A 288,358-nucleotide genomic window follows, 5' to 3' on the forward strand; every position below is an offset into this window, starting at 1 on the left:
TGGCCCGCGTAACACAGGCTGGCTGAACTTAGTGATATCAACGACCTTCCCGGAGTCCTCGCTGACTTGAAGCGATGGCACCAGCTCCGGGCCGCACCAGTCTTGCTAGCACAGCGCCGCGTGCTGTGACGTAGCGGAGGAATGTCCTTACTTCGTACTTCGACCGCGCGCATAGCTGGTGGCACCCAGCTGGCCGGCCGGCTCAGCGGCGGACAGCAGGAGGCTCCGGGTTGGAGTCCCGGTGCTGTCGGCACGAGAAGCGTTCTCGTAGTGTGGAGTGTACTCTATCCCAGCCCGTCTTCTTCCCTGTTCCTCCTGGTGGCTCGTTCGTGGTGGACGGATGGAACGGGCTGCAGTCCCCCAGCGTCGTCAGCTCAAAATGGCTCTGAGCCCTATGGGACTTAACTTCTGAGATCATCAGTCCCCTAGAACTTAGAACTACTTAAACCTAACTAACCTAAGGACATCACACACATCCATGCCCGAGGCAGGATTCGAACCTGCAACCGTAGAGGTCGCGCGGTTCCAGACTGTAGTGCCTAGAACCGATTGGCTACCCCGGCCGGCGTCGTCGGCTCACCCGGTTGTGACGGCGGATGCACAGGGCCTAGAACCCGCACGATCTCGACGATGGCTCACTGATGTCTTCAGCATTGGCGGCGAGCGAGTCTGCCGCTATGTCTGCTAATCCTGGGTTGATGATTGACAGCGGCAGCAGAGAGGACCAGAGCTGGTACTGTCCCCTCACATATGCTGCTGGATGGGTTGCCCTTACTGCAACATCTCCTTAATAAAGATTAATACGTCGATCACCGAGCTGTGCGCTACGCAGTGACCCAGTACACATCTAACTGCAAGTCTAACTGCGAGTGCCTTGTTGCTATCAAAGCTGCTGTATTTAAAGGAAGCACGAGCGATGTCCTGACGTCATGCTCATTTGAAATGAACGCATTCGTTCCACTTATACTGCTGATTCATCTGTCATACTCGCCCCTTAGGCGTTCTTGCGACAGAGTTACATGTTGTTACGACAGACTTACGCGAAGTTGTGAAATGCAGTATAGCTGACGCTATACCTCTGTCTTACACTCTACGAAAGTCTCCGTCTAACACAAACCCGCGTGCTAAGCAATTCTCTCTCGCCTGTTGTGTGTAACCAGGCCACTGCCCCTGCGTGACGACACATTCTGATATATGTGCAATCCTCTTACCTCATGGCTAACCTACTGCCTCTGGCTCTCGGCAATATTCCACGTTTCCAACTCTTTACTATTCTGCGACACTACACATCCCCCTCCTTTAAGAAAATTCGTCCCGAATTTTACAATTCTGGACGTACTGGTTGTGCACGCCATACTTCCTTATACTCTACACGTGTCTTACAACTACTCCTTCAACACTGTCAAACTTTTCTTATCCGCTAATAATCTATTTACACTTAATACTGATTCCAATCTTATCATTGGTTATCTATTTATATTACGTTCCACTATTCCCGATCCATCCCATAGGTATTTGATGTATGGTTGTGGTTTCACAACGTGACATCTTTTTCCGTATACAAAAGTAAGTTGCACAAATAAACACTAGAACTAAGATTATGCTAGTCGTTGACACACCAAATATAACTGTGTTTTGCTTACGTTTCTCCCGATATTGCTGCACATGCTGCAGTAGTTTATTAACTGAGATCTGCTCTTTTTCTGAGATAATCAGGCTATCTAAAGATTGTAACAATGTGGGATCCAAGGACTCGTTAATAAACGTTAGGTTCTGGCGAGGCTATTTGTGTGGTGGTTCCTCTGGATAATACAAGATAGGCTGTGTCATGTTAATCATTGTTGTACCTGTGAAAGTAGCTGGAGGTGAAAATGCTTCCCCACTATTTCACATCCAGTGCCATTAATCAATAACCCACTGCCCTGCAATTCAAGGTTTGATATATCTGTCAATCTACCATTTCTGTAACAAGTGGCAACTACGGTGTCTAGTTCAAACACAGAGTAAATCCAATGTTCCCCAACTTTCTGAAATTTCGGTCTCTGAAGTAACACCTTCTTTTCGCATTCTAAGGTTCCCATATTCCCCAAGAACAACTGCATCTCACACGAATGATTGTGGGTTGCCACCTCCTTTGCTGGACAAATAAAAACACTTCCCCTGAAACAGTCTGTCAAATCTTCTGTAGACATTACCACATGAGCACTCCTCCGTCTTGACACTAACAACACTTCCCGAGTTTGCACTTGCACCCACTTCCCAAGTTCACTGCATCTAATTGGATACGGGTTTACTGTATAACACTGGTACCGCAAATTGATACCCATCACTGGTATTTGCACTTCTACGTGTATACTCGCCTGACCCCTAATTACTCTCACTTTAGACATGCGATAGAATAACGGTTAATTCCGCTTTGTCAGAGGCACGACATGATGCACTCCTTCTGAGAATTCTTTCTGCGCTTTCAGCAACGCCTTCAGCATCTGATCTGGACCTAACAAAGTGGCACTCGATTGCCCATGCACTGCGTGATGCATAGCTTCATATAACACTTCCAATTCGACACGCGCATCATCCACCCTGTCTGCTAATGCCCTCAATAAAGCTGCTACTTGTATTTTCCCGTCTATTCGGCTCAATCTCGCCTGTATAGTCTCTACATCCCCATTCAACACTTTCCTGTGGTTTGCTGCATACCATTCCAGGTCTGACATCAACTCCCGCACTGTTCTAGTGACATTCAATATCCCCTGCTCCATGTTACGTATACATGTCGTGTGCCAATCCACTTTCAACTTTGTCTCCTCCGCCAACTCCTGCACCTCTCCCACCATACTATTTAAGTTCCTTATATCTTCCTCGTCCGCGGTTCCAAACACTATTTTCAGCAATTTTCCCCCTGCATCCAACCACCCTCGTTTCCTGCGAACTAGCGTTTGCGGGACCACTTCCGTTACTTTTTGCAGCTGCCTTCTCAGCTTTTCGTATGAGAGATTCAATTCCTGATACTCGCTCCGTATGTCTCGAAACAATCCCTCCTTCTCCATGGCCGCCTGTAGCGCCGTAAACCTATCCTCTAGTGTCCGTACATCATTCCTCACTCCCCATATATTATACGTGAACACAATTATCCATCTGCGGCTTGACAATGCCACATCTAATTGTCTTGCAAATAAAATTCCCTTATCTAGTCGTTGCACCTGCACCACCTCTCCTCTGCAACAGTGTAGCAGTACGAGATTGACAAAAAGTTTCCCGGGCCACATCCTGGCATGGCACCTGAAGGAAAAGGAAGTTATGGCAATCGCTCCCTTCCTTACCACGTCTAAAACACACAAATGACAAGTAAAAACTACACATACCCGATTACCTAATAACAATAAATATAAACATGTTCCTCCCCGAGGACACTTAATCTACTTATCCCCAGTCCTAAGTGCGTAAGGAAAGTTCCTCTGCTGTTCTTTTAGCTTCGGTACCCTCACACCCTTTGTTACTGCTGGAGGAATCTGCGATAACGCATCCACTGCGCCCTTAAACGGCTTAATCCTACTCACATGAACTACTGATGACTTTGTTGGTAACTGCAACTTTACGTTCACTGGAGACACTATTTCATTTACCTGATACGGTCCAGAATATTTCGTCAAAAACTTCTTCGTTTTACCCTTCGGAACATAAGGATTAGCCAACACTACCCATTGACCAATTCTGTATTGCGGCAGTTTACCTGTTCTTTGCCCAATACTCTTGTTTCTCCAGAGCTTTAGTATTAGCACGCCGTACCCTTTGCCACATCTCTCTCAATTTCTTGACGAAATTCTTCACTGACTTATCCTGTGAACCTACCTGAGGTTTGAGCACATCAAATGGTGATGGCATTTTCCGACCATAAATTACCTCATACAGAGAGAGCCCCATTCCTGTATGAACTTTCGCGTTACATGCGTTTGTCAACAGATTTAAATACACGTCCCAATCCATGTGTTCTGAATTTACGTAATGACTAATCATCTTAACCAACGTCCTATGAACCCGTTCTGTTCGTCCATTCGATTGAGGATGAAATGGGCTTGTCCGCAATTTCTTGACTTTCAATAAACGGCATAACTGCTTCATCAGCTCCGACATAAAGTTACTACCCTGATCTGTAATTATAGTACCAGGCACACCATACTTCAGCAACCAGTTATTTACTAAGGCTTGCGCAACAGTGCTTGCCTTCTGATCTGGAATAGCTACCATTACCAGGTATCGGGAAAAATGATCTAATATTGTTAATACATATCGATTACCCGCTTGAGTCTTTTTAAATGCTCCGATTACGTCTAATCCGATGAATGCGAACGGACGATCCGCTTCAGATAGTCTCTGTAACTGAATTTTCTGATGACTTAAATCTGCTCTCTGTGCACACGGTATACAATTTTGCACATACTGCTCTACATCATTGCGACGTGTCTTCCACCAAAACCTTTCTGCTACCCGTCTATCAGTCGTTCTTTTACCACTGTGACCCGACAATACATGGTCGTGTGCTTGTTTCAACACTTCTTCCCTCAGCAACTCCAGTACTACGACGCATAGTCCGCACTTCGTCTTCCTGCAAAGCAACCCATCCTGCGTTTCAAACTGTGGTTGCGTTCAGAACAATTGACACTCTCTGTCAGTGGCTTGCACCTTTATCCACTCCGTCTCACTTATGCCCATAACTTGTACAGCTGCTATTTTTCTACTAAGCGCATCTGCATTCGTATGTTTTATCCCTGGTTTGTGAATTACCTCGTAGTCAAATTCACTTAGTTTCAGTGCCCATCTTGTTAAACGACTCGAAGGATCTTTCAACCCCAATAACCACTTCAATGCTGTGTGATCTGTAATCACCTTGAACTTACGCCCATATAAATAACAGTGAAAATACGAGATACCGTAAATCACTGCTAACATTTCTTTCTCTGTAGTTGAAAAATTCTTCTCTGCCTTGTTCAGTTGCCTGGAAGCATAAGCCACTGGATGTTCCTGTCCATTAACCCTCTGAGAAAGAATACAACCTACAGCAATATTACTAGCATCACAAGATAGTATGAACTCTTGTTCGAAATCAGGAAGTATCAAAACTGGATCTGATGTTAGTATCTGTTTGAGCTTCTCGAATGCCTCCTGACACTGTGCTGTCCATTCAAACTTAATACCTTGCTTTAACATTTACAGCTGTTGTAACCACTGAAAACAAGTTTCCACTAAGTTCAACTGTACGCTGTGAAAGATTAATTTTGGCATGGTGTTTATCGAGGAAGTCCAGTCCGAGAATCACAGAATACCCTTGTCCCACAGTTGGCAACACTTCCATGTGCTCTCCGAACTCTACAGTTCCAATCTTAAAAACGAGCTGTGTTGTACCCAATGATTGCAACTCATTATTCCTTACCCCACGTAATCTATACCTAGGTGTACCTAGTCTTCTCCTACCCACGATGTCTAGACTAGCAACAGATATATGTGCCCCTAACTTACATCTGTTATTCCTTGCAACACCCATCCAGCAACAATCCGTCTCTGTGCTAGTTTTCACCGTACTTCTGCTTACCGGGAATGTCTTCTGACGGACGAATCACTCCCGTTCCCGTTTAACCCCTTTTTCCTGTTTATTCCATTTACCATTCTGCTTACTACGACACTCATTCGCCTTATGACCGTAGCGTTTACAGGCATAGCACTGCGGCTGTCTGCATTGAGCCTTCACATGACCTTTCCTCCTACAACGGTAACAATTCCTCTCCGACGCAAAGATGCGTTTATCATTGCGAACCCTTGTTGCAATGTCTATCTCCTGCAGATGCGTTGCAGTACGCAATGCTGCAGCTAAATCCCCAGGAATCTCCATCCTAACCCTACGAGAAAATTCTGCAGGAACTTCCCTGAGGAATACATCGAGGGCTCTGTTTTCTGCCTCTCGTGGTAATACACGATCTGCATCAGGATTACCCGATAATTCATAGGTCTGTGAATTAATTTTCCGTATCCTATTTGAAAAAGACTCCACTGTCTCATTGACCTTCTGTGTCAAATTAGCTAACTTCTTCCTACAAAAGCTTGCACTATTCTGCTTACGATATCTTTGTCGTAACCCATCTGCCAATTCTTCAAACGTGCTCACCTTACTAAGCATCTCATGGTACATCACGAACGTCTTGGCTTCCCCTGCAAGTCGCAAATTTGCCATACGTAACGTAGTTACGTCCGACCAATTTCTCATTGCAGGTGTTGCCAAATCATCGTTAATGAATGCTGTGACATCCTCTGTTGTTTTACCCGAGAAAGGCGTGATCAGGTTAGCTACTGAAGGATATATTGCAAGGTTGGACATTGCTACTGACTTGCACTCACTTGAACCCGCCAAACGCAAGGTCTCCATTTGCTTCATTAATTCTACATGACGTAACTTATGCTGTGCATTCTCTTCTAACAATTTTGAGACTTGCTCCGTCAGAGCAGCTATACTCAGTTCAGTACTAACGGATCTTGTTTCTGGCATGATTTGTGCAAATTACCAACAACTTTCTCTATACTGAATTTACTCCTCAGAACAATAACTACACTAGCTACTCAACTCCTTTGTCACAGTTGAGCACTACACACAAGAAGACAAACAAGACTCACAATGCACAACTAAACAAAATTAATCCTTCCGCCTTGTTATTGCCCAGTGACATTCTCTACAATTGTGCGCTGCATGACCAAACCGTCTACAAATTGAACATTCTACTGGTACAAACTTCACGCATGGCTCCCCATGCCCCATTAAATTACACACAGTACATCTGACTGGTACCAAGTACGTTTCCCAACTGTTTCCCTTAAACTCAGATAAATCTGCTGTTTCCGCAGGTCTCACAAAGTGCACTCCCAACAAAGAACGTGCATCCATAGTTATTAACAAAAATCGCCTCGTGCACTTACCACAAGGCTGCGTAGAGTCGACAGTTCTGACCGCAACTCTGTGGTGTCAGTCCTGCAGTGGCGGTGTCGATGACTCCAGATACCAGATCTGCAGGTCAGTGCTGTAGTGGGCGGTTCGAATATTTCTGATACCAAATCCGTATGCGGTGGGCGCGAGGACTTCTAACACCAAATCTGTAGGCGCCCCGGTGGTCCCGGTCGCCTATGGTAAACTGGAAGCCGAGCGGTGACCTCTCCAGTTGTCAGGTTGCTACGAGATGACTGTGGACGCGTCAGAAACGCCAAAGAAAGATTATTAATTCATGACACATTTATTCCTGTCGAGTACAACATGGCCCACGTAACACAGGCTGGCTGAGCTTCGTGATATCAATGTCCTTCCCTGAGTCCTTGCTGACTTGTAGCGATGACACCAGCTCCGGGCCACACCAGTCTTGCTAGCACAACGCCGAGTGCTGTGATGTAGCGGAGGAATGTCCTTACTTCGTACTTCAGCTGCGCGCTTGGCTGGTGGCGGCCGGCTGGCCGGTCGGCTCGGCGGTGGACAGCAGGAGGTTCCGGGTTGGAGTCCCGGCGCTGTCGGCACGAGAAGCGTTCTCGTAGTGTGGAGTGTACTCTATCCCAACCCGTCTTCTTCCCTGCTCCTCCTGGTGGCTCGTCCGCGATGGACGGGCGGAACGGGCTGCAGTCCCCCAGCGTCATTGGCTCACCCGGTTGTGATGGTGGATGCACAGGGCCTAGGCCCCACACGATCTTGACGACGGCTCACTGATGTGGTCAGCATTGGCGGCGAGCGAGTCTGTCGCAATGTCTGCTAATCCGAGGTTGATGATTGACAGCAGCAGCAGAGAGGACCATAGCTGGTACTGTCCCCTCACGTCTGCTGCTGGATGGGGCGCCCTTACTGCAACATCTCCTTAATAAAGATTAACATGTTGATCACAGAGCTGAGTGCTACGCAGCAACTCAGTACGCATCTAACTGCGAGTGCCTTGTTGCTATCAAAGCTGGCGTATTTAAAGGAAGCACGAGCGACGTCCTGACGTCATGCTCGTTTGTAATGAACGCATTCGTTCCACTTATACTGCTGATTCCGCCCCTTAGGTGTTCTTGCAACAGAGTTATGTGTTGTTACGACAGACTTACGCGAAGTTGTGAAATGCAGTACAGCTGACGCTATACTTCTGTCTTGCACTCTACGAAAGTCTCCGTCCAATACAAACCCGCGTGCTAAGCAATTCTCTCTCGTCTGTTGTGTGTAACCAGGCCACTGCCCCTACGTGACAACACATTCTGATATATGTGCAATCCTCTTACCTCATGGCTAACCTACTGCCTCTGGCTCTCGGCATAGGCAACGAAACTTTGACAATATTCCACTTTTCCAACTCTTTACTATTCTGCAACACTACAATACTAAACTTTAAACTAATAAATATATTGAAAATCTGATTACACCATCAGAATCGTCATGCAAATAATGGTAATGTACATGTTTATTTTTAAGGTATCATGATTCCTCTGGCTATTATTAATTTCTATGCAAGCTGTGTAATGTGATTTCACAAAGTCCGCCATCTTTGGCACTCCGTGGCATACAAATCTGCTTCATTGACACAAAGCCCATTCTGTGACACTGCATTAACATGGTACTGCCAGCCACGTGGTCAGCCAGGACCGCACGCTGGGGCTACCCTTCTTGCTCTGGCTAACATACGGCGCCATGCGGTCGCTGAGGAGTCCCAGCTTGCACAGCAGCCTGTGTGACCACGCCAACTCCGAACTTAGAATATTTTCAGGGCGCCACAACTCGCCCATTACCTAACAATGAGGATAAATTAAAACTAACAAACAAACTGTAGTAACAGAACCCAGTTAATGGAAATTTTATTACGTTTTAAAGCTTAAGCAGGGAAACAGCCTTGCCACAGTGGTTCCCGTGAGATCACCAAAGTCAAGCGCTGTTGGGCATGGTCGGCACTTGGATGGATGACCATCCAGGCCACCATGCGCTGTTGCCATTTTTTCGGGGTGCACTCAGCCTGATGATGCCAATTGAGGAGCTACTCGACCGAATAGTACCGGCTTCAGTCAAGAATACCATTTTAACGACCGGTAGAGTGGTGTGCTGACCCCATGCCCCTTCTATCCGCATCCTCCACTGAGGATGACACGGTGGTCGGATGGTCCCGGTAGGCCACTCGTGGCCTGAAGACTGAGTGCTTTTTTCTTTTTCTTTCTTTCTCTTTTTTTTATTTATTTAAAAGCTTAAGAAATTTACTTTCATAGTATAAGTGAAGGATGGAATGTCAGCCATAGGTATAAGCTATCATGTTGCGTATATTGTTGTAACTCAATACTTGTATGAATTTGCATTGAAAACCAAACTCCATGTGGAGAAATGAGCTTTATAGACAAGCAATTTATACAATGTTTTGGACGGCTATATGTATCTTTCACCAACTGGGCCGTCGAGTGTGGTGACATTAATATGCGTGTGCAATGAAATAATTTCTGAGTATTGTGGCTCACAATGCTTGATACATTAATAAATGAACTATAGTTGTTTGAGCCTGTACTTACCTTGTCAATGGATGCTGTTGGCCAGTGTTCTCTCCGTTGAAAATGCGAGTATGATGGGTAATAACAATAGCTGGGCTGTAAAAATGGAGATCTTCGGTCAAAGTGTCAGATTTTGAACAATAAGCACACACTCACTGCACCCAAAATGAAGACAAACGCTACGGCAATTCTTCAATATGTAAAACTCAGGTGAAAGTGTGACACTAAATGTGAAATCAACATGAAGAAAACGAGTGCACGCACATGTGATGGTAGCAGCTAACATGTTGAATGTTAGCGACTAGTTCTTACCCGTCATATCTGGCATTGCACTATCGCGAATTCCGGCAGTGAGGCTCAAGCAAAATGAATGTTATTAACAGCGTGCTAAATTCAAATATGTAATGGACTATCATATTATGTGTATAATCTTTTAATTTCTTGTAGAGACGTTGACAAATAAAGGGCATTGAGCCCTATCGGCAACTGTGAATGGGTATATGATTAAAAAAAAAAAAAAAAAAAAAAGACGGTACTTCCCCATACCATGTCTACGTACAGTGTGGGGGCAGTTGTGTAGGTACATTGTGAAAGACCCCCCAGGATTTTGTAAAGAGGGAAGGAGAGGGAAAGATGAAATGTGTGGGTTTTAAGGGAGAGGGTAAGGAGTCATTCCAATCCCGAGAGCGGAAAGACTTACCTTAGGGGGAAAAAAGGACAGGTATAAACTCACACACACACACACACACACACACACACACACACACACACAGACACATATCCATCCACACATATACAGACACAAGCAGACAGGTATACACTCGCGCGCGCGCGCACACACACACACACACACACACACACACATACCCATCCGCACATATACAGACACAAGCAGACATGATATGTCTACTTGTGTCTGTATATGTGTGAATCGATATGTGTGTGTGCGAGTGTATACCTGTCCTTTTTTCCCCCTAAGGTAAGTCTTTCCGCTCCCGGGATTGGAATGACTCCTTACCCTCTCCCTTAAAATCCACATCCTTTCGTCTTTCCCTCTCCTCCCCTCTTTCCTGACGAAGCAACCGTTGGTTGCAAAAGCTTGAAATTTTGTGTGTGTGTTTGTGTGTTTTTTTTATTGTGCCTATCTACCAGCGCTTTCCCGTTTGGTATATATTTCTATATTCGGTTCGAGTACATTCTAGAAGTATCCACAAATGTCAAGTATCATTGTACTGGAATGTTCTGTTGCTGTATATACACTGAATGAGTTCTGGCCAGAGGCAGTTCGCTCCACGCTCTTGTATGTGCAAGTGCTGAATAAATCTTCGTTAAGTGAAGTTAGTGTTCGTCATTCGTCTAATTACACCTTCTTCTACGTGACATTATTCTGGTGAAGGCGCTGGGTATTGGAACTTGTGATAGCGCACATTATCGACGACACAGTGGTTCCCATCAGGCCACGACAGAGCCGCCGTTTACATGGCGATAAACCCGAGTTCGAGCCACATTCAACAGATCGCAATCTATCGGAGACGGAAGAAGAAGAGGACGTTACGATGACAGCAACTGTGTGCCACCACATGAGACATTATTCTGGGTTCTCTGGTGACAATGGTCAAGATCCAAACAAGTGGCTGAAGGTATATGAGCGCATAGCCAAATTTAACAAATGGGATGACACCTTGTGTTTGGTTAACGTATTTTTCTACTTGGAGGGCATCCAAGCAATGGTATGAGAACAATGAAGAGAAGTTCACAAACTGGGAAGTATTCCAGGTGGAACTGCGCAAGTATTTTGGCGACTCACAACGACAGAAATGCAAGGCTGAAGATAAACTGAAGTGCACGGCACAGCGTCCAGGAGAAACTACAGCATCCTACATTCAAGACGTCTTGGAGCTGTGTAAAAAAGTGGATCCTAGAATGCAGGAGGAAGATAAGGTTGCACATCTCATGAAGGGTAGTATTGCTAAGGACATGTATCAATCCCTACCCCTGAAGGAGGTTTCGACAGCAGACAACTTCATAAAATTGTGCCAGTATATCGAGACAATGCATCAAAAAAGAGTTGCACGCAAGAAGTTTGAACGGCTTCCAAACGTCGTATCGATGTCTGTGATGGAGGAAGCAACTGATTTCACAAGTGTTCTTCGTCAGATAGTGAGAGAGGAAGTTCAGAAGGCACTTGGATTCCACGGTGAGCAAAAAATGAGAGACGCTTCAAGACGTCATAAGGGAGGAAGTGGAACAGACATTGAACCCCATCTGTCGTCCTTCATTTCCCTTTAAGATGGTGAAAAAGTTGAGACCCAGGTGGACTTACGTTCCAACAATGCCGCATGAGGAACCTGTTTGGGCACCAAGGAAGGCTGACATCTGGAGGACCCAGGATAACCAACCAGTATGTTTCCACTGTGGACGACCGGGAGAAAGGCGGCGGATATTTGATGACGCCAGCGCCAGAAGACAGCAGACTGATCTCAGCCGACGCCAACTCTGGGATGACAAAGATGAACAAGAAGATGGGGGTGCACGACGACGTAGGTCACCATCACCGCAAGCTAGCCACTGGAGAGGACGCTCCCCAACACGCCAATCAAGGTCTCCAACGCCGTTTAGAAGCTCCAGCCGATATCCTAGCCACCGCAACCTGGAAAACTAAAAGGTGTGAACTTCCGTGGAGGTGAGGCTGCCGAAGAGAAAAATCCTCCGCCATCGATCACTACATAAATGATAGGAAACCTACGTCGATATCCTCTTGGATGGCCGACCAGTCCAAGCTCTTGTGGACTCTGGAGCACCATATTCAGTCATTTCGGAGAGGTACTGTCGCCAGTTGCAGAAAACCGTATTCCTCGACACTTAACATCTCTGCTGAAGGTGGCAAATGGGAACTATATGAAGTCTACACGAAGATGTACCATTCGTGTGGATATAAGCGGCCATACACAGCCCTTAGAAATCATCGTCTTACAAGAGTCAAGTCATGACGTCATTCTCAGATGGGACTTTTTGAAAGCTTCTCAGGCAATTATAGATTGTGGTTGCTCGAAGATAATGCAAGACAAGATGAGATACTGTGGACAGGAAGATGCGCATCCGAGTGTGTGGAGACTTTGTGTGTTGGATGAAGTGATCATTCCTGCAGTCAGTGCTAGAAAGGTAACTGTCACGTGTCATGCCATGGATCTTGTAGTGGAATGTAAGAGAAGCATACCACTGAAGAATAACTTGGTCATCCCAGCCTCTGTCGTCTCGTTTAAGAATGGATTCGGTGAATTGTGGATAGTTAACTGTCGCTGAGAACTGCAGATCCTTCCAAGACACATGTGGGTAGCAAACGCTGAGCTGTTAATTGAAGAACAGTTGAGCATCACAGAAACCTCCCATGCCGAGTCTGTGGGTGAAATTAGCACTACCACTACGAGACAAGATCTTCTAGCGCGACTACCAGCAGATCTCACTAAGGAACAACAGAAGAAGCTACTTGCCATTCTTCAAGAGTTCTCTGAATGCTTCAATCCACAGGTGAAGAGCAAATTAGACAAATCGACAGTGAAGCACCGAATTAGCACTGGAGACCACAAACCAATAAGCCAGAGAGCATACCGTGTGACAGCATCAAAACGTCGAATAATTCGCAACAAGGTGGAGAAAATGATGAAGAATGACATCATTCAGCCTTCGCAGAGCCCGTGGTCGTCACCAGTGGTCCTCATCAGGAAGAAGGATGGCAGTTGGCGCTTTTGTGTTAGTTACTGGAAGCTTAATAAGATAATGGACTTTTACCCTCTTTCACGACGATACATTAGATTGGCTGAAGGGGGCTAAGTTTTTCTCAACCATGGACATGTACTCAGGATACTGGTAGATTGAAATAGATATGGCTGATCGTGACACAACTGCATTCATCACCCCTGATGGCCCATATAAGTTTAAGGTAACGTCGTTTGGTTTATGTAATGCACCTGCAACTTTTGAACGGATGATGTATAATGTTCTCAGAGACATTTGATGAACATATAAAAATACTGAGGGCCGTTCTTAAGTGTCTCCAACAAGGTGGACTGGAACTTAATACCAGAAAGTGTCCCTTAGGAGCAAAAGAAATCAAAATACTTGGACACCTTGTGTCAAACGAAGGTGTGCGGCCAGACCCAGAAAAAGTGAGATCTATAACGGAATTTCCTATTCCTAAAAGTATTAGAGCTGTGAGAAGCTTCCTCGGATTATGTCCTTATTACTGTCGTTTTATCAAAGACTTTTGTATCAAAGCCAGGCCACTCCAAGAGTTGTTAAAAGCTGATGCTAAATTTATCTGAGACGATGCTCAACAAGATTCTTTCGATGTGCTGCGAAAAGCTCTGGCGACTGACCTTGTACTTGGTCTGTATGATGAGAGAGCACCTACAGAGATACACACAGATGCCAGCGGGCTTGGGATCGGTGCTGTTCTGGTGCAAATTTCGGATGGAAAAGAGATGGTTATAGCCTATGCTTCTAGGACACTTACAAAAGCCAAAAGAAACTACCCAGCTTTAGAAAGAGAATGTCTTGCTATGATCTGGGCCATGTGCAAATTTCGACAGTATCTCTATGCAAGACCATTCACAGTTGTTACAGGCTATAATTCACTTTGTTGGTTGACAGGTCTTAAGGATCCAACAGGACGACTCACCAGGTGGGTGGGCACTACTTCTTCAAGAGTATGGCATTACCATAGTGTACAAAAGTGGAAGAAAACACCAATTTGCTGACTGTCTCTCAAGAAACCCTGTGCAAGACCATCAAGACTTTGACGAAGGTAGTGACTGTCTCGCTGCATTCCATGACTCCTCTGCTGAGCAGAAGGACGCAAATATATCTCAAATTATACTTTCCTTAAATCGGTCTGGTGTTACTTATGATGAAGATTTCAATGACAAAAGATCAGAGATACAGTCCATGTCCTTAGAATGAAGCCCTATTAGGATCCTGCAACTCAGGGTAAATTCAAGGCTCCGGCGACAGGCAACAAGCGGAAAGGTGACAAAGAGTGTAGCGGCAAAAGAAGTTCTAAGAAGATCACCGCCAGGGTGAGAATCGGTCATCAGGAGTCTGAGTATGCAGGGCCGATGACTCATTCCCGGACTGGACGACGTAACACCGAGACGCTGTTCACTTAAGGAGGGAACAATGTCGCAAAAGACACTGAGTGTCTCCATGGTGGAGTGGCTATGATACTAAACTGTTGCATGGCGGGTCGTGAGTTCAAAACTCACCTGGACTGTACATTTTAATTTCTATATTTGGTTTGAGTACATTCTAGGAGTAGCCACTAATGTCAAGTATCATTGTGCTGGAATGTTCTGTAGCTGTATACATACTGTATGAGTTCTGGTTGGAGGCAGTTCACTCCGTGCTCTTGTATGCGTAAGTACTGGATAAACCTTCGTTAAGTGAAGTTAGTGTTTGTCATTTGTCTAATTACACCTTCTTCTATATATATATATATATATATATATATATATATATATATATATATATATATATATAGTCACATTAAAGATGATGTGACTTACTATACGAAAGCGCTGGCAGGTCGATAGACACACAAAAACACACACAAAATTCAAGCTATTGCAACCAACGGTTGCTTCGTCAGGAAAGAGGGAAGGAGAGGGAAAGACGAAAGGATGTGGGTTTTAAGGGAGAGGGTAAGGAGTCATTCCAATGCCGGGAGCGGAAAGACTTACCTTAGGGAGAAAAAAGGACGGGTATACACTCGCACACACACACACATATCCATCCACATATATACAGACACAAGCAGACATATTCAAAGGCAAAGAGTTTGGGCAGAGATATCAGTCGAGGCGGAAGTGCAGAGGCAAAGATGATGTTGAATGACAGGTAAGTTATGAGTGGCGGCAACTTGAAATTAGCGGAGATTGAGGCCTGGTGGATAACGGGAAGAGAGGATATATTGAAGGGCAAGTTCCCATCTCCGGAGTTCGGATAGGTTGGTGTTAGTGGGAAGTATCCAGATAACCCGGATGGTGTAACACTGTGCCAAGATGTGCTGGCCGTGCACCAAGGCATGTTTAGCCACACAGTGATCCTCATTACCAACAAACACTGTCTGCCTGTGTCCATTCATGTGAATGGACTGTTTGTTGCTGGTCATTCCCACATAGAATGCGTCACAGTGTAGGCAGGTCAGTTGGTGAACCACGTGGGTGCTTTCACACGTGGCTCCGCCTTTGATCGTGTACACCTTCTGGGTTACAGGACTGGAGTAGGTGGTGGTGGGAGGGTGCATGGGACAGGTTTTACACAGGGGGCAGTTACAAGGGTAGGAGCCAGAGGGTAGGGAACATGGATTGGGGATTTCATAGGGATGAACTAAGAGGTTAAGAAGGTTAGGTGGATGGCAGAAAGACGCTCTTGGTGGAGTGGGGAGGATTTCATGAAGGATGGATCTCATTTCAGGGCAGGATTTGAGGAAGTCGTATCCCTGCTGGAGAGCCACATTCAGAGTCTGATCCAGTCCCGGAAAGTATCCTGTCACAAGTGGGGCACTTTTGTGGTTCTTCTGTGGGAGGTTCTGGGTTTGAGGGGATGAGGAAGTGGCTCTGGTTATTTGCTTATGTACCAGGTCAGGAGGGTAGTTGCGGGATGCGAAAGCTGTTATCAGGTTGTTGGTGTAATCCATCCCGGCCGCCCCATTGTAGCTGGTTACCAAGCCCCCACAGAACGTATCTCTGCCTACGTAGATCAACACCTTCAACCCATTACATGCAGTCTCCCATGCTTCATCAAAGACACCAACCACTTTCTCGAACGCCTGGAATCCTTACCCAATCTGCTACCTCCGGAAACCATCCTTGTAACCATTGATGCCACTTCCTTGTACACAAATATTCCACATGTCCAGGGCCTCTCTGCGATGGAGCAATTCCTTTCCCGCCGATCACCTGTCACCCCACCTAAAACCTCGTTCCTCATTACCTTAGCCAGCTTCATCCTGACCCACAACTTCTTCACTTTTGAAGGCCAGACATACCAACAATTAAAGGGAACAGCCATGGGTACCAGGATGGCCCCCTCATACGCCAACCTATTCATGGGTCGCTTAGAGGAAGCCTTCTTGGTCACCCAGGCCTGCCAACCCAAGGTTCGGTACAGATTTATTGATGACATCTTCATGATCTGGACTTACAGTGAAGAAGAACTCCAGAATTTCCTCTCCAACCTCAACTCCTTTGGTTCCATCAGATTCACCTGGTCCTACTCCAAATCCCATGCCTCTTTCTTGACGTTGACCTCCATCTGTCCAATGGCTAGCTTCACACGTCCATCCACATGAAACCCACCAACAAGCAACAGTACCTCCATTATGACAGCTGCCACCCATTCCACATCAAACGGTCCCTTCCCTACAGCCTAGGTCTTCGTGGCAAACGAATCTGCTCCAGTCCGGAATCCCTGAACCATTACACCAACAACCTGATCACAGCTTTCGCATCCCGCAACTACCCTCCCAACCTGGTACATAAGCAAATAAACCAGAGCCACTTCCTCATCCCCTCAAACCCAGAACCTCCCACAGAAGAACCACAAAAGTGCCCCACTTGTGACAGGATACTTTCCGGGACTGGATCAGACTCTGAATGTGGCTCTCCAGCAGGGATACGACTTCCTCAAATCCTGCCCTGAAATGAGATCCATCCTTCATGAAATCCTCCCCACTCCACCAAGAGTGTCTTTCCGCCATCCACCTAACCTTCTTAACCTCTTAGTTCATCCCTATGAAATCCCCAAACCATGTTCCCTACCCTCTTGCTCCTGCCCTTGTAACTGCCCCCTGTGTAAAACCTGTCCCATGCACCCTCCCACCACCACCTACTCCAGTCCTGTAACCCGGAAGGTTTACACGATCAAAGGCAGAGCCACGTGTGAAAGCACCCATGTGATCAACCAACTGACCGGCCTACACTGCGACGCATTCTATGTGGGAATGACCAGCAACAAACTGTCCATTCGCATGAATGGACACAGGCAGACAGTGTTTGTTGGTAATGAGGATCACCGTGTGGCTAAACATGCCTTGGTGCACGGCCAGCACATCTTGGCACAGTGTTACACCGTCCGGGTTATCTGGATACTTCCCACCAACACCAACCTATCCGAACTCTGGAGATGGGAACTTGCCCTTCAATATATCCTCTCTTCCTGTTATCCACCAGGCCTCAATCTCCGCTAATTTCAAGTTGCCGCCACTCATACCTCACCTGTCATTCAACATCATCTTTGCCTCTGCACTTCCACCTCGACTGACATCTCTGCCCAAACTCTTTGCCTTTGAATATGTCTGCTTGTGTCTGTATATATGTGGATGGATATGTGTGTGTGTGTGCGAGTGTATACCCGTCCTTATTTCCCCCTAAGGTAAGTCTTTCCGCTCCCGGCATTGGAATGACTCCTTACCCTCTCCCTTAAAACCCACATTCTTTCGTCTTTCCCTCTCCTTCCCTCTTTCCTGACGAAGCAACCGTTGGTTGCGAAAGCTTGAATTTTGTGTGTGTGTTTGTGTGTCTATCGACCTGCCAGTGCTTTCGTTTAGTAAGTCACATCATCTTTGTTATATATATATATATATATATATATATATATATATATATATATATATATATATATATATATCAGCAAGAAAGCAGACATGAAGATCTAAAATCTGAGTATTAAATTCTACTGCTGAGTTTACATCACGCAAGAACCTTATTGACATTTTCATTCTTATTAATTTCATTCTAAATTTTTGGTACAAGCACATCCATGTTCTGTACCTGTTCTCTACCTGGTGGTGGAACCTTTTTTATTACCTATTTCTGGTGAGGCTACTCAATGAGTTTTCAAAGTGAACATTACTATTTTGCAGTTTCAGATAGTTATATTTCCTCACATTCCCTGCAGTAATGTTACACGATGGTTGGGACAAAACTATTTGTGACTGGTAAGTTGACCACACTTGGATCACTATTCATCAGTCTGTTTATAAATAATACTGAGGTCAATGAGAAGATACAAAAAACACTGTTTGCTGGAATGTAGAAAATGATCTAGAAACACTTGAAAGAAGTACATTTATTTTAATAAATAACACAATACAGTCACTCATACAGAAAGACTTAATTATAAATCTTAAAGAAGACCATATTAATGGTGTTCACCAATGATGAAAAGGAAAATCTTTTACATATATTCATAGATGAAATAAAACTGGAAGAAGTTACCATTGTAAAGTTTTTGGGAATTATATTAGCCTATATGCTCAAACTGAAACAATATACAGATAATATCTCCTCTAAATTAAGCAATGTAATATTTATGAAGATGATGAATGCACATCATGATTATAATACGTTCCGTGTACAATGTACCCATGGCCTTGTAGAATCATGCTTACAGCATTAAAACATTGTATGTGAAAGCAACACCAGCAGTAATAAACAAAATTGTGATGCAAAGAAATACTATGAGGACCATTCTGAATAAAAGACTAAGACTCACTCTGAACTGCGATCCAAAATCTAAAAGTATTGACATATCATATGATACAATAGGAAAATCAGCTGAGAAATGTGACAGACAAAATTATTGAAAAGACATCCTCAGTTTTCATAAGTGCAGCTAGTAAAAGTTTCTATGCAAGAATTTGTGGGACAGTATGAGTGATAAGGCATGATAGAAACTTCTGAAAAAGACTATTTAGTGCAAAAGAAATTTTACAGTGTAGAGGAGTATATCTACAACTACATCTTTACTCTGTGAACCACTGTGAAGTGCATGACAAAGTGTACCACTTGGGAGGGTTTCTTCCCGCTCCATTCATTTATCGAGTGCAGGACAAGCGAATGTTTAAATGACTCTGTATGAGCTGTAATTAATCTAATAATCTTCTCACAATCCCTATGTGAGTGATACATAGGAAGTTGTTGTATATTCCTAGAGTAATAATTTTAAGCTGCTGCTTGAAACTTTGTAAATAGGCTATCCCAGGATAGCTTATGTCTATCTTCAAAAGTCTGCTAATTCAATTTCTTCAGCATCTCTGTGACACTCTTCCACAGGTCAAACAAATCTATGACCATTCGTGCTGCTCATCTCTGTATACTTTCATTATCCCCTGTTGGTCCTACCTGATATGGTAGAATATTCTAGAATGGGTTGCAGGAGTGATTTGCAAGCAATCTTCTTTGAAGACTGCTCGCAGTTTCCCCTGTATTCTATCAGTAAAACAAGGTCTACCAGCAGCTTTACCCATGACTGAGTCTATGTGAAGTGTACAATTTTATATTTCTGAAGATTTAAAGCAAGTTGCCAATCTTTGCACCTTTTTAGCAATAATCAGCTGGTTCTCAAACCACTGAAACTAATACTTATTTTACTTATCTTTTCAGTGGTACGAGGATTAAATTGTGGCTACTCTCATGGGTTTTCCTGTGTAAAAAAACATTTGAAAACAGAGTTAAGCATTTCAGCTTTTGCTTAGCTACCTTCAGTTTCATTTCCTGTTTCATTTGTGAGTGACTAGACACTTTTTTTGGTGCCACTAATAGCCTTTATTAAGACCAGAATTTCTTTGGGTTTTTAGAAAGATCATTTGACAATATTCTGCTACTGTAGTCACTGAAGGCTTCATGCATTGTTCTGTTGAAAGCCAAAACCATTTCATTAAGCATCTCTCTGCCTGTTATGCAGTAATATCTGTTTCTTTTAGAAGTTTCTTTACAGTGACTGTATACCATGGAGGGTTGCTGCTATTATGAACTTTTCTACTGGATACATATCCACCCAGTGCATGGTCAATCTACATGCTTCTGCCCTGAGCTGAAATTTTTAAAGTTCCTCATTATGACACTACTGCTTTTTTATCTGCTTTATTGAATGCATATTTTTCTACTTGATTCAGTTGTCCTTTGTGCTTTGGTAATAATTCTTGTCACAGCCATATCATGGTCACTGATACCAGTTTCAATGTGAACATCCTCAAAAAGTCAGGTCTATTTGTTGCCATTAGATCCAATATATTTCCATCATGAGTAGGGTTCCAAATTATCTGTTCTAGACAGTTTTCATAGACTGTATTTGGTAATGTTTCACAGGATGCCTTGTCATGCCCACCAATAACAAAACTACGAGTATAATTTCTCCAATTGAATGTTGGATGATTAAAGTCTTCACTGTTGATTACAGTATGCTTGGAGAACTGAATCTGAGTGGTGATAAATGGCTCCAATTACAATTTTATGCCCAGCCGTGATGCTAAGTCTTGCCCAAACAGTCTCACTTGCAGATTCAATATCTATATCTAAGGATATTGAGTTTCTCATCTGCTACAACTTCCATTTCCCATTACCCTATTCTTTTGATATACACTTAAATTTTCCCCAAAAATCTCACTGTTATCAGTTTCATACTTATATGCAAAAAATGGGGTGCCATATACAAGTAAATAATGGGAATGTTTTATTATCTGTGAGCATGAAGAGTCACCTTTGTGGAAGAGTGTCTGAATATAATACTGAGACTTATGAATCTACAGATAAATGAATAGAACATTACTATCGCATTAACAGTTTTTTTTTTTCTGTTAAACTCTAATGTGTGGTCAAACATATTATGGTACTATATCCAACTGATTTGTCTTATATTATGAGTTCACAGTCTGTAATTAATATAGTCAAGTGAGACCAAATAAGAATCTACTGATTAATGAGTGAATTAGTGACATGTTGTAAACACATGGAACAGATCAGTTTAAAGGTTAATTAACACAATTAGTATTTACTTTTTCCATGGGGTTACAGATACATTTACATAAATGAAGAAAATAGTTTAGTACAAGAGTCATTCGGAAAGTAAAGAACTTTACATTTTGACATATGACCACACCGCCATGCAAGGGCTGAAAACTGACCACTGACCTGGGTACTCATCTGCTTCATTCTGATGGCAGCTACAATCCAATACGTTTGCTTACTGCTTAGCTGTGGGACTTTCAAAAGGGGGACAAAACTGACAATCCCTCCAATATGAAGTGGACAGTGTTATCCACTTTTTAAATGCACAAAATATCCAATCCACTGAAATTTATAAACAGATAACTGAGGTTTATTGTAGTGTGATGAATGAAGTGTCAGATCAGAAGTGGTGTATCACGTTTAAAGGCAGACCAAAGAATGAAGATTGCTCACACTGGTTCTTAGTGGTGGCTGATGGACTCAAAGCAAGTATTGAAACAAAAATCTAAGCATATAGGCATTTCACAATAGGTGGACTGCACTCATTCTTTCCAGACATTTTAAAAGCTGTGTTGTACAAGATTGTTCAGGTAGGTGTGGTCTATAAAAAAGTGTGTGCCACGTGGGTTCCTCGAATTTTGTCAGGCCGAATGAATAGCAACTACACTAATATTTCTCAGTCACTATGAAAAGTGATGGTGATAAATTTTTGAATCTCATCGTCACTGGTGATGAGACTTGGATATCATATATCACACCAGAAATAAAGTGCAAGTCAATGGAATGGCATAGTTCACAATCCCCAACAAAACCGAAAAAAGCAAAAATAATTTTGGGCACCAGAAAGATTGTGGCTATGCTGGTTTGGGATCACACAGGTATCGTGCTCATCAACTACAAGCCTAGAAGTGAGACCATAAATGCAAAACCCTACTGTCACATACATCAATGACTTCGCTGTGCCATTAAAAACAAGCAGCACAGAATGTTAATCAGTGGAATCAGCCACCTTCATGATAAAGCATGTCTGCATGCACCAGGAGTGCCACAGGAATTGCTGCAGTGGTTTCAGTGGGATATGTTTCAATGTCCACCATACAGTCTGGACTTAGCCCCAAGTGAGTATCACTTATTCCCCAAATTAGAAGATTTTTTGACTGGGCAATGCTATGGAAGTGGTGATGAACTTAAAGAAGTCCTTAATCAGTGGTTCAACAACTTAGTGGCAACTAAGTATGAAGAAGGCATAGAAAATCTGGTAAAACAGTACAACTAGTGCCTAAATTTGAACGATTACTACATAGAAAAGTAGCTTGGGTATCAAATTGTGTATAAAATACAGTTTCATTTAATTATATCCAAAAGAAATTCTGTAGGAAAAGAATATTCTTTACTTTCTGAACGCCCTTTGTCACATTAGTAATTATGTAGGCCCTACTTCTTATGCACTAAGTAAGTGAGAAATACAATAAGTTTCCTGGAAGAAATTTTTTAGGACTTCTTCTAAGTTTAGCTTCTCTCTTTGTGAGCCTTTTTTATCATCAGATAAATGATCAAATATTTTGGCAGCAACATCCTTCAACTATTTTTGAGCTGGTCAGCTTTATCGAAGTGTAATGATGATATTTCTTTAGTATTTAAATGAAAGACAACATTATTCTTTTGGAACTGTAATGAACTATTGATACTTACTGAGAAACAGTATTTCAGATGCCTAAAGTATGAACATAGCTGAAGAGACAAGCTGAAAAGCGTGAAAAGCAGTAGCATTTTTCAAAGTAGCTCCTTTTCTGCTACTGTAAGATATTAACTGGCCTTGTTCCAAATCCAGTTGGCTTCATGCTTGCTAAGGACTATGCAGAGTTCAATGTGTAAATATATTTCGTATTTTGAGTGAAGCTAACAAATCTTATCATTCATGCAGATGGCTCCATGGATGGAAGATACAGCAGCCAACTACAGCAGCTTCAATGGAACTGATACAGACAGAAACTGCACTGATGATGATTCTGCCAGTGCAATACGGCTGCATGAGTTCCACATCATAAAGGCTGTAGTTCTAGTAACTGTCACTGTCATCATCTTGCTCTCTGTATGCAAAATGGTCTTCCAGCTCTTTGTCCGGTATGCTGTCAAGCAGGACAAATGCTAGCAGCTACAGGTAAGAGTCCATAAGTTCTGTTGTAGCTGACATCCTCTGATATTTCCTAAAACCTGAAAACAAACTTACATGAATATCGACTGCCAGTTACTTCGTTCCATACAGAAAATTTAGCGCACAAGTTAGGTAAAATCTTTTCAGTGGACTATATGAAGAAGAAATCAATTGAAATATCCAGATTCCTTCACAACTTACTTTATTATAGTGCCATTAATATTAAAATAATTATTTCCGCATATTTGAAGCTTCTCACTCTATTCATGCATTTTAATAAATGGTAATCGGTGAATTTCTCTGAGAAATGCCATATTTTTGTTGCTAACGTTTCTAAAAGAGCTATAATTAAAAATGATCATTTAAACAACTTTAAGAAAAATGTCGATATTTCTGTAAATTAATTCATTTTAGAAAACAGCTGTAAACTTGAAACTTTTCTATGATGTATAAAACTCGTGGAGAAGCCCCAGCTGCTGTGTAGTCCAGCAACATACAAAGAAAGAGTGACTATTACAGATCAATACATGACACTTAATTACAATTTGATTTTGTTCCATAGTGTAGCAAAAGTACGTTTCATTTATTCTGTTTTTCACAGTCATTATACATTGATTCCTTTAACAATTTATCTGCTACTTATTTGTAGCTATTCTCCTCTGTTCCTCTCGTAACAGTTTGGGCCTATTGCATAATTAATTGACAAGTCAATAAAACTAACTGGCAAATTTATACATTTAACATTAACTTTAGCCGTCTGGACCCACTGATGTATTGCGTAGGTAAAGGGCCACCAGATAAGGAGGAAGGGGGGGGTATTATTTTTAATAACCTCCCCCCCCCCCCTGCGCCCACCACATTAGTTAAATTAAAAAATGTGAACCAGTAAGGTTCAGAGCCTTTGAATATAGGTTTTGTGTGTAGACATGCCATGTCATGCAAGTAGATGATTTTCTCCCTGTCATCATCCTGGCACCGCAAGTTTCCTAATCTTAATGCAGGATGTCTCACTGCCATTTCAGACCAGAAACCATCTTCACTGACACACTGGTAAAGTGGGCTACAAGAACTACTGTCTCTTGTGTAGGCCCACTGCTGTGCTGTGTCAGAGTCCATAAAACCATAGGAAGATGCTCTCCAGGTCCCATTCCATTGCAAGCCTTAGAAGGTAACACTTTGTTACAGAGATGTGTGAAAGTTGCGCCCACAATTATTTGACATGAACTGGCTCCCATGAAATCAGAAACAATCTTGTGTAAATTAAGATTAATAAGTGGCTGTGTCACAATAGTATGCTCATGGTTACTTTGCTCACCTTCATTACACAATTATGTGGCTTGCACTATGAGCTGCCAGTATCACACATTCAAAAATGCTGATGTAAGAATTATTGTGCTGCCCCCATTTGTGTCTGTATCCGATACTTGTCACGGCAAACTACATTCTCTCTTGATATTTAAATCCAATAGTCCATCTCATTTCAATAAATACTATTTTCTATGGACTGAATGATTTCATAATCTTGTGTTGTATTATTTGTCATGTCATTAACCTTTCTTACTGAAGAACAGTGTACAGGTGAGTAATCCAAAATTTGTTCCATAGTGTAGCAACACAACCTCACATTTAATCTGTGTTTGCTGATCACTGTAGACTGATTCCTTTAACTATTTGTCTGTTACTTTTTCATAGCTATTTTCCCCTGCCCTATTTTAATATTATTTATTTGGGCAATAGAAATATCTGAAGTATGAGAAGGAGGCTGATGGTCCCACAGTCAGCGGACAGAAGATTTGCAGGTAGGAATTCTTTTACTTGCTTACAAGGAAATTGTAACAGCCAGGACAGTTGATTAATTTATTTAATTTACATCTCCTTAGAATAATCATTAACACTGCAAGGATACTGATCCACAGCACACTACATTTGAAAGGTGAAGTTTTGCTATTGTTGAAGAAAGAATTTAAATGAGGAAATAAATCTAAAAAAATAAAAAATAAAAGAATAATGGAACCAAAATTGTGGAATTGAGTGCATTCTTTTCTCAATAAGTTAGCCAGTAAAATCAACCAATTTATTTCAGTAGCTCTCTGACAATTCTCATTTGAAAATTCACAATTATTTCATTCTGCAACAGTTATTATGATTGTCAAAGACTATCAGCTGATGTAACTAGTCTTTATTCCATCTAACATACATCTACATAAACAAAATCTCAAAATCAAATAGCATACCATAGTTCAAAAATAACAACTACAATTTTACAGAAAGGAGCAGTTTAGGATGTCACAGTTTAACAACAATATTCCATTGACTTATTTAAATATGTCTGTGTTAGATCTTTTGTGTGTTAATTCTTCTTACTTGGGATTCAAAAATTTCATCAGATACGTGGTTGAACATAGTTGCACCTGCATGGTGTAATTTGCTGAGATCTATCTACTGTACAGAGTGAGAGAGTTAGTAATACAGAGAACATATATGCATATCTTTATAAATGATCATATTCATCACTAAGATACTGAGAATCAAACAAAGAAAATGTCCACAGATGAAAAATTAAGGACGGATATCACAGGTTACAACTCAGTCTTGTATGAAAATGGACTAAAAAAATAATATGCTGAATTATAATCAGATCTTCTTGTGAATATTGTAGAAACACTTGGATGTAGAATTTAATAATCCATGTTTCTTTACTCCAGTTATCCACTTCATGTACCTGGCCATTATATGAAAGAAACTACAATTCAACAATAATGCATATTAAAATATAAAAAAGTATTTATATCTACTGTATGATATTTTGTGTGTGCTTAAAGCAGTGTTTTAATTTCAGGAATTAATATATTGGTTTCTGATAACAGAAGCATGACTGCAACCAATGTGCCTTCACATTACCATCACAAAATCATTGTTAGTGGAATGGCACAAGTGAAACCCAAGACTTACACACCTTAAATGCAAAGCTAGTTGCATTGTGATATGGCTTAACAGTTTCTGCAGACTCTGGAATTCTGGAAATGACTGATCAGAATGTTTCTCAATATTTCCAATAAACTATTAAACAATTTATATACAACTGTTAGCTGTATTGTCAGGTAAAAAAGTCATTCTGCAATGCAACAGTGTAATTGTTTGTAGACTGAAGCAACACTATTGCTTTTTTGACTGTTTACATTAAAACTCAAAGAAAAAAGACATAGACTGTAAGATGTTAATAAAAGTTATTAATTTTTTGGTATCATATTTCTCATTTTCTGATTTTTAACATTGAAAATGCTTACTTTGTGTTTGCCACTGCATTTGCAATTTAAACACACTTACAGTCTTAATCACTGCAAAAATTGAAATCATGTTTAAGATTCAGCACAAATAATTATGTAAAATTTCAATGCCTACTATCTCCAGTTAAATGCCCTTGTCCTTATATTCAGTTTGAAAGATTAATTACTGGAAAAGAAAATAAGATGGATAAAATTAAATGTATAGAACATATGCCGTGCATTCATTGAACTCATAGTAAAGTTATAAGCTTTTCAAATGTGACTTTTAAAAATATTCAAATTATGTGGAGTTACAGTTAAGTGTTAAAATTTTAATTCAGGACCAATTGGTTCTGGCTTCTCCATCTGTCTTTCTGTGCACCTTCCACTCCATTCTATTTCCATCACACACACACACACACACACACACACACACACACACACACAGAGAGAGAGAGAGAGAGAGAGAGAGAGAGAGAGAGAGAGAGAGAGAAATTATTTAACTGTTACAGACCAATAAAGTTCATATCAATTCCAGACAAAAATATATGCATTTTCTGGAAAAGACATTTCTTTCCTAAAACAGTACATAAAATTTCACAATATAATGTGTATAACTAGTGACAGTCACCAAAAATGTTAGATGTCTGGTTTAAAAAATATCACAGATGGCTCATTAGTAACCACCACGAGCAGGTTTCCACATTCACAGTGCTGCCCTTCAGTGGACCACCTCAAATTATCGATTACTACACTCACAATACAAGTCCTGCAAGTCATATATTCATTCTTCTATGCTTTATCACTAGTCAAGGATGACTAGTTGGCACCTCTGTAACTGGATGAGTAATCAGGGCCAGTTTATTGGAGTTATTCTGCTGACCCAGTGGTTCAAGTTCTGGACCTGGTCGAGACAGATCATAAACAAACCTGCGCAGTCTTCGGATTGCTATTAAGATGATCAGGGGGACAGGAGTCAGTACTGCCACTGCTACAGGCACCACTGTAAAAGAAATATTCACTGACTGAAAAAAATCTGATAGTTTTATAACTTTTCATTTACTAGTGGCAGTTTGGAAAGGCATTTATGTTATAGAACCACTAGTCTAAAATATGTCACTTACATTTACACAACACTGCTCTTTAATAACACTGCCCAGACAAAGTTAAAACATATAAACTATGCCAAAACACAAGCTTTATAAGAGAGACTTTCAAGTAATGTTGTACAAGGTGGCCACAATAAAACTGGTGCAAAAATAGTCTGTAAGTCTGAAATGAAAAAAAAAACTGCTCTTATTTAATAAACTGGGAAACTATTCTTGACAGAAAATATTGGAAATAGTCTTCTTTGATAATGAAGCAGTGCTGTTTGTCAAACTTTGAGACACATGTAGCAGCTCTTTCACTGTGTGGCAGTTTGTACACATTTGACCCTTTAATATTTCCTACAATGAAAATTCAAAGGAAGATAGCTAATGTAACCTCAGAGGTTGTCCTATCTTCACCAAACACATCATGAACTTGTGTCAAGTAAAGGTTTTGCTGTTGCACCATCTTACTGAAAGCACCCAAACACTTGTTCATCTTCCTTATATTATGTTGTCACAAAATATCAGAAACATTTTTGGCTCAGTTTTATTTTGGTCACTCTGCACATAGTGATGAGTAAAAAGATATATTAATGTCGAGATCCAGTCACATGAACATACTGTACTCCCTAATTTATTTTTGTTTTGCTAGTGAATATGGTTAAACACAGCCAGTTTCAACAAAGAGAAGCACTGTTGTTCCCATACTTTTCCCCCATCTTTATACAATGGCTCAGTGGTATATGTAATAATATTTAATATTATTAAGAGTTAATATATCTATGCAGTACAGGATAAGAGTAAAAGGAATGGATTCACAATCTGTCACTTCTGAATTAATGGTTTTCTTCTGCTGCAAGTAGGATTATTGTTTTCAATTTTATGAGACACTACATGTGCAGTGTACAATGGATTCCTATCTGCTGAAGTAGGTTAATGTGAGTGCCAATTTGTATATTTATGTCTTCCTCCTGGAATATGAAGTATGGATGTCTGTAAATACAAATAGTTGTCATCTCACTGTGTGATGATATTTATGTAATGTATTTCTCTGGCAATGTTCTGAAATTAGATAGATACCTGTAGTAAGGTCTGCTTCAGGTTGACCCAACGAGAATCTGAGCATGAAGATGGCAATGCCTGTATTTTGTACTCCAGTCTCAATTGCAATTGCTATTATGTCCTCTGATGGCTGTCGGAAAACTCTGGCAGCCAGAAATCCAGAGAAAAATCCTATCCAAGGAAGACCCATACCGGCCAACAGTATCTAAAATTGAGCAAATAATCAGTAATAATACAGTCATCAGTTCTTGTGTTTTTACAGATTCACAGAAAGCATTAGATAATTCAAGCCAAATACAAGTATGCAGATAGATACATTACAGTTCTTTCTTAATTTAGATGTCATAACATTAGTGTGCAGATGTTGCACTATCTCGATTTAGAATCTTTCATATGACTGTGGAAAAGGTATAAAACAGATTACCTTAATAACTTGTAAGGCCATGGGGTTGGATTATGGCACCAATGAGCCCACCTTGATGCTGGCAATGAACATTGCAAACTGTGTCTGGCACACAATGAGATGGAGATGTGGAATGGAAGGGGGTGAGGAGGGGGGTCCTTAGTGTAGGAGATAGATTGGAGAAAAAGGGAGACTACAGATAAAACACTGTGGATGTATATTAGAGTAGTGAATGGGAAGCATGATGACAGGGATGAAGATGGGCATGTGACAATGAGTTAGTGAAGATTGAGGCCAGGAGGATTGTGGGATTAAGATATGTACAGTTACAATAATTCCCATCTTCATAATTCGGAGAAGTTGGTATTAGGGGAGGGTGGAGGATCCAGTTGGCATGAACCTTCCTCAGAAGGTAAGATGATAGTAGCCTCAATGTACAAATTTACACCCTCTATTTATCATTTGCAATTTAAAGAGTAAGATAATAATTAGTGTGCTTTTACTACAGTTATATCATAATCAGTATTTTTACTGCTTTTACATGCCTTGAACAAATTGTTCAAAATTAACTGATAAGACTGCTTTATTAAAATAAATCAAACAGTAGAAAATCCAGGACGGATTGTAACAATATTAGAGAAGGAAAGTTGCTACTCACCATACAGCAGTGATGCTGAGTCACCATAGGCACAAGAAAAAGATTCACACAATTACAGCTTTCAGCCAATAAGGCCTTTGTCAACAACAGACACACATATACACACTGCAGTGTGGTTTCAGCTGCCAGAGACTGCAGACATGTGTGCGAGTTGTGTTTGTGGGAGTGTATGTGTGCCTATTGTTGACGAAGGCCTTATTGGTCGAAAGCTATAATTGTGTGAATATTTTTGTTGTGTCTATGGCGAGTCAGCATCTCCACTATATGGTGAGCAGCAACTTTCCTTCTCTAATATTTTTATTATAAGAAATTATAAAGATAATTTATCTATACAAAAGGTATAATAAAAAACTATTTTCTCATAGCCATGTCACATTCATAACAATGTTACCCAATTTTTATGCAGACATAAAGTAACACTTACTTGCCAAGAAAATAGATGAAAAAGATAGTAGTTGGTGATGATTGCAAATATCACGATAAATATGATAAGCAATGCAGCAAAAGGTTTGAGAATCTTCACCATAAATTTTGAAACTTTTGGTAAAAATCTTTGTAGAAGTAGACCAATAAATAATGGAATTAGTAAACCAAATGCAATTGTCCCAATTCGTACATAAGGTATAGTGATCTGAGCCTGGGCAAATATTGTATGGCCAAGAGAAAAGATCCACAGAGGCATCATAGCTGAAACATAGACAACACAGTGTGAATATAACATTTTATACACAAATGCAGAAAAGTACATAAAATGTAGGATGTACTTTGCCTCCAAAGCACCCTGGAATTCTCTTAAGTCTGAATAGAATAGTCAGGGCAGTACACACAGTATTCAGTAAAATGTAACACTCTGCCAGTATGAAAGAACAGTAGCTTATAAAGATAATTTGTTTACAGCGTGTCCCAAGAAAACACCGACAAACTTTATAGACAATTTCTTTACACATAAATAAATAAAAAATGCTTTCAACATTGCAGCACAGTCAGCAATCGTGATAATCTAATATTATCTAATCGATTGCAATCAAGGCTGATATATTAAATAAAAAATGTGCAATAAACATGAGCTCTATAATGCATACTTTAATAGGTATGACCACTTGTTCATTTTTGCTAGTTTGAAACACATCTCTCCTAATGAACAAGTGCACATAGCTCCTGAGGTATGCACTATAGAGACCTTGTTCACTATAAATTTTTTTCTTGTTTCTGTGTAAAGAGCCTGTCTCTAAAGTTTGTTGGTGTTTTTTGGGGGCACCCTGTATAAATCACTCACTCCAGGAAGATACTCAGTGCAGTGGCTCATGGGAGTACCATAATCAACAAAAATTACGAGATGTTGTATGACGCTGGACCAATATTAACTTGTTGTTTGGCTGCTATGTACCTGAGCTCACATACAGTGGAATGTATAATGCTTTGCATCATGTGTTGTTAACACCAAATGTCACATTTGTTTTCATACACACTAAACTTATTTCATAATATTCCTTTAGTGTTTCATGCTCAAGTTTTTTTTTTCTTTGCTGTAGATATTATTTGACCATGAGTGGAAACTTTGGGAGCTGTCATGGGAAAGTGGTGAGATGTATTGTAGGAGCTGTAGTAAATGGTTTCACTGGCGGGAATGTAGCAGGGAGGACTCTGAGGAGGTCACTGTGGCCCTCTCATGAAACTGCAGAATATGTGGCAGTATTAGGTTAATCGAGGAACAGGAAGGCAAAATCTGTGCCATTCAGGCACAGTTGAATCACGGTAGGACAGAGCTAGCGAGAATGAGAGAAGGTAGTAGTGAGGAGTGTGGTTGGGAACTGGTGGTTGGTAGGAGTGCTAGCAGGAGAAGAATGCAGACTGACAGCTCTGTTGTGTCTACCAGCAACAGGTTCCAGGTGCCAGAGTTGAGGAGAGAGGAGCCTTAAGATGATGTAGGAATAGGATATGTGCAGCAGACTCTGCCAATGAGCAAGAATGATAGTTATGGCACATATATTATGAGAGAGTATACTGCCACCAGGCAGCAGCCATGGTAGATGTGTAAGCCCTCAATTACAGGAGAAGTTAGGGCAGGAGTATCAAGTCACCAACATTTTCAAGCCAAATGCTGGGCTGGATCAGATGAATGAGGATTTAGGACTTCTGTGCATGAATTTCACAAAAGATGATCAGGTATCAGTAGTGGGTGGGTCAGAGAGGAGCTTATGTAGGGATAGGACAAACAAGATAGGTAAGATAGCTTCCCTAATTGGTGCCACCAATGTGAGCACAATAGATCTGTTCCTCTGACGTGATCAGCCTTGTCTTAGCAGTGCTGTACAGCGAGTTAATGCAGAGCTGGAAATGGTGCTGATGACTGCTGGCTGACACATACTACACTGGTGTCAGTGGGAACTATCAGGAGATGGGGCTGTGTTATGTATAGTCTGCACCTCAACGGATTTGGGAAAGGGAGGTGGTGATCATTAGTAAGAGTATAGTGGGTGGATATGGAGCCACACATGGCCAAATACCTCTTCTTGAGAGCAGGAGAACTAGACCTTTTCTTTAGTATACACTCTTACAAGTGTCTCAAGCAGCTTATAGATTTTTGCATCATGTATGCAGAAAATAGAATATTCCACACTGGAGTGCACAAGCACAAAGGAAAGCTGCTCAGAATTATCTATTATTCATCAAAATGTGCAGTCCATTAAAAATAAAGTACATCAGCCTGAAGTTGAATTACTGTCCTTAAACAGTATGATAGTATTCATTACATGAGCACTGGTGTACAGATGATGAATTGCAGCATATATCACTATCCTCATTTGAATGTGCATGTTGCTATTACAGAATTACCATATAGGGTGGGGGATCATGTATTTATATCACGAGTGGTACACATTTTAAAGCTAGATAAAATCTGTCCACAATTAACATAGATAAATATTTTGAATTGGCAGCCACTGAACTAACAAAGTTAGACATCTATAAGGAGTTAATAATTCTGTGTGTTTACTGCACACCTAGTGGTAATGTGGACACTTTTTCAGCAAATTAACTGAGGTCCCGGAAAGATCCTGTCACCAAAACTAACAAAATAATATTGAAGATATGAATATTAACTCAGGTGTTGAGGGTGAAATTAGCAATAACTTTATTAATATTTTGAGCACTTCTGATGTGGCACAAATAGTAGACACTGCTATGACAGTATCAACAAGTTCAGCTTTAATTTTAGACCATGCACTTATGGACATTGACAGGGAAAATTGTAAAGTATTTATAAGAGATCTTGGCACTTAAAATCATTACTGTTAGATAACAATGCTAAAGACAGGTTTGATAAAACCTGCAAGAATGCAGAACTATAAAAGGATTTTTGTATGAACATAGGACACATACTTTTTCTAGGGAATTGGCAAATCAAACATGGATGAAATTCATATGGAAAACAAAGCTGATGCTCAGTTCTTTTAAATTCTGCACATTGTTTAAATTAATCTTTGGGGAGGCACTTCCAAAATTAGTCATTTCAATTGCAGCAACTGAGGAAAATAGAGGGATAACTGCAGGTATTAGAAAGTCCTCATTGACATTTAAAGTTCTCAGTTCTTTGCAAGAGCACTACACTAATTCATAATTCCTAGAGCACTGTCGCCAGTATTAAAATAAATATACAAGGGTGTACTGCTTCCTGAAAAATACATTCACTGACAAAATAACATATAATGCACAAAATAAAAGTGAAGAACTGTGATGTAGCGTAAAACAAAAAAACTGGGAAAAGCAGACAAGTATAATAACACACAAATCAAAGATGGGGGTAGGAAATAAAAAGTCCTATGGAATAAGCAGATTTTGCTAATGATTATTTCTCTGCTATTGAGAAGAAGCTACAGTAAAATCTTCCTACGACACACATAGCACCCACACTAACCTATGAAGCAAGCACAATGATGATGTTTCCCACAACAGAGCTTGAAGTCAGGGAGACAATATAACAATTAAAAAATAAAAAGTCTGCAGACATCGAAGATGTTCCCATCTCTGTTCTGAAGACTTGCGTAGATAGTATTCAAGCACCATTACAAACGTAATAAACAAGTCTTTAGTTCAGTTATTTTCCCAGAGTACCTATAGCATGCATGAGTGGTGGCCTTACTGAAGGAAGGTAATTTAGAAAGCATTAAAACTACTGGCCGGTTTTACTATCATCTTCATTCTCAAAAATTGGTTGCTGAAGTGGGAGAAGCACAATATTGACCATTACAGAGTTTACAAAAGCGGTACTTGAAGCTCTTGATAGGAATGACTGTGTTAAAGGCATTTTCTTAGACTTTTCCAAGACTTTTGACATTGTTAACCATAAAATAATACTAAGCAAGCTACAAGCACTAGCTTAAGAGGGACAGTGAATGAGTGGTTCCAGTCTCACATGGAAAACAGAGTGCAAAATGTGGAAATAGTACACTTGTCTGCTGCTGATAAATGTTTAGTAAAGCAATGTCAGACAAGAAACACATAAAAAGAGATATTCCTCAGGATAGTGTATAGAGTGCAATTCTGTTCTTAATATATATCAATGACTTTCCAGACACTGGAAAAAAGTGGAAAGTGAAGAAGCTATTCTCTTTCCTGATAACAGCAACATCATAGTCAACTGATGAAACACCAGAACTCCTGTTATATGAAGTAAATGAACCCATTAATATTGTTTACAGTTGGGCAGTATGAAATAAATTATTTCAGGTCTTTATTAATCGCTGACCACATGTTGCAGAATAGGCCTTACTTTGATATACAATAACAATCACTATATTAATTACTGTTCACATTGCATCTACAAATAATTTTTCCTTTATTAACATGTTGTATGGAACTGTAATCATACTCCTAAAACTCAATTTCTCCACCACTCATATCCAAAAATTCTCCTAAACTGTAAAATGGATTGTTTATTAACTATTTATGCAACTTACTTTCCAAATTGTTGAAAGGTGTATTGTTTGCAGAATGTGGCAATCTGTTAAAAATTTTAAACAGATCAATACACATCTTATTTCTGGTGTCAAACTCTGCTATGTTGTTTTCCATATATATGAATGATGCATAGATATGAAGATTTGTCACTGTCATTATTTTGATCTTAATGAATAAAGGGCAGCAGTGTTCCCTAGGACCAACTTTACACATTATTTGTATCACCTTTTTCTGAATCAGAAATACATCGCTGACGTAACTTGACTAAAACAGTCCAAAGTAAGCTATCCTGAGAAATTCATTTCTTATTAAATTGGGTAATTTCCATAAGAGATAGGACACCCTTGATATCTTGCTGCAGGTGTGATTAATATGGGGTTGCCAGTTTAGTTTGGAATCAATATGTATTACAAGGAGTTTTGCTGCTACATCTTTAATTAGTCCCAGCTGGAGGTGATGAGTTTTCTCAGGATTGCACAGTAGTTTATTAGATGAGGACCAGTTTAGCATCAAGGAGAGAGTATCCCATGATTTCTGGCATAACCCCAACATATCTTTATCTGTGGTGATTGGAGTTGTGTCATCCACATAGCAGATAATTGACCAAAACCCAACATAATGTGGCAAATCGTTGATCGCTGTGATGAAGAAGAACAGTCCAAGGAGAGAGCTCTGAGGAACACCAAATGCAACTTTCTTCAATGAAGAATGCCTATTTTGAACTGACACATACTGTCTCCTGTTATTTAGATAAGAATTAATTATTTTCACTGCTGTATTATTTATTCCATAATATTGTAGTTCGGCTAGTAAGTTGTCATAGGGGATACTGTCAAAAGCCTTACTCAAATTGCAGAGTTCAAGAGAGCAAGAGAGACTGCATTCTTATTTTCAAATGCAGTTAATGTCTGATTAATAATTTCAAGGACTGTAGAAGTGGTAATTTTTTTCTTGTCGAAAACTACTAAGAAAGTTACTTCTTTAAAAGTAGTTACTAAGCTGCATGTGAAAAACAGCTTCAGATACTTTGGAAAAGATTCTAACAATGGACTTGGGCCTGTAGTTCTCAGCAAGATGACTTTCCCCCTTCTTTATATAGATACAACTTTTGAAATGTTGTGCTTGTCAGGGAAAACTCCAAATTCTAGACATTATTCATAAGAAGACCAAATGGTTTGCAAATAAGGTGTATTGTCCTTTTTATTTTGTAATTAGACAGCCAGTAACAGTCCATGCTTTTTAAGTCAGAAAATTTTGAAACAGCATTAACTATATCTAGGGGTGTGACAAGGTCCCAATGGAATTCATATCTTGTAGGTAGCTGATTAGTAAATATATCAGTTGCTGATGTGTCTGATTGGTTAATTGTAGGTCTTAATTCATTTACTGTAGCTGTAAAATGTTTATTGAGCTCTTATGACTCAAGTAGAACATCTTTTGTTTGGAAAGAAATGGATTCTTGTGCTATAATATCCCAGGCAGCCTTACATTTGTTTGGAGCTCCTTCTAAGTAATTTTGAGAGGCAATTAGTCTGGCAGGTTAAATTTTAGCTTTTAATGTTTTTCTACATTTCAAGTAAGCTTTATAAGAAATGTCATAGTGCCCTGTGCCATATTTCCAAGTATCTTTATACATCTTGTACAGTGAAAGCACCTATTCCCTGACACCAGCAAGGTCATCAGAGTACCATTTAAAATCTTTACCTTTTCTGTTTCATTCAGAACTGTCTGTTTTCAGTGGTGTAGAAGAGCACCATAAATCTATATATGTCTTAAAGAAGTTATTAAAGAGAGTTTCAGCAGCTGATTTATTGACACTATACGAGGGCAGTTCAATAAGTAATGCAACACATTTTTTTTCTCGGCCAATTTTGGTTGAAAAAACCGGAAATTTCTTGTGGAATATTTTCAAACATTCCCGCTTCGTCTCGTATAGTTTCATTGACTTCCGACAAGTGGCAGCGCTATATGGAGCTGTTAAAATGGCGTCTGTAACGGATGTGTGTTGCAAACAACGGGCAGTGATAGAGTTTCTTTTGGCGGAAAACCAGGGCATCTCAGATATTCATAGGCACTTGCAGAATGTCTACGGTGATCTGGCAGTGGACAAAAGCACGGTGAGTCGTTGGGCAAAGCGTGTGTCATCATCGCCGCAAGGTCAAGCAAGACTGTCTGATCTCCCGCGTGCGGGCCGGCCGTGCACAGCTGTGACTCCTGCAATGGCGGAGCGTGCGAACACACTCGTTCAAGATGATTGACGGATCACCATCAAACAACTCAGTGCTCAACTTGACATCTCTGTTGGTAGTGCTGTCACAATTGTTCACCAGTTGGGATATTCAAAGGTTTGTTCCCGCTGGGTCCCTCGTTGTCTAACCGAACACCATAAAGAGCAAAGGAGAACCATCTGTGCGGAATTGCTTGCTCATCATGTGGCTGAGGGTGACAATTTCTTGTCAAAGATTGTTACAGGCGATGAAACATGGGTTCATCACTTCGAACCTGAAACGAAACGGCAATCAATGGAGTGGCGCCACACCCACTCTCCTACCAAGAAAAAGTTTAAAGCCATACCCTCAGCCAGTAAAGTCATGGTTACAGTCTTCTGGGACGCTGAAGGGGTTATTCTGTTCGATGTCCTTCCCCATGGTCAAATGATCAACTCCGAAGTGTATTGTGCTACTCTTCAGAAATTGAAGAAACGACTTCAGCGTGTTCATAGGCACAAAAATCTGAACGAACTTCTCCTTCTTCATGACAATGCAAGACCTCACACAAGTCTTCGCACCCGAGAGGAGCTCACAAAACTTCAGTGGACTGTTCTTCCTCATGCACCCTACAGCCCCGATCTCGCACCGTCGGATTTCCATGTGTTTGGCCCAATGAAGAACGCAATCCGTGGGAGGCACTACGCAGATGATGAAGAAGTTATTGATGCAGTACGACGTTGGCTCCGACATCGACCAATGGAATGGTACCGTGCAGGCATACAGGCCCTCATTTCAAGGTGGCGTAAGGCCGTAGCATTGAATGGAGATTACGTTGAAAAATAGTGTTGTGTAGCTAAAAGATTGGGGAATAACCTGGTGTATTTCAATGCTGAATAAAACAACCCCTGTTTCAGAAAAAAAATGTGTTGCATTACTTATTGAACTGCCCTCATATTTGTAAACCAAGTCCCAGTTTGCATTTCTAAGGTAATCTGTGAGTAACTTAACTAATCCCTCTTTCTGACCTCTCATCCATGTCATGCTTGGCTTCTTATCTACAGCCAAGTAATCATTATCTAACTGTGTGTAGTGGTACCTGAGGAATAGTGGATCATGATCTGCAAAACATCCATCTGCTGTGGTAACAGTGTATAGGTCTCTTGAGAAATTAACTATAATATTGCTCAAACAGGCATTCCCACGTGTTGGGCTATTGTTAGTACAATATAAATGTAATGATTGAGTGTGTTCAAAAATGTTTTTGTGTTGTACTCATCTGAGCTGGACAAATCATTGTTGAAATTACCACATTCTGCAACATTTGTTTCAAGTTTTAAAATTCTTCACACCATTTGTTCAAATTTCTCAAAAAATAAATTAACATCCCATTTGGAAATCTATACAAACTGACAGTTATCATATTTTGATTCATCAGTCTAACAACTAAACAGTATGCACTCCAGCACAAAGAGAGGAAATGATGCTGTCACATTTAGCAGATGATAAATCTATAGATAGTGCATGAAATACAAAGTTTGTGGAATGAACACAAAAAGATACTAACAAAAAGAGTTGGTTGTTTGGGGAAGGAGACCAGACAGTGTGGTCATCGGTCTCATCGGTTTAGGGAAGGAAGTCGGCCGTGCCCTTTCAGAGCAACCATCCCGGCTTTTGCCTGGAGTGATTTAGGAAAATCACGGAAAACCTAAATCAAGATGGCCGGACGCGGGATTGAACCGTCGTCCTCCCGAATGCGAGTCCAGTGTCTAACCACATCAAAAAGAGTCATCAGCATGTTACGCTCTTGGAGTGTTAGCACCAAGGTGTAACAGCTAGTGTCGTGGTAACATACTATGCCTTAGCTATGGGATTCTTTTCTGGGCATCGAAGGTACAAAACATGGTCACAGTTTTTAAAGTGCTGAAAAGGGGCATAATACTAATAACTGGAAGTAATAGTTGGGCCCCATGTAAAGAGCTATTTAAGAAATTGGGCATCCTCGCTGCACCAAGTGAGTATGTCATGTCATGGAAAAATTAGTAAATACTTATAAATATCTTATACATAATCCTGGAACAAGAACCAGTTGAGAATTTCATTTACCTAGGAAAAACAATCAAAAAATTCAAAAATGGCATTCTATATATAAGGTAAAATTGTACAATAAATTGCCAAAGGAAAGGAAAAAGATTACTAAAATACATCAGTTTAAGGAAGCAGCTAGCTAGAATGGTTTTCATAAGTAATGCAAATTACACAATTAAAGATTATGTGACTTACTGTAGTTGGTAGTAATGAAAGGGGATAACTACAACCCTTGTCACATTTCAATACGTGATCACAGTTTACTGCTTTCACAAGGTAATCATGTGTAAAGATGTAAAATGCATGACAGTAATCTCTTCTGACTGTTTCTCATGTTGACTGAGGAGCATTGTTGAATGTGGCAGGAATGGAGTCTGGAGATGGTGCAAGAGGCACAGCAGGAGCTTCTCAATCCCAGGAGTCATCAGCAGGTATCCTTTAGTGTGTATGGCAATGAACAATCAAACAATGTTTTATATCACAAAGGACCAGAAGCAAATTGTGTGTAAATCAAGGAATATTACACATATAGACATACTGAACAAGGCACTGCAGTTGTTAAGACACTAACCCTATATTGAGGAGGATGGATTTCTGTATAGCCATTGTGATTTGGATTTTCATAAATCACTAAGGCAAATGCCAGGGTGGTTCCTTAATCAAGGCCATGGTCAACCACATGTCTTACCCTCATGGAGTACTTGTCCCGTACTCAAAGCATTTTATGTATGCTGTGTGTTGTGTATTTTGATGCACTGATTAAGGGTGTCTACGTGGACAAGAAAAAAAAATTCCCGGATTTTTCCCAGATTTCCCAGTGAAAAACACGATTTCTCCTGGATGAAATTATGTATAAAGCAGGTGAAAATACATCCGTGTTAAGCAACAGTATACTTTTTCTGGGAGCTGTAAAACCTATCAGTCCTTTGAATGGTAAAGGTCTTATACCGGCGGAGGACGTCCCAGCACTTTAGAAAACGAAATCCAGGAAAAACAATAACGTTTGGAAAGATGTTTGATGCAAGACAATATGCACAGAGTTTATTTTCGTATTGCGAAAGTATACACACAAATTCCACAAATTACAGCACGGTAGCTTCGGAAACTCTAAAATAGAGATTGCGTTGAGTGATGCACTCTTGTCAGCCAGTCATAGCTCATGTCACGTGATCTCGCTAGCGATAGTGAATGACGGCAGTTAATCAGAGCACGAGGCCTACGAGAAAGACAGGCCGCGGCACGTATGTTACGAAGGTAGGCCGAGCTCGCTCAACTCAGGAAAGTGCATTTCTACAGCGGTTAACTCATAAGTAGATGTGTATGTACGAACGAGAATTGCATCGTCTATTGGCATCCACTGTTATTAGTCCTACAATGATAGGAAGTCCATAGGCCTACTAACATGCTCTAATTTGGCAATTAAAATCGTGCCAAAATGATTATCAGTTGCGTAGAAAAGTCGAGGTGTTCTGGCATGAAAAGACTTGTGACATTACTCAGTAACACATTATGCACATTTTTTTGAAGGTCAATTACACTTTTTGCCATCGATCGCATAATTTTTTATCTATGTAAGAACAACATTAAATATGAAAACTAACTTGAAGCTCGGTCTTTTTTTAGCGTGTGTTACACGTTAAGTCATATCAAATACAAATGTGCCGGTAAAATTTTAAATAGTCGCATAAATGACTTATCTTCTGGGCCCGACATTTTTCAAATGGCTGATCATCAAAGTGTTATGTTTTGCATGAGAGTTATAACGCCCTGTGATTTAAGAAATTCACTGCACATTCTCACACGTAACATAAATCATCTTGCGTGGAAATTTCCTTTGAAAGTAACGCATCTCAAGCCATTATTCATAATATTTACTGGTGATCTGTTAGAAATGTAAACAATTGTGATGTCACGCATATTGAATGCACGCTAGTTGTTGCGGACGTACTGCATAATCTTCGACCTAAAGCCTTTGACACTTTACGGTGTCGGCAAACTGGTCTGTGCATTGTGTAAATTACCCATTTTCTATGCAACTAAACTTTTATTTTGGTGTTATTCCCTGATTTATGTTTCATTGCTGCAGTATTATTCAGCAGTAGTGGACTAAAGTTCTTTGTCAGAGTATCAGATCTTACACGCCAAACCTACAAAACTTTAACTGAAATCTAAAACAATGAAAAATCCCCGAATTCTAAGAAATTCCCAGGTTTTTCCCGGATGTCCCGGGCCGTATACACCCTGTGATTTGCATTGTATTACCTTGACAAATCTTGTATCAATGTGAGATGATCCTTGTATGAACAAAGATAAATAAATAAACTAGTGCTGTCTGTTAATGAAGACAGGTTAGCCATTAGTAAGAGAATTTTGTCGATGTGGCCAAATACCTCTCAGATGTATTAATTCTGTTAGTGCCCATCACCCACCTCCCAAACGTCTTCAAGTAATACACAAATAGTAGCTACTTTTAAGTTCCTGTAAGCCTACTGTAATATACGAGGAAGCATAATGTCAAATATACAGTATAAAAATGCTGACGTTATGTCACACACTACAGTATCATGTATCTCCTGATATTTATAGCTGTTTATAGACATGATTTGCCTCACTAAGACAGTCATTTAACTATTTTGTGATATTACTAACGAATTTATTAATTATGGAGGGAATCTTTTACTATCTAATAATTTTAGTAAGTTATGAGTTTCATCCGAGCATTTTGAAATGTATACTTCCCACTCCATAAACCCCCAACACAAAAGGAGTGCCTTCAGAAGTGTGGAACATATCAAATTATACATCAATTGGCAGAAGCACCCACTGCTGGCTACTTTTGTAATATATACTAACAACCAATTACAGAGTTAATGTTAACCTACTCAAATACATAGGCAGTATTTGCGCATGCATGTGTGCTTACATGCACGTATGAGAGAGAGACAGGGGAGGTGGCTATTATTCATTATAAACATTTTCTCTGTTGTTTCAGTAGGCAATTTTGTTTATACAATGTGTGACTGAGCTGCTCCTTTCCAACTTCCTTGGCCTGACCTTTTCCTCTCCAGTCTTTTCTAACTTTTCCATTCCCTGCTGAGATCTTTTATTCCCATTTGCCCCACATTTCTCACCCTCTCATGTTCCATCTCTGCAGTTTTTGATTATTACTTCTTATAGTCCTCACTTTGGTACTGCCACTACAATCTCCCCCTCCCCCATACATGCACATGGACACACACATCGACCCAATAACCACTCAAGCAAATAGTGTCACTATCGTCATGTGTAACGTGTGCATGGTTGTTTTTGAGTGTGTACTTAACTGGAAAAAAGAGATAGTAAAAATATGTACTTTTAAGTACACTTAAGTGCCATTTATCAATCAGCTGTACAATATTGGTTGCAAATCTATATGATTTTCATTATTATATCTGTCCTGGAATTTTTATTACCATGCTGCAACACTAAATAATATTATACCATTGCAAATAAGGTGACAATCAAAATTGGCACTAACCTATTTCCAGTTATGAAATAATAACTTAAATATACTAAAAGTAGATTATTATAATGAACGTAAAAGAACGATGCATACCAAATGCTGCAAATGTGCTTATAGTTGTCATTGTTATGCTGAGATTTATATTTCCATCAAGGGCATAGGTCCATATATTTGATGCTCCACCTGCTGGGCTTGTTCCAGTAAAGAAAAGCCCTAGCTGCATTGCAGCAGATGATGGAAACAAAATAAGGCCCAGAACATATGATATCTGCGATAAAAAAAAGGATCAGATTATTGAAACTATAATACTGTTAATTAGCAGATATTTCAGAAGTGAGCCACAGCTCTGAAAATCACTACTTTACAAATGAATAAGCATTTGAGGTTCATTATCTTACTGCTTGATTACCGTCTGTTTTATTAAAATTGTACATTATAAGGGATCATTTGATCAATGTGTAGTGGCGTACTATAACTAACACTTTAATGGTTAACATGTTGATAAAAATACAAGCATGTAAATAAGAAAACTACTTATGGAACAAGAGAGAGAGTAGGCAAAAGTATATGCAATTAATCTTCGTGAGGATAAAGTGAAATGTAGCAAATCACTTGCAGAAATGAAAGGTTTATTCAAATCCCTTGACCTAGATCGCAGGTATACAGAAAAAATGAAAAATAACTCACTACCAAACATCAAACTGTTTGCACTTACTATTTATATAATGTGGAGGTACATTGAGACCGTAGCTGTACGGCACCAGAGACTTTATACCGTGTTATCAACATGTCCCCTGTTTACTATCCTTGCCAGCTGCACAGTGAAACTGCACAGCTATGTCACACATTCATCCATCACCTGCCGAAGTTTCCAATTTTGCATTTTCTTCAATACCTGGATGAATATCAATTTGTGACCATGTGGCCAGTTTGCATAACTCCTTCACCGTGCTTTTTTTGTCTTACAATGTACATCATTTGTGAGTGAAAGCACAGAGGATGTGGAAGGGGAGAGGGGTGGGGAGGAGGGGTGCAGGATGGGGGGGAGGAGAGAGCAAGTCAAGTATTAAGGACAATTATTATAAAAATAAAATAAAAGTGTGAGTAAAAATTATAGAATTCGATAATCTGTGGTTTGTACTGAAGACCAAAAGGTAATCTTATATACAGAAAGAATAAGTCTAAACTGAACCATTTACATTACCAAAGTATTACTGGAGGTAGTAATAGTGCTAGGGAAGTAGGTAGAGAGGAAAATAACATTTCCTTTATCGGCTGTATGACTCAAAGACTCTCTGTTATGTTGTCAAAAATAGGGGCCTAAAAATACATAAGAAATTTCTGTTTTCAAATTGTACCTGTTCATTTAAAATACAGCCATCTTCATAAGTAAGAAGTCTTTAGCTTTTAACTTCCTTATGCAAGAGCTCTTAATCGTCTAGTTTCCATGGCACATAATGGAGAAAAAGCAGGTGTTTGGCAAATGTTGAGTGGTACACATTTCCACCTCCCTTCCCTAGCAGATGTTCTTTGTATCTTATTTTAAAACATCTCCCTGTATAATAATTAGGACAGTTCCCCCCATCCCATGGGATATGGGCTGCTAGTGGTATACTGTCCCATTCTTCACCCTAGTGAAGAAATGACAAAACATATTTATGGATTCAAAAGTTTAAAAAGATTTTTAAAATAAATGCAGAAATGATTACAAATATACAGAGTGCTTTTTCTTGGTTCAAAACTTAAAAAGGAAATAAAAAGTCTGACAGGTAAGGATGAAAAGACAAAAATAATCATCAAAAACTTTAAAATGAAAATGAAATATCAATGTTCATTAAAAAGATGTACTGCACTTTCACTAAAGAGCTGAAGGATGTGCACTGACGAGGAAGCTGTGAGGGGATTAAATGTTTGAATGATAGTAGGTATAAATTTATAAGCCATTGGGTGGTATCCATGGGCAGAAGGTAGGCCATAAGGTGCATATTGGAAAGATGGAAAAGAAGGAGAGTGAAAAGTAGAGGGAGGAGAGACCAGATGAGGTGAAATAGGTGGGAAAACCTGTAGCTGTTAAGATGGATAAATATCACAGTAGATTTCATTGTCTGGGAGAGACAGTCAGTTGAAATTGTGTTGGGATAGTATATGGAGCATGTGTATGTATAGAGATCGTGGACACAGCAGCAATGAGGGTTGATCATCAGATGGGAGACAGTGGAGTTACTGGAATCTGGTTGATGGATAGTACAGGAGATGCAGAGGCATTCAAGGTGGGTGAGGAGGGATCCGAACGTCATGTGATGATAGAAGACCCATTTTGGGGAAGGTAAACAGATGTGGAAAGAGAGATGGAGTGCAAGGCATTCGATGGGGTGGAGATCCATGCAGCATTTGAATATCAGATAATGAGTTGGATCAGGATTTGGTGGGTGTGGATATATACACTGATCAGCCAGAACATTATGACCACCAACTTACTATCAATATGAACCTAACAGCATCACATGGCAAGGAACGACTGCTGGTCAGACACAAGCATAGTGCATGTAGCACCAGTGAGCATGCTGTTTTGTGTGTACAATGGGGAAGGTGTACAATCCATCTGAGTTTGACCAAGGGCAGATTGCAATGGCTTAGAGGCTCAGCATGAACATTTTAGAAACTGGGTGACTTGTTGGATGTTCAAGGAGTGCTGTGGTGAGTGTCTTCAACATGTGGCAAAACTAAAGTGAAACAATGTCCAGATATCGTAGGATTGGATGTTAGACATCATAGGCTGGGCAGACTGGTAAAACAGGATAGGCAGTGAACTGTGGTGGAATGAACATGAGACTTTGATGCTAGACACACTACAAATGTGTCTGAACACACCCCGGCACCAAATACTCCTAACAATACACCTCTGCAGCTGACAACCCATGCATGTGCCAATGTTAGCACCACAACATCGGCAATTATGACTGAAGTGGGTTTATGATATTCAGCACCATCATGCCGACAAGAGGGCTTGAATCTGTCGTCTTCCAGGTGAACAGCACCTGTACTGTGGGATGGAGGTAAACTGGCAACAGCTCCATTATGCTCTGGGGAACATTCAGGTGGGCATCCATGGCTCCAACAGAGCTCATGCAAGGCACAATGATGGCCAAGGAGTATCATGAACTGGTTGCAGACCACGTACACCCATTCATGACAATCACATTTCCTGATGTCAGTAGCATTTTTTGTCAAGATAAGGTGACATGTCACAAGGCCAGGAGTGTGATGGAGTGGTGCGAGGAATACCTTGGTGAGTTCCAATTGATGTGCAGGCTCCCCAGTCCACCAGATCTGAACCCGATTGAACACATCTGGGATATGATTGAATGCAGTGTCAGAGCACATCAATTCCTCTCCAGAATGTATGGGAATTTGGAGACTTGAGTGTGCAGATGTGGTGCCAATTCCCCCTAGCAACCTATCAAGACCTCATGGTGTGTCACCACTGTTATATGTGCTAAATGTGAACACACCAGCTATTAGATAGGTGCTCATAATGTTCTGGCTGATCTGTGTAGTAGACAGGTGTAATCCCCAAGTTCAGCATATTGGTAGTTTTAGTCTATTTTGGGCCTTCTGTTAGATGATTAGTACTTCAGGTTTCCACATTAGTTGCCAGTCAAGGGTCAGTCTGATATATTTTAGGGTATTAGTGGACTGAATTGGTTGATAGTAAATGGTAAAGTAGAAATCATGGAGACAGAAGGTGTAAATGGTTTGTTCTATAATTATTGTCTGTGTTTTGGAGGGGTTCAGTCTAAAGGAGCCATTGGTTACACCAAGAGGTAAACTAACTGAGATGGACTTTGAGGGACTTTTGGGATTTCTGGAGTGTAGAATAGAGAGTGAGCAAAGTGTCATCATCAGCATACTGAAGGAGGTAGACTGGTGAGGGTGGTTTGGGCATATCAGCAGTGTAGAGGAGATAAAGGAGAGGACAGAGCCTGAGGGCACTCCTGCACAGATGGAAGGTACAGGAATTTGTATTGTTAATAGTGACAAAGGACAGCTGATTAGACAGAAGAGGTACAATAAAGTAGACATATTAATTGGAAGTGCATATGGCTTGAGTTTGCAGAGGAGACTAGATTGCCATGCATGGTTGTAAGCTTTCTGAAGGTCATGGGGCACAAAAATTATGGATTTACAAGAGCTGAGCTGGTGGGATAGGAAATGGGTGAGATGCAGGAGCAGGTCATCAGAAGACAGGAACATGGTGGTGTTGGTTCAGGTGTTGATGGATGCTTTGGGAGAGAATGGATTTGAAGATCTTGATAAACACTGAGGTAAGGCAGATAGGATGGTAAGAGGAGGTATCAGTAGGTAGTTTGTATGGTATGCTTTCCAGTTCTTGGAAGAGTTAATGGGAACTGCAGTGTTGAGTCTGGTGTATGTCTGGTGCCAGTTCCATTTTCTTGCATTTAGGAAGAGTAGGATGTTGGAGGTTTTCCTTAATAGAGAATAGTAACCTATGGAGAGGATAGTGATGTAAAGAGTTGCAAGGACAACTAGAAAGGAGAGGGGGCATTCTTCAAGGTGTTGATAGGTAATGCTGGAATGACCAGGGAAGTGTTTATTTGTGGAGTACTTGTATTATGTCATGTACAGTGACTGGTGTATTTAATTCTGTTTGTGATATGTTGTCCAATTATTGGAAGCTGGGAGTCAGGGATGGGACAGTGGCGTTTGTGCTACTATGGATGGTAGGGAACGGTAAGATGGAGAATATGACAAAGAGACAGAATGCTGTTATTTTAAGAATGGGTGCTGTGTGGGATGGGGACTACGTCACTTGGCAGGGAGTCGATAATTTGACCTCACCACTGGAGTTCTGCTACTGATGTTGACATAAGTGGCAATAATATAGGTGGAAAAGGTGTGGTCTACGTGGGTGAGGTAGTTGTAAGGGATAGGGTGTAGATAATGGAATTGGTAATGGCTGGGGTTTGGAAAAAGGAGGGTAAGGATAAGGTGTGAGGTGGGAGTATTGATAAGGGTGGTGGCCCAACAGGGATGTTCTTGTGGTGTCCAATTGCAGCTCTGCCTCTGGCCCTTGGAAGGGGTTATCTTGTGGAAAAGGATACAGGGAGAGGTCTTGATGGTGTGATAGGGTAAAGGTATGGACATTGTGTTGGGAAAGGTTATGCATGAAGGATGTTTATTAGTGAGTGGGGAGCAGGTGTTATGGTACAGGATTTTGTAATGCTGTCACCTCATTGTATGGGATAAGAGCAGTTTGTGTGGATGAAGGCTAGAGGTGGTTTAGACAAGAGTGTCAAGGCAGATGAAGATAACCTGGTTGTAGGACTAGGTAGCTTGGGTGTTGAGACAGAAGATGGATGAGCAAGAGAGATTTGTTGGAGGTTGTGTGAACATTGGAATGAACAGATGTTTTGGAGGATGATTGTCATGGATTTGATAATGTCCTCAGCAGTAGGAGATGGCCAGAGGGAATTGTTGGGGTGGATGGGGGTATCAGTGGGAAGGATTGGGACAGTCAGTTCAGGATTGGTAGTTGCAGCTTAGCTTTGCATTTCACAGAAGAGGTGGGGTGAAAGTAATTGCAAGTAGGAGAGCAAGCAAGGTTAGGCCACTGTTTAACAAAATGGCAGGTGGGTGGGTTTTTAGAATCTGCAGTGAAGTGACCATTATGATGGAACCATTTCTGGTGACAGGAGGACTGAGGATGAGATTTGGAAGGTTCAACATTGTGGCTGTGGTGGTATATCAGGGCTCCCTCTTTACAGAGAAGGTTTATGTTGGCAGCAGATTCAGAGAAAACCTGGACAAGGCAAGTGGGGCCAAGGTCATTATTAATCTGAAATCTGGGTAATCATTCAGCTCAGATGCCACTTCCTTATCTGTGATCTCAAGGTCAACTTTGGTGATCAGTGGTCATTTGGCCAAGGATGTGCTGGTGAGAGGTGTAAAGGAGCCTTTGGGACCAAAGGTAATAGAGGTATTTTGGAGAGAAGGTGCGTGAAACTTGGGGGTTCAAGGACTTTTCTTGGTACGATTGTGGATCATTGATTGGTATGGTTGTGGAGGCTTGGTAGCTATTTGATTTTGAGGGTGAGGTGTTTGGCTGGGAGGAATTTTGAATCCAGGTTGTAGAGGACAAAGATGTGAAGGACAAGGGAAGATGTTGGAGGGGAAGGAGTTATATCCATGTGAAGAGCCATGTTAGGTTCAGTTTGCAGTATTTTAGGTGCGGGAGAGGTGGAGATGCTGGTGTCTTGGCATTTTGTTAGTTTTTTAATGGCTGTTGGAGAGAAGGATGTTTGTGGGTTTGTGGAATTGTAGGGGGGGGGGGGGGGGGGGGTATGGCATTGTTATGTGGTGGCACGTCAATTGCCAGTGGTGAAAAAAGATAAGGGGATGTGGGAAAAGGGAGAGATTCATGCGTTGCTGTTGGGGTGGGAGAGGGTATGGCAGGTAGTGGGGAATGGATGTAGATGGATGGGTCGTATGACATAATCCATGTGATGACAGTGGGAACTGGAGATGGGGAGGTATAGATGATGGACATTGTGGAATGACCCATGATGTGTCAGTAAATGGCGACCGTGTCTGACATGAGAGGCCTCCAAAGTGGTGCTGAAGATGGTGGTGGTGAGCTGTGGTGGAGTCATGGATGATGAGGTGGTGGCTAGCAATGGAATATCTCCAATGTGACAGGAAAGACAGTTCTGGTGTAAGAGCTGATGTGATGATGATAATAAACAAATGAAGCTGGCAGTGGCAATGAAGACAGTGGTGGTGAAAAGACTGCTGTGGTGGGGAGATGGAAGTTGATGGATAGTTGACATCTTTGATGTTGGCAGCAAAATGGAGGTGGTGACAGTGACAATGAGAAAACACACACACACACACACACACACACACACACACACACACACACATAAGAAGTTTCAAAACATGAATAAACTACACACATGAACAGATAAATATGCAAAGTATAGGGCAGTGCTCCTACTGTCTACACAGCAATAAGAATAGCAGCAAGTGAACTAGTACTATGTAGTATCCTATTCAGACTAGTTGGTTAGTGCTGGAAAGATGTCAGGACAGTCATTTTATATTCACCTGAATTGGTGAACCGATCTTCTTGTGCACCAGTTGTGTGGATTAAATTTTGTTTTAAACTATTTTTAACAGAGAACTTATTATCTGCATATTATCATACGGTCACTAAATCCCTTGTTTCTAGATTACAGTTTTAATGTTGATTGTTTTAAGCCATTTTAGTGCTATTATTTTCACTTATTCTTGAGCACACATATTGCGCACACATGTACTGCCCTCTCTCATTTGAAAATCTTCTCAACCTAAGTGGCATCAGTGTGTTGTCAGCTCACTAGATACATTTGTGAAGTACTGTCTAACAATGATCAGCATGATGCACATTGTTTTACTAATATGGAGGTGAATTTTATCTTGCACAGGTATGACTACAGTTTTAATGTATGAGATCTGTTCAAAAAATTCCAGAACTTTGTTCACAAAAATTTTCTATGTTTACCTTCTACTTATTGTGCATGGTCTCCTTCGAAATACTCTTCTTCATAAATGATACACCACTCCTAACATGGTTTCCACTTCCAGAAGCAGTCTTGGTACATCTCTTGCTGGATCATGTGAAGCGCTATCCATGAATTTTCTTTTATCTTGTCTATCATTGCAAGTCTTCATCCTTTCAACAGGGTTTTCAGATTTGGAAATAAAAAAATAGTCTGTAGGGGCCAGGTCTGGAGATTACAGAGTATGAGGCAACACAGTGATTTCATTCATTGTGCAATAGTCACGCACCAAGAGGGATGAATGTATGGGTGTGTTTTCGTGATGCAAACACCCTGTGAATTGCCTCGCCACATTTCAGGCCACTTCCTTCTCACATTTTCTCGCAGGCATCACAATGTGTCCCGATAGTACCATTAATTAACAGTTTGTCCTTGTGGCATGAATTCATGACAAACTAATCCTTCAATGTCAAAGAAAACTATTGGCATGGCTTTGACATTTGGCTTGGGCTGACAAGCTTTTTATGGTGTTGGAGAATCTTTCTCAACCCACTGTGAAGATTGAACCTTGGTCTCAACATCATAATTGTAACCCATGTCTCATCACCAGTTCTGATTCTCTTAAGGAACATCTTGTTCTCATTTGCGCAATCCGAAAGCTCTTCATAAATTGAGAGTTGAAGGTCTTTCTGGTCTTAATTCATGAGCCGTGGAACAAATTTGATGGCAACATGATGCATTCCAAGATGCTGTGTCAGGGTTTCATGACATGATCCAACAGGAATATTACATTCTTCTGCAGTCTCTCAGACAGCCAGTCTTCAATTAGTATGCACAATTTCCTTGACATTCCTGTCATGAGTGTCAAAAGCCATCCTGAATGGCACATTTAACTTCTGTCTGACTATTTTTAAACCGTGTGACTGAGCAAGGTGGCACAGTGCATTTGGGAGAACTATGGTTCAAACCTACATCCAGCCATCCTGATTTAGGTTTTCCATGATTCCTCTCTCATCATGCAAATGCTTGGATGTTTCCTTTGAAAGGGTATGGCTGACTTCCTTCCCTAATACGATGGGATTGATGACCTCGCTGTTTGGTCCTCTCCCCAAAACCAACCTAAGCCATGTTAACCACTCATAACACTGAGTATGGCTTAAGCATACTAATCACCGTAGGTTTCCTGCACCATTTGGTGTGTCTCTGTAAATGTCCCCCCCCCCCCCCCCACAAAATTTAATGCAGACACATTACCCCTCTAACTCTGCCATCTCAAAATTTGCAAACTGTGTGATGCAACATTCTACTCAGTACAGCAATGAACAATAACTAACAGACATTCAACAGTGAAACTTGTGGCAGTTACACATTTAACACGGCATGTGCAGGGATGCCAACTCACATTTCACTTCAACACACCATTGGCGCGAAATTACAAATGTTCTGGAATTTTTTGAACAGACCTCATGCTTCCATAATGTTATATAACCAGCAAGTGTAAACAATTCATTGTATGACAGTGAGTTATTTTTCACTTTTTCTGTATACCTACATTTCAAAATGTGTATAATATTAACTATTATAGGTGTAACAATTGATCACTCTGAAAAAGACATTTTTAAAGATGTTGAAACCTAGGTCAGGGGATTTGAATAAAACTTTCATTTCTGAAAGTTATTTGCTGTATTTTGCTTTATGCTCACAAAGATTCAATTGTAAAGCTGCTGCATCCAGCAGTGTTCAAGTTTTTTAAAAAATATATGCAATTAAGAAGAAATAATACACTACATATATACAGTGCTGAATTTCTGAAAGTATGCTTGGGAATGAATCCCCTTTAACTTTTTGAATTCTCAGAGGAGAAAAAGTTACATTTCATTCATATTCAAAAGCAGAAAAATCATACATTACTGACATTATAATCAAAAGCAAGTAATGATATTAGATATTATCTATATCTGATGCATTTGTTAACATTATGTTGATATTCTTTTCAGGTGTCATGGCAGGCAATTTAACAGACTTTTGAAACATGACAAGTTTATTGACCTGTAAATTATTATTGACATTGTTCCAAATGTGAATGTTAAGAGCCACAGAAATAAATAATAGTCTTATGCGGTCAGATTTTAGAACACATTTTGAGAAGGCACTGCTTTCATTATTATGCAATGATGTCATAATGCCAGTTGTTCACTTCTGTATTCAGTGTTGAAGAATTTAAGGTGAAGTGTGGAATTCTATTAGAGTTTGAGTTGAAATGAACTGCAAGATTGGAGAGTGTTTCTCATCCCCAAGAAAAAAGATTAAGTTTTATAAAGAAAGCAATTGAAAATAGACTTCGAAGTAATGAAGATGGTATTTCTTCATTCACTAAGCTACCAGATCTTTATTACTGGCCTGACAATACTGAAGTTGCTTTTTTGAGGAAGAAATTAAAAAAAATATGCCAGAGATTCAGATTTCCCAAAAGAAAAGCAAAAGCAGTAAGAGGTTTTCGAAAGTTCTTAGAAAAAAGAAAATGTTCAGCTCATTATTACCTCTGGTAAACACAATTAATTGCATACCAATATCCATCAGTGAACATGGGAGGGTGTTTCTCACAAATGAACATAGTTTCAACCCCATGAAGAGCATCACTGCTCCTGAAGACTCCTGCCAATTTTATGTTTTCAAACTAGTAGGACCTCCTTTGCAGCTGTTAAACCCAGGTCTTTATGTGGAGATCAGGTTCCTGAAAGGGAGATGACTGGCCACAGACAGCAAAAGTAAGGAGTGGAAGCAGGGTAAATAGATAGTGACATTCTGATGCAGATTTGGAACCTGCTTTAAACAACAAGGTTCATCTACAAGATGCTTTATATTCAGCATGTTTCCTCTGAAGTATTTTACACTTAAAGTATCTACAACAAGTCTGTGAAAGGAATTTTTCATTGTTCTTTCTGTTCACTTTTGATATTTACATTTGCCCAGATTACATTTGTAACTGATATTTATCTCAGTGGAATTGAGGCAGTAAATATGTTGTATCAAACACAGTAGAAACTATATTATCTTGCAGACATATATCCCATTAGAAACTGAAGATTTCCCTTTGTTTCATTGTTAAATGAAGCTTTAATTCTTATTACAACAAAAAATTGCTGAAGTCAATAACTGAAATCCAGTTACTCACAGAAGTAATATCTGTCCATCCAGTGAGTAAATGACTCACTTAGATGTGGTAGGAGGTTGGAGGGAGGGGGAGGTTGCAAGGAGTCTAGACAATCTTCATCCGGTTTCATAAGTCTGTATGCTACTCAACGCATTTGTAACAACAGTAAAGTTAAGCTACATGTGTTTAATTTGAGATGAGACATCAGTTTTAATATTGCATTAAGGCAGGTACACATTCTGTATGTATTGAAAGTACAATATTTGTAAATGCCTGATTAAGCAGTAGAACAGAACACTGTAACCAGTCAAATTTGAATAATACTTGCAGTACCGGTATAGGCACATAAATCAAAGTGCATATCAATTACAATGCATTAATATTGAAATAAATACACTAACAGCAGGAATAATTATAAACACTCAATGCAATGTTTTGGGATGAAACCAACATCTGGCGTTCTTAGGCTCAATAGATCCAACTGGAAACCTTGCCTTTCATGGGAAATGTCCTCAGAACAAACTAAACTGTTAACTAAGATACTTACAATTACAATAAAATATGAATCTTCCTGGCAGATTAAAACAGTGTGCCAGACTGGGACTCAAAATGATAAGATTACCTTAAGTGTTTGATATCTCTTCACCAACATGACAAAACTGTCACCTTCCAATATAACCTAGAACTGGGCTAAGCAACAGAGCACTATGTCACTGCATCTAATATTTTGTATTATTTATTTATTTATTTATTTATCAATCAGTTTCTGTGGAATCGTGTAAGCCAGAGCTACTTTGTCACAGAATGAGTCATTACATAGCTTACAGATTGATGAATAGAAAATTTATAAATGGAAGAATGAATGAAAAATGAAAAACTTGTTAGAGGGTAATACTAATCAGTAATGTATTGGAGAGAAAAGCATATATATTTCAGACTTGCTGCCTTCACTCATTTGCAACTGAACTGTCACCTTCCACGCTAATCTAGACCTTAGGCTACACAACAGATCAATCTGTCACCACACTCTACATTCAAAAAACTAATACAAATGCAAAAATTATTGTAAGTTTATCATTGTTATGTTCTCTTTCTGTTTGTGCATGTGCGATGTCATACACCACACCATCATTATGTTTTGGGATGAAACCAACATCTGGCGTTCTTAGGCTCAATAGGTCCAACTGGAAACCTTGCCTTTCATGGGAAATGTCCTTAGAACTGAGCCATCCAATCAAGATTCAGGACTTACACTCACAGTTTCACATCTTCCAGCTTCTCTCCCCTACTTTCCAAATTTCACAGGAGCTCGTCTGCAAACCTTACTGTAATAGTGCTCCTGGAAGAAAAAAACATTGCGAAGAAATGGCTTAGCTACAGCCAAGAGAATTGTGTCCACAATGGACCTTTGAATCAGCAGCAGAATTTGCAATGTTTTGGAACTTCCTACCTGCGACTAGAACTCTTCAAAATGTGTTCATAGAATCATATTTGAAAAATTTTTAATTGGAAAAATTTAAAGGTTCAACAGTTTCATTCCAATACAGAGATGAGTGTACAATGTTTCACACATTTTGATTTCAAAATTCACAAAATTAGTAAATAATCTACTAAACAATGGAAAACCCAGGAATGTAGTCTGGCTTCAGCTGTCAGAAACTGTGAGCATCTGTGTGTGAGTTGCGTTTGCGTGTGTGTTTGTGTTTGTGTTTGTGTGTGGTGTCTATTTTTGACAAAGGCTTTGTTAGCCAAAAGCTTGTTGTGTAACAGCCTATTCGTTGTGCCTATCTGCGACTCAGCATCTCCGCTATATGGTGAGCGGCAACTAGATAATTTACTAGATATATATGTTTGTTTCTTAAGTACGCTTTATACTGACTAGGTACAATAATGTTTGTTAAAACTACAACATCAGGAAATTTACATATGACTGAAATGCTCACAGTACTGAGGAATAGGTCCATGACAATACAAAGGTGATTATGTCTACACGATTGCACATGAAGAGTTATGTACTCTTAATCACTGTACTTTACATGTACCTAATAAGCATTTCACTCACATCTCTGAATAAACATTTCATACTGAATAAACATTTTACCACAAGCAGCTACATTCACTTACCAGAGGCATAAACAAAAACTGTGATACAAGGCCAATGACAGGTCCTATGGGTCTGCGGAGTGTCTTTGTAAGTACTGAAATGTCTAGTGCACAACCAAAATTGATGTAGATGATGGATGCAAGGATGGCAACACTGTAGTTGAAGGCGTGGTCAATGGCACGGTCCGGGCGCACCACAGTGACGGGCACAGGCGGAGACCGGCGCATCAGTGGACCGTCCACGCTGTTGTTGTGCATTTGCAGCCACATAGTTGTATGTCCTAAAAATACACCTGACACCTCGAATGCTGATGACCACACACCATCCTCACCCATGTGCTGAGTTCGAAGTGTGTAATGTGTACTCTCAGGTGTAACCTGTAACACCAGTAAGAATTGCAACAACTGGTAAAAACAAAGATCCATTTAGACAATAATACACATAATACACATCATATACAACTCAGTTAACACAATGTTCCCATGAGAAGATAGCGGAACATACTTACAAATTAGTAAAACCAAAGTAAAATCTGTTGTGCATAATCTGCAGATTTCCGGTCTGACTGCGGGTAGAGTGCAGCCTTTCATACGCCACAACAACATAGGAGGGAGAGGATCAAGTCCAGTGCCCCAGCCACCTTTTACGCCCAGGAAAGATCCCAAGTGCTCAATTTGATAGCAGGATAACTGGCTCTGGGCTCATCCTAAATGGAGTGGAATGACGAAAATCCCCACTCCTACCTGGGACTGAACCCAGGACCCTCAAGGCCGGAAGGTTGCACTCTGCCCACTAGACCATACCATTACCCTAGTTACAAGTTAGAGGAATGTAAATCTGTGTCTTAAACTTAAATGTTAGTCTGAAAATGATAGTGTTTTATAGGCGTAGTAATATTTAATATGATACATCCTAGCTGTCCCTTAACCTTGGGACCACCTCCTATAATCACCATTTAAGGAAAGGTCTGCAACTTAACTTGGAGTCCAAATCATATCAATATTGTATTTATCATATATGCAAAATAATGGACCACTTGAAATCAAATGTTCAATCTTGACTTTAATAATTTGACACTTATCAAACAGTGTGTTAAAGAAAAATGCCCAGAGTGTTGCAATAATGTGACCTTGTGAGTGTGTATGTCAGGCAGATACATTTCATGTAATATTCCTTGCCACTGTCAGCAGATGATCTTTGTTTTATTGTGAAGAACACATGATCTCACTTGGAGTCTATAGCGGAGCTCTAGCTTCTGTCTATTTTGAGTCAGTCTGTACAATTCATTGCCAGCAATGAGTGGCAACTGTCAAATCCAATTTCCGTAAATTTGAGCAATGGTAAAAACATGGACAAGTGGTTACCTTACTCTTTCTATATAGTGTGAAAAAAATTGAGAACACCCTGGTCATTTGGTCAGCTTCAGTGTATTCATGTCCCAAGTAGATAATGGTCCACAAATTTTATTTCAGTTTTACATTAGTATTCATAACAGGCAAGCTGAATGAACTTAATGGTTCAAAAATGGCTCCGAGCACTATGGGACTTAACATCTGTGGCCATCAGTCCCCTAGAACTTAGAACTACTTAAACCTAACCAACCTAAGGATATCACACACATCCATGCCCGAGGCAGGACGAATGAACTTAATAGACTGCTGCTATACTGGCAGTAGTAATATGAGTGAAAGTTGTGGCACTCCTCAGCATTTAGGAGGACATGCTGTACGTCACACATACAATACTGAATATTTTGATATGTCATATTGCAACCATACTGAAATATTCAGCACTGCATTTATGATTGCTTTTCACACACAGGATTGGAAGTCAGATCTTCCACATTCCAGAAGTGATTGTTTTTACCAATGAAATGGTTGTTTTTACCAATTAGGCAGCCAGAGCACTTTTTGACAGATTAAAATTCTCAGTCTCATATGTGTTGGCTCAAACTCTCTCAGAATAAATGTTCTTTGTTAAATAAATGTTATATTGCACTGAAGAAGTATTAAACCATATCCTCCTACCAACCATTCCCTCTATTGTGGTATTCATTAGTTACTGGAACACTCCTGAGTGTTCATACACATAAAGTAGAAGTACACTAACTTGGCTGTGAGAATTTGAGTTGCTCACAAAGTGTGCTCAAGTAATTTGTAAAGATGGGAACTCATTAAACACAGGAGATCCACATTTGAATCCCATGTTTGGTGCAAGTTTTTATTGGTCACATTGTAATCATTGTAATGTATTTCCTTCATTAAAGCACTGCTTTCTTCAATTTTGGCAATACAATATTTGCAGCATAGTTTCGTGTTGCATAGAGATAAATATGGTGATGATTAATTTTACCAAATCAATCAATGATGCTGCATACATTTAAGACATTTAAGAAGTTATCATTCTTCTGTAGGATTGCAATGAAGAGGATATTTTGAGCACCCTCTGGGTCCATAAATGAAACCATGTCTTCCATTCATGAAATGCATTTCCATTACTGGCAAAGCACTGCATGCTCCATGTCAGTCAAAAGGCTGCATATTGACAACACACTGTCGGTCACGCTAAATACAGACATCAAGTAATTTCTGTCAGTGATTTTTCCAAAAAAACTCTATTTTCATTTGAGGCCTGGTATAATTTGTTCAGTATGACATGTTCCTATACTTTGTCTGTGATGCTGTTTAAATTGAATTGCTGCCAGTGTTTAAAATAATGTGCTCACTTCTTTGCTAAAATCTATCTCTTTACATTTTTGATGGTCAATAACTAGATACTTTGCAGACACCTATAGTATTACTTTTACACAATGTTATTATTAATACTAAAATGATGTGAAGTGTGACATTGGCAAAAGATTATGAGATTTACTGACATACATGCATACGTCAGTAATTTGTTGCTTTGGTTCAAAAGAGCTAAACGTTGTAAATAAGAAATATTTTTTGTTTTCAAGGTTCTCAGTCTTCACCAGTATTTAACACCTCAAAGTAAGAAATGGAATTTTGTGTATCCCTGAATATCCCATCCTGGGTGACACAGAGGCACTGAAGTTCAGAACTGTCCAGATTAGTTCATTTATGTTAAAAATGACGTATTTTAACTTTGTAAACTTTTCACCACATTAGTTTTTTTTTTTTGGGGAGGGGGGGGGGGGAGGGGGGTGGCTGTATGTATTCAACAAAAGAATGGTACCCCTTTGGCTCTACAGCTTAGAGTGAACTGTCAGTGTATTGAATTGATAAATGTTGTTCTGCAACATGCTTGATACAGTCAGACCTGCTTGGCTGCCAAATGCTATGTTAACATAACAGATAATGGAAACAAGTTGATAATCCTGCTAGCAAATAACACAGCAAAACGTCATGATGTGGTGAGCAGAGGACATGTACAAGATGTCATCTCTGTTGGTTGTTTTCTAAAAACCGATGTTTTTCTCATTTCTAACTTGTCTTAAAACTTGTTTCCCTTCTGCCTGACATGATAGTGAATGGAAAATAGTTTGAGTCTCATTAAACGCTGTCTATGCACTATGCAAAGTGGAAGGTTGGATTTGCAAATAAATCATCAACAAGGGTGACAAGCAGTCTTCCATCACAACTTGCAAATGCCAGAAATTTAAGGACACCAACCTGTTTATGGTGTAATTACATCAAAGGTGTTAGTAATTCTGTCTGCAAGGGAGGCTACTCTCATCACAGCACTTAAATTAGCCAGGGCTTATCATCTATTTACCTGGATTACATTAAATTTATGCATGCTGAGTTTCAGATATCAGTCTTTACATAAAATACTAAGTATCTTCAGGTTTTCTCACACTTTACAACAATTTTCTAATGTGACCAGACAACTGCGCCACCTGCAAACAGCTTCAGAGAGCTAAAATCATTCTTGAACAGATAATTTATATCTCAGGTGAACAGTAACCAGCAAACTTCTGGGGTGCATGACCAACAGAGTAGATTACATTTCATACAAGTGGTGCTTGTGAAACTGGTGTTGATGCCTAATGAAATTTTTTACTTCTCTTTAGAAGTCATTTATATATGAGCACAGAATTTATTCCAAAATCCTGCAATAAACTAGTCTGATTGAGATAGGCCTGCAGTTTTTTGCATCTGCCCTGTTAGCCTTCTGACAGACTGGACAGACCTATGCTATTCCATGCAGGATAGCCATTCTGTTTATTTCTTTTCTTTTCCACCCGTGCATTGCCATCACATAAATATGAAAACTCATGAACTAGTTCTATGACTTCACTGTCACTGTTATTTTATACTGTATTATGTTCATTGTATGCGTTATTCATTCTTATAGCCCTATTACCACTGATTTTCAGACCTCCTTGTGAGTATGTTCTATTAAGCTGTTACCTTAGTTACTAAAAACGATCTGCACTAGAAGTAAACAGAACCGAATCATCAGCAAAGTTCCCTCTGTTTTCACAGTTCAAGTATCTGAAAAATTCCACTAGGACTGCTGATTACAGTTTTGATTGTGTGGAAATTTCTTATCAAACTCCATGCTTCTGGTGAACTGAACAGAATTTCAAAATTAAGGTTCAAGTTTTTCTAATATGACTAGTTTATAACCAGTTTTGACTTTAATAAGTAAACCATTAGAACACTTAGCTTTGTTCAGTAATCAATGGAATGATGCATATTGGAATCTGCTAAGAGGGACAGGAAGACAAGCAGGTGGATCAGGAAACAGACTGGAGTGGAAGATGTAAATAAGACTGTAATGAAAATTTTATGTGGGACATGTGCTGAGTTGAATGGATGGGAGACATGGAAGAAGCAAGGTCAGTACTAGATTCCAAGAGAAGGGTAAAATATCAAGAAGACAATCTAATGGAAGATGAGTAAATGACACTAGAAAACAAAGGAGAAGCATGGATGGGAATGGCTGAAGACTGGTGGTGGTGTTGGTAATTATTCCTTTCTAGCTTTGAAGGAGTATCTGCTGAAACCAGTGGAAAGGTATTGCAGAATTCCAGAAACCTTTCTCTTCTCTCAGTACTTCCCTAAAGCCAATATTCTCCAGTAATTGAACATTCCCCTACAACAGCATTCCTGGCAACGAACCCCATCAGTATTATACCCACCTTCTTATTAATAGATAGTCTGCTATATGAACCAACATTTCTTCAAAGCTCATGGTGTAAGAGGAAGCAACATGAGAGAAACGTAAAAATATCTGGCAAATATGACAAGCAAGTGATTCCAAATATGTGACTTCTAAAGTTTATGTCTGTGGTCTGTATTTAAATATTGCAGAAGCTATGCAACGGGCGTTTAAGTGAATGATACTGCTTAGAGAACTGAACAAAACTGGTATAAACTAAACAGATAGAATGTCAGCTTTCAATTTATATGAAAACAGAGGTAATAGTAGTAGTAGTAGTAGTAGTAGTAGACGTGGTAGTAGTACTTCATTTGCTCAAGGGTCATATTTTACCATCATTTCACTGCTGGGGACATGTATGCATGTCCTGCTATGATGTTCTTGAGGTGCTGTGGACTTGTACACGCATACTGCTTGGGTTTTCCTACAGTGCTATGGGCATCTGTATGAGTCCTCAGGTGCCAACCTCTTACTGCTGTAGATGAATTACTTACTTATCTGAACGAAAAAAAGTTTCGAGTATTTAGCATGCAACATATGTGCCTCACTGCTTGCTATCATTTGCAAAAAACCTCATTTAGATACCTTGAATCATTTATGAGATATTAACATTATTATGAGCACGATTTGCGATTCACAAGCAAGTGAATGGACATGTTGCACATGACTGTCTGCTGGATATAAAACCCAATAACTTGAGAACAAACTGAGATAGTATTCTGCTATCAGTTTTAAATAAAATTTCGATATCTTATCTGTATTTTATTCATTGCAATGTGAGAGCTGAAATCAACCACACACACAGTTTACAAATGTGTTTTTACCTCCGAAAAATCTTTAAAATTTCATGCAATGTTTTACTCAGCTTGATGCAGCACAGTAAGTCTGGTGGATAACGAAAAGAAATTCAGTTTTGAATTGAGTGTGTGAAAATAAAATTTTTTCACCTAATAGTTTTTGAAAAATTAGATGACAAGTATTTTTCATCGCCTGGAATGCCAACTCTCAGCACAGGCACCAGCACTTGGTGAGCACTACAGCCATAACAAAAGCCACCCTCAGCATGGATGCAGAGAGCACATCTGTAGCAGCGTGTTAGGCATGTCAAATTTATACAATTTTAAAACAGGGACAGATATTAATGGCATTTAGAAAACTGATATACATGTTAACAGCATAATGAAGGACACTATAATCAGACAATTTTGTTTTATTTTCCACTGAATGACCACAAATTCAGTGATTGCTGACTACTGAAAATACTTTTGAGTCACAACTGCATCTTTTTTTTATTAAAAAACTGCCATTACCAGTTTACAGTTACTATCTTCACTGACTGCCAATTCTCCATTCTCATTATCCAATAATCAGTGTAAATAAAACAGTTCCATGGAGGTGCCAACGTCAGTTGTTGGTTTGCGTATGTTCTGGGACATAAAAGGTAGAAGTTACAGCATCAAAATTTGCTCTTGTCAGCTTATCCTTCCTTTTAAGGTGCATATTTTTTCGACAATCAAGTGTCACAATAAGATTATTAATAACAAATGATACAGAAACAAACAGGCATGGGGGGGAGAGGGGGATGAGCAAGAGAGAGAACTAAAGCATTCAATACCAATTAAATATATTGTTACCTTACAAGATGGTCTTATAAATTTTTGGGTTCAGAGGTCAGAGAAAGGCAATGGTGTAGCATCGTCATGGCTCGTAAAGCACTGTGGCATTCAAACCAATCTTTTACATGATGACCGCCTAACCCAACAGTAGGCTTAACCCAACACTAGCAGACGGTTATGAACGAAACTGGAAGACTGTTATTCAAAATGTGTACTTTGTGAAAATGGACGTCAATATACCAGTGTTTCATGGAGAAAACTATGGAAACTGGAAATGGTGAATGGAAATGTACCATAGCTGAAAATGAAGAAATGCCATACCATGGCTTCAAGGACAAAAAAGAGAATAGACAATGAGGATACTGGGGAAGAGGAAAATCTGGCCATGTTGAACTACACTTATGTAACAATCTGGAACAATCACCTGGAATTCTTGAGTGATAAGAAAACTGCAGCTGTGATAATGAAAAAGTTTGACAAATTAGACGCTGAGGCATGGGTTTCCAAATTTTTCTTCTGATGGAATGCTTTGCGAATCTTGGTATTTTGGTAGAGCAGTTTGTTTGTTTGAAACTGAGAAAAACGTGTTTTATTTGGTGATTACTTCAGTCACAAGGTGTAAGTAATAACAGAGAAATAATATTAAAATTTTAAAAATATTACAGAAATGTCAAAAAACGCCATGTTATTAATGGTTTTTTTTGGAGAGCACCTATTCACTTCCCACAGAACATCAGTGTTCCACAGAACACAGTTTGTGAAGCGCTCACTAAAATTGGTTGTTCAGTTGGTTGGTTTAATGATAAAGGAACCAAACAGTGAGGTCATCAGTCCCTCCTACCTGGAACAGGCAAATCAACAAAACTACATGCCAAATAAGGGGCTGTGCGAAACCCAAAGAAAGAAAACCGCAAGGTCTACTGAAGGTCAACAAAGCCTAGAGAAAGGAAAAAGGAAGAAAATGGGCATGTAACAATATTGAGTAGAGAGGCAATGGACAAATTTACTGGTAATTAGATAGTAGAGTCACAGAGCATTTTGTTAATAACGACAGTTATTGTTCTAAGTCCATAACTTCAAAAGACCCTTGAATGCAAAAGCTGTGGACAGTTAAGTTTTGCAAGCTACAAAAATGTAAATATAATTATCATTATTTCCCATTTTATAATGATATTTTTAATTGTAATGAAAAATGTATTTATTATTTCCGTGAGATGGACAGAAATTTGATTAACTATGCTAAAATAACAGAAAGCAGAGTCAAGATGGCGCCGGTAGAACAATGGAGCGACACTTCAGTCTCAGCTAAAAAGCAGTTTCCTAACAACTCAGCATGTAAAGAATGCAAAAAACCTGTGATTAAAAGCATCCTCTGTGTGAAATGTAACATCTGGTTACACGAAAAGTGTGCTAATGTGAATCTCAGCCGGCCGGGGTGGCCGAGTGGTTCTAGGAGCTACAGTCTGGAACCGCTCGACTGCTACAGTCGCAGGTTCGAATCCTGCCTCGGGGATGGGTGTGTGCAATCTCCTTAGGTTAGTTATGTTTAAGTAGTTCTAAGTTCTAGGGGACTGAGGACCTCAGAAGTTAAGTCCCATAGTGCTCAGAGCCATGTTTTTTTGTGAATTTAAATTTCGTAAATGACGATATTAGATGGTCATGCTGTGACTGTGTTACTGATGAACGTGAAGATTTTCTCAACACGATAAATTCAACAGACGAAATTTTCAGGTTACTGACATTGAGACTCTCAGAAAATAAATTGTAATCTTGAGGCAAGAAAATGCGAAACTATTAAATAAACGTTTATGGATCCGTGGAAACAGTGAATCAGTGAAGGAAAATGACAAAAAAACAGTCACACTAAAAGTGTTAAAAACTATATGGAGACTGAAAAAAGTGATGATAATGACTAAAATCGCGTAGAAAGAACTATAAGTGGGTTGCAGTAATGAGCAAAAGCAAAGGAAGGAAGCATCAAGAACTTGGCAAACAAAGCACCGGAAATGACTTCTCAATGATTGGTGACTCAGTAATTAAAAACGTTGAAGTGCCGAATACTAAAATTGACGTCCGCCCAGGAATAGGTATACATCAAATAAATTATCACCTCAAGAACATACAGACAATGAAACAAAATGCATTCCCGGCGGTACATCACAATGAAAACTACAAAGGTATATTCAGTCACTTAGGGACGAACTCGATGCGAAACCATTCTCAGTTCAGACATAATAAATTTCCTTGGGACAGAAAAACTTATGTACACAAATCAGCACAGTTTTATAAAGCATCGCTCTTGTGAAACTGAGCTTGCCCTTTTTTCGCATGATACGCTGCAAACTATGGATGATGGATGTAGGTCTACAGGCAGGTGACATATTTATAGATTTATGAAAAGCATTTGACACGATGCCATACTGCAGGCTGTTAACGAAGATACAAGCTTATTCAACAGGTTCCCAGATATCTGTGTGGCTCAAAGATTTCTTAAGTAATAGAAACCAGTATGTTGTCCTCGATGGCAAGTGTTCATCAGGGGCAAGGTTATCGTCAGGAGTGCCCAGGGAAGTGTGATAGAACTGCTATTGTTTTCTATGCATATAAACAATCTGGTGGAGCAGACAGGACAGGCACCATTGTGCAGTTGTTTGCTGATGATGCTGTGATGTACGAGAGGGTTTTGAGATTAAGTGACTGCAGGGAGATACAACATGACTTAGACAAAATTTCTAGTTGATGTGATGAATGGCAGCTAGCTCTAAAGGTAGAAAAATGTAAGTTGAAGGAGATGAGTAGGGAAAATAAATCCATAATGTTTGGATACAGCATTAGTAGTTTCATGCTTGACACAGACACTTTGTTTAAATATCTAGCAAAGCAATATGAAATGGAATGAGAATATAAGAACTGTAGTAGGGAGGCGAATATCAATTTTGGTTTATTGGGAGGATTTTGAAAAAAGCTGTGGTTGACCTGTAAAGGAGATAGCATACAGGACATGAGTGCAACCCACTGTTGAGTACTGTTCGATTGTTTTGGATCTGTACTAGATCAGATTGAAGGAAGAAATTGAAGCAATTCGGAGCTGAGCAGCTAGATGTGTTACCAATGCGTTCAAACAACACATAAGTATTATGCAGATGCTTCAGGAATTCAAATAGGAAAACCTAAGAAGGAAGATGACATTCTTTTCAAGAAGCACTATTGAGAAAATCTAGGGAATTGGCATCTGAGACTGACTGAAGAGTGATTTTACTGCTACCAACATATATTTTATGTAAGGACCATGAGGATAAAATTACAAAGATTAGGGTTCATACAGTGGAACAGAAAAGCTGGTAGTGGAACGGGGTACCCTGTGCCATCTGCCGTATGGTGGCTTGTGGAGTATGTATGTACATGTATATGCAAAAAGAGCATCAAAGGGAGTTCAAGCAATCAGAAAAAAGAGCAAGAATGTAAGCTGAGAAGGTCAATTACAGAATGTAAATTTCTCGATGGATTTAATGATTGTGTCATGGGTAACTTAATTTATGTAAACTTCTGTATTGCTGATAGTGCAGAAAATTTTGAGGAGATGAAGAGTAGTAATGAGTCAAAAGTTTGGAAGCAAGCAATAGATAACAAAATGGAAAATCTAAATAAAAATAAAACTTGGGAATTGGTAATGAAATCAGTGAATGTAAAGTGGGTTTTTATAAGAATATCAGATAACACTTGTAAGGAGCTTTCTACAAAAGAAATTGTCGCTGATATTTATTCACCAGTTGCTATGATACAAACACTGAAACTTTTGTTGCCATATAGCTGCAAAATGGGCTCAATTGTAGAACAAACGGATTTACAGACTGCGTTTCTAAATTTTAAAATTTTCCCAGAAATTTATGTAAAGCAACTTCCAGGATATGAGAATGGAACAGGAAAAGTTTGTAAGTTATTGAAGGCATTATACAGTTTGAGAGAATGTTCTAACTCATGGTACGATTGTTAAATGATTCCTTCTAAAAACTATAGGATTTAAAAGAAGTAACTATGGTTATTGCCTTTATGAATTGATGATTGCAGTCTATATACTTGTGTTCGATGGCGATGTGCTAAGTTATAGTAAAAGTAAAGGGAAAATACTAGAACTCAAGAAACTGTTATCCAAGCAATTTCAAATGAAAGACTCAGTTGAAGTAACAAATTATCCTGGAATAAATACTGACCATAATTACACAAATAAGGTAATAATATGAAAGCTATATTGAATTAGGCTAAGAAATATCAGATTGAATATTCGAAATTGTACAGTACGCCAAAAGAAGTTAATTTCAAATTAGAACCAGCACAAGATGCAAGTCATGATGCAGGGTGACAATTACTGAACTATACAAAAAAGAGAAACCTAAATTATTTACAAACTCTTCATTCAACATTTGAACATTACTACAGATATTTGGATTTAAGTTACAACATGTTTGATATGCCTGCCATCATTGGCAATGATGTGGTGCAGACAAATGGTGAAATTCTGCATGGCCCTCTGAAGTGTCAGAACATTGATGCTGTTTATGACCCCCTGAATGGTTGTTTTCAGTTCAGCAGTGGTTTTGGGGTTACTGGTGTACACCTTGTCTGATATGTGTTCGTATCCGAAGAATTTGGTTTCCAATCAAGGCACATGCCAGTGGCCTCTGGGTAACTCAGAGTCAGAAGGGAGTCTTGTCAAAACCAGGGTCACTTAGGATAATGGGAATGAAGTCATTTTCCAAGATCTTCATGTACCATCTAGTAGTCACTGTGCCATCAAGGAATATCACACTGATTATTCTGTGACAGGACATTTCACACCACACAGTAATTTGTTGAGGATGAAGAGACTTCTTTATCACGAAATGCGGATTCTCAGTCCCCCAAATGTGCCAATTTTGCTTACTGACAAACACATCCAAAAGAAAATGGGCTTTATTGCTAAAACAAACCATACTAATTCCCATCATGCCACATGGCCAACAATGCTATTTGAACATCCTAACACAAACTGTTCAGAAGTTATGACAATTTTATTTCATATAGTTCAATAATTGTCACACTGTATTAAATATGGTAACTTGATATTCACTCTACTGTGTATTAACTAAGGAACATGAGCAGATATAAGTTACAATGTAAACTATTTGAGTAGATTTCAAAACTGTTACAATAACGCTCACCTTAAATATGTTTTGGAAATACTGAAATATATGGAAAATTTGATCTCTTATATTGTCTTGCAGATGCAGATTGGGCAGGTGATTGTGTAGCTCATAACTCTACATCAGGTTATGTAACTAGATTACTTGGAAATGTTATATTTTAGAAATCTAAGAAACAAGGAAGTGTTATAAAATATTCTACTTTTGCTGACTATGCAGCATTGTCATAAACCGTCATTGAGATTCAAGTCTGATGAGCCAGTTAAAACATATGAAGACAACTAATGGGCACTCAGTGTTGCTGGATATGCTAACTTTACACAAAATTCAAGTGCACTGAAGTACACTACTGATTTATGGATGAATGTTACATGAATGGAATTACAATTATTTGTAAAATAGACCCAGAAAACAGTATAGCAGACATTCTTACCAAATCATTGTGGAAGAAGAAATTTGTTAAATTTTGAGAAATGTTAAAAGTAATTTGACTGTGATATACATGTAAGAAGGTGTGCTGGAATGTGGTACATTTAAACTGACAGAGGGCTCTCAGTAATGAGTGTATGTGTATGTACAATGGTCAGTCAGTTCTGTGCCATGTATGTGTTCACAGTGTAAAGAGGTCTGTTCATTGTATTTGACTTTTCAGTAGTAAATATTCTTAACAATTACATTCATTGAATTAATCAATCTGTACAATTAAATATTGTAAAGATAATTTGTCATTTGAAAGCTAATTAGCTTTTGTAATGAATAACTAAACTGTATATGTAAAGGAAGAGTTTCCATTACACTTAATCAGTTGCAGTTAAAAAAATTATCATTCTCACTTGCGACTGAAATTAATTTATTTTTGTAAACATTAGCCCTAGTGCAATTAGTAATTGGTGAATTAACACTTCTAGAAGTGGCGACTATAGACTGACAGTTTCAATTGACAAATGTCCTGACAGACAAAAAAAGACTGTTCTAAGATTCTTCTAAACAGCTCTCAAGTAAATTAGAATATTATGGTGTCATCGGCAATGCTGCGAAATGGTTTGAGTCATACCGAATGAACAGAAACAAAGGGTGTCACTGTGAAATACCTGTGTAGTAAGCAGTCAGTCTTCATCTAACTGGGAATTAACTACATGTGATGTTCCTCAAGGCTCCGTCTTGTGTACATTAATGACCTCCCACTGGTTACATTGCCAGATGCAAAGTTTGTTTTGTTTACAGACAATACAAACATTGGAAAAAGATTTAGAAATAGCTGCTAATCAAATTTTCACTGACATTAATATATGGTTTAAAGGTAATTCACTGTCATTAAACTATGAAATGACCCACTATATGCAGTTCATAGCCTGTAAGAGATTTCTTTCCAGCACGTATATAACATATGAAGACATGCAGATTGAAAGGTTAACACTATTAAATTTCTGGGATTACAATTCGATAATAAATTCAGTTTGGAAGGGTATATGACAGAATTGCTGAAGTGCCTGTATTTGCAGTGGGAATGATGTCAGTTGTAGGAGATATAAATATTATGTCATACTGGATCATATTCACTGCTTCTTAATATATTTATTCCTTAATGAAATTTGTTGCAATTAATATATCTCTGTTTCCAACCAACAGCTCAACACATAGTATCAATATTAGGAATGATAACAATCTACATAAAGACGTAAAATCACTTAACTGGGTCCAAAAAGGGGTCCAATATTCATAAACACACATTTTCAATAAATTGCCAGCAACCATTAAAAACTTTGTTTCAGATAAAGCACGGTTTAAACAGAGTTTGAAAGACTTTTTGATACCCAAGTCCTTTTACTCTGTAGATGAATATCTTAACAGGGACTGTTAGACCAGCTTAAGTAAAAATGTCAGTTAGATTTCCGTTTTGCTAGCACTTTGCAACAACAGTCAAGCTTAGGTATTCTGTGTATGATAAATTTATTGAAAGTACATAACAATCTCCTGACAAATGATCAAGGTAGTAAGTATTATGTTCAAATATTTTATGTTATACCTTCTGAAATCTTCCTCAGCCAAGAGAATCATCTCATTTTTGGGTTTATGGAACAAAAACTGAATCTAATCTAATTTAAAACTTACTGTAGCTGACGTGATGGAAGCTAGGCCAGCTGGAGTAGTCTAAATACTCCAGCTTCATATGTTTTAACTGGCTTTATAGGCAATTTTACAAACAAAAATTGGAGAACAGTGCCTCAAGTGAATACAAATTCCTTTGAATCTGAATTGCATAACTTCTTGTTTGGAAATATTTATTATAAGCAGACAGAAGAAATAAAATTATGATTATATATTCAAGAAATGTATTCTCTTTACAATTTCTGTAATGGAACTTGAAGACTAGACTAAAGAGTAAGATTTAAGTACAATACATTTAGTGCACAAAAGAATCAAGTCCAAAATTTTACATTTACAGTCAGTGAGGCATGTAATACCAGTTAAATTTACCCTTCTTCAATGTGAGAATATATTATACAAAATATATTATATCATTTGTGCATTTTAAAATGATGTAAACTTGTTCTTGCAGTTAATTATTCAGCAAAAATATTATGTCTACTTTTCTCAGAACTTTGTTATTTTGCCTTGATTCCCTCGTGCTCTGAACGTCCCATATCTGTAATTACTTCATTCTGTTTGACACAGAACCCTAAATTCTGAGGTTATTACACGAATTCATTAGCCTATGAGCTGTGCAACATTTTTAACTAACATTAAAACCTACAGTTTAACGTGAGCTCCGAACCATGGTAGGACTCGGCATGTTCATATTACCTGACATTGCCAAGACGAAAGAAGAGGTAAAGGTCAGATAACATCCTAGGAACGGCAGGGGATCAAACCCGTGACCATCGCATCTGCCGGCCGCGGTGACCGAGCGGTTCTAGGCGCTTCAGTCTGGGAGTGCGCGACCGCTACAGTCGCAGGTTCGAATCCTGCCTCGGGCGCGGATGTGTGTGATGTTCTTAGGTTAGTTAGGTTTAAGTAGTTCTAAGTTCTAGGGGACTGATGACCTCAGATGTTAATACCATAGTGCTCAGAGCCATCTGAACCATTTTGAACCATCGCGTCTGTAGTCCGGCTCTTAACTATTGAGCTATCGGGATGCACGGGCGTCAGGAGAGAGAGAGACAGCAGGTAGCGGCAGCGACATACCTTGGCGATGTGTGGGTCACGGCTGGCCACGGTGACGACGCCCCAGCGGCGGTCGGCATCACTGAGGTCGCTGGTGTTGAAGTCTACTCGCGTGCTCGAGTCGGAGGGCAGCTGCCCCACGAGCTCCGGGAAGAACTGCACCTGCCAGTCCCAGTCCCAGCCTGAGTCTGAGGCGTCTGGGGACTGGCCGGCCGCCAGGCAGGCCGCCCACGCCAGCAACAGCGGCAGGCAGCTGTGGGCAAGCGTTACACACTGCAATAAGGCAGGCAGTTTTGCGAATAGCGAAATACACCGTAACAGTCTTTCATAATTAATAAGATAAAAAAATTCGTAAATTTTTGTAATATCAGTTGCTTTGTTACTTTTGCAGATTATGTTATTCAATACGATATCAACAATAATTATAAATTTCAGTGGAATGTATAATTTGCAATCAAGATTTCGAAGACTACATTGTGTACTAAATGTGAACATTCATGTTTTCACTGCTCACGAATTTTTCGATAAAAGCTAACTATACAGTTCAGATATACACTACTGGTCATTAAAATTGCTACACCACGAAGATGACGTGCTACAGACGCCAAATTTAACCGACAGGAAGAAGATGCTGTGATATGCAAATCATTAGCTTTTCAGAGCATTCACACAAGGTTGGCGCCGGTGGCGACACCTACAACGTGCTGACATGAGGAAAGTTTCCAACCGATTTCTCATACACAAACAGCAGTTGACCGGCGTTGCCTGGTGAAACGTTGTTGTGATGCCTCGTGTAAGGAAGAGAAATGTATACCATAACGTTTCCGACTTTGATAAAGGTCGGATTGTAGCCTATCGCGATTGCGGTTTATCGTATCGTGACACTGCTGCTCACATTGGTCGAGATCCAATGACTGTTACCAGAATATGGAATCGGTGGGTTCAGGAGGGTAATACGGAATGCGACGTTTGCAGCAGCATGGACAATCAGCTGGGAGACCATGGCTGCAGTTACCCTTGACGCTGCATCACAGACAGGAGCAACTGCGATGGTGTGCTCAACGACGAACCTGGGTGCACGAATAGCAAAACGTCATTTTCTCGGATGAATCCAGGTTCTGTATAAAGCATCATGATGATCGCATCCGTGTTTGGCGACATCGCGGTGAACGCACATTGGAAGCGTGTATTCGTCATCGCCATACTGGTTTATCACCCGGCGTGATGGTATGGGGTGCCATTGGTTGCACGTCTCGGTCACCTCTTGTTCGCATTGACGGCACTTTGAACAATGAACGTGGCTCTACCCTTCATTCGATCCCAGCGAAACCCTACATTTCAGCAGGATAATGCACGACCGCATATTGCAGGTCCTGTACGGGCCTTTCTGGATACAGAAAATGTTCGACTGCTGCCCTGGCCAGCACATTCTCCAGATCTCTCACCAAGTGAAGACGTCTGGTCAACGGTAGCCGAGCAATTTTACTCGTCACAATACGCCAGTCACTACTCTTGATGAACTGTGATATCGCGCTGAAGCTGCATGGGCAGCTGTACCTGTACACGCCATCCAACCTCTGTTTGACTCAATGCCCAGCTGTATCAAGGCCGTTATTACGGCCAGAGGTGGTTGTTCTGGGTATTGATTTCCCAAGATCTATGCACCCAAATTGCGTGAAAATGTAATCACATGTAAGTTCTAGTATAATATATTTGTCCATTGAATACCCGTTTATCATATGCATTTCTTCTGGGTGTAGCAATTTTAATGGCCATTAGTGTATCTTATAACAGGAGACCGTGTCATTGATAGGAATAAAATACAAAAATGAATTAATAAATTAGTAAACCTTTTGTAATACACATTGTTCAACATAAAGTAAAAATCAGACAGAAACAAAACGTATCTACAACACTGCAGACGCATTTGTGAGAAGATGATGTACATGAGATGATTCAAATCATCGATGCGTAGTTGTAAATGCATTTATTTCGTAAAAACAAGAATATACCTAATTTAGTTACTGGCTATATAAGCGTGAGCTGCGAAGGCAGCTGTATCGCTAAGTTATGTATTATATTTAGGCCTATAAACATACGACCAACTCAACTGTTACATTCCAATGTGTAAAAATTTATCAATTTTATTTGAAATTATAATGTCAAAATATGAGAAAAGTGCTTAAACTTAAGAAGCTCAAGTGGAAAAGTGTGTTTTATATCATTCAATCACAAAAATCAACTCCTGCTATTTCACACCACTAATTTACCCAGGCCAGCTATTAGCCGTTGGACATCCTTGTTTCGAGGAGGACAAACTAAAATAGATGAGAATTACGCATCCAGTTTAAAAGTGAATATCGCAATGACAATCAAAAATTTACGCCACATACACTCGCTAAAAAGTTTTCTCACTTTAAGTATAATTTACATTTCGCATTTGGCTATTGAAATCCCGAGTGTTACTGTAGGCCATTTTCACAACACTCACAACGTAATGCAAAACTCTTTATCATTCGTATCGGCCCCACAAAAATTAAACGGAACGAAATGAGGTTCTACACGGCTGTGAGCTCGAAAGACGGTCTTCAAATGTATTAGTCATGTGAAAATATACCATATGTCACTTGAGAGTTTACACTGAGATAACAAAATTCACGAGACACCTCCTAATATCGTGTCGGACGTGCTTTTGCCCCGTGTAGTGCAGCAACTCAACGTGGGACTCATCAAGTCACTAGAAGTCCCCAGCAGAAATACTGCGCCGTGACGCCACTGCAACCATCCATAATTGCAAAAGTGTTGCCGGCACAGGATTTTGTGTGCGAACATAAATGTTCGATGGGGTTCATTTCGGGTGATCTGGGCGGTCAAATCATTCTCTCGAATTGTCCAGAATTTTCTTCAAACCAATCGCAAACAACTGTGGCCCGATGAAATGGCACATTTTCATCCATAAAAATTCCATTGTCGTTTGGGAACACGAAGATTAGAATGGCTGCAAATGGTCCCCCAAATAGCCAAACATAACCATTTCCAGTGGACGATCGGTTCAGTGGACCAGAGAACCCAGCCCATGGTATGTAAACACAGCCCACACGATTATGGAGCCACCAGCTTGCACAGCGCCTTGTTGACAACTTGGGTCCTTGGTTTTATGTGATCTGCGCCACATCTGAACCCTACAATCTGCTCTTACCAGTTGAAATCGGGACTCATCTGATCAGGCTACGGTTTTCCAGTGATTTAGGGTCCAACCGATATGGTCACGAGTCCAGGAGAGGCGTTGAAGGCGATGTCAGACCATTAGCAAAAGCACTCGTGTCGGTCGTCTGCTGTCATAGCCGATGAACGCCAAATTTCGCCGCCCTGTGCTAACGGATACGTTCGTCGTACGTTCCACATTGACTGTTGCGGTTATTTCATGCAGTGCTGCTTGTTGGTTAGCACTGACAACTCTACGCAAACGCCGCTGCTCTTTGTCGTTAAGTGAAGGCCATCGGCCACTGCGTTATCCGTGGTGAGAGGTAATACCTCAATCTGATGTTCTTGGCACACTCTTAACACTGTGGATCGCAGAATATTGAATACACTAACGATTTCCGAAATGGAATGTCCTATGCGTCAAGCTCCAGCTACCAATTTGCGTTAAATATCTGTTAATTCTCATCGTGTGGCCATAATCACGTCGGAAACTTTCTCGCATGAGTCACTTGAGTAGAAATGACAGCTCCACCAATGCACTGCTGTTTTATAACTTGTTTTCGCAATATTACCGTCATCTGTATACGCGCATGCTGCTATCCCATGACCTTCGTCAACTCAGTGTGTAGTATATACTGCCTAATCTGAGTACTTTTGTTCTGAATAAATGGATTAGTGTGTCGTCTTTTACATCTACATACATAAATAATCCGCAAGCCACCGCATGTTCCCTGGCGCAGAGTATCTTTCCTTTCCTGCTCTACTGGAACACAGAGTGGCGGGAAAAACAATGATCTATACTCTTCCGAACGAGCCCTAATTTATCTTATTTCCGTGGTCCTTATGCGAAATGTAGTAGACTCGTTCTGCAGCCATTGACAAATGCTGGTTGCCTAAATTTTCTAAATAAAAGAACGTCGTCTCGTCTCCAGCAATCCCCATTTCAATTCATGAAGCATCTACGTAACACTGAACCTACCGGTAACAAATCTAGTGGCTCGCCTTCGAATTGCTTCGATGTCTTCCTGTAATCTGATGTGGCAGGATCCAGAACACTCCATCAGTACTCAAGAGTGCGTCACACTAGTGTTCTGTACACAGTGTGCCTTTTAGATGAGCTACACCTTCCTAAAATTCTCCCAATAAATCGAAGTCGACCATTCGTCGTCGTCCCTTATCGTTTATTTCCATATCGCTTCCCAACGTTATGCCCAGATATTTAATCGACGTGACTGTCAAACAGTACACTACCAATGTTCTATCTGAACATTACGGGGTATTTTTTCCTATTCACCTGCTTTAACTTACATTATTCTATATTTAGAGCGAGCTGCCTACTCATCGCACCAACTAGGAATTTTGCCTACATCATCCTGTACCCTCCCCAGTAGTCACTCAACGTCGTCATCCTCCCGCACACCACAGCATCATCAGCAAACAGCCGCAGATTGCTGCTCGCCCTGTCCGTCAGCCTGTCGCGTTACAAGACTAAAGATTTTGCTTTGTGCAGTGCATTTTAGAAGATATTTCGTATTTTTTTTAATTTTTTTTTTTTTTTTTATAAAAGCGTGTGTTACTAAGGAGTGGAGAAAATCCGCGACAATTATCACCGGTTTCGAGGGTTACTGAGAATCTTCGGATTTGTTTATACAAATAAATGACATGTTTGCACGTAGGCTTCAACAGCAAGGGCCAGTTGACGTAAAAGGTTTCTCTGTATGCTACCGCGTCATATTGCAGCCTAACGTAACTGTCACTGGATGAAACCGACTCTGGCCGTGGCTCCTGTGATCTACTTCTGGCTACTGTGCTGTGTTCTCGAGTAAAAGACAATGCTGAGTTGGATCCTACGCAACTAATTCAAAATACACATACGAAGAGAAACCACTTAACACCATACCCATCGTAGTTTCACATGAACTAGTCGGTCTCAGGTGCGTACACAGTGTCCATTAAATTCGTAATGTACAAGGAATAACATGACAGGTGGTGTAAAAGAATAGATGGTTGAACATTAGTAGTGTTGCCCTCTGCATTAACATCTACATCCACACTCTGCGAACCATTGGGAAGTGTATGACAGAGGGTACTTCCCATTGTAGCTCGTAATAAGGCCGGCCCAGATGCAACTATCTGTATGCGCAAATCACATTCGCCGGAATTCTGGCATGCAAAACGTGTTAAAGTAGCTATTTGTTCAGTCTAGTGTTTCTGCCCTTCACTTGCAAGCTGAATCCTAAATTGGCTGATAAGCACAAGTGCTTTAGAGCAGCGGTTCCAGAACTGTGTACCGCAGAACACTGCAGTTCTAATGCGAGCGAGAGAAAGTATTAATGACATTTTGACAGTACTAATTATTTTTTAATATTTTATTATGATTTCTGTGCTATTGGTTATGATTTAAAATTGAAGTAATCATTGAATAAGTTTTTTTCACTTTTTAAAATTTGATTAACCTTCAAAATGAAGTAGATGTTCCATCAGAGTACCAAGATTCTCAAAGTGTTCCGCTAGAAGAAAATTTTGGGAGCCGCTGCTCTAGAGAGTTCATTGCTGAAAAAAAAAGTGAAGCACCCAGAATGGAAGGAGGAAACGAAAACAAACTTCACGGCTTGAAAGTGTATGTGATTTTATTTCAGTGATTACAATATCGATTCAAATTTACAAAAAACTTTTCAGTATGAGCTCACTTATCAACATATGTTGCACACGCACTTATTCGGTTGAGAATGGTTTCATGAAGCTGTTGTATCCTCTCTTGAGGCAAGCTGCCTGCAAATGTTGTAATTGGTCTTTGATACTCTGGATACTGGAACTGCGATGGAACTCACGTCCCAGATGGTACCACACACGTTCTGCTGGGGACAGATCTGGGAGGTCTTGTCGGCCACGGGAGTACAGCATCATCCAGACAATTCATAGACACACATGCCGCGTATGAGTGAGCATTTGGCTATTGAAAAATGGTATCGCAATACTATCACATGACAGGTAACACATGAGGAGGCAGGATGTCAGTGACGTATCGTTGTGCTGTCACAGTTCCCTCAGTCACTACCAGACATTACCCGAAACCATATGTGATGGTTCCCCATAGCGTGACGCCAGGAGTAACACTGTTGTGCCCCTGATACAAAAAATGTTTAGGAACTGTCTGAAGAACGCCAAAACTTACCAGGAGCGCACACAAACTCAGACCACAATCTCGCAATGGAAGAAATACAAGTAAAATTGAAGAAAGTGTGGAGAGGTAAAGCAAAAGAATGATTAAACTTGGAGATGCTGAAAGGGGTAGATAAGGCTTCAGAATTGGAAGACAGGCTCATGAAAAAATGGAAGGAGGTAGAAAGGAAGAATGTGTAAATGACAAAGAATATAAATGAGGGAGGGACTTATGGACTCTGCCGAAGAAAGTACTAGGAATTAAAGTGTCCAAAACTATTAGGAAAGAACGGATAACGGAAAACATGTTGAAAAAGATGGAAGAAAGGAGAAAGTGGAAAAATGTGCAAAATGAAGAGGGCAAAAAAGACACAAGAAACTGAATAATGAATTAAGTAGAAAACTGAAGAAGCAAGAGGAAGATGGATGAAAGAGAAATGCGAGGAAATAGAGAAAATGGAGAAAGGGAACGTACGAAATGAGGTACAGATTACCTAGGGAGGAGTAAAGGAAGTCAAACATGGAAATAGAAAGAGTGGACGGTACATTAGCTGCAGAACCACGGGAGTTATCCAGCAGATGACAAAGATATATAGAAAATCTGTATAAGATGGATCAAATACTTAATGAAATTAAGATGAAGAGAAGGAACGTGTATCGGAAGATGGAAAAGGGTACAGCAGCTTGGAAGCAGAAGAAGGAAAGGCGCTGAAGGAGATGAAGAATCGGAAGCGGTGTGGTATCGATAACTTGCCAACAAAAGTCTTAAAGTGTTTGGGAAACATGGAAAAGAAGGAAATAGTCTACCTCTGCAATGACATATATGGCAAATGGGGACGACCTGATGACTTTCTTGCAGCAGTAATGACACCGACTGAGAAAAAGACGAATAGCAAAAAATGTGACGAGTATAGAACTATCAGCCTAATTTCTCATGCAGCCAAAGCATTGCTGAAAGTGCTGAATAGAAGGCTATATGGCAAGCTGGGCAGAATGATTGGGGAGGAACAGTTCGGATTTAGAAGAAAAAACAAGAGATGCTATTAGCCTGTTAAGAATATAGGGAAAGATATACTGACAAAGGTAGAGAAATGTATACTCTTTTTATTGAGTTGGAAAATGTTTTCTTCAGAGTACAAAGGAAGAAACTGGCTACTTGGCAAGTATTTTGTCTGGAGTGTGGCACTCCATGGAGGCAGAAACATGGAAACTGAGACGAGAAGATGACAAAAACTAGAAACATTTGAGATGTGGATGTGGAGGAGAATAGAGAGGATAAGTTGAATGGAAATAGTGAGCAACGAAAGAGTGTTGGAAAGTGTTGGTGAGAGGAAAAGACTGCTACAGAATATAAGAGAAAGGAAGAAGAACTAGACGGGATATTCAATGAAACGAGAGTGCCGGCTAACAGACTCTTTGGAAGGTCTAGTTCGTGAGAGGAGATTGAGAGGAAGGAAGATATGAAAGACGTCATAAAGGGAAGTGGAAATTACGCAGACCTGAAGAGGACAGCAGAGGACGAGAGCATGGAGAATTATCACGTGAAAACCTGCCTTTGGGCAGGACACTGATGATGATGATGATGATGATGATGATGATAGTACCGCAGTTTCCGTTAAGACTAAGTAACAAATAAACACACTATTATGATATTATAAAAAATGGTTCAAATGGCTCTGAGCACTATGGGACTTAACTACTGTGGTCATCAGTCCCCTAGAACTTAGAACTACTTAAACCTAACTAACCTAAGGACATCACACACATCCATGCCCGAGGCAGGATTCGAACCTGCGACCGTAGCGGTCACGCGGTTCCAGACTGTAGCGCCTATAACCGCACGGCCACTCTGGCCGGCTATGATATTATACCTAATTAGTGTACAAGAAGAGGCAAGATAACATTTTACGCTATTATTGTTTGATTATATAAACCGACTTTACTGAACTCTGACTCGCAACACATTTTTAACATTCTCGTGTATTTACATACTTTATTGCTGAAACTTTGTTTAAATTTTTGACTACGAGTGAAAATTTTGGATGCTGTCGTAGGGCAGTGGGATTTCTTACGAATCTTGTGGGAACTGGTTTCACAGAGGAGCGTGCTGTAAGGGAATTGTTGAGGGAACAAAGAGATCCTCTCTTGGAAGTATAATGTGCAGGAGGAAACTTTTGATTTGCAACATGAAAGGAAAATATGTGACATCGAGGTCAGTGCTTAGTTTCTAAGATTTCAACCATACAACCCCTGACACATGTCAGTACACCGAAAAGCATGCTTGTTAGGTTTCGGAAGGAAAAGTTACAATGATAAATAGCATTGGAATACACACATAACTACCAGCTGTTAATTAAAAAACAAAGACAGTAAAAAATGTATACATGTATACTGAAGCGACGAAAGAAAATTTGAACCAAGGCCAGGATTCGAACCCGGGTCTACGCCACCCTACGACAGTGGCTTCGCATAGCTGCACAGAGTATTCTAACACGCCTTCCTTCTCAGTCCAAATTCTCATTCAGGCCTCAGCCCGCTTGGTGTTGCCCCTAGACCCAAAGAAGTATGAGACTTGAAAAGGTCTCTGGAACCATATAGTTTCATTTATTAAGTCATTAAACAGTACAGCAGTGTGGAACACAACACTTACACTGAGCGGCCAAAACATTATGACCACCCATCTAGCAGTTTGATGGTCCGTCTTGTCAATGCAAGACAGCAGTGATTCTATGTGGTATGGAATAGACAAGTCCTTGGTATGTTTCTGGGGGTATGTGGTACCACATGTCTGTGTATACGTCACGCAATTACTGTAAACTACGGGACGGTGGATTGTGAGAGCGGAGTTGGCGCCCAATAGCGCCCCAGAAGTGATCCTTCGGCTTCAGTTTAGGTGAAATTAGTGGCCAAACCATCAACATGAACTCATGGTAATGTTCCTCGCACTGCCGTATCGCGATTCTGGCTTGTAACATGGGCAGTTATCCTGTTGAAAGATGCCATCGCCGTTAGGGAAGGGATGCATGTTGCATGTGGTTCGAAATAATGCTCACGTAGTCCACAGCTGTCATGAAGTCTCCGATTACTACTGTACTGTCTGCCATCGGGTTCCCCTACATGGCAGGCAGCACCGCACAACAGCCACTCTATGAGGGAAACAAACAACAGCCAAACAGGCGAAGACATCAGGTAACCACGCCGAAGATTCCAGTCGATTAAAAGGAACCTTTCCTTGCAGAGGTCGCCGTGACATATCCGGCCACGGATTCCTACGCCGGGTTTCCATTGGCTCCAGCTCACTATATAGGCCCGGCCGGTCGGAGGCAGACCAGTCTTCGTCCGCTGCTAATGGCAACCGTAATAGCAGAGTCTCCGAGAAGATATCACCGAAGCCGCTGTACTGCACCGCCGATCGAAGTACCCGCCGACCGAGAGGAACCACATCTCCGGCTAGATAGACGGGCGTCTACATCTATTGTACAGCCAGCTATTGTATTGTAGAAGAAGTTACGTTCAATAAACTGTTGGAGAACACAACAACTACCATAGAACCTACAGAAGCCAGATTAATGTTCCACACAGCACAACACTGCTCCACCGACCTGCGTCCGTGGCGCGGTTCATGTTCCGGCATGTCTTTCGCCTAGATTTACAAGAAACGTGGTACATCCGACCAGGCGAAACGTTTCTATTGGCCCAAAGCCCAATTTAGATTATTCCGTGCCTACAGCTATCGTAACTGACAATGTCATTGGATCAACATGGTAACATGTAGGGATCGTCTGCTGTGGACACCATGTTCAACAAAAGGCGTTCAATGATGCGCTGCAAAACACGAGTGCCTGCACCAAAATGTTGCTAGATTTGCCACAGATCAACCTCCTCATTCCATAACTTATCAGTCCACCTAGTTTTCAACATTCGTCTGTCGCACCACATCTCAAATGCTTCGATTCTCTTCCATTCCGGTTTTCCTACAGCCCATGTTTTACAACCATACACTGTTGTGCTCCAAACGTACAGTCTCAGCATTTTTTTTCTTAAAATTAAGGCCTATGTTTGATACTAATAGTCTTCTCCTGGCTAGGAATGCCCTTTTTACTTGCGTTAGTCTGCTTTTGATGACCTTCTTGCTCCGTCCGTCATTGCTTTTTTGCTGCCTGGGTAGTAGAATTCCTTAACTTCATCTGCTCCGTGATCATCAATCCTGATTTTAAGTTTCTCGCTGTTCTCATTTCCGCTACTTGTCATTACTTTCGTTTTTCTTCGATTTACTCTCAATCGATATTGTGTACTCATTAGACTGTTCATTCGATTCAGCAGATCATGTAATTCTTCTTCACTTTCACTCAGGATAGCCATATCATCAGCGAATCGTATCATTGATATCCTTCAATCTTGAATATTAATTCCACTCTTGAACCTCTCTTTTATTTCCGTCTTCGATGTACAGATTAAACAGTAGGGCCGAAAGACTACGTCCCTTTTTAATTCGAGCACTTCGCTCTTGATCGTCCACTCTTATTATTCCCTCTTGGTTCTTGCACATATTGTATCTTGCCCGTCTCTCCCTATAGCTTACCCCAATTTTTCTTAGAATTTCGAATGTCTTGCACCATTTTACATTGTCGAACGCTCTTTTTCAATTCGACAAACTCTATGTACGTGTCTTGATTTTTCTTTAGTATTGCTTCTGTTATCAACCGCAACGTCAGAATTGCTCTCTGGTGCCTTTACCTTTCCTAAAGCCTAATTGATTGTCTTCTAACACATCTAAATTTCCTTTATTTCATGTCTATGGTCACAAATTTTTTGTCATCAGACTATCGGTTTCGGACCGTAATGACCAGCAGCAAAATATGGGAAAAGCACATATACACTAGAGGATTGTCTACAGCTTAAAACAATAAAATAGACCATAATGAAAAGCATTACTCACAGACATGTGCATTTGTGCGTTTTAGAGGCATACCAGTTTTATAAAAACATGTCATAATATAATGGAGTTATAGTGGCATCGTCAAACGCTAAACACAAAATCAGCGCCAGTATCGTCAAATATATGTAAATAACAGTATATACAAGAGTCATCTTGTCAACAGCACTACTGTTCAAAACAAAATGCCGTACAGTAGACTCAAAATATTTGTGTTGCAAGTTCTGCAGATGTGGCTACTGTAGGAGTATACATATTCTTCAATTATAAATTATACGATGCAAAATAAAGGGGGATACAAGCATTAAAGTCTGTAATGGGCTTATAAGATGTAAGAGGCATTATAGTAATAAAAAGCAATGAAATAAAACATGATGAAAGTTAGATTGTTAAGAAAGAAAGAGTGAAGAGATAGTGACATACGCTCAAGAGGCGACACAAATAATAAACAGCTTTCCGTGTACACAAAGCCATATCAAAATTACAAAACAAATAGCTACAGAAGCGCAAAGAATGAAAACAGACTGCCGCATGTAATCAGTGCCCTTTGTTGGCACTAATGCGAGAACGCCGCAGAGGCGAGAAGTGGTTAGTGGAACGTGACCGCCAGAGGGTCCCTCCTAGCCTGCGGCACGCGTTCGAAGAAAAGAATCATAAAACCCCGTACCAGTGCGTGAGCAAGATCTTCTAGTTAATGAAGTTTATTATGCAAACAGAGAAGGAACTAGGAAACACTAGAGTTATGGGCACAACGCAAGAAAACGAAGTAAATATGTAAGGCACTCTATACTAGGTGAAACTGTCTTAGAGCATTGTCAAATAAAGCAAAGTAGGCAGTGCGCACGAAATTGCTCCGTCAATTAAGCACGTTTGTCGGCTCTTGTTTTTCTGCTTTATAAATTTCAAGCTTTTCTAACAAAAGCACGGCCTTTTTCTACCCTGCAGAGAATACGCATACTATTCTCAATGTTCCTTATTGAATGACCAGTTTCATATAAATGCTGTCCCAAAGTAGTTTTGTTCCGTGGTTGTAAATGTTCTTTAAACCTTGCGTTAAAAAAGCGGCTCGTTTGGCCAATATAATAGTTGTCACTGTTACTGTAATCAATCCTGTATACTCCAGAGCCATCAGATTTGTCATACGTCCCATTCAGTTTATGTTTTACTCGCTGTTTTAAGGTGTTGTTAACCTGAGAGCCACATCTAACATCAATTTCCTAAAACATTTTTATATTTGCAGGTACATTTTTCCGTTAAATTTCATAGGAAAGGTTTTCGTTCTTTCTTTAATGGTTTTATTTTCTGTGTGAGTGTGCCTGCTGTTTGTTAGACGTGTCTTTAGTCTACTTAAGGAGGCGTGACGTAATTTACAGAAAAGCCTTTAGCTACCGCCATCTGCTTTAAAACGCTGAGTTCTTCACGGATTTCGTTTTCGAACAAAGGTGGACGAAGGAGCCGGTGAATCATGGAGGTGAAGAATATCGTCACTTCAGCGTATTTCAATTACTGTCTCTTCACTTTTTCCTTTTTAACAATCTAACATTTATCATGTTTTATTCCACTGAAATGCCTCTTACACCTTATAAGCCCATTACAGACTTTACTGGTTGTATACCCCTTTGTTTTAAATCGTACAATTAATCATTGAAGAATACGTGTACTCCTACAGTAGCAACATCTGGCGAACTTGCAACACAAACACTTTGCGGCTATTGTACGGCAGTTTGTTTTGAACAGTAGTGCTGTTGACAAGATGACTCTTGTGTATACTGTTACTTATGTATACTTGACGATACTGGCGCTGATTTTGTGTTTAGCATTTGATGATGCCACTATGACTCCAGTATATTAGGACATATTTTTATAAAACAGATATATTTCTTCATATTTAAAGTGCACAAATGCGCATGTTTGTCAGTAATACTTTTCATTATGGTCTATTTGTTTTAAGCTGTAGATAATCCGCTAGTGTATTTGTGATGTTTCATTATTTTGCTGCAGATCTGAAGATGGTCATTATAGACCGAAACTGGTAGTCTGATGACAAAAAATATTTGACCATAGACGTGAACCAAAGGAAATTTATTCCATATTAGGGTCACTGTTAAATTCGCGAGCATGCAGCAGCTGGTAATTCTAACACATCCTCAATTTTCTTTTCCATTCTTCTGTATATTATTCTCGCCAGCAACTTGGATACATGAGCTATTAAGCTGACTGTGCAATAATTCTCGCAGTTGTCAGCTCCTGCAGTCTTCGGAATTATCCTAAGTCCTCCAAAGCTCTTAAATTCCGATTCTAATACTGGATCTCCTATCCCTTCTAAATCGACTCCAGTTTCTTCTTCTATCACATCAGACAAATCTTCACCCTCATAGAGGCCTTTAATGTACCCTTTCGACCCATCCAAAACGTCCTCCGCAATTAACAGTGGGATTCCCTTTGCACTCTTAATGTTGCCACACCTGCTTTTAATTTCACCAAAGATTGTTTTGATTTTGACTTTCCTATATGCTGAGTCAGTCCTTCCGACAGTCATTTCTTTTCCTATTTCTTTACACCTTTCATGCTTCCCTACACTTCCTGTTTATTTCATTCCTCAGCGACCTTTATTTCTGTAGTCCTTAATTTCCCTGAATATCTTTGTACTTTCTTCTTTCATCTATCAACTGAAGTATTTCTTCCGTTACCCTTGGTATCTTCCCAGTTACCTTCTTTGAACCTAGGTTTCTCCTTGCAACTTCTGTGTTTGCATTTTTTAGTGATGCCCATTCCTCTTCAACTGTACTGCCTACTGAAGTATCCCTTTTTGCTGTATCTATTAGATAACTTCAAGCGTATTTCGTCATTCCTTAGTACTTCCGTATCCCACTTCTTAAACTTAAGCCTACTCTTCAAAATTAATACATCGTGATCTGAGTCTATATCTGCTCCTAGGTACGCCTTTCAATCTAGTAACTGATTTCGGAATCTCTGTCTGACCATGATGTAATCTAACTGAAATCTTCCCGTATCGCACGGCATTTTCCAAGTATACCTCCCCCTCTTGCGATTCTTGAACAGCTGAAATTTACAACAGAACTCAATTAGTCTTTCACCTCTCTCATTGCTTGTCTTAGCTCATATTCTCGTGTAACCTCTTCTTCTTCTCCTTCGCCTGTAACTGCATTCCTGTCCCCCATGACTATTTGATTTTCATCTTCTTTTGCACGGTGTATTACTTTTCCAATATCCTCATATACTTTCTCTATCTTTTCATCTTCAGCTTGCTTCGTCGGCATGTACACCTGAACTGTCGTTGTCGGTGTTGGTTTGCTGTCGATTCTGATAAGAACAACCCTATCACTGAACTGTACGGTAAAAAATACGGAACATGGGATGTGCCGGCGAAGAAATGTGTGTTGCTTGAATGGGCGTGGCTTACAGTTTCAGAAAATCGACGTTAGACGCCAAGTAATGCGTCTTCTCAGTCTGCAGTCACTCAGAATTAAGACGGCGTCCGCTCAACTGAAGCCGTTTTGTGTTCTGCAGTTTGCAAAGAGAGAGTCAGTGATTTCGATCCAGTTTGTTTTTCGTCGGCGTTTTGGCATTGATCCGCCTGAACCTTAAAACATTATTCGTTGGTATCGTCAATTTGAAGAGACAGGATACTTGTGCATATTTAGGAGTCCCGGTCGAACTCGCACTTCTGATGACATGATGGAAAGAATTCGGCAAATGTTTGAGCGGAGTTTACGGAAGTCCACTCGCCGAGCAAGCAGAGAAATGGCAATGCCTCGTACAACTGCCTGGCGACTGTTAAGGTGTCGTTTGGGTTTTAAACCATACAGACTACAATTAGCGCAAGTCTTTCGGTTTGGTGATGAACGGCTTCAGCAGTGCTCTGCTAGAGGACATGGCAGATGTTACATTTTTACCACGGTTAATTTTTGGTGATGAAGCAACATGTGGTAGCGGTAAAGTGAACCGACAGAATGTACGCATATGGCGACTACAGAACCCTCATGACATTATTGAGCACGAAAAAGAATCCCCGAAAGTGAATGTTTTTTCTGACATTTCCCGTGAAAAAAGAGTACGGTCCCTCTTTTTTGAGGAAACCACAGCGACTAGAATGAACTACCTTCAAATTCTGCAGTATTGGCCTTTACCACAGCTTCAGGGTGACTCTGATGACTCCATTTTCAACAGGATGGAGCTCCACCACACTAGCACAACACCGTACTTCGGCTCCTCAATGACAGTCTGCCTCAACGCTGGATAAGGTGCACGGGACCCTGGTACGCTGCCGTGCATTCTAGGCCTCCAAGATCGCCAGAAATGACCCCATGCGATTTTTTCTTGTGGAGATATGTGAAGGAAAGTGTGTTCATCTCCCCTTTACCTCATGAAATAGAAGAAGTGAAGAACAGAACAACAGCCGCATTAACTTCTGTAAAGGCAGATACATTGCGTAAAGTTTATGACGAATTCAACTATCGTCTAGATGTTTTTCGGTGCTGGTGCTGGTGTTGGTGCACACAAAGTTAATTTGGAATGGCATAGCTGAAACTTTAAGATTTAGTATTTTGCCATCAATCCCATGTTTGTAGTATATTTTTATCAGTAAATATGGAGTGAGACCATTCTTTTTTTTTTTTTGTAACAACAGCATCTTAAGTGTCCAGGACTTGGATAACACAAAATAATAAAAATAATAATATAATTATGCCAGGCACTGCTAAATTTTCTCTTGAATGGATCATAAGGTCCAGAATTTCGCTGTCTTAACGGCCATACAACTTGCTGCATATATAAGTCTTCTGTGGAGCGAGTATCGGATAGGTTTCTGCAGAACAGGAAATGATGTGTGTCCAGCAGGTCACCACACTCACAGAACTCAACCTCAGTCATGAAACCTCACTTACTGAGTTCGGCGTTCCGGCAGAGGAAAGCACGCAGTAGGTTCCTCAGTGATGTTCTTCCCCCAACCCTTTCGGTTAGTGAATTTCGCCGTAACTCTGTCGGGGAGCTCCAGGTGCTGATGGAATTGCCGATGCTGTCCTTTCCTTAGATACGACAGTAGCACGCAAACAACCGACCAACTTCGCTGTTTCCGAGGTGCTCGTCCCCATATAAATCTGCCCTTCGTCACAGTCGTTTACGTCAGTGAATTTCCCAGTTCTGTTATTCAACAAAAGCTGGTAATAATAGTAATAATTATTATTATTTTGGTAGGAAATTACTTGTTAAAAGCGTTACGCATATTTGAATGGTTACAACTTTTAGAAATACAGTTTACGTTTATGTATGTATTACTGTACTAATAAAATCACTGATAAAGAGGGTTCTCGAGGAAATTAGTTATATGAGTAAACTTTTCTTTCCTGTTGCCGGGTTAACAACATACGTTGTTACAATAACGTGAGTGTTATACGGTTGTATATGACGATTACAGCCTTAGCTAAAATACCGTCCTTGTACTTAATTTAAGCTACAGGGCGGATCAGAGTGTCCAGGTCTTAGACCTATTATCCTTTAAAGGGCCTTAACCTACTTGCTTATTAACGCTTTACGCTACAGGACAGATGTTTGTACGTTCTGCAGGTGGTCTGTCTTACAGTGTGGTGTTGTGTGTGTGTTGACTTGAGACTCTTGTCAGTCATTAGCGTCAGTTTCTCTGTGCATCAGATGCCAGAGGATGTCTTCATTTCAGATCAGTGCTGTTAGTACTATATGTGTGTGGTTTCTGTTCTTTCAGACACGTCAGAAAGAGCAGACACTACACACATAACAGTAACACATACACCTTGACTGCATTTCAAGACATCTTTAGTGTGGATGCACCCTATGTCCGACCTCCTCGTCTATATTTATACTCTGAAAGCCACCGTGAGGTGCATGGCAGTACCAGTTATTATGGTTTCTTCCTGTTCCATTCACGTATGGACTGCGGAAAGAATGAGTGTCTAAATGCCTCTGTGTGTGTAGTACTCACTCTAACCTTATCCTCACGATCACTGTGTGAGCCATACATACGGTTTGTACAGTATTCCTAGAGTCATCATTTAAAGCTAGTTCTTTAAACTTTGTTAACAGACTTTCTCTAGATAGTTTATCTTCAAGAGTCTTCTAGTTCAGTTCCTTCAGCATCCCTGTGACACTCTGCCATGGATCAAACAAACCTGTGACCATTCTTGCTGCCCTTCTCTGCATACGTTCAATATCCCCTGTAAGCCCTCTTTGGTGCAGGTCCCACACAGTTGAGAAATATTCTAGAACTAGTCGCACGATTGGCTTGTCAGCACTTTCCATTGTAGACTGAGTGCTCTTCTCCTGTATTTACGAATAAACTGAAGTCTACCACCTGTTTTATACACGACCGAGACTATGTGATCTTTCTTTCTTTCTGTCTTTCTTTCTATTATGCCATAGTCCCGCAGCGATCGCAGGGTCGACGTGGTTACAACGGATTTGGCAGTGTTAGAGTTAGGGATGGCCAGATGCCATTCCTGCCGCCACTCCGAACCCCCCAGGACGGAATCAGTGTGCCCCAACTGTCTGCGTCTAGTGTAAATCGTGAAATAGTGCGGATGTGTTTCAAATGTCTGCGACGCGTGTAACTGAGGCGGAACGTGGGGACCAGCCCGGTATTCACCTAGCGGGATGTGGAAAACCACCTAAAAACCACATCCAGGCTGGCCAGCACACCAGCCCACGTCGTTAATCCGCCGGGTGGATTCGATCCGGGGCCGGCGCGCCTAGCCGAGTCCAGGAGCAGCGCTTTAGCGCGCTGACCGAGGCTATGTGATCGTTCCATTCCATTACAGCCAGGTATTTGCGTGAGTAGGCCGATTCCAGCAGCGACTCATTGATATTATTGCCATAGGATACTACGTTTTTTTCGTTTTGTGAAGTGCACAGTTTTACATTTCTGATCATTTAGCAAATTGCTAATCTTTGGATCACTTTGAAATGTTCTCAAGATCTCCTTGCATAAATATCCAGTTTCCTTCTGACAGTACTTCACTACAGGTAATTGCACCATCTGAAAAAATCTCAGTTTACTGTTAATATTGTCTGCAAGGTCATTTATATACAACATAGACAGCAAAGGTCCCAACACACTTCCCTGGGGCACACCTGGAGTTGCTTCTAATCTGACGATGACTCTCCATCCAAGATAACATGCTGCACCCTCTCTATCAAATAGTCCTCAATCCAGTCACAAATTTCATTTGATACTTTTCACGATAAGCGTAGGTGCGGACTGAGTCAAATGCTTTTCGGAAATCAAGACATACTGCATCAACCCGACTGCCTTGGTCAGAAGTTTTCAATATATGTGAGAAAAGTGCGAGTTGGACCTGCGGGAATCATGTGAGATGCTGCGAGCAATGAGGAAAATGGACAGGAGGCACTACAGAGATGTGCGACAAGTTGGGAATTTGAGGTGGACGGGAAGCGTGCTCGAATAGCCAAAGCTCTTAAGGCGACCGTATTCGCAGTTGCGAATGTGCCAACCATCAGCTGTATAACAGAATGACGTCAATGAAAATTCGTGCTGTACTGGAAATAGAACTCAGATTTCCCGCTTGTCGGGAGTGCTCACCTTACCGTTTGGTCATCCGAGCACGACTCACGGCCAGACCCAAACTTCGTACGTCGTCAGCCATCTGTCTACTACCTGAACTCGTACATTCATTATGTATATTCCCATACAGGGGAGACATTTTATTTGATAGTCGCTTACCCGGTGTCGGCGAATAAATATGATATTGCAATGGCTGTGTTAATCCGAAGTACAATGCAATGTTCCTTTAGACATGAATGCATGCATGTCCGAAAAAACAGGCACTGCAGTGCCGGGAGACATTGCCGGCACGGTAGCTCAGCGTGTTTTTAAAAAATGAGTTAATGGGTCACCGATGAACTTGAACAAGCACCATGGAACGTCCGCCCCGAACAAATACAGCAACACTAAAGAACAAAGTGAGATTAAAAAAATGGTAAGGTGACCGCTTGCGGTAAGTTGGAGATCCAGGTTAGAGTCTCGGTCCAACACAAATTTTTATTGTCGTCATTCTATTATATAGCTGATGGATACCCATATTCGCAACTGCGAAACAATTCATGTAGTCACTATAGTACCTGTTATTTTGGACATGCAAGCTTGTCTGAAGGAACTTTGCATTGTACTTGGGAATAACACAGGCACAGCACTATCGTATCTTGAGATTGTGTTATTTAGTAACACTTATAAAACCTTGGAATGTCTAGAAACCTATTATATTTCTTGTCCGAAGATAACTATCAAAAAGAGTCGAAACGCAATAGGTAACTCCATGCACGCTGGAGTCAAATCTGCAAATATCTGTTGTAGTAAGTAAGCATTATCGACCGAAACAATGGTGTGTGTATAAGTTTATTCAATGCTGATTAAAAATTGGGTGCAAGCTTTTAAAAGTCCCATAAACTCGTAAAACATTTTTTTTCTACTTCAACAGTGATGGTTAGTTAATTTCAGGCTTGGAGGAGCAATGATGTTGAAAGATAATGATGCATGAGTATATAGCATTAATATTGAAAATATTAGCCGTTTTAAACCGTCAGGCATAAAGAAGTCTCGAGGAAAATGAGAATATATAAAAGGTGGCAACCACTCAGAAGAATTACGATACAGGCATTAACATCCACAAGAAACTATAAAGGATAATAGCCTTTAATATGAACGTGATAGAAGTAATTCAGGCAGTGAGATCACACGTAGAGACAAAAAACTTTCAAAACGAAATGCGCCAGACTTTATAATGACTTGCCACAAATGGCGACCCCTGTCAGTATACTTGAATAAAAGAGTCTTGGTTTCGTAACAGAGGCTGTTTGATTCAAGAATAATCTATACGACTGATGTACCAGTCGGCCAGATGGAGTGGGAGATGTTTTATCGTTCAGTATTTGTCAATACGTCGGAGCGATTTATAAGAAAATTAAATAAGCTTCAGAATTTGCAAAAGCTTCTGTGGCGTGAAAGTGATTAAAGAATTGCTGCACTGCCTGAAGAACAGATAATCCAGCACAGTCGTAGTGCTTCGTAACTACTCTTTCTCATTTTCTATGCGGCAGCACAAACACTGAGAAAGACTCACGATGATTCAGCAGGCGAGTGAACATTGAATGTCAAAACGACAGCACAGAAATAAAGCGAGGTCTCGTGGTCGTGCGTGGGATGGTTTTAACTATGCAGCTACAGGCGGAGGATCGAAGTCTTGTTTCCTATGGTTACAACGACATGCTGTGAATTTTGCAGTCCCGTAACCGAACAGTACTTATCTGGTGATTGTCGATCGTTAACTGTCTGATGACGTCATGTTTCCAGGAATGACGCCCACTAGATGCACAAAGACGTCATGGGCTTTTAGTGGGCATGACACGGACAAAGAACAGACGTAAGGAGAGATGCTAGATACACTACATGGGTCTCAATATAAAATATTTGGATGCGAATTTTGGTGTTGGGATTACGTTATTATATCAGTGAATCGACGTAACAAATGGGACGAGTAACATGTGCTTTCCACACGAATAAATAACGCATCTGAAATCTCGTACATCACTGTGGATCTTCGCTTTGGCAGCGCGATTTGATCAGAGCAGATCAAAACGTACAACTTAAGTTTGACTAATTTATTTTGAGCATCGATATTTAATTTAACAAACATACAATTACAACAAACCTTAAAAACCTTAGAAGTTTAATCGCAGCAGGAAAATTTATTTAGTTTCTACTAATTTTAATGAATTAATGACTGCTCGTTAACTAACGCCTTCCTTTCGTTGACTCCGCAAAACATTCAAGCTTGAAGACAATTCCTAACACATACAATAAGACAGATTTTACACTCAGAACAATCTGATAGCTTTTATGAGCAGGAGATAATAAAGCTGACAATTACTTCTTTAACTAACATCAGCACAAGCTGGCTCAGCAAAACCTACAACTTTAAAGTCTTTCTTCAACCTGAACAATATTTTAGCACGTAGTTTAAACAGTTATTTCTTAGACAGTCAAAAAGTAACACTTCCTGGCTCAGCTAAGACAGAGTACAACTCCTATTTCAAAGCTGAATAGTTAGTTAACACACTGAAAGCAACATTAACCTACAACAGTTATGAAACAACTAGGCAACTTAACCGGCTAACCGCAACTTCTCTTTTTCTGTTGGCAAGCCTGATAGCCGGCAGCCTTCCCACATTATATATTAATTCTCCAGTTCACCTTCCTTGCCCATATATTCAAGAAAAACCATGGTCTGTCCCGGGGATTCTTGGAAGGCTGTTGTGGTAATAATCAAAAATGTTCAAATGTTTGTGAAATCTTATGGGACTTAACATCTAAGGTCATCAGTTCCTAAGCTTACACACTACTTAACCTAAATTATCCTAAGGACAAACACACACACCCATGCCGGAGGGAGGACTCGAATGTGGTAATAACCGCCCTGGATTCCACACACAACGACGCGGACTCTGATTTGTCTTACAGTAAACTACACAAACCGCTGGCAGACATCGCGCGAGGCGAGCGTTCAGTCTTTACTTTACTGGCCACTCTAGAGTTACCGCGTACCAGTAGAGTGGAACAGTTTTGTTGCGCGTTCACGGTTGGTAAGTCTGATTATTCCAAGGATCGTGTAAAGAATTTCAACAGTGTATGGTGTACAGCACATTGCTGCCACCCATCTGAATTGGTCAGTGTGTCGACTGCGATTGAAAATGGAGAGAACAGCGTATCTTGTTGTTATTACAGTTTTTTATTTACACGGTCGGACTGCCGCACAAATCAAAATAGAACTGGATGAAATTCGTGTACAATCATTGAAGACCAATTTACTTCTGTATTAATGAATTTAAACGTATTCAGACAAGCACCGAAGACGAAGAGCGCTTCAACCGTGCAACTGAGATCGTCCCAAAGGAAACTATTGACAAAATCCATCATGTGGTGATGCAAGACTGCCGAATAAGAAGTCGTGAGACTGTTGAGACTGTAGGCGTCTCAACTGAGCGAGAGCATATATCCTTCACGGAGAATTGGCTATGAAGAATCTGTGTGTGGGGTATTCACAGTCGACCAAAAGCGCAGCCGGCATAACATTTCAACACAATGTCTGGCGATGTTTAATCGCAATCCGCGCTGATTTGTGACTGTTGATGAAACCTAGATCCATCGTTACACAACAGAGTTAAAACGGCAGTCAAAACAATGGACAAAGCCTGGTGAAAGTAATGCGAAGATGGCCTGTTTTTTTTTTTCTTTTTTTTTTTAATTTCCAACGAATAATCTTCGTAGTAGATGACTCGGAAAACGGTAGAACCATAACTCGATCCTGTTTTCCCTCATTGTTCGATCATTTGAAACTTATATTAGCTGAAAAAAGACCAGGGTTGGCAGGCGAAAAGCACTCTTCTCACCAGGATAATGCACTATCCCAAACTTCAGCGATAACAATGGCGAAACTGTACGAACTGGGCTTTGTATTGATTCCTCATCCACTTTATTCACCAGATTAAGTGCCAAATGACTTCCTCCTGTTCTGTAACTTAACACTTTGGCTTGCAGGAAGAAATTTTCATCAAATGAGAGAGTGATAGTTGCAATCAACGAGCATTTTGCAGAATTTGAGAGAAACTATTTTTTCGATTGGATGAAGAAACTGGAGGATCGCTGTATATCCCTCAACGGAGAGTACGTCGAGAAGAAAGGTGTGTTGCTCCTCACGAAACAAATATTTTTAATGCTTTTTTTACCAGACTCATCAAGCCACTCTCGTATTATTCTGAAACAAATAATAATAGCTCCAGGGTTGGCAGTAATTTAAAAGAAAATGAAATGTTTTTCGCCTGTCTACAAGGCGAAAAATGCTGAACAGAATCTAAGTAAGAAACAGTAACCACTGGTTTAAACCGCACAAAGATAAAACAAAAGAGAAATGATGAATGCGTTCGCTCAGTAACGAGACACACATACCACATTTCGTTTGTGTTTATTTGTTCATGTTGTGCACAAATCTAGATGAACTGCACATATAGGAACAAGGGAGAGGTTGGTTGCTGTTCTCTGTAGTCACAAATTGTTAAATCTCTTCAGAAACAGTCCATCTTCTTTGTTCTTGGAGCTAGCAATGCCTGCGCGCAGTAAGTTCAAAAAATGGATCTGAGCACTATGGGACTTAACGTCCGAGGTCATCAGTCCCCTAGAACTTAGAACTACTTAAACCTAACTAACCTAAGGACATCACACACATCCATGCCCGAGGCAGGATTCGAACCTGCGACTGTAACGGTCGCGCGGTTCCAGACTGTAACGCCTAGAACCGCTCGACCACACCGGCCGGCCGCGCAGTAAGTGCGACGAACCATTTTAATTTCATCGCACATACAACAGCCTAAATAGGTAGCTAGGCAGAGATAGTGGGACAGAGATATATGATGACTAGGAAGGCCAATACCGTAAGGTATTTAAACACTATTCCCGTAAAGATACCGCTAAGAAATCAGGTCGTGAAATACTCCTTGCAGGCCGTCCATCTATGGTAAGATCAACAGAGGACACGCTTTTGAATATCTCTTATTTCATGTGCTCTTTGCCCAGCACATCTGTATGACCCTAGTATCATCTGTGAAAAGATGTTCTCGAAATACTAGAAGTAGTCTTGTTTTGCTTGCAACGAATTTAATCTTACAAAATTCCGTTTAATTATGTTGCTCACCCCTTCTACGGCTTCGCGCCAATCAAATTAATTTGTGATGAATCGGAACAGCTCCTCGTTGAACTTTTTCGATGCAATCCGATATACAACCCACTCAAAAGAGCAATATTCAGTAATGGTCTGCATTTTAAGTTATTTCCAACGTAGATAACGTATCTCGCCATTCTATTTTAGCAGCAGTCTGATTTTTGGATTTTCCGCCATTGTAGTGTCCAGTTTACATCGCACTCTAGCAATTTACGTGTGGTGCAATGCATGAAGGGTCACCGCGCTACACTGTCCTGTTACAGCGACATCGAGGGAAGAATTTCGAGAGGTGACGCACCACAGTCATCACTGGCATCCCGTGTACTTATTGGGTCTGAGACCAAGTCACCTCTGGTAATGGTTCAGAATACTCCTGATTCTTGATATTTTTACATAGCTCAAAGTAGCTTCCTTGTACAATAGTAGACTCGAAATCATTCGTTCAAACCTTCAACTTCTGCATATAGACTGTTTAGATAGTGTTGAAGTATTTCAGTGATGCTGGTATTTCTCAGACAGAGCATAACTTGGGCCAGTTAAAAAGTCAGCGCGATGATATCTACAAAGTTGAGGGTGAGTTGCAACATCCAGTCTGGACCCAAGTGACTCAGGATAAGACTGCTGTAACGTCCTATTTATATGGAATGTCCTACTATCATAGGACTGCTAATACACCAGTATCACTCTCTTTAGTGGCATAAGATGCGATTTTGTGTCCATCGTCTTCTTCTTCGTCATCTTCTTCGTCTTCTTCTTCTTCTTCTCCTACCACTATTTCCTCTTCCTCCTCCTCATTGCTGACACGCTTAACCGTTCTTGGTCTTTTCACCAATTCACTGCACTACCGACTCTGCAGGAACTTCTGGCCTGACATGTGAAGACTAACTTCGAAATCTTTGTAACGTAGTCACATAAGGACTTAGTACCAGTAGTTTTATTTCACATCCCTTGCCCCTCCTGCGAAAGAACTAGTTGTAGGTCCGTCGTAGGATTTTGAAGAATTTTATCTGATTCAGCAAAGACTCTACTCACAAAGTCCATGTGACGTTTGGTCTACAACACCGATGGTTTAAAGGCGAACGATAACCATATTCGAACATGAAAGGCACATAGAAATGGCAAACAATTTAGTTATATGAAAGATAAAGGTAAATGTCAAGAGTTACGGCCAGTGACACAGTTTTCTGACAATTGACTCATTGGTCACGTGAAGTTGCGCACAAACGTAAATACAAAAATATTCTTGTCGTCGTCAAAATAGTAAAAATATTTTATGCTTTTTAAGTATCGTTTGCGAAGCATTCTGTTGTAGCTTACAGAGTGAGACTGTAATCTTGCAACTTTCGCCTTACCTTCTGAATCGAAAGCAGATTCGCTTGTTATCACGTAGCACGAAAGTAAATGACAATCCATATGCTTCAGCATTATATAACCGAGGTTGGTTTCATTGGCTCTTGCTCTGAAAGCGTGGAGCTGCACGCTGCAAAACACGTCAGACAACCTACGGAGGAACTTTCACTTTTCGACTTGCACTGCTGCATAGCTACATCCAAAGCACAGTCGAAGAGTTATTTGTCTCGATATTGGTCACGTCTTGCTTGAGTATTTCAGTTTCACTAAAGTAAAGGAACAACTTATTTCTATATTCGACATTTTTAACTGGAAAGGAAAATATAGCCTAATTACTGACTAAAATAAAATAAGTCGTCCATCCAGTACGAAACTTTCACTCTGCAACAGAATGTGCGATGTTTCTAAACTTCGTGAGATAGAAATTGTGTGCCAAACCTGGAATCCTGTCTTCGCTGGTAATGTTCTTACCGGCTGAGCTATCCATTCACGTCATACGTCCGGCGCCCGAAGCTTCAATTTTGCTGGTAATCACCCCCCAAACTTCACGGGAGCTCTCGTATGACTCACTGAACTAGCACTCCTCGCAGAAAAGGTGCCACGTCTTTCTCAATGAGCTGCTTGTCGAAGATTGTGACTGGTCAGATAATAAAAAAGCAACATGAACTTTATACTCCAGTCAGCCTTTGTTTAAAATCATTACGTATTTCGATTGTCATGTCATCATCATCACCATCTGGTGGCTTCTGCTGCAAGTATTCATAGAAAACAAATGTGACATCGAAGTGGCATGCAGCGTTGAGGCAAGATGGATGTGCTTTATTGCACCAGTGTTTCATGTTATATACAGTATTCTATGTGTAGAAACCATACCAATGAACCTCACCTACGTGGATAGCCGAGCGCTTAACTCGACACTTTCGGGAAATGTCGAAGCGGACTGAGACTTAGGCTGACGAGCCAGCCAGCCTGGGTGTGGTACTCAGACGGTTTCACGTATTATCTATTAATAAGCAGTATATGCAGAAAATGAATCGAAGGGTGAACTCGTTGAACATATACTTTCGTAGAGTTGGTTTGCTGCTGTTGCAGTAAGTGGAGTAAAATTTTAGCAGCGTGAAATTACATGAGCAACCTTTTAACTATCCACGTGGGCAATAGATGGCGTCAAATTTATAACAGCTCGAAATTACGTAAAACAGTGATTGCGCCGAAGATAAAGCCACAGTAAAATAAATTAACGGTAAACAACGATCAAAATAGTAATCCATGGAGAAAAGCAGCCTTTAAGATTGATACAAATAAAAGAACCACATAAACAGTCATAAAATTACAAGAGTTTTAAAGTTAAAACAACACTTAACTCCATCTTTGGTTGTGACAACAGGGTACCAAAAAAAATGATTAGCAGAATACACTCAGCCAAAGGCGCCTGAAATGATTGCTGACCCTTCTAATACACTACTGGCCATTAAAATTGCTACACTAAGAAGAAACGCAGATGATAAACTGGTATTCATTGGACAAATATATTATACTAGAACTGACATGCGATTACATTTTCGCCGGCCGGAGTGGCCGAGCGGTTCTAGGCGCTACAGTCTGGAACCGCGCTACCGCTACGGTCGCAGGTTCGAATCCTGCCTCGGGCATGGATGTGTGTGATGTCCTTAAGTTAGTTAGGTTTAAGTAGTTCTAAGTTTCAAATAATGAAACAAGCCATCGTACAATTGAACTACACTCCTGGAAATGGAAAAAAGAACACATTGACACCGGTGTGTCAGACCCACCATACTTGCTCCGGACACTGCGAGAGGGCTGTACAAGCAATGATCACACGCACGGCACAGCGGACACACCAGGAACCGCGGTGTTGGCCGTCGAGTGGCGCTAGCTGCGCAGCATTTGTGCACCGCCGCCGTCAGTGTCAGCCAGTTTGCCGTGGCATACGGAGCTCCATCGCAGTCTTTAACACTGGTAGCATGCCGCGACAGCGTGGACGTGAACCGTATGTGCAGTTGATCGACTTTGAGCGAGGGCGTATAGTGGGCATGCGGGAGGCCGGGTGGACGTACCGCCGAATTGCTCAACACGTGGGGCGTGAGGTCTCCACAGTACATCGATGTTGTCGCCAGTGGTCGGCGGAAGGTGCACGTGCCCGTCGACCTGGGACCGGACCGCAGCGACGCACGGATGCACGCCAAGACCGTAGGATCCTACGCAGTGCCGTAGGGGACCGCACCGCCACTTCCCAGCAAATTAGGGACACTGTTGCTCCTGGGGTATCGGCGAGGACCATTCGCAACCGTCTCCATGAAGCTGGGCTACGGTCCCGCACACCGTTAGGCCGTCTTCCGCTCACGCCCCAACATCGTGCAGCCCGCCTCCAGTGGTGTCGCGACAGGCGTGAATGGAGGGACGAATGGAGACGTGTCGTCTTCAGCGATGAGAGTCGCTTCTGCCTTGGTGCCAATGATGGTCGTATGCGTGTTTGGCGCCGTGCAGGTGAGCGCCACAATCAGGACTGCATACGACCGAGGCACACAGGGCCAACACCCGGCATCATGGTGTGGGGAACGATCTCCTACACTGGCCGTACACCACTGGTGATCGTCGAGGGGACACTGAATAGTGCACGGTACATCCAAACCGTCATCGAACCCATCGTTCTACCATTCCTAGACCGGCAAGGGAACTTGCTGTTCCAACAGGACAATGCACGTCCGCATGTATCCCGTGCCACCCAACGTGCTCTAGAAGGTGTAAGTCAACTACCCTGGCCAGCAAGATCTCCGGATCTGTCCCCCATTGAGCATGTTTGGGACTGGATGAAGCGTCGTCTCACGCGGTCTGCACGTCCAGCACGAACGCTGGTCCAACTGAGGCGCCAGGTGGAAATGGCATGGCAAGCCGTTCCACAGGACTACATCCAGCATCTCTACGATCGTCTCCATGGGAGAATAGCAGCCTGCATTGCTGCGAAAGGTGGATATACACTGTACTAGTGCCGACATTGTGCATGCTCTGTTGCCTGTGTCTATGTGCCTGTGGTTCTGTCAGTGTGATCATGTGATGTATCTGACCCCAGGAATGTTTCAATAAAGTTTCCCCTTCCTGGGACAATGAATTCACGGTGTTCTTATTTCAATTTCCAGGAGTGTAAATTGGCACGGCGTATGCCTCTAAGAGTCGATTACAAATTTACAAATCAGATCGGCACGGAGGACACCTCGAGAGATTGAACAAAACTGGCATAAATTTTGAAACAATGTTGGTGACTGTTAAAACAGAAAATTAATTAAATACAATCACAATTATGAAAATAACACAGCATAAATAGTAAAATAAAATAACATTACACAGTATATGAATGTTGTTATTACACAAGAGTCTCATTCACAATGAAATTAGCCAGGTTTGTAAATATAATAATATATGTTGCATATTAGTGGATTGCATGGAAAATATCGAATATAATTTCTTCCTAGTATGTTTCCTAGCTTCAGTAAAAATGTACGTCTTTTTAGTAATCACTCTCTCTCTCTCGAAAACCAGTCTGGAAGTTCCTGAAAATAGCTTGTTTACATTATTCGCAATTATCGTAACTGTTCATTACAATAATTACATTTTACACGGACAGGATAATACTTGGAAAATTACATAGTAAGACTAGTATTTTAATTTAATTCTGTTTTTTATTTTCAAATAACATCGAATTTAAAATATATATCGTGGACAATGATCGTAATCGTATTTTAGTGATTTTAAGTAAGTACTATGGTTTCAAACATTCCTAGCAATTACAGTGTCTACTTGAAGCATAAGGAATACTTTGTGCAGGTTTATTTCATCATAACAGTTCCCAAAGTATAGTATTACTTATACTGCCCCTATCTGGCTGTGCTTAGGATAGCTGTGAATATGTTATTAGCTTCTCCATTAAGTAATGTGAGTGAGAATCTGGCGGTAGAAGACTTTAAAGAAGGGGAATAGTTCTAGCTGTAGTGTTTCAACATGATGGAAGGTAACGTTCTCTAGGCATTCGACGAATACAAACGCCTCCATCAGATATCCACAGCGCATAGTGTGATGCATCCCTTCATATCTCTAGTTCCCAGCCATCCACTGTCCAGTGGTGTCGTTCTTTGCGCCACCTCAGTCGCAACTTAGCATTGAATAAACTGTGTGGCTTCACGAGGAGCTGTTCGAACGTTGTACTCCATTCCCTACGCACAGTCCTTGTGCTAGTTGGACCGTTGGTAGCAGCCTGGCATTCACGGCGGATTCCGTGAACTGGTTTCATGCGATTTTTTTACAAGCACCCTCCGTCATGCTCGATAGTCCGCGTTCGTTAGTGCATGTGGTCTGCCTGGTCTTGGCTTACGTCTGGTAGCTTCTTGCCGTCTCCACTTCACAATGACGTCACCATCAGTCGACTTGGGCTGACGGATTTGTTACTCAGGTGACATCCGCAGATCAGCTCAAGTTCGAAGTCACTTGCACCCAGTCTCCTGTTACTGCTTCTCTACTGACAACAGAGTGCTCCTCGCTTCCTTTTACAATGGTGCGTCCGTCTCTCTTCACTTCCCGTCGTCGATTCAGAATTACCTACAGTCTTCTCCTTGTCCCGTACGTTAACTGCTATATACAGCACGATTCTTATTCAATGTCTAATATATTTCATTAGAAACATTTTTGGATTTATATATTTCCTAACGCAGTTTCTTCCATGTACCTCCAGGCATCACTCTCAGTTTTAACGCGACACGTCTGTTCCCGGCTGCGCCACAAACTAACATAACCGCGCTGGGCTGCAGTCAACATTCTTCCTACTGGCACAGCTGTTAGTAAAAATTACTTACAAAAACAGAAACAATTTTAATTCAGTGCAATAGTCAGATGTGTTTATGTCCTCGAATAGCTTAATGCCCAGTGCGCTAGCTTGCAAGACGGGGATGTCAGACAGACCGCATCAAATCAGTGCGGCAAAGAAACGACCGTTAGTGTGATACTCGGGTCAGCCTAAGTGTGGTTTTCAAGCGGTTTTCCACACTCATTTAGGCAAATGTTGAGTTGATCCTGAATCATCGCTTCAGAAAATACGAGTGATAAGAAAAAGTTTAAAATACGGTAACACAGAATACACTTTGCACGATTTATGTACAGATGGCGCACACGATTTTCTTCCCTTAGGTTGTCCGTGGCGACAGGAAGAGCATTCGGCCACAAAGTTAAAACAAAATAAAATAAACTGAAGCTCCGTACAGCAGGTGAAACCATAGGAAAGAGAGATTGAGGTTACTTTATATGGATCGTATTCTCCTGGGAATAACCTTGTACCGGAAAACAAACCAAAAAGTGATACACGTGCTCCCTGCTCCATCCCGATTGACGCACAAATGAGAGGCGAGTGAGAAAGTTGACTGGCGGGGTATCAAGTGACCGGAAGACCGCTCCGTCTGCTTGCATAACAGCTGCGACCGGCGGAGACAGGTAGCCGATGTCACGTTCACGATTGTAATTTCAGATCAGACACCGCGGAACACACGTATTAGAAATTCAAATTGCAAAATGAAAAACAGGGCACTAGCAGACAGATCTGTATACGTAAGGAGGATTACGGTTTAGCGTTTCATCGTCATCATCGGACACTGAGCACAAACTCGTGATGGAAAAAGCACCACACGGCATTTGTTGCAATCGGTTTAAGGGAAGCAAGGGAAACCTAAATCCGGACGGCTGGGGAAGGATTTGAACTGCGTTCCTGCTGAATAACCAGTGTTTCTCCTCACTCGGCCGGTATCCGACGTAACAAGCTAGAAACGAGAACGCCTAAACGTAGCCACACTCTGGTGCTGTCTGAAGCTACGAAATACTCGCTGTTATATTGCTAGAGGAGGCCGAAATGCACGCTATAAGCTCACGCAGGATGGCGTGAGGTCTGAAACAGCATACGTAATGAATGCTATAAAGAAAAGTACGTAGCTTCTGGAATACTTAACTTTAATCCATCATTTGTATACATCGTTCTTGATGAGACATGCTTCATACGATAACTATCAATTGCTATGGCGCCTTGTTAGGTCGTAGCCATTGACTTAGCTGAAGGCTATTCTAACTATCTTCTCTGCAAATAAACGAGGCCTCGTCAGTGTTGCATCGCTAGCTAAGTCGTCCGTACAACTGGGGCGAGTGCTAGTACGTCTCTCTAGACCTGCCGTGTGGTGGCGCTCGGTCTGCGATCACTGACAGTGGCGACACGCGGGTCCGACATGTACTAATGGACCGCGGCCGATTTAAAGCTACCACCTAGCAAGTGTGGTGTCTGGCGGTGACACCACACTCGCAGCTACCCACTGCACCAAAACGCAAGAAGCATAAAACTGCAAGCAGAACAGACGGAGCCGATAGCGATACAACCAAAGGGAAATATGATCTTGTCTAAATCTGACACGTTATGTCCCGACTGCATAGCATAGAATTTTGATGCCATCAACCCGAAGCTTTGCTGCGACAATAGAGTGTATTATTGGGCATAATACTGCTGTACATGATAAGCACTTTCTCATCTCCGACCTACGTTTCTTAAACAGTGCCTGGAACACATCAGTGTTTTTCAGTCTAAACCATTGATGGTACGTGAGCCGTAGCCAAATTCATCCTCACGTGCTTACCGTATTGCACACTATAAATATAGGCAAGAGCTCCAATCTCATTGAAGAGTTCCATAAAATTCACCAGACAAGACTCTTAATGAGGAAAAACATTTAAATTAACTCAACCACGTTCATAGTCGGTCTGCAATATTTTCATATTTTATTTTCTATGGAAACACTTCGTGGCACTCGTCAGCCTCCTAAAATAACCTTCCCAAAATTTGAATATTATTACAGAGTTGTAGTGGTCATCGCGAATATACATCAGGGCAAGACTGAAATGAACAGCGATTAAAAGTTTGTTGCAACATCAAGTGACTTTTTTCCTCATTCTTTCGTTTCTACACTAGTATAAACTTAACTACCTATATTTCTCAAGCACTGTGATCCCAAAATACAAAATTAATTGACTTTCATTTCCAATATTTTTCTATTCGAAACAATATAGTATGTCTAGCAGCAATTATACAAATATTAACCAAACACCCGAGCTCACGTACTTATTTGTAAAAAGGTCGATCACCTGATGATACGCCCAGCAAGATCCGAAATGCAGTGCGTATGCGTAAGTAATCGTTTTTGAATGTGATTTTATTTACAACTGAATTGGGAGCATGAGACGCTGTTCCACTTAAAGCTCGGAATTCTTCCAAACGCATCGGCTTGCTGCAGAATTCTTGTATATATTCTGAGTTCAAATATAATAAATTTCCTTGAGACAGAAAAGCTTCCGCCCACAAATGAGCACGGATTTAGAAACCATCGCTCCTGTGAAACTCGACTTACCCTCTTCTCACATGATATCCTACAACATGGATGGAGGGCAACAGGGAGAGTCCATATTCCCAGATTTCCGGAAAGTTCACTACCGTTTGTGGGAATTGCAACACCAAGAAGGAAACGCATGAATTCAGTTAATTTAATACCACAGGTTAAGTACATGACAAGTAACAAATGATTACCTTTACAAATCTGTACATGTCCTTTGAGCCCTACTATTCAGTATGTCGTGTGGCCATTATGCGCTGCAATCAGAGCTGATATACGACGTAGCATTGAATCAATAACGTTGTGAATACGTTCCTGAGGGCTTTCCCTCCACGCAGTTTGTATCAGAGCACACAATTCCGTGACACCAGTTACTGGAGGACCGTGACGCACCGGGTGCAGACCAACCACATCCCAGACATGTTCCATGGGCGACATGTCTGGCGGACGTGCAGGCCAGGGAAGCAGTGGTACCCGTCGCCCTTCGAAGAAGGCCTGTACATTCCTCGCAATATGTGGCCAGGCATTGTCCTGTTGAAATATGGCCTGTGAAGATGCCTGAAGCAGGGGGAGTACCTCAGGCTCCACACAGCCCCCGTAAAGTACCGGTCGCTGTTCAAAGTGCCCGCAATACGTGCGAGGCGAGATCGGTTGTTGTAACCAAAGGCTCCCCAAACCATCACACCTGGTGTTTGTCCGCTATGTGGCTCCACAATGCAGCCCTCCAGGTTGCGCTCACTACGGTACCGCAGGACACGTATGCGGCCATCACTTTAGAACTCGTTGAAGAGGGACTCATCCGAAAAGATTACATGCTTCCACTCAGCATCCCAGTCCGAGGAGCATGTGGTTTCTGGACAATGGAAGCCGACGTAATGGCATGCGTGCAACCAGTCCAACCTGCAGCAGACGGCGACGAACCGTCGATGTAGAAAAGTTCACAGCTGTTGCAGTGCTCCAGCGACGAGCCAACAATGTGGATGACGCTGTACGGTCCGTAATGGGCATGCGGACAAGATGACGGTCATCCTGTGCTGTGGTCATGTTCCGAGGTCCAGTTCCCGCTCGTCGCATGCCATGTGCGAGCCGAAATGTCACGGTATGACAACCCCGTTTCCATCACGAACTGCTTGCACACCCATAGCCACTTCCACCAAGTGTTGCGCTATTCGGGTAATTCCTTCTCGGCTTTGCACTTTTCACAGACGGCAGTGTTTTCGACACGGTGCAGATTGTTGACGAAGGTCCGAGCATACAGTTAAGGTTCTCAGATATGTGAGTTGTTTGAAGACTTTTTAAGTAATGGAACCAGAGTACGTGGTCCTCGACGGCGAATGTTCATCAGAGGCAAGGCTACCGTCGGAACTGCCCCTGGGAAGTTTGGAGATAATAACGCAAAGTGTGAGGTCATTCACATGATTGCTAAAAGGAATCCGTTAAACTTCGGTTACACAACAAATCAGTCTAATCTAAAGGCCGTAAATTCAGCTAAAGAATTACAGTTACGAACAACTTAAATTGGAAAGAACACGTAGAAAATGCAGGGAAGGCGAATCAAAGGTTGCGTTTTATCGGCAGATCTACTAAACGGACTGCCTACACTATGCTGGCTCGTCCTGTTTTAGAGTACTCCTGCGCATTGTACGATCCTTAATGGATAGCGTTAACAGGGTACATCGAGAAATTCCAAAGAAAGGCAGCACGTTTTGCATTATCGTGAAATAGGGGAGAGATTATCACAGATATGATACAGGATTTGGGGTGGCCATCATTAAAACAAAGGCGTTTTTGTTGATGCCGACCTCAATGGAAGAAACGATTATCATAAAAAAATAGTGGAAATCAGAGCGCGCACGGAAAAATATAGGTCTTCGTTTTTCTCCGCGCACTGTTCGAGTGTGGTATAATAGAGAATTATTGTGAAGATGGTGCGATGAACCCTCTGCCAGCCACGTAAGAGTGATTTGCAAAGTATCCATGTAGGTGCAATGTAGACAAGACCGCTTTTTTTCTCAGTATACATAAACGACCCTGTGAACAGGTCGAGCAGCACTTTACGGCTGTTTGGTAATGATGCTGTGTTGTACAGGTGTCGTCGTTGAGTGACTGTAGGAAAATACAAAATGACTTAATTAAAATTTCTAGTTGGTGCGTCAGCCTGCTTTTAATGTAGAAAAATTTAAGTTAGTGTGGATGGGTAGGAAAATCGGTCCTGTAACGTTCCAATACAGCATTACTAGGGCGCATGAACAGGTCGAGCAGCACTTTACGGCTGTTTGGTAATGATGCTGTGTTGTACAGGTGTCGTCGTTGAGTGACTGTAGGAAAATACAAAATGACTTAATTAAAATTTCTAGTTGGTGCGTCAGCCTGCTTTTAATGTAGAAAAATTTAAGTTAGTGTGGATGGGTAGGAAAATCGGTCCTGTAACGTTCCAATACAGCATTACTAGGGCGCAGCTTGACACAGTCACTTCGATTAAATATCTAAGCGTAAGATTGCAAAGCGATATGAAATGGAATGAGCAAGTCAGGTTGGTAGTAGGGAAGACGAATACTAGATTTCTTTTTATTTGGAGAATTTTGGGAAAATTTAGCTCGTTTATAAAGGAGACAGTGTCTAGAACCTAGTGCGACCCATTCTTGAGTACAATACCTGTGTTTGGCATCCCCACCAGGTTGGATTAAAGGAAGACATCCGACCAATTCTGGGGCTGGCTGCTAGATTTGTTACCGGTAGGCAGCATGCAAGTATTACGGAGGTGCTTCGTGAACTCAAACAGGAAGCAATGCACTATTGTGCAAATTTAGAGAACTAGCGTTTGATGCCAACTGCAGAACGATTCTTTTGCATCCAACGTAAATTTTGCATAGGGGCCCTGAAGATAAGATAAGAGAAATTAGGGCTACTGCAGAGTATTTTAGACTGTCGTTTTACCCTCGCTCTATTTGTTGGTGGAATAGGAGAGGAAATTTTTTTCATCGAAAAAGTCTGTAGATAGTGGAATAAAAAACATGGTAGATAATGAAGTTTTGCATAATAACCATATGGAGAAATACTCTGCTCTTTGCATGGTATCATTTGCTAAAGTCTCATTTCGTTATCTCAAACCACTTATGAAATGTGAGGAATATTGTGGATATTTCACTCTGGCTTTATCGCTGGCATGGTGTGATCGCAGTTGAGTGTGTTACATCAGACCCATTCTTTCTAGATTGGCGACAGACAGGTACCTCCACCCTCGTCTAAAGAAAAATTCAATATCAAATAAATGGTTCAAATGGCTCTGAGCACTATGGGACTTAACATCTGAGGTCATCAGTCCCCTCGAACTTGGAACTACTTAAACCTAGCTAACCTAAGGACATCACACACATCCATGCCCAAGGCAGGATTCGAACCTGCGACCGTAGCAGTCGCGCGGTTCCGGACTGAAGCGCCTAGAATCGCTCGGCCACCGCGGCCGGCAAAATTCAATATGCTAGCTAAATTTCGTACACTGTAACATATTATGTAATATGCACAAAACGCACAATCATGACGATCTCTGTTTTTCATTGCAAACATTTTCGAATTTCACGCAGTGTCTTACTTCCACGTAAATATCACGATAACTATGGTCGTTAACGAAATGATGGGCGCGTTATAATGAACCTTACATATAAAGCTATAAGAAAATCAAAAATGATTTTTCTGCCGAATAATTTCTGTAAAACCGTTTTAGAAAGTTTGCAGGGCATGCACTCGTTTCTGTCATCGCCGACCGACCGAAATGTTTCAGACACTGTCGGCCTCCCCTTCCAAACAAACAAATGAACTCACCCAGCGCTTTGGACGAAAACTGGTCACTGCGCATCGGTCACGATATCGTGCGCGGGCTATAACGGCCTGTCCGCATACAACGATATGTCTGCGCATATACCTGCGCAAATGCCAGCGCATCGTATCGAACAGTCGCTGTAAATGTAGCATGTTCACATGACACGAGTTCACATCTTCTGCTCGCCAGCCATTTGATGGTGTGGAAAACAAAATTTCAGTGGCAAGCGACAACTATCTCGTACAGAACCTCAATTTTTTTCATTTATTCAGAAATAGAGAAAATTTTGCTATGGTCTGTGCTTGCAAAGTGTGTTGCAAAAAACAAAAAGCAGAAAAAATGTAAGAAACAGAAATACAGATCACAACTGTCTACACTGTGGCTGCTTAAACATAGGAAGTTTTCTCACATAAATTTACTTCACAAGTTGCAGGGCGAACTCGATAAGTGGCGTAGTTATTTGAGAATACATTTAGAAACGTATAATTATCTTCTGACACTCAAAACTCCTAGCAAAATACGGAAAAAACTATTATGAGCAGAGAAATCTCTCCACGTGAGCGGCCGACGATGGCATAGACAATAGGAGCTACAAGGATTTAGAATTTACATCTGCAATTTCTAAACACGCATTGAGTGAAATCATACCCAAAACACGTGAGCTATTTACGCTGTCCTGGAGGATGATTTCATGAAGACAAATAAAGTACTATACCTCACTATGAAAAATTACAGATCATACTTTTACAGTTTTAGACGCGTTTGAGACACAGTATATTCTTATACGTTATATACGTGGCCAATGAGTTACTGTGATCTACCAGAACATTATGACCACCTGCCTAATAGCCGGTATGTCCATCTTCGGCAGGAGAACAGCGGCGGTGTGTCGTACCGTGGAAGCAGTGAAGCTTTAGTAGATCGCTGGAGGGAGCTGGCACCACATCTACACACACGAGTGACCTAATTCCCGTAAATTCTGGGAAGGGGGCGATAAGCTCTGACGCCATGTTCAATCGCAACCCAGATGTGTTTGATCGGGTTTAGATTTAGCGAGTTGGGGGGCCAGCATATCAACTGGAACTCCAAACTGGTTCTTCAACCACTCCATCACAGTCCTGGCCTTGTGATATGGCCCATTATCTCGTTGAAAAATGCCGCTGCCGTCGGGAAACATGATCGTCACGAGGCGGTGCACGTGGTCTCCAAGCGGCGTACGATATCCCTTGGCCGTCATGGTGCCTTACACGAGCTTCACTGGCCCATGGATGCCCACACGAATGTTCCCCAGAGCATAATGGAGACGCCGGCAGTCTGTCTCCATACCGCAGTACAGGTGTCAAGGAGCTGCTCTCCTAGAAGAGGACGGATTCGTGCCCTCCCATCGGCATGATGAAGAAGGTATCGGGATTCATCAGACCGTGCTTCACTCTGGCACTGCGCCAACGTCCAGCGCTGACAGTCACGTGCCCATTCCAGTTGTAGTTTCCGACGTCGTGGTGTTAAGATTGGCACATACATGGGTCATCGGCTGGAGGGGCCCGTCGTTAGGTGTGCTCGGTGCCCTGTATGCTCAGACACACTTGTATTCTTCCCAACATTAAAATCTGATGTTAGTTCCGCCACGGTTCGCCGCCTGTCCTGTTCTATTGGTCTGTCCAGCCTTCGACATCCGACATCTGTAATGAGGGGTGGCGTCCAATCGCACGACGTCTCGAGATTGTTTCACCTTGGATTCGCCACACGTTGAAGACACCACAGCACTCCTGGAACACCCGACAAGTCGCGCAGATTGCGAAATGCTCGTGTGGAGACTCCGGGCCATTACAATCTGCCCTCGGTCAAACTGAGATACGTCGCGCGCCTTCCCCATTCCACGCACCGACAGCAAGCTCACTGATTCTGCATGTTCCGTGCGCGTGTCTAAAACTATCAGTTATTCCTAGCCAGGTGAAGCTGCTACCACCTGGACAGGTTTATATCGATAGTAGGTCGGTGGTGATAATGTTCTGGCTGATCAGCGTGTAATTTGATTCTAATTCGAAATTTCATTTTCCTGCCTGAAGTCTAGCAGCAACTTTTGCACCTGAATGTAAAATACCATTCTGAGCTGTAGACAGGGACTCAAAGTAAATCTGGAAAATTTTAGCTGTAGTACTGCGGAAGCGAATTCTACATTTCACCTCTAGATCACTCTTGTTATGAACCACAAGTTATATTAGGAAGTAAAATAATTGTAATAATAACTATCTCCCTGATGGCTCTGTTCCAAGATCTTCCATTATTCGGTGTGCACTCTTTTTTAGAACGAATAGGGCGCCGGCCGCGGTGGCCGAGCGGTTCTAGGCGCTTCAGTCTGGAACCGCGCGACCGTTACGGTCGCAGGTTCGAATCTTGCCTTGGGCATGGATGTTTGTGATGGCCTTAGGTTAGTTAGGTTTAAGTAGTTCTACGTTCTAGGGGACTGATCACCTCAGAAGTTAAGTCCCACAGTGCTCAGAGCCATTTGAACCACGAATAGGGCCCACTTTTTTTGCTACGATGCCACAAGTAACTTTAGATTATTGCACAGAACAGTACTGAGTAAAAGAATGGTAGCAATCCCCCAGCACCAGATCAAATAGATTTCGTTACTTTGCGTGTTCTTTTTGGTAAACAAACTGCAACGATTTTTTTAGATGTGTCACTTCCCTGTTTGCCGTAGTGTCAACTATTCATAATTTCTCTGTTAAAGAATTATAAGCAGCTGCCTTCTTATCCCTGTCCCTGTATTCCCGCTTTTAATTTGCCACAAACATGTGCGATTCCTACACATTTCGATAAATTCAGTATTGAACTACTGTATCTACATTAGTGGTGTGTATCCGCCATTTTAAAAGTCACTCTGCACACACAGACAAGAAACACCTGACTGAACAAAAAACTGAGTCAAACACGTTCAAGCGCCAGATTTACCGCGATCTCGATTTGACACGCTCCAACTGTGTGCGCAGATGTGATTTGAACCCACAGAATTGAGCAATTTTCGTCCAACTTCCAGGTATGCGCACGTCTCAAAGCTGTGCAGTCTGATGTTCACACGAAGCGATCCGTCTGCGGAGTTTGATGTGCGTGGACATTTGCGCCTGTGCCAGGGACATAACAGCTACATTTAGAACGCCGTCTGACCGCTAGTCACAAAAGTTAAAGTTCCTTGGAAGCTCTAATATAATCAATTTACCAACCGTTAGTGACGCTTCAGGAAATATTCCGTAAGACGGTCCCAGAGTGACGGATGATTTCCCGGCCGCGACGGTCGGCGAGTGCCGGTCGCTCCTGTGACTGACAGTGCCAGTTTTGTCGGTGTCCGCGGGACTGCGAATATTCCGCAGGCGGAAGTTAAAGGGTTGGGTTCCACAAACCCTGCTAACGTGTGGTGGCCCGCCCCGACTGTGTGGTCTCAAAAGGAGTATATGTTTCCCTTAGAATGGCTAACGTTTCCTAGTTTGGGGAACAAACTTGTGCAAGTGTCCGCTGGCAGCAGCACTGTACTGTAGCACGATGAGCGTTAGCAGGAAGTTACCAACCACAACGCCTGCTCTCTGCTATGGAGACTGACTGGCCGAAACGTCTGCAAGTGAAAAAGAATGTCGTGAATCGGTGAGCAGCGGGAAAAATCACGAAGTCGGTGGAAAAATCACGAAGTCGGTCGGCGGCCCTGGTAGGATGTAGGATGCGAGTTTGAGCTCTCTATGGCGGAGACATGAACATCAACAAAAGCAAAACGAGGATAATGGAATGTAGTCAAATTAAATCGGGTGATGCTGAGGGAATTAGATTAGGAAATGAGACACTTAAAGTAGTAAAGGAGTTTTGCTGTTTGGGGAGCAAAATAACTGATGATGGTCGAAGTAGAGAGGATATAAAATGTAGACTGGCAATGGCGAGGAAAGCGTTTCTGAAGAAGAGAAATTTGTTAACATCGAGTGTAGATTTAAGTGTCAGGAAGTCGTTTCTCAAAGTATTTGTATGGAGTGTAGCCATGTAAGGAAGTGAAACATGGACGATAAATAGTTTGGACAACAAGAGAATAGAAACTTTCGAAATGTGGTGCTACAGAAGAATGCTGAAGATTAGATGGGTAGATGGCATAACTAATGAGGAGGTATTGAATAGAATCGGGGAGAAGAGGAGTTTGTGGCACAATTTGTCAAAAAGAAGGGACCGGTTGGTAGGACATGTTTTGAGGCATCAAGGGATCCCAAATTTAGCATTGGAGGGCAGCGTGGAGGGTAAAAATCGTAGAGGGAGAGCAAGAGATGAATACGCTAAGCAGATTCAGAAGGATGTAGGTTGCAGTAAGTACTGGGAGATGAAGAAGCTTGCACAGGATAGAGTAGCATGGAGAGCTGCATCAAACCAGTCTCAGGACTGAAGACCACAACAATGAGAACAATGGCGGAGATGGGGTGGAGGCATACTTCGAAAGTTTTTAGTCATATAGCAGTAAGGTCGCTCTCTAGATGTGGAAAGTTCAGCAGTGTTTGGAAGTGTGTTCCTTTTGCGTCCATGGGAAATGTCTTAATCCGCTGCTGGTTGTCGAGGTAGGGGTGTGACGTTAGCGAGCATTCTCGACTGTTAAGTAAGAAGTCGCCTAACAGGGTGTTGTCAAGGTAGGGATCTGATGTAAGCGAGCATTCTCGACTGTTAAGTAAGAGGCCGCCTAATAGAGTGTTGTAGATGGATGCATTGTGTAACGAACGAAGCGGACTTGGCAAGGGTTGTTACAAGAACAAAAACTTGACTTTTGCTCCAATATAAATTCGAAGTGTGAAGTTCTTTTGTATGTCCTTATCCTGTTTGACTTTGGACTATGAGATGCAAGAAACAACTGGTTGGAAACACTTCAGTGAGTGATTGCAGTATTTGCCGTCCAGTCCAGTGGTCGACCTTGAGCTTTTGTACGAGCTAGTTGGATGGCTTCAGGACAGTGACTGGTGGTAGACAGGAAATGACGTTTTAATCCTGTCTCGCGGCTCCAAGCGAGGCAGGCGACCCTTATTTGGATTTATAGGGTACGTGTAGCACGGCCTAGAAATCATCCAGGTCCGGCAACAGAAGTTTGGGAGGAGGTCTAAGGAGCTATACGTCGCGCCGCGCTGTTTGTCCCGCGCATCGCACGGCGCTGACAGTTCATACACTACGACTGGACCTCAGCAGACGCTATAGCAGCCTACTGGCGGTGGACGAGAAGGAACGTTTCAACACCACACAGTAGTTCAGAGTCAGAGCCCACAATGATAAGCTGGCCACACGCTGGAAAAAATAGGCATAGATCGGATTTCTTCTAACTTTTTCAAGGTGCGACAACAAGGCAGCTAATTCAAATAATTCGCAATGATCGATCTTACCGTACTAACCAATTTCGACAATAGCCGCATCTACTCACTGCCCACATCCGACCAGCGTCTGTCGCCTTTCTCAGGTCTATCCATTTTGTAATGCAGCATAAACTGTATCTTTTCCAATAACAATTTGATCACAATTCTGTTCGCAACAGAAGATGCGCAGTCGAACACCGAATCATTTGACATCTCACAAAATACAATTCCCATAATAATTAGCGGCGAAACATTAACTGCAATTTTTGTCCGAATGAATCTTCTTTGAGTTGCACCAGCTTCCACGTGGCGTTCTTTGTTTCAGTCCTAGCCACTTAGTTCATAAATTATTCAGTGATTACGTGGTTCATTGAGCAAAATTAGCATAATTCTAAGTGCTCTCCTTAAAATTAATGGAAGAAACGTGTCTACAAATCCAAATTGTATCCCGTGCTGCTTGATAAATACTACTTCTCTATACTGTTGGATTGTTGTTATTTATTTATTGCTCCAAATACGTTTTCGTCTTTTACTCAAATTATTATGTATTTAAAGAAAATTCGGCTCCCTTCTATGATAGCGCTGCTCCCGCACTCTCTAATGACCTCTGATTGCAATTATCATATGTTACCTTTAGAAAAAAATGGTTCAAATGGCTCTGAGCACTATGGGACTTAACCTCGATGACCATCAGTCCCCTAGAAATTAGAGCTACTTCAACCTAATTAACCTAAGGACAGCACAAAACACCCACTCATCACGAGGCAGAGAAAATCCCTGACCCCGCCGGGAATCGAACCCGGGAACCCGGGCGTGGGAAGCGAGAACGCTACCGCACGACCACGAGCTGCGGACTTGCCTTTAGAAGTCATATCTTTTGATGCATTTGATAACCAGACTATAGAGCCTTTATGATAGCTCCTTATGCGTGTTTTATCGCCTCATTCAGCTCTGTTACTTTTTTTTCATCGTGGTACGCGTGAAATTGTTCAGGACTACTGCATTTACTCCTCTTTATTGACGGACTAAACAACAGACGTAGACTGGGAAAGCCCTGTCACAGTACGCCTTTGAAGTTATCATCTATGCCTTATTTTTTGCGCTCCCCTTTCAACCATCGGGCTGTGACCCTATAAGCATATCTGCTTGTAAATATTCCTGAATTTCAATCAAGAACAATTGCCAAGGTAAGAAACATAGAAGTAGATATCTTCGGTGTCCCAAAGCAGCTTAAATCACTTAATAAAGGCAAGGCTTCTGGTCCAGATTGTATACAAGTCAGGTTCCTCTCAGAGTATGCTGATACAATAACTCCATATTTAGCAATTATATACAACCACTCGCTCACAGAAAGGTCCGTACCTAAAGGCTGGAAAATTTTTCAAGTCACACCAATACCCAAAAAGGGAAGTAGGAGTAATCCACTGAATTACAGGCCTATATCACTAACGTCGATTTGCAGTAAGGTTTTGGAACACATATTGTATTCGAACATTATGAAGTAACTCAAAGAAAACGATTTATTGACACATAGCACGAATTCAGAAAATATCATTCTTGCGAAACACAACTAGCTCTTTATGATCATGAAGTAATGAGTGCTATCGACAGGGGATATCAAATTGATTCCATATTTTTACATTTCCAGCAGGCTTTCGACACTGTTACTCACAAATGTATTCTAACGAAACTGCGTGTCTATGGAATATCGCCTCAGTTTTGCTACTGGACTCGTGGTTTCCTGTCAGAAAGGTCACAATTCGTAGAAATAGACGGAAAGTCATCGAGTAAAACAGAAGTAATATCCGGCGTTCCCCAAGGAAGTGTTACAGGCCCTCTATTGTTACTGATCTGTATTAACGATATTGGAGACAATCTTAGTAGTCGTCTTAGATTGTTTGCAGATGATGCTGTCGTTTACTGTCTTGTAAAGTCATCAGATGACGAAAACGAATTGCAGATTGATTTAGATCAGATATCTGTATGGTGCGAAAAGTGGCAATTGACCCTAAATAAAGAAAAGTGTGAAGTTATTCACATGAGTAATAAAAGAAATCCACTAAATTTCGATTACGCGATAAGTCACACAAATCTGAAGGCTGTAAATTCAACTGAATACTTCAGGACTACAGTTACAAATAACCTAAATTGGAACGATCACATAGATAATGTTGTGGGTAGAGGAAACCAAAGGCTGCGATTCATTGGCAGAACACTTAGAAGTTAAAACATGCCTACTAAAGAGACTGCTTACACCACGCTTGTCCGCCCTATTCTGGAGTATTGCTGTGCGGTGTGGGGTCCGTATCAGGTGGAACTGACGGATGACATCCAAAAAGTACAGAGAAGGGCGGTTCGTTTTGTATTATCGCGAAATAGGGGAGATAGTACCCCAGACGTGAACGTGAATTGGAGTGGCAATCATTAAAACAAAGGTTTTTTTCGTTGGGACGGGATCTTCCTATGAAATTTCAGCCACCAGTTTTGTCCTCCGATTGCGAAAACATTATGCTGGCACCCAACTACAGAGGGAGAAATGACCTTCACGAAAAAATAAGAGGAATCAGGGCTCGCGCAGAAAAATTTAAGTACTCGTTTTTCCCGCGCGCATGTAGGCATGTTTTAAGTTCTAAGTGTTCTGCCAATGAATCGCAGTCTTTGGTTTCCTCTACCCACAACATTATCTATGTGATCGTTGCAACGGTAGAGAGACAGCTTGAAGGTGGTTCATTGAACCCTCTGCCAGGCATTTTGTTGTGAATAGCAGAGTAATCATGTAGATGTAGATTTCAGCTATATGTTTTATTCTTAACACTATTTATTCGCAGATGTCAAATAAGTGTTTTTGTTCATGCAAGTGAAAAAAGTTTCGAATAATATTCGGTATTCGTCATTCGCATAAACTTCACCCAACTCTGGTAGGAAGCGAAACACATCGCTCATGCATATACTGCGGATTGGCAGCCTATAAGGAAGTGAGTGTAGGCGCGTGAAATCAGCGTGGCTGCGAACAAGCCCTCACGCGGCTGTGCCAGTCGCGTGTACATGCACTCGCGCGGCTGTCATAAGCGTCGGTAATCTTCGGCGACTGCCGCCAACCATCGGGAAGCGTATTCGCGGTCTCTCTCGCACACCGCAACCGCGTGAGAGCCACTCGGATAATCCACGTGCTTGTAGGGCTCTATAATAGAGATGGGGATTAGTGATTATGAAGTCATGTAGTCATCGATTCTATTTTCGACACGGATTCGCGCTCTTTGGTTTCCGGCTCTTCGAGTTGGCGCTCTTTGGTTTGCGGATCTAAGAGTCGGCTAGATGGCGCACGGCGGTGGCAGGAGGCTTGTGGCGAGTACAGGCGGCTAGTGGGAAAGTGGACGTGAAGTGAACAAGAGAGACACGAGAGCTTCTCCGTACGGACGGGTTGTTTAAAATGGCTCTGAGCGCTATGGGACATAACATCTGAGGTCATCAGTCCCCTAGAACTTAGAACTACTTAAACCTAACTAACCTAAGGACATCGCACACATCCATGCCCGAGGCAGGATTCGAGCCTGCGACCGTCACGGTCGCGCGGTTCCAGACTGAAGCACCTAGAACCGCTCGGCCACACCGACCGGCAGTACGGACGGGCAGCTGGATTTGGCAGTTGCGTGGCCGTAGTGCGATGGGTCCAGGGTCGTGGTAATCCTGCCGCAGCGCTGTCTTGTGCATTGTGGAAGGTGGTGAGGTTCTACAGTCGCCTTGTCAACGATTTCTAAGTTGGTGGATATTATGTGGGTAATGCTTTCCAATTACTTCTGTTTTTACTTGTGGCGCAGTTCATTGTGTGATTTGCAAAATGCTTTTTAAGCTGTTATATGATGATCGAGCCTCGATAAATTGTATGTACATCCTTAAATAATAATAATAAGCAGCTAATTTCAATGTGACTGTTATTTAAGCTGCCTGTTGAGCTGGCATAAGCTTGATCTTGGTAAGAAAGCTTTTCTATGATAGAGAGTATGCTACCATGTTCATTTTTTTCCAATATTAAAACGTAAGTACCAACGGCCTTGCCGCAGTGGTAACACCGGTTCCCGTCAGATCACCAAAGTTAAGCGCTGTCTCGCCGGGCTAGCACTTGGATAGGTGACCATCCGGTCTGCCGAGCGCTGTTGGCAAGCGGGGTGCACTCAGCCCTTGTGAGGCAATCTGAGGAACTACTTCATTGAGAAGTAGCGGCTCCGGTCTCGTAAACTGACATACGGCCGGGAGAGCGGTGTGCTCACCACATGCCCCTCCATATCCGCAACCAGTGTTGACGCCTATTGTCTGACGATGATACGGAGGCCGGTCGGTACCGTTGCGCGGAGTTTAGGTTTTAGTTTTAAAACTCGAGTGTTTTAGTTGTTTTCATCGAGCACCGGTAAGAGTCGTTGTGTTCTGGGGCACGGTCCGGTTGTTGCGTCTGACTCTTTCGCCATGTGTTTGTACCTCCTATGTCTTAGATGAAGGAAAGCAGTTGCAAGCTGTAACCAGTGTTGGTATTAAAGGTGTCTATTTAAATGCCGCTTATTTCAGTTTCGATGTTTGAAATCCTGTTAAAGCCAATGTTAGTTCGTAGCGCTAATATTATTAGAGGTGTTCGTTTTGAGTACCTACCTTTCGATTAGCAAGTCCTCACATTGTGCATAATTATCTATTATATGAAATCGCTTTCATTAGTTTACTGTGTCGCTAAGGCAAAAAATTTTTGAAGTGCAAACTGTTATGTATATTATTTGTTGATAAGGGTCAAAAATAGCTGATTCGAGGGGCAGCTTGTACTTGGGCCAAGACTACATTTTCTCTTAATTGTGCCGTAAAGACTGGAGTTAAGGAGTAAATTTGAAAGTTGCTTTATTTACATTATTTGTAGCTTGCTTTAATTGACACACTTGAAACCAGACCATTCTGTTCTCCATTTCGTATCGAATGTGGTACTGAATAATTGTGTTAACTAATAACTTTGTTTTGTCTGTACTACAGGTGCGCCTGGGAATTCATTTGTTACTTAGAGTGGCCGGTGTGGCCGAGCGGTTCTACGCGCTACAGTCTGGAACCGCGCGACCGCTACGGTCGCAGGTTCGAATCCTGCCTCGGGCATGGATGTGTGTGATGTCCTTAGGTTAGTTAGGTTTAATTAGTTCTAAGTTCTAGGGGACTGATGACCACAGCAGTTGAGTCCCATAGTGCTCAGAGCCATTTGAACCATTTGAACCACAGTCCCATAATCGCAACTCTCTCGCCAAGCGCAAATTCCCAAGCAACTGGAAAAAAAGGACAAGTGACTCCTGTATATAAGAAAGGCAACGGACCCGTCAAATTACAGACCAATATGATTAACACCAGTTTGCTGCAGGATTCTAGAACGTATTAGAGTTAAATTTCCTAGAGACCGACAAGCTTATGTCCCCGGATGACGACCGGTCTCTAATGCAGTTGATTCCCACAACAGACACCGAAGGATCGGTAAACATTTGTCTGCCACGTCTTCCTTGACCGACTTGCCCTTTTCCGTCTCGCGTGTCACCGTACCACCTGCTGTCTGCGGCCACCATGCAGCAGCGCTACTCATCTGCTGCTGGATTTCGGGTTATTCTTCTTATTTCACTGTCACTGTTAATCCATATTGATAGTCCGCAGCTCGTGGTCGTGCGGTAGCGTTCTCGCTTCCCACGCACGGGTTCCCGGGTTCGATTCCCGGCGGGGTCAGGGATTTTCTCTGCCTCGTGATGACTGGGTGTTGTGTGATGTCCTTAGGTTAGTTAGGTTTAAGTAGTTCTAAGTTCTAGGGGACTGATGACCATAGAAGTTTAGTCCGATAGTGCTCAGAACCATTTTGAATCCATATTGATAAATCGAATATCATGGTAGACGTATTTTGGAGGCCTCGGACGAATGGGCTCGTTAAATATCACTTTAAAAATAAGTTTCTTTGTAGCAGGAAACAAAACCGATGTTTTCTGATGACACTAGACGTCGCAGGAAAGTGGTGATGGGCAGCATTTGTTTGGGCTGACTCCAGCTACACGCAGAAAAATAGAAATTGCAGATATCTGCTGAAACACCAGAGAAATGTATACGAGTATCGACTTTCTTTACAGATGCAAACACTGTATTTTCTTTCCCAGAACCCTTGCAACAATCCAAGTCTTTCATTCAGCTTCCATAATACTGTTTTTACGTGATCGTTCCATTTCATACCCCTGGATGATATTATCACTAAACAGTAATACAATCCCATATGCTCAAACTGTTCGCCACTAGTCTTGTAACCAGACACTGGCGGTTCGTCCTCTTTTTTCATATGTATTAGTTTGCTTTTATTCACATTTACAGAGAGCTGTCATTCATCACAACAAGTGAAAATTTCGTACAAATCCTTTTGGATTTCTTTTCGATCGTCTAACGGCAATATTTTCCTGCAGTCATCAGCATCGTGCTACCCAATTACGTTGTTTGTAAATATACTGAAAACATTAAAGGTCTTACTACTCTTCCTTAAATGGTTCAAATGGCTCTGAGCACTATGGGACTTAACTTCTGAGGTCATCAGTCCCCTAGAACTTAGAACTACTTAAACCTAACTAACCTAAGGACATCACACACATCCATGCCCGAGGTAGGATTCGAACCTGCGACCGCAGCGGTCGCGCGGTTCCAGACTGTAGCGCCTAGAACCGCTCGGCCATCCCCCTACCGGCCTACTCTTCCTTGTACGCGCCCGATATTACTCTCGTTTATTTCAACCAATTCTCGCATTCCAGCTGCAGCCATCCCCACCCAAACAGCCTAGCTTCTCCTTCCACTTGGCGGTGTAGTAACACTGTCATTGGACAATAAAGATTGTTATCGGAAAGGAGGAAGAAGGATTTGGGTTTAACGTCTCATTGACGATGGAGTAGTTAGAGGTGGAGAACAAGTTCGGATAATGGAAGGATGGGATGGAAGTAGACTACGCCATTTCAAAGAAGACGTTCTGGTGTAAGTGGCCGAACAGAGATTTTAACCACTGTACCTCCGAATGTGATCCCTGCATCTAACCACTGCGCCACCTTAGTCTCATAAAGATAATCTGCCACCTCCATTTAAAGAAAAACTTCTTTTCGGAGACAGAACACAATGTATGGTGGAAAACACTGCTTAAAGCAGTCCGCAGACAGTTGTCACACTCAAGACAGCATAAAGTTTCCGCTAATTTCGGTAGATCATACGAATGACTTCTCGACGTTGGCGTATGGAATGGTTTGATTTATGTCCACGGTTGTTGCTTTAGGCCTTCACACGTTTTGGAGGTTACGACCACCTCCTAGTGATATCCTAGAATCTATTTATTGGTGGTGACATCTGAGATGCCCACATCGCTGAAGCAATACAAGCGATAGGGTGACGGTATTTAGATACACCGAGAATATGGCCTCTAGTTAAGACAGATAAGTAGTGCTTGTTCGAAAACAAATTTTCTGCATTTTCTCGTTTGTAAACAGCTGCTGACGCAAATTACACATAATATTTGAGGAAGTCTCCCACTACGACGCCGGAAATAATGGGCGTGCGTAAGTCGCCTTTATTAACAACTTGGAACAGGAATGGAACTATCTGTAGGTGCGATTCCAGCCAGTTGTCCCCGTCAGACATTTTTGACTGTGAATGCACTTGCATTCAATGAAAGTGTCACGTGGTCTGAATGAGGGAACTGATACGGCGCGGAAATAGAGTTCCAGTGCGACACTGTGCCAGTTCCGTGACGGTCTGCAGTTGCAGCAGCCTGTATGCCAAGGCCGCTGCCCGCCACACGCCCACTGCCGTGTGACGCACTGTCGCCAAACGCCGGGATTTCTACCGCACTGCTGTGACTGACTGCTGGGAACGGCAAGCAACTGCGTCACTAAGACGGGCACAAGAGTCGTAGTTTCCAGGGAAACGTAACTGCTTAAGATTGTGCGTCGCAAGCATAGAAAGTGATTTCTGCCTCCTTGCGAATTGTCCTGAATGTTGCGCTGCTGGAGGCTGGGTGAGGCCACGGACTAATCTTTGGACGAAGCGGAGAATCTGGACCATTATCCTGATTTTTCCTTAAATCACTGTAGGTGAATGGTGGGGTCGTTCCTTGGCCAAAGCCACCTCCAGTTTTCTCTGTCGACCCCCTTCATCGTAACTGATACTCTTGATTACGTACACTGATGTCCTCGAGATCCACACTAAACTGAAACCCAGCACACTTGAAGGGGAAAGTATTTGCAAAGTGCACTATGAGGATAACGATATTCAACGATCTGCATAAACTTCAAATTCGGCCCACACTTGTTTTTGAGGAAAAATGTACGCCTGTGTTTCCAAAATTGCATAACAAGCATAAGGCGGTCAGGTAGATGCAGTGTTTCTACATTTCCGAAAAGTATTTGAACCACAGCGGGATCTGCATCACCTGTTTCCTCCAAATTTATGATTTAAGCAGGGGTCGGCCGGTAATGAAAGTGACCGAAATGAGAACTCCAGATGGTCAACCGTTTAGAAAATCTAGAATTTTTGGCGCTTGTCTGGCGAGGCATGAGCAGTTTTTGCTAGCGTACTTTCCGGGCAGAGGTTGAAGCAGCGTAGAGTACACAGCGGTAATCCGAGAGTCGTGCCGGTCGGGGTGGCCGAGCGGTTCTAGGCGCTACAGTCTGGAACCGCGCGACCGCTACGGTCGCAGGTTCGAATCCTGCCTCGGGCATGGGTGTGTGTGATGTCCTTAGATTAATTAGGTTTAAGTAGCTCTAAGTTCTAGGGGACTGATGACCTCAGCTGTTAAGCCCCATAGTGTTCAGATCCATTTGTACCATTTGAAAAACAAAGCAAACGAAAATTTAGAATGGTAAATAAATTTAAAGGAAGGGATTGTAAGGCTTACACGAGAACTTTGTATACAACATTAGATACTTTTATTATTTTACAGCTGACATTTTACATTTGCTGAGGTGATGTTCATCATGAGAACCTGTTGCTCGCGTATAGCAGCTTTGGGCTGCTCGAAATTTAAAACGAAGCTAACGGAATCTACATCTACATCTAGATTCTGGAAACCACCTGAGGTGCATGGCAGAGGGTACGTCCCATTGTATCAGTTCCTAGGGTTTCTTCCTGGTCCATTCACGTGTGGAGAGCGCGAAGAATGACAGTTTGAATGCCTCTGTGCGTGCAGCACTTATTCGAATCTTATCCCCACGGTCGGTGTGTAAGCGACACGTAGAGGGTTTGTTATATATTCCTAGAGATTATTTAAAGCCGGTTCTTGAAACTTTGATAATAAACTTTCTCGGGATAGTTTACGTCTGTCTTCAAGAGTCTTCCAGATCAGTTCCTTCAGTTACTCTGTGACACTCTCCCGCGAATTAATAAGTCCTGTGACCATTCGTGCTGCCCTTCTCTGGATACAATCAATACCCTATTAGTCGTATGTGGTACGGGTCCCAAACACTTGAGTAATATTCTAGAACCGGTCGCACGAGTGATCGTAAGCAAGTTTGTAGATTTATTGCTCTCCCCCAGTATTCTACCAATAAACCGAAGTTTGCCACCCGCTTTACCCACGATTGTACCTATGTGATCACTCCTTCTCATATCCCTACAGTGTGTTACGTCCAGGTATTTGTATGAATTGGCCGATTCCAACAATGATTCATTGATATTATAGCCGTAGCATACTACCATTTCTCGTTTTGCGAAGAGCAAAGTTTTATACATTTCTGAACATTTAGAGCGAGTAGCCAATTTCTGTACCACGATGAAATCTTATCAAGACCTGACTGAATGTTTATATAGCTTCTTTCAGACAGTACTTCATTATCGACAACTGTATCATCTGCAAAAAGCCTGATTTTATTATTAACATCGTCTGTAAGATCATTAATATACAACATGAACAGCAAGGGACCCAACACACTTCCCTGTGGCGCACCCGAAGTTACTTCTTCATCTGAAAATGATTCTCCATCCAAGATAACATGCTGCATCCTCCCTACCAAAAAGTCCTCAATCCAGTAATTAATTTCACTTGATACCCGATATGATGGTACTTCGAAAATAAGCGTAGGTGTGGCACTGAGTCAAATGCTTTCCGGAAATCAAGGAATACTGCTTCTATACCTGACTGCCTAGATCGAAAACTTTCAGCACGTCATGTGAGAAAAGTGCACATTTGACTTCACGTGATAAATGTTTTCGAAATCCATGCTGAATGGCATTGAGAAGGTCATTTCGTTCAAGATACCTCATTACGAAAGTTTGTGCACTTTAATTACGATACCTTCTTGGGAAGTTACTTGCAGAGTTCTCTTGCACGCTGTAAGTGAAATCCTTACTTGTAAATTATTTGTAATCCTAAATTTTCTTTTGCATTTCCTTTTCAGGCTCATTATGAAGATATTGATAAATGCAACATAATGAACATTATTACGGTTTATTGCAATTCCAGGCAAATATTACCTGGAAACGTCGGTAACATAAAATGATTGATGCCCATCCGACCTGCGCCAAAAATGTTATTTTTCCTAAACGCTTGGCCGTCTGGAGAGAGATCGCACTTCCGTCACTTTCACTATGGCCACTCCCTGCATATACTGTACCACAAACTTGGACGAAATCGGTGATGAAGAGTAGGCGCTGAGTCCTTGGCAGTACCACATCTGTGTTCATTATAAGAAGTACGGTCGTATGGCGTATCAGACAAAATATATGACTAGAATGAGGATTTATTGGTAGGGACGACGCAGCATGTTTGATGGAGAGTCATCGACAGATATAGAAGTGCCTGTGAATGCGCCACAGGTTAGTGTGTCGGCACCCTTGCTGTATATTAATGACCTTGCAAACAATATTAACAGAAACCACAATTTTTTTCTTGAAAGTTGTGAATCTTAATCCAGACACGTCCCACAATCGAAAAAAATGGACACAGCGAATCCAATCAGCGGGCCCTGCCATCAGGTGGGACAACACTAAAGAAGAAGGAAAAGAAATTTGGCGATGTCACAGCAATTTTATCAGGCAGTAAAAAACTTGGAAAAGCAGTTGAACGAAATAGTGACTTGAAAAAACGTTATAAGGTGAACATCAAAGAAGATAAGAAAAATGTTAATAGAATCTAGTCAAACAAAATTAGGGAGTACTTAAGGAATTAAATTATAAAATGAGACACTGAAAGCAGATCACCTTTGCTATTTGGGGAGCAAAATCTGTGATGGCCGAAGCAGAGATGACAGAAAATGCAAACTGACAAGAGCAAGAAACTCATTTTTGAATAAAAGAAATTTGTTATCATCGAATATAAATTTAAATGTTAGGAACACTTTTCTGAAGGTATTTGTCTGGAGTGTACCCTTGTAAGAAAGTAAAATATGGGTAATAAACAGTCTAAACAAGGACAGTACAGAAATGTCTGAAGTAAGGTACCACAAATAAATACTGGAAATTAAATAGGTAGATTGAAATAGTAAGAGGAGGAACGGAAGCGAAATTGGGAAAAAAGAAATTTAAGGCATAGCCTGACTTAGAGAAGGGATTGTTTGCTAGGAGAAACCCCGAGGCGTCAAGGACTCGTCAATTTGTTAAGCGAGGGAAGTATGGAGGTAAAAATTGTTCAGGGAGCTCAGAGCTTGACTACAGTAAGTCGCTTCACCGAATTAGGTTGCAGTAGCTATGCAGCGATGAGGACTATACAGGATGGACTAGTGTAGAGACATAAATAAATCAATAATCGAACTGAAGACCATCACCACAACAACAATAAAAACGATCAGTCCCGCGCCCCACCTGTATTGACTCCCGATATGGTAATCTAGCAGCAGCGAATTGTGAGGCAGGAGGCGGTAGTCAGGAAACGCGCTGATGCCAACAGCGAACGTGAGGCGGCAGCGAGCAGCACGGCGCTGATAAGGAGTGCCGCGGCGCGCCGAGTCACCCTGATCTGCGCCCCGTCGAGGCGTACGGTCAGGTCCGCACCTTGCGTAACCACTGCCGACTTAGCATTTCCTTCTCGTTCTCAGCCCAGACAACAGCTCTGCGCAAGCCAGCGTGGCTGTCTTGTTTAGCATCAGAGGTTGCTGGTACGCCACCCATTCGATAAACGTAACGCTCCGTAAGTCAACAAAAAGACGACGTTGCACACTACTAGTATCACGTGTAAACGAACAAATTAAGAATCGGGAACAAAGCCAAAATTACTCCATTTCGACGCTAACTATGGGGGAAAATTTGTTGCTCCGTTCCATATAAAGAAACCCCGTCAACGAAGAAGTCATTAGAGACAGAGCACAAGCTGTGATTAGGGAAGACTGAGGAAAAAAAGCGGCCGTGTAGTCTTCTACGTCTACATATATAATTCTAAAGCCACCGTACTGTGCGTGGCGGAGGGTACCCTGTAACACAACTAGTCACTTCCTTTCCTGCTCCACTCATAAATAGAGCGAGGAAAAAACAATTGTCTACATACTTCCAATTGTTGTTGTTGTTGTTATCTTCAGTCCTGAGACTGGATTGATGCAGTTCTCCATGCTACTCTATCCTGTGCAAGCTTCTTCATCTCCCAGTACCTACTGCAGCCTATATCCTTGTGAATCTGCTTAGTGTATTCATCTCTTGGTCTCCCTCTACGATTTTTACCCTCCACGCTGCCCTCCAATACTAAATTGGTGATCCCTTGATGCCTCAGATCATGTCCTACCAACCGATCCCTTCTTATAGTCAAGTTGTGCCACAAATTTCTCTTCTCCCCAATCCTATTCAATACCTCCTCATTATTTACGTGATCCACCCATTTAATCTTCAGCATTCTTCTGTAGCATCAGATTTCAAAAGCTTCCATTCTCTTGTTGTCCAAACCATTTACCTTCCATGTTTCACTTCCGTACATGGCTACACTCCATACAAATACTTTCAGAAACGACTTCCTGACACTTAAATCTATACTCGATGTTAACAAATTTCTCTTCTTCAGAAACGCTTTCCTTGCCATTGCCAGTCTACATTTTATATCCTCTCTACTTCGACCATCATAAATTATTTTGCTCCCCAAACAGCAAAACTCCTTTACTACTTTAAGTGTCTCATTTTCTAATCTAATTCCCTCAGCATCACCCGACTTAATTCGACTACATTCCATTATCCTCGTTTTGCTTTTGTTGATGTTCATCTTATACCCTCCCTTCAAGACCCTGTCCATTCCGTTCAACTGCTCTTCCAAGTCCTTTGCTGTCTCTGACAGAATTACAATGTCATCGGCGAACCTCAAAGTTTTTATTTCTTCTCCATGGATTTTAATTCCTATGCCGAATTTTTCTTTTGTTTCCTTTACTGCTTGCTCAGTATACAGATTGAATAACATCGGAGATAGGCTACAACCCTGTCTCAGTCCCTTCCCAACCACTGCTTCACTTTCATGCCCCTCTACTCTTGTAACTGCCATCTAGTTTCTGTACAAATTTTTATCCCTGCCACCTTTAGAATTTTAAAGAGAGTATTCCAGTCAACATTGTCAAAAGCTTTCTCTAAGTCTACAAATGCTAGAAACGTAGGTTTGCCTTTCCTTAATCTTTGTTCTAAGATAAGTCGTAGGGTCAGTATTGCCTCACGTGTTCCAACATTTCTACGGAATCCAAACAGATCTTCCCTGAGGTCGGCTTCTACCAGATTTTCCATTCGTCTGTAAAGAATTCGCGTTAGTATTTTGCAGCTGTGACTTATTAAACTGATAGTTCGGTAATTTTCACATCTGTCAACACCTGCTTTCTTTGGGATTGGAATTATTATATTCTTCTTGAAGTCTGAGGGAATTTCGCCTGTCTCATACATCTTGCTCACCAGATGGTAGAGTTTTGTCATGACTGGCTCTCCCAAGGCAGTCAGTAGTTCTAATGGAATATTGTCTACTCCCGGGGCCTTGTTTCCACTTAGGTCTTTCAGTGCTCTGTTAAACTCTTCACGCAGTATCGTATCTCCCATTTCATCTTCATCTACCTCCTCTTCCATTTCCATAATACTGTCCTCAAGAACATCGCCCCTGTATAGGCCCTCTATATAATCCTTCCACCTTTCTGCTTCTTCGCTTAGAACTGGGTTTCCATCTGAGCTCTTGATATTCATGCAAGTGGTTCTCTTTTCTCCAAAGGTCTCTTTAATTTTCCTGTAGGCAGTATCTATCCTACCCCTAGTGAGATAGTCCTCTACATCCTTACATTTGTCCTCTAGCCATCCCTGCTCAGCCATTTTGCACTTCCTGTCGACTTCATTTTTGAGACGTTTGTATTCCTTTTTGCCTGCTTCACTTACTGCATTTTTGTATTTTCTCCTTTCATCAATTAAATTCAGTATTTCTTCTGTTACCCAAGGATTTCAACCAGCTCTCGTCTTTTTACCTACCTGACCCTCTGCTGCCTTCACTATTTCATTCCTCAAAGCTACCCATTCTTCTTCTACTGTATTTCTTTCCCCCATTCCTGTCAATTGTTCCCTTATGCTCTCCCTGAAACTCTGTACGATCTCTGGTTCTTTCAGTTTATCCAGGTCTTATCTCCTTAAATTGCCACCTTTTTGCAGTTTCTTCAGTTTTAATCTACAGGTCATAACCAATAGATTGTGGTCAGTCCACATCTGCCCCTGCAAACGTCTTACAATTTAATATCTGGTTCCTAAATCTGTCTTACAATTATATAATCTATCTGAAACCTGTCAGTATCTCCAGGGTTCTTCCATATATACAACCTTCTTTTACGATTCTTGAACCAAGTGTCAGCTATGATTAATTTGTGCTCTGTGCAAAATTCTACCAGGCGGCTTCCTCTTTCATTTCTTACCCCCAATCCATATTCACCTACTACGTTTCCTTCTCTCCCTTTCCTACTACCGAATTCGTCCCCCCTGACTATTAAATTTTCGTCTCCCTTCACTATCTGAATAATTTCTTTTATTTCATCATACATTTCTTCAATTTCTTCGTCATCTGCATACTTCTATATGATTCCTAATTTCTCGTATTTTCGTGGTCCTTACGCGAAATGTATGTAGGCGATAGTAGGATACACTACTGGCCATTAAAATTGCTACACCACGAAGATAACGTACTACAGACGCAAAATTTAACCGACAGGAAGAAGATGCTGTGATATGCAAATGATTAGCTTTTCAGAGCATTCACACACGATTGGCGCCGGTGGCGACACCTAAAACGTGCTGACATGAAGAAGGTTTCCAACCGATTTCTCATACACCAACAGCAGTTGACCGGCGTTGCCTGGTGAAACGTTGTTGTGATGCCTCGTGTAAGGAGGAGAAATGCATACTATCACGTTTCCCACTTTGATAAAGGTCGGAGTGTAGACTATCGCGATTGCGGTTTATCGTATCGCGACGTTGCTGCTCGCGTTGGTCGAGACCCAATGACTGTTAGCAGAATATGGAATCGGTGGGTTCAGGAGAGTAATACGGAACGCCGTGCTGGATCCCAACGGCCTCGTATCACTAGCAGTCGCGATGATAGGCATCTTATCCGCATGGCTGAAACGGATCGTGCATCCACGTCTCGATCCCTGAGTCGGCAGAATGGGACGTTTGCAAGACAACAACCATCGGCACCAACAGTTCGACGACGTTTGCATCAGCATGGACTATCAGCTCTGAGACCATGGCTGCGGTTACCCTTGGCGCAGCATCACAGACAGGAGCGCCTGCGATGGTGTACTCAGCGACGAACCTGGGTGCACGAGTGGCAAACCCCCATTTTTTCGGATGAATCCAGGTTCTGTTTACAGGATTATGATGGTCGCATCCGTGTTTGGCGACGTCACGGTGAACGCACATTAGAAGTGCGTATTCGTCATCGCTATACTGGCGTATCACCTGGCGTGATGGTATGGGTTGCCATTGGTTACACGTCTCGGTCACCTCTTGTTCGCATTGACGGCACTTTGAACAGTGGACGTTACATTTCAGATGTGTTACGACCCGTGGCTCTACGTCTGGTCAATGGTGGCTGAGCAACTGGCTCGTCACTACTGTTGATCAACTGTGGTATCGTGTTGAAGCTACATGGGCAGCTGTACCTGTACACGCCATCCAAGTTCTGACTCAATGCCCAAGCGTATCAAGGCCATTATAACGGTCAGAGGTGGTTGTTCTGGGTACTGATTTCTCAGTATCTATGCACACAAATTGCGTGAAAATGTAATCACATGTCAGTTCTAGTATAATATATTTGTCCAATGAATACCCGTTTATCATCTGCATTTCTTCTTGGTGTTGCAATTTTAATGGCCAGTAGTGTATTTCTGCAGTCAGCTTCAAATGCCGGTTCTCTGAATTTTCCCAGTAGTCTTCCTCACAAAGAACGCCGCCTGCCTCCCCCCCCGCCCCCCCCCCCCCCCCCCCCCCCCGCCGGGATTCCGATTTGACTTCCCGAAGAACATCCGTAACACTCGCACGTTGTTCGAAGGTACCGGTAACAAATCTAGGACTCCGCCCCTGAATTACTTCCATGTCTTCCTTTAATTCGACCTGGTGCGAACCCCAAAAACTCGAGCAATATTCAAGAATAGGTCGCTCTAGCACCCTGTATGCAGCCTCATTTGCAGATGAACCACAATTTCCTCCCAATAAACTGTAGTCGACCATTCGCCTTTTCTACCACGGTCCTCAAAAGCTGCTTCCATTCCATATCGCATTGTAACGTTACGCCCAGATACTTACGTGACGTGACTGTGTCAAGCAGGACACTATTATTGCTGAATCCGACCATTACGGTTTTGTTTTCCCTACTCGTCTGCACTGACTTACATTTTTCTACATTTAGTTAGCTGCCATTCATTACACCAACTAGAAATTTTGTCTAAGTCATCTTGTATCTCCCTACAGTCACTTAACCTCGACAGGTTCCCGTACAGCACCATATCGTCTGCATACTACCGCAGACTGCTGCCCACCCAGTACGCCAGATCATTTACGTATACAGAAAATAACAGCGGTGGTACCACACTTCCCTGGGGCACTCCTGACGGTACCTTGTCTCTGATGAACACTCGCCGTCGAGGACAACGTACTGGCTTCCATTACTTAACAACTCTTCGAGCCACTCACATATCGGGGAACCTATTCCATACACTCGTATATTAGCTAACAGTCTGTAGTACGGCACCGAGTCAAATGCTTTCCGCAAATATATAAATATGTTATCCGTCTCTTGCCCTTCATCCACTGTTCGCAGTGTATCACGTGACAAAAGGGCGAGGTGAGTTTCGCAAGAGCGGTGCTTTATTAAACCGCGCTGATTCGTGTAAATAAGCTTTTCTGTCTCAAGGAAATTTATTATGTTCGAACTGAGAATATTTTCAAGAATTCTGCAGCAAGCTGATGTTAAGGATATTGGCCTGTAATCTGGAGGGTCTATTCTTTTACCCTCCGTATACACAGAAGTAACCTGCGCTTTTTGCCAATCGTTTGGGACTTTGCACTGGGCGAGAGACTCGCGATACAAGCAAGCCAAGTAATGGGCTAATATATATATATATATATATATATATATATATATATATATATATATATAAGGCTCACCGGCCATTTGACCACCTCTCGCGGGAATCGGCAAAAAGCCGCGAGTAATAAGTATAATGGGCAGGGGCACTATGAATATAGTGCGGGACAGTAAGTTGGGAATGTGGGTTTCACGGGAGGCGTGCCAGAGATAAGTCCCTACAGTCGCACTGTCTTCTGTGTCCTCGATGGCTCAGATGGATAGAGTGTCTGCCATGTAAGCAGGAGATCCCTGGTTCGAGTCCTGGTCGGGGTACACATTTTCAACTGTCCCCGTTGACTTATATCAAAGCCTGTATGCAGCTAGGGGTATTCATCTCATTGGGACTTATTTGTTGTTAACTCTTTCAGTTGCTTCTCTACGCCAGGGTTTCTTATTACTATGTCGTCCATACGGGACAGTGTGCGATGGTCAAACGACGGTAGGTTTGTACAACTCTCCTGCGTGAACGATTTGTTAAACGTGAAATTTCGTTTTGCTGTCTTATACTGCCGCACCAGACTACCCAACGAGCGGTTTTACACAGCACCAGAATTTTCTTGGGTTCTCGGCCAGTTCTTCTGCTAAGGTACGACAATGGTAGTTGTTTGTTTCGCACAAACACTGAGTTGACAAGTCATGGGATGCCTCGTAATATCGTGTCGGACCTTCTTTTGCGCGCCTAGTACAGCATCTCGACGTGGCATGGGCTCAACAAGTCGCTGGAAGTACCCTGCAGAAATATTACTCCATGCTTTCTCAATAGCCGTCCATAATTGCGAAAGTGTTGTCGGTCCAGGATTTTGTGCACGAACTGACCTCTCGATTACGTCCGATAAATGTTCGACGGGATTCATCCGGGCGATCTGGTTGGCCAAATCATTCGTTCGAATTGTGCAGAATGTTCTTCAAATCAATCACGAACAATTGTGCCCGTTAACATGGCCCATTGTCGTCCATAAAAATTCCACCGTTGTTTGGAAACATGAAGGATATGAATGGCTGAAAATGTAGCCGAACATAACAATTTCCAGTCAATGATCAAAATGGTTCAAATGGCTCTAAGCACTTTGGGACTTAACATCTGATGTTGTCAGTCCCCTAGACAGAACTAGTTAAACCTAACTAACCTAAGGACATCACACACATCCATGCCCGAGGCAGGATTCGAACCTGCGACCGTAGCAGCAGCGCGGTTTCGGACTGAAGCACCTAGAACCGCTCGGCCACAGCGGCCTGCTCCAGTCAATAATCGGTTCAGTTGAACCAGAGGACCCAGTCCATTCCATGTAAACACAGCCCACACCATTATGTAGCAACCACCAGCTTGCACACTGTCTTGTTAACAACCTGGGTCCACGGCTTCGCGGGGTCTGCCCAACACTAGAACCCTACCATCAGTTCTTACCAACTGAGATCAGGACTCATCTGACCAGTCCATGGTTTTTCCAGTCGTCTAGGGTCCAACCAATATGACCACCAGCCCAGGAGAGGCGTTGCAGGCGATGTCGTGCTGTTAGGAAAAGCAATCGCGTCAGTCGTCTGCTGCCACAGCCCATTAACGCCAAATTTCGCCGTATTGTCTAACAGATACGTTCATCGTACGTACCACAGTGACTTCTGCCGTTATTTCACGCAGTGTTGCTTTTGTGTTAGTACTGACAACTATAAGCAAACGACGCTGCTCTCGTTCGTTAAGAGAAGGCTATCGGCATTGTGTTGTCCGTGGTGAGTGGTAATGCCTGAAATTTGGTTTTCTCGACACACTCTTGACACTGTGGTTCTCGTAATATTGAATTAACTATTTCCGAAATGGAATGTCCCATGCGTTCAGCTCCAACTACTATTCCTCGTTCAAAGTCTGTAAATTCCTGTGGTGACGCTATAGCCACATCGGGTAACCTTTTTACACGTATCAGCCGACTACAAATGACGGCACCACAAACGCACTGCCCTTTTATAGCTTGTGAACGCGATACTACCACCATCCGTACAAGTGCACATCGCTATCCCACGACTTCTCACCGCAGTGTATATCTATTCACAAACGCACGAATCTCTAGTAACCTTCTCCTGTCGCCAATTGCTCGTTCTCTCGTGAACCGTGAATTCAATAACTTTTACTTCCTCAACATTTCCGGAATTTCGGTGTTACACTGGTGTATCTTTTCCGTACTTCATTCCACTTACTATGCACATTCTTGTCCAGGGCACGATTTCCAGTCTGTTCACTCTTCAAACTATACCGGTATTTCCCTTGAGTGGTTTTGGGAAACCGAGGAAAATCAAAGTCCGGATGGCTCGACACGGATTTGAACTGCCATCCTCCCGATGCGAGTCAAATGCGAGAGTTCGCTCGGTTGAAGTACATCAGAACTGCCCCTGCCGAAGCACACAATCTGTCACGAGACGTTTGTGACAAATATGACGAACTCTTCCACCATGAACGGACAGATTTTACAGAAATTTGACCAGATAGGGCACTGCCGTAATTAGTCTCGGTTCCATTTTTACGGCACAGAACTGTTGGAGTAATTTAGGTAACCAAACAACGATATCACAACGCGTCCTGTATACTGTGGTCACGAAACAGTCATCCGTCGACATTTACTTTTATATTTCTAAAGATGATTACTGGTTCCCGTTTTAGTTCTTTGATCTTATCTTGTTACACTTTTGAATTCGCTATACTGGCATGTTACACGTTTATCGGCGTGATTCCTAATTCCTTCAGAAACATACTTCAGGATGACTTCATACGTACCCTGACAGTAACGAAGGATAGATCGCACTAGCACCTTGTACGCATTATTGATGGACTGCACTCTCAGAGAACAAGCATCCTCAGCAATTATTTATCGTGTTCGTTCTACTTCATGTCACCCCGTAGAATTACCAAAAGGCGTTTACGTGATGTAATCGGCGCCAGTAGTTTACCACTGATCTTTATAATCGGATACGACTGAGATCTCTTTTTTAGTGTACTCCAAATTTTAGGGAACTGAGCAATAAATACACTGATGACCCAAAACATTACGGCCAGCGTCCACCGCGAGGTTGATGCCTTCTGGTGGTGTTGCGGGCACGTGACGCAGTAAGGAAGGAATGTAAACGGAAGAGAGACGAATGGGCAGTCATTATAGCGAAGATACGGGCCGCAAATGCGGGAATGCCCTGATACAAGTGGTTTTGACAAAGAGCACATTGTTGTGGCGCTGCGGCTAGAAACGAGAATCTCTACCACGGCGAAGCTGGTTGCCTGTTGGCATACTACTGTCGTGAGCATCAATGGAAAATGTTTGAGGGATGGTAAAATAACGAGAAGGCGACATTGCATTGGACGATCACGTCTCTTCACAAATGAAGAGGTCAGAAATCCAGGACAGGCACCGCTCTGTGGCAGATCTTACGACAGAGTACAATGCTGGTGCAGGTACGAGAGTTTCGGAGCACACTGTTCAAAGGCCATGGTTCAACATGAAGCTTCGGTAATGTTATAGGCCCTTTACTGTTCCTTATCTATATAAACGATTTGGGAGACAATCTGAGCAGCCGTCTTCGGTTGTTTGCAGATGACGCTGTCGTTTATCGACTAATAAAGTCATGAGAAGATCAAAACAAACTGCAAAACGATTTAGAAGAAATATCGGAATGGTGTGAAATGTTGCAGTTGACCCTAAATAACGAAAAGTGTGATGTCATCCACATGAGTGCTAAAAGGAACTCGTTAAACTTCAATTACACGATAAATCAATCTAATCTAAAAGCCGTAAATTCAACTAAATACCTAGGTATTACAATTACGAACAACTAAAATTGGAAGGAACACACAGAAAATGTTGTGGGGAAGGGTAACCTAAGACTGCGTTTTATTGTCAGTACACTTAGAAAATGTAACAGACCTACTAAGGAGACTGCCTACACTACGCTTGTTCGTCCTCTTTTAGAATACTGCTGCGCGGTGTGGGATCCTTAGCAGATAGGACTGACGGAGTACATCGAAAAAGTTCAAAGAAAGGCAGCACGTTTTGTATTATCGCGAAATATGGCAGAGAGTGTCACAGAAATGATGCAGGATTTGGACTGGAAATCATTAAAAGAAAGACGTTTTTCGTTGCGAGAGAATCTTCTCACGAAATTCCAGTCACCAACTTTCTCCTCGGAACGCGAAAATATTTTGTTGACATCGACCTACATAGGGAGGAACGATCACCACGATAAAATAAGGGAAATCAGAGCTCGCACGGAAAGATATAGGTGTTCATTCTTTCCGCGCGCTAAACGAGATTGGAATAATAAAGAATTGTGAAGGTGGTTCGATGAACCCTCTGCCAAGCACTTAAACGTGATTTGCAGAGTATCCATGTAAATGTAGATACGACCCCTACGAGTCCCTGTGTTGACAAACCAACAGCACGAGTTATGACTGCAGTGGGCACAGTCACTGATTTTTACCATGAATCAATAGAAACGTGTCGTTCGTCGAATGAATCGCATTTCTTGTCATACCAGGTCGATGGTTGGGCCCTTACACGTCGTCATCCAGGCGAATGGCCGCATGAAACTCGCACCGCGTCACAGTTGCAGGCCGGTCAGGGCAGAATTATGCTACGGGGTCCATTGAAATGGGGTCCTCTAGAATCTTTGGTGGTAATCGAGACATCATGGCAGCAGTGAACTAAGTGAACACTATTGTGGACCACATACATCGCTTCAAGCTTGAAGTCTCCCCCTACGGCGATGACGACTCCCAGAAGGATAACTGTCGTTGTTGCAAGGTCAGAATCGTGCTACAGCGGTTTGGGGAGCATTGTAGTGAACTCACATTGATGTCTTGGCCAGCAAATGTTCCTGATCTGTACCCATTAGAACATTTATCGGGCGCCAGCTGCGTGACCGTTAACCACCATCCCGTAATTTGTGGAAATTGCTTGACCTTTGGGTAGACGCCTGGTGACACATGCTTCTGGAATCCTGTCAAGGACTTGAAGACTCCATGTCAAGCAGAATTTTTGTTGTATTGTGTTTGAAAAGTGGAACAACACGCTGCCAAACAGGTGGCGATAATGTTTTGGCTCATCGGTGTATACCATGCTTAAGTACTGCATGAGTGTTCTGAATTTCCTTATAGTCAATTAATGACGATACATCTCCACAGGTAAGAGAATAATGATATAGTGCTAGAGTGAACTGAGAAAGTTAATAGTCCTAATACGTCGAAGCGCCAAAGAAACTGACATATGCATGCGTATTCAAATTAGAGGTCTGCATTATTTCCGATTTTTACCGGCGAGTCCCGCTCGCCCCTCTGGCTCTCGGGAGTATGCGGCCGAGCGTCCTCTTCCGCCGGCTGTGGGTAGCCGATCGCCAGCGCTCGGCCGAGGGCGCCAAACGCTCGGCCGGTCGCCAGTAACCGGTGGACTCAGTGCCAGCGAGCGGCGCTTCGTCACACTCCTTGAGATCAGAGGCCACCGCTTCACATTAACCGCTCACTTATTTCTTTTACAAATGTCTTTCGTTGTTTACTTCCACTTCTATGACCTAAATAATACACTTGTATATGTTACATTTGATGTTTGTTAATATGTTACAGACTACTGGAGTTTCGCCTTTGAGGTTATCATGTATTCCAGCAATTGTAACGTTAAAAACTGTAATGTCTGTGTTTAGTATTTTGTTCCGTTCGCTAGACAAACGGGAACACAGTAATCATGGACGATGTGTAGCCTATCTCCAAACTCGGCCACGTATACGTTGTACTAATATTGAATGCAGGATCGGGAAGGAATGACGGAGTTAAATGTAATACTCTCGAAATTTTATTGCACAAACGTTAATTTATGAACAAACTATGACCTGTACATAACGTTACAAGTGAATCATGACTATATAATTCGTTTTTCGTCATTGGTGCTCCCTAATACACAGGCGTCATTTGTTTTCCTGGAGCTATTACTACAGCTGGCGGTTTGAACTTCTTCCTGTGAAGTCAGTGAATGTGGGATCATACATTTACAGAGTTTGAGGAATGTTTCCGTCCTTGTGATTAAGTGGTACGTTGTGAATACTTACTTAATTGTGATGGATCAATAAGTGATCCTCCACCTTGTCTGATTCCAGGCACGATCTTTTGCTGGACAGCAAGTATACCGGCCTGGCTAAAATTTCTATCGCTGACAGCACTAGTGGCAGGAATACAGAGAACTCTTCTGGCTACTACCGACAACCTTGGAAATAGCCCCACGTGCGTTTTCCACCACTGAAAAATTTGTCCTTCGGCACTGCCACAGTCGGATTTGGAAAGGGAAAGGTATCTGTCGAGTTCATTGGTAGTAACTGTGTGTCCCTCTTCGTCGTCCTCATCCGAACTCCAGTCCATCCTGGACTTTTTCATCGGAAGAGCTTGGTCACTGTTTGCTCGAATGGACTCTAAACTTGAATGAAAACATCCGTAAGATATTCCTGCCACCTTCAAATATGTATACACCGTAGTTAGAATTACTGGTTACTAAACGACTATATTTACGGTGACATTTTATATATTTCGCACAAATTACATCAAAACGCATTGTGGAATGTTTAAGCTGCGAAACTTTTACCAAATATCACATTGTAGACGTAATAAATGTTGATCTAACGAAAGATGGCAGATTAGACAAACAAACATTCGTTTACTAATTGCTTTCAGTGAATGAACCTTACAAATTACGGGCAGTTCCGAGTACAATCGTCGAACTTCAGCATACGCGGCTTGCTTTTCGTCTGCTGTGAGTTTCTTCATATGACGCCGTGATGGCCATAGAACCGTGGAAACGTAATGGATAGCCTCAATTTTGCACTTCTCTGTGATGAAGTATGCTGCTCTCCTTTCTATTTTCGCCATGAGCTGTAAAGGAAACCCAATATATATAACTGCACTCTGATAATTCAACAGTTGTATAAAGGATCGTAACCTATAGAAAGATTTATTACCTCGTTGTCACTGTATATTGGTTCACAATGATGTAACAGACTCTTGTACCACGGCAGCACACGTTCCAGCGTTGTTAACTTTTCTGTTTCAAAATCCAAACTCGCTTCTTTAAAGGGGGTTAGAAAAGCGACAACCTTGTTGGAAGGTTTCTAAGAGTGTCGATTGCCCCCGGGATTCTAGTAGATCTCGAATATCGTCGATTTGACTTATGACGGAATTGAGCATTAACAGTGTACTGTTCCACCGAGTTACAGCTTCTTGCTTCACAGAGTGCCGCAGACGCCCCTAGTGACCCGATCTCTTCAAATAGCCTACTATAGCTCTTGGTGATAGTAGACACGACAGGATTTCAGGGCCTTCGTCTTCTAAAACGTCTCTTGAAATGTGTGACGAAGCGCAGTCATCATGCAGTGATCAAAGCAAGACAATCGGTCGTAAGATTCAAGTGCCTTCTTCATATTAGCTCCTTGGTCGGTGACAAACTAACATTTCGTAAGATCATTCTTGTTAATTTCTAACTCAAGCATCCGCTCTTCGCTTTCGTGCCGTATGTTCTCTCCTGTCTTAGGTACGTCCAGAAACTCGATTGTTATCAAAGCAAGCGTTTCTAGCTGCCACTCATCATTCACACAATGCAACGACACAATCAAAAAATTTCTCTTCTTGTAGTTATCAGACCACAGATCAGCGTCTAAAGCGCACGTTTTGTTCTTTAAGGCACATATTAGCTTGGGCACCATTTCACACGTATTTTGTCTGCCTTTTCTTTAATATGCCGTGATACAGTGGTAGGGTACAGAATAACATCTTCTATACTGACTTTGCCGTAAGTGGCGCCAACATTGATGAGCTCTTGCCAATAATTCTTGAAGCCAATCTTACTACAAGTATTTAACGGTAGCAATTCTATTCACTCATATCGACCAACCTATCAACAACAGCTTTCTTTATGCTACTTGGTACTGCAAGTGGCCGGTGGACTTCTGCTCCGCATTTACTTTTGCAGTGCCCAATCATACTTGTTGTGCTTGACTGGTACGAAAGTATGGTATCACATGTGGTACATTGCACGAAACCAGCAGAAGCCTGCGTGACAGGATCCACTACAAGTGCAAACTTTTTCCAAGCTTCACTTTTCGCCTCCTCTTCCGACATGTCTTTCTTCTTCAGGACTAATGAGCCGCTCCTAATTCTCTCCATAATACTTCTCTTCGTTTCATGAATGGAACGTTTACGACCTATACTTGGATTATCCATAATGCTGTCTGCGCTGCTCAAAGCCACGTCGTCAACTGCGTTTACACACGGTTTCCAATGCGATTCGGTAATTTAGAGCGCGCGGCGGTTGTACTGTCACCGGCCGAGATTGTGAGTACGCTCGAGTGCCCGGCAGTGCTCGACAGTCCAACCGATAACCGAGAGGTGGAGGACAACCGGCCACATGATGCATTAGACGGCCACAGCCGTATCGCAGCTTGGGTCTTTCTCAGCCGTCGAGCAGCGGCACGAAATGGGAAATGCTCGAGCGGTTGTTTTCATCGAAATGCAGAGCTCTAATTCAAATACAGAGGTATGTAAACAGGTAGAATACGGCGCTGCGGTCGGCAACGCCTATGTAAGACAATAACAGTCTGACGCAGTACGGCCTACCTGTAACAGGTATGAAAATAACAATAAAGAAAAAAAAGAGGCAGTTGTCAGGTCGGTTACTGCTGCTACAATGGCAGGTTATCAAGATTTGAGCGTGGTGTTATAGTCGGCTCACGAGCGATGGGACACAAAATCTCCGAGGTAGTGATGAAGTGGGGATTTTCCTGTACGACCTGTACACCTAATTAACCACAGTGCCTTTTTTTTACAAAAGGTTCGTCAGTGTTAATATTTACATTGTTCATTTAGGGGTGCGACATTTTTATCTTGTCAAGTGCTCAAGATTGCATCGACAACAAGAGATGCAAATATCAACTGCGCCGATGTAAGACAAATCATGACAAAAAACGACCCCGCAGTTGGGAACACGGCGATCTGATACTACGTTGCAGCATTAACATTACTTTTGGCGTTGCGTATGATTCTTTTCGTACGGAAATTTTGTATGTTAATATTCCAAAACGAAATAAGTACTAACATGAAAAGTAGATTACTGACGGTAGTGTGGTTTTCATAGCGATCTTTCGTTTGAAGAACGCTTAGTTTAAACTACAAGGAATTTTAGTTCTGTACTGCCGGCCGGAGTGGCCGAGCGGTTCTACGCGCTACAGTCTGGAACCGCGCATCCGCTACGTCGCAGGTTCGAATCCTGCCTCGGGCATGGATGTTTGTGATATCCTTAGGTTAGTTAGGTTTAAGTAGTTCTAAGTTCTAAGGGACTGATGACCTCAAAAGTTAAGTCCCATAGTGCTCAGAGCCATTTAGTTCTGTACTAGCAAAATTAGCCACCTGAACGACATATTTAATGTTCAAAAGTATTCAACTATAGTCAGTTTTGAAGAATGACATATGTGCCATCAGCTGTATAAATTTGTTATTTACCTTCTGCCAGTTTCAGTTGTAGCGACCACTTTCACAGGGAGGAAAAAAGCTGTACATTAGGTGGCTGTGCAACTCAACTTTCTATTTGATAAATTGAAATATGTTTACAGAACCACGTATAACATGCCATGATTTCGGTATCAGCACAAAATTGACTTCAATGTGATTAAACAAAACGATTATTGAGGTAATAGCAAGGGATCAGTAGTGCTACCGCGTTAATGATCGTTCTGCTTAATCATACTGAACTCAATTTTGTGCTGATATCAAAATCATAGCTTATTATTCGTGGTTCTGTAAATATTTTTCGACTGATGGATTTCAGTTTACCCAACAGGAAGCTGAACTGCATATCCGTCGAATGTACAGCTTTCTTTTTTCTTCCTGTGAAGACGATCGCTACGACCGAATCCGGTAGAAAGTAAATGACAAATTTCTACAGCTGGCGACAAACATGCAAATTGTTGAGAGACGCATCGAGTCATCTCTTTAAATTCCTACAGTCATTTTTGACGAGAAAGTTAACCCATGCCCGACAAGTGTTTGTGCTACGTCAGTACGATTGTATCATAAATTTCCTGCGGTTTCCGTAAATAAGCGGGGGAGTACTATGATACGTTTAGTTTCTGGCGGTTTGATCGTGATAAAAACTGACAACGTTTCGCCTTCCGTTCTTTCATAGAACATTATAAAATAAGATCAGCAGATGAAATTACTAACTTCTAACTAGCTCAGTTCATCTTTCCCAACAAACTAGAATTCGAAAATATTTATGCTCCGATCCGCGAATATTTTAGATTTATTTTCAGCGAACACGAGACAAGGAGTAAAGGATAGAGTTGAATCTCGTGTTGTTGTTAAGCAGTAGTTTAGATTAGTGAAGTCTCAGCACTCGCCTTAATTGCCTTAGGAAAACCCCAGCAAAACTTAATCAGAAGAAGTTTTTAGCTCCGTTCCCGCGACTAAGACTCCATTGCCATAACTGATGCGTCGCCTCGCTCACTGCAACCGAAGAGGTTGTAACTTACGCCGGTTATCGCATCGTAAAACTCAAACTACCAGTGTCGGTGGAAGAACATTCCCCTGCCTTGGAAACCTGCACTGTGCGATGGTACCAGAGTTAACTAGGTCACATTCAATAGTCGCCAAGATGGAGCAGAGCGTCCTTGGCACCCAAGGTACGAACGCGACCTCCTCTGCTGTCATAAAAGCTGAGACGTTTCTCACAGGGCAGTCAGCGACGCCGCACTCGCTCCCACGCCTTTTCTCGCTTAGACCCTAATTTACAACCTGTGCCTTCTCTTTTTTAATAATCCTTAAAAGCTTCTTGCGTTAATGGAAATGCTAGATAAGGAGCGCATTGTCTCTGAAGCAGAAACGAGTGCTTCCATCGCGTGGCAGCGGAGCACACCGTAAAATCCAGGTCGCTAGAGGGTACTGGAGGCAGCAAGCAGCCAATGCCTCGAGTAGGCCATTCAGTAAGAGAGCTCGACGTGGGTGCCGCCTGCCTGGGCGGTGTCGACTGAATACGTCGATCTGAAGGGCTGCGAGGATTCACAGTAGGACGGCACCGGACTGTATGACTGTAGGTGTCAACTGCCAGTAACCGTACAGTACCCACTCACAGGCTACTCGTGACTGACTGCTTTGGATCCATTACACTTCAGAGTCTGTGTCGCCTGGCCACCAAGGGCTGTTGCAGGACGATTTGATTCACGGATCCAGTTCAAAAATGGCTCTGAGCACTATGGGACTCAACTGCTGAGGTCATTAGTCCCCTAGAACTTAGAACTAGTTAAACCTAATTAACCTAAGGACATCACAAACATCCATGCCCGAGGCAGGATTCGAACCTGCGACCGTAGCGGTCTTGCGGTTCCAGACTGCAGCGCCTTTAACCGCACGGCCACTTCGGCCGGCTACGGATCCAGTTATATGGCTCCTTCCGTGTATAGCGATTTTACGACTATGACGAGTGGGGCCTGAAGGTGGCATCAATGTAATGCCGAAACTGGTAGCACATAGAAGTTCATAAAATAAAATAAATTTCTATAATACATACGGCTGTTGGTAAATTATTGCATCAAGAAAAACACCTGAAGATATCCGAGAGATAATTGTCAGAATATGTGCTTCGATAAATTCCGAAGTGACAAGGGGATACCACTCAATCCATGATAAGAAGATTGCTGCACTGAACTGATACCAATGGTCATCATTTCGAACAACTTTCTGTAAATGGACGTTCATGCCACCTTTGTGATCTTCGTTAATCTTCAAAGACTTTACTGTTACACATCATTGGATTCGTCTCGATAGCCGTTATCAGAAAATAAGTACCAAACTATAGCATCCCATTAAAAAAAAAAATTGACCTTCATATATCTGAAGCGACCCCACGCAGCAACAAGAAAAACGAATGTCATATTATGGCCCCCACTGTCCCATGCAACTTTAGTCCCACAAACTTTTCATCTCATATCATACTTTCGGAGTTATTCTTGGTTGCAATAGTTAGTGACTCACCCTGTATATCACGTCATAAACATTGTGCTGCGTGACAAGAAAACTTATTTGGCGAGGGCACACATCTAGAAGAAGATGGTGAAATTGTTTTGCAGTACTTTCACTTCAACACGTCATAATGCCTTAGAACGTGTGCAGTATAATATGATTACCATATTTATTTGAAGAATGTTACGCGAATTAGAACTTTTGGACATTATCATGTTCACGAAAATGGTTTTTTTGGTTGATATGTGCTTCGTGATATGATTAAAAGTAATAAATACAATGGTTACAACTATTTCAGTGTGTTTAGTCCACACTTCCACCCTATATGTCGCATAGTGTACACCTTGTATAATGTATATCTTATAGCTACTTCAGTAGCACGATGCGTAGGTAAGCGCTCCTGCCTTCGCACCTCTGTACGCACTCTTCGGCAGCGAAGCTGCGCTTGCCGACGCATCGTGTGTTGGGACAGCTTGGGAAGAGGAGAGAGCGGGATGAACATTACGAGCTATGCTTAGTGAAGCGGGCACACACGTGAGGGCAGCCGATGTTATTACTTACGTACTCACCATCACTCACCGATGCCGATCGGCAAAAAACAAAAGGGATCCACTTGTAATGTCGGGAATATGCCGCAAACCATGCTCATGCGGAAAAGTTCATGTTGGAATGACTCGACGATCAATCACACCATGATCACAGAACATAAGCGATATTGCAGGTTGGGGCAGGTGGCGAAATCGGCCGTGGTAGAGCACGCGCTGTGACACGCCGATCACGTAGCGAAATTCGCCGACACGGAAGTTCTGGCTGTAGAGAAGAGCTGTCACACCCGCTTGTTCAGAGAAGCTATGGAAATACACAAACACGAGAATAGCTTCAACAAGAAAGAAGAAAGCCTCAAGGTTAACGGATCCTGGCTTTCCGTGTTGCAGCGAACGATCGTTGCATGTAGTAAGAGAACCGCACCGGGTCGGCTGGTGTGGCCGTGCGCTTCTAGGCGCTTCAGTATGGATCCGCGTGACCGCTACGATCGCAGGTTCGAATCGTGCCTGGGGCATGGATGTGTGTGATGTCTTTTAGATGACCTCAGAAGTTAAGTCCCATAGTGCTCAGAGCCATTTTTTAGAACCGCACCGGAAATGACCGCGGAGGAGCCTTTGGACGTTGGCGCACCACGAAGATGACATGCTACAGACGCGAAATTTAACCGACAGGAAGAAGATGCTGTGATATCCAAATGATTAGCTTTTCAGAGCAATCACACAACGTGCTGACATGAGGAAAGTTTCCAACCGATTTATCATACACAAACAGCAGTTGACCGGCGTTGCCTGGTGAAACGTTGTTGTGATGCCTCGTGTAAGGAGGAAAAATGCGTACTATCACGTTTCCGACTTTGTTAAAGGTCGGATTGTAGACTATCGCGATTGTGGTTTATCGTATCGTGACATTGCTACTCGCGTTGGTCGAGATCCAATGGCTGTTAGCAGAATATGGAATCGGTGGGTTCAGGAGGGTAATACGGAACGCCGTGCTGGATCCCAGCGGCCACGTATCACCAGCAGTCGAGATGACAGGCATCTTATCCGCATGGCTGTAACGGATCGTGCAGCCACGTCTCGATCCCTGAGTCAAAAGATGGGGACGTTTGCAAGACAACAACCATCTGCACGAACAGTTCGACGGCGTTTGCAGCAGCATGGGCTATCAGCTCGGAGACCGTGGCTGCAGTTACCCTTGACGCTGCATCACAGACAGGAGCGCCTGTGATGGTGTACTCAACGACGAACCTGGGTGCACGAATGGCAAAACGTCATTTTTTCGGATGAATCCAGGTTCTGTTTACAGCATCATGATGGCCGCATCCGTGTTTGGCGACATCGCGGTGAACGCGCATTGGAAGCATATATTCGTCATCGCCATATTGGCGTATCACCCGGCGTGATGGCATGGGGTGCCACTGGTTACACGTCTCGATCACCTCTTGTTCGCAATGACGGCATTTTGAACAGTGGACGTTACATTTCAGATATGTTACGACCTGTGGCTCTACCCTTCATTCGATCCCTGCGAAACCCTACATTTCAGCAGGATAATGCACGACCGCATGTTGCAGGTCCTGTACGGGCCTTTCTGGATACAGAAAATGTTCGACTGCTGCCCTGGCCAGCACATTCTCCAGATCTCTCACCAACTGAAAACGTCTGGTCAATGATGGCCGAGCAACTAGCTCGTCACAATACGCCAGTCACTACTCTTGATCAACTGTGGTATCGTGTTGAAGCTGCATGGGCAGCTGTACTTGTACACGCCATCCAAGCTCTGTTTGACTCATTGCCCAGGCGCATCAAGGCCGTTATTATGACCACAGGTGGTTGTTCTGAGTACTGATTTCTCAGGATCTATGCATCCACATTGCGTGAAGATGTAATCACATGTCAGTTCTAGTATAATATATTTGTCCAATGAATACCCGTTTACCATCTGCATTCCTTCTTGGTGCAGCAATTTTAATGGCCATTAGTGTAGTCTGCGGCCGCGAGCTCGGCTCCACTCCACGACCAACAATGGAGGGTGAAACTTTGACAATGCCAGCCACTTGTGTTGGAGAAACGTCAGAAAAATCATCAGACGAATGTCGGCTGAAGGACCCGAGACAGAAGCCAACAAGCAGTTTGTCAGTGACTTCCATTTTCTAAGAATTTTGGCAGTGGCTCCATACGAGAGCTTTGGTCCCTTTGGATGGTTTACAAAGACCGCTGCCTCGTCACGCTTCGGATGTTTTGCACTCATTTTAACTGCAACCGACAAAACAAAACATTCAACTCTCACGCTGTTTATCTATACACTGCGCAACAGCGCATTGATTACGGATTCGAGAGTACTACCAGAGATGGCGCAGCGGGCTTTACATTTAAAATTATGGCGAACACTTTCTTGTGGAACTGACTGCATGCTGTTTCTGAGCATCACCACATTGAATGTCTTGAGAACGAATCGTTATTGGTACGATTTCTTGTAAAAAAAATTACGGGAGACGTCATACTTGTGGTTAAAGAATTATCGTATTTAGTTTTCATCGCATTATAAATCGCATGTATGTGAATAAGCCGTTTTATGGCAACGGAACACTGCAAATGCATTATATGATACAATGAAATTATGTTAATAACATTTCGGCGATTAGAAACCTGTAACATAAAATACAAAGTCGCTCAACACGAAGCAACAGCCTAGCGTTGTGAGTAGATGCACCACGTTATGGAACAGACTGTAGGTTAGTAAAGTGTTAAAATCCTGCTGTATCTAATTTTTTTCACCTTTGCGTTTTCTAAAAGTTTGTCGTATTTTCTTACGAAATTAACAGAAATAATTTCTGTAATACCTGACATTATGTAAACAGAAGTAGATTCTCTAGCAGGAGTGAGTTTATTAGGTTTGACGAACTTTTACGAGCTGATGTAATTACTGACTGAACGTGTGTCTTTCCTTTTTGTCTTATATGTGTTCGCGGATATTTAAGTTCTTGTTTATGTGTACCACAGACAGAACATCGTGACTAGCATACGGATACGGGAGGAAATGTGCATTTTAATAGAGCTAATGTAGGAATTTTGTGCGCTTCCATATTCGTCAACCAAATGCCGCTGGAGAGCGCTGAGAGTGAAAAATTACGTTACCAAATCGTCCCGTGTGCCGGCGGCTTAAAGCCTGTGCGGAGTGGTGGATAGATGGAGGTGGTACATAGCGCCGCGGTTTGCTGGAGCGTGTGTGTGACCGCCATATCGTCCTCAAGGTCGTAGCGGGCCATGGTTCCCTTACAGTGCTTACCCCGCGCTGAAACACTGCAACCGGTCTGCATCGATGATTGGACGCCTTCCGCTGCCAGCTGGGCTTGCGACAAACGCCACTGCGTCGGCTGCTATTGTCCAGAAGTTGTTAACGTCTCAGACTTCAGTGGGCAAGTGAGCCAAGTCGCTCTGGTGCATTTATAACTTCTGACGGTTCAGTGGTTGTAGCAGCTTACATGTAACACGTTACCTTGACAACGGAGTCTGGCAGCCTGCATCTACATCATCACTCCGCAACTCACAATTAAGTGTTTGGTAGATGGTTCATCGAACCACCTTCATTCTATTTCTTTACCATTCCACTCTTGAACGGTGCGTAGGAATAACTAATACTTAAACCTTTCTGTGAGAAAGGTGGGCGCCAGCAAAACATTTTCACACTCTGAGGAGAAAGTTGGTGGTTGAAATTTCGTAAGAAGACCCTGCCACAAGGAAAAACGCCTTTGTTTCAATGACTGCCACCCTAATTAACGTATCATATCCGTAGCGCTGTCTCCCCTATTTCGCGGCAGCTATCCTTCTTTGAACTTTTTCGATGTCCTCCGCCGAGCCTATCTGAAGCAGATCCCACACTGCATAGCATTGCTCCAGAATAGAACGTACAAGTGTAGTATAGGCAGTCTCTTTAGTAGACCTTTTGCCTTTTCTCAATATTCTGCCAGTAAACCGTAGTCTTTGGTTTGCCTTACCCACAACATTATCTATGTGATCGTTCCAGCTTACGTTAATCTTAACTGTAATCCCTAAGTATTTGGTTGAATTTACAGCCTTTAGATTTTTGTGATTTATAGTGTAACATAAAGTAAGCGGACTCCTTTTCGTACTTATGTGGATGACTTCACACGTTTCATTATTTAGAGTCAATGATCACTTTTCCCACCATACAGACATCTTGTCTCAATCGTTTTGCAATTTGGTTTGATCATCTGATTTCTTTATACGACAAGAAATGACATCATCTGCAAACCGTCTAGGAGAAATACTCATATTGTCCCATAAATCGTTTATGCAGATCAGGAACAGGGGGGCACCTGTAACACCTTGCGGAACGCCAGATATTACTTTTTCTTTTACTCGATGACTTTCCATGAATTACTACTAACTGTGACGTTTCTGACAGAAAATCACGAATCTAGTAGCACAACTGAGACGATAATCCATAGGCACGTAATTTGGTAAAAATTCGCTTGTGACGTACAGTGTCAGAAACCTGCAGTGGTGAGATGTAGTAATGCCGAATGCTTGAAGATTACAGACGAAGAAACACGCGACTAGGGAACTGGAGTCAACAAGCCCAGCGTGTTTACTGCTGATTCTGCACCGAGAACGCAGCTGCGCACTTCTTGCCATTGTTTAGCTCAGGTCGTCCGAGCAGCGAAGCGTCCCACGCGATTGGAATGGAGCCCAACGTTTACTGTTTTCTGTGAGGGCGGTAAGGCGATTCCGTAGAACTACCGGCGCAAATCGTATTCTTCAGTTTCCAGTGAAATTCATAAATACATTTTGTTCTCTAATACCACTTTCCTCTGTCGAAAACAGTTTGGGTTTTCGGGACAAGTACAGTCTAAAGGCCATCTAGTTCTATTTATACGGGAGCTCGATTGACGCACACAGGCATAATTCCCGAAAAGCTCAATCTTCCAAGGACTTGCCTATTTTGAACTTTTAATTGTTTCAGTATTGACGTCAGCGTCAGATCTGCGTGTAACTAACGCTGTGCAAATGTCTTGTCACAATTAGTGTAAGACGACGATTGTGCTAATTACGCTGATAGCGAAGCAATGTTTGCATTACCTTAGCAACTTGCAACACAACTGACACTAACCAGTCAATTCTTAACGCACATGATCCTCCTTTATACAGTACGTTATACGAAATATGTACTAAGTTCATGATAAATTTATTATTGGAGCCACTATTCATGCAGTGTTTGGATCACGTATTACTTAATTTTACTTTTACTTAAAGTGGGTTTTTAAGATATCACTTTTTCACTAACTTTATGCTTTTTATTACACATTCCTTTCTGGTGATGTTAGTTTATTTTACAATGCTGGAAAAAATAGTACACGCTTTCACAGGTTTCCAACTCACTCAAGATTCATTGCTGGAACAGTACATATGGGGTACACGAAATGATTACATTTACAGATCAATAGCATATGCTGTTTTGAGCCACAAGATATCGATCCGTGTTGAAATACCCATATCGCGGTGCAGCCACTTGTAATGGATCCTTGATCCCACGAACATAGATATTAGTATCCAACACCCAGGTCGATAGCAGACAGGAGTCGATGGTCGAGCGCTGCAGGAGGCAGTGAGACGAGTGTCGAGTGGAAGCAGTACTGGGAAGACGGGCAAGAATGGTGGTCGAGTTGAGCACGGCGTCAGTGGCGGATATGCCGGGTGAGGAGTAAATTGTAAATTCACCGGAGTGTGACAAATGAGTCAGCGGAGTGTGACAAATGAGCGCGTCCCCCTTATCGTCGTGGGGCTGACCCTCATCAATACCGATTCGGGAGTGATATAAAACCAAAAGTGACAAGTGACGTGTTTCGTGTCAACTGCGTCGGCCAGCAACAACCATGGATTGCAGTGAGGACGTTGTGAACGTTAGCCATCATCATTACGTGCGACGAAGTACTTAAAATCAGCAACCAACAACAGATATAACCGTAATTAAACGTGTAAGGTGAAGGTAGCAACTGCCTCAAAATTTGTGTGTTAACAGAAAATACATATCAGTTTGTATATCGCAACCTTTGTGGTCTTTAATAATAGAAAGACTTTCAATCATCAACTATTCCGTCTCAGAACAGCCGCACTCTGTTGAAATACCCCCGAAACCACAGCAGAAAAACCGATGACCTTTCATCCATTAAGCATGCCATCACATAATCATAAGAATTAACTGTTTGGCGGCTTCGGTAAATCACACAATAAAGGACAAAACGGGGGTGTTTCATACTACAGGTGGCAATGCAGCCGCTGACTCTGGCATCCTTTCGATCGTACAGATGGCGAATACTGTCCTGGGACACATTATACCACGGCTGCTCGACCTTCTCACACAGTTTTGTAAGAGTTGTTGGCTAACGAGGCACTGTTCGTCCCATCATATCCCACACCTGCTCGTTTAGAGACAAGTCAGGAGATCGTGCTGCACATCTTGCAGAGCACATTTGGTTTCAGTGGCACTGTGTGGGCGAGCACTGTCCTCTTGGAATAAGAGGATAATACGTATCGCATCCCCAATTATAAGGCCTGGTGTGGGACCAGGGTTCTTGGACGAATGCACTCTACGTGATAGCGCTCACCAGGTCTACGCAGATACGCGCAAACGACCATTACTTGCGTGCAGGCAGAATCTGCTTTCATCGCTGAAGACCACGGCACGCCACTCCATCTTCCAAGTGATCCTCAAACGGCACCAGTCGAGCCATGGACGTCGATACCGTGGCGTGAGTGGAAGATGGGCTAGAGGTGTGCGTGCCGGTAGTCCCACTGTTAATAACCGGTCCGCAACAGTTCACGTTAACACGTCTGGGCTCGGGGGTCCCTCTTGTCTGTGCTGTGGTAGCTGTACGATCTGCCACTGCTGCCCTTACAATACAAAGAGGCGTCTGTGCTGCATGGTTGTACAGAACTTGGTCCACGTGTGTGAGAATGTACCAGCATTGTTGCACAACTGACACAGCACGTTCAACTTGTCAGTTCTCCGAAAGGCCCATCCTACCACTCGGAAGGCTACAGTTTGACCCCTTTCAAACTTGCTGAGTTGGCTGTAGGAAACACGGGGGCATCTTCGTGGCACGGTTGCCTGCTTACTTCACACGTTTGCACAACACTCAGCCTTCTGGCTGTGAGCGTTCTCTCTTAAAGGGTACACACAGATGGCGCTCTGCTATACATGCCACTACACTATCTTCTAGCGGACGACGTTGAAAGCACTATCAGCACTTCTACTATCTTCCAGATGACATATGCCGACATCGAATCTAAATCGACGTCGTCTCCCCAGGTGCACTACTTTTCTTTCCAGCAATGTGTATTTTTCAAATTATGAGAAATGACGACCGTGCAACAAATAACATGAATATATGAAACTTCCTGTCAGATTAAAACTATGCAGGACCGAGACTCGAACCCATGACCTTTTCCTTTCAGGAGAAAGTGCTCTACAGACTAAGGTTTGGCGCTTACTGTTTGTGGCCTGCTTCCAGTGTATTACTCTATCCGCTGTAATCCTGACGACGTTCCATTTTGACGAAAGCGGCCCTGACACGACTTCAATGGAAGAAAAACTTCCTTTCCTACGTCTCTAAATTCTCGCTACATGGAAACCTTTGATTCTCTTTTTTTTTAACAGGAATTTTTATCTGCCCACGGAAATCAGTATTGACACAACTGAATAGCGGTACTTACTTCTACGAAAAGAGAATTTGAATAGCAAATCTCGTCTTAAATCTTGTGCCAGTCCCCGGTGGCGCCTGTGCCCAAGACCGCGCTGCGGCCGGTCCTGCTGGAAGTTCTCGCTGTAGTTAGTCAGCTCGGCAGTCCAGTTGCGAAATTTTAATCTTTGCTATTATTACGCCTGTACCAACAACATCCAACACAAAGGTAATAATTTCTGAAAATTGGGATCTCCAGCTTTTTGTCAATTTCCATAATAGCACTCGCAGACACTAGAGATAAGAAGCGGAGCGAGTAAGATTGTAGCATTGAGGGTTGTATACCTCAGAAATCGACGCGTCGCTGTTAAGTCAGCACTAAATCGGGTTCTTTCGTCCCCACTGTAGTTCCAGGAGAACAACGAGTCTGAAAATGGTGGCGCTTCAGTCGCTTCCTATTCGTCGACTCGTACTCTCTTACTGAAGCGTGCAGGGGTGTATAAGACATGTCGTGACTTATTGTTAGAACGGAAGTCGAGTGCACGATGTTGCTCTTGTAAAGTAGCGATGACAGGGTGCAATGATCGATTGTCAGTATCAGATGGCCTACAACGAAGTTGTGTTTTATGAGGCTGTGGAGAGTGCAAAACGAAAATTAAGTCAGGCAGTATACACAATTGCGTATGTGGTCCATTACAGTGGTGTAGTCCACCCTTCAGACAGAAAACATACAAAGTTCGTCCAGTGCAAGCAAAATGGTTGTATTCTTGTTTGTTCCACCTCCACCAGTAGAAAACATATGTGCCCCTTCGAATGATAATAGTGAATTGCGTAGCTTATCATTCGTTCTTGTAACTTTTTGGAAGACTGGTGTAACTTTATTTTCATAGATGGCTCTGAGCACTATGCGACTTAACTTCTGAGGTCATCAGTCGCCTAGAACTTAGAACTAATTAAACCTAACTAACCTAAGGACATCCACACACATCCATGCCCGAGGCAGGATTCGAACCTGCGACCGTGGCGGTCGCTCGGTTCCAGACTGTAGCGCCTAGAACCGCACGGCCACTCCGGCCGGCTTATTTTCATAATTAATCATCTTTTACACAATGCACATCTCACCCTCATGTCTTCGTCACAGACACAGTAACGTGTTGGAAGTGTGTGTGTACTCGTATGCCAATGTAATTGTCAGACGTTCGCTGAACAGTTGTTAAATACTAAAATAAATTTATGGCAATGTTAAAAAAACTTTAAACAGGAGAAGTGGTCATTATTCAGGTATATGACATGAACGATCATTCGAAGCGAAAAGGTTCAGTAAACATTGACTCCAAAATGTGTAACTTAAGAGCTACTATGAAAGACATCTCTTCTACTGAAGAAGTTCTCACAGCTCTTAAGGTATATTTATTAGACAATTTTTTCTTGTTTCGGTCCGTACTACCTCCTCCCAAAATATCGAAAGCAAAGAGCTTGCAATAGAAGAGATTTGTTTCACAGTATCTAAGCTGGATTGCTCATAGATCTTAAGGTAAGCATTTTAGAGCGCTTGTTTACTAGACTTGAATGATCGTTGCTGTCAAATCCTTGAATCCCGACCACTTCTCCGAGGATATCCCGTACGTGTAACAAATCAAAATCATATCCTGAATCCACCAGATCAATAAGGATTTAGAAAATGCTCATAAGTCCACCAGAAGTGTGCAGGAGGAACTCATACAAACAAAAAATTATCAAATGGGACGTTCTGAATGAAAATGAAGACCAGGGCCAAACTGAACTGAAGATAGAAATATAATCCAAGGAGAAAAACTGAAAGCTGCTTGTAAAGACGCGGGCATAATAGCTTTGTGGTATCTGATAAAATCCAATCACACCTAATATATACAGGGTGAGGCAGCTAAAATAGGCCATCCCAAATGTATCCAGAATGAATAAATATACCGAGTTGATGTTTTCGCAAAGTTTTAGCGGATTATATGGCGAATTTCCTGACGCTCGCAAACAACTTTTATCGTTTATAGTCGCCAAATTACGACACCGACTATTTTTTCTAACGGCACTATATTTTTTCTATAGCATTTGTAAGAAGCTTCTAAGGAAACTTCATCGACATAGTTTGTATGGGACTTGATCAAATAGTATCAAGAAAACAGCGCCGCAAACCATTGTCCCTCCATCAGGAGAAGAGGGTTCCGCAAACGGCTGCCTTATTATACCAAATGTAAGTAAACACGTAACTCAGATACGGTTCGTATTTATTATCACGGCTGTCATACTAAGAGCTTAAAATGTTGACCTCGAACATCGCTACACGCTATAAAGTGATTCTGTAGAAGCAATACCGCACGTTGAATTTCTTCAGGGGTTAACGGCAGCACAGGTCCGTGTCGTAAGGCATATCATCCCTTCGCGAATTATCGGTGTTTCCTAATAGACCCCTTGTTTTAATTTTCACTTCAGATAAAAACATATATGTGTTAAATTTGGTAAGTGCGAACCATTTTCAGTTTACTGAACGACGTTTCCAAAGCTCTCCAAATGCTACCTTAAGAGCGTCTGGTATTATCTGTGTGGAATGGGAGGGACATCCGTCGTTTGGTACAACACTGATTGCCTTATGACCAGTGGGACGTCTTCCAATAACAGAGGCCGCAGCATACCTTAGGAACTCGAGATACTTGAGTGTATGTAGATTACCATCGACAAAACAAGGACCAATGATGTGCGTCTTGAAAAACATGCACTAAACGTTGACAGATCAAGAGCGTAGTTTTCATCCACTTCTTTGAGTCAGCGTGGATATTCAACTGACGATTAGTGCATATTGCGAAGTTTGGCTTTCCGATGGTGTGTAAACGAAGCTTCTTCGTTAAACAAAATTTTGTGTAGGTATGACACATCCCTTTGCTTTTTGCGCAGATAACATTGGGAGAGCTGTAGTGAATTTTGGCAACCATTGCCATGGAGCTGTAGACGCAGCGAACTGTGGAAGAGATGAAATACGATGGAATGTAGTGTTAGTAGAACACTTGTTTGGTTGATCTCTTTCGTACATCAGTGATGCCTCTTAGTAACATATGCGTTGTGCGTTACTGCGGCTTAAAAGTTAGTTTCATATCGTTCACCAGTGGCTTTGCTTTTTCCTTGGTTTATTTTATTCTCCACACTTCCAGTTTCTAGAAATTTTTTTTTAAAGATAGATCCTGAGTGCTTGGCACCATCTGGATACTCTTCAGCATATATATGCACCGCTGCTCTATTAGTTTGATGACATTCGCCATACACAGTATTCACTTTTTCGACTGCTGTATACATTGTGAATGTCGCAATAGCTTTACGAGCAAGTTCTCTGTTTGCTACACCAGCAGAACACAGACGGGTGGGCTTCACACCCACGGGTAAACACAAGAACCATTCCTGAGTTACGTGTTTGCTTAAACTTTGTATAACAGGGAAGGCATTTGTGGAACTTCTTCTCCTGATGACGGGACAGTGGTTAGCGGCACCATTATTCATACTATCTGATTAGGCCCCATAAATTTTACGTTGTAGAAATTCTCTTAGAATCTTCTTTCAAATGCTAAAAAAAAGTATATAATTCCATCAGAAAAAAACGAAGTCTGGCACTATAAACAATAAAAAGTACTTGCGGACGTCACGAAATTCACCTTATCGTCCGCTATAACTTGACGAAAACCGATATATTTATTCATTCTGGATATATTTGTGGTGGTCTGTTTTAACTATATGTAAGCTGAGTCGTAAATGAGGGAAAAATATTCCGAGGATCTCATGCTGCTATGCGCAACGAGTGACAGACTGTTGTTAATTTTGTCCTTCTCGGTGTATTATGTACATAGAGCAAAAGGGTTAACCATTCAATGAGAAACCGACAAACCCCATGAAGACGACAGATTATTCACTCACAGATTCATTAAATGATACATCAGTGAGCTGATGTGTATCTGCCAGTGTTTGAAGGAAACGAGAAAGAACAAATCCCAACATAGTGCCTGTGGAATTGTATCAGAACTTACGAACCACACTTTACCGGCGATGACAGATTCTGGGAAAGTTTGTCCTGTAAACGTAAAGACCAGTCACTGGTGGAAGGAAAACCGCGACGTGCAGGACGTGTTTACAACAGCACTGTGCTTTTCGCTCTAGCCGATAATCGCCGCGCCGACACCTGGTAACGGACGCGCCTCATTGCTACTACCATGGCAAGTTTCACAAGCGAGGAACACGCAGATGTCCAACTAATGTGTGAGCTTGCCGATGGAAACCTCAAGAGAGGTTTCCTAACCAGCGTCTTCAGTAAGCAAAAACTTTTTACTCTGTGGACAGGCGCTTGAGAGAGTATGGTGCTACAGGATTTAGTGACCGGGGCCGACCGTCGACGTACAATTCGGATGACGATGACAATTTGTTACAAACTGTTGTGGAGGACCGAAGGATAGGCACCACGCCTCTCGCCACTGCGGTCGGAATGTCACAATCTACTGTTATGCGAGTACTGCACAGAAACCATTACCATCCCTTTCCCACGCACAAGGTACAAGCATTGTCGCCGGGAGGCTATCAGCAGAGGCTGCGCTTCCGCAAATTCATCCTACGGCGCCAGAGGCACGACCGGCATTTTTCACGAAAAATGCTGTTCACCGACGAAGCCTATTTCACCGTGGATAGGGCGCAGTGAGTTCGCATGATTGGCACGATTGGGCAGAAGAAAACCACCAAAGCACAGTGTTACGAGGGTAGCAACAACGATGCGGTGTCAACATCTGGTGTGGATTATCGATCGGTATCTCACACGATCAAAACCTACCACAAAGGCGGACAGCAGAGCGATATCTACGTTTCCTGTGTGCTACGTTACCGAAATTTCTAAAAGACGTTAGCTGGCCTCTGGTACGAACCTGTGGTGCATGCATGATGGAACCCCCGCTCACGTCAGCAGCCCAGTGTGGCGCCACCAGGATAATTCCTTACCTTCCAAATGGATTGTCATGGAGGCCCCGTAGCATGGCCAGCTAGATCGCCAGACCTTAATCCACTCGATTTCTTTTTGTGAGGCCTTTTGAAATCTGTGATTTGTGAAGGAGTGATTACTGATGTTCACATACACTAATGGTCATTAAAATTGCTGCACCACGAAGATGACGAGCTACAGAGGCGAAATTTAACCGACAGGAAGAAGATGCTGTGATATGCAAATGATTAGCTTTTCAGAGCATTCACACAAGATTGGCGCCGGTGGCGACACCTACAACGTGCTGACATGAGGAAAGTTTGCAACCGATTTTTCATACACAAACACCAGTTGACCGGCGTTGCCTGGGTGAATCGTTGTTGTGATGCCTCGTGTAAGGAGGAGAAATGCTTACCATCACGTTTCCGACTTTGATAAAGGTCGGATTGTAGCCTATCGCGATTGCGGTTTAACGTATCGCGACATTGCTGCTCACGTTGGTCGAGATCCAATGACTGTCAGTAGAATATGGAATCGGTGGGTTCATGAAGGTAATAAGGAACGCCGTGCTGGATCCCAACGGCCTCGTATCACTAGCAGTCGCGATGACAGGCATCTTATCCGCATTGCTGTAACGGATCGTGCAGCCACGTCTCAGATGAGGACGTTTGCAAGACAACAACCATCTGCACGAACTGTTCGACGACGTTTGCAGCGGCATGGACTATCAGCTCGGAGACCATGGCTGCGGTTACCCTCGACGCTGCATCACAGACAGGAGCGCCTGCGATGGTGTACTCAACGACGAAACTGGGTGCACGAATGGCAAAAAGTCATTTTTTCGGTCGAATCCAGGTTCTGTGTACAGCATCGTGATGGTCGCATCCGTGTTTGGCGACATCGCGGTGAACGCACATTGGAAGCGTGTATTCGTCATCGCCATATTGGCGTATCACCCGGCGTGATGGTATGGGGTGCCATTGGTTACACGTCTCGGTCACCTCTTGTTCGCATTGACAGCACTTCGAACAGTGGACGTTACATTTCAGATGTGTTACGACCTGTGGCTCTACCCTTCATTCTATCCCTGCGAAACCCTACATTTCAGCAGAATAATGCACGACCGCATGTTGCAGGTCCTGTACGGGCCTTTCTGGATACAGAAAATGTTAGACTGCTGCCCTGGCCAGCACATTCTCCAGATCTCTCACCAACTGAAAACGTCTGGTCAGTGGTGGCCGAGTAACTGGCTCGTCACAATACGCCAGTCACTGCTCTTGATGAACTGTGGTATCGTGCTGAATCTGCATGGGCAGCTGTACCTGTACACGCCATCAAAGCTCTGTTTGACTCAATGCCCAAGCGTATCAAGGCCGTTATTGCGGCCAGAGGTGGTTGTTCCGAGTACTGATTTCTCAGGATCTATGCACCCAAAATGCGTGAAAATGAAATCACATGTCAGTCCTGGTATAATATATTTGTTCAATGGATACCCGTTTATCATCTGCATTTCTTCTTGGTGTAGCAATTTTAATGGCCAGTAGTGTACCTATGATATTACGTGAAGAGATACAGACATGGATGGTGTTCAGTAGTGTTTTTTCGGAAGAGGCGAACTTTGCACACACACCATGGTCGTCATTTCGAAGAGTACTAATGAAACTCCACTGCAGCTTCTGATCATGTCTTTCGATGTTACTTTAGATTTGCACAGCTGCACTCGTTTGGATTAACTAGAACACAACTGAGTAGTCGCATTTTGTATGCTGATTCTTTGTACTCGTTCCTTAGGACTAAATCCAGAACTTAGTAACCAAGTAATAAAACATGCACACACAGTAATACAATTCCTCCTCAATTTCCTTTCCCTACCGGCCGGCAAAAACGGAATGAGATAGATGGGGACGTTGTCACTGTTCACACGGTCACGCAGGCTGTCGCTTAACGCCGCATGCCTCGCCTTCTAATTGGCGGCGTCGACTACCTACAACATTTGCGCGCTGTGCGGTGTTGCTGATCTTCCTCCTTGGCCTATATCTGCGCACAGGAAGACACAAAAGCCCGCTGCACATTTCTCGATATTTTAACATTCAATTGCATTGCCATTTAATGACATAGGGACATGGGGGAAACGAATGTATGTTTGTAGCTCAATGCGTGACACTTTCTACGAAATATTTTTCCTCACTTACGACTCACCCTGTTATATGGACATTGCTATTGATGTTTGGTTTTCACAGAATGGATTGATAGTTAGGAGCTCGTATTGTTAGCAGTAAAGAGATTGTAATAATATTTAGAAAGGGTATTTTTGTACAAGCACACACTTTTTCAATGGAACAATGTCTCCTGACATCAACAAAGTAAAAGTAGGCTAAATTAAATATCGGTGGTGTTTCTTGAAGGATTCTATTGCAAGTCGTTTGCGAGATTTCGTATTTTGAAAAATTCTCACACCGACACTTGTTCAGTACCTGTGGCAGCACACTAAAGAACAACACATGTTCATATACTAGTTATGTGAATTCTGACCAGTAACGAAACAGACAATCATTGATTGTCTTCAAAATGATCCACGGCAGCAGCAATACACGCTTCCAGTCTGGTATGGAACGACTGACGCACATATGCTAGCACTTCAGCGGAGATGTCCGAGCAGGCTGCAGTAAGACGTCGTTGCATATCGTCGATTGTAATTGGTATGTAGTTGTAGACATCGTCTTTCAGCTTTCCTCACAGAAAAAAGTCTGCAGGCGCCAAACGCGGGGAACGGGCGAGCCGCGGTACAGGTCCTCTCCGTCCACTCCAACGATTTGGAACCAATTCGTGAAGACGTGTCTAGTACTTCGTGCACTGTGGGCTGGACAGCCGTCACGTTGGTACCACACGTTCCTCCTAGTCTGCAGAGGAATGTCTTCTGGCATTCGTGGAAGACGGTCTGTCAGGAGGATGCGATACTTGTGTGTGTTCAGTGTTCCGTCTACGAAAAACGGACCTATAAGCTGATGGTTCACTGTCCCACACCACACGTTTACATTCCATGAACACTGACGTTCCACTTGACAAAACGAACGGTATTGTTAAAAGACCAATAGTATATGTTTCAGCAGTTTACCTGGCCATAATTGGTAATGTAGCTTGTCTTAATTCCCATATACAGAACTTAAAGCGATTCTCGTAATGATTTCCACGCAACTCTTGATGGAGAGATATGTGATAGGGATGGAACCTATGTCGATTGAGAATGCGTAGGTCGCTTGCCTGACTCATGTCATCTCGTGCGATTGCACTGGAACTAACGCGCGTATCAACTGCAACAGTAGCAAGAACGATAGTTTCCCCCTCTTCTGTAATCGCTTGTTTCCTTCTGTTAGGTTGTCTGGGTGTTACACCACCACTTTCACGTTGAAGAGGTTAATAAACAATTGCTGAGATGGATGACTTCTGTTGTGATATCTTGCCGCAAACACAGAAAGACGACGAACTGCTTTCTTCCTACACTCTCCATACACCATGCGCATGTCAGCTTTTTCTGCAATGGTAAACCCCATCGTCCACTCACGACCTACAGCTCGCGCTGCCGTACACTAACAAGCAAGCCGCAGTGTATTCAAGGAACACACAAGCACACTGTAAGCAAACATAAAACCGCATCGTACCTAGCAACTATACTGGCTGAATGGCACAAACAAGTGGCGGTGTGCAAACTTATCAAAATACGGTATCTCGTAAGCAACTCGCACTAGAATCTTGCAACAAACAATACTGACATTCTGACTTATCCTACATTTAGTTGGTTTATGTCAATAGGCATTGTTCCATTTACAAAGTGTGTGTTTGCACAGTAAATTACTTTCAAAGCATTATTACAACTTGTTTATTGGCTAACAATACGAGCCTCTGACCACCAATCAGTTCAATGAAAACCGCGCAATAGCAATTTCCATTTCCGCAATATTTGCGGTTCAAGTTTTAGGTTATTCATCCCGTTCATATACAAGGTGATTTAAAAAAGTTTACAATCTGACGTGGCACATCGGGTGCAGAAGAATCAGTGATCACATAAGAACTTTGGGTCGCAAAGACCATCCGGGGCTGCTAAATGACGTTACAGTTATTTAATCACATGCTACAAATGGACGATCACTACAAATGTTCAGAGTTTTATGAAGGTGCATCGAGACACGTCTGACATCGACGCTGCATTGACGGCGCGCCCTCTCAAAGGTACCTTGTGTTTGAAGACATCCTGCTGCCACAATAATCCTACCCACAAGGTCCTCCGACGATGTAACTGATGGTTCACACACAAGCCCCTTCAGATGCCCCCACAGGAAGAAACTGGTTGGGGACAAGTCGACTGCTCGAGGAGGCCATCCGATTAACCCATCGTAACCAACCTAGCAGCCGGGAAAGGTTGCTGCATGTGTGCCCTCGCTTGCATGATGAAATGCGCTGGGTCCCGTCGTGCTAAAATCGAATGCGGCGACGAATATGCATGGAAACATAATCCAATTGTCCCGCAGAACTTCAGGCAGTAATAGGAGATCCCGGCCGGAGTGGCCGTGCGGTTCTAGGCGCTACAGTCTGGAGCCGAGCGACCGCTACGGTCGCAGGCTCGAATCCTGCCTCGGGAATTTGTGTGTGTGATGTCCTTAGGTTAGTTAGGTTTAATTAGTTCTAAGTTCTAGGCGACTGATGACCTCAGAAGTTAAGTCGCATAGTGCTCAGAGTCATTTGAACTATTTGAATAGGAGATACATGCGATCATCAAATCGGTCTGGAAGAATGTACGGTCCATTTAAACAATCTCAGAGGAAGCCAGCCCACACTTTAAGGGTAAATTTGCGTAGTGAAGTATTTGTATGTGTAGCATGTGCGTACACATCCACCCACGTGTGCAGGCTGTGAACGTTCGTCACACCCTCGACTGAGAACGCAGCCTCATCGGTGAGAATGACATTCGCTGTGAAGCTTCGGTCTGCAGCGCATTCTTGCAGAAACCACCGCACTTGTTGTAGTCCCTCGTTTGCATGCGTGGATGCATTGGCAATGAAATGAATGCAGTCCTTCGTCGTGTACAGTGCAGGGATGGGCGATATCAGTGGCGCGGGATACAGCTCGTGTACTTGTTGACGGCGTACGCTGCACCCTTTCGAGAACGCTTTCTTTCGTCGCAACTATCCGTGTTGTTCGTTGGCGACCAGCATCCTGCTCGTGCACATGGAATGAGCAGGTTTCGCACAGTCGGGGATGCCCGGCACGCCACCTTTCTATCTTGATATCTCGCGTGATACAATCGCACGGCTTGTCGTCTCCGAGTGTACGGAGACAGCAAGCTCGGAGATGACGTCACAAGAGTCGCTGACAAGTTTAAAGCGAGTATATGGAGCTCATTTCTCATAATATACTTATGTATCATTCAATGTTAATTACAAAATCGCGGGATTGCAATTTTTGGCATTATATATATTTCCAAATGTGAAGTATACGAAGTTTATGTCTGCCATTACACGGCCTGCGTGTTATCCTACCATTATCTGTTCCTGATTCTTATAGGATGAGCTGCAGCAGTAGCTGCATTCGAATTTTGCAGATAGTGGATGTATGTTTGGGTGTTTTTGTTAATATTATTATGTGAGTCATTTCCGTTTGCCGAGTCACGTTTTACGTGTAACCAGATGCACTTGTAAGTCCATGAAATTATTGCTCGGTTATTTGTTTGTGCGTATTTAAATATGTCAGCGAATAATATTTACGAAATTCTTCTTCTTCTTCAATGTTTTCGTAAATTACAAACCGTTTTGGTTGTTTGTGTAAGAGTGTAAGGCAAGTGTATGATGTTGTTTCGTTGAAAACTGACATTTTGACATCGTAGCTGTGTGCAAAAAATACAGGCCGATTCTTGTAAAGAAGGAAACAGCAGCCAGGCAATTTTGATAATGCTATTTATTCGTACAAACAGCGCCGTTACCGGTTTCGAACCAATAGGTTGATCATCAGACGGCTTGTTCGTGTTAATATACATTTTTGTAGTAGTTTACATTAGTTATCGCCACCCATGTGTTCATAATTCCTCGGGTTGGTTGTGCACTATAACCAAAACATGTGAGAAAATATTTAACTGTGCGCCTCAGAACCATTGCAAACGGTATAAACGTTTTAGTTAGTTGCGTCAAAAATCCCGCGCCATTGCGTTGCAATGCTGACTTCTTGTGTTCATGCAGTAGCGAAGACTATATGAAGCACTCTCCGAGAGAGAAAGTGAGAGTTATTTTCATACCGCCGTCTTTGTATACATCCTTCCATGTGGCAAAACTTCCTGCTGTGTGTGAGTGGCGCTTACATTGTGTGCATACATCTCCATCAAAAGTCAGCTAAGTCCTCGCTACTGCCTGAACACAAGCAGTCAGCATTTCAACGTAATGGCTCGGTATTTTCGACGCAAGTAACGAAAACAAATTCACTTTAATAATTTCTTATACAGTTCGCAATCGTTTTGAGGCACGCAGTTAAATAGTTTCGTGTTTTGGTTGTAGGGTACTACCACGTCAAGGAATTGTCACCACATGGGGGAACAGAAATTAAATGTACGCCTTAACTAAAAAAAAAAAAAAAAATGGTTCAAATGGCTCTGAGCGCTATGGGACTTAACATCTGAGGTGATGAGTCCACTAGAACTACTTAAACCTAACTAACCTAAGGACAACACACACACACCCATGCCCGAGACAGGATTCGAACCTGCGACCGTAGCGGTCGCGCGGTTCCAGACTGAAGCGCCTAGAAACGCTCGGCCACACCGGCCGGCGTATGCCTTAATTACTACAAAAATGTGTATAAACATGAACAAGGCGTCTGATGATGAACCTGTTGGTTCGAATCTGTAACGGCGCTGTTTATATATGAAAAAACGGCATCTTCAAAAGTGACTGGCTGCTGTTTTCTGCTCTGCAACAATGAAACTGGAAGTGAATGAACCAAGTTCTATGGATTTTTAAGCGAGACATGTGATTACATCAGTTTTAACTAACGAATTCAAGCAGGGCCTAACACCATTTTAAACAAGAGGGCCGCGCGGGGTAGCCGCGTGGTCTTAAGCGTCTTGTCACGGTTCGTGCGGCTCTCCCTGTCAGAGGTTCGAGTCCGCCCTCGGGCATGGGTGTGTGCGTTGTCCTTAGCGTAAGTTAGTTGAAGTTAGATTAAGCAGTGTGTAAGCCTAGGGACCGATGACCTCATCAGTTTGGTCCGATAAGATCTTACCATTAATTTCCAAATTTTTTCCAAACAAGAGGAGGCTGAGTCACCATTTGAACACATAATCAAGTCAGCTACTAAATTAATTAAGTCGTCTAGCGCCGTTTTGAACAGCTGGGCGTATCACTGAGCCACCCGAAGGAATGGGAGGCAAGCTGGTGGCTCGTCAGTCGTCAGAGCGCCGGTCACAATGAGACCGCAGCGCTGGCGGGCGCCATTAGCCATGCCGGGTGGAGCGCGGCGCGCCTAATGGACCGTGGTCGCGCCCAGGTGGCCAGCTGCCGGCCTCTAGCTGCTCACTTCGCGTCCGCAACGCGTTCCGCAATTACTGCCTAAAGCCGTCGGCACGCGGACCGTGCAGTCGAACGTTAACGCAGAGCGTGCCAAGTTCAGCGTGCTGCTGAACGCTCAGGAACGATGCGACTTGTGCATACGGTACGTGGGCCCCAACGTGGTATTCGCGATTAAACGCACTACAGCGGCCGTTGAGGGAAGTTTCTAGCTCGTAAATCACACTGTTTACTCAACGGGCTCGCGTAAAATTCCCACGTTAGCCCTATTAAAACGCACATTTCTTCCTTCGTCCACGAAAAGGAAAGTACCATGTCCAATCAATAAGGACACAGGCTTATAAAAGTTCCATTACAAACAGCGCGGTGCAAATTTGGAATACTTACCGGCATAAGATAATCATTATTTCATCATTCCCACATTTTAGTAAAACCCCAAGGTCAGTCTTACTTGATCACTGTTCCCACCCAGTAGTAGAATCTTTGCAACATGTGAATTACGAAGCGTAAAAGAAAAAGGAGCCAAATATCTTTATACAAGCAGAGCAAGCTGTCCTGTAGATTAAGCCAATTGAACAAAGTCACCCCTCAAAAAAGGTGAACTTATATTTACATAACATCAAATATTATAGTATATACCTATATTGAACTAATAGTAAAGTATCAAAACCTAAGAAAAACGCGAATCTTAGGAAAAAAAATTTGGAAGTGTCAAGACAGAACCACCGCCCCAACAAACAACTCCATTCAGAACAGTGACGCTACTCATTACGATAAACCAACAACCCATGCATTGCATCTAATCATATTATGTTACTCCTTGCTGGAAACCTTAATCGTAGAAATGTTACTAATCGAAATTTAATTATAACGAATTGTACTAAGAACAATGCGTTTTGGGTGGATCTTCAGTGTGTCGCTGCCTTCAAATGCCCTACTCTCATAATACGCAAGTTACAATAATTCTTTTGGCACGAATATGATGTTTCTCATTATTTTATTGGAACGAATAACACAGTTAAAAACGGGTTTTCGAGTGATTCTCAATTTGCTGGTGCTCAGAAACGGCATATATACATATAGGCTTGAAATGAATGCCAATATGGCGCCTCACAACTCTGTACTGAAGGGACACGGCGTGTGTGTGACGTAGGTGGCGTTGTGCCATCTCACTGGTCAACGCTCAGACGCACGCTCAGAATTTTTTTCTACGGACCTTGAGAACATCTGACATGCCAGATACTGCTCTGCACGTTCGGAAAGACTTCCGAAAGTGCTATTCCACGCTATGACGTCAGAAACTCGGCACGCCCAACGCTCAACGTTCGGATGCACGGTCCGTGTGCCGACAGCTTAAGGCTGGTATTACACTGTCAAATTTCTTAGTCAAAGATTTGATCAAAGATGTGATCAAATATTCGTCAAATATATTTGACAAAGATCTTTGACGTGGCGCTAAAAAGGGGTATTACACTGCCATCATATTTTTCGTCAAAGTTCAAGATGGATTACAACAACAATTTGTTATTAACTGCAGCAGTTGCATGCACCACAATTGCACTGTGTGCACATGCTGAAGAGAAGCGGGGAAAAAAAGGAAGCGTACCTGGGTCAAGCCGTGGGTTTTACAACGAGACGATAAAAGTATTCAACAAAACTTGTTACGTGAGCTAATAGTGGAGGAAGACAAGTCGTGCTTGAGAATGGATGAGCATACATTTCTGTATGTGCTCAGTGAATTGTATCCTCATATCACAAAGCACAATATTCACTTAAGAACTGCTATATCTGCAGAAGACAGGCTCATTGTAACACTCCGATTCCTTGCTACAGGAGAGAGTTAGGTTAGGTTAGGTTAGGTTAGGTTAGGTTAGGTTAGGTCAGGTCTCCAATCTTCTTAATCTATTTTTGTATTCAGGGTGCCTCATGTTGTAAAGCGCCTCATCAGCTTCATACATCTCTATTAATTTTGTAGTTGTTGGTACACACCAACTGTATTTACCGGCATCGTTTATAAAAACTCTACAGGTGACAGAACGCTGCAGCGATGCTAGCTGCTCCACGTGGTTACATGTTACATTGCAGAGAACAGAAGACAAGCGACTTCTTTGAACAAATCAACAGCGAGGCTCTCGATTGGATCAAATATTTGACGACATTTGACAAAGTTCTCTCACTATCAAATTTCTTTGACAAAGATATTGGACAAAGAAATTTGATAGTGTAATACCGGCCTAAGCGAATACTCCCTCGCCGGCCGTAGTGGCCGTGCGGTTCTAGGCGCTTCAGTTTGGAACCGCGTGACCGCTGCGGTCGCAGGTTCGAATCCTGCCTCGGGCATGGATGTGTGTGATGTCCTTAGGTTAGTTAGGTTTAAGTAGTTCAAAGTTCTAGGGGACTGATGACCACAGATGTTAAGTCCCATAGTGCTCAGAGCCATTTGAACCATTTTTTTGAATACTCCCTCAGGCCATTCAGATAAGTTTATAATTGCCACCTGCCAGTCATGGTGAAAAGCAAGGCATGTGTTCAAGACGTATAGATAACTGCTGTTGACTTCCTTGGTGGTAGGAGGAGAAGTTGCGAATATCGCTGCCAACAGTGATTATCATTTTAATGCGAACATCTTCATCGAAATGGATAACCCAGAGGACTAGTGTTCAGTTACTACAAGTAACACCGCAACATTTCGAATTTAGGTGAGAAAACTGTATAAAATGTTAACATCAATTACTGGATTGGTGCGTAAGTTCGTAGCGTTTTTGTTTTGCATGTTTCCGATTACTATGGGTTTGTTTATCGACTGTTATTTTTTATCTGTAGCTCACTGTTCCCATATGAGTTTACATATTGCCATTTAGAGATATTGATGGAGCTTTCGACGCTAGAAAATGGAGTGCCAAGTGAAAAATGGTTCAAATGGCTCTGAGCACTACGGGACTCAACTTCTGAGGTCATTAGTCCCCTAGAACTTAGAACTAATTAAACCTAACGTAAGGACATCACAAACATCCATGCCCGAGGCAGGATTCGAACCTGCGACCGTAGCGGTCTTGCGGTTCCAGACTGCAGCGCCTTTAACCGCACGGCCACTTCGGCCGGCCAGCGCCAAGTGAAGAAATTGCAACATTTCCGACACATTCTTCTGTTTGAGTTCAGTAGAGGGGCGACACAAAAAATCAAATGTGCAAATGTGTGTGAAATCTTATGGGACTTTACTGCTAAGGTCATCAGTCCCTAAGCTTACACACTACTTAAACTAAATTATCCTAAGGACAAACACACACACACCCATGCCCGAGGGAGGACTCGAACCTCCGCCGGGACCAGCCACACAGTCCATGACTGCAGCGCCTTAGGCCGCTCGGCTAATCCCGCGCGGCGGGTGACAGCAGCCAGAAACATTTGCAGATAACAAATTAGACAGAGCACGGCAGGAAAATTGTTTTCTCGTTTTGAGGAGGATCCTTTTGATATTAGCGACGCTCCACGCTCAGCAGGGCCTTCGAAGTTTGATGAAGTTCGTTTAAACGCATTACTTCACAATTATCCACGTCAGTTTACTCGAGAACTGGCAAATGTGATGAACTGTGATCACTCCACCATAGTGCGGCATTTGTATGCAATGGGAAAGGTTCAAAAATCGGCAGTATGTGTACCGTATGCTCCAAGTCAGTCACAAAAATCGGCGGGTGGCCATACGTGCAACTCTGCTTGCTCGTCATCAATAGACTTGTGAATAACACCGACCATTTCTATCCTGTATCATTACTGGTAACGAGAAATGATGTCTTTATACTAATATAAAGCCGGCCGGAGTGGCCGTGCGGTTCTAGGCGCTACAGTCTGGAACCGAGTGACCGCTACGGTCGCAGGTTCGAATCTTGCCTCGGGCATGGATGTGTGTGGTGTCCTTAGGTTAGTTAGGTTTAAGTAGTTCTAAGTTCTAGGCGACTGATGACCTCAGAAGTTAAGTCGCATAGTGCTCAGAGCCATTTGAACCATTTTTGCTAATATAAGAAAACGAGAAGAATGGCTGAGCCCAAACAAAGCCGAAAGTCCCCATACAAAGACATGTGTACATTCACAAAAGATAATATTATTCTTCTGGTGGAACAGTGACGGTACGATGTACTGCCAATTGCTTCCCCGAAGTCTAACCACCACTGCTGACATTTATTGCCAATAACTGAGACGTCTTCCAGACGCAATCCAAGAACAACGACCCGAAAGACTGCGTGAAGCGACGCTACTCAACAATAACACCCGCCCGCTTTCTGCTAGACTGACAAAAAACACTATACAGTTTATACAGGGTGTTTCAAAAATGACAGTATATTTGAAACGGCAATAAAAACTAAACGAGCAGCGATAGAAATACACCGTTTGTTGCAATATGCTTGGGACAACAGTACATTTTCAGGCAGACAAACTTTCGAAATTACAGTAGTTACAATTTTCAACAACAGATGGCGCTGCAGTCTGGGAAACTCTATAGTACGATATTTTCCACATATCCACCATGCGTAGCAATAATATGGCGTAGTCTCTGAATGAAATTACCCGAAACCTTTGACAACGTGTCTGGCGGAATGGCTTCACATGCAGATGAGATGTACTGCTTCAGCTGTTCAATTGTTTCTGGATTCTGGCGGTACATCTGGTCTTTCAAGTGTCCCCACAGAAAGAAGTCACAGGGGTTCATGTCTGGCGAATAGGGAGGCCAATCCACGCCGCCTCCTGTATGTTTCGGATAGCCCAAAGCAATCACACGATCATCGAAATATTCATTCAGGAAATTAAAGACGTCGGCCGTGCGATGTGGCCGGGCACCATCTTGCATAAACCACGAGGTGTTCGCAGTGTCGTCTAAGGCAGTTTGTACCGCCACAAATTCACGAAGAATGTCCAGATAGCGTGATGCAGTAATCGTTTCGGATCTGAAAAATGGGCCAATGATTCCTTTGGAAGAAATGGCGGCCCAGACCAGTACTTTTTGAGGATGCAGGGACGATGGGACTGCAACATGGGGCTTTTCGGTTCCCCATATGCGCCAGTTCTGTTTATTGACGAAGCCGTCCAGGTAAAAATAAGCTTCGTCAGTAAACCAAATGCTGCCCACATGCATATCGCCGTCATCAATCCTGTGTACTATATCGTTAGCGAATGTCTCTCGTGCAGCAATGGTAGCGGCGCTGAGGGGTTGCCGCGTTTGAATTTTGTATGGATAGAGGTGTAAACTCTGGCGCATGAGACGATACGTGGACGTTGGCGTCATTTGGACCGCAGCTGCAAAACGGTGAACGGAAACCCGAGGCCGCTGTTGGATCACCTGCTGCACCAGCTGCGCGTTGCCCTCTGTGGTTGCCGTACGCGGTCGCCCTACCTTTCCAGCACGTTCATCCGTCACGTTCCCAGTCCGTTGAAATTTTTCAAACAGATCTTTTATTGTATCGCTTTTCGGTCCTTTGGTTACATTAAACCTCCGTTGAAAACTTCGTCTTGTTGCAACAACACTGTGTTCTAGGCGGTGGAATTCCAACACCAGAAAATCCTCTGGTCTAAGGAATAAACCATGTTGTCTACAGCACACTTGCACGTTGTGAACAGCACACGCTTACAGCAGAAAGACGACGTACAGAATGGCGCACCCACAGACTGCGTTGTCTTCTATATCTTTCACATCACTTGCAGCGCCATCTGTTGTTGAAAATTGTAACTACTGTAATTTCGAAAGTTTGTCCGCCTGAAAATGTACTGTTGTACCAAGCATATTGCAACAAACGGTGTATTTCTATCGCTGCTCGTTTAGTTTTTATTGCCGTTTCAAATATACCGGTCATTTTTGAAACACCCTGTATGAGCTGTGAATATCCCGTACAAGTGTTCCTAAGCTTTTCTCCACAAAAAAAAACGATAGCAGGTTGATAACTGTATGTTCCAATGGTCCCAAAGTGAAATCACTCACATAAAACAATCAACTGTTTACATTTCGACAGCTTATTGTTGGTGGCACGGCAATCCGCTGGCGCCATTATGTACTTGGGCTGCCGATATCTATATAATCATATGTGCGAACTAGGGTTTTTGATCGAAGCGTGTGTTGTTGATTTGGCGGGTCCTGGTGCAGTCGATTGGCTGGAGGTCACGTGGCTGGCAAGTTGTTGCCTTTGGGGGCCTCCGCCTGTTCGGTACGGGCCTCGAGAAGCCGCTAGTGGTTAAATCGGTCGGAGGCAAGCCCTCGCCGGCTCGCTTAAGGACTGGTAGCGGCGAGATGCGGGAAGACTAGCCGACGTCGCTGCAGTCTGGTCGGCAAGTTCTGGGCCTACTCAGTAAGCTTACATTTTATACGGTATCTTTTCCAACATCTCCTGTACGGATTGGAACAATAGCTCCCTGGGCTGGAATCCTGGAAGTCACGGCTCCTTCACATCTGATTGGAGTTAAGTGGTTTTTTTATTATAATTTATTTATTCTTTTTTGGTGGCTGTGGGGGGGGATGCTGAGGGAATTACATTAGGAAATGAGACACTTAAAGTAGTAAAGGAGTTTTGCTATTTGGGGAGCAAAATAACTCATGATAGTCGAAGTAGAGAGGATATAAAATGTAGACTGGCAATGGGAAGCAAAGCGTTTCTGAAGAAGAGAAATTTGTTAACATCGAGTACAGATTTAAGTGTCAGGAAGTCGTTTCTGAAAGTATTTGTATGGAGTGTAGCCATGTATGGAAGTGAAACATGGACGATAAATAGCTTAGACAAGAAGAGAATAAAAGCTTTCGAAATATGGTGCTACAGAAGAATGCTGAAGATTAGATGGGTAGATCACACAACTAATGAGGAGGTATTGAATAGAATTGGGGAGAAGAGGAGTTGTGGCATAACTTGACAAGAAGAAGGGACCGGTTGGTAGGACATGTTCTGAGGTATCAAGGGATCACCAATTTATCATTGGAGGGCGGCGTGGAGGGTTAAAATCGTAGAGGGAGACCAAGATATGAATACACTAAGCAGATTCAGAAGGATGTAGGTTGCAGTAAGTACTGGGAGATGAAGAAGCTTGCACAGCATAGAGCAGCATGGAGAGCTGCATCAAACCAGTCTCAGGACTGTACTTGATACTGAAAAGCCACGTCTGTGTTATTGTGGAACTGGAGCTGTTATATTATCGGTCCGAGTGATTGCATGTATCACAAACGGTCAGTGTAACTGATCGAAATTTGTTGTTCCTGGTCATACTCCGTGCAAGTGTAAGAGTATTCTGTTATAAATCGAATCGATGGGATCAGATTGGTAATATATTCTGTATCGGAGACAAATCACCATTTGTAGATGAGTATGTCTTAAGCACTGCATCAGCAAGCGCTGATATTTCGTCTTCTAACTTAAAACTAATTTTAAGGAGTGTAAGCTTGTAACTTGTGTGTGTAGTAGCTTTCGCGATAAGTTCAGATTTCCTATATCTTGGACATTCTCTTTTGTAGCCTGATTTGCGCAGAGTACTGTTCCCTTCTGACGTGTGTTGGCAAGGTAGCTTTGCAGCGGATGACGCTTTCCTGTTTCCTGGGCTCGGAGCAGAGACGTGTTTGCTTTCTGCTGCGTCGGCACTTCCGTCGTACGACTGTGTTGGCAGGCAACCTGGTGCCTCTAGCAGCCCAATCTGGCACTTCTAGCAACTGCGTCGTGGTGACTCGAGTTAAGTAGAGTTGATCGTTTGATGCCTGCTACGGCGGAGTGTCGCCGATTCATCGGGAACCATTAGTCTGTCCTGTTTGGTGAATTCAGTAAACTCGTGACGTTTAATGCGTGTTCTGTAAGCCCGAAGTTCCTCCTCGCTATCCTGCTCTTTAACTACTCGTTTAGACCTTGCATCCTTATTGCTACTTATGGAGCACATTAAGTTTTAAGGCCTTTTTACTTATCAATATAAACTGTTGAACTTTTCCTTTGATACACAGTCATTAGCTAACTCCACTCATTGTGAAACTTGCCTGCTTGTCACCTGTTGGCTGTGATAGCCGTCTGCTGTAGTTCTCAGATTATCTCGTACTTTGGGAAATTGTATTTTTATTAAGGGTCATTGTCAACGTTTCTGCTGGTGTGTACTAATTGGGAATCACATCTACATTTCATGTCCTCCCAACTTGTATTTGGCAATCGTGTTTTCATTAAGAGTAATTACCACTGTTTCTGCTACTTTGTAACAGCTGGGAGTCACATTTAAATTGAACGCCTTCCCAGCTTTGCCTTTATTTCGGGGGACTGTGTATTTTACTGCTTGAGGGATATTTTTATTAAGGCTAATGCATTGTTGAGGTCTTTACTAGAGCCACACTCAGTGGCGTGACTTGTTACCCTTTCTGTATTTTGAATGGGCGTTGTCCACTTATGTGTTACCCATCCTTGGAAATTGTTTGTACATTTAGTGTCTGTCAGTGTAATTCATTTTACTGATAAAATTATTCGTTGAACCTGCTTGCAGGCACGTCTAGTTGGTGTGACTTCTTTCTTGTACTTGGGAACTGTATACCCCTGGTTTCAAGCCCTGCTCTTAATAGAATAAATTGTTAAAGTTTGTTATTAATGGATGAGCCTGTTCTATTTTTAAGGTCATTATGAGCGTTGTTATTCTTTTAACAAGGTAATTAGAATATTGTTGTTGAACAATAAAGTGTATTTGATGAAACAACAAATGACGAAATATGTGGGTCCACCTTTCATGTGTTTTTCCTTAAAGTTATCCCAACCTCAGTTGTGAGGTATCATCGTCCACATCTCGTGGTCGTGCGGTAGCCTTCTCGCTTCCCGCGCCCGGTTTCCCGGGTTCGATTCCCGGCGGGGTCAGGGATTTTCTCTGCCTCGTGATGACTGGGTGTTGTGTGATGTCCTTAGGTTAGTTAGGTTTAATTAGTTCTAAGTTCTAGGAGACTGATGACCATAGATGTTAAGTCCCATAGTGCTCAGAGCCATTTGAACCATTTTTTTTTTTGAGGTATCATCCCGGAATTGAACGTTTTTGAAAGGGTGCGAGAACTCAGTGGCATCTAATGCCAGAGTCGGGATATTTCGACATTCTGACGACACAGTTAGTAATGTGACGACTGCTCACGCGAGATACAGAGTGAAACGTTTATAAGTGTATAACCTGGCACCATTGGAGGGCAGCGTGGAGGGTAAAAATCGTAGAGGGAGACCAAGAGATGAATACACTAAGCAGATTCAGAAGGATGTAGGTTGCAGTAGGTACTGGGAGATGAAGGAGTTTGCACAGGATAGATTGGCATGGAGAGCTGCATCAAACCAGTCTCAGGACTGAAGACAACAACAACAACCTGGCACCATTAGTTTACTGCGAAACGAGATTACCTGAATCATCACAAAGCAAAGTGGTATTGCAGACATTTAACCTCGAAATGCACAGAGTCCAAGTGTAAGTTGCAGTGATATAGCATAGCAATTCAGGACAGCTCTGAGACCACTCGAGAATGCATCATATTCCATGGACAATATCCTCGCAATATTTCCGACTTAGGCTGGCTGTGGCACGAATGTTTGGACATCGCAGAATGTCTTGTTTTAAAGGAGCAGGGTAAGTGCAGTTTACGTCTTTTTCACGTTGTAATGTTCTCCACAAAAACGAGTTTTAGGATTGGTATCCGTAAATACAGACTTATCTGCTGTAGAATTGCGGAACGCTCTTTAACTTCACATATTTTGACCTTTTTGGGGACCAAAATTCCCTTCTGTAGGAATAAAATGAATTCCGCTAACAGTTGTTACGAGACTCCGTCCGACCAGAAGGCAGCAGATAAGATCGCACAGGGTGGTGCCGTGTGTCTTGACCTTTTTATGAAACTCGGTACGCTTTCTTATAGTCGTTATGTGAACAAAATACGAGCTTACGGAACTGGATTCAGACCTAATGCAGCAAGTCGTTCCTAACGTGACGAGATCGTCACGTACAAGACTAACTTTGGGCGTATCCTCAAGAGAATTTTATAGGGCCTTTATTGTCCACAGAGTAATTCGTAAGTACCTTCGTTGTTTCTGAAGATCACTCCGCGAAAAGTACATGACATACAGAAAATGGGCGCATATCAGTACATAGAGCATCTCTCGAAGATTTTCACTCACTTTCCAGGAGTTCAATGCGGGCGCTGTTTGTCATGCGGCAACCATCAACACGACAGGAAAGTTCTTGCCATACACGTCCCAACACCTCAACGCCAACCAATTATCTTTCCAAGCAACTCTTCCAAATTAAGTGGCTGTGGAGGAAGGAATACATGGCATTTGGCATAACTTGATAAGAACAAATTACATGGAGTTGAGTCAGGTGACTGTGGAGGCCATTAAAAAAGAGCAGCGTCAATGTGGGATACACCTTTAACCCATCACTGAAGCATTTCGACACCGAGGAAATGACGAACGTCTGAATGAAAGCGTGGTGGATCCCGTCATGTTGCAAAATGTTGTAATTGTGCTGTAATTGTGGCATAAGACATTGCTGCAGCATATCGATTACACGTAAAGTTTTCTACGCAAAGAAAAATTTTCCATCAAATTTTGAGGATAACATTTCACAGAACGTTAACTTTAAGTGAAACACAAATGTTTTCTCCCATATCGAGTGAATGTTCCGTGTCCTAAACACGGACGTTATGACGATTCGCCTTTCCAGGCACACATTATACTACTACTAAAACTTTGTTTTGAGGCAGAGTTAATGATAACCCTTCTCCTCTCCTCAGCATGGATCTATGGATCTGCAACTGCTGTGGCAAACACCTTCAAAGAAGCATTTCGCATTACCGAGAAGTTTACTGTAAAAATTCCGAGGTGGGTCGTTCCAAGAATGGTCAGTACTAGTTCCTCTCACATACTTCTCGCGAAACGACCGTGACAGAAATCGCAGAAATTCGACCTCGTACGGAGATTCGCCGAACTGTCGTCTTCATCGAGAACAATTCGCGAAATGAACAACAAGGCGGTTATGAGAGTGGTACATGAAATACAGTCCGGCACACAGCGAAAGGTACACAGTCTGATCAAAAGTATACGGACACACCTATGTAATGCTGGCGGTCGTATTGTGCTGTCAGTAGAGAAGCAGCGACAGCAGAATGGTTCAATGAGAAGAGCTCAGTGCTCTCGAACGGGGACTTTTTATTGGATGTCACCGGGAAACAAATCCATGACAGACATTTCAACCCTTCTAAAACTGCTGTGTAGCGCAAAGGGGAAGGAACAACTACAGTTATACCAAGATCAGGCACACCTCATGAACTGACAGACAGAAGCCGGCTAGCGCCTGTGAACGGTGGGTCTAAAAAATCACATTAAAACAGCGGAAGGAATCATTCGTGAGTTCCAAGGTGCTACCAGCAATCCAGTTAGCACAGCGTGCGTAGGGAGTTAAGAAGAACGGGGTACAGTGATCGAGTAGCTTATCATAAGCCACACACAGGTGTAGTCACTGCAAAGCGACTCCGGAGGTGGCGTAAACAGTGACGCCACTGGACACTGGACGACTGGAAACGAGTGATTTGGAACCATGAATCAATCTGCGGCAATCCGATTGGAAGGGTTTTTGTTGGGCAAATGCTTTGGGAGTGTTGTCTGTCATCATATGTAGTGCCTGTAGAGAAGTAAAGGAGATGGTGTTAAGTTATGCGGGGGCGTTTTTCGTGGTTAGGGTCGGGTCCTCTTATTGTGCTTAAGAAAACGCTAACTGCAAAACGATACAAACACGTTTTCTAGCACTGTATACACCGTAGAGAAACAGTTCGGAAACGATTATTGACTGTATCGACATGACAATATGTGAGGCAATGGTTTGTTGACCATAACATTCTTGAAATGAACTGGGCTGTCCAGACTCCCGACCTGAATCCAATGGAGCACCTTCGGGATGAGTTAAGACATCGGCTTCGCCCCATGCCCCAGCGTCCACGATCACTACGTTCTCTAGTTTCGGCGCTTCAGAAAGAATGCGCTGCCATTCCTCCACAGACCCTAATGAAATCGTCCCCAACAGATTCAATCGCATTGAGACTAACGATGGACGCACCCTTTATTGAGAGGGATAGGACGTCAGATGGGCTGACCTGGAGCAGGAGAGGCACCACAGGACATTTGTGTTTCCACTGTCTACACTTTTTACCAATAAATTCATAAAACTTGGTCAGCATGACCAGCAAGGATTCAGGATTCACACTCATAGCAGTGAAAGTTCAAAAACATATCAAAATAAATTCTTTTACACGTGAAATTTCATCATTTTTCACTTATTATTGGCTGCATTTGTTGCTATAGATACACTTTTCTTCATAAGAGAGATTCTTCCATGAATTTTGCACGGCGTACAAACCATACTTACAAGAGTATGAAACTCTAGAATTTGCTTAATGTATGAAAAAATGAATCAGCAGTTACATTTTAAACTTCATGTTTCGAAATAACTCAAATTTTACAGTTAAATATCTCAATTTTTACCACAGCTTTTAATAGATTTGGAAAATTCTAGAGTTTCATATACCTGTATGTATGGTTTGTATGCCGTGCAAAATTCATCGAAGAATCTCTTACTTACGAAGAAAAGTGTACCTATAGCAGCAAATGAAGCCAATAATACATCTGCATGGATACTCTGCACAGAGAGTTCATCGTACCACCTTCACAATTTTCTATTATTTCAATCTCGTATAGCGCGCGGAAAGAATGAACACCTATATCTTTCCGTGCGAGCTCTGATTTCCCTTATTTTATCATGGTGACCGTTTCTCCCTATGTAGGTTGTTGTCAATAAAATATTTTCGCACTCGGAGGAGAAAGTTGGTGATTGGAATTTCGCGAGAAGATTCCGTCGCAACGAAAAACGCCTTTCTTTTAATGATGCCCAGCCCAAATCCTGTATCAATTCTGTGACACTCTCTCCCATATTTCGCGATAATACAAAACGTCCTGCCCTCCTTTAAACTTTTTCGATGTACTCCGTCAGTCCTGTCTGGTAAGGATCCCACACCGCACAGCAGTATTCTAAAAGAGGACGGACAAGCGTAGTGCAGGCAGTCTCCCTAACAGATCCTTAGTAACCGAAAAAGTTATGAAAAAAATTATTTTATTATGTTTTTGAACTTTCACTGCTATGAGTGTGAATCCTGAATCCTTCCTGGTCATACTGACCAAGTTTTATGAATTTATTTGTAAAAGTATTGACAGTAGAAATTAAAATGTCCTGTGGTTCCTCTCCTGCTCAAAGTCGGGCCGTTTGACGTCCTACCCCCCTTAACGTCCGGATACTTTTGATTAGATAATGCAAGCGTCAAAAGACTGTCTAGGCTTATCTATGCGGTGCTATCAAAGCTTAAATGGACAACAGTGCGGAAGAATGTGAAGGATGGCAGCTTATTTGCCTTCGACCACCACAGCCTCTTCTGATGAGCCACTCCCAGCAGCTTCTCAGAAAGCTGAGTTGTTGGAAAGTGTCCCGCCTGTGGAAGCTGCAGCCGCTGTGGGTCTGGCTTTCACCTGTCGCGTTCTGTGGCGTGGCACGCCGGCCGGATTCCTGCTGTGCTCTCCTAGTATTACAGCAGCGCACAACATCCGCGAGCCAAAGTACCAACTGAGACCCAGCCGTACGTGAACTACTTTTTTTTGTTTCTGTCCTACCTTATTGATGATACACTTAGCTGCAAATTGCCCGAAATAATGTAGCGTCTTGTTGTTAATAAGTCTTGTCATAACTGTTGTAACTATTTTTTCACTGTATAAAGAACAGCCAACCGGTAGCATAGTATAATATAAAAACCTTGACCAGGTTTCAGTGCTACTATGAATATTACCTTTTCAAGGAAAGTCCCATACACTATGTGATCAAATACGGACATCAGGCTGAAAATGATTTACAAGTTCGTGGCGCCCTCCATCAGTAATGCTGGAGTGCAATATGGTGTTGGCCCTCCCTTAGCCTTTATGACACCTTCCATTCTCGCAGGTATACGTTCAATCAGGTGATGGAAAATTTCTTGGGGAATGGCAGCCCATTCTTCACGGAGTGCTGCACTGATGGGAGGTATCGATGTCGGTCGGTGGCACGAAGTTGGCGTTCCAAAACATCCAAAAGGTGTTCCATAGGATTCAGGCCAGGACTGTGTCCAGGCCAGTCCATTACACGGATGTAATTGTCGTGTAACCACTCCGCCACAGGACGTGCACTAACAACAGCTGTTGAAAAATGCAGTCGCCATCCGCGAACTGCTCTTCAACAATGGGAGGTAAGAAGGTGCTTAAAACATCAGTGCAGGCCTGTACTGTGATAGTGCCACGCAAAACAACAAGGGGTGCAAGCCTCCTCTATGAAAAGTACGATCACACCATAGCACCACCACCTCCGAGTTTTACGGTTGGTACTACACACGCTGGCAGATGACGTTCACCAGGCATTCGCCATACCCACACCCTGCCATCGGATTGCCACATTGTCTACCGTGATTCGCCATTCCACTGTTCAATCGTCCAATGTTTACGCTCCTTACGCAAAGCGAGGCGTCGTTTGGCGTTTACCGGCTGATGATGGCTTATGAGCAGCCACTCGACCGTGAAATCAAAGTTTTCTCGCCTCCCGCCTAACTGTCATAATACTTGCAGTGGGTCCGGATGCCGTGTGCTATTCCTGCGTGTTGGTCTGGATAGATGCCTGCCTCTTACACATTTCGAACCTCTTCAACAGTCAGTGGTCTCCGATCAGTCAACAGACGAGATCAGCCTGGACACTTTTGTTCTGTACATGTCCCTTCACGTTTCCAGTTCCCTATCACATCGGAGTGGAGCTAGGGATGTTTAGGAGTGCGAAAATCCCACGTACAGACGTATGCGAAAATCTCGCGTACAGATGTATGACAAAAGTGACACTCAATCACCTGACCATGTTTGAAGTCCGTGAGTTTCGCGGAGCGCCCCATTCTGCTCTCTCTCACGATGTCTAATGACTACTGAGGTAGCTGATATGGAGTACCTGGCAGTAGGTGGCAGCACAATGCACCTAATATCGAAACTGTATGTTTCTGTGGCTGTCCGGATACTTTTGATCACATAGTGTATAATGAAATAAACGTCTAAAATACTTTATACTTGAGAACATTGAAAAGGAGTACGTGGAATAAAAATGGTACTTAATAACCTTCATGAGACAGTTTACAAGAGCTAAATTATTAGGATCTGAATTTGACCATAGTAGATGATAAAATAACTTTTGATATCATCTGTAAGTCAATGAATACAGATTAGGTTGTGCCTTCGGATTCAACACATCCTCAGTTTCCCTCAGCTTCCCTTCATTCAGCTATTTATCGCGCTATAAAATGGCTCTGAGCACTATGGGACTTAACATCTTAGGTCATCAGTCCCCTAGAACTTAGAACTACTTAAACCTAACTAACCTAAGGACATCACACACATCCATGCCCGAGGCAGGATTCGAACCTGCGACCGTAGCAGTCCCGCTGTTCCGGACTGCAGCGCCTAGAACCGCAAGGCCACCACGGCCGGCATATCGCGCTATAGTCAGCACCATTATCACCAAACTAAAGAAAGAAATTAATTTAATTAAAACAATGGTGTTTAATATGGTTAAGAACATTCATTAGTGGAAAAAATTTTCGAAGCGAAAACTAATAAAAAAATCAGTACTCCAGGCTTTGGTTGACGTTTCCGTTCACTTCTATTTGGGAAAGGTTGTTTCTCCCTTTATGAACTCCGCATTTCCTTACTGATTGCACGCCAGACGGCAGTGCATACCACGTTCGGTTTTGCAGATTTTGTGCAAAGCCTATTAACCTCTTTGCTTATTGTAACATCTTGATAAAAATCGGGATACAGTACGTTCTTCATTCACAGCACGTATTTGTAATTAACCATGTTATTCATTTATGCTACATATTTTCGGAGTCATTCTTATAAAAATTATGCTATTCTTTTTCTACACGTTCAATCCAATGTTTGCTCTTTTAACAAACTGTACCTCTGTAACAGTTTTTATTGTTTGCATGGAGGACTTCATTCCACATTTTCTACTGTTTGTGATGAGCTCCTTAGCTCATTTCTATCATTGTGCTTTTTCCGCTATAAAGTATTTTAGACTTTATTTAATAATATGTTTAAAATGTTATAGGTAACTTTCCTTCTGAAGAAGATACCGTTAGTAGTATAGAACGTGATCATCGTTTTTACATTAAACTTATGCAACCGGTTGGCTGTATACTTTATATAGTGAAAATTATTTACGGTTGCTGCTGTCAGACATGTTTAAAATTGTGGCCTAATTATTGTACCCACTGCTGCTGGCGCTTTCCACCATGGCAGGTAGGACAAGCTGAGCACCTTGAAATGTTTGCCGCGCAGGGAACAGTTAATTTACAGCTGTTCGTTCTCTAAACCATGCTGGGTCACACTGTATCTCCCGGCTCATTATTAAAGTACTACAAATGGTCTTCAAGACAGCGGTACGTTAGGCTTGGGCGTATGTGTAAGCGTCAACCATCATATTACCGTACAGTTATGGTGGACTGACTTAGCAATTAATAAATCAGGACGTAAATGATAAGGTCAGTACCGGAATTTAAAACTAGGCTGCACTCTTTTTACGTTGAGCATTTTGTTGCTGTGTGAGCCCAACAATTTTTAAATTTCGGTAGCCGCTGAGGTTTGAGACTGGCAAAATACAAAATTTTTGTGTATCCGGTAGCTCAAAATGAAAGAATCAAATTTCCCGCAAACATTTTATGGAGAAATGAACGGTTTAAAACTCACTGCCCACTTAATCCTATCTGTTGGTATACGGCTCAGTAAAAGCAATTCTGCAAGAATCGTCGTGTCCTTTCCGGCTACATGAAGACATTCAGAGAAAAAAAAATTCAGCTCTTAAGTTGCTAAATAAGGCACTGCGCTCTTATCCTAGAGTAGCCACGTCCATACCTTCGTCCGACCATCTAAATTTACATTTCCTGTGGTTTTCCTAAACTATTTAATGAGAACTGCGTGATGATTCATTTGAAACAGCCATGCCAGATGTCCTGCCGTATACTGACGAGCATGCCATCCGAATTTTTGCTCCAATGACTTGAGTCGATGGAGAGTTTAAATACTGTGTTTACCTCTTCCAGATCTTTAACAACACATGCCAGTATATGTATCCTTTTACATTAAGGTAATAATGCAAACATCCTTGTTGTTAATCGTAAAGAAAAATGGGCCTCGAAGAGGATTGCACGGGACCCTTCGGGACATGCAGTGTGATTATTGTAAGATGAATACTTCCACAGCAAGGTCCAAAAACAACTGAAACCAAAATATTGTTAATCGAAGTTATTTTCAACATCTTTGGAGTCTAAATGCAAGATCAGATTTCCGTCCCAGTAAACATTTACTCTGTGGAAGACAGATGAGTGTAATGTATTTTTGATTAAACGTGTAGAACAGCATTCCACAAATGAACAACAGCAACGTTTCTTGCCTTTCAGAATCTGCTTTTTATTCATCTATTTTTTAAAGGAAGTCTTGACATGCGGTTCGCAGGCTAATACAAAATTAATAGAGCTATTAGAAACAGTTGTAACTACTTTATGTATATTGATACTTTGCTAGGAAATACAGAAAATGGAAAAGATAGAAAGAAATTTTGAACTATCATTGTGCAAGTGCGGTGATGCGGAAGCCGGGACATGCACGGTAATTCGTTACTGAAAACTTCCATGTCAGTAGTGAAATTAGCGGATCACGTACAGAAAGCATTCTGCATGTTATTGCACTGCAGAGAAGATTTCGTGAGCGATATAGTCAAGCGCCTCCAAATAACACCATGGCATCGACAGTTTGAAGAAACAAGATGTTTGTGCAAAGAAACAAGTATCGGCCGGTAATGTGTATCAGCACAAAACGCTGCAAGAATTCGCCATTCGTTTGAAATAAGTCCAAGGAAATCGATGTATAAAGCCGGAAGGAAGCTACGAATGCCACAAACAACGATTTAGCGTGTTCTCAAACCGAAACTAAGAACGAAATCGTAAACAATTCTAGTTTTACAGGAACTGAGACAAGAAGACTATATATATCAAATGTACGAATTATGCTACAGCAATGCTGGAAGTCATGGCGGAAGAAACATTTACTGAATGTCTAACTGTTAGAGACGAGTCAACCTTCCAGGTCGAAAAGTTAACTGCCAAACATTCGAGTACGGGGTACAGATAAGTCTTCGTGCGTAATTGGAGATTAGCGTCACTCGCCAGAAGTGTTCTGTGTGATGTCAGCTGAAAGACTGTACTGTCCATTTTTCTTCACTCATCTGCATGTGTCAAAAAACAATTACCTGGACTAGCTTGAGCAATTGCTGATGCCACAGCTTGATACGGATTCCACGGGTAGCCTCTTTCAGAAACATGAAGCACCCCCACATTGAGATCAAAATCTTCAAAACCGTTGGACCAGTCGTACTGCACGTGATGACGCTGTGTTCTGCTCTTGGGCACCTAAGTTTCCGGATCTAACATCCACGGGTTTCTTTGTACAAGGTTGGGTGTGAAAGACCTTGTGTATGCACCTTCTTGTTCCACAAAATTTCGGGCGAACTGTCGGATGTTTGCAACTTCCTGCCACAATATTTCGGCGCAGAGTCTTCTGGCCATCTTCAGGTGATACTGGCGAAAACTCTCTGAGCTCTGGTATTTAAGACCCCTCCGGCACACGCGTGGTGGATTCACTCCTCGTTGCACGTGCGCTACTTGAGCGCGTTCGATTCTGCTGCGTCGCGCGCCCTCCGTGGTGAAAACTCGCCGCATCGATATAAATTCGATTGTCTTCCTGCGGTTCCATCACAGACCTACGCCTGCTACGGAGGACACGAAGTTTTTTGACAATTGGATTCCATAGCAAATTCAATTGGTAACTGCCGTCGCGTTAAATAAGAGACTAATTGTCAGATAGCCGTATTTCTACGGATTCATTAATAATAGATCTCCAAAAATTAGACGTATGGGCCACAATTTTTGTCTCATTGTAATTCATGGCATGACCAGTGGAAATACAGTGTTCGGTGATGGCAGACTTACAAGGCTGAAGAAGGCGAGTACGCCGCTGATGTTCTACAATGCGATCCTGCACAGTACGCGTTGTTTGCCCTATATAAGATTTGCCGCATTCACACGGAATCCTGTAAACACCTGCCTTGCGCAGCTCTAGGTCGTCTTTGACAGATCCCAACAGCGACGAAATTTTTGTAGGAGGGCGAAAGATTGCTTTCACTTTATATTTTCTTAGTATTCTGCCTATTTGCGCTGAAATATTATCAATATATGGTAAATAGGCAGTCGTTTTAAAAGCCTCTTCTTTGTTCCGTCGTTTACAGGCCTGCAGCGCTCTCTCCACTTGCTGGGACGAGTATGCATTCTTCAGAAATGCAGTCTGCAGGTGCTCCAGTTCCGTTTGCAAACTATCGATGTCAGAGGATCACCTGAAGATGGCCAGAAGACTCTACGCCGAAATATTGTGGCACAAGTTGCAAACATCGGGCAGTTCGCCCGAAATTTTGTGGAACAATATATACGCCGGGACAGTTTTAAATCTCACATGCACCTTCCTTATCGAAAACACTTTTCTCATTACAGCGCAGTCACCCAGTTTTTGACAAGCTCTTTGACGGAGACGTTTTTTGGTCTAATTACGGAAAGTTCAGTGCTGAGCCGCCCCAAGCCGACAGTCACCTTTTTAACGGAATTCTGCTGTGCGTAACCCATGTCGGACGTGTGTTATTCGACTCGCAGATGTCTTTAAGTTGAAGCCACGACGTTGTTAAGGGTGCGTTGTGCAAGCTTTACGTCTGCTGTCTTTCGCTACCGAATATTTCCGGTGAGTGCCAGGGTCTTTACTATCGATTTTTTATATTTCGTCGCTAGTTTGTCTACTTATGAAAGGCAAGCGGCAATATTTCATGGTAGTGGGCTAGTACATAAGTAAGTAGTTTAAATTACTCAGTTGAATAAAAATAGGGTACAAATTATGAATGCAAAAACTTACATGAGGTTGTGGTTTAAAATTTGACATTTTTACTGGCAGTACAGGAAACAGAGGATAAAAATATTGTTTCCAAAACGAATTTTCACTCTGCAACAGCTTAAGCGCCGAACTGAAACTTTCAAACAGAATAACGTGATTTGCCAGACTGTACTCGAAAGTGGGACCTTTGCTTTCGCAAACGAGTGCTCCATCGACTGAGCTATCTAAGGAAGTTTGTAAGGTAGTAGAAGAGGTACAGGGTCAAGTGAAGCTGCGAGGACGGGTCGTCAGTCGTGCTTGGGTTGCTCAGTCGGTAGAGCACTTGCCTGCGAATGCCACAACTCCCAAGTTCGCTCCTGGTGGGACACACAGTCTTAATCTACGAAGAAGTTTAAATTCGTCAAACATTCCGGTAGAGTGAAAATTCACTCCGGATACAATATTTTTCTACTCTATATTTTCTGCAATACCAATATAAATGTTAAATTTCAATTTGGTCAAAATATTGTGAAACACATGGCTGAAGACTGAGAAGAAAAACTGCTGGTTTTATTTCAGCAGTTCTTTTACAGCTTGTAACTGACGAAAGATTTCGAGATTGATTCAACAAACGCTATGAGGATCAAAAAAGTGTCCAGAAGTAACCTGCCGCAGTTGAAATAAGAGCGAATGACATCAGTATTACAGCAGTAACTATTGAAAGAAAACAAATATAAATTTTTCATTCTTGTTCCTACCACCTTCGCGTTGGAAGACGTCCACTTTCTGGGTCAGTGCACGCCATTTCTTATTCTCTAATGCTTCCCGTGGAAGGAAGGAACGAAGGCAGACTGACTTTAACGTCCGGTCGACAGTGCAGTCATTAGAGACGAACGCTGCCCGTGGAGTTACGCTTACTGGTCTTACGGCAGAGTTGATAGTATCCAGCCACTGTAGTTTAGGTCTACCATGCTGTTTCTGGTCTTAGACAGTGCGATGACAGGCTGAGCTGATGACTTGATGGGCGGTGCCCGTACTGTGTATCCAAACGAACGTTGCCTCCATTCTTGCATCATCTTATTGATTGGAGCCACTCCAGCTATTTGTCGAATAGTTGTATTGCTGACATGATCGAACAGAGAAATGCCTAATGATCTTCTCAGTATCCGAATTTCCATAACATGCAGTAAGTGCTCAGCACTTTTAGATGGTGGCCAACTCTTGGTCACTGGGATACCTCCTAATACCGTGTCAGATCTCGTTCTGTCAGGCGTAGTAAAGCAACTCGACGTGGCACGGACTCAACAAGTCATTGGAAGCCCCCTGCAGAAATACTGAGCCATGCTGCCTCTACAGCCGTCCATAATTGCGAAGATGTTGCCGGTGCAGGATTTTTTTGGACGAACTGACCTCTCAATTGCGCCTTATAAACGTTCGATGGGATTCGTGTCGGGAGATCTGGCTGACCAAATGGTTCAAATGGCTCTAAGCACTACGGGACTTAACATCTGAGGTCATCAGTCCCCTAGACTTAGAACTACTTAAACCGAACTAACCTTAGGACATCACAAACATCCATGCCCGAGGCAGGATTCGAACCTGCGACCGTAACAGCAGTACGGCTCCGGACAGAAGCGGCTAGAACCGCTCAGCCACAGCGGCCGGCGCTGACCAAATCATTCGCTCTAATTGTGCAGAATGTTCTTCAAACCAATCACGAACAACTCTGACCCGGTCACATAGCGCACTGTTATCCATAAAAATTACATCGTTGTTAGGACATATGAAATCCATGAATGACTGCAAATGGTCTCCAAGTAGCCGAACATAACCATTTCCAGTCAATAATCGGTTCACTTGGGCCAGAGGACCCATTCTACGTAAATACTACCCACACTATTATGGAGCCACCACCGCCTTGTACTGTGCCTCGTTGACAAGTTGGGTCCACGGTTTCGTGGGATCTGCATCACACTCGAACCCTACTATCAGCTCTTTCCAACTGAAATCGGGACTCATCTGACCAGACCACGGTTTTCTAGTCATCTCGGGTCCAACCGATATGATCGCGAGCCCAGCAGACGCACTGCAGACGATGTCATGCTGTTAGCAAAACGTTCCGCAATACCTCTCAAGGCTTCTCCTCTAAATTGGGTTTGGAGAGCAGCTTGTGTCGCACGGGCACTGAACCACTGTTTGTGGACTCGGCAACAGTGGGACACAGCGCTCTTATTTGATAAAACCCGAATCAGTCTCCACCCTGACAGTACCGATATTCCGGTGTGGGGGCAACGAGTGCAGTGTTTACACCCTAACTATACTGTAGACGCCCATCCTTACGGTGGCGGTTCAGTCATGTTTTGGGGTGGAATAATGTATGGCCGCAGGATAGCGATCTACCCCTTGTGCCAATACGTGGGACGACATCCTTGTATGCACTGTGCCTCCATTTGGTGAAGATACTGGAACGGGATTCACGCTGATGGATGACAATGAACGCCCCATTCGCCACAACCTTGAGAACACTTTCCTAGCGGAGCATAAAATCAGTCGGATGGAATGGCCTCCATATTCTCCAGCTCTCAGCAGCATTGAGAATGTATGGGTCATACTAAAACGAGCGGTTTGCAATAGTATTGTCCCACTTTGCAGGGCCTTAGAGGCCGACGTGGACGAATGGGAGAATGTCTCAAGTTTATCTGGACAGTTTGGTAAGGAGTATGTCGAACCGCATTCAAAAGTGTCCCCAATAACGAAGGCCATCTGGTTCATACAAAATGTGTTATAAAAGATAACACTGAGAGGACACTGTAGTGCCTACAGTGGAATCTTTTGTAAGGTTTTATTTCTGTTTTTGTTTGTATTTATCATGTGGAAATATCTTTATCTTCTTTGTTTTCGTATGAAAAGAACAAAATCAGTTTTACTATTGTGTCCAGGGTTGCAAAGCAATAGGCAACATTTATTTTTATCACTGTTTGGCATCGTTGTTCGTGTAGAGTCACATGTTCTGACAAATATGACAGCAGTATCAGTCTGAATAAAAACTAAGTCGAGGAGCAGGTGCAAAATACGACGCTCTGTTGCTGACCGACCTCTGTGTCAGCCTTGGCTTATGCGGCGCACGCATCCGTCAATTCTCATCCACGTAGCTACTCAAATGTCTCAGACGCTGACTGCAAAAAATAGCAGTTACATATCTTAACGTCCTAAATACATTCCCAACCGCAGGCCTAATTTCGATATTGATCTAATCGGTGTTTTTAGCTTATGGAATGCACAAATGTGCAGCCTATCTGGAGCGCTATTCTTACATCTACATGATTACTCTGCATTTCACAATTATTGCCTGGCAGAGGTTTCATCGAACTACCTTCAAGCTATTGCTCCACCGTTCCGCTCAGTGCGCGGGAGCTCTGATTTCTCATATTTTGTTTGATGACCATTCCTCCCCATATAGGTTAGCGCCAAGAAAATGTTTTCGCACTCTGTGGAGAAAGATGGTGGTGGAAATTTCGTGAGAAGATCCCACCGTTCAACGAAAAACGCCTTTTCGCCTTTTTTTTCAATGATTGCCACACCAATTCACTTATCATATCCGTGGTGCTCTTTCTCCTATTTCGCGATAGTCAAAACGAGTTGCCCTTATTTGAACTTTTTCGATGTCTTCCGTCGATCCTATCTGACGAATATCCAACACCAAATAGTAGTAGTCCAGAAGAGGAAGTACACGCATAGTGGAGTAAACTTGTTGCACTTTCTCACCGTTCTGCGAATAATCGAGGTCTTTTGTTTGTTTTACCCACAACATTATCTATGTGATCGTTCCAACTTCAGTTATTCGTAATTGTAATCCCTAAGTATTTAGTTGAATATAAAGCTCTTAGATTTGTGTGATTTACCGTATAACCTAAATTCATCGGATTCCTTTTGGTACTCATGAGGATGACTTCACACTTTTCATTGTTTAGAGTCAGTTTATTCGCACCATGCAGATATCTCGTCTAAATCGTTTTGCTATTTGTTTTGATCACCTGATGACGTTACAAGACGGTAAATGACAGTATCATCTACAAGCAATCTATGAGGGCTTCTCGGATTGTCTCCTAAATTGTTTGTGTAGATCAGGAAAGGTAAAGGGCTTATATAACTTCCTTGGGGTACGCCAGATATTACTTCTGTTTTACTCGATGACTTCCCGTCAGTTATTACTAACTGTGACCTTACTGACAGGAAATCACGAATCCAGTTGCACAACAGAGATGATACTCCATAGGCTCGCAATTTGATTAAAAGTCGCTTGTGGGATGCGGTGTCATAAGCCTTCTGCAAATCTAAAAATATGGAATCAGTGTGTCATCTCCCGTCAATAGCATTCATTACTTCGTGAGCATAAAGATCTAGTTGTCTTTCACAAGAACGATATTTTCTAAATCAATGATGGCTGTTTGTCAATAAATAAATTTCTTCGAGGTAACTGATAATAATTCTCAAACACATTGTGTATTCCAGAATAGTACTGCAAATCGACGTTAGCGATATGGGTCAGTAATTCATTGTCTTACTCCTATTTCCTCCAGGCATTGGTGTGACTTGTGCAACACTCCAGTCCTCAGGTACGGATCTTTCAACAAGCGGTCGGTTGATTGTTAAATACGCAGCAAACTTTGAGAGGAATCTGGCTAGTACGTAATCACAACCGGAGGCCTTGCTTTTATCAAGTGATATAAGCTGGTTTGCTACACCGAGGATATCTACTACTAAGTTATTCATGTTGGCAGTTGTTCTTGGCTCCATTTGCGGAATATTTACTTCGTCTTAGACGAGCTGCATGTTATATCTGACAAAGCACTCATGATAGGACGTGTACAGCCATTATTTAGCAGTCCTCTTACAAGTATTGTGATGCTGGCATTATATCCCAGCATAAACGAATTTTGGATGTGCACAACTAACCGACTGATCAGCCAGGATGCTATACTGACGATACAAGGTGAACGTCACGACCTGACGGTCGGCCTTGAAAATCGGCAACACTGCCCTTTGAGCAGCACGAGACGGAAGAAATCGCTGAACTACGAGCAATCTTTCTCTGCCTCATATCACTAGCTGAAGTCGTAATGTGGCCATCTGCATGCGCCGATCTTGGCGGCTTGGCAGACGCCGTCGCGCAGCATTGAGGTCGGCGTGGAAATAGCAGTCAGCTGTGGGAGAAAGCGAGCCCACTCCTCTACCCGCAGGTTGGTTTCGGGGTCTGACAGCTCCACTGAGAGGCCGACGAGAAAGTCTTTCTCACAGACCCTTAGTGTAATGGGCACTTTCCGCTTCGTGGCGCTACTTCTTCGTGTTCCTCCAGCCCGAGTGCTGCCTCGCCCATCCAGTTGCAGGAGAACTAAGAGATCAACATTGAATCACATAAACAGCGTTATTGAGTCTTATTCTTGAATTATTACCACAGATTTCATTAATGTTGTGTGTCACATAAGGCAACACAGAACAGTCTCGAAACATGCCCTGAACGTTTATATTACTACTCTGAAACTTAACAAAGCACGCCACAGAATCACACAGACAGCATACCGCTAACGTCTATTTTCCTCCAAACTGACGCGGAGCTAACAATTTGTCTTCCATATTCACTTAAAAAATTGTATTTGAGTGTGCTATAAGGTCTGTTAAGTCAGCCGTGGTTTTCAAAAAGACCAGGCGAGTAACCGAAGAAAGTTCCGAGCTCACCAATATTGGAAATGTATTTTTCCAGTAAAAAGTACGTAAATTCTTTGACGGGATTCCATTAATTAAATCAGTGTTTCAATTCTTGCCTCAATACTGGTCATAGTTCAATCACCAAGGATTGCACAACATTATACGACACAATATAAGACTGCTTCGTACAATCTAATCGGAACGCAAGTAACGAACTTAAACTCGTTAATCGTAATGCAGCTCACAGTTTAATAATACTTCAGTATGCTGAGAAATTAACGCACTTGTACTCAGATTACGAACTTCCGATACCAGCGACGTCGCACTCACGGCCGCTTTCATCGGTAGACTCCACCAAGTACCTCGTCAGCCGCAGTGGAGTCTGTCTTTTTCTTTTGACCAATCACAGTCCAGGAAAGGTAGCACTAACATGATAACTCTATGTTACGTCAGCCAATGAGACATGGAGACAGTGTATCCATGTTAATACACGTATCAGGTTGCGACTATGATGCAATTTCCTACTCAACATTAGGGGGCTCGCCCTGGGGCAATTAGCGATAAATGTTACAATTTGACAACAGCCTCTTTACCCAAATTATCATAAGTTATATCACTCACTTTTTGTACTTTTTACTGATGTTTATGCAGATAACGGAAAGTAGTTCCGATGAGCGAATCGTAAACATTTTTATCTTTAAAATGCAAACTGCCTTTATAGCAATGAACATTACGTACTGTACATCAGGAACCCGTCAGTAACCTTTGAACTACACAGCCGCTCCATAGCACATCCGTAGGGACACAGTACTGACAGGGGAAACTCCTCCCGGCAACCCCCCCCCCGTCACATTTAGTGGTTAGATGGCCCATTGCATAAAACCGAACACAGATGAAGCGTGAAAACAGGAAGAAGGGGTACTGAACTGTGAAAAAAAGAAGCACGGCCCAAGATCAACATGTGTAACATTTTACCACTAAATCTGAAGGTGTTGCGATGGGGATTTTCCCTTGTGTTTAAAAATAAAATAAAATGAAATGACAGTGTGGCATTGTTGGCCGGGACGCCCCTCAGAGGAAGTTCGTCCGCCGGGTTACAAGTCTTATTTCAGGTGCCGGCCGCTGTGGCTTCAGTCCGGAACCGCGCTGCTGCTGCGGTCGCAGGTTCGAATCCTACCTCGAGCATGGATGTGTGTAATGTCCTTAGGTTAGTTAGGTTTAAGTAGTTCTAAGTCTAGGGGAAGGATTGAGAGGTGGCATGAGCCCCCTCTCATATTTCTATCTTACGATTCTCCTCTATAATTGCATGCGGTGGAACGTTGCTATTCCTTCACACGCGGACTTCCCACGCAGCGTCTCTCGTCACCTGGGTGGTCCGGTGACAGGCGGGCACTGCTGATTTTGAAAGGGTAAGCCGACGGGTGTGAGAGAGTCGAGTGAATGCTTTCCAGACGCCGACATTGTCAAAAGACACGCCCGGAGAGGTCTGAAGTAGCGGCTGGGCTAGAGGTTCCGTTACTTCGCAGAAACTTAGCGAAAACACTTTCTGGCGAGCTACCAGCGAGGCGTGGGAATGACTTGTGTACCCAGGCAGTTGTGGCGGGAAAATTACCGCGCTTTCTGCAAAATAGTAACTGTGATTGGCTTGCTCAGGGCATAGCTCCGTGACGTAACAAAATCAGCGAAGAAATTGGCGCCAAGAATCTCCATTGGTGGAATGGTAGTGTTCCGGCAATAGAGTGGAATTCTCCGCCGGTTTTCGAGTTGCTGATTGGAACGGTTAACCACGGCCACTGTCGTGGGGGCGGGAATGTTCTGTGTTCGGTTTTGTACGGGTGCTCTTGTGGTAGTCGTCTCTCGCCTTCCGGTGGAAGTAGGTTACAAGACTGAGCTCTCGCTGCTCGGGTCAGCCTGCCTTCCGTGGGCTGCCTAATATACTTTTATTTAATTGTAACTGTTTGACGAAATTGCTGAAGTTTCGACTTCAACGTAACTTTCCGTGTACAGTTGGCAATTGAGCGTTCTGTGTACAAGAGGCCTATGTTGTCTGTCTTGAGCAGTTTTGGCTAATGTTGACTGTATCGGAGTTACTGGGTGACTTCGCTTGTTAAAATCAATCACTGTACCGTCAGTGATTGTGTGGTGAGCTTTCTTCGTCTCCCTCAGAGGCGCATTTGTATTGCTAGGAAGTCTTTAGTCTGGAACAACCAGGCCAGGATAATTTGTTTCGGGCTATCCCGCAATGTTATCATCACCACGACGGGCCGTCGAAGCAACCAGCCATCGCCTCCGGTACGCCAAATCGTGTTCTTGCAGTTAAGAAGACAGATTGGTAATGTATGTCCGCAGCACCGGCAGACAGGGATTTTCCTAGGTGATAATCAGAGCGCGCCTGTTCATCTTTTTCTAACTTTGTTCTGTCTTGGGTAGCAGCAATTAATGTTGGGTTGGCTATGTGTTTTCTCTTAAGATTTGAGTTGCAAGGAATTGGCTCCACATACCACTTCGTCATAATCCTCACAATCTAGTTTAGGGACAACTTCACATTCACAGCGTTTGTTTGAGTATCCAATTTGAGCCAATTTGATGTATTGTAAATGTTTCATGTGTTTTTGTTTATTATTTTGTGTTTAGTCTTAATAAATCATATTGTTAATCGGTAGAGCAACCCTATCATTCCTCACTATGTTAATGAAACCTTCGTTTATTTAACTTATTTATCAAATTAAATTATTGCAGGTGCCAAACTCTCTTCTACTCCACTGCCAGGGTTGATTAGAGTCAGTTCGCGTATTTTTTTTTTTTTTTAATCCTTGTGCAACAGCAAAAGTTGGAGTTAGAATAGGGGGGGGGGTTTAGACCATCATTTACATATGTAGATTCTAGAAGAATTTAGTGTTAAATACGCTGCTAGCCCTGGCACCTCGCAGGATGACCTCAGATATTAAGTCCCATAGTGCTTAAAGCCATTTGAACCATCTGAACTTATTTCAGGTGACGCCACATTGGGCTACTTGCGTATGGATGATGATGATGAAGAGGATAACAGAACACATATTCCACGAGGGGATAAAATCTCCAAGGCGGCCGGGAATCGAACCCGTGCCCGCTGAATGGCAGGCAAACAAAAAATGGTTAAAATGGCTCTGAGCACTATGGGACTTAACATCTGCGGTCATCAGTCCCCTAGAACTTAGAACTACTTAAACCTAACTAACCTAAGGACATCATACACATCCATGCCCGAGGCAGGATTCGAACCTGCGACGGTAGCAGTTGCGCGGCTCCGGATTGAGCGCCTAGAAGCGCGAGACCACCGCGGCCGGCGCAGGCAAACACGTTACCACGCAGCTAAGCAGGCGGACTCCCTTATGAGCGTAACCGTGTTAAATGGGGACGTCACACTTTGATGTCTTGTCGCTCGACCGTAACTCAAAGCATCATATTCCGTGTGAACACGTGCAGATTTACGGTACTGTTTCGAAGTAGACTAAATCAAAAGTCTATACCTGCCGACATCGGCGCTAACTTTTTCTCCACCTCCCTGCATCAACCGTTTCTACATGCCCCTCATCTGGCAATATTTCCGAAATGCGATTATTATCTACCCGTTTTTCTGATTGGTTTCCTGAACTATACAAATACACTATAGCAATAGTTAATGGCCTTTCAGAGCATGACATGTAGTTCCTTCTGTTAAATGTTAATAGTGAACAAGATATAAAATCTGTTAAATCTCAAGAGGTTAATCAGTAAGCCAAAAATTGATTATTTTTGGAAACTCTTCAGAGACATTCACTGGAGTAATGTTTACAGTGTTTATGACATGAATGAAAAATATAACACTTTTGCTAATAAAGTGCTTATCTTATTAGAATACTGTTTCCCCCAAAACTAACCAAGGTTAGAGAAAAGTGTACAAAAAAGCCATGGATTACTCAAGGAATAGAGGTATCTTGTAAAACAAAAAGAAAACTGTATCTGTCAGTCCGAAACAGCTCTGATGTTGATGCTATAGCACATTACAAGAAATACTGCAAAGTATTAAAGACTATAACACGGACATCAAAGCAAATACATTACAGGGAAAAGATAGTCATATCAGATAACAAAATAAAGACAATATGGGATATAGTGAAGGAGACCGGTAGAACAAGACATGAAGAGGGACAAATAGCATTAAGAGTAAATGAAACATTGGTGACAGATGTGTACGAGTTTTGCAGAACTTTTTAACAAACATTTTATAACTACTACTGAAAAGATGGGGTTGTCAGGTTCTGTAGATGGTGACATGGGATACCTCAGACTAGACATTTCAAGTAACTTCGATAATATGAATTTGACTCTCACTACCCCAGCAGAAATAATATCCATCATAAAATCTTTAAAATCAAAAACGTCTAGTGGATATGATGAAATATCAACAAAGTGATTCTGAGTTAAGTAACATATTAAGCTATCTGTGTAACCAGTCGTTTATCAGTGGAAAATTTCCTGAATGGTTGAAATACGCTGAAGTTAAGTCATTGTTTAGTAAGGGAAATAAAGAAATAGCGTCAAATTTCCGTCCAGTTTCACTTTTGCCAGCATTCTAAAAAATTTTAGAAAAGGTAATTTACAATCGGCTTTATAACCATCTTATCACAAATAACATAGGTCAAAGACGCAGTTCGGATTTCTAAAGGGTTCTGACATTGAGGAGGCTATCTACACTTACAGTGAAAATGTGCTTCATTCATTAGACAAAAAAAAAAAAAAAAAAAAAAAAAAAAACCGCAGGCAACTGGTGTATTTTGTGATCAGTCAAAGGCATTTGACTGTGTAAATCACAATATCTTTTTAAGTGAATTAGAATATTATGGTGTAACAGGAAATGCTGCAAAATGGTTCAAATCTTATATCTCTGGCAGGAAACGATGCGTGTTGTTAGGAAAGAGACATGTATTAAGCTATCAGGCATCATCCAACTGGGAACTGTATTAAGCTATCAGGCATCATCGAACTGGGAACTTATTACATGTGGGGTCCCACAAGGTTCCATCTTAGGGCCCTTACGTTTTCCTGCGTATATCAATGACCTTTCACGAGTAACATTACCACATGCAAAGTTAGTATTGTTTGCCGATGATGCAAACATTGCAATAAATAGAAAATCAAGTGTAGTCTTAGGAAGATTGGCTAATAACATATTTGTGGACATTAATCGCTCGTTCCTAGCCAATTCTTTGTCACAAAACTTTGAAAAAAAAAACACACTACATGCAGTTCAGAACTTGTAAGGGGTGTTCTACGAGTATATGCCTAACATATGATAAGCAGATAGAAGAAATTGACAGTGTTAAATTCTTGGGATTACAGCTTGATAATAAATTCAACTTGGAGGAGCACACCAAAGAACTGATGAAATGTCTAAACAAACCTCTATTTGCAATGCGAAATCTGTCAGACATAGGGGATATAAAAATGAAAAAGCTGGTATACTATGCTTACTTTCACTTCATAATGTCATACAGGGTTATTTTTTCGGGTAATTCGTCAAGTCAAGCTAAAGTTTTCTGGGCACAAAAACGTGCAATAAGAATTGTATGTGGTGTGAACTCAAGAACATCCTGCAGAAGCCTGTTTAGAGAACTAGGGATACTAATCACTGCATCCCAATATATTTATTCCTTAATGAAATTTTTCATTAAAAATATATCACTTTTTCAAATCAACAGCTCAGTCATGGAATCAGTACTAGAAATAAGAATAATCTTCACAAGGATTTAAAGTCAGTTACTCTTGTATAAAAAGGTGTGCACTATTCAGGAACAAACATTTTCAATAACTTGCCAACAGCCATAAAAGCTTAACAACAAATGAAATTCAGTTTAAGAGAAGCCTAAAGGATTTATTGGTGGCCAACTCATACTCCATTGATGAATTTCTCATTAGAACCATAAGTACAATCTAACTTCTGCACCATTTCAGTGCAGTAATGTGTTCATTGAAAATAAGTATTGTAGTAGTTCTATTATAAGTTTATTACCTTATAAATAAAAACAATTTTTTTTAAATTTTAAATTCAATGGATTATGCAGTCTAAATAAATGACTTATAAAATGATCCTTTCATATATTGTTCAATAAAAAAAGTTTTAGTTGTAAATATTTGTCATTTATTATTGTTTTTCTGACATGTACTACATCCTGGAGGACCATCTCACTACAGATGAAATGGAATGAAAGTAAATCTAATCTAAACAAAGATATCTCTGGATACTTGAGATATGAATAAGGAAATTTCAAATCCAGCAGTAAACAGAAAAAGAACAATGACTGTGGCCAGAATCAATTTTCATTCTGAAGTGGAGTGTGCGCTGATTTGAAATTTCCTACCAGATTTAAACTGTACTTCAGACCGGGACTCGAACCTGGAACCTTGGTTTTCCCTGGGTAAGAGCTCTACCAGCTGAGCTATCAAAGAACGACTCAAAAAACGCCCTCGCAACTTTACTTTCACCAGTACCCCATCTCTTACCTTTCGAACTTCACAGAAGTTGTCCTTCATACCTTGCAAAGCTAGCACTCATTGATGAAAGGATATTGCAGAGACATGGCTTAGCCACAGCCTGCGGGTCTGTTCTAGAATTAATTTTCACTCTGCAACAGAGTGTGCGCTGGTATGCTTGGATAGCTCAGTCGGTAGAGCACTTTCCTCGCAAAGGCAAAGGTCCAGGTTCGAGTCCCAAGGGGGCACACGATTTTAACCTGCCAGGAAGTTTCAAGACAATGACTGTGAGTATCGGCACATTAAACATCCACCTTCATACATATATCCACAGTCACATAAAATGTGAGACCACAAGGATGCATAACTAAGGTTAAAATATGTTGAAACAGTGCATCCCTGGTACATCATGACTGTGAATATCGGTACATTAAACATCCACCTTCATACATATATCCACAGTCATTGTCTTTTTCTTAACTACCACTGGCCTTGATTTTCATTAATAGTACGTGTTACAGTTAAAGTGGCTGGAAAGGAACTGTACGTCATTTCAGCACATTTTACAAAAACTGATAATACTTTCACCCCGACAGTTACGAGTTAATGCTGTCAGACAAAACTGCATGTTAAACGTATCAGTTTAACTAAAGTTGCTCAGAAGTAGTCAATTATTTGAAGTAACGATGTAACAAATTCAACTTCTTCTATTTTCACACGTTCCTCTTCACGGGGCATCCACTACAGTTGTAAAAGTTGTTTATTTTTAAATAGGAAAGCACTATCCTGTTTAGGACATATGTCTCATCTTCAAGTGCATCTGCAACAATATTTAAAAGAATAAGATAATCAAAGCTACATAGAACCAACAGAAATTCTAAGGAAAAAATATCCTATACCTAAATAAAATGTGAGACCACAAGGATGCTTAACTAAGGTTAAAATATGTTGAAACAGTGCATCCCTGTTACATCACATGCAAGAGAATATCCTCTTCAACCCTAGGTCTGCCGTATCACAGATCGAGCATTTTTCCAATAGACAATGAATTGCCAGAGTTGAGATAGCATAAAGGAATCCTAAAACCCATGGCAAATAGGACTATAAACATCTGGATGGTATAATTCTTACCTACAGAACCACCAAGTTATCTTTTTGGAGTATTTTTAATGTGATAACTTTTATTCATCAGTGTGTTTCATACAACTTTCTACATTAACGTTAATATCGTTTGCGGTGTCTGTATCGTGCGGCAGCACCGAAAGTAGAATAGATTAGGAAGAATAAGGTAGCAAGCAAAGCACACCTCCGCATCCTGGCCCTATTGGGCCTTTCGGAACCAAGAGACCACCACCGTGCCACCCTCTGGTAATGGCGTCACCGGATGTGGTATGGAGGAGCGTGCGGTCAGCACACACCGCTCTCCCGGCCGTTGTCGGCTTTCTTGACTTTGGAGTCGCTCCTTGTCACGCAAGCACCTTCTGAGTTGGCATAAAGAACATGGGACTTCTAGTTCCCCCACAAGGAAAAATCCACGGCACTACCCGGTATCGAACACGAGCCAGACATGTTGACAACTGAGCTACGGAAGCGCCAACAGAAAGGTGCGTCACTCAGTAAAAGTAGTTGAGACGATAAAAGCGTGTATACAATTTAACCATCTACACTCATGCTCATGAATTAAGGATAATGCTGATACATGGTGAAACAACGCTCTGGTGGGCGGTTAGCGGGTTTAAATCACCTCGGGGTGCGCATTTGACCTGCGGTCGCCGCAAGGTGGCGCTGGCAGCAGTCCACATACACAGAGGTGTGTTGGTGCATGTCAGAGAATGGTGCAACAAGTAAGTGTGCAGACGTTTTCAGACTTGCTAATGGTGACTGTGTGTTGAAATGGCTCCAAGAACACATATTGATGACGTTATGAGGGGTAGAATACTAGGGCAACTGGAAGCTGGTCAAACATAGCAGGTCGTAGCACGGGCCCTCCGTGTGATACAAACTGTGATCTCAAGACTATGGCAACGATTCCAGCAGACAGGAAACGTGTCCAGGCGCTACAGTACAGGATGTCCACAGCGTACAGCACCACAAGAAGACCGATATCTCACCATCAGTGCCCACAGACGGCCACGGAGTACTATAGGTAGCCTTGCTCGGGACCTTACCGCAGCCATTGGAACAATTGTCTCCAGACACACAGTCTACAGACGACTAAACAGACATGGTTTATTCGCCCGGAGACCTGCAAGGCGCATTCCACTGACCCCTGGTCACAGGAGAGCCCGTAAAGCCTGGTGTCAAGAACACAGCACATGATCATTGCAACAATGGCCCCAGGTTATGTTTACGGACGAGTCCAGATATAGTCTGAATAGTGATTCTCGCCGGATTTTCCTCTGGCGTGAACCAGGAGCGCGGAGCGGTTCTAGGCGCTACAATCTGGAACCGCGCGACGGCTACGGTAGCAGGTTCGAATCCTGCCTCGGGCATGGATGTGTGTGATGTCCTTCGGTTATTTAGGTTTAAGTAGTTCTAAGTTCTAGCGGACTGATGACCAAAGAAGTTAAGTCCCATAGTGCTCAGAGCCATTTTTGAACCAGGAGCCAGATACCAACCCCTTAATGTCCTTGAAAGGGACCTGTATGGAGGTCGTGGTTTGATAGTGTGCGGTGGGATTATGATTGGTGCACGTACACCCCTACATGTCTTTGACAGAGGAACTGTAACAGGTCAGATGTATCGGAACGTCATTTTGCACCAGTACGTCCGTCTTTTCAGTAGTGCAGTGGGTCGCACCTTCCTCCTGATAGATCATAACTTACGGCCCCACCGAGCTACCATCTTGGAGGAGCACCTTGAAACAGAAGGTACCTTCGAATAGAATGGCCTGCCTGTTCTCCAGACCTAAACCCCATCGAGTACGTCTGGGATGCTCTCGGTCGACGTATCGCGGCACGTTTTCAAACCACTAGGACACTTCAGGAGCTCCGACAGGCACTGAAGCAAGAATGGGAGGCTATACCCCAGCAACTGCTCGACCACCTGATCCACAGTATGCCAACCCGTTGTGCGGCTTGTGTGCGTGTGCATGTTGATCATATGATAGTAAACAGTGGCGTTTTGTAGCACATGTGTTTCGGGACGGTTTTCTCAACTTATCACCAATACCGTGGACAGATCTGTGTCGTGCGTGTTCCCTATGTGCCTATGCTATTAGCGCCAGTTTGGTGTAGTGCCACGTTGTGTGGCACCACATTCTGCAATTATCCCTAATTTATGAGTACGAGTGTAGATACCTCTCCATACAATGTCGTATTCTGCTATCTTGTCACTGATTAATGTGGCGCAGACGTAACACGCAGTAGCGCTGTTACTCGCTCAACAAAAGGAAGTCGTGTGTCACGGTGAAAATACTGTTTAACGTAAACAGAATGTTCCGTTTGACAGAGTTAAACAACCAACAGAAGGCAAAGGTGAAGAGGTGAAGAGGTGAAGAGGCAGCGCTCGTAGTACGTGGCCAGCGGCGTCGCTTTGGCAGCCAACAGCAGCAGCAGCGGCGAGCGGCCTTGGCCTGCCGACGTGGGGTCACTGCCACTGGGGCAGCGGGACAGCGCAGCCGGCAGCTCGCTCTCAATGGCCGCGCTGCCCACGTCCGCGTCTCACGCAGTACCCCATATCTCCAGGCACGACCATAAAGCGAAAGCGTAGCAATTACACGACCATGGTTTAACAAGTGGGACGAATTCGCCTAAATATACATTTCTTTTCAACAAGCCACCAGTGAGACCATAAATGCGAAAGTGAACTCTCGATTATGTCCCATAAATGTTACAAGGGCGATCTGGGTGGCCAAATGATTCGCTTGAATTGTCCAGAATGTTCTTCAAATCAGTTGCGAACAGTTATGGCCTGGTGATATGCTGCATAGTCATCCATAAAAATTCCATCTTTGTTTGGCTGCAGGTGATCTCCAAATAACAGAACATAACCATTTCCAGTCAATGATCGGTTCAGTTGGACCGGACGACCCAATCCATTCAATGTAAACACAGCTTACACTATTATGGGAACACCACAGTGCCTTGGTGACAACTTGGGCCCATCCGGGTCCGATTCCCGGCGGGGTCAGGGTTTTTCACCTGCCTCGAGATGACTGCGTGTTTGTGTTGTCCTCATCATTTCATCATCATCATGAAAGTGGCGAGATTGGGCTGAGAAAAGGTTCGGAATTTGTACGGGCGCTGATAACCGCGCAGTTGAGCGCCCCACAAACCAAGCATCATCATCATCATCATCATCATCAACTTGGGCCCATGGCTTCGTGGGGTCTGCACCACATCCGGACCCTACTAAACAGCCCTTGGTAACTGAAATCGGGACTCATCTGACCAGGCTAGGGTTTCCCAGTCGTCCAGGGTCCAACATACATGGTCACGAGCCCAGGAGAGTAGCTGCTGGCGATGTCGTGCTGTTAGCAAAGGCACTTGCGTCGGTCGTGTCCTGACATAGCTCATTAACCCCAAATTTCGCAGCACTGTCCTAACGGATACGTTCGTCATATGTCCCAATCGATACCTGCGGTTATAACAGGCAGTGTTGCTTGTCTTTTAGCACTGACAACTCTCACGAACACCACTACTTTCGGTCGTTAAGTGGAGGCCGTCGACCACTGCGTTGCCTGAAATTTGGTATTCTCGGCATACACTTGACACTGTGCAGCGCGGAATACTGAATTCCCTAACGATTTCCGAAAGGGAATGTCCTATGCGTGCCGGCCGGAGTGGCCGTGCGGTTATAGGCGCTTCAGTCTGGAACCGCGGGACGGCTACGGACGCAGGTTCGAATCCTGCCTCGGGCATGGATGTGTGTGATGTCCTTAGGTTAGTTAGGTTTAAGTAGTTCTAAGTTCTAGGGGACTTATGACCTCAGCAGTTGAGTCCCTTAGTGCTCAGAGCCATTTTTTGTCCTATGCGTCTAGCTCCACCTGCCATTCTGCGTTCAGAGTCTGTTAATTTCTGTCATGCTGCCACAATTACGTCGGGAACCTTTATCACATGAATCAGCTGGGTACAAATGACAGCTCCGCCAGTGCACTGCCCTTTTATACCTTTTGTACGCGATACTACCGCCATCCTTACATGTGCACATCGCTATGCCATGACGTTTATCACCTCAGTGTACAGCAGTGACGCCCTCTGAAAATCGAGTATGACATTCACTATGCCCTAAAGACGGCGACATGCTACGCTAAGTAACAAGCCACCACGCTCCACTGTTGCTCCTCGGTGCCAGTATATACCTCTCTCGCTCGAACCAACGCTATAGTGGCTTTCTTGATATTATTTTGTAACTTTTGTTTTTAATTAATTATTGATCACAAGTGAAACCTAATATTAAATACTATAGCACTCTTTCCTCCAGATTTCGGTGTTTAATATACGTTTTCTCGTTTTTTCGTAAATTTTTAATGTAGAATTAATTTCAATTAATGAGTCAAATTGTGGCTCCTTCCATTGACATGATTACGCTACGGCCTTCCTCCTCATTTGTGTCCTCATTACAAGCTTTGACTAATCGACGTTCAGATCCATACCTTTATTTATGCCCGTAAGTAGGATCCAGTCGGAGTCTTTGATTTCCACTCGTTAGTTGAAGTGGTGGGCAGGAAAGGTGTACCAACACACATCTTATTGTGTGTGCCAGAGCGTACTTTTGGTACCATTGCCTTCCCATTTCTTCCTTCCCTTTCTCAGTCACGAATTGTGCGTGGGGAGAATAACTGTCGCTAAACACGCGTATGAGCTGTAATTATTTTGATTTTCTCATCGTGGTAATTTACAGGATCGTACGTGCCAGGCGTCATGCGTCGCTCGAATATTCTTGGAACGGACGCGTTTGGAATTACAACAGTGATCCCCTGACGAATCGCGCCGATCTTCGTTAGATATTCTCTCTCTCTCTCTCTCACTCTCTCTCTCTCTCTCTCTCTCTCTCTCTCTCTCTGTCTCCTACTAATAACCAAGAATTGGTCGAACAAGTAATGTTTTGTAAACCACTTACTATATGTCCTATAGATTTTTCAATGAATCTCATCTTACCGTCTGCTTTTTCTACAGTTTGTTTTATGTAGCCATTTCACTTTAGGTTCCTCGGGATGATTACATATAGGTATTTTAGTATAAGGAGCAGTCAAATGAAAACTAGACAGATCGAAAAAGTGAGTAACCTGTTTACTATTTCAAAGTAATCGCTGTAACTATTAATACATTTGTCTCACTGTGAGACAAGTCTGTCAGTGCCTTCATGGAAAAATGTTGGCGGTTGTCTACAAAACCATGATTGTACCCTGGCGTGCACCTCTTCGTTCGAGGCAAATAGACGACCACTTACGTCTTTCCTCAGGGCTCCAAAAACATTGATAACACATGGCGAGAGATCGGGAGTGCGTGGGCGATGTGTAAGCGATACCTCTACAGCGTAGTCGAAATAATCTGCCGACAAAATGCCCGACCACATGTCGCCAAGTTAGTTTCGACTACGCTGTAGAGGTATCGCTGGGAAGCCCTTACACACCGTCCACGCAGTCCCGATCTCTCGCCATGTGTTACCCATGTTTTTGGAGCCCTGAGGAAAGACGTAAGTGGTTGTCGATTTGCTTCGGACGAAGAGGTGCACACCAGGGTACAATCATGGTTTTGTAGACAACCGCCAACATTTTTCCATGAAGGCACTGACAGACTTGTCTCACAGAGGGATAAATCTATTAACAGTTATGCCGCTTACTTTTGAAATAAAAAGAGTTTAATTAATTTTACGCGGCTGCCTCGTTTCCATTTGACTGCCCTTTATATGCCCTGCGATTTTTTACCAGTAGTATCTTCGAACACTGGATCTCTTCGGCCAATTATGCGCAGTGCCTTACATTCATTTACGTTCAAGGTCAACTGCCTGTCAACACCAGACGACCGTAACAAAATTCCGGAAGGCCTGCGGAGAATCTTCCAGCATTTCGCTACGGTCTTCCTGTATTGCAAAGCTTTGTGTCGATGACAATAACGACCACGAACAGTCTCACGGAAGCTCCACATTATCCACTAAATCATTAATGTTCATTCAAAGCAATGACCTGTAACACTCCCTTAAGTTTCTCCCGAAATTATATCTGGCGGTTTTGTTCCGTTAAGATCAACGTTTCAAGCTCTATGTGCAAGCAAGGCCTGAATCTAGGCACAAATCTGGCCCGGCATTCAGTATACTCTACCCTTTTTTTTGGAAAAAAAAGATAGAGTGGAACTGTCTCGAATGCCTTCCGGAAGACGAGGAACATGGCGCTAAGAACAGCGGCAGAAGATGACGGACAGGAAGTCGCAATCAATAAAAGCAGCTGCAAGACCGTTGTAACCCCTCATCGCCATGAAGTCTGCTTAACACTTCTCCGTATAGGGAACAGACACTGGCTTATTTGCTTCTGACATGCCTCTCTTTTGTAACTATATTTTAACCGTCTTCATTTCACAAGAAGTTTTTGTAAGGCAGCTGATAACAATGGCACTCAGCAGCAAAAACATACAAACAAACAGAATCATAATACCGTCCTCTTTTCTTTTTATTGTTCTGGTTTTAGTTCCTGCAAACACGAATACTCTTCGGAACAAGCTTCTGCTAAACCTACCGTGGCAACGATTTGGAACCCACGCTTTACATTCACAATGCGCCAATGCAGCCTTTAGAAAGAGAATAGTTTAATGTAGTCGTTATAAGGCACAGAAATGAATGAAAACGAACAGGCGGTCCGTCCCCAGACAAAAGCGGACAAATCAGCATCTCAGCGATGAGTTAACAACACTGGTCGACATCAGACCAAGCTATCTGCCGAACAGTTCCCCATGTTGCAGAAGGAAAGAGCGTAAACAGATCAGGTATTCCCTACATTAAATCACTGCACATAATGACCGTGATCAGCGTCCGAAAGTTTGCCGCAAGAATTTGGGTACGTTATGTACAACGAAAGGAAATGCTGTATAGAAAGAACTGAAAGTAGACTACGGTTCCACGTCAAGACGGCGCCACAAAAACTGAGCACAACTTCGGAATGAGAAAGAATGTAACAAAGGTTCGGTTGTGTCCTTTCAAAAAGAATATGCCTAACACATGTCATGGTTGCAAAATATGTCTTTATAGAAGAATTGAAAAACTGGTAGAAGCCGACCTTGGGGAAAATCACTTTGGATTCCGGAGAAATGTGGGAACAAGTAAGGCAATACTGACCCTACAACTTATTTTCAAAAAATGTTCAAATGTGTGTGAAATCTTATGGGACTTAACTGTTAAGGTCATCAGTCCTTAAGCTTGCACACTACTTAGCCTAAATTATCCTAAGGACAAACACACACAACCATGCCCAAGGGAGGACTCGAACCTCCAACTTATTTTAGAACGCTGGTTACGGAAAGGCAAACAAACGTTTATAGCATTCGCAGACTTAGAGAAAGCTTTTGACAATGTTAACTGGAATCTCTCTCAAATTCTGAAGGTAGTAGGGATAAAATACAGAGAGCGAAAGGATACTTACAACTCGTTCAGTTAACCAGCCGGCAGTTACAAAGAGTCGAGGGGCATCATGGAAGAGAAGCAGTGGTTGAGAAAGGATTGAGATAGGGTTGTAGCCTTATCGCCAATGCTATTCAATCTGCACATTGAGCAAGCAGTAAAGGAAACAAAAGAAAAATTTGGAGTAGCAATTCAATTTCAGGGAGAAGAAATAAAAACTTTGAGGTTTGAGATGATGATGTATTTCTGTCAGAGACAGCAAAAGACTTGGAAGAGCAGTTGAACAGAATGTACAGTGTCTTGAAAGGAAGAAGGCTGTGAGCACTATGGGACTTAACTTCTGAGGTCATCAGTCCCCTAGAACTTAGAACTACTTAAACCTAACTAACCTAAGGACAGCACACACATCCATGCCCGAGGCAGGATTCGAACCTGCGACCGTAGCGGTCGCGCTGTTCCAGACTGTTGCGCCTAGAACCGCTTGGCCACTCCGGCAGGCGAAAGGAAGAAGAACACCAATAAAAGGAAAATAAGGATAACAGAACTTAGTCTAAGTACATCAGGTGATGCAGAGCAAATTACATTATGAAACGAGACACAAAGTAATAGATAACTTTTGTTATTTGGGTAGCAGAGTAAATGTGACGGCCGAAGTACAGAGGACACAAAATATAGGCTGGCAATGACAAGAAAAGCATTTCTGAGGAAATTTGTTCACATCGTATATAGATTTAAATCTTAGTAAGTTTTTTCTAAAACTATTTGTATGGAGTGTAGCCACATATGGAAGTGAAACATGGCTGATAAACAGTTTAGACAAAAAGAAAACAGTGGCTTTTGAAATGTGGCGTCACAGAACATGGGATTACATGTTCGTAACCATTACCGATATATTTCGTTAAGTCTAGTGCCGAAAATGACAGAAAGGGGATGCTCCCGAGCTATGTAGCATAAAATCAAGAGTAGAATTTCACGCGAATTATTTACAAAAATACTTTACCTAATAACCAAGATGTGATGGGGACCAATGCGCTTGTTCCGTTGCAAGTGCTGATCCTGTAAAAGTACTTCAGATACATTCGTACAGTCATGGGAACAATGTCCTTTAAGGTTTTCGTGGATGACAAGTGTTAAGATTTTGAAGAAACTTAAACCTATTATTATTGGGAAATTACTTTACAGCTCCCAGTCACCAGTCACGTCCTGCATTATTACACATGCTAGATTAGTATCGAAAGACAACTCAAATTTGCCGTAGGTGCCAATATGTTAGCGAACGCAAGCATGTGGCAGAAAAAAAGATTTAAATACTTTTATTATTACGGATATGTTTAATAGCGCATCCGAAACGTGGATAAAACCATTGATGAAATTAAATTTGTTGTACAACCAGATGTGGGTATTGTCAGCGTGAAACACTCACCGAGAGGATGGACAAGATAAACAGACGCCTGTTTCTGAACCTGAGAGATGCTTGCTGATATTTGATTTTCAAGATTTAACAATCTGCCTTATTATCCACGGTAGAAGATGCCAGGTGCTATCGCTACAATGCAATGCATGAACTGTTCACATTTGCGATCTAACAGCAAATATTGTAAAATCCAAAGCAGATGTTCTAAATGTGGTGGCTCCCCACCCACTTCAATTTAGTAATTATCTTTATTACAAATGTGCCAGTTCCAATGGCAACTAACATCACGAAAGAAGAGTATCGCAGGAACTGAGCTTTATTCACAAAAATCCCATTACAAGAAGGTCCAGCTGTCTTAATCCTACTCTAGGGCAGTTACAAGTGGTCGACGTTATTTAGAGAATGCTCTTGGCACCATCTCGAGGAAATGTTGTGAATCGTCTGCAGGATAAGAGGCCAACACGGTCTCAACTGACACCGCAGAAAACAAGTAACTAACGAAGCTATTCTCAAAATTATTACAACGACTGTCACAATTTCTATTGTCACCAATTGTCCAAAACCTGCATTCGACGGGAAATGATGCAACGTACTACAACTCATCCGCCGAGATAGGAGCACACAGGGACGATCCTAATGTCACCAGATCCATTTTTGCAGAAAACCGGAACTTTGGGACTGATGCTTAAAAATTGGCAAGATAATTGGGTAAAATTCGGAACACAAAAGAGGGCGTAAATTTCCAATCGTTAGATAAATATTTTCTTATACTATGAACAAAACTGGCACAACTGTACTGTTCATGAAGTTTATTAGCATTAGGACGGTAATAAATATTTTATAAAAAAAGTGGACTTATATTTTTCATTAGTCTTTCTGACATCCTTGACGCCTAGCTCGTCCACAGAAAATCCTTAACTAAAAAATTGTGCATTAGAGGGTTAAATATGAAGATACAGACTTACAAAAGTAGTGAATGCTTTGCGTTTGTTATGAATAGTAATGAAACGATAAAAGATAAGGTGGATTGATGTTTAGGACTTTTGGTGTAGTTAATGAATTTACCTAAGTCACCTGCTCTGAGCACTATGGGACGTAACATCTATGGTCATCAGTCCCCTAGAACTTAGAACTTCTTAAACCTAAGGACATCACACAACACCCAGTCATCACGAAGCAGAGGAAATCCCTAACCCCGCCGGGAATCGAACCCGGGAACCCGGGCGCGGGAAGTGAGAACGCTACCGCACGACCACGATTTGCGGACGAAAGTCACCTGCCCTCCGCTCTATGTTTCTCAGTATAAATGAAACCAGGAAAGGAACTAATGGGCCCACGTGAGGGGGGGGGGGGGGGGGTCACAGTACTATCTTGCTGTTGATCGCAACCGACTGACAGGTACTTACTGCGCAACGCGCAAACATCACCTTGTGAGATAGGCGAGCGAAACAAATCTCGCTCGAACCCGTGGGCGCTAATAACGACAGTTGGTTTGGTATTAACCCTAGCAGTGTACACCTCTGAAATTGTCACACGAACTGTACACCAGGATCACAGTGACCTTTAATTATTTTCTGGAGAAACTGCCCGAATATAGAATATTTTGTGATGAAATAGAATACTCATACACTAAACGCATTTTATTTGACCCTCTCACGTACTTTTTCAGTCAATATTAGTATTAATAATCCAAAGTTCGAGACTAAGTAAAAGTTTCCATGGAAGCTTTTCAGTGATGAAACATGAAAGTTATCCGAATCTAAAGACTCTATTTGCAGTTTACTTCCCTGATGAAGATATTTATTTAATAAAGTGCACATATTACACAAATATTTCGAGGTGTTCTCAATTATTCACAAATCGGTTCATTCATGATTTCCACACACTTAGAACATAGACTACAATGTTGTAGGCAACTGGCTGGCTCTTCTATTAGGGACAGCTGTGTTCCAACAATGACCATTCGCTGTCTGAAATTCGGCAGACGGAATAGTTTCACCACTGACCGTCACTGCTGCAGTAGCATCAGCTTCTGCGTCATTTTCGTCATGAAAGTCATTTACATTGCTTTCACGATTGTGTTCTTCTAACAATGATTCTCGTATAACATCTTCCGTTAGTAAAATACCATTCCCACATGCCATTTTCACATAGACGTACTTCACATTCGGCGATGGAGGAGCTACGCGATGTGTACTCTAGGGTCACAGTGACCCTTCAAAAAATATTTCTGTCAAATTAATTAAATAACATTGTCTCACAATTTCCAACGTCCGTCCTCTAGTTGATATCTCTCAATGTTGAATTGTCACTGGTGTTAGGGGCTGTGTATCTGCGGTGGCGCATGCACAGCTGAAAACAAACTCCAGGATCAGAGTGACCCTGGTGTACACTTCTAAGGTTAAATTCCTGCGTTCTGTGTCTGGCACGTGGGGCGGCCTGCAAGTAGTTCTTCGGCTGTGTGCAGGTTGCCCAGCCAGTCCAGGGGATAGAATGAATTTATATTAATGTTTCTACATTTTCTCCACTTAAATTTTCGTCTGCAATGCTCGAGTACAATTCATGGTGGCCTACGTGTCGAGTAGGATCTTCACTTCAGGAGAAGTTGTGTGCCACCGTGAAACGTTCTGACCAACAAGCCACTATGCACCATTTTTTGGACAGCCAATTTGGAGCGCGGGGCAGAAATCACTTCTGACTGTCGCGCGTGTTAGAGCGTCAGACCGAGACTGGCTTCGGTCGGCTACTGTGACGCGAATACTCTCCTCTTCTTATTGTTCGGACTTCGAGCCGACACCAAAACTAACACCGTTGCGTGACCTCATTGGCTTACGGTCTGACAGGCCGGGTGCGCCATCTGTATTCCGTGTCAAAAAATACACACAAACTGAAGTATAATTACTCCTTTCATTACAAAGCTCTCTTCAGATGTCCATATCCCTCCCTATCCTGACCCCGAACAGCTGCGACTCAAACTCATCAACGAAAATACAAGGCCAACTCCCCAGTTCCACCACAGAAACACGATAATTGAGTGGATTCATAGACAGGTGACACTTTGCTTTCATTCTATCTTATGGTCAAACAGCTGATATTGGGAGTGGAAAGAATGTTATAAATCGTGATGGCTGAGAACTATCAGGTGAGGACTCCCAAACTGAGAAACACGCATGAGAAGAGAGGTTTTGTTCGAGAATGCTTAAGGTCAACCGGTATTCATCCAACAGCGCGTCCTAATTCATCGATACTGAGAATATCGATGGAATTTCAGTAGTCCATTAGAATCTGCTGATTCCGTTCTCTGGAACGAGGATTTTGTTCCGGGAAATGTTGACGGTCGGACAGAGCCGGTTTATGACAGGCTGATAAGGCGGCGGAATGGTAAGCGGGTTTCCACTACGTTGGCTGAGAACGTAACAAGGTCATGAGCCGGCCGGGCTTTTCCTGACGTAATTCTCGGAACACCGTTCCGCTATATCTTTCGAAATTGCTGACACGGTAGTACACGGCTTACTCCTATCTGGCCACAGCACCGCCTCCTCCGGGAGTAACTAAAGCCTCATTGTCTCTGACGATGGTTCCGACCTCTGACAAGGACAGCACCGCATCGGCATTTCGAGCGCGCACATTCGGAGATAACATTTAGTGCAGTAAACAGTGACTACGGCGCACTCATAATGAAATCATATGAACATTTCACAAATCAATTCTGAAAACTAGTCACTAAGGCTGTACCGCTCTCAAAATATCATATTATCAACTTCGCGTTACGTGATTTTAGCTGCAGTGATTATTAACTCTCAGTTTTAAAACCAGATCTACAACCAAAACAGTAAACACACTGCCGGCCGGTGTGGCCAAGCGGTTCTAGAAGCTTCAGTCTGGAACCGCGCGACCGCTACGGTCGCAGGTTCGAATCCTGCCTCGTTCATGGATGTGTGTGATGTCCTTAGGTTAGTTAGGTTGAAGTAGTTCTAAGTTCTAGAGGACTAATGACCTGAAGTGTTAAGTCCCGTGGTGCTCAGAGCCATTTAAACCAAACACACTGCCTGATAAAAACAGTCAAGCACTAACAAGACGTAGTCGCATGTAAATGCGCAGAACTATCCGCAGGTTTGTAAATGATTCAGAGTTGCAGTTTTCTGTGACCAATAGTACTGCCACCAGAATGCATTATTGTTGTTCGTGTTTGGTGGTATTACCAGTAGGGTACTGGTAGGATATATAAGGGTCGTAAATAGAGTCAGGTGTTAAGCTATCGCTGAAGTACACGGTACGGTCAATCCTCGTTAGGCACAGCATTATCAACACCTGACAGAGTTTGAAAGTAACCTCATGTGGGACTTCATATGGCTGACTGGTCAAATCGAGCATCTCCAGATTAGTGGGATATTCAGATGTGGCAGTAGCATGCAAATGCGATGGCAGTCATCTTGCACATTAATGAACTTGCAGACAATATTAATAGTATTGTGCATTTTAACTCCTCATGGCGTAATGAGTAATCCATTAAATTTCGGGCATGCAGCCGCGCAAATATTACTTCGTCCACTGATATATCGGGCATTACTGCCCAGCCATCCTCAGGGTGGATCACAAAGATTTAAGACAAAGTTCTTTTTTCTTTATTGTAATTTCATTCCTATGACCCATATGGGCAGGGCACAGTCCACTGCTCTTTAGCCAAACGGGTGTACAAAATACGTGAAAGGGGAACACATACAAAAAAAGGGGGGGGGATAAAATTTTAGTTTTGTAATGAAAAGCGAGTTAAATATGGCACAAAATGCATTAAATTTGGCACGAACATAGATATCAAGCTAAGCTACAGATCAGTCTGTTACCACAAGTTTTATTTTGCAGTTAGATTCTTTGGCTTCAACCAGATTGCCAGCTTACAGCCTACCTAGACCTCTGTCTTAGTTGCAGAACATCCTGTCGCCATAACCAAGACGTCAGGAGGAGAAGGAGGAGGGGTTGGGGGTACAGCTGCACTCTAGGCCGAGAGAAAACCATTTCACTTATTGCGTGTGTGAACTTGCACCTAATTGAATACAAAATAAATCAAAAACACCACACTATTAGGGAAAAAAAAGAAAAACAGTCTAAAGTTTACAACGCTTCCAATGAAAAGTCCTGCCTCCGAATAACCTTCTGTGGTCACAAGGAATACGCAGTTCAGCTCCTTAATTAACTACGCAGGTGTTAAAAAAATTAGTTCGCAAGATGGAATTATATCTCTACAGTTTACACCACTGTTTCAGTTTAAGTAAAATTCTAAGAGTGCGAGCGGAATGTATTGATAACAATCACTCCGAATTAACAATGAATTATAGTTTCACCAAGCAATGCTTGTATTCTGTATCATTTCTTGAGAGAGCACACATGGAACCTAACAACAACATTACTTCTTCATAATTTATTGTCTGCCATCTATTATCTCGAATTGAACTTCGGTTTTTTATATCAATGTTATCAGCTGTAAGTGAAAGGAGCTACTTACACTGCCATCTGCAAATGTAGTTAAGGTAGAATGACCGGATTTCCAAACTCAAAATGTGGTACCCAAGCCGGCCGAAGTGGCCGCGCGGCTCTGGCGCTGCAGTCTGGAACCGCGAGACCGCTACGGTCGCAGGTTCGAATCCTGCCTCGGGCATGGATGTGTGTGATGTCCTTAGGTTAGTTAGGTTTAACTAGTTCTAAGTTCTAGGGGACTAATGACCTCAGCAGTTGAGTCCCATAGTGCTCAGAGCCATTTGAACCATTTTTTTTTTTTTTTGTGGTACCCAAATTAGCAGTTGAAATGAATCGATATTTTGCTGAAACTTCCTTTAATACTACATACACAAAATAGCTTGATATTTTCAAATAGGATCAACACATTCCAACTGAACGTATTTTATTCATCAGTCCACAAAGCATCTCTGATAGAGAACATACTTTCTGAAGCAGCATTAGAGCCAGGTAAAGCTAGTACAGAAGCAGTAATGAGGTGCAAATTTTTGCTGCACATATCTTGAGACGCAACGAAGTTAAAAATGGTAGATCATTTTTCATCAACACATTTAACATTTCTTAATTCATGGTTTTTCACTTCAGTTACATTTTTAATATCGTTCACTTCCTCAAAAAGCTCATCTCCACATTTTTTCTCACAATATTTTCATTGAACCCTGCAGAAATTTTGACTTCACTGAGCCGACTTCCAAACAGCTGCATATTTGAACTGAACACAGTTAAGGAACCTCAAAAATCGTGTCTCGTTCAGTTTGGTTTGATCGAAGATTGTTTTCTTTATTCTGCGTGTGTGCAAATTTCTTCTTCAATTAGGCGTGCTATACGTTACTTAAAACCCGCCATTTCAAAATATAAGGGCCATTTAATGAAAAACGGCCCAACATATGTCGCGAAAATACTTTTTTTTCCGGGACAACGGGTCACTTCAGGTAATTAAGGGACGATGCTGTAAAATACGGAACGTCTGGTCACCCTACGTTAAGGCCGGAATTAGCCGTGGGAGCGCGTGTAGTTGCATCGCAGCTGTGCAAGAACAACCACGTGCTGTCACCAGCGTGCGTCAGGTTTGCTCATGCGCTGAACTATATCGAAAGGCGCCAAGTAAAACAGGTGGAAGCGGATGACAGCAGGGATGACGCAATATTCGACAATACGGTACCAATGTTTACAAACAGCGGCATTCTTGGGAAAGTATAAGAAACCTTTGCGCTATCATGCGGCCGTTAACATGCTGTGTTCCAATTATTTGTGAAATGGAAACTGTGCCATTGCCCGATTATTATACAGAATAAAATTACGCTCATATGACAAGATGCGATTTTGTGGCTAGTGTAAACAATCCAGCGCACTATGAAAGATTATAATATTGCATCAGCCGGTGAGAAAAGACGCTTTCTCTTCTGCGTTGTTAACAGCGATGATAACTGAGCTTACCGAATCATGATCGGCTACTTCGGATTCCTTGCGAAGTCGATGACGACGCCAGGTAAAGTCGAAAGCATGCACGATACAATTTTCGAACACTGTGCGCGGCGACGTATCCTCGTCGAAGATAGTAGCGCAAGTAGGAGGCACTACGCAGCTTCCACGGCCGACGTAGTGGGAGGCACGTAGCAGACTGAGCGCGTGGAGTAAGTAGCCAGGGCGGGAGAGCGCTCATTCGTCCCCCACCCCGTCGCCCTCCCCCCACTGCCGCGGGAAGCGGCTCGATCCCCAGAAGGTTGTTCTTTCATGAAAGGCGGAACAGCTGAGCAGCGGGCCGGCGTAGAGCGCGGCGCGCAGATGAAAGCCGCGACCCGTTTTTTAACAGCGGAACTAACAGCGCACGCACACTGCTTTCTCCGCAGGTTGTAGCACCAATTTATTGCAGTTTCTGTTCCCGTTAAACTGTTGATTTGCTCTCGCAGTGGCATCGCCAGGTCTAAGATTCAAAGGCTTAAACCCCAGTTTGCAGCAGCGACTTTCTCAACAAAATCGAGTAACTGTAGTGAGTGAGTGTCATGCACCTGCCTACAAATCAGCCATCAACTACGTCTTGAGTTGGACAGTGAGTTCAATTATCAATGCTGATGACTGTACCCAGTGTGTGAGAAATTATTTGTTTTCTGTCATCGATAACAAATACAGGTGGCGCACAAAAAACCGGCCCCGAGTACCACAACACTCAATGTCGTCCGCCAGCTCTCATCTATCGTTTGGAATTGCCGGTAAGAATGCCGCTGCGACTTGGTTACGAATTGTAAAATAAATATCTCTGCGAGAAGTATCCCAATCACGAAAGAATAGCAGGTTACCGGCTCATTTAAGCATAGGAATAACAATACATTTTTCATAACGTGCATTACCACGGGGGAGGGGGTTACTTTATGCTCACAAAAAAAATTTAAAAAAAACTAAATTCGTTAATGGTTATTGACTTATATTAAGAGCCGGCCGGTGTGGCTGAGCGGTTCTAGGCGCTTCAGTCTGGAACCGCGCGACCGATACTGTCGCAGGTTCGAATCCTGCCCCGGGCATGGATGTGTGTGATATCCTTAGGTTACTTCTAAGTTCCAGGGGACAGATGACCTCAAATGTTAAGTCCCACAGTGCTCAGAGCCATTTGAACCAACTTGTATTAATAACACTCTTCTTGAAGATGTACTGATGTGTTAGTAGGATCCAGAACATGAAAATATCTTTTAGCACACTCTTAGCGCCATCAATATTTTTTTTCAGTAATATCAAATACGCACTACCCAGGGGATGCAGGGGGAGGGGTACTTCAAGCCTAACTGGACTTTTACTCACAACATACTCTTTAAAAGAGATATTGAAGTGTAAGTAGTGTCCTGAACTCGGAAATATTTAATATGACTTTAAAGGATATAGGCGCGTTAGTCCGGAACCACGCGGCTGCTACGGCCGCAGGTTCGAATCCTGCATTGGGCATGGATGTGTGTGATGTCCTTAGGTTAGTTAGGTTTAAGTAGTTCTAAGTCTGGGGGAATGATGACCTCAGATGTTAAGTCCCATAGTGCTTAGAACCATTTGAACCATTTTGACTTTAAATGGAAAAGTGACAACTGCTACTGCAACGCAATTTTTTGAATAATGTTTAACCGAAAAGTGTAAAACATTCACGGAATCTAGTAGGAGAAAGCATTAGAAACAATAAATGTTTTTCCAGAATCTTAAAATACAAAGTATCTTCATCGATTACGATATTTTCAAAAGGTGGGCACAAATTACTCCCACCCCCACCGCCTCCCCATTGGTATAGCTCGCGCAGGATGCGGTGGCCAATGCGCAGCAATCAGTTTTCATCTAAAGCGCTGAGCGACTTCATTCAATTGTTCGGAAGGGGGGGCCGGTAAGTGTTTTTCACCTTTCGCCCAGTCAGTGATGACAGAACGGAGGAGAGCACCCTGCGGTCTTTCTCAAACCTGCCTCGAGATGACAGGGTGTTTGCGTTGTCCTCATCATTTCATCATCATTCATGAAAGTGGCGAGATTGGGTTGAGCAAAGATCCGGAATTTGTACGGGCGCTGATAACCGCGCAGTTGAGCGCTCCACAAACCAAACATCATCGTATTATCAACATCTTTCTCAAGCGATTTTACAGAAATTAATCGGTAAAAAAATTTCGGTTTTAATTTAGTTATAGCTTTACGTATCAGATTCATGATGATGTGCCCATCATTTCGTTGATGGTCATAATTTTTGCGATGTTTACGTGACAGTAAGACACTGTGCGAATTCCGGGAAAGTATGCAATGAAAAATAGAGGCCGCTATCACTTTGCGTTTGGTCACAGCACATAATATGTTGTTGCATATGAAATTTAGCCAAAATATTGAATTTTTCTTTAGACTTGGGTAGAAGTAACTACCTGTCACCAATTTCGAGAAAACTGATCTGATGCTGATGTAGCACCTTCATTTGCGATCGCGCCGCGTCAGCGATAAAGCCAAAGTGAAATAACCACAACATTCCTCATATTTCATAAACGGTTTCAGATACTGAAAGGAGGTTTGGGCAAATCGTAGCACGCAAAGAGGAGAGTAATTTACCATGTGGTTATTATGCAAAACCTCATCATCTATCCTGTTATTCCAATAACTACAGACTTTTTCGGTGAATGAATGTAATTTTTAAGGGCTATTGATAGCTTGTGAAACAAGAAATGCCATGGGTTTTGGAACAACATAAGTGAAGACATTACAAGTTTTTTTTTTTTTTTTTTTTGTACCGAGGATGCGCTTTTTCATAACCTACTGACTTTACTTTTCCTCAGTGCCTCACTTAATAAACTTAATAAACCAGCGTATCAGAATTCACTTGCAATTGTACCTGCACAACATGTTAGTGAGGTGACACTGTTTAAACTCTGCTGCGTTTTGGTAAAAGAAGCAAATTTTGGCAGGGCAGCCAGAAAAATGTGTAGGTTTCACTCAAAATTCGCGACTCATCACGCTTCTCTGAAAGTTGCAAAAGGTTAACAAGCTAGGCGAAAATAATCGCTGCTTTTTCGGTGGAATTCTTTTTATATACTAACTAAAGCAGGTGTGAGAGTAGATCTTTTTGAATGGTCACCATAAAACTGTGGCAGTGGAGGGGCTCCACTTAACATTTACAAAAAATGTGAGTGTAGGCTTCAGTTGAGGATGGGACTTACCCTCCAGCGCTCAGCATTTCCCCTCCAGCGCTGTGAACGACACCCCAGCACTGTGGCTCTCCCTGCGCTTCCCCAGCCTACTGCACATCTAGCGGCCACGGCATTTTGCATGCACTATATTGCGAGCGTTGTGCCGATTTTCGGCACGATTGTGTTCCGGCCGCGAGTGTTGAGGTCGATATTGGCCTCGCCAGAGGTACTGGGGCGCCGAGTGACCATCTGGCGACGTGGAGTGGAGGATTAGACAGTACTGAGCGAGAAGGACAGCACAGCAGTGTGTTGGGGTCCGGATGGTCCGAATTGTGCATTTAATGATTTCGACACTCTGTGGTTGTGGACTGATGGTGAAACCGAGACGCTTGGGAATTCAACGCTGCTGTAGAACGATAAGCCGTGGGCTCTGCAATTGTATGGACGCAATTACGGCGAGCTGTGGCCGATGTCGTTTGTGGGTGTTTTGCCACGGAAGATAAACAAGACAGCGTGGGCCCAACCTGAACACGCTGTGCAGTAGCATGTTAGCCCACAATAAGGATGTCATTGTATTGAAGAAGAAAGTAGTGGAATACGGTACGTGTATTAACCTTCAGCGACTTCTGCGGTGTTAGTTTCCTTAACTGTGTGGAGATTGAGCAGTAACTGTCACTTTTCAATGGAATTGACGAGTGTGTAAAAGTGTGGCCAATGCCGGATGGGCGTTGTCATAAAGTTATTATATTTCTTGTTTGTGAACAAAATTTTGTTATCAGCATTACTCATTGGATAAATTTGAAATTCAGTTCTGCGCTGTAGTTCAGCGGGTTATAAATACTGGAATTTACCACCCCTATTAACTGTGAGTTTTGTATATGTTTTTATATCTGCGTGTTAAATGAAAGTTAATTTTGAAGTTTGAAAGGTACCTTTGTACCATTACGATTCTGTAAGTTTTTACTTCGAATTGATGTTTGCTACTGTTATTTGTTGAGTATTTATTACTCAAAGGAACAGTTGTTTAATCAGTCTTTTATGAAGTGTTTTAATACTTGATGTTTTTGGTGAACTATTGCTAATAAATTATGTAAATTAGTAATGTTGTGTAAGCAGTTATTGAAGGCACCCATCTCCAGTAGCCAATCAACCATGGCCAGTTGGGAACGGGCATGGATGTAACATTATGGAACTTCCCACGCCCGGGTTTCCGGGTTCGATTCCCGGCGGGGTCAGGGATTTTCTCTGCCTCGTGATGACTGGGTGTTGTGTGATGTCCTTAGGTTAGTTAGGTTTAAGTAGTTCTAAGTTCTAGGGGACTGATGACCATAGATGTTAAGTCCCATAGTGCTCAGGGCCATTTGAACCAAGCCATTAGGGAACTAGCGGCCATTTCTTAAGTTGTCGCAACGCTAATCCTGTTGTTTGTTGTTATTCTTGAAGTGTCTAGTCGCCCCTAAATTAAATAATAATTCAGCACAGCGTTAAAGGAATGACGGACATGTTTGCAAAGAAGTTTCCTGTCGCTTCCATATCAGCAAACAGCAGCATACAGGATTTGGTGACAAAGTAGCGTACTATAGGGTCAGTTGAAAACGCAAAAAAAGAATCGAGCCCCGTCCGTCTGTACACCTGCCGTAATCGCGGACATTCGAGCAAGAATGATCCAGAATCAATAGGTGTCGACACGTAAATTGCCGCAACACGTGAATATTTCACGTAGGTCTTGTTGACGTTTTTTACATCAAATGGGGATGAAGCCCTACAAAATGACATGTCCGAGAACTGAAGGAGGAAGATAAGGCAAAACGTGTGAATTACTGTATGTGGCTATGATAAACAATTCTGAGTGGAATGTTGGACAGGATGCTGTATTTCATAGTAATGAAGCCTGATCCATCTGATAGAACATGTGAGCTCCCAGAACACCAGATACTGGTCAACAACCAACCCATATACGATTAATGAGGAACCTTTACACGGCAAAAAAAATGGGAACGTCGTGTGCTGTGTCAGCAAGTCGGATTATTGGTCTCATATTTTCTTAAACAACAGCGAAAACTGCTACATATAAACAAATCTTTTAGGAATTTTACGAGCAATTGGCCCCCATGAACGTACGTTTGCTGTCTCTCAACCTGTGTCACTTCAATGAGGCAGTCTCACGAATTCATGAATGATTCACAGAAGATAGGACTGTCAGCAAAGGGTTGTGGCCGCTGCGATCCCCGGACCTAATCACCTGCGACTTTTATCTGTGGGGCAGACTAAAGGGAAAAGTGTATGCAAGTAACCCAATAACGTTAGAAGAAATGGAGGACAATATTCGTAAAGAAATTTTGAGAACTGGTGCAGCAGAGTTGCGCAAAGCGTATATTAAAATGTTAGGGCGGGCGTAAAAGTGCATTGAAGCACAAATAGGTCAGTTTCAGCACATAATGTAATGTAATGTAAAAGATCAATTCAGTAAATGGAAACCTTTGCATTAGCTTATTTGTTATTTCTTTATTTTCTATTGATTACATGTTTATCTATTTGTTGTTGTATCCGCTCGCAGCGGGCAACAATCTGTGCGTAATTGGCGAGAAGTCTGTACTAGGGGCCGGTTTTTCTTGCGCCTTCCTGTAATTTCGCCGCCCTCATTCCCATTGAAGTAGTGGATTTTGTGCTTTTGCTTCTTCTTAAACTTTATTTTGTTGTTTGTTTTCTTTTCATATCAAATTGCAAAGGTTGCAGTAGTGTTCTCCCACAAGATAAACCACATTTCTAAATGCAAAACGGCGTTACCTGGACAAAGGTAATACCTGGACAAAGAAAAAGCCTATGCCGTGCGTAAATAAGAACATAATTGGATAAACGTTGTTAATGAAGAATGTTTTAATAGTCAAAATGTCAGATCTGCAGAACGGGAAAAAGAACTTTTGATATTGCACTACCCGAACGAAAGAACCCAGACTCCACTGTATAGTGCAGAATGGACCACTACGTGTCACGAGAGGGGGATCTGCCAGTATCAAGGGGCGGGAAGTATTGCGTTGTCAGCGGAGAAGCAGTAGCGGCAGATTGGGCTTAGTAACTTCTGATGTGGACTAGCCACTGGATGTCACCTGAGTAACAAATCCGCCAAGGTCTTTTCAGCCTCCCAAGGCGACGGTCGGTGATATGATTGTGTAGAGGAAACGCGAAGGAACAAATAAAGGTAAATCAAGACCAGGAAGAATGGCTCTGAGCATTATGGGACTTAACATCTGAGGTCATCAGTACCCTAGAACTTAGAACTACCTAAACCTAACTAACCTAAGGACATCACACACAACCATGCCCGAGGCAGGTTTCGACCCTACGACCGTAACGGTCGCGCGGTTCCAGACTGAAGCGCCTAGAACCGAGCAGTCACAACGGCCGGCAAGACCAGAAAGACTGACAGACGGAGACCGGAGGATTGTTGTAAAGGAATCGTAGAAAATCAGTGGAAGGAATCACTTGTGAATTCCAAAGTGCTAGCAGGAGTCCAGATGGCACAATGACTATGCATAGGGAGTTACAAAGAATGGGGTGCATTGGTCGAGCTACCCCATAAGGCACACAGTTGTGTAGCCAGTGCTAAGTGACTCTTGAGGTGATGTAAAGAGTGGGCCAGTGGGCAGCGGATGACTACAAACAAGTGATTTCGAGTCATGAATTACAGTATACCTGTGGCAGTTCAATGGAAAGGTTTGGTTTTGACGAATGCTGGGAGAACGTTACCTTCCATCACGTGAAATGTCAACAGTGAAGCACGGAGGAGGTGCCGTTACAGTATGGGGGCGTTTATCGTGGTTAGGGTAAGGTTCCTTTACTGGGCTTAAGGAAATACTAAATTTGGAAAGATGTGAACATACACTACTGACCATTAAAATTGCTACACCAAGAAGAAATGCAGATGATAAACGGGTATTCATTGGACAGATATACTATACTAGAACTGAGATGTGATTTCATTTTCACGCAATTTGGGTGCATTGATCCTGAGAAATCAGTACCCAGAACAACCACCTCTGGCCGTAATAACGACCTTGATACGCCTGAGCATTGAATCAAACAGAGCTTGGATGGCGTGTACAGGTACAGCTGCCCATTCAGCTTCAACACGATACCACAGTTCATCAAGAGTAGTGACTGGCGTATTGTGACGAGCCAGCTGCTCGGCCACCCTTGACCAGACGTTTTCAATTCGTGAGAGATCTGGAGAATGTGCTGGCCAGGGCAGCAGTCGAACATTTTCTGTATCCAGATAGGACCTGCAACATGCCGTCGTGCATTATACTGCTGAAATGTAGGGTTTCGCAGGGAGCGAATGAAGGGTAGAGTCACGGGTCGTAACACATCTGAAATGTAACGTCCACTGTTCAAAGTGCCGTCAACGCGAACAATAGGTGACCGAGACGTGTAATCAATGGCACCCCATACCATCACGCCGGGTGATACGCCAGTATGGCGATGACGAATACACGCTTCCAATGTGCGTTCACCGCGATGACGCCAAACACCATCATGATGCTGTAAACAGAACCTGCATTCATCCGAAAAAATGACGTTTTGCCATTCGTGCACCCAGGTTCGTCGTTGAGTACACCATCGCAGGCACTCTTGTCTGTGATGCAGCGTCAAGGGTAACCGCAGCCATCGTCTCCGAGCTGATAGTCCATACTGGTGCAAACGTCGTGCAGATGGTTGTTGTCATACAAACGTCCCCATCTGTTGACTCAGGGATCGAGAGGTGGCTGCACGATCCGTTACAGCCATGCGGATAAGATGCCTGTCATCTCGACTGCTAGTGATACGAGGCCGTCGGGATCTAGCACGACGTTCCCTATTACCCTCCTCAACCCACCAATCCCATATTCTGCTAACAGTCATTGGATTTCGACCAACGCGAGCAGCAATGTCGCGATACGATAAACCGCAATCGCGATAGGCTACAATCCGACCTTTATCAAAGTCGGAAACGTGATGGTACGCATTTCTCCTCCTTACACGAGGCATCACAACAACGTTTCACCAGGCAACGCCGGTCAACTGCCGTTTGTGTATGAGAAATCGGTTGGAAACTTTCCTCATGTCAGGTCGTTGTAAGTGCCACTGGCGCCAACCTTGTGTGAATGCTCTGAAAAGCTAATCATTTGCATATCACAGCATCTTCTTCCTGTCGGTTAAATTTCGCGTCTGTGGCACGTCATCTTCGTGTTGTAGCCATTTCAACGGCCAGTAGTGTATTAAACAGCATCTTGTACGTCGTAGAGTAGAGGAATAGCTGGGAGACGGTAACTATATCAGCATGACAATAGGCGCTCTTACAAAGCAACATCTGTGAGTCAACGGTTTGTGGACAGTAACATTTCTGAAGTGGACTAGTCTGCCCAGAGTCCCGACCTCAACCGAATGGGACACTTTTGGGATGTCTTGGAACGTCGACTTCGCTCCAGGTTCCAACATCCAACATCCTGCCTTCTCTGGTTTCGACTCCTGAGGAAGAATGTGCTGGAATTCCTACACATACCAAACTCAATGAATGCCCCTCAGAAGAGGCCAAGCCGACATAAGGCCGAAGGGTGAACACATTCGATATTAATATCCACTATTAGGTATCCGGACACTTTTGATGAGATAGTGCTTGTTGCAAATAAGGAAACAAGATTCAAATAATAAAAAGGCCACTATATGCTACCTCCTAAATATTGTTTGATGTTTTGTGGTATGTATATACTTACTCCAGAAATAAATGTTGCTGTTTTGAATGTTTGGAACGACATTTTATCTATTCCCTCACTTCTCAGCAGTGTGGTTAGTTTACCATACACCCTTTGTCCAGAATGTTCACTAAGAACTGCGCTTTGGTCATCAACAAATTATATTTTCACTGCTAAACAAATTATATTTTCATTGCTATTTCCCTACTACATACATTACTATAGTTTGATTTTTTTTTGTGTATAGAAAAGGTGGTCCCTTATAACCTCACTTTCACCAACCAGGCATTAATCTCTGTACCAGACAGTTCGCACAACACGTGAAAGTTTGGCGGCGTCCAGTAAAGTGAAACGACTACTCATGACAGGCGAGGCTCAGCAGAGGAATAAAACGCCACAAGCACTGTACTAGACTCTCTCACCGTGAGTAATCAAGAGAGAAAGGAAAGTCACATGTGTAAAATGTGTTTAAAGTTGTACAAACTGTTTAACACCATACCCAACTGAGAATTCCTGTACTCCACTTTCAGCAGCCTGCACTGGAATATTTGGCTTAAAAGAACGTATCTGGAACGGCCTTTCTCGCACTTATGCGTAGAAAGTGAAAGACGTGTAAAAAGTAAATAAAAGTCGTTCACTGATTCACACAATCATACATACGTACAAACACACAGGGGGTGGACAAAAACTTGGAACACAAAAACCACGAAACATTACCGAGCCTAATACGGTGTAGGAAAACCGTTGGCATTCTAAATAGCTTCCAGTCGTCTCGAAGTGAATAAATAAAGTCCTGCAAAATATTCCAGGGAGGTCGTATACCATTCTTCCTGCATACTAGTGGCAAGTTCAGGTAACGATCACGGTGCTAGAGAGCGATCACGCGATATTCTCTCCAAAGTAGACCACGCAGGCCCAGTAATATGCCGGCCACTGTGGCACAGCGGTTCTAGGCGCTTCAGTCGCGGGTTCGAATCCTGCCTCAGGCATGGATGTGTGTGATATCCTTATGGTTAAGTTAGGTTCAAGTAGTTCTAAGTCTAGGGGACCGATGACCTCAGATGTTAAGTCCCATAGTGCTCAGAGCCATTTGAATCACTTGAACCCAGTAACATTGAGATCTCATGATGGTGGCCAGGGGAGGTGCGCCGACAATTCATTCTCGTGCCCGCAAAACCATTCCTGGACTATGCAAACTGTGTGAACAAAGGTCTTGCTGTCTTGGAACACAGTGTCACCACTGGAAAACAAACATTCTGCCATGGAATGCACTTGATCGATCAGAACGGTCACATAATCCTTGGCAGTAATGTGACCCTGCAGAGTAACCACGGGGCTCATGGAATTCCGCGATATACACTACTGGCCATTAAAATTGCTACACCATGAAAATGACATGCTACAGACGTGAAATTTAACCGACAGGAAGAAGATGCTGTGATATGCAAATGATTAGCTTTTCAGAGCATTCACACAAGGTTGGCGCCGGTGGCGACACCTACAACGTGCTGACATGAGGAAAGTTTCCAACCGATTTCTCATACACAAACAGTAGTTGACCGGCGTTGCTTTGTGAAACGTTGTTGTGATGCCTCGTGTAAGGAGGAGAAATGCGTACCATCACGTTTTCGACGTTCATAATGGTCGGATTGTTGCCTATCGCGATAGCAGTTTATCGTATCGCGATGTTGCTGCTCGCATTGGTCGTGATCCAATGACCGTTAGCAGAATACGGAATAGGTGGGTTCAGGAAGGTAATAAGGAACGCCGTGCTGGATCCCAACGGCCTCGTATCACTAGCAGTCGAGATGACAGGCATCTTATCCGCACGGCTGTAACAGATCGTGCAGCCACCTCTCGATCCCTGAGTCAACAGATGGGGACGTTTGCAAGACAACAACCATCTGCACGAATAGTTCGACGACGTTTGCAGCAGCATGGACTATCAGCTCGAAGACCATGGATGCGGTTACCCTTGACGCTTCATCACAGACACGAGTGCCTGCAATGGTGTACTCAACGACGAAACTGGGTGCACGAATTGCAAAACGTCATTTTTTTCGGATGAATCCAGGTTCTGCATCCGTGCTTGGCGACATCGCGGTGAAAGCACATTGGAAGCGTGTATTCGTCATCGCCATACTGGCGTATCACCCTGCGTCATGGTATGGAGTGCCATTGGTTACACGTCTCGGTCACCTCTTGTTCGCATTGACGGCACTTTGCACAGATGACGTTTTATTTCAGATGTGTTACGACCCGTGACTCTACCCTTCATTCGATCCCTGCGAAACCCTACATTTCAGCAGGATAATGCAAGACTGCATATTGCAGGTCCTGTACGGGCCTTTCTGGATACAGAAAATGTTCGACTGCTTCCCTGGCCAGCACATTCTCCAGATCTCTCACCAACTGAAAACGTCTGGTCAATGGCGGCCGAGCAACTGGCTCGTAACAATACGCCTGTCACTACTCTTGATGAACTGTGGTATCGTGTCGAAGCTGAATGGGCAGCTGTACCTGTACACGCCATCCAAGCTCTGTCTGACTCAATGCCCAGGCGTATCAAGCCCGTTGTTATGGCCAGAGGTGGCTGTTCTGGGCACTGATTTCTCAGGATCTATGCACTCAAATTGCGTGAAAATGTAATCGCCTGTCAGTTCTAGCATACTGTATTTTTCCAATGAATACCCGTTCATCATCTGCATTTCTTCTTGGTGTAGCAATTTTAATGGCCGGTAGTGTAACTGTCCAAATCATCACCAAACTCTCGCCATGTTTCACTCTTGTGACGTAATCTCACCAGAAGTTGGAAATGGTGTAATACAAAACTTATCCGACCTAACGACTTTCTTCTATTGCCCCGTAGTCTATATTTTATGGCTTCGCACCACGTTTTCGAGTTACGAGCATTTGCATTACTGACGATGGTTTTGGAATTCCAGCTCGTCGTGCAATTCCTTGCTTATGGAGTTTGTGTTGTTTTGGTGCTGACATGGTTAGGGAGTGCGACATTCAGTTGTGTAGCGACTTTTAAAGCTGTCCTCCTCAATGACCGTCCGTCACGAATACCCAATACACACCACGCTGTGACATAGGGGATGATTTTTTTCCACTTTTCCTGTATGCAGACCTTAGATACGGTGCCTCTTGAAACACCAAACACTTCGGCTCCTTTGGTTACGGAAGCAGCCACTCAATACGGGCACCAACAATGTACCAAAGTTCAAATTCACTTACCGCCGACATAATGCACTCACAACTACAGAGAATACTGCGCTGACCACGACTGACACAACGATTGAGGACATTGCACGGATGCCGTTCGTGGTCAGATACAACAGTGCAATCTGCAGGCTTGGCTAGCATCTGCACTTATGTTCGAGTACGTATTTCTCGCGGTGTTTCCATATTTTTGTGCACCCCCGTACATTCTAGTACATGCATCACACACACACACAAACACACACCCACACACACACACACACTCAGACGCTTGCGTGTATGTATATACTGGACAATGAGTAACATTGTTCCAAAAATAAATTAAGACTATTTCCAATGTAATCCGCTCTCATTCATTCCCAACACTGGGAATAACTCTGTCCTTCTTTTACGCATGTTGTTTAACTGAAAGCCGGTTTCTCTAACGGACCAGATCTCAGGCAGCTTGCTTTACCCTTCGAAGTAGAACAAAACACACACACACAATGGACAACACTACTTCAAAACTAAATTAACAATAATTCCAAGTCCCCATTTCTGAATGGTTTTGGAATTCCAACTCTCCCTGAAATTGTCTGTCTCTGGTGCTTCCATCGTATTATTTCAGTGGTGACAGGGTTCGCGAGCGCGACATTCATTTGTGTAGTGACTTTTGCAGCTGCCGTTCTCATAGTTTTCGTCACAAGAGAGTTTGAAGAAATGTGTGTATTTGAGTAGTATCTGTTCTGCTGGACATGACACCGGGCTACAGTTGTTCGCTATTGATCTGAAGAACATTCTGAACAATTAGAAGCCGGCAGCTTCGGTCTGGAACAGCGCTGCTGCTACGGTCGCAGGTTCGAATCCTGCCTCGGGCATGGATGTGTGTGATGTCCTTAGGTTAGTTAGGTTTAAGTGGTTCTAAGTCTAGGGGACTGATGACCTCAGATATTAAGTCCCGTAGTGCTCAGAGCCATTTCAACCATTTTGGACAATTACTGCGAATGATATGGCCACCCAAACTCCTTGACATCTGTTTCAGTGCGGATGCACTAATATCGTCCGAACTCCTACGGCAATCAATACGCTGAGGTGATGAACGTCATGGTACATCTCCCAATATCTTGTCGGACCTTCTTTTGCCCGGCGTAGTGCAGCAACGCGACGTAGCATGGGTTTAACAAGTCGTTGGAAATCCCCTGCGTAAATATTGAGCCATGCTGCCCTTTTAGCCGTCCACGATTGCGGAAGTGTTGCCGGTGCAAGATTTTGTGCACTTTCGATTACGTCCCATAGATCTTGGATGGGATTAATGTCGGTCGGTCGCGAACAATTATGGCCCCATGTGCATTTTCATATTTTCCCAGTGCAATGATTGTTCCATAAAATTTCGGGCGTGCAGCTGCATGAATGTTACTTCTTCTGATATTTCGACTGTATGCCTTTTAGCTATCTTCAGAGTGGGCCAGATGACTGACGCTCCAACGCTGGCTCCGCCCTTTTAGCCAGCCCCGATAGCTGAGTGGTTTGTTTATGCTGTCCAACCCTTGCGACCCCATGGTGCTACAGCAACCTGACATTAACTGGCGAACGGTTTGGGGGTGTTTGCATGCACCCTTTCTACCGTCGTCTGTGTCTGCACTCTGGTATGTTTTAGTCTATGGCAAATTCCCGACAAACAGTCGACTTTATCGCATAGGACTGGCCACTTCCCCACTCTGCACTGACTGTCAGCTCGAAGACACCGACGAGCACCGTCTTACGTGCCCCCTCAAACGCAACGTATGGCTCCTCATCCAACGAATTGTGGGCTTTTACCTCCTTGCCCCGCGAACGACGGTAACCCCAGATTTCTTGTTGTTGCCCTAGACATTTCACTTCCATCTTGCTAACCACCATACACTCATCTGGTTTCGAGAACAGGCTTTAGAATACCTCTTTCAGAGTGGTCCGCATACAGTCCTTGACTTCTGGTACAAAGTTGTGACCGCGCATAGCACCCTGACCCGAAAACCATCTTACCGACAAACTTTTGCCGCTTATCTCCGCAGCGTCCTCCCTGACCCGCCTCAAAGTTGGGGTGTGCCATGCCTGCCCGTCACGTGATGCAATACCCTTATCCACGTTCTCATGCATCGACCAGAAAAGAAGGAAGAAGACAGAATCTGTTATATTTTGTTGTATTTAATGTTTTTCTAATATTTTTTGTTTAACTAACAATCTTTTGTATATGTTTAAATGGTACCTTGAAGAACTGTTGCATTGTGTATATATATGTACCGTTAGTTTGCTCAATGAAGATTACTGAATTAAAAAAAAAGTTGTCAGCGTGACGGATTGCCGTCCTAAGGGCCCGGGTTCGATTCCCGGCTGAGTCGGAGATTTTCTCCGATCAGGGACTGTGTGTTGGGTTGTCTTCATCATCATTTCATCCCCATCCGTCGCGCGGGTCGCCCAGTGTGGCGTCGAATATAATGAGACCTGCACCAAGGCGGCCGGACCTACCCCGCAAGGGGCCTCCCGGCAAATGACGCCAAACGCTCATTTCAATTTTTCCGTCCTTTTAAACGCGCGGACCGCGCCACTGCACGTGCGGCCACAGATACATAAGGCGCTGTGGAGAATACTCGTTGGCTTCAAAAACTCATCTCAAGTATGGATGGTAATCCTCCAGACTGCTGTCGTCAGCAGTGACGTGTGCTCTGTGTACCAGAATTCTGAGAACACTCATCGCTTGCGAAAGATGGTAGCAGCTGTTTGCACGTTAGTATTATTGCTGATGGGTCGGTTTCCGACATGCTGCATGTCCCAAAGTGTCATAAGGATTTATAAACTGATCTATACGGATTTATACTTAAGCGCAAAAATTTTCAGAATAGTACACAGAGCACACGTCATTGCTGACGAGAGCAGTCTGGAGGACGAGCTTGAAGCCAACGGGTATTATCGACAGCAGATACGTAAGGCACTACAAATGAAACCAACAGTGAGCATAAGGAATGCAGAAGAAGACACGAAAAGTTTTAAATTTATGGCTTTTCTGCCTTACATGGGAAGCAAATCGTCAAAAATAGGACGGATCCTCAGCAAAACACAAAGTGACTTTTTCGCCCTCCACCAAAGACAGCAGCACTCCTGGGTTCCGTTTAAGATGATTTAGTGCTTCGGAAGCCTGGCGTTTACAAGATTCCCTGTGAGCGTAGCCGTTAATACATCGAATAGACGACACGTACAGCCCATGAGAGATGCACAGAGCACCACAGGTATACCCGGCACTTACAACCTAGTAAATCATCTGTGGCAAAGCATTTTATTGACACAGGGCACTCTATGGTGTACGATAACATCGAAATTTTAGCCCCCACTGCTGGGACTTGGCAGTGAAATAAGCAATTGAAATTCAGTTGGCGACGATTTAATTAATAGAGATCGTGGCTTCAGTTTGGACAAATCATAGAGTCCCGCACTTTCTGTAATAAACTCACAAAGACGTCGCAACGGTGCCGCTCGCAGTGATACATCGATATTACCGTTTCGATCGACCGTGCAACCATACATCTAATTTCATGCATATGTTGCACCTCTCTGCCGTCGATCAACGCCTTGTGTATCTGTGGCCGCATGCGCAGTAGCGCGGTCCGCAGTCTTAAGACGGAACAAGTGCTGGAGCGTCAGTCACTCGGCTCAGTCTGAAGATGGCTGGACAGTATACAACCGAAATATCAGAAGAAAAAGTGAAATTTATGCGATTGCACGTCCGAAATTTTGTGGAACAATTGCGGCCCGGTCCCATGGCGCATTGTCATCCTGGAAATAATCCATCATTGTTTGGGAACATGACGTCCGTGAATGGCTGCAAATAGTCTCCAAGTAGCTGAACATAACCATTTTCAGTCAATGATCTGTTCAGTTGGACAAAAAGTCCCAATCCACTCCAAGTAAACACAGCCCACACTATCATGTAGCCACCAACAGCTTGCGCAGTGCCTTGTTGACAACTTGGGTTCAAGGCTTTGTGGGTTCTACGTCAACTCGAACCCTACCATCAACTCTTATCAACTGAAATTGGGACTCGTGTGCCCAGGCCACGGTTTTACAGTCGTCTGGGCTCCAACCGATATGGTCACGAGCCCAGGAGAGGCGCTGCAGGCGGTGTCGCGCTGTTAGCAAAGGCATTTGGCGTCGGTCGTCTGCTGCCAAGTTCCATGGCACTGTCGTAACGGATACGTTCATCATAGGTCCCACATTCATTTCTGCGGTTATTTCACTCAGTGTTGCTTGTCTGTTTAGCACTGACAACTCTAGGCAAACGCCGCTGCTCTAGAGTGTTAAGTGAACGCCGCCGCCCACTGCGTTGTCCGTGGAAAGAAGTAATGCCTGAAATTTGGTACTCTCGGCACGGTCGTGACACTGTAAATCTTGGGATACTGAATTCCTCAACGATTTCCAAACTAGAATGTTCCATGCGCCTAGTTGCAACTATAAATCCGAGTTCAGTGTCTGTTAATTCTCGTCGTGCGGCCGTAACCGCGTAGGAAATCTTTTCACATGAATATCCTGGGTAAAGTGCACTGCCGTTTTTTTTCCTTGTGTTCACAGTATCACCGTCGTCTGTATATGAGCATATCGCTGCCCCGCAAGTTTTTTCACTTCAGTGTTAATGGTCGAAGGACGCTGCATTGCAGCGTGCGTTAAGTTGGAAATTTGAGTCCGTCAGGTACGTGTTCGGATGGCCGTAGTGACGTACTCGCTTCCGTGGTACGCATACTAAAATTAGACCAATATATAGCAGATTAGCATGCCCCTACACAAGAATGACGCGAAAAATAAGGCAACCGCTTATGAGAAGCGGTAAATGTGGGTTCGAGTCCCGATCCGGTACAAATTTTCAGCTATCGCCATTGATTCGCCATTGCATTACCACAGTGCCCTGTGCACCTGGTGTCACGTCCCTTTTTTTCCCCTTTCTCTGTTTCACATTAGTGAGTTTGAAGAGTTCTATGTTGTTCAACTGATGAATGCCGCAATCTGAAATTATGTCCGAATGATTCCCATTTGGAAACTCTTTTGATCCTCTATCAGTCTGCTGGAACTTATTCTAGGACTATAAAATTTTATGACAGCCCGGCCTGATCGCATGAGTAGGGAATGAAGAAAATTCTTTGTTGCTCTTTGTACGCGTTAGCTAGTAAAAAGATTGCTATGCGGTCTGTTGAGAATAGGACATTTATTGATTTAGAAGTTTGTTATTGGGATCATCTACAATGTCGACCGATATTACTTAGTCATAAGGGAGCATAACAAATACAAGAAGCAATGATAAAGTTTTATGCAGCAGTGATCTGTAGCGATCGTTATTTCTAGGGAATTCTTTTTTTCTGTCATTTCTACCAGCTGTGGACTACGTTGCTTCAACAGGTTCCTTCCTCGAAGTTTAACGTCAGACAACCGGTCGTGCATTGAGAGGCACCCACATGCCTTGCTCATACTGTGGCATCAAGCAGTCAGGCCTGCAAGATGAGTGGTCTGCCAAGCGAGTGGATTCATTCTTAATTTGTCGAGTAACACGTACTCTAGTACTCACACTTAAGTTACAAGTTATCCTCCTATATGATTAATACGCAACGGAAACACGCATCTGACTAACAGTAATTTACAGAACTCTGACTGTACACTACGCACTGGCAATACCACATTTTCCTTCCCTTTTTATTTAACGGCTTTTGTCAACACGTGGCCACCGCACTGAATATGAATGGCGCACACATTATAAATTCGGGACATTCAGACAACATACAATTCGAAGGAAGAGTCCATCAATCTTTTTCTTTTCACTATCTTATTTATTCCGATAAATTCTCTAACCTAGACACACAAATTCTACAACCTACAACAATAACACATGAGAAATTCCGCCCAGTGGGCATGGCTTTACAATGGTGAATCTCTATCTTATGGTCTCGTAATTACTTTTAACGCTACAGTGCACTTTCTGGATAGGATGGTGGATCTTTTATTATACCTCACGCTTCGACCCTCACAATCATCATCATTAAACTTTCCTCCAGACCGAGCGGTACCGAAGGAACAAGCATAACCCACTAATCTTTTGAAACTACCTCGCTACTCTCCCATGCAAACCACACATACCCAAATTACATGACATACACCACACTACAACATGAAATACTACACAGAGAATGGTCACAACATTATCACTTTCAGCTTTCCCACTTCAATTAATATTTATCCCAGTTTCACACGACACTGCCCCACTTTGTAATTCTACTTTCCTACTATGAACTCTGGAGATATTTGCACGTCTTCCTGTGCAATGCAAGCCAAGTGGCGTTGCTGGATAGACGGACGACTCACCTTGCTTCTCTCTCAGAGTTTGAATCAAGCGTCACACGGAATCATATCACGCAAAGTAATATTAAGAACATCACACACGCGAGTCCTCAACTGATACCATGGACGAGTACTTCTCTTTATCCTTTGTCTCATACACAGATTGAGACTCACACAGTACTCACCACGTGGAAGTACTCGTCTCTAATTTCAAGTCCTGCACACGCCATTTCTTAAATATTTCAACTTATGGTACACACGCTATTTCTTAAATATTTCAACTTATTGTACACACGCTAGTAATTCAGCTTAACTTAAGCACACGGAAGTATTTCAACTTATTGCTACACGTGGTTTCATTGTGACCGTTGGTCACTTCCAAAGATTACTACAATCCCTTTAATATTACCTGCCTGACATTTAATTCTCCCCACAAAAGTTCCTGAAATAGAGAAATTAATATTTCAAACTACTCTTAAATATTCCACATGCATACCATGTCTCCACTCTTTCGTCATTATGGAGCTCAACTAAAACAGGTCATAACAGCACAAGATCCAGCGGCAGAGTGCTGAAACATGGCCGTTCTCGAGGTCCTCTCCCATCTCTGTCGAGGTGGGGGGAGCACCTTGCTATCGTATTGGTCAGCCACATTTCAGGCGCTCAAAGCTCTGGTAAATTTCATCTCTTTGGTCCCACCAAAGGTGGCCCAAGGATCGACTCAAAGATGATCGTATATTCACATTCACTATCTGCGGTTAGCAGACGACCATACATTCATTCATTTCACAGATCTCACCAAACTGGATGTAGGGATTTACTTTGTGGGAGTGCACATGTGATCAATTAAATAAATAAATTGTCATTCTTTCCCACACTGGTATCCGGCTTCGCTGTATTAATTGAAATTGAGTTATTTTACAAAAAAAAATGTGTTGTTCTGACAAAAATAATGAAGTATGTTGTACCTATTTTGTACCTTTCAGCATTAGTCTTCTATCAATCTTGTTCTATTCTTCAGTCCGCATGTTACATGATTATTTCTGTGCATGGGAACTACGATAACCATCAAATTTCGACTGCTTAATTATTCACACGTTTTGTAAATTAATAATTGCGACTAATAGCATTCGAAGATTCTTTTGTTGTTGTGGATGAGTGCATGTTGGCATTTCTGCGGTATACCTTGAAAATGTTTCAGCTCCTATCATAGAGTCAGTCTTTCTTAAAGTGACTTTATTCTCATGATTTACTCGTGTTCATTGTTCTGCCCTCTTACTGGGTGTCGATGCCCTAAATCTCGGCACTTTCGCGTTGTCTTCTCACCAGCTTAACTTCTGGAACAGCTATTAAAAGCTGAGTAATTTCTCGGAATACGAGACTCATTACAAAAATAAAGTACATTGCTCATAGATTTTGCGCAGCTGATTCATAATGAAGCATTTGTTCACTGGGATTTATACCATATTTTTTATCAAGGTCATTAGAGAGATGTCAACGGCAACAATTCAGTTACGTGAAAGATGAATATTTTATATACTAGTACGCAGAAAATAAAGTGAATCCTTGGTCCATGAAGTTTGTCTTAAGCTCATGCGTGGGGAGCTTTATGTCAAGCAACAATTACTGCAACATCCAGGTCAGTACATAGCACAACGTGGAATTCGAATTATTTCGTATCCTTAACACTACAAGAGAACAATCACCTACTGGTCTTTTTTTTTCGGCAGAATGGGTGAGTACTCTAAGCAACAGATTCGACACACGTTCCAACTCGCTTTTGTAAAAATGAAAGACCAGACAAGAGAAATAGATGACCGGAAAAGGCTTCTCATCCTGCCCTACATCGGATATTGATAAAGCCTTTAAATGATAAGGATTAAATATGATTTTCACCGTTTTACATACCTGCCGCAGCAAGACGAAAAGATCTCAAAGTGATAGTGAAATACCACTTGTGTTTACACGTCGTATTGTTTCGGGTCGATGTACCTTGTTCAATGCTCTTCCAGGAAGGAGATTCCACGGGACATTGTCATCTGGAAAGTCTGCAATACAATTATGTGTGAATGTCATAACTTTTTCAGTGCTCTCAAGACGTTTTCCAGCCTCAAATTTCTTGAAGTATGAGACTAAACGGAAATCTCGAGGTGCAAAATCTGGTGCATAGTGTGGATGTTCCGCTAAGTTTTAGTTTAAATCCCTCAGTTTTGCCATTGCCAACACGTTTTCACAGGAAGTTGCATTGTCGTGATGAGAAAGGAACATGTTTTCGTAATCCATACCACATTCCTCATAATTTTTGTTACATTTAAATAGTGCAGAAAACTTGTATATTATTTACCAGTTACGTACCAGCCTTGGAAAAGTAATCATTCCAACCGTCCCAGCAGATAGAATCGACGTTGACTTCTTTGATGAAGGGCCATTTCATTTTTGGCGTGAAATGGTCGACCCACGTTTCATCCAGAGCAACAAATGATTGCGCAACATATGTTGGATTTTCTATATACGGTGCAGTCACTGATAAGAACCAGTTTTCATGTTTGCATTTGGTTGCCTCCCTGTGCTCGTATTATACTCGTTCTTTTGATATGACCACAGCCTCAATTACCTCACGCACTTTTTAATAGCCTCATGTCTAACTATTTATTTATTTGCGGATTTCTTTTAGTAACATACTAACATAAGCTTACAGATATGTTATTGCATCCCAGTATTATGTTGTCAAGCGAAGGAATGTAAAATAAGTACGAAAGCAGAGAAATATAGAAACAGAGAAAGGCAGAAGTAGTATAATTACATGTTAAGGGAAAAAAGGCAAACAAAATAAGTTTACAGGCCACTTGTAGAGTCTCTCCCATATGTGACGACGTGATGTATAATTCATTGACATATTTTATTCAACTTCATGATGTTCAGAGTGGATAACATGAATTTTATATATAATGATGATGACACTGTTTAGGGGTTAATGACTTCTAAAGATGGCAATGAATTTACAAATCCAGTAATCTGAACATTGTAGCTATTTGCCGCCCTTAACGTAATAAATCATCAGTCTGAAAAGATTGTAAGGCGTCTGCAGGGACGGTTGTGTTGAGAAATAACTGTTAAGAAAAAAAAAATCTATACGCTGCGCCATTTCCGAATTATTTAGCATCGAAGTTGGCCAATCAGGTCGGCATGCGTGCAAATTCTAGGAGCATGCCAGTGGTGGTGTTGCCAAACGTAGCTTTTGTTCACTTAGCTTAAATTTATCACTTACGAAAAAGGCAAGTTTTAAATGGTACTGGGCATTTGATCAAGTGGTAACTCACTGACTTATAGATGTCAGTGTATTTCCTCATTTTAGAGCCTACAAGGAACTGAATTCGCGAGTGCATGCCACTGCTTGGGTAACTTCAATGCTAAATAACTCAGAAACGGCGCAAGGTATCGTTTTGTTTTCTTAACAGCTATTTCTCAACACGCCCTACAAACTTTTAAGACGGTTTCTCACCACCCTGCATGAACTAAAATTATGATTAATTAAGAAATGTGTTTTTGTCACCTCTTGCTTTTTAGTCACCATACTGTAACACCAGTATCGATTGTAAGTAGTTTATACAGTGTTGTTACGTGTATGTAACTATGAAGTAGTTGTTCTTTACTGATTAAGTTCATTGAGTTGTGAAAGGAAAGTTGATATGTGTAATATATGTAATATAAAAAAACTTAATAATGTTTAAAAATAATGAAACTTTATAAAATATGTATGCGTGTAAAAGAGAATTTGTAATTTGAATTCTGGTTCATGTTGTGTTGTGCTCTTCAGTCCTGAGACTGGTTTGATGCAGCTCTCCATGCTACTCTATCCTGTGCAAGTTTCTTCAACTCCCAGTACCTACTGCAACCTACATCCTTCTGAATCTGCTTAGTGTATTCATCTCTTGGTCTCCCTCTACGATTTTTACCCTCCACGCTGCCCTCCAATGCTAAATTTGTGATCCCTTGATGCCTCAAAACATGTCCTACCAACCGATCCCTTCTTCTAGTCAAGTTGTGCCACAAACTTCTCTTCTTCCCAATCCTATTCAATACCTCCGCATTAGTTATGTGATCTACCCACCTTATCTTCAGCATTCTTCTGTAGTACCACATTTCGAAAGCTTCTATTCTCTTCTTGTCCATACTAGTTATCATCCATGTTTCACTTCCATACATGGCTACACTCCATACAAATACTTTCAGAAACGACTTCCTGACACTTAAATCTTTACTCGATGTTAACAAATTTCTCTTCTTCAGAAACGATTTCCTTGCCATTGCCAGTCTACATTTTATATTCTCTCTACTTCGACCATCATCAGTTATTTTACTCCCTAAATAGCAAAACTCCTTTACTACTTCAAGTGTCTCATTTCCTAATCTAATTCCCTCAGCATCACCCGATTTAATTTGATTACATTCCATTATCCTCGTTTTGCTTTTGTTGATGTTCATCTTATATCCTCCTTTCAAGACACTGTCCATTCCGTTCAACTGCTCTTCCAAGTCCTTTGCTGTCTCTGACAGAATTACCCGCTGCTCCATTGTGAGTACCATCGTCCCCTTTGCTATCGTCCACCCATATTGACATAGCCCTCAGTACACTTTGAGCCGGTGATAAGCGTACACGTGGTGTGGTTACATGCATACATTCAAGTCCAATCGTACCATTCATCTGGGCCACTTTTTTTGGTCCCACCCCATACAAGAATTCATCTACTACTTTCAGTGTCCCTTTTCCTAATCCATTTCCCTCGATCATGTCTGATTTGATTCGTCTATATTTCATTACATTTGTTTTATTTTTGTTCAATTCATATTATAACCTCTTTTCAAGACACTGTCCAAACCTTTCAACTGATTCGCCAATTTCTTTGCCATCTGTGGCAGGACTGTAGTGTCATACGCTAACTTCAAAATTTTTATTCCTCCACTCTATACTTCAATGCCCTTTTCAAATATCTCCTTAGTATCCTTTTCTGATAGCTCGATGTACAGACTGAATAACAGCGGGGATAGTTTACAGTTTTTCCCTTCTCAATTACGGCTCTCATTTGATGTCCTTCTACTCATTTATCAGCAGCCTAGTATCAGTATAAGTTGTAGCTAGCATGTCGTTCTCTGTACTTTCTCTCTCCCGTCTTAAGAATTTCACAGAATGTATGCCAGTCAGCATTGTCAAAAACTTCCTATAAACACACAAATACTACGAACCTGGGTTTGCCTTTTTCCAACGTATCTTTTAAGATAAATAGTTGGGTCGGTACTTCTCCGCGTGTGCTATATTTCATTGCAACCCAAACTGATCTCCCCCGAGGTGAGCTTCTATCAGTCTTTCCATTGTTCTGTAAATAGTTCGTGTTAAATAAATGTACTGTCGCAAAATATGTATGCTGTGCATGTTAGGAACATCCGAACAGCTCACAGTTCTGCAGAGTCGGAAGATGCGTTGACATCCTTGGTCACAGCACAATCACTGATGAAATATTCATACATGTCTTACTGAAAGAAACAGTCTTACGTAATATAAAGTAAATCTTTCTGAGAAGGATACATTACTCTTCCCCCCAACTCAGGCATTTCTGGGTCTCATTGCATCACTTGTAAAATTTGTGTTACAATTTCAGATAAGCCTGGTGAGGTCAGTTAGAGAGTGGAGTATGGTTTCGGAGAGCTAGTGTTCTATCTATAGGGAACTCATTGGCGATCTTCCTTGGAACTACAGAACGTATGACCCTGATTACTTCTCACTGAAATTTAATTTGGTTCAGAATAGGCCGAATGAAAGAAATATCAAAATCTTACATAATTTCTGAAAAAGTCCCCTTCTTCCCAATAGAAGATGTTTCATTGAGAAACTAATAGCTTATGCGGCGCAAAATACTAATGCATACCTATTTGTTGTTTTTTAAGCAAAGTATTGTTTACCATTATGTGGCCTCATCTGTTAATGGTCAGCTAGCAGTCATATTGAAACATTACTTACTTTCATACCCACTAAACAGTCTCCTCTCTACGTGATTACCATATCACTGTTTAACGGAATTTTTTTTATATTTTGCGTGAAGCTCGTTTTTGGTAGAAGTTTGTCAGTTTTCTGCTAGTCGAGGCTTGTCTTATTGGATGATTGATATTATTCAAGTATTTTGTTTTCCCAAATAGGCCATTCATGTCATGGACCTCTTGTCGTGCAAGGGCGTGCTGAAAAGTACTGTCTGCGAATTTGTTATGTAAAACTCTTAAAGTTCTTTAAATAAAAAATGTCATTAACATTCTGTATCTTTATTCCTAATGTCTACATATATACTTCTCAACATAGTCACACGGGCAACGAACACATTTCTTCCACGGGAGACTAGTTTGTTGATATCGCCACTGTAGAATGTTCGACTTTGTTGACGGAGCCACAACTAGAGATAGGCAAACTCGTTCACCCTTGGATACTAGTTCACCGCTCTTTTTTGGGAAACGTTCATTTTTACTCGTTCACCGTTCATTTGTGCAAGGTATATGGTTCTTATGCAAAACTGAAATTGCCTCGTCCCTGGAAAACAGAGTTTTTATTTATTACAGAATTCTCACACAATTGTAGAAGTAATTTCCATGATTCTGCAAAACCTCTCGTTTAGCCAACTATAGCGTTATGTGGCTGATCGCAGTGAAATAATACAAGGCGGCGCACGAAAAACCGGCCCCGAGCACAGACTGCTCGCCTATTACTCACGGTTTGTTGACTGCTACGAGCAGTATAGATAAGCATGTAATAATTAGGCAATAAAGAACTAACAAATAAGCTAATGCAAACAACAATTTCGAAACAATAGATGACGATTGGTGGGCGACAGTGAGCAGTCTAGTAGTCGGGGCCGATTTTTCGTGTGAACCCTGTACCACTGAAATAATATTGTAGAAGTTATCATATTCTGTTTACAAAATGTAACACCAGACACTCGATTAAGAAGCGCGGGCGTCATTCGGTTGTAGCCCCGTCTGCCTTCCATACCAATGCACATGCTGTTTTACCTAGGATCAAAAAAAGACAGAAAATGGCCACTCGTGTTTGCCGTGGCGACTTCCTTTGCATGTATAATAACAAAAAAACTTTCCTTATAAGTATGTCTTCGGCCGTTTATCGAAATACTGACGTAAGCTGATATGCCCTTTTGTTACCTGAAAAGATGTATGTATTACATACAATGTAATTTTTATTTAATTTACGTAATTATATAATACATTTTAATTACCGGTCTTGGACGCTGAATAGAATACTAAAGGAACCGAAGTCCAGAGTAAAAAAAAAAAACAAAAAAAAAAACACACGAATTCTTTACAGTCGAATGGAAAAACTGGTAGAAGCCGACCTCGTTGAAGATCAATTTGGATTCAGTAGAAATGTTGGAACACGTGAGGCAATACTGACCCTACGACTTATCTGAGAAGACAGAAGAAGGAAAGGCAAACCTATCTTTCTGGCATTTGTAGATTTAGAGAAAGCTTTTGACAATGTTGACTGGAATACTCTCTTTCAAATTCTGAAAGTGGCCGGGTTAAATACAGGAAGCGAAAGGCTACTTACAGTTTGTACAGAAACCAGATGGCAGTTATAAGAGTCAAGGGGCATGAAAGGGAAGCAGTGAGGCAGGGTTCTGGCCTATCCCCGATGTTATTCAGTCTATATATTGAGCAAACAGTAAAGAAAACGAAAGAAAACTTCGGAGTAGGTATTAAAATCCATGGAGAAGAAATAAAAACTTTGAGGTTCGCCGATGACACTGTAATTCTGTCAGACAGAGCAAAGAACCTGGAAGAGCAGCTGAACGGAACTGACAGTGTTTTGAAATAGGATATAAGATTAATAGAACAAAAGCATGAAGATATTGGAGTTTAGTCGAATTAAATCAGGTGATGCTGAGGGAATGAGACACTTAAAGCACTAGATGAGTTTTGCTCTTTGGGGAGCAAAATAACTGATGATGGTCGAAGTAGAGAGGGTATTAAATGTAGACTGGTAATGGCAAGGAAAGCGTTTTTGAAGAAGAGAATTTTGTTAACATCGAGTATAGATTTAAGTGTCAGAAAGTCTTTTCTGAAAGTATTTGTATGGAGTGTAGCTATGTATGGAAATGAAACATGGACGTTAAATGGTTTGGACAAGAAGAGGATAGAAGCTTTCGAAATGAGGTGCTACAGAAGAACGCTGCAGATTAGATGGGAAGATCACGTAACTAATGAGGAGGTACTGGACAGAACTGGGGAGAAGAGGAAATTTGTGGCACAACTTGACTAGAAGAAGGGATTGGTAGGCAGGACATGTTCTAATGCATCAAGGGATCACCAATTTAGTATTGGAGGGCTGCGTGGTGGGTAAAAATCTTAGAGGTAGACCAAGAGATGAATACACTAACCATATTCAGAAGGATGTAGGTTGCAGTAGGTACTGGAAAAAGAAGCTTTCACAGGATTGAGTGCAGGGAGGGCTGCATCAAACCAGTCTCTGGACTGAAGACCACAACAACACCAACAACAACATGAGGAGTGATTGGCGTTTTGTTGCATGTTGAATGTTAGAGAGGACACTAAATGAATGTTCACAAAGTTTCACGGAACACGTTACAAGAAAGATGTGTATCACTGAAAGATTTACTCTCAGTAATCCGAGAACGGAAGTTCCAGGCTAGTCGACGAAACATATTTATTTTCTGTCACATAACACACACGACGATAAACTCATAGATATGGTTTGTACAGAGTCGTACCTGCAGTAATTTTTCCAGCGCATTAAATAGACTGGAAGATGTGAGAGGGCAACGGAATAACAGTAATGTCAGATCTACCACTCAGCACATGGCGACAAACGAAGAGCTATGTTAGAATTTGCATTTCATCACTGTCATCCAGTTTTCCAAATCTAAATGTGGTCCTAGGAACCTTATAACACTAACGCTTCACAGTTAAGCCTCAAGTATTACTCCGGCATGCAGTTTTCCCAGTGACAACATCCTCAATTCTGTCACCAGGAGCCACGTATAACACTATAACTGACTGATAATTGCCAAATATGGCCTAAACCTGCAGTAAGTGTTACCCTCTAGGAGAATTTTTGCATTGACCGTGCATTAACCTAACGGATAGAGGGAATCGAACCTGAATTTCGTAACTATGGCTGTTGGTAGAAATTAAAAGAACTTCAATTTTTGTAAGAAATTACAGTAACAGATTTAACGTAAATGAAATAATAAACTGTCGCCAGCCTAATTAGGCATAATAATGTGAAAACATTATTTTCAATGGATTTGCATATACTCTTGCAAAAGTGACTTTCATAGATTCTTTCTCAGAAAATTCTCTTGATACTCATACAGGTGGTTCTCTTTTCCCCAAAAGTCTCTTTAGTTCTCCTGTAGGTAGTATATGTATCTTACCCCTAGTGATACATGCTTCTACATCCTTACATTTGTTCTCCAGCCATTTGTGCATAGCCATTTTGCATTTCCTGTCGATTCATTTTTGAGACGTTTGCATTTCTTTTCACCTGCCTAATTTACTAAAGTCTTATACACTCCTGGAAATGGAAAAAAGAACACATTGACACCGGTGTGTCAGACCCACCATACTTGCTCCGGACACTGCGAGAGGGCTGTACAAGTAACGCCGCTTTCACACTATACGGTTTTGACCGTACGGCAAAAAGCCGTACGAGTTTTAGCCGTGCCTGTGTTGCTTTCACATTACACGGCTTTTTGACGTGACCAGTTGTTGGTGTCTATTCAGTTTGCTTAATGTGTGTATCAAGATGAACCGTAAACGAGTTATTGCTTTGTGGTTGCTTCATCGTCGCCGCAAAAGAAAAGGTCGTCTTTTGTGGGTACACCCCATTAACCAGAGAAGAGACGAAGTGGGTTTATTTTATACACTCTTTGAAGATTTGAGGAACGACGGAAATAAATTCTTTAACTATTTCCGAATGTCTATTACCTCGTTTGACGAATTACATAGAAAACTAAAGGATGTGTTACAACGACAAAACACACAATTCCGCAATTGCATCCAACCTGTTCAAATGCTGGCTATCACGTTAAGGTAATTTAATACATAAAAACTAGTTCTGTTTATTTACTTATTTATTTGTGTTTTACATTTTTATTACGCTCAGATTATGAAGTAGAAAAGTCAATATCAATATCAGCAGTTGAAACCAAAGAGTTTGTAGCAGGACTGACTGTACTGTCACTTTGTGGCGACAGGCTCTCTGCAAAAACGTTGTAGAACTGCGTTGTTGATGGTGGGCCTTCATGGCTACTTGTGGAAGGCGAAGGGTATGGTGGTGGCACTTTATTAATTCGTTGATAAGAACTGCGACCTTGAGAAGTCTGTAATGGTTGTTCGAGAAAAGTAGTTGGGTTTGGTGCAGCTGGAGGAGGACGAATCTGATGCGTATGGTAAGAGGATATTGGAGCAGCATTTTCCATAGGTGAATAAGAATAAGCTTGAAATCTATTATTATAGGGCATGGGAGGTGTGTAATGGGTAAATGGAGGAGGTTGAGCTGTCAATATATTTCTCCTTTCATATATATTTTCTATAACTTTGAGGACTCCCATCTGAAACTGAAGATAATCCTGTTCATCAAATTTTTCCAGATGAGGCTTCAGACTAAGTAAAAATGACATTTTGCTGCAAGGTTTGTCTTCTTCCAGAGCTCGTAATATTTTCATTTCGATTGCATCAGGTTTTCTATGTTTTCTGTTTGTATGGCACTCGCTTTTGGATGTTTGTTGTGTGGGTGCTGTATCAAATGGCCCAGAAACATTCTCAGTATTTTCGACGGAGCCCTGCGTTTCTATATCTTCTTCCAGTCTGGCGGTGCGTTCCGATTGAAAACTGTCCTCCGTCTCTCGAGCATCATACAGCTTTTTTAGAAACTGCAGCTGATCAGAATATACATACTTTTTCATTTTCTTTGCTGCTGAGCCACTTTTTTTCGCAGCTTGAATTTTTATGTTTGACTTCACAAAGGAGTCTCGTAGATTGGTCCACCTCCGTATTACTTCTATACCTACATCAAAAGAAAACAAAACTGTATGAAAACATTTTAATTTTGTATAGAAAAAAGCAAAACTGTAACAAAAAATGTCCACTGCAAACTAAATGTCACTGATTTTTTTTCGTTTTGTTCAGGTATCTGGCAAGCGGTTGTTCCTTCACTGACTTACATTTCCAGTACAGAATTGGGATTTCTACAGCAAGTAAAGTGGTTAATGATGTATGCACAGCAATTTGGTCATCACTGCGGGAAGAATGTATACAAAGACCGACCAAAGAGGTATGGGAATCAATAGCGGCTGGATTTGAACGTACTGCTAATTTCCCCCACTGCTTAGGAGCGGTGGATGGAAAACATATCCGTCTTACTGCCCCATTTAATAGCGGATCAATGTACTTCAATTACAAAGAATACTTTTCTGTGGTTCTGATGGCTGTAGCGGATTCCAACTACAGGTTCATTTATGTCGACGTAGGAAGTTATGGCAAAGACTGTGACTCTTCAGTGTTCAGACGGTCCAGTTTATGGAAGTCAATAGAAAGTAATTCCCTGGAATTTCCAGACGTCCAATGTCTGCCTGGTACGGAAGGTCCAAAAGTACCCTACTTCTTCGTGGGAGACGCAGCATTTGGCCTACACACGCATTTGCTCCGGCCTTTTGGGGGAACAAACTTGACAGTTGAGAAACGTGTATTTAATTACCGTTTGTGCAGAGCAAGGAGGTATGTGGAATGTGCTTTTGGCATCCTCACCAATAAGTGGCGGTTGTTTCACCGACCTTTAAATGTTCATCCAGATTTTGCAGTAAAAATGGTTAAAGCTTGCATTGTTTTACACAATTTTGTACGTCAGAGAGATGGATTTATAATTGAAGACACCACATCCTTCACTGGTTTGGAAGACTTAGCCCAAGATGCCAACATAAGAGGAGGACTGACAGCCAACGCCATAAGGAACACTCTTTGTAAATATTTTATGACAAATGCTGGAAGCGTGTCATGGCAGATGTCAAAGATATAAATTAACAAGCCTTTTCCTTTTTGTAGATTGTTTGTGAAAGCCTGCGACTGTATAGTAAATAGTTTTCTTTATAAATAAATTACTGCTACCACTCACGTTTTTAATCGTTTTGTTTATATTTTGTACGACGCGTTTCGGGAAATAATTCCGATCTTCAAGTGCGTTTTTTTCTCTAAGTTTTCATTATGTGTAGTGTTTTTTTATTTGTGAGGTCTTGTGCGTGTTTCTCTTATAAATTACAGTAAAGAAAACAGAATGCAAGACCTGACACATAAAAAGACACCACACATGATGAAAACTTAGAGAAAAACGCACTTAAGGATGGGAATTATTTCCCGAAACGCGTCGTGCAAAATATAAACAAAACAAAAAAAACGTGACTGGTAGCAGTAATTTACTTATAAACAAACGATTTACTTTTAGAATAAAATTTATAACGTTAAATAAAAACTGTTTAAAACGTATTAAATGTAATATTAATATATTAAATAAATACTTACCAAACGCATTTTTATCTTTGTCTTCCATCTCATCAAAATCTTGCTTCAGTGCTACGCAAACTTCCCGCCAAGCATTCTTTGTAGCAATACGATCTCTATACGCATCTAGAGTTTTGTCCCACAGAACAGGTCTTACTTCCACCAAGGTTATCAAAAGTTCAGTATCAATTTCATCCATTCTTCTACACTTTTCAGTAAACAAGAATAAACACAAATGAATAAAACGACACTACAACGAACTAGTCGACGCCGTACGGCTCAAAACCGTCCAGTGTGAAAGCATGCACTTAGTCACGTAGGCCACTGTTGTCGAACTTGCCGTACGGCGACCGTCTGTTGTAGTGGCAAGACACGGCTGCAGCACGGCACGGCAGCGGCATTTTGCCGTCGCCGTATAATGTGAAAGGCGCCATACATTTCTTCACACCTACAGCCGTACGGCTTTTTGCCGTACGGTCAAAACCGTATAGTGTGAAAGCGGCGTAATGATCACACGCACGGCACAGCGGACACACCAGGAACCGCGGTGTTGGCCGTCGAATGGCGCTAGCTACGCAGCATTTGTGCACCGCCGCCGTCAGTGTCAGCCAGTTTGCCGTGGCATACGGAGCTCCATCGCAGTCTTTAACGCTGGTAGCATGCCGCGACAGCGTGAACGTGAACCGTATGTGCAGTTGACGGACTTTGAGCGAGGGCGTATAGTGGGCATGCGGGAGGCCGGGTGGACGTACCGCCGAATTGCTCAACACGTGGGGCGTGAGGTCTCCACAGTACATCGATGTTGTCGCCAGTGGTCGGCGGAAGGTGCACGTGCCCGTCGACCTGGGACCGGACCGCAGCGACGCACGGATGCACGCCAAGACCGTAGGATCCTACACAGTGCCGTAGGGGACCGCACCGCCACTTCCCAGCAAATTAGGGACACTGTTGCTCCTGGGGTATCGGCGAGGACCATTCGCAACCGTCTCCATGAAGCTGGGCTACGGTCCGGCACACCGTTAGGCCGTCTTCCGCTCACGCCCCAACATCGTGCAGCCCGCCTCCAGTGGTGTCGCGACAGGCGTGAATGGAGGGACGAATGGAGACGTGTCGTCTTCAGCGATGAGAGTCGCTTCTGCCTTGGTGCCAATGATGGTCGTATGCGTGTTTGGCGCCGTGCAGGTGAGCGCCAAAATCAGGACTGCATACGACCGAGGCACACAGGGCCAACACCCGGCATCATGGTGTGGGGAGCGATCTCCTACACTGGCCGTACACCACTGGTGATCGTCGAGGGGACACTGAATAGTGCACGGTACATCCAAACCGTCATCGTACCCATCGTTCTACCGTTCCTAGACCGGCAAGGGAACTTGCTGTTCCAACAGGACAATGCACGTCCGCATGTATCCCGTGCCACCCAACGTGCTCTAGAAGGTGTAAGTCAACCACCCTGGCCAGCAAGATCTCCGGATCTGTCCCCCATTGAGCATGTTTGGGACTGGATGAAGCGTCGTCTCACGCGGTCTGCACGTCCAGCACGAACGCTGGTCCAACTGAGGCGCCAGGTGGAAATGGCATGGCAAGCCGTTCCACAAGACTACATCCAGCATCTCTACGATCGTCTCCATGGGAGAATAGCAGCCTGCATTGCTGCGAAAGGTGGATATACACTGTACTAGTGCCGACATTGTGCATGCTCTATTGCCTGTGTCTATGTGCCTGTGGTTCTGTCAGTGTGATCATGTGATGTATCTGACCCCAGGAATGTGTCAATAAAGTTTCCCCTTCCTGGGACAATGAATTCACGGTGTTCTTATTTCAATTTCCAGGAGTGTATTTTCTCCTTTCATCAGTTAAATTCAATATCTCCTCTGTTACTCATAAATTTCTGCCGGCCGTCGTCTTTTTACCTACTTGATTCTCTGCTGTCTTCACTACTTCATCTCTCAAAGCTACCCATTCTTCTTCTACTACGTCTTTAGTAGCAGGACTACCTGTGTATCAGGGCACTCTGCATTGTTGCCAAATTTATTCAAGATGGTGGCGTGTAGACTTCACCAGATGGCGGATTTTGGCGGGAAAATTGGTCATTTGCGCTATGTCCGCTAACCTAACCGTCCAGAAAAAATTGGCTCCAAATTCAAATTCCAACACGATAATGGCTGCAGAAATGGTACTTGTCTTTATTATTATTCATTATCACTTATTATCATTCACTATCATTTATTATTATTTATTATTATTGGCCTACCTCCACTAAAAAATTGTGCCAAATTCAAATTCCAACATGATAATGGCTGATAAAACCGTACTTGTCTTTATTGTTATTCATTATTATTTATTATCATTCATTATCATTTATTATTATTATTATTATTATTATTATTATTATTGGCCCAGACTCCAACTGACTTCGTTCAAATCATTGCCAGCCGAGGAGGCTACCCCTGGCGCCACCGGTCAGCGGTAGCCCGCCACTGGTCCAGTGGCCGCTCGGACCACGCTAGCTGCTGGACCCTGTAAACATGTTTTCTCCGGACACGCTGGAACCTGCCGATTCTGACGTCACAACGGTCAGTTAGCGATCCACCACGTGGTTTCGTGGCGGACGAAGAACACGCTTGGCGCCAAAGTTGTTTGCTGGAGAGTGGAATGTGCCCTGGCGTCACACAACCGCCGGTCCATCACGTGTTGTGCTCGACATAGAACGCTCTCGCTAAGTTAACTGACTCAAGACGGTCTGCTCTCTCGCGTGCGCATTATAACGAGACACACGCCACCGCCCCGCGGGCGTTCGACCCCTTACATCACACACCCTCGATTGCTGCTTCCATACACGTACCAGACATAGACTTCTGTAAATATGCTAACACCCACATCGCGCATCTAAGCTATCAATTGCCTAAGTACTTAATTGCATTTCAATTTTAATCATATTAAATAATTCAATTTACAATGTCATATAAGTATGAAACGCGGTGCAGTTATCTAATTTCAACTACTTTCAATGTCGAGACCGCCAGTTTTTCCTAGGAACCAGCGTCGAGTATGAATTCTGGCAGTAAAGAAAGGTAACTTGCGCTTTCTCTAACAACCTAAGAAAATTGCTGGAAAGAAAGGACACTTGTACTAACCTCAGCCACCTGACTGCCGCTTCCTCCTAGGAACCAGCGCCAAGTTTGAATTCTGCCAGTAAAGAAAGGTCACTTGCCCTTTCGCCACCAACCTAAGAAAATTGTTGGAAATGAAGCTCATCACCACTAACCTAAGCTTCCAGGACGCAACCTCTTCCTACGGGTTTCTGGTAAAAGGACTCACCCTGCACTAGGCCCATGGATGGAGGAATGCGGGCCGGTGTGGCCGAGCAGTTCTAGGCGCTTCAGTCTGGAACCGCGCGAGTGCTGCAGTCGCAGGTTCGAATCCTGCCTTGGGCATGGGTGTGTGTGATGTCTTCAGGTTAGTTAGGTTTAAGTAGTTCTAAGTTCTAGAGGACTGATGACCTCAGATGTTAACTCCCATAGTGCTCAGAGCCATTTGATGGAGGAACGAATGTACTTTATTTATGGATGGAGTATATGTATCACAGAACTCACGCAGTGACATGTCCCACCCCATACAAACCTGAACCCCCCCCCGTACATAACTCATTTATAATGCTCTAGACACACGCTTGCTAATTGTAAACAGTTAAAAATAATGCATAGCACAGCCTACAGACATGCGAACCGCAGGTAAATAATGCAGAATATTTAAGCCCGAATAGCCAAACAGCTCCTAATTTTCGGAAATAATTTCAGTGCAGACCTGCAAACAGCTGCTAAATAATACAGCACAGTGATGTGTAGACACCCTAATTACTCGTAAACTATTCAAATAGCGCATATGAAGGTCTACAGATCCGATCCCAAAATAATGCAATCAACGCGCGCAAGCACAGTCAATTGAGTACACAGGAGGTAGTGATAAGTGACATATACCTCAGATGTCAAACCGCGCATAGCCCCTGCTCGGCTTCCGCAAGCATGAGGTGGTGGCACCTCCCATTCATACATAACAGCTGAAAAATTCCTATCCAATTACGTGTTCACCTACACACATGTGCTGATGTGATCGGGCGGGAGCGCAACCGCGAGCTGCAGCCGAACGCAGGCCAGAGTTGTATGAAGGCACCGTTAATGACCGGGCGTTTATTTACACACACAACGCGTACTCCAAGCAGAGCCGCGCGCGTTCGGCCTTCCTCACTCTAACTGCGGTCCATCGAAGACGCTTCAAAATTCCATTCCAGAATAGCAGAACCTGCTTTCCCCCTTAGCGACACTAACGAACCATAAGTGACGATTTACTGACGCTTCATCGCTCGCGCCACAACCCCCGCGAAGTGAGGCTGCCAGAGCCCTCACCCGCCAGCCGCCACATTCCAAGCAGCGCTCACACAAGTCTCATATTCGAGGCATCTCCAAGTGCCGCTTGTCTCTGCTGTTGAATGCAAGGCGTGTTACCGGCCAGTGTGGCTGAGCGGCTCTAGGCGCTACAGTCTGGAAATACCGCGACCGCTACGATCGCAGGTTCGAATCCTACCTCGGGCATGAATGTGTGTGATGTCCTTAGGTTAGTTATGTTTAAGTAGTTCTAAGTCTAGGGGACTGATGACCTCAGATGTTAAGTCCCGTAGTGCTCAGAGCCATTTGAACCAAGGCTTGTTGACACAAACACACACACGTTTAACCATACTTAACTACCCAGGACGGTTCTCGCCTCGCCACGAAACGTCTGCGTGACGACTCACCTTCTAAAACGTTCTCAACATTATTCTTACGTTACATCTCTTTGCAAAAAATAAGAGCCAAGTCGACCTCTTAGGGGCTGTATATTGTCCCAGAAATAGTTAACGCTTGCCTTCTTCATGCCTCAGCTTGTATGCACGGAAATTCCTCCCATAACAGAACCTGTTTACCAAAATATCGCCTAATCCAGTCTTCCTCCCGGACATAACGTGATAGCCTTTCTGCTCGCAACATATGCAAATGTTCTCACCGCTCCTATATCACATCACAATCAATCGAGCATTCTCATTAGCTCTTATCGAATTTACCAGTCGAATTACTAGCGCCGTCGCTATCGAAATACCATCCACCTTGTCTTTCTGGCGCTCTGTATCGTTGTTTTTTGCAAAGATTGCTAATTTGCACGGACAGTTCCCTCAATCTATACACCGCCAACCTGTTCTTTCTTTCTACAGAAGCTACACTCAATGATAATAAACTATTTTACACTGATCACCATTTTTCACAGACAACTAAACATCGCGAACTTGTGTACAGGTCATCAAACACAAACCATACTCGCAAGAATATTGGACCGTCAAACCGATCTCCAACCAGGGAATATATCACCGAGTACCGTCAATTTTCGCTGTACTTCTCGATATCAAGAACACCGCTCTATCCTCCCGATCGTTAACGTAGCATATTCATTGTAAATTATTTCTCCACAAACACCAAACTTTAGCGATGTGCAGCGTGCTGTAAACCATTGACTAACTACAAACAAGTAGAGTAAACTGATATTAGCAATCTCGAATACCGAAGTCGGTCATCTAACAGATCCGAGATGATCAATATTCTCTACAAACCAACTATGATCGCTCCCACGTCTAGAGAACAGGCAAACGTGTGTCCAACACACCACAATCCATATTCCCTCAACTAAATAAAGGCATCAAATATACAGAAGCAGCCGACCGAACAATTCACATGGGAGGGAATAACGCTCCACTGCAAACGCGCCATCTTCTCAAAGTTACACTTGATCACGAAAGCAGCCCAGGACATACTTAGTTCGCTATTCGTTCGTCTGGAACATGGTAAAGTTAACTATCATACATTCCTACACTCCAACAGGCCTCTGCATTCTTAAGACCGCTATCATTAACGTGGGAACGCGAATCAGTACCACCACAGACTTTGCATACACGAAGATATTCTAGAAAACGCCTCATATATTTCTTCTATGATTATACTTACAATTAAATCTTACGATCTAGGACTCAACTGAACGGTATTCGGCAATGTGCGAAGTATTGGAACGCTGTGGCTCTGGAAATACCTGTACCTTCCTTAGCACTAGACATACTCTTCCCTTCGCTATCACAGTACCCCAAGTCAAATCCACTCCCTCCCTACAACAACACATAGACGTTTCCTTTACACGAACAGATATACTTTATAAACCTGATCCTCAAATGCGAACATATCACACAGCCACCCGATGAATTTTGAAAGTCATTCAGCTAAGAAACGCAGTATGTGACCGGTATTTGCAAATCCCTCACGCCGCTAGATATTTATCCAGTATGTGTTACGTATTCTGCCTCGATACCATGTCAGATGTTCCGTTATATATCCACTGAGTTAAAGGCGATGACTCATTGACAAAGATGATAGCCACAAGTGACGTGGAAGAACTATGGGAACATTTTAAACACATTGGAAATCACGCATTGGACAAGTATGTGCCGAAAAAGTGGGTTACGGACGGAAAAGACCCACCGTGGTTGAACAGCGCAATTCGGAAAATGCTCAGGAAGCAAAGGCAGTTGCACTCGCGGTACAAGAAAGATCGGGAGAATGAGGACAGGCAAAAGTTAGTAGAGATTCGTGCTGCTGTAAACAGAGCGATGCGCGAAGCATTCAACCACTACCACCGTCATACCTTAGGAAAAGATCTTGCTGAAAACCCAAGGAAATTCTGGTCTTACGTAAAATCGGTAAGCGGGTCGAAGGCTTCCATCCAGTCACTCACTGATCAGTCTGGCCTGGCAACGGAAGACAGCAAAACGAAAGCTGAAATTTTAAATTTAGCATCTGAGAAATCTTTCACGCAGGGGATCGTACAAACATACCGCCGTTTGAGTCTCGTACAGATTCCCGTATGGAGGACATAGTGATAGACATCCCTGGGGTTGTGAAGCAGCCTAATGGGTTGAAAATAAATAAATCGCCATGTCCTAATGGGATTCCAATTCGGTTTTACAGAGAGTACTCTATTGCATTGGCTCCTTACTTAGCTTGCATTTATCGCGAATCTCTTGCCCAACGTAAAGTCCCGAGCGACTGGAAAAAAGCGCAGGTGACGTCTGTATATAAGAAGGGTAGAAGGACAGATCCTCAAAATTACAGACCAATATCCTTAACATCGGTTTGTTGCAGGATTCTCGAACATATTCTCAGTTTGAATATAATGAATTTCCTTGAGAGAGAGAAGTTGCTGTCCATGCATCAGCATGGCTTTAGAAAGCATCGCTCCTGCGAAACGCAACTCGCCCTTTTTTCACATGATATCTTGCGAGCCATAGATGGAGGGTATCAGACGGATGCCATATTCCTTGACGTCCGGGAAGCGTTTGACTCGGTGCCTCACTGCAGACTCCTAACTAAGGTACGAGCATATGGGATTGGTTCCCAAGTATGTGAGTGGTTCGAAGACTTCTTAAGTAATAGAACCCAGTACGTTGTCCTCGATGGTGAGTGTTCATCGGAGGTGAGGGTATTATCTGGAGTCCCCCAGGGAAGTGTGGTGGTCCGCTGTTGTTTTCTATCTACATAAATGATCTTTTGGATAGGGTGGATAGCAATGTGCGGCTGTTTGCTGATGTTGCTGTGGTGTACGGGAAGGTGTCGTCGTTGAGTGACTGTAGGAGGATACAAGATGACTTGGACAAGATTTGTGATTGGTGTAAAGAATGGCAGCTAACTCTAAATCCGGCCCGCCAAATATTTGAGGTGGTACCTATACTGCCAACAATTGAGTTTCGAGGCCTATCGCGACCAATACACTGCGACATTGGCTCTGCTACTCGCTACAAGACTACATAACTAAACTTAACTTTGCAGGACGCTTTCGTGAAGAATGTGCAGTGACATACTTTTTTGTCAGTGAAATTCGCCAGAATAAAATACGCCAGAATTTCGGTCAGGTACGGCCACCAATCAAAATTATGTAATTAAATAAAAATCGTAGTTCGTTTAAGTGCTAGCTATTCCCACAACCTTAGATTTTTGCGATTTCATCTTTCCTTTAGCCTTACATTACGGTGATCGTGGAGTGCTAGGGTGCTTTAATCCCACTGGGTAGATCTTGGCCCTTATGACTTCGTGGAGGAGTCAATGTGGCCCGCGGACTAAAAAGTTTGGAGACCCCTGCTCTAGAGGAAAGGAGGCGTTCTTTTCGTGAATCGCTACTGAGGAAATTTAGAGAACCATCATTTGAGGCTGACTGCAGTACAATTTTACTGCCGCCAACTTACATTTCACGGAAAGACCACAAAGATAAGATAAGGGAGATTAGGGCTCATACAGAGGCATATAGGCAATCATTTTTCCCTCGTTCGGTTTGGGAGTGGAACAGGGAGAGAAGATGCTAGTTGTGGTAGGTACCCTCCGCCACGCACCGTATGGTGGATTTCGGAGTATGTATGTAGATGTAGATGAATCATATCTCGAAAAGAGTCACCTTTCTCGAACCTATCTGCTACAGTAAAAATCCAACATGGTCTTAGTCCCTGTACATCTTGCAACTGGTCCCATTTATACAGCTTTGCACGTGTGATCATACCATGTTATGTCGGGACTGAGCAGAAGTCAGACAAAGACATATCCACCACCTTCTGCAGCCTGTCTAGAAACAGAGCAAACTGAGTTACTGCGACAGGACCGTGTTTTGACCATTCGGCGGAAATGCCCTCATTGTGGTGCGTCCCCAAACTACATACAAGCACTAAAGATCCACATCCATTCAAATCTATAAGCCCAACATCCTGTCATCGTTATTCTCTAACCCCCCCCCCCCCCCAGCAGACAACAATTAACAACTATAGAAGCTCAAATAACTTCATCCGATATTGAACTCACATAGACGCCATTGCTCGGGCGTTGACACAACGCTGTGTTGGAGGTCCAGCGAGGAAAGAGAGAGAGAGAGAGAGAGAGAGAGAGACGGAGACAGAGATAGAGGGAGGGAGAGACATTTCGCAATCAGAATAGCACAGCGTGCAGCCCTAACGGCATACTTCGCCCCTCACTGAATTTACCCCTCAAACTGCTGCTGCTACTGCTCCCTGGGTCGAACAAACCTATTAAATGCACACTTATTGATACACTACTGATGGTAGTTCAAACTTTCATCATCTCTACTTTAGGAGAAGAAGCGTATCCCACGTACTAACCTGTTAATCGCAATAAACACCCACTGTGGCCCTGTTTACTTGTTTGAAACACTATTTTCTAATGCGCTTTGTTCACTGCCAAACATTTCTTTTTTCTGCCACGACTTCGACCTCTATGTCACATTCTAAACTGGTATTAAGACGCTCTGATCTACGACCTCTCACAGAAAACTAGACATCACACTATGTAAATCATATTCTTACCGCTAATAGCATAAAACTGAGTTATTTTTAAATAAAACACACTTACAACATAAGGAAAGTAGAAGAGTTTGGCAGCGTTGTGGGGGGTTTCCAAACTACTGTGCGAAAGTCTTTCATGACCTCTACATTTCAGTTCATATGTCGCCGTTATTCGTAATTTTGCACTCATGTACGCTATCGCTGTTTAGCTACTGGCAACCCCCAGAAGTTGTCTCCTACCCACAAAACTTCCTCTCCCCCCCCCCCCCCCCCCCAGCTCAAACAAGCTATGTCACTCAATTATTATGTGGTAACCGATGCGTGGATGTAATGGAAAAGACACCTTCGATGTACTGTAATATTAAGCAGCAGAATTGATAGCGCGAAGAATTTTACACCAAATTCAGCACCGGCCGCTGATGTGACAGCATGGCCCCCCAATTTCAGTATCACAGCTAAACCGCCCCTTTTACATCACTTTGCGAGTATGATTGCGAATGTGGGTAGATTACTGTGCAGTACGTGCATTCATTGTTAATTCTCGAACACATACATGATCAAAGTACATCAGACAACGCGCTACATATTTGTAACACTTCGAGCATAGTGTCTAATTTACGATCTATCTCTCAGCGTATGAGAGTCGCAGAGCATTCTCCCTGTCTTAGGGTAAAAGACCAATGTCACACAGTCATTGAACAACACACCCTGTAACACCTCTAGAGAATTGATCTCCAAGCGATCAGAAGAAGAGCGCTACACTCCACGTCTCGTGAATGAATATAGCTCTCCAAGCCCCAACCCATCCAAGTGCACGGAATTTATCGAGATGTTACCATGTCGAGGAGCTTAGCACTCCTTAACGATGTATAGTAACAGATTTCAAAGCGCCGTAATGTAATAGCATACAGTTAAGAAGAAGAAGACAAAACTTATTTTTATACGTGATAGAGTTCGAGACAACTTGATTTGGATACATTTTTACCTAAATCAACGAAGCTATCAACTTTAAATTATTGTTCTAGAGTCTAGGATCTGTACTTGGAAGGTATTCGTAAGATAGAGAACATAAACACACACAGTCCTAAGACTACGACGTTCTGCACTTAAAAACTGGCTATAATATTAGATCGAAAACCTTTCACCCCTATCAGACATACAGCCTTCTTCTCAGTTTCTCTACGCTGAACTATCTTACCGAATCGTAAAACATTTCCTGTTCATGATACGAGCGCAATATAGCTTTGCGGAGACGTATAGTGTCCACTGTCCACATCCTATCACGGTTCAGAAATTATACGATGCCTGCATAAGGCCTACATAAAATGATACTTACTAGCGGGGGATACACCCTACAAGGAGACAGATAAACGCAAAGCAGCAGCGTACGACATGTGAAAATTACAACTCATTCCGTCACTAACTCTGTAAACAGCGCATCAGTCGGGCAATGCGTACACAGCGATTGCAGCGCGTCACAAGCTGTTACCGCTAAGTTAGTTATGACCCTGTAGTCTCGATTTTACACCCAAGATGTGACAGGGGTGATCGCACAAATGAAAGCTGCTTTAGAGGAGTGTGTCAAGTTCCTCCACACATGAGATGGAAGTCCTCTGATGACCGACAGGTTTACCGTTAACGATCGCAAGTAGACAGTGCTTTGAAACACATACGGGACACGTAGCTGTATATGAGTAGAACGCAGGCTATGTCACGTGGCTGATGCATCCGGAATCACTGGTACTTCAATAGACATACAGTATAATGCACCCTCAATGGGAAAAAGAATTGACTGCCCCCCTTATTCCCTTCGTTTGGATGTCCACGGTTTTCTGGGATTCCTCCTGTTGCAGCATACTTGGTCCGGTATACAAATTGTTTGGTGTGAACCAGAAGATAGCAAAGTACCTCCTCAAGTTGATTGAAATAATGCAAACAATATTCTCCATGCAAACTGCTAAGCATCTAAATGTTCTGTATGTGTGTGACCTAAAGATGCGTGTATACTGGAAAGTCAGACTTCATCCCAAACGTGCTTGTACCTGCAAACCTGTAGTGGAGACTTCAGTGGCTTTCTTGGATGGGTCTGGGAATTAAATGTCACTCAGAACGACTGGATATGCTAGCCTCATTGAGTGTTCCGGCCCCTAAGCCTTTGGACACAGTCAGCATTACTACAACACTATGTGTCTTTCAGGCTGCATTTATTTCTATGGCTTACAAAGTGTAACCAAATGTGAGTGTAGTTCTTAGTATGACAGCAGTCATGCTCCGATGTTAGGTAGTATTGCTCATGCATAGTGGGATATAGCAGTTTCATCTTGTCACCACATCTCTATAATGCACTGTCCTCCCTCTATTATGATGAGTATATAGGCATCATCAGTCCACTATTCCCACAGAACAGGCAGCTGTACTGATTTTGGCCAGTATTCCAACACTTTTCCAGTTTCCATTCCTTTCTACTGTAAATGCTAATAGCCCCTCATTGCATCTAGATTTCCCCATAATCGATGTTTAAAGCCATATGTAAATCCTGTTCATTCATCTTCACAACTGCCTCTTATTTTTCCAGTTATCCAGTTGTCCTCATCATATAACCCAGTTCCCATTCCATGACTTAAGTTTTGTGTAGCTCCAGTCTTTTTCATTCACGTAGCACATTAACTTTACTTAGAGGAGTAATTTCATTAATAAAGAATGGTTTAAGGGTGTTAGATACATTGGTCCCTCTCCTTAGTGCCTGTGGGAAAACATTGTTTGCGAGAACCAACTCTAATTTGGTAATATCTGTATTCGATGGGATGGCGAAGAACTACCCCAACCGTTACCCTAGACTATACGTAGGTAAATCCCTCTTCATAATAATTCATGGATAATGTTAGTATTGATATACCCCACGTATGATTCGAGACATCTCCCAAAAGTGACTCCACCAGCGTTACGCGTTCGGAAATATTTAGATGTGGATACACCTGCATATACTATGGGGTAATGGCTGAGGCGGATCCATTTGTATAATATTGATGATAACGTTTAGTATGGATTCAACCCCGAGTGATCCAAGGTATTGTCTAAAAGGTTCGATGTTGCAAAGTCCACCGCCGCAGCCGACGACGACGCCTCAAATGTCAGTGGAATGATGGAGAAAGGGTGTGGAAAGTCCAAAATTGAAGATACAATACACAGAATAGCTTAACTGTGCTCTGTTATGTGCGTGTTCACAATAGAATAAAGTCAACACTCTACCTCACCACACTAATCCATTTATGTGTGTGTGTTTTTGCGATAGTTTGTAGACACCATGACTGGGTTTGAAGGCTATTTATGAGAGTTGAATGATATAAACAGAAATAGCAAGCCACACTGGGTAAGCAATAAGCGTATATACGTATGGATAAATATCGAAATTATGGAAAAACGTCACTAAATCAGTAAAATTTTGATGCTGCATGTTCTTACTGGATATCTGTATTTATACTTATAGTTCAAGTGCATCAGTTCACGGAATAACGGCTTGGGACTTTACCTATCATGCTATATGTGTGAGTCTGTGATCAAAGTCGTTTCCATAGACGTATCAAAGATCTGTGTAAAGTTTTGTCACCAGTACTGGAGAAAAGTCAAGTCAGTAAGGGATTCTTGTAGTTGCTGAGGAGCTGAGAGTTGTGATCATGGATGCTGTAGTTTTGGAAACAGTTAATTGCAGTTTGGATGTATTTTGATGGACATTTTGATGCAGTTTGGGAGCATTTTGATACAATGTCAACCTCCCATGTGCTTTCACACCGAAACTGAAGAGTTTGCTCCTTCTATTCTGTTGAGGAGTTCCTTGACAAATTAAGCTAATTCGTATGTTATATTGTTGATTACGTTTACTTAAACTTATGGCTTGCCTTTTTTGGGTTCAGGTAAATAGTAAACTGACGTGGAAAGCCCACGTTCAGGATCTTGTTCAAAAACTCTCATGGATATGATGGAGAGCCTAGCAGAACATTAAGGTACCGTGCTGCACATGTTAGCCCTGCACTTAGCCATAATTGCAATTTTTCCTTTAGGAATGGTCAGTTTCCTGAAGTTTAAAAGAACTCAGTAGTAAAGCCGCTTTATGAAAAGGGAGAAAGGGATAATGTAGACAATTTTAGACCTATTTATATGCCATCAGTGTCGCTAAAGTTATTGAAAAGACTGTGTATATAAGAATAATTGATCATTTTATATCACATAATTTGGTATCAAATGTACAGTTCGGCCTTAGAAGTCGTTTAACAACTGAAAATGCTATATTCTCTTTTCTCTGTGAGGTGGATGAATTAAACAAAAGGTTTCCAGTGCTAGGCATATTTTTTGATTTACCTAAGGCGTTTGATTATGTTAAATAGATTGCTCCAGAAGATGGACCATTACGGAATACAGCTCACAATTGGTTCACCTCTTACTTTGACAACAGACATCAAAAGGTCATTATTCACAGTGTTGAGAATAGCTCTGACGTGGGGGGGTACGGTCAAATGGGGGGAGGCGGGGGGGGGGGGGGGTGCCCCAGGGATCAGTGTTGGAGCCACTCGTATTCTTTAATTATATAAATGATATGCCCTCTAGTATTACGGCTAACTCCAAAATATTTCTATTTGCTGATGACACTAGCTTGGTAGCAAAGGATGTTGTGAGCAGCATTGGCTCTGTTTCAAATAGTGCAGTTCATGGCTTGTAGAAAATAAACTAACACTAAATCACAGTAAGACTCAGTTTTTGCAGTTTCTAACTCACAATTCAACAAAATTCGACGTTTTAGTTTCACACAATGGGCATATGATTAGTGAAACTGAACAGTTCAAATTTCTAGGTGTTCAGGTAGATAGTAAACTGTCGTGGGAAGCTTAAGTTCAGGATATTGTTCAACGACTTAATTCTGCCGCTTTTACTATTCGTATGGTATCTGAAGAAAGTGATCTTCGACACGAAAATTAGTCTACTTTGCTTATTTTCATTCGCTTACGTCATACGATATTATATTTTGGGTTAACTCTTCCCATTCTAAAAGGATATTTTTGGCTCAGAAACGGGCAGTTCGGGCAATAAGTGGTGTAAGTTCGCGACCCTCTTTTCGACCCCTGTTCGCTAGTCTGGGTATTTTGACATTGCCCTCTCAATATATATTTTCTTTACTGTCGTTTCTTGTAAACAAGATCAGCTTATTCCCAAGAATTAGCAGCTTTCACTCAGTTAATACTCGGCAGAAATCCAATCTGCATGTGGATCGCAATTTCTTAACCCTTGTGCAGAAAGGTACTGCTGCATCCATTTTCAATAAGCTACCACAAGCATTCAAAAATCTTAGCAGTAATCAACGCGCTTTCAAATCGAAACTGAAGAGTTCCGTCATGGGTCACTCCTTCTATTCTGTTGAGGAGTTCCTTGACAAATTAAGCTAATTCGTATGTTCTATTGTTGATTCCGTTTACTTAAACTTATGGCTTGACTTTTTTTGGATTCATTAACATTTTATTTTATCTGTTATTACTTTTGGGCTGTAATTTCATGTACTGATACGTTACATGATTTTGAAGATTTGCTCCTCAATTTGGTCCTACGGAACTGGCCGTGTAAATAAAAAAATGTTGCAAACTCTTCCAGTTCCCGTATGACGTAATGTCTTCCACAGTTTTGTCAATAAGAAACACTGCTTCGGTCTTTTATTTCCACCACTGTACGTGTTGTGGAAACATCGAACCCTACAACATGCAATGTCCAATTCTCTGTGAGAGCCAATGGATCGAAACATGTTAATGTCGGTTTAGCACCTGACATAGACCTCATAGTCGTGGTATGGAGAGAATTTATGGCGGTGCAGAAAGCGGTAGTTATACAGTGCTTTGATATCATCATCATCATCATCATCATTTAAGACTGATTATGCCTTTCAGCGTTCAGTCTGGAGCATAGACCCCCTTATACAGTTCCTCCATGATCCCCTATTCAGTGCTAACATTGGTGCCTCTTCTGACGTTAAACCTATTACTTCAAAATCATTCTTAACCGAATCCAGGTACCTTCTCCTCGGTCTGCCCCGACTCCTCTTACCCTCTACTGCTGAATCCATGAGTCTCTTGGGTAACCTTGCTTCTCCCATGCGTGTAACATGACCCCACCATCTAAGCCTGTTCGCCCTGACTGCTACATCTATAGAGTTCATTCCCAGTTTTTCTTTGATTTCCTCATTGTGGACATCCTCCTGCCATTGTTCCCATCTACTAGTACCTGCAATCATCCTAGCTACTTTCATATCCGTAACCTCAACCTTGTTGATAAGGTAACCTGAATCCACCCAGCTTTCTCTCCCATACAACAAAGTTGGTCTAAAGATTGAACGGTGCACAGATAACTTAGTCTTGGTACTGACTTCCTTCTTGTACAAGAGAGTAGATCGTAGCTGAGCGCTCACTGCATTAGCTTTGCTACACCTCGCTTCCAGTTCCTTCACTATGTTGCCATCCTGTGAGAATATGCATCCTAAGTACTTGAAACCGTCCACCTGTTCTAGCTTTGTTCCTCCTATTTGGCACTCAATCCGTTTATATTTCTTTTCCACTGACATTACTTTCGTTTTGGAGATGCTAATCTTCATACCATAGTCCTTACATTTCTGATCTAGCTCTGAAATATTACTTTGCAAACTTTCAATCGAATCTGCCATCACAACTAAGTCATCCGCATATGCAAGACTGCTTATTTTGTGTTCACATATCTTAATCTCACCCAGCCAGTCTATTGTTTTCAACATATGATCCATAAATAATATGAACAACAGTGGAGACAGGTTGCAGCCTTGTCTTACCCCTGAAACTACTCTGAACCATGAACTCAATTTACCGTCAACTCTAACTGCTGCCTGACTTTCCATGTAAAGACCTTTAATTGCTTGCAAAAGTTTGCCTCCTATTCCATAATCTTGTAGAACAGACAATAACTTCCTCCTAGGAACCCGGTCATATGCCTTTTCTAGATCTATAAAGCATAGATACAATTCCCTGTTCCACTCATAACACTTCTCCATTATTTGCCGTAAGCTAAAGATCTGGTCGTGACAGCCTCTAAGAGGCCTAAACCCACACTGATTTTCATCCAATTGGTCCTCAACTAATACTCGCACTTTCCTTTCAACAATACCTGAGAAGATTTTACCCACAACGCTGATTAAAGAGATACCTCTGTAGTTGTTACAATCTTTTCTGTTTCCATGTTTAAAGATTGGTGTGATTACTGCTTTTATCCAGTCTGATGGAACCTGTCCCGACTCCCAGACCATTTCAATTATCCTGTGTAGCCATTTAAGACCTGACATTCCACTGTATTTGATGAGTTCCGACTTAATTTCATCCACCCCAGCCGCTTTATTGCACTGCAATCTATTGACCATTTTTTCCACTTCCTCAAATGTGATCCTATTTCCATCATCATTCCTATCCCATTCTACCTCGAAATCTGAAACATTACTGATCGCATTTTCACCTACATTGAGCAACTCTTCAAAATATTCCCTCCATCTGCCCAAGGCATCCACAGGATTCACCAGTAGTTTTCCTGACCTGTCCAAAATACTTGTCATTTCCTTCTTACCTCCCTTTCGAAGACTGCTAATTACACTCCAGAATGGTTTTACAGCAGCTTGACCCATAGTCTCCAACCTGTTTCCAAAGTCTTCCCACGATTTCTTCTTAGATGCTGCAATTATCTGTTTGGCTTTGTTTCTTTCTTCAACATAACTTTCTCTGTTCACCTGGGTTCTGGTATGTAGCCATTTTTGATACGCCTTCTTTTTCCTTTTACAGGCTGCCTTGACTGTATCATTCCACCAAGCTATTTGCTTCATCCTACTTTTACACACTACTGTTCCAAGACATTCTTTAGCCACTTCTAGTACTGTGTCCCTGTACCTTGTCCATTCCTTTTCCAATGACTGTAATTGACTACACTCAACTAACTGGTACCTTTCTGAGATCGCTGTTATGTACTTGTGCCTGATTTCCTTATCCTGAAGTTTCTCCACTCTTATCCTCCTACTTAAGGACCTGACTTCCTGCACTTTCGGCCTCACAATCCCAATTTCACTGCAGATTAAATAATGATCAGTGTCATCAAAGAATCCCCTGAATACACGTGTGTCCCTCACAGCCTTCCTGAATTCCTGATCTGCTATTATATAGTCAATGACAGATCTGGTTCCCCTGCCTTCCCAAGTATACCGGTGAATGTTCTTATGTTTAAAAAAGGAGTTTGTGATTACTAAGCCCATACTGGCACAGAAATCCAAGAGTTGTTTCCCGTTCCTGTTGGCCTCCATATCCTCTCCAAATTTACCCATAACCTTTTCATACCCTTCTGTTCGATTTCCAGTCCTGGCGTTAAAATCACCCATGAGCAGAACACTGTCCTTGTCCTTTACTCTAACAACTACATCACTGAGTGCCTCATAAAAACTATCCATCTTATCTTGATCTGTCCCTTCACAATGCGAATATACTGACACAATCCTAATTTTCTTGCTAGACACTGTCAAATCTATCCACATCAGTCGTTCGTTTACATACCTTATTGCAACTACGCTGGGTTCCATTTCTTTCCTGATGTAAAGCCCTACACCCCATTGTGCTATTCCTGCTTTAACTCCTGACAGGTAGACCTTGTATTCTCCCACTATCTCTTCTTTCTCACCCCTTACCCGAATGTCACTAACAGCTAAAACGTCCAGCCCCATCTTACTTGCAGCCTCTGCCAGCTCTACCTTCTTCCCAGAGTAGCCCCCATTGATATTAATAGCTCCCCATCTCATTACCATTTGTTTGCCAAGTCGTATCTTAGGAGTCCCTGGTTTGTCAGTTAGAGGTGGGACTCCGTCACCTCCAAAGGTCCGAGGCATTTTGCTCTGATTGTTGCCAGCATCATATTCAAAGTACCAGGGAAGCAGGTTGCTAGACTTACTTGCCCCGAGTCCCATTGGGTTTTACCCCTAACGGCTGAGGGACTAACCGGTGGATTTGGTAGTCTTTGCCGTATGGGCACAAAGGTGACCACGACTCAAAATATGTCCGAGATGCCCAGCCTTATTCCAAAGTAACTGGTATCCCGACTGTCGGGACCACTTACTTGGCCACTCATACGTTGACCGTGGTTCATGAACTAGGACATGACTACAGGAACCCACACCATGAACTTTGATGTGTTACAGCAAAAAACAATATGTCAAACTGCTAATGAAACTACAACACAGGAACCATGTATTGTGATTGATAACCTGTTGGTTATGGTCTTCTTGCAATACAGGCGACAAAACTTTACACAGATCTGTGGAAGCGACTTCAGCCAGTGACCATCTGCTCCATTGGACCAATACGTGTATACTTAATGTGATAACTGCATATGCTCGATATCAACAAGCGGACGGTACTTGTTTTCGATATATGAGAAGAGAGAGACACAGTAAAATCTTACCGAGTTCTCTGCCAGGTGACGTTAGCAAAGTTTTTATAATTCGTAGTTTTCCTGCGTCAAATGTTACAAAATAATGAAGAGAAAAGGGGATGCAAATTGTAGCTTGCTGTTGACTGTAAGAACGGTGGAAGATTTTTTTTTTTTCGACGTGCTAGTAGATAGTGTGAAAGATACTGTTCTATACTGTTATTTCATAGACTTGAATTTCATGTAATACCCACGTGCACGACAATTTATTTATAAGACTTCCACAGACACTAATGTTGACTGCAAAGAACATTGTCGACTGTGCCAATTTCTCCATCAAAGTGCGAGAAATCGATTTTATCTGTTCACGTGGAACTATGACTGCTTTTTATCATCGAAAATGTGTTTCTTTAACAGCTGATCGCTTATAAGAGGTAAGCTGAAGTTAGATACAACTGCTCCACCGAAAATTTCTGTCACAGAACAGCTTATAACGTAGATATTTCGGTAGACTTAATGTTTTTGGAGAAAGTTCTCATTTTTGCTGGATGGATGTTACGGTATAATACGGACAGTCTGTGTGGTAGACAGAGTTAGTAGTTTTCCTGAGGTGCATGTTACGATAAAACAAAGAGGGATGAATTGGACCTTGCTGTCAGGTGTAAAAATAACTCTTTCTTCGACATCGAACAGAGTTAAAGCTGCTGTTCTGTACTGATGTTTGTGCGTCTGCGATGTATTAAACATCCTCATGCATGACAATGTATTTACAAGACTTCCACAGACACTAATTTTGAGTGCTTAGAGACTAGGAGAGTGTGCAGACTACATGAAGAGCTTGAAACGGCTGGTGGCAGTGGGTGTGGCTGGTGGCGGCGTATTGAATAGCGACTGCCTGCAGCGACCTCAATGACCACTGGTCTGGCGTGTGCAGCCTCTGGAGGTGCCTGTTCCCACCGCGAGACATAGCAGTGAGCCATAGCATGCTGTTGGCCGGCCTTCTTGCTCTTAGTTGTCTTTGCCCCATCCATAACGAATAGTCAAGTATTTCACCATTGTTCGAGGGGTCGGCATTTCCTAGAAATATGTTTCATTTCTGCAGACGTGAAACAGTATATCATTTTCTACCCAACACCGACCTAAGCACGGCTCGCAGATGGATCTCTTTGCGTACCGTCAGCGGGAGGTTAGAACAGGCCTGAGAAACCTTAAACGCTACCTACGGGAAGGTCCAGCTGCAGACCGAAAACAGTCTATCATTGACAACCCAACACCGACCAAAGCACCTGCACTGAATGCACCTCTTTGTGTACCATCAGTGACGGGTTAGAATGGGCCTGGAAAACCAGTATCCCTACCTACAGAGGAAGGGAAGAGGGAAGGTATGATGGGAGGTAAGAATGGCTCTAAGCTGCTTAGACTGTATCCACACATCGGTGAGAAGTCACAAAAGCTGTTCTGGTGGAAAGTCTTTTTTATTGGATAGTTGTGTGATGTTATAATAGTGTTTCGTCTTTCTGTAGAACCAAGGCAGTGATCCACTCGTAGCATAACATAGTCCTTGCTATTATACTTTAAAATAAATTGTTCGCTTATAAAAGGATTACGTCTCTCTCCTCATAAGACACACTGGTACCTCTGACAACCAAAACATTGTCTTTACATCCGGGAATCTTCACTCAACATTGGTTATCGTGTCCAGCCCCTGTAGCTGAGTGGTTGCCGGCACGGTAGCTCAGCGTGTTCGGTCGGAGGGCTAGCTGCCCTCTGTAATAAAAAAAAAAAATAAAAAAAAAACTGAGTTAATGCATCAACAACGAACTGAAACGGGTGTCTTTCGACGTCCGCCCCGAGCAGATACAACGAACGAAAACGAACAAAACAAGATTAAAAAAAAGTGGTCAGCGCGACAGAATGTCAATCCTTAGGGCCCGGGTTCGATTCCCTGCTGGGTCGAAGATTTTCTCGGCTCAGGGACTGGGTGATGTGTCGTCCTAATCATCATCATTTTATCCCCATCGACACGCAAGTCGCCGAAGTGGCGTCAAATCGAAAGACTTGCACCAGGCGAACGGTCTACCCGACGGGAGGCCCTAGTCACACCACATTCACATTGGTTATCGTGTCGTTTTTTGGATCTACCTGTGTCACGACATTGGCGACGTCTTCTACTCACCAAATCGTATGAAACTTGCTAGCTGAATGCATGTTTAAGAACTGTTGGATAGTGTTAAGTGCTTATTTTGCAGTATATAAAACGCAAGATTCAATGTCCTCGGTTCAATATTCATAAGTTCGTACTACAAGAGTGGGTTTAAACTTATTTAGCTGTAGATGTATCGATTTTAGTACTGTATCCACTATTTGCGCTGTTTTCCTCACTGTATTCGTTTTAAAAGCGTAAGATTACCTCCTTTACACAATGTGAGGTAACGTCTGTCGGTACAATATTCGTTGTAGCAAGCATAAAAATCACACCTGGAGAATATACAATGGTAATACTTCAGGTAGCAAATGGGTGTTCATGATCTTTCAGTCACTTTTTTAAAAATAAAAGAGCTGACATTACAGCCGTTGAGCTGTCAAGAACGGCAACACTTTAGGCAGGCACGCAGTGACTTGTGTAAAGTTTCTCCGCTGTGAATTCCTCCACCGTCCGTAGCAGGAATGACCTCTCTTTCAACACCAACATCCCTCTATGGTTGTGTGTGTGTATTCTTTGTGGAGCAGGTTTCAGTCACACGCAGATGTACCTAGAGCACTAACAACAAAGCGTTTTACTTAGGTGGATGTTCCTAACTAACAGAAATAAAGATGACGTTCTGTGAGGTGAGCGGATTATCTCATCCTTCTATAGTATACGAGAACACAGCCACACAAACGAACCTTTTATTCAGTAGAGTGGAGCGACTGAAACATCTACCAGATAGCCTACGGACAGTTTACATGCAGACGTAGGATAAAGGCGAGCAATGACACGCTATAACCGCATGCACTGATGGAGGCTAGTGAGTGCGGTCACTGCTCTCCTGTGACCGATTTCTGCAGACTGGGTAGACTGGTAGGAAGCAATTGTTCCTACACTTCAGTGATAGTCTGCTGTCCTAACCCTTCTTACCATGTATCCGTGTACAAGTTCCTCAGCAACTATACACTTGTGGATCGGTAGGCTGTGGCTGTAGAACAGTTTGCTCTCAAATTTGAGCGGCATTGTGGATTACGACACACACACACACACACACACACACACACGCACACACACACACACACACACACACACACACACACACACACGGAAACAAAACCTATTTCAGGCATCCTCATTCGAGCCATGCTCACTCGCTTTTATAGTGTCCAAAACAAAACATGCGTTTTTATCAATGAAAAAGAGAGTTATTTCGCAGCTGTCAGATCCTGCCTGGTTGTCAAAGTTGTCATTTTTGGTCAACTTCACGTACCACCTCAACAAACTGAACATGAAACTTTAGGGAAAGAATAACCTCTTTAGTGATCTGTAGAGAACCAAAGGATTTTGGAGAAAGCTCTCATTGTTTGAAGCACAGCTGGAAGGAGAAAACTGTTGTCATCTTCATTTCAGTATCTGAAGAAGTCAACTTTGATTTTCCAAAAAATTTATTCGCGACTAGATGCATTTTTTCGAGAGACTTTCAGATACGGGCAGACTTGAGAGTGACGTTCTTCTAGTCCAGAATTAGTATGATTGTAACCTTGATGAAGTGCCGGTTGAACTACAACTGGAGCTCATTGATTTGCAAACAAATAACTTGTTGAAAGATAAGCAAAGAGAAGCAAAACTTGTTGAATTTTATCGCCGCTTACCTGGTTTTGGGTTTCTGAACCTGAAGAAATTTGCCACTGTTATAGAATCGGTGTTTGGAACAACTGTCCACGAACCAACATTTTCAAGAATGAAGTATGTAAAGTCAGCACATCGAACAAGATTGACTCATGAACATTTGAAAGCAATTCTCTTGATTGAATGCAGCAATTCCATATTAAAAATTGATGATATTTTGAAAGCCAAGCGTCAGTTTCACAAATCTCAACATCACTTTTGTTAATAACTTAGTATTGCGACCCGCAGCCCGTCATTTTGTCAGTTATCCGGCCCGCTGCGATAAAGGTTCAAATATTCAAATGGCTCTGAGCATTATGGGACTTAACTTCTGAGGTCATCAGTCCCCTAGAACCTAGAACTACTTAAATCTAACTAACCTAGGGACATCACAAACATCCATGCCCGAGGTAGGATTCGAACCTGCGACTGTAGCGGTCGCGCGGTTCCAGACTGTAGCGTCTAGAACCGCTCTGCCACGCCGGCCGGCGTGCGATAAAAGTTTGGTGACCTCAGGTATAGATCAAACACCTTTTAGTTAGCTGAAGATCATGCTCGACAGAAGAGACGAACTTACAGGGAGTGGATAACAACATGGAAACACCAAAAGCACAATTTCGTTAGCAGTTGTCACGTCATGGATGAATACAGCTGTCGTATGGGTTTCAAGGGAATCTTATACTGTTCTTCCTGCAAAATCGTGAGAAGTTCAGGTAACGGCGATGGAGGTGAATAGGGATCACTCACCCTTCTATCTAAAGTAGGCTACAAATTCTCAATAATTTTGAGATCTGGTAACTGTGGAGGTCAAGGGGAGATGCGACACTTCATCCCCGCGCTCGCAAAACCAGCCGTGGACAATGTGAGCTGTCTGAACAGGGGCCCTGTCGTCTTGGAACACACCAGCACCATTGGTGAACAAAGATACCAGGCGAAAGATCTGAGCGAAGTCGATGTTCTAAATCCCAAAGGTGTGTCATTGGGGTCAGGTTGAGATTCTGGGCAGAACAGTCAGTTTCAGGATTACCTCACAGATACTGCTTTCCTGCAGGGTGCTTCGTCATGCTGACACAGTCAACGTCTCCGAACTGTTCCTCTACAATAGACAGTTTAAAATACTGTAAAATGTGTTCATATCCCCCCGCATTTATTGTTTTTTTAAGTGCAAAAGGGGACCACATACTAAACCCGAAAACACTGCCATACCGTAACACCGCCTCCTCCGTACTTCATTGTTGGCGCCACACGTTATTCGCTAATCCCAAACCCTTCTATTATCAAAGATTACAGCGTGATTATGACTCCAAATTACTCGTTTCTAGCTGGTAACGGGTGTGGGGGACGAAATGGAGTGGAAACAGCCAGGGATACATTTATTTGCGAGGAATATCGCACAAGTTTTGTTGATAATTATTTAACACTCAGTTACAACCATTTTTGATCAAAAGATCAACAGATAACCTCTTTTGAATTACTCAAGAAAATTCCAGAATGATAACAGAAAATGCAGAAGGCGTTTTAACGCAGTTGCAAACAAAATTTTTTGATAAAAAATCCTTAGATAACCTTTTTAAAATTACTGAAGAAATTTCTAAAACAGAATAACAGAACTCGCGGAACGCGATCAGGAACCAGAAAGCAGTGCAGTTTATATAGAACCACTATTTGCCAAGACTGAGCAGAAGGCAACTTAGCACATTTAAAGAAAAAAAAATTTTGTGGAAGTCCATCCATAGTAACAAAACCATTTGATAAACACGCAAGCAAATTAAAAGAAAATACAAGGACTGCTCAACTGAAGGCTCTTAATTAAATGGAAGCACCGTATCGATCTTCCTATTGGCTAAGGCAACCACGGAAATCGTAAATCGAGATGGCCGGATAGGATATCCATCACCGCCACTCCAGAAAGTGAATCCATCACCCTAAAAACTGCGCCACGTCGCTCTGTGCTTCCGTGCAGTATCCTAAGTGAACAGCTGCAACTGTGTCCTCTAGCAGAGCCAGCAAATATTTTCTGTTGACAGGGGTGCACTCCGAAAAGAAAAATATGTTCACCTAGACGTCAGTGTATCTTGCGCCGTCCATGCTTTTTATTTCAAAATATTTTATTGTTATTTCTGGCTGTAATTTCACACGTATCGCTGGCTTTCTTTATTTATACTCTTTGATAACTATAATATATTATTGCTTTTGTCTTGAATCGTTGTTTCATTCATCCTTTACGGGTGTTCTTGAACTGTGTCGTATGCCACGCTAGAGAAATCCCTCAAATAAAGAAACCTCCTGAATTTCAACAATAATACCAAGAGGTCGACAGTTATACTCCAACTAAGGTCATGCACTAGTGACTTACGATTACATTTCTGTGGATTCTCTACCTTCTTTGCATATGGTTCCGAATCATGCTGTTCTGTATATAGACAGCAGAGATGAACTTCATGAGATATGTAAGAGGCTGTAATAAAATGGATAAAATAAGGAACGAAACAATATCAGGTTTAAAACTCTTTTCAGTTAATGACAAGATAGAAGAGAATAGAATGAAAGGGATGGATCGTATGATAGAACGACACAAAAAAAGATTCCCGAAAAAGGTAACGCGAATTATCGTCCGACTGGAGAGAACTGGACAGACCTCGTAAGAGATGGATGGATGGATGATAGAGATCTAAGTAAGTGACTACAACACCTAATTCTTGGAAAGAAATGATGATTCTAGATACAGTTCTACTTGCGTGTTGACCAAAGGGACGCATATACAATTAATAACACAGCTAACAAATGCAAATAATGCGACAGTGATAACTGTACGGAGATAAAATACTTGCACCACTAGACAAAAAACCTAAATGATATTTCATTTTCGTTCACATAGCAAGTGCACTACATGCAGTTATCCATCAAAACGAAGGTATAATTCGCAAGATTGAGATTATAAACGACACGTTAGTAATATGAGGATCGAACATAAAAACACTTGTGGCAGCATTAAAAGCCACAGAAAATGTTTTGAACAATTATCAGCTTTAAGCAAGAACAGAAACCGAGACGACGAATCCCAGACATTAGAGGAAACGTGTTTGGAAACACGCTGAGGTTCTGTCATTTTAGTGAAAATTAAATGTAATTTTTTGCAAATTCAGTTTCTTAATATTTTCATACACTTATGTAAGAAACTAAAAAATAAGACTTAGAAGCCTAATCGACTCTGAGCTCGTATGAGAAGAGGCATCATCTCCGATCGGCGAAAGTGGGGAAGTAAGTTTTACCTATGAATTAAATAAATAGTAATGGGAGTAAATGTAAGCAACAGTTGTGATGAGAGGCACGATTAACGGAGCACTTCTAACGTCTGCTTCAGTCTTCATTTCGACCTTGTCGCTTGCATTTTGAAGATTAATGTTTAACAGTGGGATTAACAGATATTTTCACAGAAGCATTCATTACTACAACATGTATTTTAACTTGAAGTAGGTCTAACTCACACACTCTTGTTTTCTACCATTCACCACCGGCATTCACCATTTCTGTGGTGGTTTGGTAAGTGTAGTAAAGCAGCAAGAAAGAATGTTTGTTTCTTAAACAACTAACCTTACTTCTCGAAATAGTCTCCTTTGAGGGATATGCACTTGTTCCAGCATTCCTCGCGCTTTTTGTTCCGATATAGGTTCTTTCAAACTCTGCAAAATATTCTTTGATTGCAAACATCACTTCCTCATTTTATGAAAATTTCTTCCCTGCAAGCCAGAACTTCAAGTTAGGGAACAGCAAGAAGTCAGCTGGAGGTAAGTCTAGTGAAGAGGGTGGATGAAGAATCAATTCAAAACCCAGTTCATGCACTTGCGCCATTGTTATCGCCGATGTGTGGGATGGTGCGTTATCGTGTTGAAAGAGCACTTTTTATCGTACCAACCTTGGTCTTTTTCAGCCAACGGAAGTTTCAGACGATCCATCAATGAAGCATAATAGGGCTCAGTTATGCTTCCGCCCATTTTCAAGTAATCTATAGGGATTATTGCTTGTGAATCCCAAAAAACAGCAGCCATCGTCTTACTAGCTGACAGAATAGTCTATGCCTTCTTCGGTGAACTTTCACCAGTCTTTGTCCCTTGTATAGACAACCGTTTTGATTCTGATTTCATCAATAGTCACAATTCGGCGCATGAAGTCTTGCAAATTGCGGTTAAACATCGCCAGACATTGTGTTGAAATGTTCCCAGTTGCACTATTGGTCGACTGTGAGCAATCCCGGCACTCACCTGGGACACAGCTTCTTCATAGCCAGTTCTCCGTGTAGGATGTTACGCACTCGCTCAGTTAAGATGCCTACAGTCTCATAAATCTCAAGAATTTTTATTCGGGGGTCTTGCATTACTATATCACGGTTTTTGTCAATGGTTTCCTTTGTGGTGTCCTCTACTGAACGGTCGTAGGCGCTTCGTCTTCGGTACCTGTCCGACCACATTTAAATTCATTAATCGAAAAGTAAAACTGATCTTCAACGATGGTGCAGAGTCCACGTGAACTTCGTTCATGTCTGTTTTGATTTGTGTGTTAGTCCAACATTTCAAATGAAAATGACTAACACAGCACGAAACTCGGTTTTGTCCACTTTCAATCGCAGTCGACACGCTGGCCACTTCAGATGGCTGTCAACAGTTAACTGTACGCAGTACATTCTTGAAATTCTTTATACGATCCTTGAAACCGTGAAGGCGCAAAAAAATGTTCCATTCTTTCATGGAAATTTACCAGAATTATCAGACCACCCTCGTAACTGACGCCGTGTCGTTTTTCTAGAACGTCTGTAGACGTTTCATATCGTTATGTCACATGCCAGTGTTCGTGAACCCCTAGCGATACCTGAGTTTCATAACTCAAGCGTTTCTGCCAGTCGCTTACATCATCACCATAATACGAAAGGCGTTTCCTTAATATAACTGATTAAAGTGGCTGGCTAAATTTTAGTGACTTGGCATTATTAAGTTGAGTTTGTGTTTGTAACGAAAACGCAACAGAGGAGAAATCGGAACTAGGCATCACGCCACTCTTGATAAACGTCTGAAAGTCATACCAGTGAACCAGCGACGACGAAATTCTTCTTCCTGTTACCGACAGCAGAACGTGCTACCTCAGCACTGCTTCATCTGGCCGGTGTGGCCGTGCGGTTCTAGGCGCTTCAGTCTGGAACCGCGTGACCGCTACGGTCGCAGGTTCGAATCCTGCCTCGGGCATGGATGTGTGTGCTGTCCTTAGGTTAGTTAGGTTTAAGTAGTTCTAAGTTCTAGGGGACTGATGACCACAGATGTTAAGTTCCATAGTGCTCAGAGTCATTTGAACCATTTGAACAGCTTCATCTCTGTTTGGTGACCTTGTGAGCTAAGGCCAAGCACGCCTAGACGAATGTGGAAACCGGCCACGTCACCCTCAACTATTCTGGGAACTGTGAGCATCGGGAGTGAGGCGGAGCTGTCTTCTAAATTCAACGCCAATCAAAAAAAGAATTCCACCTAGAGATTTCCTCATCAGTGCGACAAGTGCTCCTCGCTCACGTTCCTCATTTTCTGCGACAGGCTGTCACCTACCATAATGAGTGATTTTACTCATGTCGAAGATACTAGTATTAATATGCTATTATGATATGGTTGGAGAGAATTGATACTTCATAATCAGCAACATGAGTTGAGGACTGTAACAGTAACTTAATTCTATCTCCAATGACTTCACATGTGTAATAACTTAATCACTGACCGTTGGAACGAAACTCGAGGCGTAACTTGGCTTCCGAAGCCAAGATGGGATCTTGTAATGCCGGACTGACGAAATTGCACAGCTGATCTTCACAAATGTTTCAAATGGGTTACTCCGACGTAAACTGATGAACAGGTAAACTACCGCAGCGCTATCAGGCTGTTCTGCCTTAGCGACTAGTCACGGTGTTTTTGGTTGTATCCCTGAAAACCACGCCATTTTATGACAGCTCAACAACCATGGGTAACGCTTGGAAAAACGTTCCAGCAAGCTACATCCCTATTCATAATATTCTAGACGTACGCGACTGGACCATGTCAGATGAATTTGGGGGCCACCCTCCTGTGTGGAGGTATAGGTACTGGGTGGTTATAATTAAAAGTGCAGTTAGTCACAGAGGGCCAGTGTGTGCTGTAATTATCGTGTAACAGCGAAACATGGTACGTATTCTTATGTGTTAATGCGGAACCGATTTACACTGGAAAAGCTGATAGTTCCAATTTTGCCCGCCAGGTGCAAATCTGGCGATGTGGATGCAAAACATGTTTCCACATGTAATGGATTAGGAACGTGGTGCGTGCAGGAAAGGTCAAACAAGTGACAGAGACATAATGTTCATTTTATTAGTAACCATCACTTATACAGTTTCTTCAGTATGGGCATCAGAGATGTCGGCGAAATGCTGCATCCATAAAACGATGTGCTCAGCAGTGTTCACAGCCGTTCCAGTGACATCTGCGCAATGTGTTCTCGTATACTGGCCTTCAGATCAGGTAAAGACCGAATGTGTCCCTAGTTAATGCGTTAGTTGTAGGGAGATGGGGTCACCACCCCAATTTTGATATCAAATTGATATGTAAATTAATTAAACTGACCAATTAATTTCCCTCATCCCCAACCATGCCCACCCTCGCCCTCCGACAACGCCCCCCCCCCCCCCCAGATGTTGTTACATGGTTTTCTCACCCTGCACATGGGCCCCAGCCCACCCTCTCTAGGCCGCGGTGGTCTAGCGGTTCTAGGCGCTCAGTCCGGAACCGCGGGACTGCTACGGTAGCAGGTTCGAATCCTGCCTCGGGCATGGATGTGTGTGATGTCCTTAGGTTAGTTAGGTTTAAGTAGCTCTAAGTTCTAGGGGACTGATGACCACAGATGTTAAGTCCCATAGTGCTCAGAGCCATTTGAACCATTTTTTTTGAGCCACCCTCTCTCCCTCACCCACTCTATTACCTGGATTTTCGAATTTCGGTGGCAGTTCCGAATTTTTGCTGTACAAATCAATAGTCAGTTCAGAGGACATAATTGAGCCGTGCACGTGTTCATCCCATTAATTGTTTGTCATCTTCTATTACGGTACTGCCACCTCATTTTCTTATTCCATTTACTGGCGTCACTAACTTCCTGCCATACTTGCCCATCAGTGGCAACAGCAGCGCGTATCAAGAAGCACACTGTCGTACCATCTCTGGAGCAACTGATAGTATTTTCTGGTCATCGTGTGTTGGGTAGTCAGTGAGTGGGAGATGCACCAGCAGTGCAGTAGCGACGGAACAACAGTCGCGGACGGACCAGCAGTCCAGTCGGTCGGTTGGTGTGGAGCAGCAAGCAAGCCCCTGTTGCGCGGAGTCGGGCTAGAGCTGCTGGTGGCGTGCACGTGCAGTTGGAGTGTGAGGTGCTGCTTGCGAGTGCTACGACGTTCGTCCCCCACCGATCTTGGACATGAAAGTTGAGTCCTCACTTAACTTACTATCGAGTCTCAACTGTTTACATTTCTTCATCTGATCCAGGTTGTCGCTTTCGGAACATTCCCGTGAGCAACAACGTGTGTGTATTTAAGTCGGCTAAGATTCCAGCCATCTTCCTGTGACATTTAACTTAATTTATTCCATGTTATGGAAGTTCACCAGCAGTATCCTCTGCCTTGTGGCCGTTGACGTTCCAGTTACCTGCCCTGGCCGTTGACGTAATTTTAGGCAGTGTATTTTCCTCGTCGTGTTGTTGCTGTCCAGTGTGGCGTGTAGTTCGACAGCTGAGGTGTTGTTGGTCATTGTGGGCGCCGATTTTCTGTGTGTCGTGTATTGAAATCTTGTGGTCGTTTTGCTGGTTGTGTGGAGTGGAACTGAGTTGGTTGATTGGTCGGTCGGCTGTCTTGTCAGTTGGGTCGCCTCCCGATTAATAAGTCGGTGGGCAGGCTGCCTGTCTCACCTAAATGGGCGTTAGTGTTACAATCCCAGGCCGATCCTTGGAAACTTCTGAGCGCCGTTCCTTGTGTGTTATGTAGTAATTTCCCTGTTTGGATTTTAGTTATTTGGCTGATGTTTGGATTTCAGACGAGTATCAATATCTTTTAAATTAATATTCTTGTCTTGCCTTAAGGCATGAGATTGTTATATTTTTATTTGGGGCCTTCAGCCGAATTTTACTGGAGAGGTTTTAAGATAAGGCTTTCTGCCTTTTAGATTGAAAGTCTTTCTAGACCTTAAGCCGTTAAACATATTTTGTTGACATGTGGCCTTCAGCCGAGTATTAATATCTCTTAAATTAATGTTCTTCTCTTGCCCTTAAGGCATAAGATTGTTATGCTTTTGAATGGGACCTTCGGCCCAATTTGCATAAAATGTTTTAAGTTAAGGCCTCCTGCCTTTTGATTGAAACTCCTCTTATTGCTTAATATGCGACCTCCAGCCTCGTTCCATTAAAATTAAATTGCGAAGGCCTTCAGCCGATTAGATTGAAGATTTAGAAAATATTCTTGGGTGAAACCTCCAGAAGAACCTTGTATCTCAATTTTGCTTAAGCCTTGTGTCTTGGATTTTGAATGTGGTCTTCAGCTGATCTAAAGTTAATCAAAGGAGGTCGATTAAAGTTTTGAGTGTTTTGCATTCTTGTTGTAATATTGTTTGTTGATAAATAAAGTTTGCATGTTGAGTGCAACTAACAGTAACTCATTTTGGCCTCTTTCCACAACCTAATCCACTCTGTCCTGCTATCCCAGGCAGTTCAATAATACTAATAGAAATAGTTGATGGAAATTGTTTATAAAGCAGGAATAGGTCGTGGAAATCGAAAAAAAAAACAATTCAGACAATGGGAAACTGAAGAATTATGCTCCGAGAAGGACACAATTTGCATCTCGTAGGACATGGATACTCTTGTTTAACTTTCCGTGCCACCAGTCTCCCCCCCCCCCCCCCCTCCACCCAGCATCAGGTAGCAGCAGTTGTCTAATCTTGCCAGCTCAGAGCTTCTACAACTGGGCCACTTTCATAAGGCCGTCTTGTGTGACACTGCCTTCCCTGCCTACCCCATGCCTCCTGCTGCAGTCCTTTTGACATGAAAGGTCTTGCACCATGGATGCCTGTAGCTCTCAGGCGGCCTAATGACACAACCGCTACACAAGTTCTGCTTGGCTGCATGTCCAGCGGTCTACTCATTACCACTTGTTTGCCTCCCTAGCAGTGTCCTAGTCCTCGACCCCTCTACACACGGGGGGATGGCAGCCAGCAGTTGGAAATCGGCAGAAGATTACAATGTACAGTGCCTCTCTCAAAGCGCCATGAACAGCAGATTTGTTTTCGATGGTTAGTGTCTTCCCCAACAACTCTGTCCTATGGGAAACAGCAACACATATTTCAAGGAATGCTGCTCGCATTGGATGTCCCAGACTATCAGTCTGTCTCAGAATGAACAAAGGGTTTTTTTGTTTTTGTTTTTTAGATAGCAGAGATGTACAATATTCCAGCCACTTGCCAGCAAACAAGCTAACAAAGAATGTTTGTCTCAGCTGTTTCTTTTCCTCCAACCACAGATGTGATAATTTCCTCAGACAGCTGCACCAAGCCTGCTTGAAGAAAAATAGAAAGTAAGGTTAGTGTCCTCAGACCAAAGCTATACCCTGACTCTCACCAGCATGTATTTCGAAGGGTGCAGCTGATGTCGGAAATATCAAGCTATCTGTTTCCTCCAGAATGAACAAAGAGTGTTTTTCTAAAGCTAGCAGCTGCGTCCAATATTCTAGCCAATTGTCAGTAAACAAAATTCTGTGTGGTAATTTACATGTTCACAAAACAGCTCTTAATGTATTCAGATCGTAACATGTTTATAAAACTTTAAATATGCCTGTTGCAGCATTAGAGTAGCAGCTGATGGACATTAAGCTGCTGCTGTAGTCTGAAATGCAGCAATAAAGTAAGTACAGTTGTAATATATTGTAATTAGACTTTTTTTTCATCGCATGCAGTTGTGTGAGGTATATATTATTCATTGTTGTAGATGTTACTTCACCTCAAGAGGAAAATGAGATTCTAGTAGGAGTATGAGCTAAGAGTCATCACTTCCATCTGGTATGAAATTTTTATTTATTTATTGAATTTTTTCGTAGTTATGTATACTCTATACCTGAAAGTGTCCTGCCTGAGAGTGTCGAGAAGCATATTTCATTCTCCAAACGAATGACGCCAAAAATTACGCTCCTCTTCCTTGACACGCTACGTTTTATGCAGGTGCTACTCCAGAAACTCGTTGAAACACTACTTCGGGAGGATATGCATATCACCCGACCTACATACCCCGGTGAGGAGAAGTTTCAGCTTACGAGTTTTCCGTTATGAGTGTCTGGATAGTAAGGCGAAACCTGATGAAACCAGGCTACCTGACATATCTGCATTTACCAATACTCTCACAGGAGATGCCATAACTAGTGCAGATTGTGAACATGCCGTAGATATCTAGCGGCAACTCATCATTCCAGATTTGGGTGAATATGCAAGCCTATACATGGATACAGACGTGTGCTTGCTAGCAGATGTTTTTGAAAAGTTCTGGACAGTGTGCATTACCACGCACGAACTTGCTAGCGGATGTTTTTGAAAAGTTCTGGACAGTGTGCATGGCCCCACACTCTCTAGACCCCGCCTTTTATTACACAACACCTGGATTATCCTGCAATGCAATGCTCAAGAAAACGAGGTGCAGCATTGAACTTTTGACTGATGCTGATATGCTTCTTTTCTTTGAGCGTGAGATCTGTGGAGGACTTTGCCAGTGTGGCCATACACATGCCAAGACAAATAATTTTACATTTCCGTAAGCAGACACGACGCTATTTTCATACATTTTCTTCTTCTTGAGATTATGGATAGCAGGACACCCATAGAATTCCGGATCTTGAATACATGCAAACATGAAGATTCACTGCTTCCATGTGATCTTCTCCTCACCTTTGTCGTAGATGATGGACTCAGGTCAATCGAATATTCGAAGTGACGGCATGTTTTAGCACAGTTCACATCCTTGAAAGGCCTCAGTGATGCAATTCTTGCTGAAAATGTCTCTATTATACCAGCATCTTCTGTGTGTGCTGTGAGTGAAACATCTTTAAACATGAATTGTCTACACTCATCATCATAGAAACCTTGAACGTCGGGAACGACGTTCACACTGCAAGTTGTCATTGTGAAATGCTCTTGGCATACCACAGCCCTTGCTCACTTATACGGCACATTGCACAGCACCAGTAAGTTGGCAATAGTTAACCACATAGTCACGTAGAACTAGAGCGTACGCTGCAGTGTGTTATGGGGAATTTGATGAGGATTCAAATTCGAATCGTACATCTATTGGTCCTGATTTAATTATCTCGTTCTGCTTAGAACAGTCTTTCATGATGACTGGTGCCATTGGGTTGAGTCGGCATCCTTTCTCTTCAACATCTTCATAGTAAGAAGTACGCAATCTTGTATGTATGTCAAATGCTAGACTGTTTACATTCTGACCCCACTGTAGCAGTAAATTGTCATACGGATAGAATTCGGAATTCACGTAGATTCTGTCATTAGTTAAATTACAGTTGTCAAATACGATGGAATCATTTGCTGAATTCCCCCTTTTATTGTTCTGGGATGCAAGTATGATGAATCTTGGTGTTTCCAGCTGCACTGAGGTTTCAAGAGCCCACGTTTGTCTGCTCACTGTCAGTAGCACCGGGTACTCAAAAGCCTCCCATGAGCGGAAAGTTAATGGCAGATGTGTACCAGTATTCAGAACTATTAGAAGCTTCAAACGCTTCTCATCTGCCACAGAGATGTGCGGCACCATTTTCCCTATAATTTTTCTGATGATGATCTGAATCTCCTCTTGAGCTCTTTGAATGTATGAATTGCTATACGTTGCGCTCCGTACCAGAATAAACTCCTGTTTAGCATTCATAATAATTTTCTGCATGTCCTCAAAGTACCCCATAACCATTTTTAGAGGTATGCATGCAGTAAATCAGGGGTACTCTTCCGCTGTTCTGCTAAAGGCTCGTCTATGAACCATCCTGCATTTTCTAAGCCGTTCAGACCTGAGGGTGATAATGAGACATATGTTTTAAGGGTTGATGCTATGCCGACATTACGTGTACGATCAATCTCTACCCCATTAAGTTCGTAACGTATTTCCTGGAACAGGAATGCCAAGGTATTACGTGTAAACCTTGATCCCACTGTATGACTACCATCCTTTTTCTTAAAGGATCCATCCAAATATATTAAATTCTTCCATGGAAGAGTTAAAGCGTATTGGTGCTGGATGACAATCCTAATTTTATCGTTCTTGTTAAACGTTGTTGAAGCATAAGGTTTATGTGAGAAGTATTCTTGCGTATGATTCGCTCATCGTATTCCATTAGGTGAGATATATTGAGCAACGACGTCATTGCGAGGTTTCAAACCTACTGATCTAAGAAACTCCTAGTTTGCGCGTGTTAACACCTTGCGGTTCTGCTTGTCTTAGATGTAGTCGTACAATGATTTCCTCGCCACGAAAGTCAACAAACTGGTTATGATCCACAATACGCAGCTCCAGATAGTCCAATGTCTGAACTGTTACTGCAAGGTATACAGCGTTGGCAGGAGTCTCAACAGTCTTGTGCCCTTTTCCAAATGACAGGAAGAATCCTTAAACTGAATGAACCAACGTATCGTTGAGACATGAGTTCGTTGCAATGTTAAAACTCAACACGGATTGTACCGACAAGGACGATATCCACCGTCCCATCAGATTTGTAAAATTTATTGGGATCCGTCTTCAAAACCTGTCCCTTTGTGAAACTCAATAGTGAGCCAATTGAACCTTTCTGCTTCAAGTTAACCGATGCATTCACCGTCCTTATTTCAGATTTAAGTGTACTGATGTTTGCACGGACCTCAGTCCCTTTTCCAGACTGTTTTAAAACTACGTTTAAATCGTCAATATCATATGCACCAGGTTCAAGTTACACAATTTCGTTTTTACCATTAATTTGCAGATTCAGTTTATTGTTAGCCTCCGTGATATTTTGGATGGTGTTGTATGTCTGCAGTCCAGTCAGCGCGATGTTCCAAACGCTTAAACCAATTGGTGGGAAGTAATTCGCACGTGGTACAGACGATCGTTCTTTTAATGTCAGAGTGTACGACATTGCATCTTAACATCGACTGTTCAATGGATGCTTAATACCCGCCCTTACATATCATTCGTAAACGTCAGGACAAACATGATGCATATATGATCAGACAGGAATGCATTAAAGTCTTGGAAGCGTCGAAAATTGTAGAGCACATGTCTTCTGCCTGTGAAGTATCGTTGCAATTCATCTGCGGGTTGCAGGTCGCCGAATGAGTCGAAATAGTAGACGTTGTTTGTATTTCTTTTTTAACAAAAGCAACCCAGTGTGTTCCAGGTCCTCCTGCTACATCCTCATTCTACCGATTTCCACATAGTATTTGTTAATGTATTCCGCATAAACACACCTCGGAATGTTGAATTTCTTCGTAACAAATTTAAACAGATCTGCATTTGTAAGCTCCTTGTCTGGTGGGACTGCTAGGGGGCTTTTTTTATTTATTTATTTTATTTTTATGAAGAGACCCGGTCCTTTCTTGTATGGTTTCAAGTATAGCCCTTTTCCGATGGCTGCTGCCTCCATCATGCGGTTATGTTTTCGTGCCTCCTGCAGTTGCTCCTGAGAGTTTTGTGCTTTCTTGACTGTCCTGGGGACAGCCGCGACACCCACAGCCAGTGAATTAACCGCTGAGAGACCGGCTAGGGCAGGAATGAGGAAGCGAATAATTCCACCCGACGTCTTGGGTATTGGTAGAATCCTGGGTAGATTAATCGATCATTTTTGTCTCGATCCTTTCCTCTGCAGGGCGCTTTTAGCTGCATATAACGCTGTCAGGATACAGTTTTCATGCACCCTTTGGTTTCCATCTTCTTTCTTATTAGCGCCCTATGTGCAGTGCTCATAACTTGGTCGAACTTCTTCACACCCAATCCCAACTTAACTTCACCACGCCCAGTTTTTTCAATGGTAAATGCTGCAATCCGTTGACTTATACCAATATTCCTTCTCGCACGGTTTGCCTTAGCTTTATCGGCTAAAATTCGACCGGCAGTGTGACGACCTCTATTTGCTGCATAAGCGATGTCGTGTTAGGTACACGCACTGTCGAGCAGATTTACCCCCTTATCACCGCATGGCAATCGTTCGTAAAGTTTTATTTCAGGTCCACAGTAGTTATATCCAGGAATGTGTAATTCGACTGGTAGTTTTGTCGAGAATGCCATCTCCTCCTCTAATGCGTCTCCTATCACACATGTTACGCTACTGACGTGCTTGTGGTCTACGCTCCCTGTTATATAACAAATAGTCAGCGTCAATCCAGCTGTTTTGTAATGCGGGAAAACCAAGCGTTTCAACTAACGCTCTATTCCATCGATGCCGTATGACCCTCTCTACGAGACACACATCTGGTCCCGAGCTCTTCTCTAACTCTTGTGTGTAAAAGCATCCTTCAGTTTCAGTACCACTGCTGTCCTTTAAGAGGTAGGTTCTAGGATTCGCTCTCCGCACTTTGGAAATTATGAATATCTCGGTCGGCGAGTTTGGCATGCATGACTTCTCAAATGCTGTCTTGTGTTTTTAAATACATACTAAATCATCTACGTTAAATAGCTGTTTGAGCGTATCTAACATTTTAATACGATTATATACTGTATCTAGAAATCTATTATCACGAACTTCGATTGGTCTCAGTTTTGTTGTGCGACGATGGTTCAATTATACTGTGCAAATATTTGCGGGAGGATATCGATCCATTTGTGTAAGCCAAGAAGTTTGAATTGCTTCCACATTTGGGCTTTCGCTGTCCTGTTCAGACGTTCTACGATACCCGCCTTCAGGTGGGTGAACGCCGAGTAGTGATGTATTCCATACCGAGCCATCACATTCTTGAAACATCTGTTGTAAAACTCACCGCCGTGGTCTGTTTGGAGGTTGTCTGGGCTTCGATTCTTCCCCGTCTGCAGCAATACATCAAACACATGCGCGACTTCCTTCCCTGTTTTCGCTTTCACGGGTAATACCCAGGCATATTTAGAATAAGTATAATGACCATTAAAATATATTTGAATTCGTTATTCATACGTGAATATTCCCTCATGTCGACAAGATCCGCCTGCCACAGGTCGTCCAAACCTTTAATCATAACATATCTTCGAGGGTATGTTTTGCGCGCTGGTTTGTGCATTTCTCGAACTACAGTCTCCATACTTATTCGATGATGCCTCTTCTCTAAGCTCAGAAATTACGGAAACAACTTCATTCGTATGAGCTATACAACCAGCGGCAGCTGATGCCAAGAGCCATCGAAGGCGGTCTGTTAGTTCATTGAGGTCATCGTAATACATATATACCGGGAGTCAAATGGATCAAATGGCTCTAAGCACTATGGGACTTAACATCTGAGGTCATCAGTCTCCTAGACGTAGAGCTACTTGAATCTAACCAACTTAAGGACATCACACACATCCATGCCCGAGGCAGGATTCGAACCTGCGACCGTAGCAGCAGCGCGGTTCCGGGCTCAAACGCCTAGAACCGCTCGGTCACATCGGCTGGCACCATGAGTCCTTTGCTCACTCTTTTATGCTGAATGTCAATACCATCACCACTGCTATTGTTTTCAACATCCAAAATAGGTATTTTAATGGATTTGTATTTCACATTGATTTGGATTTTTGCATTCTTATGCAGATCAGTTAAAAGCAATATTTCACGATACATTTCCAGATCTTTAGGCGAATAACTTAGAGTTTTTGTGGGTCTTAGGAGAAATTAAGATTTAGTACACCGAAACTGTTTACCGCCGACCTGTATTTTTTTTTCTTTTAAAGCTATAGGCTGTGTACCCAACACGTATAGTTTTTCACCACTGACACCGAATGTTTTGTCTATCCTAGCGTCGTTGTGACGGTTAATGAAATCGGCAATAGCGTCATCGTCGTCGTTGCGGAATTTCGCTGAGAGTTCATCGAGAGATTCAGTAACTGTTTTAAAGGTTTCTCGCAGTGTCTGCTTCCTCTTCAAATGCTCTGCTCTGCAACTGTAACTTCTCACGAACGGCCTTTTGTGCCTCGATGACTTTATGCTTAGTTGACATCTCGGTGTATACTAATCGGATTTCTGTGCAGCATGAGGTTTTATATATCCACTCTTCTTCTTCTTATGCTGCTCCCCCTTCTCGGTAACAGCTATTTTCCCTTCAGTTAAATTACCTATTTCCTTTTTAATTGCGTTAACCCGTTCGTACAACGTCTCGTTCTGAGTAACAGCTATTCCCCCTTCAGTTAAGCCGTTTACTTTCTTCTCGATTGCATTAACCCGATGATTCAGTGTATTGTTCAGTATCAGAAGGGTTGGACATATATCTCTAGTTCCTTGCTTACGCTTTCAACTTTATGTTCGAGAGCATGAATTTTCGCGTCCATGTACAAGCGAATGTTTTGTCTGTGCACACCCATCAAACTGAGCTCCTTGCATGAGTGCGAATTTGTCCATGGTAGTGCGTATACTGATGTACTCACCTCTTTGCATGACTATATACAGGAACTCCTGGAAGTTCCGTCTTTACCTGCCATCGTTCAGTTTTCTTCTTTAACGAGAAACTCATAGTGTGATTGATTCCAGATATCTGCACTTATCTCTACAAAATCATTGAATGACATGTTTATTCCTACATGAGCCTGGTAAATGCGTTTTAAATTCAGATTGTTGTGTTTGAATGCTGTAATTAGGTTTGCATTATCCCTCACAGCTGTTTTGGGATTCTGGAATATGTCTGCCTCTCATAAAATACATCAACAGCCATATGGCGACCGAAAAAGAAATATCGCCAAATTTGATCTTGATTTCCCACAGCAACATCGTCTAACATGAACAATGTGTTTGGCTCTACTTTTTGCGGTGTAGGGATACTGCTCTCACTGAATGTCGTGTACGTCGCACCATGTACACCTTGCAGTATCTCATGTAATAGTTGGTATTTGTGTTTTTGAAAACACACGTACATGCTCAAAGCGGACTCCATCCAGATGTGTTAACAGCGACATGGGAACATTTGTCTTGCCGCAGTTGGATGGACCTACAATTGTTGAACGTATGTTGTCGGGAATGAGTACGTCGTTCTTCTTCTTCCAGTCATCTTGCACACCGTGATAACTCCAGTCGCTGCCAACAAAGTCTTGATGCTTCTACCACCCCGCCATGATACCTATAGCTCAGGTACTGGCGTGCAATGGGTTTTTATAGAAAGTAATGAACACTACGCCCCTCCATGACACCGACCATGTCAGGTACTGACGTGCAATGGGCTTTCACGGCGAATTTAGTTAAATGGCATAATTTTCTGCTGTTGCATGATTTCAGTTAAAATACTGAGGCAATAGCTTTAGTACTTGCAATACAATAAGAGGTAAGAAATAAAAAAAAAAACACCACATGGTTATATACATTTGTTTGATTCAGTAATCATACTCATGTAATAGTTGGTATATTGTTTTTGTATTACTGAAAATACACATACATGCTCAAAACGGACTCTATTCGGATGTGTTAACAGCGACATGGGAACATTTGTCTCACCGCAGTTGGCAGTTTTGGTGGTTATCTGGCTCTGTTGCACATGTGACAATCTGCCTGAGTTTGAAACTGAACGCTGCCATTTTTAATAAATTTGTGCAATTTTGATATCAGTGTGCTTGACGTTACATTAAAAAAATTGTTTTTATAGCCTTTTTTGATAATTTTTGAATCAGTAAAAACAGCCCATAGTACCAAACCATTATTTATGTAAAACAAAAATGTTGTGAGATATGTTCCTAATCTTCTTTTAACATGTAAACTTTATTCAAGCATCATGCAAGTCTGCGAAAACAATATTCTTGCGATGCTGATGAGCTGCTTAATACGTACTGTCAATTCTAAAGTCTTCATGTTTAGATTCTTGCAAATGTCCACATTCCAACTTTCACAATGGAGAACACTTTCAATTTCATTCTAACATCGTGCTGAATTCTTCTCGAACACGTTTTTATACCACTGCAGCATCTGAAAGTGATGCCATTTTGCTCGGTCAACATTTTTTCGACATTGTCAGCTTTCTGAAGGTAGATTTTGCAGCCAATTGGAATCGATCTAATGTTAACATGCAAAAATCACTTAGAATCCTTAATTACAGTAAGGGGAGTCCTTACGTCGGTGTTGTGATTCAGCTCTTTTTTTGACAAGAATATTTCTTCTAGTTTTTTATCATCCTACAATCAACCTTTTACTCTTTGACAACTGAAAACAGCAAGTCTTGTGTTGGTTTTAGTACTGGCTTTGCTTCCTCTCTCCAGTTACGAGAGACCTTTAATGAGTAATACAAGCCGGCCGCGGTGGCCGAGCGGTTCTAGGCGCTTCAGTCTGGCACCGCGCGACTGCTACGGTCGCAGGTTCGAATCTTGCCTCGGGCATGGATGTGTGTAATGTCCTTATGTTAGTCAGGTTTAAGTAGTTCTAAGTCTGGGCGACTGATGACCTCAGATGTTAAGTCCCATAGTGCTCAGAGCCATTTGAACCATTTGAGTAATTCACTTTTTTTCTCAAAGCAAGTTGGTTTTATTTAGAATTCCAATACACCACACTAATTACCCACACATTTTGCTCTTTTTTCGTTCGATGCGACGGTCTTACGCCACCTTTTTCTGAGGGCCTTAACTATGTGATCAAAAGTATCCGGACACCTGGCTGAAAATGACTTACAAGTTCGTGGCGTCCTCCATCGGTAATGCTGGAGTTCGAAATGGTGTTGGCCCACCCTTAGCCTTGAAGAGAGCTTCCATTCTCGCAAGGATACGTTCAATCTGGTGCTGTCAGGTTTCTTGGTGCATAGCAGCCCATTCTTCACGGAGTGCTGCACTGAGGAGAGGTATCGATGTCGAGGCCTGGCACGAAGTCGGCGTTCCAAAACATCCCAGAGGTGTTCTATAGCATTTATGTCAGGATTCTGTGCAGGCCAGTCCATTACAGGGATTTATTGTCGACCAACCACTCCTTCAAAGGCCGTGCATTATGAAAAGGTGCTCGATCGTGTTGAAAGATGCAACTGGAATTCCCGAATTGCTCTTCAATAGTGGGAAGCAAGAAGGTGCTTAAAACATTAATATAGGCCTGCGATGTGATAGTGCCATGCAAAACAACAAGGGATGCAAGCTGCCTCCATGAAAAACATGACCACACCATAATACCATGGCCTCCGAACTTTACTGTTGGCAATACACACGCTGGCAGATGATGTTCACCGGGCATTCGCCATACCCACGCCCAGCCATCGGATCGCCACATTGTGTACCGTGATTCGTCACTCCACACAACGTTTTTCCACTGTTCAATCGTCCAATGTTTACGCTCGTTACACGAAGCGAGGCGCCGTTTGGAATTTATCGGCGTGATGTGTAGCTTGTGAGCAGCCGCTCAACCATGAAGCCCAAGTTTTCTCACCTCCCGCGTATGTGTCATTGTAGTCGCAGTGAATCCCGATGCAGTTTGGAATTCCTGTGTAATGGTCTGCATAGATGTCTGCCTATTACACCTTACGACCCTCGTCAATTGTCGGCGCCTGTGTCAGTGAACAGACGAGTTCGGCCTGTACATTTTTGTGCTGTACGTGTCCCTCCATGTTTCCACTCCATTATCACATCGGAATCAGTGGACCTAGGGATGTTTAGGAGTGTGGAAATCTCGTGTACAGACGTGTGAGACAAGTGACACCCAATCACCTGACTACGTTCGAAGTCCGTGAGTTTCGCGGAGTTCCCCATTTTGCTCTCTCACGATGTCTAATGACTGCTGAGGTCGCTGATATGGAGTACCCGGCAGTAGGTGGCAGCACAATGCACCTGAAATGAAAAACGTATTTTTTGGGGGTGTCCGGATACTTTTGATCATATAGTGTATATGCCCGCATGGTACCACCATACTGGTCGACGTGCTGAATCAATAACTGCCTCATCATCCACGTACTGCTTCCCGCAGAGCGCATTCTTCATTCGGCCAAACAAATGGGAGTAGGAAGGTGTGGGATCCGGGTTGTAGGGCGGATGAGGAAGAACAGTCCAATTAAGCTTTGTAAATTCCTGTTGGATACGCAGACTTTAGTGATGCCTTGCGTTGTCATGGAGATAGAGAATTTCGTTCGAATTTTTGTAGCGACGAAGAAGTTGAAGTGGTTTTTTCAGATTCCTGAGGGTACCAAAATTCACTTCCGAGTTGATCACTGAACCATGAGAGACGACATCAAATATACTACTGGCCATTAAAATTGCTACACCAACAAGAAATGCAGATGATAAACGGGTATTCGTTGGACAAATACATTATACTAGAACTGACATGTGATTATATTTTCACGCAATTTGGGTGCATAGATCCTGAGAAATTAGTACCCAGAACAACCGCCTCTGGCCGTAATAACGGCCTTCATACGCCTGGGCGTTGAGTCAAACAGAGCTCGGATGGCGTGTACAGGTACAGTTGCCCATGCATCTTCAACACAATACCACAGTTCACCAAGAGTAGTGATTGGCGTATTGTGACGAGCCAGTTGCTCGGTCACGATTGACCAGACGTTTTCAGTTGGTGAGAGATCTAGAGAATGTGCTGGCCAGGGCAGCAGTCGAACATTTTCTGTATCCAGAAAGGCCCGTACAGGACCTGCAACATGCGGTCGTGCATTATCCTGCTGAAATGTAGGGTTTCTCAGGGATCGAATGAAGGATAGAAAAAAAATGGTTCAAATGGCTCTGAGCACTATGGGACTTAACTTCTGAGGTCATCAGTCCCCTAGAACTCAGAACTACTTAAACCTAACTAACCTAAGCACATCACACACATCCTTGCCCGAGGCAGGATTCGAAGCTGCGATCGTAGAGGTCGTGCGGTTCTAGACTGAAGCGCCTAGAACCGCTCGGCCACACTGGCCAGCTGAAGGATAGAGCCACGCGTCGTAACACACTGTTCAAAGCGCCGTCAATGCGAACAAGAGGTGACCGAGACGTGTAACCAATGGCACCCCATACCATCACGCCGGGTGATACTCCAGTATGGCGATGACGAATACACGCTTCCAATGTGCGTTCACCGCGATGTCGCCAAACACGGATGCGACCATCATCATGCTGTAAACAGAACCTGGGTTCATCCGAAAAAATGACGTTTTACCATTCGTGCACCTAGGTTCGTCGTTGAGTACACCATCGCAGGCGCTCCTGTCTGTGATGCAGCGTCAAGGGTAACTGCAACCATGGTCTCCGAGCTGATAGTCCATGCTGCTGCAAATGTCATCGAACTGTTCGTGCAGATGGTTGTTGTCTTGCAAATGTCCCCATCTGTTGACGCAGGGATCGAGACGAGGCTGCACGATCCGTTACAGCCATGCGGGTAAGATACCTGTCATCTCGACTGCTAGTGATACGAACCGTTGGAATCCAGCACGGCGTTCCGTATTACCTCCTGAACCCACTGATTCCATATTCTGCTAACAGTCATTGGCTCTCGACCAACGCGAGCAGCAATGTCGCGATACGATAAACCGCAATCGCGATAGGCTACAATCCGACCTTTATCAATGTCGGAAACGTGATTGTACGCATTTCTCCTCATTACACGAGGCATCACAACAACGTTTCACCAGATAACGCCGGTCAACTGCTGTTTGTGTATGGAAACTTTCCTCATGTCAGCACGTTGCAGGTGTCGCCACCGGCGCCAACCTTGTGTGAATGCTCTGAAAAGCTAATCATTTGCATATCACAGCTTCTTCTTCCTGTCGGTTAAATTTCGCGTCAGTAGCACGTCATCTTCGTGGTGTAGCAATTTTAATGGCCAATAGTGTAAAATAACCCCTTCAGAGTCCCGGAAGACGGTCGCCATGACTTTACCGGCTGAGAGTGAGGATTTGAACTTTGTTCAGAGCAGACGTGATGTGGCGCCACTCGGTGGATTGCTGTTTTGTTTCCGGTTCGAAGTGATGAATCCATGTTGCATCACCAGTGACGATATTCCACAAAGAAATCTCACAATCAGCCTCGTAATGTACAAGCAATTTCGGAAAGATTGTCTTCTGTTAGACGGCGAGGAATTCAGCGGGCACACACCTTTCAGTACGCTAGCTGGTGGGCAAATGTGTCAGTACTACCAATAGAAACGTCCAGTCGTGCAGCGAGGTGTTCGATTGTGATCCGTCAACCACTTCGAATGAGGATAGTATGCACATACTTTTCTATCGCCATTAAGACAACTTGGTTGTTGGATAGGTTGTTGGTGGCTGTTATCAGCTGGTTGCATCA

At 42.5% G+C, this 288,358-nt stretch overlaps 1 protein-coding gene, 1 long non-coding RNA gene and 1 pseudogene across 2 annotated transcripts; 2 read left to right on the top strand and 1 right to left on the bottom strand.

Annotated features, from left to right (window-relative positions):
- Positions 1-23,453: 23,453 nt before the first annotated feature.
- On the top strand, positions 23,454-26,701 carry LOC124715561. The gene is made up of 3 exons (XR_007005654.1): positions 23,454-23,472; positions 25,159-25,265; positions 26,306-26,701. It is a non-coding gene; the product is annotated as an uncharacterized LOC124715561 (long non-coding RNA).
- On the bottom strand, positions 25,631-212,305 carry LOC124715533 (ileal sodium/bile acid cotransporter-like). Its single transcript, XM_047243104.1, has 7 exons — positions 212,138-212,305; positions 70,629-70,860; positions 55,540-55,896; positions 42,796-42,970; positions 30,371-30,633; positions 28,904-29,090; positions 25,631-27,735 (listed from the first exon to the last, which is right to left on the bottom strand). The coding sequence occupies exons 1-7, from the start codon at positions 212,143-212,145 to the stop codon at positions 27,542-27,544; spliced, it is 1,416 nt and encodes a 471-aa protein (XP_047099060.1). The 5' UTR covers positions 212,146-212,305; the 3' UTR covers positions 25,631-27,541.
- Positions 212,306-229,007: 16,702 nt separating this feature from the next.
- On the top strand, positions 229,008-229,107 carry LOC124721815 (annotated as a pseudogene).
- Positions 229,108-288,358: the final 59,251 nt, after the last annotated feature.

Source organism: Schistocerca piceifrons, chromosome 1 (assembly GCF_021461385.2).
Source record: "Schistocerca piceifrons isolate TAMUIC-IGC-003096 chromosome 1, iqSchPice1.1, whole genome shotgun sequence".
NCBI lineage: Eukaryota > Metazoa > Arthropoda > Insecta > Orthoptera > Acrididae > Schistocerca > Schistocerca piceifrons.

Bases quoted from the DNA above. Each gene is read 5' to 3' on its own strand.
- LOC124715533 (XM_047243104.1), bottom strand. The intron at 29,091-30,370 runs GTAAGTGTTACT...GCTCAATTTTAG, and splicing joins TTCATCTATTTTCTTGGCAA to ATACTGTTGGCCGGTATGGG. The intron at 27,736-28,903 runs GTATCTATCTAA...TTTCTTTTACAG, and splicing joins TGAAGCAGACCTTACTACAG to TGGTGCCTGTAGCAGTGGCA.